Source organism: Thunnus maccoyii, chromosome 1 (assembly GCF_910596095.1).
Source record: "Thunnus maccoyii chromosome 1, fThuMac1.1, whole genome shotgun sequence".
Lineage (NCBI taxonomy): Eukaryota > Metazoa > Chordata > Actinopteri > Scombriformes > Scombridae > Thunnus > Thunnus maccoyii.
In genome coordinates, this window is record NC_056533.1 from 11451426 (window position 1) to 11680325 (window position 228900).

A 228900-nucleotide genomic window follows, 5' to 3' on the forward strand; every position below is an offset into this window, starting at 1 on the left:
ATACGTAAAGTTAAACCTCACATTTACTGGTCACACAGGAGTCAAATTTGTTTTTTCACAGAGGCTGATGTGATTGAAAGCAGTATAGAATTGTTAAACAATCACATGAAGAGATTGGGGATAAGCCTCGCCAAATAAAAAGACCCGAAGGTGCACTCTGGCCCTGCTACAAAGTGGAGGGTGTGAGAAAAGGGGAGTTAAACAGTACCCAGGTTTGGGGCTTCTTAATAATTTCTCCTCCGTAGTGGAAGTTTGGGTGTGGGAGTTGTGCCTAAATAGACGTGAGACGAGCTCGCCACCCCTGCTCACAGCCAGTATCGGGCTTAATGAGGCATTAATCGGAGGTGTGGGATGTTGCTCTTTAGAAAAGCACCAGGTCAGCAAAGCACAATGAAGATGACAACAAAGACTGGGGAGGCAGTGGCCCAAATGAGCGTTTCTCTGAACTGTATGCTCAGCAATCACTTCAAAAGCATGGTGACAGAATATTCACCAAATTTCAATGGAAAATATATGAAAGGGGCTTTCAACGCTTTTGTTTGTAGGTTTTCCTTTCTTCACAAGGGTGATTAACCCCTCCTTTACTACCCCACCCCCCACGCACGTGCGCACACACACACACACACACACACACACACACACACACACACACACACACATATCAGACCCTGTGAGTTGTGGAAACTAGTATGTGATCATGACTGCTGGCAGCAGAGTCTAATAATGTGCTTGTTTGTTAGTTTTGAGCATTTTTAACTAACCACAGTGGGTCTTGTTTATTTGGATGCCCATGTTTGTATTCTCTAATAATTCATTAGTGTTTACAAGACTGTGAGTTATTATTATAGTATGCAAACAAAAAAAGATTTACATTTAGCATAGGCAGAAATCAACAGCTGGTTGACCCTGCTCTTAGCTGCAGTGCATACTGAGCAGTTTCTCCATAATCACTAAAGGGATAAAGGAGGCTGATTGTTTGATATACATGCTATTACAGACCTGTTCAGATTGCCCCTCGAGCTGTTTTCAAACTACCATTTGTTTTCAAGTTTACTGAGTATGTTTTGTTCGAGGAGAAGATTCAGAACTGCCTCTACAACATTGCTAAAAAAGGGTGAGGGTGAACTGGGTGAACTATCACGTTATGTTCTTTTTTGCACAGTGTCCCAGTGTGAGAAAACACATTAAACCAGTGGGTGCCTTTTATACCAACTGTCCAGAAATAAAATTTCTACAAATGTACTGTGTGTTAGGCACAGGGTCAATGATCATAAACCAGTTTTGTGTTTTATGTTTTGTTTTTTTTTTGTTTTTTTTTAAATATGTGGTTGATAAAACCACAGATGGCTGTTAGACCCAGCCATCTGGATGTGAATGTCCAGCACAGAGTGTGTGTGTATCCCAGAGGAAACCAACTCTCCCCAGATACAATGAAGGGTTAGTTTGACCAGATATTTGACATTTCTCAAATATAAAATAGTTTTTTTTTGTTCCAGGTATTCATTTACATTATTTAGGCATAATGATTTGACTGTAACTGTGTGTCCTAAATCATAGTTCATTCATTCATTATTTGATTCACTAATTTCATTGTACTCCAATGCAAAAAAACACACAAAATGTACACTTAACTTAATATGCGATGTACTCACCCTCACAGCCCGTTCTCACTCCCAACTCATCACATATGGAAGCTTGGTCAGGACCCCATGGCGTCACTTTTTAATGCACTGGGTACCCCTTTAGCGTAATTTTTTAATGTGCAGGGTAGTCTGATAGACTTCTGTTGAGCTCCCACAACGTCTGAAATAGATACCATGAGACTGATGACGTCTATATAAGGTGACAAATCTCAGCCTGGTCGCCAGAATAAAATGTTGGCATTGTACATTTCTGCAAAACACAGATACGTTGAATATCTACATTTCAACACCTGTAATACGTATTTCAACAATACGTATCATATCAACATTTCTGAAGTGACGTATTTCACATGACATCTATATAAGCTGACTTTCTTACTAGGAGGTGGAGGAGTTGATGGATGGCTTGCAACATTGTTGGCAGAAAGTTGTAAATCAGCGCAAAGCACAGTTCGAGACCACCTTGCCGTTTGTATTTTATTTTTTATTTTAACCCAAACCATGATCTTTTCCAAACCCTAACCAAGTGGTTTTTGTGCCTAAACCTAACCAGACCTTAACCACCGCGTTGTCACACCATAAAATATAATTATTTTTTAACAGTGATAGTGATACTGTGCATTGAAAAATAATGCTAAAGGGGTACACAGTGCGTTAAAAAGTGACGCCATGGGGTCCTGACCAAGCTTCGGCATGTGACGAGTTGGGAGTGAGAACGTGTTGGCACCCAGCATTATTACTCTCTCATGCCATCAGCAGAACATATTAGTCATCAAGTTAGTATTGCCCAGTAATTCTATCTCTATATCTCTATACAAATATTGAGTGCAATTTCACAATTACGTTCACTTGGTCAAAATGCCCTCTCCTGGAAGGGTTTGTAGCTCCCCACACAAGAGTCTTGTTAAGCAAGGCACCTGAATGAGGGTTGGATTTTGTTTTAATGATTGGTTTGATTAAAACAGACCTTCTTTGACAAATATATTGTAGAAGCATGATTGAGTGAAAACAGGCCTATGCACTTATTAGCTCAACACATGGACACAAGTAGCCAAGTCACAACTTGACATTGAGTGTCTATCTGACTTACTGTAAGGTGGCAACTCTGAACATTTCCCATAGTCTGCACCACCGTTTCCATGCCACTTCAGTCACTGTAACATTTCTCTCTGCTTGTCATTTAGTATGTTTCTATCCTCCTGATTTATGCATGATTTGAATTTGTGCATAAAACACTTATAAACTCATAAACAAATCACTGGTATTTAATCTTGTTATGCCTATTATTTTCTAGTTGCATACTAATCCTGTAAAACTAGTTGATGAACACACTCACTGATTTCACTTCCTTTTGCTGGCATTTTTGGAAATTCACTTAGCTATAGTTTCCCAGCTCCATATAGGACTTGTGCTTTTGAATAATACAAATAATAGAACAAGTTGAGTTCATGTCATTCGCTTCTCTCTGATGTTGCTGCTTGGTGATAACATAACCACAAATCCAATGCAGACTTTTGGGCTAATTACTGCTGCAGCTGTCAGTAGTACTGACAGGTAGGAAGTCGTGCTCTAATATCAGTTGCAGATGGGACTCCCTGCCAGGACAGATCCCTGTGCCCTTAACCAAAGATCCATGTGATGTGGAAATATGTTAAAAATCAAACTCCTAATGAGAACCAAATAATTCCTCTGCATGAAGAAATAGATAGAAATAAAGATAATCACGTCACGCTTTGATGTGTGTATACTGTACATAATTGTATTTGTTTAGGGCATACCAACAGTTTATCATACCATAACAGTGATTTTATACCACATGTGTTCACTTTAATGTTTTTTGGGTAGTAACAGGCAGTTGGCCATCTTTATTCATGGGAACTGTGTGATTGATTACTATCTTTAAATGAAGATTTACCAAAGGCACAACTGAAAAATTGAGTCAATAAATAAAATGTACAACAGTCAACAGGTTTTATGGCTATTATCCATACCTGTGGTCAGGTAGGAACCTTATATCTTGAACAGATGACATGATTGGCTGATATCTGATATGTAATAAAAAAGGTACTACTACGACAATGGTACTATCAGCAAATAAATCAGTTACAGTAACAGAACAAAGTAAACAATCATCATACTGTATTGGAAATTGCAGAGGCGCGCACCTCACCATAGAGCATAAAGGCTTCTATTGATTTGAATTGCCGTCCAGACATGGCTTCATCATGCCACAAATGACATTAGACTTTGATTGAAAATGCCTTTAAAGTTAACTGCAGGAATAGGTAATTTATTGGGCAGCTACTTAATTTATTCCTCCCCTATTGCACATTCATCAGACAGATCAATAATCAAATGATTTCACTGATTATGTGAAATGAAATGCACTGAATTAGCTCGTGTAGCAATTTTAGACAGCTCTTCGTATTAGAATGGAAATACGGGATGTATTACACAGTCGCAATAGTTTTATGGAGCAAATTAGATGAATTCCGAGAGGTGTCTGCCACTTACTCTTGATCTCTTGTTAAATGCAAATGAGCGCACTCAGCGGCATCTCGGTAAGTGCAACATGGATCCTTTGAAAAGGGACACAAATGGCTAAGAGGAAGACATAGGATGGAGAGGTAGGCGCGAGGTGGTAGTGTGAAGCAGGCACCTTTGTTGATGCCTACAGATCTCTGAGCGGTTTAAATCCAAACATTTTCTCTTGGTTTCAGCTGAATTTTAACTGTTGACCTTGTGTGAGCACAGCAATCAAACCAACAGACCCTTCAACACTGAGGGAGATATCGAACACTTGTTTTTGACAAGGACCTGTCAAATGCTGTTGCCGTGGCAACATGGGCACAGTGCAAAGCGAGGCCTCGCTCACCGTTGCCTGTTGTTTTCAGACAGTCAATTAGAAATACATTTCACTGTACAAATCCGTCATTAACTGCTGTATCACCATCATCATCAAGAGCCCCAGTGTGCACCTCTTTTTCTCTGAACATGTCCAAAGCAGGAAAGACGTTGATCTCTTTAGTCACCTAAAATCTCGCCAAATGACTCACTCTCACTGTTACATATTTTTTTAAATAAAGGCTTTCACTTCAGTTTCATACCTCTTCTTTGGAAAGACCTTTTTCACAACATGCACTCAATTTTAAGTATATTCATGTATCGTATTTCTGAGATTGATACATTTTCTTTGATAGTTAATGAAAGGTCATGAACTATCCCCCCCGGCAAGTTTACAAAAACATAGTGTTCTTCTCAGTTTAACACGCACACAGGAATTTCTAGACCTTGAACCAATTTACGTGACTAAGCTGTCTAAAACAGTAGACTTTGCATCATGCTGCTATACCTGTATAGTATAGCAGTTAGATGTAAATTTAAAGCGAAAATACATTTTGGACAATAATGCATTTTTTTGGCTGCAACATTTTATTGATGGAAAAAATCTAATTTTATTCCCATAAATCTCGTCTTTACTTTAGTAAACTCCAAAAGGTAGGTAAATATTTGCCTATCCAGTCATGCTCTTATCACATGCTCTTCTTTGTTACATGCTCACTGCAATTTAGAGGCTGTTAAAAAAGATTTAGGTCCCCATTATCATGGAACACTATTCATTAGTATCCTCATGCCTTGTGCATGAAGCATGCTGCAGAGATGGAAAAACAGACTCAAATATGGAAGTTGCAACCAGATGTTTTGGCACAAGGCAACAGATTTCAGTCAAGACTAGATCTTTAAATGTGGCACAAGCAATAGACATCTAATGACCACCTCTGCTCAGCACACCATAACTGATTTGACAGAAAAGTGAGTCCACCAGCAAGTGCACACAAGATGGAAACAAAACAAAATAATGCTGAGTCATGTGAATAAACACGGTGCTAGTACAGATATTTATATCAACATCAAATAGACAGTCTTAATTTGATTATAGGACATACGCAACCACAGTATGCGTATATCAGCTTTTGCAAAGCATATCATCAGGAGTGTAGATGTGACATCATAGAGATAAAATGGATGCACACATCTTGTGGTACTGACTCACTACATGTTTAGTGTGTGTATCATTGTTTTTCAAATAAAACTATGCATCATTACTCATGGAAAGCACGATGGACTTTCAGTATCTCCACAAACAAGAAGTCATATTAAAAGGCACATAGCACATGTTCGTGATCCTGTGGTTTAAATACTGGCCTTAGTTTGGCATAAATATCTTTCCTTATGCTAATTACTAAATAACATCAAACTCATGTTAGCTTATTAGCTGCATTTGGAACAGTATATTAGCTTTAGCTTTGTGAGTGTACAGTATGCTGATGCTGAAGTTGGTTCGACATGGATTAAAGCTGATAGGACACAGTCTATAATGTTCTTTCCTCAAAACAATAATGGTAGCCTTTATAAGCAATATAACATACTTTTAAAACTACACATGAAAGAGTGTGACAATGTCATTGGAGGTGACATCAAGCTCTACTCCTTATTAACTTGGTTGCAATCATCAAGAATTAGCTGCTACACTGATTTACAACTTGAAATGACTGAACAGACTTTTCTCTGTATATGGCAGTGAAAAGCTGGCAAGTTTAGGTGAGCGAGTTATAAATACTCTAGAGAACAAAGGAGCAATTGACTGCTGCAGTGTAGGTGTTACACCATCTGTTAAGACAACAGAGATCCTACCTTCTGGATTCTTTATATTCACACAAGATATTTAGCATGTATTCCCACTTTGTTCCTGTACTTCTTTGAGACACAAACTTTGACCTTTTATTCCAAGAACACAGACACATGGAAAAAAAATTCCGTCAAGAGGCTTAGTTCACAAACAAAATGTGCATGAAGTAAAACGAATTGTTCAATTGAAGCTCACATTCGCTTTAAAAGCATTGTTGTAGCCACACTCACAGAAGCAGAATAAAACAAGAGTAACTACAGCAAACTGTGACCTCCATCTAGTTCTGTGTATCTGTGCATCTTGATCCTGGCAAGGACTCACTATTGCAATGCTAATCAGAATCCCTTTCATTGCCAAGTACACTATACAATAATGTGTCTAGGTGACATTGTTGTAGACACATATTGACGACTTGATTAAAACAGTACATAATACCGACACATAAGGCCTTTCTCAATCTGAGTTCTTGACTGTACTTGTGTTCATGTGTACTTGTGAAACATCATCAGCCGCAGCCCAAGTACTGTTCCAATTCCACAAATGTCCAGATGTGTACTTGCTCCACCTGTATTATCGAGGATACATCAGGAACTAACTTGTATGGACTTGGGACAGCCAATGCAGCAATGGCGGAGATTTTGAGCCAGGCTAAAAGCTGTAATTTTCACTGTAGGACTGTTAATATGTCACTTTATTAAGTTTTAACATTTTTTCAGGCAAGAAATAACCATTTAGATTCCCAGTATGTGGTCAGTTCATCTAAATAACACCTGTTTTGAAATTTTCTGCCAGTTTTTGGAGATGTGAGGAGCTGCTTGCCGGACAGGACCAGCTGCTCATCTCAGCCACTAGCAGTCCAACTCCTGAGATGAGAACATGATCTGATGAACTTTTCTGTGCAGCTCCTTGGTGATTTACTGCTGGCTCTAATGTCTCCACAGCATTTTAATATATAATATAATTCCTTTTGGAAGATAAATGTTGGTCTCACGGATGAAATCTAACAATTGTAGCTGCTACATTAGTTTGTCTGAATGTAAAGTGAAGCTTTATGTTTTTACTGGACAGAACAAAAGTGCTGCCTCTAGGGCTCTATATGTACAGATATCACTACATTTCAATAAATGTAAATGTATTAAAATGAACAAATCAGTCTATATTCAATTGTGTTTTATTTTATTAAGCTACATAACAGTTTGGATTTTTATTATAACTACATTACAGACTGAATAATATAACTTACTGCATCTGTCTGTCAATGAGGTTATTTTTTCTGAGAAAAAAAGTGTTAATGGAGCTTTGAGTTGAGATTATTTTGTCACAGTACAGTCAGGTAGGTGTGTTGAAGCTGAGCTGCTGCTGTCAGCAAGTACGCTGCTGTTCCAGTTGCAGAATGACAGTACTGCGTTCTCCCGTCCTCGGAAGTTTGTACTTCAAAGTTGAACTTGCCAAGTCCGATCTAGCAAGTACGCAAGTCTGAACTCGGCATACTTGGTAATGAGAAAGGTCCATATGGTACAGAGGAAACATATAGTATGGAAACTATATTAAAGCATATATTTAAGTGTTGTATGTATCTGAATCTCTTGCATTTAGTATATTTGGTAAGATCTTAACCAATGCACTCACTAAAAGCCCTACGATTTGAAAATATTCAAATGACAAAGAGTATTAATGAAATAAGAAACAATCGATGTAAGCTAGGTCTTGCTCTAATCAAGCACCTATCAGACAGCACACAGTAGTTCTTAGAATTAGCACTGCCTACATGTTTTTTAACACAGAAGTTTTAGTTGGTTGATTGGTTCTTACTGCACCTGCATTCAATAATTAAGAGTCCCATTAAGATATGAGAACTTGCCAGTTATTGGTCCTTTGATACACATATTTAGGCCTTTTTCAAGCTGTTATCACTCTGAAAATGAATGACTGCCTTACAGAGACATTTCTGAAGCACTTGAGGTATGTTTGAACACTGTGGTTTACAATAAAATCTAGAACTTGGGAAGAACAGATGGCACAGGATCTGGTGGACCAACTGTACAAACACAGTCATCTACAGGTACCTAATTAGAGTGATTTAGGCCATTTCTAATTAGATCGAGGTCCATCGTCACTAAAGCAAGAAGACCTCTCAGTTCAACTATAACTAGCTTTTACTTGTCTTTTTTAAAAAATAAAAAAAAATTAAATTATAAACGGAATTAATTGATTTTATTTTTTTTAACACTTAGGGGCATCGCAGGGGCATACTCCATTATGTTCAGCAGCTAGTTGCTAACTGTCTGTTGTTTGATGTTGGGCAGGTGATGTACAGTTTGTTTATCAGTGCTAAAACCAACCAATTGTGGGGTCTGGATATGATGCTGATAAGAGCTGTGGATGCGTCATTACTACCGACACCTTTCATGTTACACATCGTTAATATAAAAACGTTGATTAGTGCAGCTTTAAGGCCTTTACAATGAGGGCATTGTTTTAAATGCAATCAGAAATGCTATAAAATATGTGGTGCTCAAACTTTGGCTGATAATGTAGATTATGGTCAAACTAATGGACACTGGATCACCTACCTGAAACAAAGTACCTTTAGTTGCGTAAATTTAATCCGACCTTAACCACAGATGTGTCAGATCAGAAGATTAGTTATTTTGGATGACATTGAAAAACAGCCTTTGTTGTTTTGGTAGGGGAGAACTTAGATAAAACATATTCATATCATGCTGCTCTCTGTACAGAATGTGCAGGGAATAAAAAGTGAAAGTGAAAAATGTGTTCAATAAAATAAATAATCCAATACATACAGTATTATATAAAGTAAGCCTGTAGTGGAGCAACAGTGTTTTAGGGTTTAAATGACACAAAAATAGTAACCAAAAGCGGTACACTGGAAATATATTTATCATTTACTGCTTTTGATGTTTTATTGTTATAGAAATTAACACAATTATCAGCTATTCCATTGCAAATGCGATGGCGCAGGGCATTTTATAATAATATGTTTCCAAAATACCGGCTATTTCGTCATATAGTGCTTTGATAATGAATTGTATATATAACCCTCTGTTCTCTGAATTGTCATGCTTTTTAGAATGCAGCGATGAGGCAGAGAAAGGCATCTACTTCATTAGCTTTCAAGTTTAGACCTGGTAATTGAAATCCATTAACAATCTAAAATGGATCTGATGGTAAATATAAGTGATTTTTTTTTGTGGAAGCAATCTGTGCATGCTTGCACAGCTACAGAGAATAAAAGGAGAAGAGAAGGTAAAAGAGGGGAAGAGAGAGAGATATAGTGAGTAAAAGAGAGAGAGAGGGAGAACTGAGTGCAGTAATATCCATTAGATTTATTGTGGTGCAATTCCCAGTCCCTCCAGTACTGCCTGAGGGGGACTATATTACATTTCATCACAGTTTCATTTTCTCCTGCAGATGAGAAATGGGAGTTCTGTTGTAGTAATGTAGCATGTATGTGCTAAATCTCATCTCTAATAAAATCAAACACATCACAACTCCTGGCACTTTTGCCACAGGTCCATGACAAAATGAAACACCATCTGTTATCGTATCAAGACCGGCTTATTAGAACATAAAAATCAAACACACCCAAGGAATAAGAATGAGGATAATGAATACAGGAGGTAATGGGATGTGATGGGAGGATTGGTCTTAAAGGTGAGAGATGGTTCCTCCAGAATCAGAGTCATTTTGTTCCCTAAGTGCAGTAAATTTATACTATACATTAAAGACAAACAGTGGTGTCATGTTGACACTGTCCCAGACACACAGCACAGGAACTACAAGACTTCATACAGTACAGCCAAGCCAAAACTGTCCCCTCAGAAAAGAATTACAGTAGGTCAGTCTATGTATTTTTGCATTTGTGGACATTTGAAGGAAATCAAAGACTATCTGTATGTAACCGTTTGCCAAGATTTGCAGTATTAATATATTCGACCCATTTCAAATAACGGTTTGAAAACCGGAATGTTTTCTCCTTTATTTCAATTTTAATGGATTTTTGTGGCTGATTAAACTACTAAGCATGAGTATCCAGTAGGTTACTTTAATAATGTCTTTCACACAGTTTTTGAATATCATTGCACTCAGAAATATTATTACAATTTCATCCAAATTAGGCTTGCCAATTGAGCAAAAAAGCTAATTTGGTTTATGTGCTTGTGTGAGACTCATAAGAAAGTGTAACATGGTGGTTACACTGAAGTTAATTTGAAGGGTTGTTTATACAAATAGTAGTAGTACATAGTAGTAGTCCTTTTGTAGCAGTGACAGCAACAGTAGTAGCAACCTGGCAATGCATTAGTGGTTTCAGTAGCAACAGCAGTTGTGTACATTTGTAGTAGTATTGCTAATAGTAGTGGTGGTGGTAGCAGTACTCACAACAATTACAGTGGTAATTGAAGTAGCATACACTGGTAGTAGATGAAGTAGTAGTAGTAGTAGTAGTAGTAGTAGTGGCAGAGTACTTCGGGTAGCAAGAGTAGTAGCTGTACTTGTAAAGAAAATATTAATATAGTTGGAGTAGAATATTTCACTAGTGTGCCAAAATTTTATTTTGTGCCAATTCAATAACTGATTAGCTGGTTGACAGAAAATTAATTTTCATGTAATTTATAAAGCATGACTTCACAAATATTTAATAGTTCCTTCTCAGCTGTGAGGGTGCAGATTTTCTTTGTGTTATATATTGTTTTATATAAGTTCACAAAACCATTGGGTTTTGTGAACTTGTGATGTCCCATTTTTCACTGTTTTCTAGCATTTTATAGACAAAATGGTTAAACATATAAACGAAAATAATCACTAGTGGCATTTCTATTTTACAAGAGTATTCAGACCACAAGCAGTAGTGCAATAGAAACAGTAGTAGTGGTATTAGCAGGTGTATTAGTATTAGTATAAATGCAAATAACAGTATCATTAATAGTAGTAGCTAATGGAGGAAAGAACAGCAGTAGTAGTATTAGCTGTAATAGAAATAATAATAGTAGCAGTAGTAGTAGTACTACAGCAGTGTTAGTATGTAGCTTGCTGGCAGTGACCTCATAAGGCAGCTCATTAGCCAGCGGAGCGACGGGGTCAGTTGCTTCAGCTTGATATTGTGTGTCAGTATCAAATAGCTGACAACAGGTGGGGGATTATAATCGTCGTTGCACAACTAATAATACCAACTGCTTAGTATATCAGTTACCACATAGACAATGGACAATCACTGCTAAAGGGGAAAGCGAGCGCTGTGACAGCAATGCTATCAACAAAGACTTTACTGTCTTTGTTTTAACTGGAGCAAATCCAGTCAAACGCATTTGATCTACAGTGAGAGAGCATTGGGAAATAGGCGTAGGAAAACAAAAGAGCAGTGGCAGGGAGAAGAAAAAGCAAGAGAGTCAGGGTGAAAATGATTTTCTCTGCTCTGCTTTGTCAATTTCAGAGTGCCATCTCCCGATACTCATTAAATAAGTTGTGTTGTTGTTTTAATTATCGATAGTAAAGCAATCTGTTCATAATTACAAACATTTGCTTGTGGCAATTACAAACAGTGGCTGGTAGCAGTTTAATTTGCCCGCTCTAATCTTGTCTGTAATTAGAGCACACACAAGCAGAGCACCGGAGTTGTTCAGCTCCAAGGCAAACAAGACAAGACTGAAATTCCCATTATAGCAAACTGCTGACTGCCTGCGGCACACAGACTCGCCTGCCTTTAGTGTGAAACATTTCGTACATTCTAATCCATTTGTTTAGCTTTACAATGCAATTGCACTGATGTGGCAGGTTCTCATTTCACCCTCGCTGCAAAAAGAAAGTCAAAAGAAATTGAACAAATATTTCATAATATTGCACCACAGCCCCAACAGGGACTACATGTTGTGTTTATTCATGCTGAAAAAAGGCTCATCTTAGATCATAACACCTATGTCAATATGAGCTGCAAAATGCACATCAAGTAGGCATAAACTGGGTTATCATTATCATAATACTAAATCAAATCCAACCTGCTTGCAATTTAAGAGCTGCATGTTGATGGGTGAGATTAGCACTTAGAGAGAGAGAGTGTGTGTGTATGTGACCACAAATTAAGTATTTATATATTATTTTTTAGGAATGTATTGACATGTGTGTGTTTTTAAAGCTATAATGTTTATAATGATTTTAAAGCATCCAGGATTATGAAACTCTCCAAACACATAGAGTAAACATTTAATAGCCATAATACACCTTTCTCTCCTCCTCCACGGCAACATCGATGGACTGCCTCTTTTAATCAGACGCTTTTATGCTTTGATCAGATGGGAGTCAGAGGCTCACCTCAAACACCCCTTCAACACAATCCCCCAATCCATCTCTGGATCACAATGAGACAGGGGTTGGGGGCAGGGAGCAAATGGTTTGACAAGGCGGGAGATGTGTGTCTATCATGTATCTACTCGGAGTCTCCTCTCACATGACAAGTACATGTCAAGAAATCGCTTGAGAAGATGGCATGAAAAAAGGAGGGAAAAAGCAATAAAGGGTATCCGGGGTTATGAGTGGAGCAGTCACACAGTGTGTGACTGCAGTTCAAAGTTCTTTTGTACTGTATGGCTGCTCAATGTTAGGGATCAATCAGTAGTCGGTTGAAAGATATTTGTATTTTGGATTCTAATATATGCACATGAATTAACTTTATGCAACCATGAACAAGCAAGGAAGCAATTGCATGTGCATGTGCGTGCCCACACGCATTTTCTCTCTTTCTCTCGGTCTCTCTCTGCCTCTCTTTCTCTCTCTTATGCTGTAATAACAATAACTCCAGGGAAACATCTTTCACTGTCACTACAACCCCCATTCCAGTCTGTCTGAAGCCCTTTTTTTCCTCTCAGATGATAGCTATTAATTCCCTTTAGAGGCTGCTTGATGGAAGGCTAACAACATTTTATATTGTTGATACACTTCTGACTCGAGCTGCATGCTCTCAATTACAGATGAAAGATAGCTAGTAACCTGGTTACAAATAGGCTTCACTGTTTAGATGATGTCAGGCACCTTTATCAAGCCGGGATGAAAATAGAAAGGGGGCCGTCTACGGACCCCTTCAGCTTCTTCCAGCACCGATGTTATCCTCCTGTAAAGAGATGGTTAACTGCATATCCAGTTTGGCTCAGTGCCATTCCAATCTGGTCTAAGTGATTATCATCCATACTCATTCACACTGTCTCTCTGCGGAGACACTGACACCAGCTATCTAAGGATATTCTTCTCAGCCCAGTCAATTAAAGGACCAATCCGTAATTGTGGTAATTGTGGAGTTCCATCTTGAGCGATTGTCACCCAGCTACTCGGTCTGTTTGACACTGCTGGATCTTTTTGTGCTGAAGACATTTTCCCTTTTTTATTTGCAATATCTGAAAACAATTGTCTGAGTCGTGGGAGATTTATGTATTTTTATATTGTAGAATGTTTGTTTATGTGGGTAATGTTTGGAGATTTTAAAGCATACCATTTTGAAATAAGATAAGTAAATAACAAAAGTTTTGTTTACGAGACAAACTCACAGTACAAATGCAACTTAGAGCAGCTTGTACCCAAAACTTAGATGAGCAAATAAATTTGAGACTGTGTTTATAGACAGAGAGTTTCATTTGGGTTTCTTTTTTTTATAGTGTTAAATGTGATAGCCCATCTGTTTAGATATACACTGCAGAATTTAAAGGTTAGCTCCTCTAAATGCACAGTATGTAATTTCTGCCTCTAGGGGTCTCTCAATCAAAACAATAACAAAAGACAGAGTTTGATGACGTCATGGGATCATGGGAGTTGTTGTCTTCATTGTTAAATAACCACCTGTTATGGTTCTGTTCCAGTCTGGCTCTATGTTCCTTAGCTGCCATTATCCACCAGTCCACCAGAGACCCTCAGCCTTTTCTTCTTGTTATGTTAAGTCTGGACTGAGTGGGAGAGGGACAGATACTTTGAATATTAAGATGAACTGACTTTTTAATCCTGCGTTGTGCTCTTATACTGTCATAGATGCCCTTTGTGTTTATTGATCTGTTTGATATTCAGGGATAGATTGAAGGGGAATCTGTAGTTTGACAGAGGGTGGATGTTCTGTAAATATCTAACATGCTAAAATGATTTGACAGTATCAGTCTGTCAGATTTTTGCTGTACCTTATGCCTTAAATGTCAGTGTGACATACTGAAGAGAGGATTTTGCTTTTGGTTCGCTCTATGTTTTTCCTCATGTGTCCCCAGCCTGCTTTCCCCTTCACACCTTCCCTCCACACCTGCCCTGCATTAGTCTCATTAGCCCTGCCCTGCTCCCTGTGTCTTCCCCAGCCTGTCAGCTCTTTTCCTGTTCTGCTGTTATACCTGCACTTCATCCCCTCGTCACTTTAGTTTGTATTTATGTCCTGGTTTTTGGTTTTGTGTTGTTGGATCCTTTGTTCAGTCTTTTTTTGTATTGTTATGTTTCTGCTTTGTTTTGTTCAGTTCAGTTCAGTTTTACTTTGACTGCACTCTAGCCTAGAACAGGCTAAAAAAAAGTTATTATTCAGCCTTGCTCTGCCTACTGTCTCCTGCATTTGGGTCCACCTGCTCCTCTACTCCTAACACCGCCATTGCTGATGAAAATTGATCTGACATGACTCAGACAGAAGAAATCTTGTTCATGGACAAGGTAATGGACAGCTTCGGTAAGAGAATGCACAGCAAACAGTAATGAATAATTGTGCTCCATCACGAGTGAGCAATACAAACAATAGTAAACAATACAGTGGCTAGCTAACTAGTTTGTTGAGTTCCTTCCTCACTCTCTGACATATCATCTGGTCTTTCCGGTGTTTCCCCAGAAGTTATAGCAAGTAGAGGGGATATGACTACATTGACAGATGACCAAATGAAACAGACCCTTACCTTGGTTAAAATTACGGATTTCTCTGGGATTGAACATTGTTGGAAACATCTGGGACAATGCAAGTACACAGCTCAACAAAATATATAATATAGATCTAGACAGTTTTAGACATTTTAATGCAGAGAAGTTACAGATTATGTCTTTAAAAGAAGAGTAAGAGCACTTCATACACTGGAACAAAATATTTACCAAGGGTCTTCATTTTCCTAACACCCCATATTGATTTCAATTTTGGAATTAATTTCAACACTAAAGACGAGTCTCTGCACACTAGAGGAAAAGGGGGAAAAAAATGTATCTGGCTCATTATCAAAGCAAATATTTGATGGCACCTCGGAACAAAGGGATTTCATTATTGATATAATTCATTTCTGAAGCTCATTTTCATTTCTGCATTTCTTTGTTAAGCAACATGTAATAAAGACTTCCTCTGGGCTTTTTTATCTTTCATAATAGCTTGTCATTAGATTACAGTGAGAGAAAAGACGGGAGCTGTAGTAAGTAAAAAAAAATAAACTGTTTTTATGAGTGGCTGTCTGAATGTTTCTGCACCCTGGGTCTGTGGCCTGAATACAAATGCAAACTGTTACATAATGAATGAGCGCTTTACTCAGGGAATAAAGATTAGCAGCTGACCCCTTTTTACATCATCATCTTATTTCAGGAACCAGAACCTCTTGGGCATGGCAATTTCTCCGCAGTGTTTCTCCTTCAGCCTCCACTTTCAGAATACTCAAGTCGGTAAGAAAAAAAAAAAAATGTTGCACTCCCCATCAAATGAAACATGCATACATAATGGTTTATCATGAGATGTCTCGTTTAATGCTGCTGCACTAGCACACATTATGGTGCTATCATGAAGAAAGAAAATGAAGAGATGATGATCTGATCAGGGGAGATTTGAGTGTCTTTCTATCGTACCACTGAGGGTCAACAAACAAACACAAGCTTCTGGTTAGTGAACTTAATGAATAAATCATTGAGCATGGCTCCCCCATACCCCCTATCCCAACACACACACATCAATCCATTGCCCATCACAACAGAAGCTAAACATCCCCCTCTCGTTCCCTCTCTACCCTTGGACCCTTGCACATCTGCTACCATTACATACCCTGGCCCATATTCACGTTGCTGTTCATTATATTGTGTCACGGTGCGCTCTGGGTTTCTGCCAACAGAAATTAAACTCTTCAGAAAAGATAAACATCATATTACTTCATTACCCTTTTAAAACACATGCAAATTAGAACCATTACCCCCCCTCCCTTCCCCCCCTTCCTCCCCCAACACATACACACACACACACACACACACACACACACTCCTTCTCGGGTGATGAAGTTTGTCTGGCTGGTGTTCAGTCATTCCCTTTGTCACAAACTGACCGTGAATGGGCTGAACTGTGCAGCTCTACCCTGCTCATTTTCCACGTCTGAATTAAACATTAATGCTGCTTGACAGCAATAAATAACATTTATCACAATGGGGATCTAATAATGATTTGGCTAAGCTCGGGCTTCTCATCAGAGCCCATCAACTGACGAATATGGCAGCGTGATTATGCTGGCAGCTGTCTGTGACAACTGTATCTAAATCACCCCTCGCCCATCTACTTCTCTTTGATCTCCCCAAATGCGCGTCGTTACTGTAGAGTTGTCTTCCCGTTCATCTCTCTTCTTCTTTCACATCCTAATTACTGTCCCACTCACAGATATCATTACGGTGTCATTAAAGCCAGTCTGGTGCTTACTCAGTAGTTCTCACAGGTTTACAGTATATACGGAGTTATAGCAATCTAACCAGAAACACAGCACTGTACATTACATGAAATGTTATTTGCACCTCAGTCTGTGTTTCAGTGTGTGGCCTCTGGCAGCCATGTTTGATTAAATCCTGATGATGTATTCTGATGATTTTTTTTTTCCTCCAGTGAAGACTGTAAAACATTTTGGTTTTATGATGAAAGTTATTTAATTTACCATTAACAGAGTGTAGCAGATTTAGTCATCTGCACATTTAAATGGTGCCTGTTCTGGCTTTTGTCTTTGAGAGAGAGAGAGAGCATTGGCCAAGTGGACTGAAAATAACCGTGAAAATGCATTAAAAGCTATCCTCAGAACTCAAGCCAGAGCATGTTTTGGAATGTGTCTGTTTGTGTCTGTGCGTGTTTATGCATATGTGTGCATGCATTCAAGCATGCATATATACATAATGTGGTCTGCCCAAAATTATTAGGCTTGTACTCGCCCTCCCACCCCTCAGTCGCAGTGTGTGATTCCAAAGCACTGAGATTGAAGTCAAATAGAACATCATGATGAAAGTATTCTTCAGCTCTGCTTTTGATCTTTCTGTCTCATATGACAGAAAAACACTATTCTCCGCCGAGTCTCTTTTTTGATCTCAAAAGGCATAATAAAAGTCTTGGCTATGTGCCTTTAAGATAAGATAGCCATCAGACCTTGTGAAGATGAAAAATATCAAAGATAATTAGAGCAAGGGTAAAAAAAAAAAAAGAAAATTAAATTGTATGCTGGGAATGTTAACGGCATGGGCTTCGTTTAATAAGCAGATTCATTAACCATGGTGCTGTATCAGTATTCCATTAATAATGAGCAGGACCCATTTAATAAGAATAAAACATTCATCATAAACACACATAAATCAACTAATGATATTTCTTTGGCAAATAGTACCATTGGATCTCATTAAACTCTCTCCATTCATTGGTATCCTGCAAGTTAATTGAAATGCCTTAGAACCTTTCAAAATGTGTTCAAGTTAATCATTTGGTTTGATTCACAATTAGTCTAATCTCTGTCAGTGGGAAATGGAAAGTTCGGCCAAAGAGTGTATCAATTCCGCCTGACGACTGGGTCTGAGGCACCTTTTATGCTTGTGATTGGTTGTTAAATTCCATTGCAGAGGGCATATCAGGAGGCCACACAAAGCACGAGCTCATTAATCTTCCATGAAACTGCAAGGAAATTGAGTTCAGAATCAGGACCGAAATTCCTAAAAATGGCAGTAGGCTTGCTGTGTTTCCTAATGGCCAGCAGCAGCTGAAGAGCAACATGGTCCTCATCAGACCTATAGTCACTCACTGCCTCACTTAAGGATTGATAATTATCTGATATTTGTGGTTGCTCAAATTGAATGATACTATTTCTGTTGTTTCTTGTCTGGGATACAATGGCTTCAAAAGCTGTATGTCAACACCCTTAATCACACTTAATGCATCACAGGAATTGTTTCCTAGTGGAAGCTCAGTCATTTCAGATGACAGAAACTGTAACCATGATGAAATTTTGTGACGCAAATGCAGCTGGTGGATTTATCTTACTTGAGCAGTAATAAATTATTTTTTAATTTAATCAATTATTAATTTTGCCACAGTTGTTAAATTTTATTTCTTGGTACCATTAAATAATTACATGAAGTGTGTATTAAAAGCTGTATTCATTGTTTTTTGTCACTTGGGGCAGCAAAACAAGCTGAAAACACAACATTGATGTATTATTTTTATAAAGCTGTTTATATCCTATCAGATCCAACTGACATGGAGCAACATGATCATTCATTTGTAGTTGTGTTTCTGGCCACTTCTCAAATGTAATTTATTTTCTCTTTTGCCTGCTCTGCTTGGTCGCCACAAACTCCTGAGGGAAATATGGGAGCAGCTAACCCCGACACCCCCACTCCCCAACCCACCGCCCACCCTCTATGTTCACCAGCTAGTCGCTAACTTTGTCTGTGTGCTATTTGGTGCTGGACAGGTACAGTTCAGTCAGCTTATCAGAGTTTGTTTTCTTTACTGAAAATGCCTGCCTTCTGGTAATGACAGTGGTGAGACTGAATCAAAATAGTAAAGTTGCGGGCTGTAAAATCAAAATAATGAGCTTATAGTCAGTAAAATATAGACCTGAGGGGTGATATCTCTCTGGGGGCTTGTTACTGTGAAAGACCCCTCTCACATTACACTTAGTAATTTGATTCATTGTTAAAATAAAAAAAGTATTGATTAGTGCAGCTTTAAGTTTATGTGACACTTTTTAAAAACAAAAAAAAAGAATAATAATATTTAGTTCATGTAAACATTGCACCCAGTTTTTAGCTGCATGGAGGCATTACAGTTTACAAGACAAAAATATATGAAGAAGAAAAAGGATGGTGAAACTGTTGCCAAAAAGTTGAGACTTTAGCTAATATAAGAATAGTGGGAAAACATTTATAAAAAAAAAAAAAGGTTTGGTTTCATTCAGAGTTGCATGTAATGAATTTGATTATAAATAGCACTTTAAAAGGGTTATTCAAAGTGCACTCGAAAAGAGTAAACATCCACTATGACAGGCAGCTGTTTTCACTCGTATCTCTCACTACACTTCACTAGACTCTTCAAAGCACCACTTAAATGAAGAATGATACAGAGATGCCTGTGGCAAGAAGAGAGCATCTTTGACTGCATACAAACTAGCCTGTACCAGTACACTGTATCTGATGAGTGGTGCTTGCTTCAGTTCAGAATAAGCTTACTTAAAGACATGGCAAGGAGCTTCACCCTAATCTACTCTTCACAATGCAGCGTTCATGGCAAGTCAACAGTCTGATGTTTTATGCATTTAGAATAAAATGGAATGAGTCAAACACTTATAAGTTGCCACCGGTCTTGTGTAGAATTTAATCTGTTTTCCACTGACTCACTTAAACCATGGAAATGAATAAACGGCTACTGGTGTGAAGTGTCTGTTCAAGCTCACAGACATGCATGGCCAGCCTAAGAAACCCCCGTAAACACTCACAGACACATTTTATAGTCATACAACAGTTGCATTGTATGGTCACACAGCAGTACAAATGTAATTATGAGTTATACAATTTTTTAAAAGAATAACCATCTGCTTGGTTGAAAACTGGGGAAAGAAACAGCACGTTTATTGGATTCTCTGTGTACTATGGTCAAACTGATCACGGTTCACAATATCAATATATTGAAAATATAGGCAGCACACTGAAAGCAATATGTTTCTCACTATGTTAGTATTTTAATGTGTCTGCGCAAGGGCAGAATGGAAATTAAAATCGTCCTAGGACATCTGACTCAGACCGGCCCACCAAAACCCACCTAGATATACACCATCATCCATACAGCCCATGTCTAACTTTACAAGAATTAAGAAGTAAATTGAGATTTGGTTGCTTAAAGAATCTGTCATGATTTGTGGAGTGAGACATAAAATAGAAACCCCTGTACAGTGTTATATAATAATGATAACAGTTGTTACACAATTGTGTAAAGTGGTAATCTCTATTTACACTGGGTCAGATCAGATTCTATGATAACCTCATAACTGTTGGAGTTGTGAGGTGGACGAAATATCAGAAACACATTTTCATGTAATACTGTTGACTACAACATCACCACAACAAAGTACATACATTCCCAAATACTATAGCTACCTGAGTCAACAAACAAACAACTAAAGTCATACTATCAATAAAAACTGAGCATTAACAAGACAGCTGGTATCTGGCGTGGTCTCATTTGCATTGTATTACGTTGTGCTGGTAATTTGTATTTTATGCTAACCTCAAGTATAAGTGTTATTGAACAATACAGCGATAAATACAGTACCAGACATAATTCATTTCAGTGCCTTCACATCCATCATTGAATTCTTCTGTGACAAAGTGCTATAAGGTCCAAGCTAATCACACAGACAAAATACTTTCATTTGTTAGTTATTGGAATTTCTGAGCAGAAAACTGACAGAAATAACATTATCCTGATAACTAAACCCATACTAGTTTATTCATATCTTCTGCTTCAGCTTCTGCTTCAGCTGTTAAACCTTGACTGGTGTTTTCACTGGATTCACTGGGCTGTGTTCCTGCATCCATTCTGCTAGACTATCCACTCTCATGTGCCACACTTCTCAAGCTGGTCAAGTTGATCTACCTCAGTCTATAGCCTTCAGCCCCAGGTCCATTGGTCCCAAATGAGGACATACAACTGCAGGTCACAAATATATGGTTTCATTGTTTCATTGGCAAATGTTACTCAAACAGTATTTGGTATAGTGTGTAGTGTAGTATAGTGTACAGTATAGTGTATTTAGGGACTAGTTTTAGCTGCAGATTAGGTACACTAGTGATTATTTACAGCACCATGAGGATGTGTGGGTGATGGACTCAAAAGTAACTAAAGTGCCCTTGTTCATGATCATGAAGGAACATGTCTCCCAGTACAACAGTGTCGCTGGTTTGTATGTGTTTTTCATGGACAACAATTGAGGTCTATGGCACAGAGGAATAAGCTACATCAGGCTTTGGATACACCAACAATACTTATTAGTAAAACCAATTAATTGCTGTTTTCCATCTAAAATAAAAAAAGTAAATGAAAAAATAAATAATAAAATAATAAATAATAATAAAAAATAATAAAAATTATAAATAAAAAAAATTTACAAAAGTAAAATATTAATATACTTATCCTTTAAATTTTACAGCAGGTTTCCAAACAATGCTGCCGTGTTTTTGCTGTAGATGTCACACCACTGCAGGGGTCAACAATGTAGACATCGCTGATTTCAGCTTTAAAGAATAAATTGTATAAATAAATGATACATGAAAATTGCAGAAACAGTAGAAAGATATAATAATTGTCTAAAAGATGTGTACATTAAGTCAAAAAACTGAGGAACAGAGAAACCTTGAGAGACTATGCTAGTTTTGGGGCCCCTGGTCGCTGCATGTTTTCTAATGCTTCAGGCTGTCTACATGTGCATGCATACCTATAGACACACACTCACACACATAGACACATATACATACTACATGTTAAGCCAACAGTTCCACAGTGACCTCATCCCAATGAAGTGAAATGTAATTGTATGAGGTAATACCTCTGATATAAATGGGGAAGCTTATGAAAACTATAGTGGTGACCTCAATCACTGTAGTGGATCAAAAACACTTGTCAGCAAAGTGTTTTCAATTTCAGGCACATCTGTTTACATATCGTATGATGTTTGGATTATATTGTAGACAAATCCCCATGGAAAACCGTTGCGAACTGCTCTCATAAACGGCTGTTTACTGTTGCATTAGTATTATATAATCCTTTTGCTGCTTAGTTTCCATTGTGAGAAATTAGGAAACCGTTATTAGGCTCCAGTGGCATCTAGATTTAATTTCCTTCCTTTGCCCCACTCTTTGAGAATGGTCTCCTTATGGTCCAAACATACCAGCCTTTTACAAGCTTCCTGGTGTTTGGACCAACTCCTGATGGAGAAGTAATATCATCCTTTTCCATGTCCACATCATTTCTAACACAGCAGGGATTTGTTTCATTTATGTAACAATGAAAGCAGCTGGCAGAGTGCCCACATGTTGCTAAATGGAACGCCAAGAAGCAAGGTGCTTTTTAAACAGAGATGGAGAGACACCAGAGAGTGCTTGAGGGGAAGAATGAAAGAATTGGATGGCAGAATAGAAAGCAATCAATGCTGCTTTGTGTTGTTCACAACTTTTACCCAATAGCTCTTCCGCTCTAAGAGCATTTGTGAAGAAAATACATGAATCAAGTTAACTATAGCAAGTTACAAAATGCAGTAGCAGTCAGTGCTTCAGTGAAAGACAATCGATCAACGAGAGACACAAGTGCTTTGCTTGACGCCAAACCTCGCAGCTGTATGAAACTGTATAGGCCTTGGCCTCTATACAAAATAAACACCACACCCACACATGTAAATGCTGTCTCACTCATTTATATTTATGTTCCAGCAACATCTGCAATCATTCAAACGTTCAGGTGCTTTAGAACTATAGTGATCATTATTCACTGCAGATGTGCAACGATCACTGATCACATACTGTGTATTAGTGAGTCAGGGAAAGCACTGGCCTCTGCAAAACATGCACCTGTTGTTGGACTAAGTTACACTACTTGTCTAGTTTCCAGAGAGGGATGATTATGTGAAGGCTGCATTGGGCAAGTTTTTCTAATGGAAAAATACACTTGTCTCATCCTGTTCTGCCTACACGCAGTGCCGTACAATTACCCTTCTTGCCCAAATTATTTCAAGCTTGACTGTTAATATATGTACACTCACTGTACTGTAAATGCACAGGAAGTGATCAAATTATAAGAGCACTATGCAGAGACAGCTGGACCTGTAGGCATTTTTTTTTTTTGCCTCTCTTGTCCCGCTCTTTTCTTAGTGTCTCCCAATATAAATCAACCCAAGGCTGGCTGCTTTAGTGAACATGTAGTTTAACTGGCATCATGGTATATTTCTGTCCACAGAGTGCAAACAATACTGCCATTTGAAAGTGCCAGTGAGCAAGTTGTCAATTGAGCCTAGTGCAGCTTTAGTTAGTTTAGTGGTGGCTGTATAGTTTTAGACATGAACATTTTAAATGTCAAAATCATTTGAGAAAAGATGTGGCACTGAACAAATAGCATTTTCAGTGAGATTTTTGACAATATTTGAAGCTAGAAAGAAAATCTTTTAGCTATGATGGTCCCAACCTACTCAAAACATGCCTCAAAGGGTTTTTTTTTTTTGGTATTATGTGATGAGATTTAAGCATGAATGGAGTCATTTTCTTTACCAAAACCACACATATAGCAGCTTTGATGCATCATTTTCCTGCTCAGCTCAGATCAGAACTGTGTTATTTATCCTAACTTTATGTTTATCTCACAGTACTGTGGGGCAATATATTTTCCACCACCAAGTAAATAAAGAAGAGGTTATGCAATCAATCTTTTGGGGGTTTGAAATCATAATATTGAACACAACTGTCAGCCATGCCATTAGCATGATTCATTTCTGCCGTTTTACATTTACAATTTTCCCACAAGAACAACATTGATTCCTTGTGTTTGTGTGTAAGTGTGTATGTGTGCACATATTCATCCATTTGTTTGCCTTTGAGTGTGTGTAAGTGTGTTCCCGGGTGTATTGTATATGTATGCGTCTGACACAATTTCCTTCCTATTTTCTTCCATAATTTGAATCAGAGAAAATGTATTAATTTTGCAGGGGTGAGAAGAGCCTACACAAAGCCAGTAAATAAATCTCTCCTATTATTACCCACAATGCCCTGTCAGGTCCATACATCATCTCAGCACATCATAATTAATTGCACACTAAACTATTCTGTTCAATTAACCATGAGGGAATGGATGGAGGGAGGGAGAGAAGGGAAGAGGCAAGGGCTGGCTCGGGTTGCAGAGTGTTGAGACCTTTATTTTACAATATACAGATGTAGTGATCATACAATTATCTATCATATAGTTTGTTTTCCTTAATTTTATATGTTTTCTCTTTGTTTGTGTTCCTGTTTGTGCATACTTACCAGCTGTACCTGTTTTGATACGTTACTGACCATTGTGTTTGTGCATATTTTCATATTTTCCACAAGTTGTTGTATTGTATATAGACAGGAGTCTTGTTCAAATTCCACTTGCCCTTCAGTGCTGTTCTAATGGGAAATGTGCTTATGCAAGGCAATCTCACCCTGGAGGCTTCACATTTTCCACCAAGGCTCTGTCAGGTCAACAGTCTCATAAAAAAGTGGAATAACATTATGAAGACGGTAATAGTGGAGTGAGTTTGTTGCTAACACATTTCCCGTGTTGCCTCAGGAGCATGCAGCCAAACATACTTAAGTGTTACTCTTTAAAATCTCAGAAACACCTTCAGTTTGGGTTGCATCCACCGTCCTCCAGTGATGAAACACTCTGGTGAAATGTTTGGCAATGCAGGGGAATATGTAGTGTTTGTCTGTTGATTTGGTCCTGGCTTTCTGTCTTTGAGGAGACTTTTTACCTTACATGCAACAAAGACATAAATGCAGTGGGTCAAACAAACAGCATCTCCTCTGTTTTCAGAAGGAGGCATATTTTTGGTGCGCTAAACCCCTCCCACAATGATGCAAATCTGAGGCAGGGATATAGGTCAACCTGCTCCTCCTGACTCACCAGCCCAAAATAATCAAGGAAACACAGAGTCTTAGTTTAGATAGATTTGCTTAGAAACACAGAGATGCTATGAACACTGCAAATATGAAGAAGGGAATAGCAGATGTTGGAGTCAGGATAACAGTTATGGTAAAGTAAGTAGATATTGTTTTTTGCATTACAGGCTACAACAGAACTGGGTCAGTGACAGATGCTGAGGAGCAGCTACAGAGAGCATTTCATCAATGAAACATGCAGTTCACACATGTGACAAACTTGTCAGCCGCTCAGTTTACCTCGGAGAAAGTGTTGAAAGAGGCAATTTGCTAAACCTCTCCCTGAACAACTGTCCAATCATAGCTTAGCAACATGTCCTTACATGCAAGCAGTGTGTATGGGGCTCTTGTAGGAGCAACACTCATTAGCATTCAAAAGGTTTGGAGGGTGGTGAATTTTTTTGTTTTCTTTTCAAGCCTTTCTAAAACCAAAAATAAATAAATAAAATAAAATAAGAGCAAAAGTGTTGTGGGGTTACAGGTTACATTGAAAACAACAGCCCCATGTACAAACATCTCACCACTGTGTAGAAGCTGGTCCTGCATGTGCTCAGGGCATATAAAATAACACTGTATAAAATAATGGACATAGCCACTGTGACGTCACCATGGATGTATTATAAGAGCTGGATATGGCTCCACAGCCAATTTTTCTTAGCGGTCACTCGCGTTTTGACCGTCACCATCTTGCATTTTTGGAGCCAGAAGTGACCATATTTGGATGAGAGGGTGGAACTGACCCTAACACTTGTGATAACTGTGATAATGCTAATGCTAATTTTCGCTAGCGAAAAACAGGCTTAAAACCATTAAAACAATAAATATCCGACTCCTTAGAGGATCTTTTAGTACAGCCAAACACTGAACAATACTTTTTTAGGTGACCAAAATGTTACAGTTAACTTTCATGTACTGAAAACACACTGAAATAGCAACGGCTAAGGCTATACCTATACTCTGTCAATCTGGGGTTACGCCATGTTTACGTTACCTAACCAATATTGTCACCATGGTAGCAACTTGTCAATCACAAGGTAGCCACGCCCTAAAGCGTAACCTGTTTTATCGTCTTAAATGGAATTGAATTAAATGGGACCATAATTTACAAAATGAACATCATGCTGTATTGAAGAAGACTTGAAACTAGCGATTGAGATTTGGACTTCTTTTTGCAGCCAGTGGAGTCGCCCCCTGATGGCCATTAGAAAGAATGCAGGTTTAAGGGAGTTCCGCATTGGCTTCACTTTTCAGACCCGGAATTACCCACTTGGCTCAGAGTTTAGGGTAATGCTGGTGTCTCTTTACCCTCCAGCAACTTCAACCCACATATCCAGGGTTAGTGTTAATGTTTGTCAAACACATCAATTTGCCCTCATCCTAAAAGTCCCCTTCTAATGTTAAATGCAAAAACCTGCTGTTTCAAAATATCAACAAGTATCAAGTATATAAGTGGCATCACAAAGCATCACGTTAATTGACATGCATCATACGTTGTGTGTTATTATTACGCAGTAAACAGAATTATGTCTGAGAATTGTGAGAATCCTTACTTTTTACCTGGGATATGCAGCTCAGCTCAGCTTTTGCCTGAGTCTTTTGCACAATATCATGCACAGTACTGTGCAAAAGTTTTAGGCACCAAAAGTAAAGTGAGGATGCTTTCAAAAATAATGCCATGAATATTTTTTATTAATCAATTAAATGCAGTAAAGAAACCTAAATGCGACCACACTTTGTCTTTAAAACAGCACCAATTCTCCTAGATACACCTGCACACAGTTTCTTAGTATGATGATCACACAAAGAATTGGCAATTGCCCACTGATATTGCTTACCTTATGAGTTCATATGAGTTTATGTAATATGAGTTACAAGATAAGTGGTTTGTTGCCTTTAGTAAGTCAATCTCATTCCAAGTAAACTTTGTGTGGTAAGAGCGCCAGATATATTCCTGAGACATAAACTTTATGTTCTAAAATTCAATATGCAATTTGGCTCCCTTAACAGCTTTGTTGTCATGTTCCAGACATACTCTCCTGAGCTGTTATTTCAGAATCCCATCACAAACACTTTCCATGAGCAGATCTACCCACATCATCAATGCAACTTTAATAATAGGGTTTGTAATATAAAATGCACTGTGGTATATCTTTCCACTGTCAGCCTACTGTACCTTTTCACTTAGCAGGATAAATACTTGTTTCATGTACAAACCACTTCTGGAAAAGGATGAAAGTCCCAAAGGAAATTTCATATCTGATGTACCATTTGTCACTGCTGCATGTAAGTGAGAATTTATGGTACCTATTACTGGATCAGTAAATCCAATGTTCTGTAGCTGAAAGCTCTTTTGTTGCTTGATTTAGTTTATCTGAAGAATACATCTCGCAATAACACATATGAATATGTCAGTGCAGGCAATTTATATCACAAAAGAATGTAAATAAAAGTAACTTGCATGGATTTATACTATTTTGGGGCAAGCAAATTAATGAGTGCAACTATGGGAGAATACAATTATTATTAAATTATGTGCTTTATAATAACTCCTGCAGATACAGTAATACAATTTTACTGCTTAAATTAAGTTTGTGAAACACTATTACTGTGGGAAAATACAAACACCACCAATGCTGTTTTGAAGCACACATAATGGATTTCTGTGTGGAGATATACTTCTTTTGCAATTGGAAATTGCTCCTATTCAGACAGTTTTTGTATATTTTGCGATGGCTTCCAATATGGAACTAGTGTTCAAACCAACAACAACAAATGTACAGACTCCCCAATGAGTCAAGATCCAACCCAATGCATCAGTTGTTTTAATTTTATCCCAAATTAGCTCCAATACCCAGAGTTTGTCTTTTGTTGATGCTTGACAACTATGAAAACATAATTTCAATGTAAGTGTCTAAAGGATATTTTGTGCCTTCAATCACTTCAGACTGTTTAACTATTAATTAAAGAGCACAATCAACACAATATCACTCCAGAAACTTGTATCTTCTTTCTCTCATAACTTGTGTTTGTCCTTGAACTCCATAGCATTGTACACATCCTTCTGTTTTAAAGCAAGCCACTTACGGGGGCTTAGACTTTGAATAACTGAATAGAAATTCAAGGGGAATGTGTGTGTGTGTGTGTGTGTGTCTGTGTGCGTGCGAAAGATCAAATGAAACCTTGCTGCAGTTGTGAGCTCAGAGGGTCTGAGGGTTATGCAAATTTCTTGTGGAATAGTGGAATTCCCCTTCAATACTGTTCCAGATAATATCCAGTGTCAAAAATATTCACCGCAAGCAGCTTGGAAATGAAATAATTAAATAGAACCACTTATATGCTACATTTGGACTCTAAAGGGTGAGGGGGTTACTGTATATGTCAAGAATGGTGTCCGCCCGTGTCATCGCAGATCTTGATTCCCCCATTCAAATTGATTCCTCCATTTAAATTCAATGTAGGTTTCAGCCCCCATTTTCCACATTAGTTCTCAAAACCCCCATCAAATGTGACACGAGTGACATGCAATACTCCATCTGATGGCTCACATACAAAGCCAAAGGGAGGAAATTTTCTCTCTTAAAGATACAGCGCAAAGTCATCGTCCTCATGCATCAGCAGTGAGCAGGAGGAGAAAAAGACCTTATTATTATGTGCACAAGATGATGGATCACACGTATATTCCCCTTATCTTGCCAACAGCAGTATGTACTGTGCATATCACTTACCAGTGACAGAGATGCAACGGCTTACAGAAGTCAAATGGCAATTTAACTTTGATCATACTACGTTTCTGATTTACATTTGAATCACTCTTTGATTGCATCAGATGAATTTTTGACAAAAAAAAAAAAAACAAGGTCAGAATATATTTCAGCTGAACTTGAAAGTTCTCCCTCTCTTAGCCTGCCATGCACTTCAATTTACCGTCTCATTATTCAAAGTGAAAATGAAAATTGGAGCCTGAAGCATTTGTATTTGAACAAAGAGAGGGAAGCAGATTATGAATGTTCAAAATGTAATTTCTATTACACTTCCATTATTCTTCTATTAATCACAGATTCATTCTCTCTGTGCTCTTCAAGTAAAACACGCTCATACAGTATTCATGTGCATACAGGGGGAAAAAAGAAATTGGCGAGGCTATTTGAAATGTTTAATTTATGGAGGATATATCCTACTGCAGAAAAGAAATGTGTTACAAAAACTTAAGTACATGTTTTAATCACAACTTATGAAATCACTTGCTATTTGACAAACTTACAGTGAGTCATTAAAGCAAAAGCCTTTGTATCAGAATAATCCTTGTTTCTCTGATTCTTAAATCACAGTATTTGTGCATAGGGACCTGCATCTCTTTTTGTTCTCCCTGCCTTCTATAGAAAGGCTAATATTCACAAAGAGAGATGAGATTTAATGCATACTGATTACTCTGGAGACTCACCATTCAACTCTGGGAGAAAGCGTCAATTAAAGAGTTTTAAGCCTCCATAAACTGCACCTTAAACAGCTGATCAACGCAATGCAGGCCTACCTCCTGGATTCGAGTTTTGTTTAAATGGAGCAAATTCATCTCTGGAGAGAAACCTTGTAATCCCCTTTTAAATCTCCAAGCAGTTGAATAAGTATGCTATTCATACACAATGATTTTTTTATTCACACACACAAACACATACACACACACACACATACACACACAGAGCAGCACTGTGCCCCAGAACAGTAGTGCTGCAAACACAAATCATGCACAGTCGCTGAAGTGTTTAAGAAATATCAAACTACTGGAACATGTCAGCTTTTGCAGAAATACAAAGAGTGTATTTTAAAATGAATGCTATCAACAGAACACAAACACCCTCTTGGGATATATCTGTTTAGATTCATTTGCCTTATTTATGTATGTATTCATAAGCACTGGGGCATGAATGCATGGAGATATTTTCATTTGTGTGCAATGAGGCTTTGACATTGACCTCGCTTTTAAAGCACACCACAATGGTTGTACAATGAACAATAACATTTGGCTGGGGTTCAACACTAACCCACTAGTTTATTGATACTGGCACAAACAGATATGCGCAAACTGTCCTCATTATTGGCTGGTCATTAGTTTGATTAAGAGTCTAGAAAAGCCCTCAGGGTTAAACCTTGGCCTGCCACAAAAGCTGAGTTCTGCATACGGTGAACTCTGTTGTGGTCCGACAAGTGGAGAACACAAACCGCATTCGCCGAGCCTCCGAGCGTTGCACAACAATAACACAGCAGGGCTATTTGCAGTACTCATTTTGATCCAGACCAAATGAAGTGGGGGGGGGGGGGGAGTGAAGCTTTTGGTATCCAGCAGGAGAACGAGATGTTTAAGACATTGATTCACCTTGGGTTCAGAACCACAGTATCTAATTATAGCCATGGGAATCTAGTCAAGGCCATGGTATTTCAAGGCTGGAGAGAGACAACATTCTGCTATAACTAAGCTCTGCTCTACATGAATCATATTCCCTGTGTGGTTTGGCAGCCATTAAAACAGAAAGAATGCCCTTTCTCAGTCAGAAGCCATGGGCTAGTGTACCTCTATTGTACTGGAAAGGTTAACATTTTTTGACAATATCTGAGTGATCAACATAGACTGTGGCAACACACTAACAGCACATAAAATCAGGCAGGCTAAAACAGGATCTCAAAAGCTTTGTCAGCAGTAATTACAGCAAGCTTGTTTCATGCTATTTGCATTTCAGGTGGAAATAATGTGATATAAGTAATCACAGCATTAGACATAGATAGGGCACCAAGCTTCTAACCCAGCAATACTTGGCACCCAATGAAAGTGTTGCTTATGCATATATCAGCGCCATCAAAGAGGAGGGGAGGGTGGGGGATGGTGTCTTTGTAAGAGAGAGAGAGAGGGGGGGGGCTGCTCTCTGAAGCACACAACCTCATTATTCAGTCTATAGAACAGCACATCCACTTCATTGTTCTTCAAATCAGCCCAAACTCACTGGGCTCATCCGAAGCCCTCAGAATAGAACAGAGCTGCTTTATGTTTTAAAGGAGCTGCCGATGAGATCTCCAGAATGATCAGTCAAGAGTTCGGTTATTGCCTTTTTCTAATGCTCTTCATTGTCAAGTACGTTGATATGATTTCTCTGTAGAACATCGCTTGTCATTAGCAATTCAAAATGATACAAAGATGACACAAACATGAGGGGGAGATGTCTTACTGAAATGTTTTGAACGGTGTGATTTCCCTGAGGCAGAGCTGAGAGGTTGCTTGATGACATGTGATAGTGAGGGATATGTTGGGAGTATAGTGTCCTGAACGCCCGGGCAACGTGGTGAATCATTCCCAGAAATGTAAACTGATTTCATCAAATGGGGAAGTGGGAGGGATAGTCTGCTATGTCGCAGCACGCCTGCTTGGCAAGCACTCTGCTGTGGAGTGTGCAGGACAAATAATGGCAACACAAAAACGGCCTGCTCGTGTCGGTCCTCCCACCAGTGTTTCATGTAAATATGCTCTAACGATTCTTCTGCAGCCGCATCAATCATGATGGATATGACAAGGCCCCTTTGTTCTAGACAAAGAGTGTAAACACAGCTGGAGCATGCTGGAGGAACCTTTCCCTCCCCTATCTTGCCACTACACCTGTCGGACACACTGCATCAAAACCTCATTTAGAGCTCTGATTATCCTAATGACACCAATGTCTTTCCCCACTCTGGCTATTATTGGTTAAATCCACCCTGCCCTAATTAAAGACACACAGTCAACACATGGTCAAGTATGAAAAGGATCCTCCTTCCCCCCACACACAAGGGAATCCATCAATCTGCCATTTACCATTCTGTTTATTTTGGCATTATTTATTTACAAAAGATTTCCCTCAAGTATTCTTTAAAATTACTTTACATCCAAGTACAATTACATTAGGACTGCATATTTTATGTTGTTGAAATGAGCCACAAATTGGATATTGATGCGTGAGTTCTCCATAAATGATGCAGACATAGAATTACAAAAAATAGTAGTTACAGGCATCACTGTGTCATTTCTTATGCCATCAAATCAAATGAAATCTCACTATCTGTACCAAGTTTTATGAAAATCCATCCAAAACAAAAAACAAAACTTTCAATCACATGATGATGCTATAGTGAAGATCGGGGGATCTCTAAAATCATTACACTTCATCCTCCAGTGATCATGAACATCTGTACAAAATGTCAAGGCAATCCATCCAATAGTTGTAGAATTGTTTGAGTCTGGACCCAAGTGGTGGACACATGAAAAATGCCTTGTCATCAAGCAAAAAAAAAAACAAAAAAAAACATTCCTGTTGAAAAGTTGATATTTTGGAAGTACAACTCTTTCATCTTTCACATTTATTTCCATTTTAGAGGTCTATGCAACTATCATTACCCATCGCTTTAAGCAGCACTGTATTTGTTTAATGTCACTTAACCCAAATAAAAAGAAGCTGATCAACAGCAACACATTCTGCTCAAGCTAAAACTAGCTGTCAATTATGGCTGCAAATATGCTGTACTGTAACTTTTTTTGTTTCTGAACCAATCAGGCTCTAAATTTAGTTCAGCAAAAGTGTATATTCAGCTAAACACCCAGCAAATGGAATGGAAAAAGCGTCAGACAAGCAGAAGTCCCACTAACAAGAGTTTAATAGCATTTAGCGTTCAACATTTAGTCCCTTCAGTCACCCAATCATTAAGGCCAAAATAATGGTGGTGCCAAGTAAATCATTGTAGGACTGAGCTGCATGACCCAGTTGACCTTGAAGGGATAATGTATTGTTGCTGATATGGAGAGTATGAGAGTGGAGAAAATTCAATTTTGATTCAGTGGAGTAGTTTCAAGTGTTTTGGGTCTAATGGAATGGGAGAGATGTTGCATACAGAGGTCACCCTGGACTGTTTTCCTCTTTGGCTGCTATTATGATCTCCTGAATAGGATTTGTTCAGCGTTTTCAAAATATTAGTACATACAGTATTTGTGTTTTATGTGCTGTTGAAAATGCTACCCTATCTGTCAGCATTTTCATTTTATCAAGTCACATCTTTTTTTAACATATTGAGTATGTTAAAAAATATGCACAATATTCTGACATCATTGGACTGGTGTTGAATTGGGGACTCAAGCATCAATAGTATACATTTAAACTGAAAATACAACCACTGGCATTTTTTGTTGTTGTACATGTAAAATTTGATTTCATTTAATACACTTTTATAGTGATAGGGGGTCAACAGTGCTGTCAGCCCACGACAAGTTTCCACACATGAACAAAACATCGTAAAGCTTCATAAATTTTTAGCCCCAATCGAAGATCAAAATATTTAGCATCTCCAGAATTAAGTTCTTGAGGGATTCTATTTCAAAACTAGGTGATACACGTCAATATTGAGCCAAGGTCTCAACAAACCACTTGCCACTTCCACCCAGCGCGAGAAAAAAAAAGTCACTACAGTGCTGCTTCCATGTTCTCATTCTCTTCCATTTTACCTGAAGGCCCCTGGACTTACCTCAACAAGACCTCATCAAACTGCAGCTCTGTTTACAAATTCTTTTAGGAGACAGAGAGAAAAACCCAATTCTCCACAGAGGAATGGTACTTTTTTTTTCTTTTTTCATATATTATTTGAGACATGGCAGGAAAAAAACATACCGAGAGAGTCAGATCGAGCGCAACTCCCAGCAATGTATACCTGGACATGCTTTCTGAATTATTTACCTGCAGGAGCCACTTTGAAGGGGGCTGGTAGTGTACTGTATGCCCCTTCACATGACAGCTGTGAAACAATAGTCTAAGTTTGGTTTTCACAGCGCTTCTTTAATGCTCTGCTGGTTTGCCCTTTAATTTCACCTCTGGTGTGAGTCTGCCTCAGTGCCCATATGAAATACAACTTGACCTGAGACAACTTTGTCAGAAGAACCAATGACATTTTTTAAAGGCAAAGTTTGTAGACAAAGGGTGGCTTTGGGTTTATTTAAACTGAAATGTTTATATTGCCTGTGTCAGATTGTGGTGACTGTATGCCTCTGCACTGGCAGGAAGACATACTGTATCTAGGATTCTAAATGTGTTTTGTTATAAGGTACACTTGTACAAAAATAATAAGTCTCTATTTTCTCCAAAATGAATGCAGGGATATCTTTTCAACATATTCTATAGTGAAAAGGAGACAACAGCAGGGTTATGAATTGACTTTGCAATAAAAATGTGTCATTCTATTCATTATTTTACGAAATAAGAAGTTTGTTCAGACAGCCAACAGCAAAAATGCATTCGAGTGTACTCAACTCAGAACTCACCAGAGACTCCAGTTCTTCCAGTCTCTCTCTCTTTTCCCCTCACCTCTGTAAATTTATGAAGTATTTTCATAAAGTTCCGGGATATGCGCACATTTTTCGCTCAACTCGTGCTGCACCAGATGGATTGGAGATTGCATCTTTCTATTGACTTTGCACTCTGTTTGAACACACAGTAGGGCTAAGTCTCACAATGACAAGGCTAAAATGATGATGTTTAGCAGGTTTTATGTTCAGCATGTTTACCACCTTAGTTAAGCATGTTAGCATGCTAACAGTTCTAATTAGCACTAAGCCCAAAGTACAGCTGAGACTGTACCTTGGGTTTAATGCTTTGGGGTGTATGCCCACTATCACTGTCAAATATCATGACAATTCATCCAAGGGTTGTTGAGACATTCATTAAAAGCCACACATTTCTAGAAGAAAAGTCAGGAGATGACTAAAGTTAGTAGAATTTATCCTCTGGAAACCATGAATGTTTGAATAGTTAAGATATTTCAGTCTGGACTAAAATGGCGGACTGACTGACCAACCATGTACTATATATATGGTAACTTCCATGTGAAGCAGTGTGATACCATACATGCTGGTTTCCTACCATGATTTAGCCCCAACCTGGAAATAAGTTACAGCACATATGGAGGAAATGATTTATCAAAGTACAACACCCCACTGTGTAAAGTGAATCTTACAAGCTTTGAATCAAACATCCCACATACATTCCTTTTTTATTATTACCATCTCAGAGGCTCTGCACAGCCAAATAAACTGCAGACACACCATTGGTACGTCTACCTGTCCACACTGTAATGAAGTGCAACCTTTCAACCTCTATATAAAATGCTCTCTGTGTCCCTTTATTGCCTGGAGGGAGTTGAAAGCATCCTAGTGTTTTGCTTTAAGAAGGAGTCTTGTTTTCTGATGGGGGGCTGTGGAGCTGCTGGTAGCTATCCTTAACCCCAACTGACAGAGACAGGATAGGAAAGGTGGAGTTCAGCTGAGGAGAAGCCAGGTCTGCAAGCAATTTTCATCAGCCGGTACTGTTTTAACAGAACTTGTGTGTCCACTCAGTCAAATAAACTCTGTGAAAGTAATCAAGGGGAGTTGCTTTCTTTTAATTCATTCTATAGTGGCATATGGTGAAATTTCATCACATTCTTTGTCTGAATGAATGCAGCACATTCTGATACAAAACTAAGCAGCTGAAGGATGCCACATATGGTTGTTAGATATACAACATGACCTAAATGGAAATTGGTAAATATTTCAGTAAGATTGATCCTCATTCAAATCAGGCCCAATCACGAAATCCTTAAGCTGGGTTACTTCCTCTCATTCTAGAGGAATGAAGACGCCTTTAAAGCTGCGTGATGAAATTCAGCAACATAAGGCCTGGTTTGGGATACCAATATTATTCAAATGAGTACTACAGCCTGCTTGTACTGATAACATATGGTGCTTCAGACAAGCACTGCCATATGGACCCATATGGTCATCATTGCAGACATAATGACAACACAACCAAATTTAGGGTCATTTCTGGGAGTATTTGCTTCTGAAGGAGAGAGTGCCTCTGAATTTGGCTCTGTGTCACATAGTCTGGCCAATCTGTGATGGCTGGCAGCGAAAGCAGAGGAGATTGACTCAGGCTGATCAAAGCAACAGAACAATGACAAGCGTGAGTCACAGAAGGGAGCAGTGCCATACAGTAGTGATGCTTGGCATGCAGACTGCTCTGAGTAAGGCAAATAAAGAATACAAGCACTCATCAGAATACTTTGCATACACAATCAAGTACAAAATAGTGATAGGGATTGATACCAAAATTCAATCAACTCCTGGACCCAAACATGACCAAATAAATACAGCCTTGATTGCCCATCATCTAGAAGTTGGAACCAATTGGACTCTGGCTGAGTCAAGTGCGCAATTTTCTCTTTCAAGCTATGTAATTGTGGTGCACTCAAATCACCTTTCCACGAATGAGCAGTTCTTGGTGAGATGGAGAAAATAACACAATTTATAACCTGTCCAGTAATCACTGCTTTGCATATAGAGGAGGAATGGGCTGCATAAGCCTTTGGTTATGATGCTGGGACTTAATGACTGTACACGAGTCCAGGACTGATGGAGAACCTCTGGGTTTTGACATGGCTGTCAAAAACTTTCTCAAGTGTCACATTTAAAATAAATATGTGTGCTTGTTGCAATGTGGGCACAGGAGGATGAAGATGCACTCATTTACTTTTCAGTATTTTCTCTCCTTCTCTCTCTCTCTCTCTCTTTCTCCTCATTCCATGATGTTGGCAGTGCTTCTGGCTTGAAACTCAATTTCTCAGCCATTGAATAGACAGCAATTGCACCGAGCTAACTCAATTGTGAAGATAGTGCAGCAAAGGTTCTTGAATAGATTGAGGCCCGGACTTTAATACAGCATCACTCATGTCGCACACACACAAACACAACGCTATTCCATTTCATCCAAAGCATTTAAAAACAGAACGTTTCAGAAGCAAGCCATAACCATTATAGTCAAACAAATAAATGGCACAAATACATTTAACTGGCTAAGTTATTGATGGCCTACTGATGTGTACAAGAAACTGAGCATTCATGAAGTTTTCTATTAAGCCTACACCCTTCATTATTATTGCAGATTCTTATATCAACCAATTCATTTTACAGAGACACGGCCAATGAAAGTCAAACAGAGTGCATGGCTAAATCCAGCTGTATAATTAAGCATTTCATCATGCACTCCACTGACATGACATGAATATATAATGAATATTTTGACATGTGTAAAGACAGTGTTTGTCCCAAGGCAATATGTTTCATGCATTTGCAACTGTTAGCTTACAGTGGCTCTGGGGCCAGATTTTGATTAAATGTATCATTCCCCTTCATAAAACAGTCTACTACAGTCTGCTGCAAACTTAATTTAGATTCACTGGCGACATCACCTGTATTTGCACAATATAGTATTTTTTTTTACAATCCAATATTTGCACACAATATAGAAAAAGCCAAGGGAGAGTAAAATTACTATGCAGAGTAAAACACAGTAAAATCCTTTTTAATCCTCACTTTACCACTTTTTCTTTTTTTTTCCCTTCCATTTGCTGGCAAGATATTCCAGGCAGTAGACATACAGTATATGCCAAATGCATATGCAGTAGATGCCTGCTCTGTCTAGTCTCACTCACATATGTGAAATTATTTATCATCTGTAGGGAGACACAAAAAATACACTGTGCACACCAGTGACTAACCTCCTTATCAATTAGTGATATTATTAACTTCAAAAAGTCTTAACAAATGGACATATTTTGCACGGAAAGCCATCAATTAGCCACCTCTAGCAAACCTGAATGAAGACTAACTAGCTAACCAAATTGCAGGCAGAAACTCTACATGACCTACAGTAGTGTGGACTTATTGAGCAGCAAGAGTAGAGCTAGAGTCTGTACTCTTCTCAATACATTTACCATAAACATGCAATAACACTGTGAGCTGTCTAACATAAATCACACGTTTGTTTTTTTTTCTCTCTAATCCGTTTCTGGGCAAAAGCATCCATCATGTTATTAAAATCCAGGGATCTGACCAGATTATAGGACATACTGTAGGACAAGGAGCTGAAACCCTTCCAAGTCATTTTGGTGGTTAAGTTAGATCATTATACAATGCAAACTGGAAAAGGGTATCAAAATATGTGACCGACAAGTGCAACTCATTGGATTACAGTTTTAATTAACTTGCACAGACTAGTTGGTTCTTTCTTTTGAGTTAACACTGCCTGTGTATAGAGCATGAACATGGCATATATATATATATATATATATATATATATATATATATATATATATATTGCGACATAATTGTCACTGTATTCTTCAGTGCCGAACTTTTACATATAAATGAACATCCGTTACATTCAAGCCTTTGCCAAACAAGTTCACACAATGCTGATTAAGCAGATAAATCTCTCTGTATTTCAGGGTATACCCAGGTTTTTAATCTGGTGTCGGGTTTGACATTCCCGCCCTGGCAGGATGAATGCATACTGCGCGTGCTCTATGGGCAGGGCATGAGCACTAGAGACTTCCGGCTAGCACTCTGCTGACTTGATTGGAGATAAAATAATTTAATCATGCAGCTCTTCTAGAGTTTCCAAATGTTATCGGACTGAATGGATCAAATTCTGATAGTAACCCGAGTCATTTCACGGGGGTTGTGTGACACTCAAAACAATTTATCCACCGTTTTACAGCCGCAACCGTAGCCACGGAGTAGGCTATGGTGGAGCCTATGAAGTAAGCACGTGTCAACAATGTTCTTGTAATTACTCCCACTGCCAGAAGGGGGAGACAAATGTCCCGTACTCTAGTTTTAAATGCAGTATCACGTCTTTACTCTTTCTTAACCGGTTTTAATTGAGTTTCGTCAAATTAGTGAAACAGCGCCCCCTAGATCGTAATTGCTGGTAAATGTACATCAGTGTGTGGTGAGAAGGGTGTAGTTCATCATCAGCTTGGATGGGAAACCAAGTGAAATTGATATGCATTGATTAGACAACAGCACTGTCAGTCTGAACCAATGTAGTCACTGTCATACCACTGCCAGAAGTTTAGCTGCTGAGTTAACCGTCATAAACAACGTATTTGGCTATAGAAAGTTAAAACTACAGTGGGGAATTATAGGACATGGATACAGACCACTTTGCCTACCTGAAGGACAGCAGAATGCGCGCCTCTTCTTCAAAGTAGGGTGAGTTAAAAACGTGTCTCTCTGTGTCTGTCTTTGCTACTTGTGTTTTCTGGCTAAATGGCCCGACATGGCTGTGTTTACTTGCTGTGCTGTTGCTGATGTTATGGAGATATTCATGTTTAAACGTCTTGCCTTGTTGTTTGCCCGGACACTGAAGCTGTTGTGTTGCTGTGTGTTGTCTACACAGACACAGAGGACAGGGTCTGCTCAGACATTAAATCAATTTCCCACTTTGCATTAGTTGTAGCAAAGTTTCCTGTTTAGCTATGTGTGAGATTTGTGATTGTAGCCTGTGCATGAAGTCTGCTGGTTGCTTGTTGGATTTTTTTCATCTATATTTTATTATTAGACTGTGCTCCATAATGATAAATTAATTTTATATAAAGATTGTTATGTATATGACGTTGAGTACAGTATCTGCTATACGTTAAGGCCTAGCTAGGGCGGTGTTTAATGGAGCCTACTTGATATATGCATTGACACTGGTGTCATTTGCGACACTGTGTTCCAGTATATTTTGTGTTACAGTACTGATTTGCACTGTGCATTCTTTGTGATATATATTCTTATTTTAAGAACATAGATAAGACGTGTAAGTCATGTATCTTTGATACGTGCAGTTAGTTTTTGATGTGAACATAAATCAGTTTCCTAGAAGTTATCCTCATAGAATGGTATATAAGGTTTGTTGTACTCTGATGCCATGCAACAGTGTTACTGTACAAATCTGAATATGTTAACTTTATAAAATGACACCAGCAGTGTGTCACTGTATACCTTGTTGTTATGAAGAGCTTCCTACTGCATGTCAATGCTTCAATGATAGCTTAGTTTCTTAGTTAATTTAACTGCCCCCCAAAAAGAAAAGGTTGGTCCTTGTGGGTTAGAGTGCTATTGAACCTTTGAATATTATCTCCTCCTGAGCTCCTAACACCATAGTGAAGCCAATAGACCAAATGTCTAAAAAACGTATTTTTCCTTGTACAATGAAATTCTGGCCATTCTCATTAATAACTGCTCTTATTTGCAAAGGCTTTTGAAATAGCGTTTATCTCTCCTCTAACCTCTCAGAACAAATTTATATATGTTGCAAAGCTTTCTGCATGCTAATGTTTCTGTCAGAGCTGGGCTGTTTGTGTTTTTTCTTGCATTAAATGTAATGTTAAAATAATATCGCAAACTGTGAAAACACATATAACAAAACAGTGGCTACTTTTTGTATGATTGAGAGAATGCAATAACCATTCAAACCATTTTCACAGCAGACATGTTGACTAGTCTTAGCAGGAAAAGCACAGGTGTTACTAATTATATTAAAGATGTTAAGTGTTACGACAGTGTCAACCAGCCTGCACAAACCATGGTCCTGAAACCATTGCATTTGGAGTAGAAGGGATGTTGTGGGCCATTTTATCATAAACATCTGTAATACAAAATGAATCACTGCTCTGCCTGTGTTCATGTCATGTCATATAATATTTGTTTGTGCCTATTGTATGCCTCTTAGATTAATGCAGGATGACCACTGCTCTGCCTGGCTAGATTTTTGCTAAGATGCTGGAAGCGTCAATGAGTCTAAACCGCACACTTAGACATGTGCAGTGTATCACTTTATTTTGAGCTTTTGGTCTATCAGACCTTCATCAGAGCATATATTATGCCTCTTAGATTAAAAAAAACATTTCCACATTAATCAGGAGTTACCATGGAAGTGGAAAGCAGCCTTAATGTTAGATTATTTCTGGTTCAAATGGAATTCATAAGTTGGTTCCTGTGACAGTGAAAAATCATACGGGGCTGAAAATATAAAATGACAGGCCATAACTTAAACATTGCTTTTTGCTGTTGGAGCTTGTTACTCTCTCAAAGCGTGGGCAGAGCAGCACAGGCAACATATCAAACTTAATTACCTTTCAGGTTGCCTCATCAAGTCAGAGCTTCCATGAAGACAGATTGTTCCTGTTCCGCAGAACCTTTAAAGCCACAAACACCACATGGCACTTTCTCTAATCTTAGCAGCCTTTTTGAATTATTCCCCTACTGCTATCATGGACCCTTAACAGCAAAATGTTCTTTATTGAATAGCATTTCATCTATGAGCCCCATTCCTCATCTTAATATACAGATGAGACCTCAACATGTAAGTCTTAAGGTAAAGCAACAACACAAGGTTGCGATTTGGATTACATTTGAGGAATAACAACGTGTTTACCATGTACTTCCATGGTAATCTTTCAGTTTTATGTCATAAGTGCCACTTGCTTTCCTATTTTATTGGGTATTACTTTTGTTTTATGGAGCAATTTTCACATCCTGCCCTTGATGATAGTGGCCTCACTCTCTGTTAGCACCAGCAGAGCGGGCCTACTGATGAACACACAGCACGAAGGGGTGATTATGGAGTGCTAAACTAATGATTGCCGATGAGAAGCTGTTCTCACCACAGAGCGAATTCATTTCTCTGTCACTAGGAGTTAATGGCTCCTTTTAAGGAGATGAAATCTGGCCACTAGGGGAAAGCCATCCTGTAAGACTGCAGGTAGCTTATTCCATTTGTCTAAAGTCCCCATTTCTTTAATACCGACGCATATAGGCACACAGTACTTCAGCCACTGAATACGACACACACACATTGGCTAGCACATCGGCACAAGACTGTAATTCTGATATCAGATCCATCAACAGTACCCATATGGGAATTTATTGAACATGTCAGGTGAAAGTGGTAGACTGAAGGGACTATTAGGCACGTCACCTGTGAGTGATCATTGCAGAATCTCTGCACACTAAACTGCTGCCCTCCATGTTTGCTACCATGTCTAAAGGTTGTGCACGAAACCAAACAGAAAGAGGGGATGGGGATGACACGTAGCAATCTTTATGAAGCGCTCAGCGATGGACCCAGTTCACTGGCCATGCATCAGGAGGCCCTTAACCTCCTGTTTGTAGCTTTTCATTATTAATGTGGCAGTGAAGTTTGGACTCATATTACGATGGAAGCTCTGATCTGCTGCAGCCGATGTTCAGCATCTAAACGGCAATGCCGGAGCACATTTGCTGCATACAGTACTGGGTAAACATTTATGAATGATTTAGGAGTGCAGGGTGAATCGGTAAAGCACTGCAGCTGCATCGTGAGGCTCCCAGCTGCTCCCCGGACACTTTTCCACCTCAACGCTATTCTTCACAACGAACTCTATACTGTAAAAACATACTATTTTCAAAAGCTCCGAGAGACTACTGTAGACCTTTTAATCCTCATTCTGTTGGAGTCTTAAAGCTAGATGAGGTGTTTTGTTATTCCCAAATATGCCTGTATTCAATTTCAACTCGACATTATATAGCTTGCTAAAAATGTATTGTGATATTGTGAAAATGTTTCACTATAACCGTGAAGCTATAGGTGATGATAGCTGAGATCAAGTTGATAATTATGGTGATAAAGTCATAACAGAGATCTCACTTTTTCTACATATAGCTGAATGACTGCTGCACTTCAGCTGCATGCCCATGAGGAAACAGTGAAAAAAAAGGTTCAGCTTATTTTAACTGCTAGAAGGCAGATGGAAAGGTCTGGGAACTGGCTGATTGTGAGACAATAGAGTTTGGTCTCACACTCTACTAATTTGATTTGACTTTACAACACTCAGGAAAGAATTGCCCGGAGGAAAAAAAAAAATCATGAAGGGGTGTTACAACAGTAAGAGTCCATGCTCATATTTTCCTCCTCTAAAAAGTACATTATCTGGAAAAAAAACACATTTAAGTAGTCATCAACCTTGAGCTATGACTGTTGGCTGCATATTTAAAATATTCAATTGATGCTACAGCCATCAGTAACAATTACTGTTAGTGTCAAGAATGTAGTTACATTCTGAGTTACATTTGATTGGTAGAGCGCTATTTAGGGCTAACACATCAATAAATTAGTACTCATTTTGCTCAAGTGCTGTGGCTGAACTACTGAAGAGCTAATCTTTTAACAATATTACATGCTGTTTGTAAAATGCATATTTGATAACCAATTATGATTGAATGTTGGTTTAATACAAATATTAAATTTGTGGGCTCAGACATGTGACATAAATACTACATCCTGTTTGATATCAAGGCCAAAGAGTTACTGGTTAATAGCAAACTATTTAGGACAGAAAAAGAGACACTCTGGGCCATTTTTTCACTTCCAGTTCATTAAAACTTCCATTTTGCATTCAAGTACAAATACAGATATAACAGATCTTTACATCACACCCCTAATGAGAATTCACAAATAGAGATGTGAAACACAAGAACTTAAAAATACCATCCTGTGCTGATGCCATGCTATCACAGGTCTATCTGAAACAATCACACTTCCTGCTATTCTTCATTTGTTAGACAGGAGGACCGTCCATCATTGTCACTTTGTCATGTTCAATAGCCATGTTCATGGAGACCTCAGATCCAGACCTCAGTCCCGTACATCTCCTGAAAGTCAGGGAGATGTGAGTCAACACTTTCATGGGGTTGGATGATGACCTGCGCTATAAAACGTGTGGTTTGGAGTAAAATGTGACTTGCAATTAGGACAAGAGTGGTAAGAGTTTACACATGTGATATAAACTCCATACATCCATGACTCAGGTTGTTTACACCCAGGAATACCAGTAAACAACAGCTGCAATATCACTTAAATTAAATACCTATTACATTCCACCTCTTTATGTAAATAAATTAAAACCACTTACCAGTTTCAGCTCCAACAGCTCTGTAGAATTCAAGCATCTTTTTTTTTTTTACATTCACTGACTGTGTGGGTTAAACCCAGACAGCTAATTTATCTCTATGATCAGAAAACCATTTATAATGCAACATGATGACCTACTGTAAATCATTATACAGTGGCTATAATAGTAAAAGTGACACTGACACACATGCAGGTTTCTAGTTTGATATATTATTTGTTACATTGTGCTTTCTAAGACATCCGGGTGCAGCGTGCATTGACAATAAACTTGCGATGAGCCCATGCACAGCACTTAACAGCGCATGCAGCTGTAGCTCTGCATTCATTAACATTGTCCCTCTAAATAGGCAAGCTTTAAACGAAGAAGTAAGGGATGCAGATATTAGAGAAAAAGAATAGAAAAAGTGTGTTTCAGTCAAATTCAGTCCTATATTTTTTAAAGTGAGCTCTGATCTGAATGGAAAGCATTTTCAAAACATTGAATTAAAAAAACATTTGTGACCCAATGTCAATCGCAGCATGCCTAAGCATAAGCTCAACTTCTAAAAACAAAGAAAATGAAATTAATTATATAGCAGAAGTCAATAAAGTAGACGGTTAACCGCGCTTATAATATTTCCCCATCTCTGTTAAAAGTTTACATGCAAGTAATGTCACAAGCCTCATACAATGAAGTCGAGGTAATTGTGGTATATGACTGTAATATTTTGATAAAAGAGTTTCAATACAAGTATATTTCATCACTGTGTTTGTTTTTATTGCTACCTCCAGAAATACTGCTGCTGCTTTGCCACTTATGAGACGGACCTTTCCACAGTTTGGCTCACAGCTCGCTCTCATATTTCCTTTTTTATCACAACCACAGCTTATGACCTCAGCTCTGATTTGCGCTTCAGGGTGTCTTTAAAGAAACCTCAGTAAGCATTACTCTGTGTCAGACTGCCTGTGTCCATCTCTGTTAATATATTGGAGATAATATTTTCATGGCAGAAGGATATTTTTACAGCAAGAGAACAGAGTGAAAATGCAATAAATAGTGATCCCTTAATTGCAAGGATTTTTATGTCGGTGCAGAGCAATGATAAGTAAAATAATATCACAGGACAAAATGGTGCTTTTGTTTTGGAAACAGCTGTATTGCTTGGAGCTACTTCAGATTTTCCCATATTGTTGTTCATGGTGCTGTATCATCACCTGAAAGTGGTCAACAGTGTTACAGAATAGTTTTATGTCTTTGTGGTTTATTTCTTCAATGTCTTTCATACATTTCTTCTTCATCTGCAAACCTTCAACATGAATTAGTTTGAGACTTGTGGTTATTTTAGCAACAGTTGACGGTGCCGGGTCTGCACACTTAAGTCATGTTAAGCACAGATGACCTAGAGTTTATTATAGGTTACAAAATTAAGTTGCAGCGTGCACAGTGGGCTGTTGGCCTGGTCAAAGCAGGTTGGGAGTGGACAGCACAAAAAATTATAGTTACTCTCTATTCCAGCCTTGCTTGCACATTTGTGCACACTCTCCTGTTGTCTCTGTTGTCTTTCTCTCTGTGTCTCTCAGGACTGGCTGAGTGATACAGACAAAAAAAGTAGATTTTTTTAAAGCTTGGGGATCCATGATTTAAAAAAAACAAATAACCAAACCTGTAGCAAGATTAAAACATGACTGAAACATCTTTTTTCAGTCTTTATGTGCAAGACTGTTGAGCAAGAATAATCCAAGAACTGCACCACTTGCATGGCTGTCATCTTTATGCATATTCAAAATATGCAGTTTATCCCACATTGCTATGGACTGTCTGTACCAGATGCTTCAATGGACTGTCTGTACCAGATGCTTCATCTAAGTAGAGCATGGACATCCAGTTTAATAATCAGTCTCAGCACAGAGTAGAAAGGTTTACTGATTCATTTGCTCCTGCTGTTTGTGTTTGTTGACAAGACATCAGCTTCATATCTGTAGACAGCTGGCTCGCTAGCATTAGCTACCAGGCTTCTTGGCAGGGACAGACTGAATAAAGTAGATTCCGTATTCAAGTTCAGTCGACTCACATGGCTTCACCTCTTGAAACCAAAAATGATATCCTGTTGACAAACACAAACCCAAGACTGCAGATCGGTGTGTGTGTGAGTGTGAGTCTTTTTTCAGCCTGTCCCTTTTTTTTTTTTTTAAAAAAAAAAAAGATCATTAGGGTCACAGTGAGATAGCCGGAGCCAGCTAGCCACCAGGAGTCACAACAGTCCTGTGAATTCTGACAGGTGCACATTTATTGCAACTATTCACGATGCAGTTTATGGGACTGTTGGGACTCAGGACAGCTGTCAGACACACACATACAACATTTTTGTGTACCTTGTAATAAGTTGATTTTCATGATGCAGACACATTTTACACATTGTGCAAAACTTAAAAAAAATAAATAAGATTAATCGAAATACTTCAATATAGCCCAGCCCTAATCTTACTCTTTTTATAAGACTAAGTAGTATGTAATTGTTTGCAAACATTTGTTGTTTAAACTTCAGTAACATTTCATTAAATTAAAGGGTCATTCAGCCAAGTCAGATGACAAATGTTCAGCTTCAGATGCAGGTTAAATCCACATCACTGTGTCTATCTGAACGACTAGTATTGTTTCAGTGCAGTGTGAATTATTTACAGAATAAAAGTAGAAGTAATGATCATGGCATAAGAAGATAAGGGCATCTTAATATGGAACAGTACTTTATAAGCCATTAGGTTCATGGTCAAATGTGCATTTATTGGTAAATGTTTGATAATCTTATCAGGTGCATTCTATATGAACTGTTTGTATTCCTAATCCATAATTCATACCCTCCACATATGTACTATATGTTCCGAGAGGTCTGTCTCATTAGAGTGAAAAGCACCTCTCCTCTCAAATCATGAAGAGGCAACTGATGCTCAGATCCCAAAACAGAGGAACAAGATAAGATACATTATTTAAGAGTATCGATCACTTTTATCAAATCAATGAGATGGCAGGAAAAAAACTAGCTGCTCGTATGAAAGTCACGCTCGGCTCACGGCCCTTTGTGTTTGAAGTGTTTCAGCCTTTCAAGAGAACATAAGCAGATCAAAGAGGAGCCAGAGCTGCTAAGATAGAGGGGGAGGTATGTGTGGATGAATGCAGGAATTCCTCCGAAGGGGAATGGCCTCTGTCCATATCACAGTGCCAGAGGGGTATGGAATATTATATCATTCAAAAAGGTGTACTTGAAAACAGGGTTTTGTATCTGTAACCTTACTTGTGTAAACTTGTACATTTATGTTTGTAACTGTAAATTCTGTGCTGCAAGCTTGCATATAAATACTTGCAGGCTTGAACATTTCGGTGTCTGCCTGCAAACCCTGTTTTGCAAGTTTGTGCATTCAGTTTCAGGCCTGCGAGCCTGTATTCATGACTGGTGAGGCAAAAACACTTGTGCGGGAGTGTGTGTGCATGCACACAAACCTTTGACATGTTTACTGTGTGTTACAGTCATGTTCTGTACACTAAGGGGCAACTTCACAAAAGGATTGTGCGGCTTTTGCGGCTGCTAAACCTGCACAAATGAGACTTAAAGAAACCATGCAATTCACAAAGCACCCGCAAAGGGTGAAATGTACCCCAAACTGCGCTGCCAAGCAAATAGCATGTTGGTACTCCTTTGCTATTTGCATGTATGTAAATTAAATAATATGCATATATTAGATGCAAAAATATATGCAAATGAACCTAAATGCAAAAACAGTCCAATTCACAAAGACCAACGCTAATAGCCTCATGCAGTTAGAGTGAAATTATTAACGTCTTCAGAGAGTTGGTGGTAACTGAAGAACACTCACTCACTCCTCTCTTGTGAGGCATTGAATGATATTGAATTGATATTGAATAATATCAAGGGTGAAATCTGTAGTCAGACATTGGGGGGGGGGGGGGGTCAAGGATGGGGTGGTAGTATCTTTCAGCTACTAAAAATTAAAAATGTCCTGACAGCTCTGATAGAGCTCAGGATTCATCCGTAAGGGCTGCTTTATTACAAACAGTCCCACCGTATAAACCTCAATCTGTGTGGAACAGCTGACCTTTGTAGATGTGTAGCAGAACACAGAACATTAATTACCATCAGAACCTGACCGATCTGGTGTTGATGAAGTTACCGCTGCTCTGCCATGTGCGTAAATGCGCACATCCTCTTTCTCAGTTTGGAGACACACTGATCGTTTCAGCTGCTGTGTGATGCTGCAGCCAGCTGTGACACACAGCCAGCTGTGGGCAACAATCAGAACATCAGTACTGATGTTTCTGCGTCATCCTGGATACATTCAGTGACACATGAACAACATTATTGTAAGATTCAGACATTAATCTAATATGTTTCAGACTTGCTTCAGTTACATTAATAGCTGTATTTTGACATTTGACATTTCAGTAGATTATGTTGTAGATGCGAAATACAAGAGAAGTAAAAGAAGCAAAATACATGAAAGTTGGTATGTGATTGTGGAGAGCTCTGTGCGTTGGCACCTCTGCTAATTAAAGACACACAATCTGAGGCTTTTGTGCTCTCTGCAGTTTTCATTATGTGCCAATCTGTGTGCTGAAATGTGGAGAAAAGCCTGAAACACTGGAAATCGCTCCGCTCACTCAAACAGATGCAAAACAAGGGCAAAATGCACTCAACTGCAAAACTTCATGGTCACGTTTGTGCCTTCATATCATTAGCGCAAAATCTGAGAATGTGAATCAGACCTTGAGATGGGGCAGATAGCAGTTGCAAATGATGCACAATTCTCGGTGCTATCAGCGGCCGCAATCCCTTCTTTGTGTATTTGCCCCTGGGTATATAAAACTGACTGCAACACATGACTGTAACACACAGTACAGTAAACATGTCAAAAGTCTGTGTGCATGTGCACACACTCCCGTGGCAGTGTTTTTACCTCATAGGTCATGAATACAGGCTCGCAGGCCTGTAACTGAATGCACAATCTTGCAAAACTGAGTTTGCAGGCAGACACTGGAAAGCTCAGCCTGTAAGTATAAATGTGCAGGCTTGCAACACAGAATTTACAGTTACAAACATAAATGTACACATTTACAAAACTAAGATACAAAAGCCTGTTTTCAAGTACACCTTTTTGAATGATATAATATTCCATAGAGGAGGAGATGTAGAAGCTCACTGTAATTACTTCTCATCTAAAAGTTCTCTTATATGTGTGTAAACATCTTTACTCAATGACACTTTGATGTCTTCCCTGTTGTCCTCTAAACTTTACAACTGAACAGGCAATTCTAGTCACAAGCATATTTCTGTACCTGTTTAGATTGGCTTACAGTGCTTATTTGGTGAAAAATGGTGGCAATCCTGCAGGCCCAGAGCTGGAGGGGATCCACAAAAATTCCAGTAGGATTAGGGGCCAATTAAGGAGGGTGCAGAGCAATATTCTTTCAGGGGGCCCAGAATTTATAGCAGAGCACCTGAAGGCATGAAATATACTCATGGCAAGTGATTTTGGGGGCAGAGAAGTCCAGAGAAGGGGTAGCCTAACTAGCCAAGTTGCAGCAGAATATTAACAACACATAATAATCTTCACCAACATTTGGATTATGTGGAGCCATACTGAGCAGTTGTAGACAAAAACCTCTGACATCTAGTATTATCAACTTTTTCTATCCATTGTACCTCCACAGCCCTATCAGGTTGGTGTAAGTACCCCAGTATTACACAGTACCACCTCAATTGATGGGATAGCCTTCATGGATTGTTCAATAGTATTAGTTATTTTAGTTTTCATTATTACTACTAACACATTTCAACAATTCATCTACTACTTTAAGGTTTTTGTTGTTTTTTTTTCTAACCAGTTTTCACACCCTTTCAGTTGTAATCCTTGATGTCGAGGTGTTTCAACTGACTCCAGTGGCTGGAAACTGAGGTGTGTCCTGTGCAGTCAGACTGCTTGGTATGTCATTGTGACAATAAGTATACTTTAAATAAACATCACACAAAATTGAAGTCCCATTTGTGTCTTTAATTTCCTCCTAAACACAGATATGTGGATATATATTATCAAATCATAATTTCTGTCTTTTTAACTTAGCTGAGCTCCTTTACTTTAATCTTTCCATGTACCCACGTCCTGGTAACTGCAGAGGTACCCCCTGGGGTACAAGTACCCCCTTTTCCTGATTTTAACACAACAACAACGCTGATTAGATTATATGTATTAAGGCTAATGCTATGTTCTTAGTTTGTCCACATTAAATTGTCTTTAATCAACACCCTATAAAGTATGGTAGCTTAGTTCTGATATATGAGATATAAAAACTACAAAAATGATATGTAGTAAGTAGGTGGTGAATGCTACTTTTCCTTGCATTACAGAGGAGCAGGTTCATCTGAACCGGGTGATTGTAGCTGTATGTGCATCAGAATGAATGAACAATATACATATTAATATTAAAGTTATAGACATCTTTTTTTCACACCATATTCAATATGTCTAGACATTTTCCATCATAACTTTCTTAATGTAGTTTATTTCTCTATTTTATTTGAACAGAGGCTGTATCTGAGATTCAGTTACACAAGAATTATCACATACTTTTATTTTTTCTAATATAGTCAAGCACCCATTTTTATAAGAGACAGTAATAATTTATTTCTGCCTCTAATAGCCTATACATCACTGGCAGGGTGTATATTTCATTTTCCTGAAGCATGAAGGCGAATAGAAATCTTAATGATTTGCCCTTGCTAGCATAATTTTAATTATGGATTTTCCTCTCCATGATCGATTTGGAGAAAGCCATAGTAATACAAGTTGTACATTCTACTGTATTAAATATTTGATATCCATTAAATTTTTATGATTAATGTTCTGGAAAGAATCTGTTTCTCTAAGCCCGTTGGTTTTATTGCAGACTAAATTAGGGGTTTTACTCCCTTAGCAAGAGATATAGCCATATATTGCACCAAAGCTTTGCCTGTCATGAGAAATGGAACAATTTGATATTGATTATTAGAGAATTTTAAATTGAGAGAAACGGTCTTCAAAGGAAGATTTTAAAGATGTTCCATGTTTCATATGGTGGAGAAAAAGATTTCACAATACAGCACTGTATGTCATCGTTCTGTTCTTCAGTATTTGGTGCAGCTGCTCTTTTATTTTTCAGTGTATTGAGTATCACAGACTTGCTACAAGACATCCTCTACCCACCATCAGTCTGTACTGTTGTTTGCAATGTAAGTACAACCATACAACCAGAGCAAGTTGGCATTTATCCTGTATAAATGTGTTCCTTGTACAACCCTTTTGAGATCAACCCTGTCTCATAGAAATTACATTTATAAACAACTAAAATGTTTTCCCAATTATGTTGCATTAACAAACTTAATGAGTGACTGGATTATGTCCACAGGCACAGGCAGATCAAACCAAGCATTGGCTTACAATGTAGGTTTCCCAGCTGGTTAACGGCCTATGTGGCTGTTGGAATTGAAGTGATATAACAAAACAGTTTTTATTGCCTGTCCACACAAATTTTGCGCCAATCAGATTAAAAATGAAGTACATTTTTAGTTTTCCAGGAATATAAAAAAACACTCTGTTCTCCTGAATGTTCACCCTCATTGTCCAATTGTTACTGTTCTTTCATGACTCATTTTCTTTGACAATTCATAATCAATCAATGTAATTTTACTTGCCCAATGCAATATATGTACAACTCACAAAATCTTTCCATCAAGAGTATGTGATGGTCCCAAAGGTCTATGTGAACCTTTTTTTTTATGCTATTCACTATATATATGACAAATGTTTAAGCATCACCGGAGAGATAATGATGTAATAAAACAAGCTAGAATCACCCCAGCCTCCGAAATCATATTTCATCCACTAAACAGGCACACTGCTGCATATAGTCCAATCCTTAACCAAGTATCCTGATTGTGTATCTGATCGGAGAGGACTGCAGCGCCTTCCTATCTCTGAACACAGAGGTGTTGGAGGGCAACGCATGTTCATGAGGAGATATGGGAAGAGGCAACAACAGGAGAATAATAAAGAAAAAATAATAATAAAGAAAACCACCATAACCTGATGCCTTAGTTTTGTAAATCCTAATGATTCTGGCTCCAATTCAAAGGGGAAAGGCCCATTTAAAGCCAACTTTCATTTCCTGCAATAGAATGTTGTGAATCTCATCTCCTAAAAGAATTACAGGTATCACACTCTCTGCTGATCGCCTTACACACCTTTTCTGCCAATCAAAATGCAGCAGGAAAAAGCGGCTGCATTATATCCAGCAGAGGAGGTCATGTGTCCTACAGGTTCAGGGCTGTAGATTAAAAAAAAATCTGTTAATAACCTATCATGTGGCTAAAATCTAATTTACCACAAGTAGTCTCCGATGTCATGCTCACAATTTGCATGTTCAGCCGTCCTCACTGCAATGTCATTTGACAAAGTATGATGAGCCTCCGCGCAGCTCTATTCATCAAACCACTGTCACATATGGTAATGCAAAAAAAAGGGGAATAGTTCTTAAATTTACCTTCTGAAGTGTTCTCATCTTTGTGCTTAGTAGCTGTCTCACTTATGTAACTGTTCTACTGGGAATAGTTTTGGCACGTTGCTCTCTTTTTGGGATTGCTGCAACACATTTGACGTGGAGGTATAATTCTCAATGTCACTGAGTTCTCGCTGTTCTGACGAGCACAGGCAGCGGAGCAAAAATACTGTTTTCTTTCCCTTGTTGCGCTCCCGCCGTTGTTGATCTTGGATCACGCTGCAGACAAGCCACAGTAAAAGGTTTACTTCTGTCTATTACAGCCCTCTATCTGAGCAAAATAACCAAAATCCAACGTATATCACACAACAGCAGTCCGGCTGTATCTGCAAATCAGAGAGAAAGTGATCCACTGAAGGTTGTTTCTGCCACAATACCCACAACAACAAAGACGCAAGAAGTGTTTCTTGAGGGGAGTAATTGTCACTTCATCTTTAGCCTTCGGCATCTCTGACAAAATATTTATCTCACCGTGGCACAAGCACTATTGTGGGCTGGGGTATAGACATAAATTGCATTTTTATGTCGTTCTATTGAAAGGGGTGGGTAGGGACTAAAATGCTATTTCAGAAAAATCTTACTCTGCTACATTTACTGCTTACTTGGGATTTCTCTCCAGTTCCTCCTCTTAATATTACTCCCATATGACACCCTCCATGCAACATTCTCCTATCTGCAAGTTCATTATCATCAATAAGTCAAGTATATTCTATCTTTCATCATCATATCATGCATTCCAACCACAGCACCTTTTTTTTGCAATGTAAACCAATTTATTTCTCCCCTCTATTGCAGATAGTATTAAACAATGCCCTAAGAGTAGAGGCTGTCTGAATGGGAATGATTTATTACAAAGAGAGAAGTCTGCGCGTCGGTTTGCAGAGCTCTGCAGTGTAAAATAACCTCATTTATATTCTATATTGCTCAGGCTGCCTCACTTAATATTCCTGTCAGCACTCTTATGCCATGCCTTCTGTTGGCTTCGCCTGCAATAAAGCCACTGCCTTTGAAAAGTGTACAAACAATATTAAACACATTTTATCAGATTAGTGCAATGCAGTAGGAACACCTTTAATACAAAACAATGGGGTCAAGTGAGCCACAGAGCTCACAGTGTGACGAGAGATTTGCATCATTGTGCTGCAGGCGTCAGGATCATTAAAAATAAGATATGTGACAGAATGTCACCTGCCATTGTGCTGCCTGTATGTACCTTCAGAGGATCTCAAAGCGCATAAGAAGTAATCATAAACAAATAAATAATGTGATGACAGCACTTGTTATGTAACCACAACTTGGCACCTTTTGTAGCGTAATGACAGGCATTCAGAAGATTCTTTGATTAGAACATCATGTCGGAGCTCAAGCAGCAAGGACAAATGCAAATATGCAAACACGATGTATTGTAGTCGTGCTTGTCTACTATAAAGAGCATAGATCCTATGTGAAGAAATTAGAGGTGACATTAATAGTTGGATAATTGATTAGTTGATGGATGTCTGATTTTCTTTGCTGAATTTCCCTATTGGTTTTGGACTGTTGGTTAGCCAGATCAAGCTATTTGAAGACGTCACGTAAACATCTGGGAAAATGCAATCAGCAGCCTTAGTTTTAGGAAAAAATGGGCAGATTAACCGATAATGAAAATTGTTGTAAGATGCAGCCCTACAATAAATTATAATCCCAGTTTGTGGTATGACTCAGTAAATTATTGAGGAAATTCCTGTGAGTAGTTGCCCTAAACCCCTTACCTTGTGAGGCAGCTGGATTCACGAGAATCCATCTTGTCAGGCTTCAAGTTATGCACTTGTGGCTTAACCACAGTGGTTGGGACCAGTCAGCTATGGGTATGGTTTAGGTGTGACAACAGCGAGAAGTTACTGTTGTCATTCTAAAACAACAATGGCGATTCATGAGATTGCCTTTCATGTGCAAAACTTCCTTACAAAGACGGAAAGAATTGTCTGTCGACATGCTACCTACATAGCTAATTACACTGACTTGCTTGCTAGCTTTCAAAGTTCCTCAGACTGCAGATTGTTGTTGTTTCCTCTTCCTCTACGTCATATGGTTCATATTTTTTGAAAGTACCCGGCCTTTTCCAAACAGTTTCCAAGGATGACTTCTCAGATGGTTCTGTGTAACAAACCATCTGGCAGTCAGGTTAATAAACTCCCGTACAAACACAGTCTATAGTCAGGTAGAAAGAAAGATTGTTTCTGTGCAAAAGCACGTCAGAAGAGATGATTTCTGTTCTCTAAAACCTTCATGCCTTAAGTTATTAGTTATGCTTTTTAAAGACTTAACAACTACAAACACATCATATCCCAACACGCATTTCACACAATCTTTCATCGCAAATACATTAATTAAATACTTTTATAGTGTGGTCTGGTTTTCAGCATGAATCCTCTCTTTACACCACCATACACAATAATCCCATGTTTTTTCCCCTCTTGTCATCATTCTTCTTCTTTAATTAGCTAAGTCAGATTGGGCTAATTGCTCTTTATGAACTACAAGACTGTCATAGAATGTCCCCCCTCCCACAACATCATCTCTCACTTCCACACAAATGGATAATTATGACCACAGCTAAATGGCTTAAGAATTGATTTACTATGGCTGAGGAGATTTGAAGAAGCATTACCAAGACAGTGTTTTACACATTTGCACATGTTTATTTGAATTATTTAACATTTATCTCAGCAACAGTGTTTTTTTGTTTTTTTTTGAGTGGCAATACCAAATCTACAACATATCTGTACCTGACACAAAATGGTGTGGAGAAAAAAAAACAAAAACCAAATGTATACAAGCAACAAATCACATAGCAGGTAAGTGCACAGTGCAAATATATAAAACAAATGCTGAAAAGACTGCTCCAGTAGCAGTCCAGTGGGATCAAGGTCTTAGCTAAAAGAGGCAGACTCAATAACTCAATATGAGATTGTCTATAGACCACTTCATATATATGTTTGGCTCATGATTCTTCATAATTGTTAAAAAATGACCATGAGTCATCTCCTCTTTTCATTTTAAAATCATTTTGTAATGAACTTCAAGAACATAGATTTATACTGTATTGGGAACCCTTTCAGCCTTTTTCAGCTGAGACCTTGGGAGCAGATTGCAAAAATTGTTCTAGTGATTGTAAAGAAAACAGAAAACATGGTGTTTATCAACTGCTAAACTGAAACACATTTACTTTAATAGACAAAACATATGACCTATGGGAGCTAAGTTTTGTGGAACTGATGAGACAGTTTCATAGCATAAGGCTTACTTTAATGTTAAAAATAAAATGCTCTTTCTTAAAATGTAATATGCATTAATGTTCATCAACTAAAGCTAAGTCCTTACTGGACTTATCTGTACCATCTTATATAAAATGTTTAACACAATTGCTGCAGTGGGAGTATAAACTGAATGTTGCACTTAAACATTTCCCTAAGGGAAATGTTCCAGTAAATAAAAGTAACAATAATGTTAAATGACTTGTAATATTTTCTAAAACTGGTTGTTAAAGATTTCTGCTGCGGTGACCTGTTTGCCAGGTGATGTCTCCTGAGTTCTGAGAGGCAGCTGTGCCACCAGCAGTACAATGCCACACCTTTGGACAGCACAAGAGACTTTTATTCATCCACACACTTTACACAAGCCACTCAAGACAAGCAAAAAAAAAAAAAAAAAAAAAAGAAGTATGCAGCCATTAAAAACTGGTCGATTCCCAGTTCCTGCCCTCTTCAGAATGTGTTCAAGAAGGCCAAAGCAAGCGTGTGATTTTTGTTCAGGCCTTTGGTGGAGATCTCTTATGGAAGGAAACAAAGGTGCAATACAGTAACCAGTTTGCTCCTTTTCTCTCCCCCCCTTTCCACAACACTCCTCAGAGTGGTCTCACAGTTAGCATCATAATAAAGCTTTTTAATTGACATAAATAAGGATATGAGGAGAAAACCAAGTGCCCAGGGGAAAGGTTTTGTGTTTGCCTGGACCTGATGCAATGAATGTGTTCTGTTAATCAGATGTGAACACATGGCTGATGAGTAGGGGCCCTCTGCTAATTGGCAGTGGTTGTCTGCTGGTGGTTGTGTTCCTTCAAGGACCCAGCAGCCTCCCATTGGTATTCAGGCTACTGTTTTGTGCTCCCAGTAGCGACGCCACGCCATTAGGGAGAGGGACCCAGGATCTTTCCATTTACTTAACAAGTGGGACTTTCTCTCAGCACTGAGCAGGACTCAACCCCTCAACCCCATGTTTAACATCCCTTGAGTGCACCTTTTTCAGAACAGATAGCTCTGGAAGTGTTTCCAGCCAAACGCTACAAACAGACATAATTGCGTGAGCTGTAGCTAAAATTGTAATTGACATCATTTTTTAACAGTGCAGCAAAGGTTTTAATCATTGTAAATTATTTAATCTGTTTTTTATCTATAATTGGAAACTCTGGGTACCATAGATATAGCAGCCCTTTGAATGCTTTGGATCCATAATTAAAGTTTTATAGAAAAGTAGACAAATCATCAGATTACAGTTAATTATTGATATTATTTGCTTTATCTTATCGGTTTAATTTGAGTGAGATGTTGTTGCCTTCAGAAAATCAAAATGGGCTGTGATATGGTGCTACACGAAATACTTAATAAGAATTTCAAATCTGATAGATTTAGAGATACACTGTGCATTAATTGCCAAAGCAGTAGGGAGCAGCACAATAACACAATCAGAAGGTTTCTGAATATGAATGGTAAGGGCTAACATCTCAGGTCCAAAACTGTATAATTAAAGGAAGATAACTGAAACTCATTCAAACCCCTGGTTCCTACAGGTGTGAAATCTGTTCTAACTACTCATGTCTGAAAAATGTGTAAAGAATGTTTACAGTACATTGCTCTACTAAACTATTGCAGAAAACCTGCTGTTAAACTGACCACAACTAACTTCAACTAACCACAAACCAACAAAAATGTGGGAAACTTCCATACAGTGCGCCAGGGGTCTCTGAATAGTTTGAATATGACAATGATTTGAACCAGGGTCCGAAATTAACACCCGCCACCAAAAAGCACCAAACGAGGGAAAATCTTTTGGAAGAATGGTCTTCATCCCTCTAAAAGAATCTCCGTCAAGGTTCATTGAAGCTCTTTTAGTTATCTCAGAACTGAAGAATTGAAGAATAATTTGTTGAACATGTTATAAAGTCCATTAATAAAATTAAAAGCATGTCTATAATGCCAATAGACAGAACGTTTAAATAAACACTCCTATATCCATAATACATTGACTTATGTACTCTCTGTGTCTCTTCAATGATTCATTATTGAATCCTCAGCTGTTTGTCCCACTGATATTAATTAGACAGTCTTGGCTCCTTTGCTTTAGAAGCTTTGAAAGCAATTTCCTGTTCATGTTCACAAATTAAGATTGGACTGCTCAAGAACATACTAATTACATATGAAAAATCTACTTTGCAATGAGTTACTCTTAAATCATTAGAAGTTTCTATGTTAATTGCTTTTAGAATAATTTATGATACAGTAATGTAAATCACATGAGCTAGATGTGCAAGATACATTAGCTCCCATTTCATCTCTGTGTATAAAGCGACAATTTCTGCTTGTCTTTTTCAAAACATGGTGGCTTTGTTTTTCTGTATGGACCACACGATAACCTTTTGACTACCAATCTTCACTTTTATTAAAAGACACGGTGCTACACAAGTTACATGCAGTGATATATTAAATACAAGTTAGATGGTTCCCCCAGTTTTGACATATCATTAGAGACCCTAAAATGTACTTGTCTACAAAAACAGCCCACTTTAATATTCTACATTCAGATTTAGGAAAGGACAACGTTCTCTAACCTTTGACTTCCATTAGCTGAAATCCTGTCCACCAAGAGATCACAAATGCTCCAAGACTTTGACTTTAACTGAAGTGCAGGTTTTCTGCTGAAACATTATCCGGTTTTGACCTTAAGATTGCTATTAATATGTATGTTTTCAAATTGTGAAGTTTTGAACCTGTTTCCATAAAGGTCAAGACTTTTATGAAAATTAAGAGGAAGGTAAAGGTTTTTCATGGAAAGAGGAAAAACATGATCTCTTTCTGATGGAATCTAGAGAGTAAATGCTAGTAGCTATTAGTTTCTTTGTTGGATTTTTTTTTATACTAATACCATCAGTCAGGTTTTTTTATAAACTTAAAGGTGCAGTGTGTAGAATTTAGTGGTGTCTATCAGAACGGACTTGGCAGAAATGGAATATAATATTCATAAGTATGTTTTAATTAGTGTATAATCACCTGAAAATAAGAATTGTTGTGTTTTTGTTACCTTAGAATGAGCCCTTTACATCTACATAGGGAGCGGGTACTCTTCCATGTTGCAACACCATGTTTCTACTAGGGCTGTAGTCAACCAAAGAAAATCTTGGTTTACTAAAATCGTACATAATCTTCAACTAATCGATTAGTCGTGGGGGGAGGGGATGTAACGGGACAGAGTGCACAGTAAACTCGGCAGCCACAAATTTCTCTGTTCTGTATTTCTCTATTTTGTGTCTTCAGGTTAGGCTAACCCATTGTTGCGAACTTTGGAGCTAACCTCCTTCACTTTTCCAGCATTTGGGGAAACAACAAACGTGACTTTTTAGCATTTATTAACTGACACACTGTAGTATGTACTGTACATTTACTGCCAGACTGACAACTTACGGCTAACCTTTTCCTCGCATCCACCATCACTTCTCTGCCCCTCGCTCTTTCCCACTCACTACGCAAACATACTCCTTAACGGAGCCATGCTACCAATAGTTTCCCAGGCAACAACAGAGGTTGACTCACGTACCACAAAAGCGCTGCACAGAGACTCCAAAACGCTATCGATCTCCAAATGAATGGATATTCATTTGGATATCAAATATTAAAAAATATTTTTTTTTGGCCTGGCGGGGGTTCTCGTTGTGTCATTATGGAGAAACATTCAGTATATTCAGTAAACGTTGAGTACAGTTCGACCCAGCGGTCTCCATTAGGTTGGGCAAGTTCAAAGTTGTGAAAACAATGGGAGTGTTTGAATACACCCCCGTTTTTACAGGTAATTTGTTAGTCTGTCCCTCGCGCTGCAGGAAATAATGGATTACTCCTGGAAAGCTATTGATGTAGCACTTTTCTCCTTATGAAAATAACACAGAGATTATTTGACCAATGAGAATTTAGTCGACCAGCAGACTACAGCCCTAGTTTCTACAGTAGGATTCAGTTGCAATCTGCAGTCTCATTGCTAGATGCCACTAAATCTTACACCCTGGTCCTTTAAGACAGTGGTTCTGGGGAAAGTGCTTGGGGTTCCCAGGGGTCCCTAGCAAAAAGGGGAATAATTTACTCTCACTACAATTCCATCCATAAGTAACACAATGACAGAATGTACGACTGTTTTGATCATGGGTTTCTGTAATAAAACGCCTCAAAGCAAAAATCTTATCAAATGGGGGTCTGTGGTCTAATTTGTGTCAGTTTAGGGGTTCTTGACATGAAAAAGTTTGAGAACCACTGCTTTAAGACCTTGAAATCAGTTGTAGCAGGAGAACTTGTGCGTGCATTTCAGTCCTCTGCACCGATAGGATTGTAAGCCCCATTTGAATCCACCAATTTGTGGATATGTGCACCAGGTATTGGTATGAGCAATCGATTAATCAATAACTAATTGGACCCATCAAACTTTTTTTTCCCTATTCAATCTTTTTTTCCTTTAGTATCTGTATGGAAGAAATGTGGTGCCACATGACCAAGATGGCACTTCAACAATACCATATATACCTTACAAGATGAGATGATTTTTTCCCCTGTAAATTACGCCTGAAAAAGGGCTTCCATTATATATTCGAGGACTACACCATTACAGATTATTCACAACATCAGATATTGTTTCTCTAAATTAGAGAGTGTTTTACAGAGAATGTTGCATGATGGTTGGTTTGTAGCCTTATTGTTGCTACGCTTGAGAGTTTCCAGTCCGTTTATAGTGAGTTAGTCAGCCCTAATAATAGTTTTTAAGAAGTCCAGTTCAAGTTATGGGAGTTTTGTGTAATGTGTAATGCCACGGAGGAATTCAATTCCTGCATGACGAGTGAAAATGAGTCAAAAGCGTATCACAATGTCATCTGCAGAAACACAGTGGGGACCGAATCATCTGTCAAGCAACCGAGAATTGCTGGTGACACAGATGATGGGGGAGCTTAAAATATGCTAACTGTCAGAGAAAAAAATTTTGACTGCTTTTTTTCTTAATTTCAAGTGTGAGCATGTGACTAATAGACAAGCTACAGAAAATGTGGGATCAACATTATTATGATATATACTAAGTATTTCATGTTTTATTTTTATGTCTTATAATCAGGGTCATCTAATATTCAGGCCAATATGTTGGATTCTATTACATGTCTACTCGATCTGTGAAAAATGTGAGAACAAACAACATGCAATCCCTAATGTGCATTAAATTAACCCAGCAGTGAACTGTTCATTTCAGTTGGGACAGTTTTTTGAAAAAAAACAACAACAACAAAAAAAACAAACAAACATAACTACCATTGTCCCCTAACCTTAACCCTATGGTTATTATTGTAGCCATGACGATGGTGTTGTCAACAATTTTCTCAGTTTGTTATGCTGTTTGTGTTTTTTGTTGTAACAATGTTTTCATGCTGCCATTTTGGCCACATCTCTCTTGAGAAAGAGATTTTTATTTCAGCAAGACCTTTATCTGGTTAACTAAAGGAAAATGAAAAATGAAAATAAACTATGTCTCTTAAATATCTGGTGCTCTATCCACAGGAAGCTGGACTTGCCTGCCTGTAATATAAGGTTTATTTATTACCCTTAAAGCATTAACAGCATTCTCATTACATTTCAGCTTGAGTGAAATAAAGCTCAAGTGACTCATTCATTCATGTACTTACATTTACATTTTTGGCATGTAGCTGACACGGTAAAGGAAAAAAAAAAAAAAAAAAAAAATCATGTTCTTTGTAATGAAGTATTTTCATCCCAGAGGTCATATAGCAACACAGCACACGCTCTGCTCAGTTTTTCACCTCTGCACCACTGGCTCATCATTCTGTCATGTAGTATGGGAGCTGTCAACAGTGACACCTTCTACTAGTTGGATGTCAAGGATGGATGGTATGGATGGTAGACTGCGCAGCCTCTTCATTTAACCTAGAGTTTTACTCTACAGCCATGTTAGGTTAATGGCATGAAGCTGACTGCTGCATGGTGGAGGCATGTTAGATCTGTCCAACAGATGCTCATGAGATGGGCTGAAAATGGGACATGTTCTGGGCTTAAGGAAAGATTGTGACTCTTCTCTTCAGAAAATCTGCAGCATTTGTTGTTTGTTCAAACAGCTTAAAACAACCTATTTTTATGATCCCTGCCGACGTAAGAAGTTATATGAGGCTCTCATAACAGGTTGGGTTAATGATGATACGAAGCATCTGTTAGCATGGGGGTGAGCGCTATGTGGACTCAACTTGATGGCTACTACTGGAAGGAATTTCAAGAAAACAGGTGGAAGTTTTATAACTTTGTCTGATTGGCTTTAAGAGTTTCAGAGTTTCAGTCATTGCCTTAAAAGTTGTTTATCACTGAAAAAAAGAGACTTGCTTTGTGTCATTACTTTTCTCTTGATAAGAATCAATGAAAAAAATAGGATTTGCAACTATGGCATAATTGAGCTCTTTGAAAAGGATTCTGGGATTTTGGGTAATTGCTTCAATACTGTTTGCAAAGTACCTTTTTATTGAAGTTTTCAAATACTTGCTTATTTAATTAGATGGACACTAAGCTTCAAACTCAGCCTTCAATCTGTTTCATTATTTAAAAAAAATGTCTAACAACCTGGGTGGGTTAGGGTTAGGTTTGTTTTTGTAGTCATTCCTACTGGTTATGAAAGCATTTTACTCACCAACTTCATTACTGAGATGTGAGGAGATGGATATTAGTCATGTAAATGTTCCTATGTTTAGATGGTGCAATTTGTCATCAAATATTTGGTACAAATATCACAGCTGTTTGTTGTAGCATCAACATCTGAGGAAAACTCAAATTTTAGAGTCAAAAGCTTCACAGAAGTTGGCAGCAGAGGAACCATGCGCTAAAAATGATTTATCACCAGAATCAAGAAAAAAAACATCTCACAGATTAATACTTTAAAGATATGAAACCAGCCAAGATGTCCCTACTCAGGATTTCTCTATTTGTTTCTTTTGTTGGGAAGACATCCATTCCTCATGACATATAGAATAATACAGCATACAAACATACCAGTATGTACATACACCCACACACACATACACAAAGAAGACATGTTTGCTTTCAAATAAAAAGCAGGACTAAAGCAAATTAAGGGATAACTGGGAAAGCTTTACAGCTCCCCGGTCCTGTTGAAACTCTCGTTATTATACAGTACATGGATAAGATCATGTTGAGCTGATTTGTTTTGATATATTCAGCATAACGATACGTAGTTGTGATCACATTTTAAATGTCTGTACACACAGGGAGCTGTTACACGCAGTATTCTGGTAGATGTGACAGAGTTGTGTAAAAAGTATTTATATAAGCAACTACAGGTTTGAGTACACATCACAACTATCACATACTTATTGTTTTTCAAGCTTGGATTATTTTCTGTGCTATCCCTCCCCTCTCTGAACACTATTTTCTCAACAGGTATTCTAACGCAACATCCAGCTGAGATCAATCACTCCTGATAAAACAGGACCATACAGACAAAAGTCTCAGAGGAGCAAAGGAGATCTTATATTTAAAACATTATTATACATAATGCACAGATCATACATTTTTAAACCTTCGCTCCTAATACATAACTATGGTGCTGTGTAGCGACGTGCTCCCCATATAAAACTACCAGGTACTGCCTTTAGATTTTGCAAGTCTCACACATTGTGTTGGAATAATAAACAATGATACAGAAATGAAAAAAAAAAGACAGAAAAGAAGGAGAGACAATAAACAATTTGATATCTCTGGAGTGCTACTGGGAACACTCCCCTTGTTATCTTTGGTTTGCCTTGCCGTTTATGGCTAGGTTCAGAGAAGATTTTGACTCTGTGTAGAAAGGGGGAAAATGAGAGAGAAAACTCACACATCCTCAGGGTAGATGTTGATTTGAAAGGAGAAACAAAAGCATAATACCCTTTGATGTGAAAAATAAAAACCAACCGCTTTGCAGCTTTGATGGGAGAATGTCAGGAAACAGCAGTCTAATTGGTGTTGTAATCTCTAAGGAAGTAAGGGTAAAGGAAAAGATGAGGCTACGTGGCCTGTGTCCTCTGATTGGACAGATGATGAGGTTAAGGTACATTTGAGCTAGATACCAAACATTTTGCACCACATTTTCACTGCCACACGCCCACAGGGAAGGTTGGAAAGTGACAGTTGATGTTGGGGGAATGCAAGAGTCAATAAGACATCAGAGTAGTGAGTCAACCACTGGAATTTGATGATATCAATGGTTGGCAGCATCAGGAAACTCATACAAATTTAGCCACTAAGATGGAACATTGTTAATTTAAATGTGCGGTTTTAATGAAAAAAGGCAAAGCTATACAGTTTGCAATCCGTTTGCATTACTGCACTTCATAAACATCTGGGTGACAGTTAACTTTTTAGGAGACTTCTAAAGCTATCTAGTAAATATTTCTAGGCTATAGTGAAATACACCCATAAAGTCTTAGAAGCAAAAACAGGAAATATCACTGACTAGTTCCCTGGTTACACAAGAGACCTGCTTTATGGGTATCATCTGCACCGCTGGAAACTGTTTTAGACCAATAAAACTGCTTGGCTGAAAGTGCACTATTATGTAATTCAACCATAATCCCACATCTACAATACGTGGTAGAGGCAGGGTCTTCAAACCACGTTTATTCCTACACGAAGACATATATCTTTAAAACATGTGTGTTGATTGTTGAAAATGTTCAGCTTTAGCTGTGGGGAATTAAGAGTGGGAAATGTTTAATGTCATTTGTTACAGCATCTATGAGAAACTGAGATTGATGTTGTGATTCAACATTTTGGGTCAGTGATTCAATCTGAGTAGTGTTTTTATGTGCCCTCTTATTGCGGGCCCAGCCTAATTCCTAGCAGGTATTTAGGTTTTACATGGTTGAACCAGATCTTAACTTTTTTTTTTACAATCCCATCTTTATGACCTGAATTCTTGTACTATGCAGACTTTTTCATATCAAGTATGCAACTCATCCATGCAACCATCAGTGGCTGAGATGATATCCAGCGGTATTAAACAACAGCATCCCTCAGTATCCAATCTCAGCAAACAGGATGAGTTTGCAGAACTGGCTATCAGTGAAGAGAAAAAGGGCGCTTTGCTGATTTTTCTTACTCTGCAACAATAGAGATATCCATAGTAATTAAGTGAGTCCAATGAAAACATTGATAGTACAGTAATGAAATAAGCCATGTTATGATTGAGGCCTCAGAGTCCTGGAGAAAGCTATTGTAATTGAGGAGCAGTTGTGTTATCCCAAGCTCCATTAAAATTTCATCACCCTTGCACTTTTCCATGAATGGCATTATTCAAATTATGCTAAATCACATCAGCTTGCCTGCTTGGCAATGCAACGTTGCCCATTACAATGACCGAGGCAAGATTCCCAAAGTCTAGAAGGGGTCTGCATGTGATTTAACAGCATGCTTCATATTCTAAACAGATGCTGAAAAGCTACTGAGTATTGGCCCTTGGCCTGTGAATTCATCACATTTGAGACAAACCTTTGCTTTATTCAAACAAATATAGCATGCATGGTTTTGAAATAAAGATGAAGAGCACAAACCAAATAAGCTCAGGAGGCAGCTAGATCTCTATTATTACCTGCATTATTGCAATATTCTGTGGAAATATTTATTACATCTATCATCTAGGTTATTTTGTACTCCATGCAATTGTACATTATGTTGAAATGTAGACACTTAAAATGATTTTACTGCTGCATTCATTAGAAGGGGCTGAATAACATTGTTGGCTGAATATCTGAAATACATACACACTGCACACAACACATACAAAAAAGTCCAAAACAGCTTGACACTAATTTGTTATTTCATCCAACTCAGTTTGCAGTGAAATATTCATCGAGTGGACAGAGCGCTTCCTTTCCTGCTCCATAATAAGTCACCTGCTAACACACTGAGTGCTGCCTGTCTTAACCTAGGCCATATGAACATCATTGTGATTATAGCAGTGATTTCATGATACCTGGCTGTTAATAATACATGATAAATAGCTGGGTGAACTGAACAAAGCAGTGTGTAATATTAGGTGACCCCGTGTTATTAGCACTGAGAGGAACCATTAGTGGGTTGCCTTAACCTGCCTTAATGAGGTCTCCCTGCTCTGGGAGTGAAAAGGGACGATTGGTGCATACGATAAAGGGGGAACAAGAGTTGGGGCTGGAGAACACACACAGCAGTCATTATGTTTTGACTGCTTACTGGTGTGTCTATTAACAGAATACATCATCTTTTTAACTTTGCTACTTATACTATAAGTATATACTATATATATACTATATATTTTTTAAAAAGTCATATGATATAAAAGACGTGGGAAATAAATAATGTGTAAAGTGATGAGACAATGGGGATATGCTTGTCACCTATAGGGAGCAATAGATGTAACTGAATAATCCAAAAAGCATATTTGCAAGCTTGGACACAATTGATCTGTTCTGAGGTTTGACAAGTGTTTTTAATAGGAACAGAGACCTGTCACACCATGAACCCCACTGCAGCTCAGTTTTCTGCTCTTTCTATGTTTCTACCAGTGCCAGACATGCTAAAATGTCCTGCCAGCCGCAACCTGCTTTACACTGGCACACAGGCTTGTGTGCACAGTTTGATACACCCGTTGTTTTTCTGCATGTAGATGCAGATGTAGATTTAACCACTACACATCTGAAAATCAATACCAGAGGAAGAGATATCAAGTAAATATTATACCATTGTGGCTGCTAAGTGTCTGTTTTATAACAGAGGTGACCACTTACTGTAACTACCGTAGTGTAGTGTGATGAATAATTAGACTACCTACCGAGTCAAGACTATTCACTGTTATCAATCAATATGTATTCATTTTATTCAGCGTTGTATTGAACCCCAAACCTCCAGCATGGAAGTCAGAAGACTTACTCATTACAACATTGGGTCAATAGTAGTGCACAGCAGTCACCCATTAACTCCAGGTACTAATGAACATGCACGTTACCACCATAGGTCACTAGAGGAAAACCCTTAAGGCCTCCTTCATATCACCATTCTAAAGGTGCAGTGTGTCGAATTTAGCGGCATCTAGCAGAACAGACTTGGCAGAAATGGAATATAGTATTCATAAGTATGTTATAATTAGTGTATAATCACCTGGAAATAACAATTGTTGTGTTTTCGTTACCTTACAATGAGCCCTTTATATCTACATAGGGAGCGGGTCCTCTTCCATAGAGCCTGCCATGTTGCACCGCCATGTTTCTACAGTAGCCCAGAATGGACAAACCAAACACCGGCTGTAAAGAGGGCCTTTCATGTTTTTTGCGAGTTTCCAGCCACTGTAGGTTCTCCTACATGCTTGGAAGTGGAGAGTGAGGGGTATTTGTTGCAATCTGCAATCTCATCGCTAGATGCCACTAAATCTTACACACTGGTCCTTTTAAGACAGTGGTTCTCAAAGTGGGGTTCAGGGACCCCCAGGGGTCCTTGAGGGGGTTCCAGAGGGTCTCCAGCAAAAAGGGGAATAATTTATTTTCACTATAATTCCATCCATGATAACACAATGACAGAATGACAGAATGTATGACTGTTTTGGTCATGGGTTTCATACACTTTCTGCAATAAGTTGGTTGGTCCTTTAATCTCTTTCATTTAATAATTATTCTCTTCTAATTCTAATTTTAGCCTCATTTTCTATCAGGTTTGCTTCAGAAATGAAAGGATAACTGTCCTTTAACCAAATCAATTAATTTTATTTTACGAGTAAAATGCCCCCTTGCAATTTTTAACAACACTTCAGTCACTTCATCCTGGAACCGGGCCTGAGAGATAAACGCTATTTTGATATCCATTGACAAGAATAATATATATTCTTGGTGGCCAGTTTTATATTTCCAGTTGTTATCTTTGTATGGTATTCATTTTGTCGTCTAAATGATGATGTGTTTTTTGTGACTTGTTTACATTGAGTAGGTATAGAGAAGACGCCCAAGGTTCAAATGGTTATTATGCATATTCTTGTTTACTTTACGTCATGGTTAGTTGAAATGTTACAGTTGCTTATCCCTCACAAAATCTTTTTGCCCTGTTGCTGCTTTTTTTTGGTGTGTGTGTGTGTGGTGGTTTTTTTGGGGGATGAGGAGGGGGCTTCTTATTTTGGCTAAGCTGAAGGCCCGCACTAATAGTCACGGTTCACCACTGTAGGTCATAGAATTATAACCTTTTTTGTAAAGGAGCAGATCTTTTTGACTTTCACATGGATTTTATGTCCCCTGAGCGACCAAAAGTTCTTTCATGTCTGGCTGCAAGAGGCCACTGATCACCACAGTTTCTCCTGCGATGAGCACAGCTCAATTCTTGTCTGGCATAGTGGAACAAAATATCCCTCTTACTGCATCACTCAACACTAAAGCTCTGTCAGCATGTCACCATTCTCTCAAGTCTATCAAAATAATTAGTTTACCTGTCAGTCACACATTAAAGGCAATACCCAGTCTGGATACAGTAGTTTTCAATATTTAGAAACTTGTCTCCCCACGTGACCTAGAAATTAGAGGCTTCGGAACCAAAGTAAACAAAAATGCCACCAACATGGCCAACATCTAGACATTTGCAACATTTGAGTTTCCTGTAGCTTTAAAACACAGTGCATGGACACTTAACAAAGCAATTAATGCTATCTGAATGATGTAATGTTTTAAATACACAGAGCCATAAAGCTAATTAAGTGAGTCAAATTAATTACAAGAAGCTCTGGTGGAATGGGGGTGGGAGGGGGAAAGATGAACCTCCAACACCTCCAGTTGTGGATCAAGTATTAGACCCATCAGAGGAAAGGAGCATTTGTGTGTATAAATGTGTGAACAATTGTGTGATTTCATCCTCATCTAGAGTTATTGCCTATTTGCTACTGTCTTTATCTAGTTTCTGTTTCTCATAATCATTTTGCAATGCATGCCGCATTCATTTATTTTTCGTTATTTTCACACAAACTTGACTGCGTGAAACCATAGCTGGAAATGAGCTACTGTCTCGCTTAACAAAAACGCTCTAAATAAGAAGACATTGATGTGACAAGTTTGCAAGCTGACATGTTGAAGTATTTTTATTGTTATTGTTTGAGGTATTATTTTCTGGCAGAGGCTTCCATTTCTTCCCGTGGGTGTCAGGTGATTGACAGTAAGCACAGCATAAAATAATGTGCCCAGTGAGATGTAAACACAAAACTCAGCCACAAAGAAGTGACAACAAAACAGACACTTTAAAATTAAGGCATCATATTTACCATGACAAATTATCCATCCTGGGCAGTGTCCAAATCAGCGGAAGTTTCCTGTACAAAAGTGAATTACATTACGTAAGGAAATAAATATCCAGTGGAGAGACAGCTTGGACTAATTTGAAGGCAACCCAGACAATCTGCAGAAAAAATGATATGTTAACCTTTGAATGTGTTTATTTAGAGTGATATCTACGCTCTTTATAGCATCTCTGCTATATTTTCCTGGTGCGTATGAGATTCTATTGTCTCTGACGTGTTGTGTCAACATGCACTCTGTAGCTCTGTTACTCATAAATATGTCTATGCACCATGGTCACAAAGACAAATTCCAGTAAGTTCCCTCTATATTTTATATTGTGAACCAAAACATTCCTTCCCAGTGAATCACAGTTTGACTTTGGAGAGAGGACGGTAACAGTATGACCGGTATATGGGCTAGAAGATGGACAGGGTTTCTACAGGGATCATCTGAATCAGAAAAGAAGAAGAGGCAGGAACATTACTTGTCAGTCATGTGACAGAGCCTCATTACACTCACACATCACCAAAGCAGAGACTCTCTCAAGTGTTTATTACTCAGGGCTTCAGGGAGAAATCGATCTAAAATGACAGCTGTTAGGTCCAATCCTGTGGAGAGTGAAGCTGACCTGTACACAGACGCTCCAGAGACTGGTTTACCTTGAGTTACTGTGTTCAGCTATTCAGGGTGTGATCTTAACATACTGTGGGCTGTGTTATCTGGTTACATTATGGCTTTAGCTGGTTGCAATCTTGCAAGGAAGGAGAAAATGACTGCGGAGAAGGTTTAGAAGATGTCGTCATTTACAGAGTTGCTGAGGGAAAGAAATACTGCAGGCTTTAAGAAAAGGGAACATGCTACTAGATGAGAGTTAATGTCTGCTCACCTTTACTGTATGCATACTGTAACTTACAGAGATAGAAAGAAAAGAGATATGGTTAAAGAAGAAACAGTGACTGAAAGAGAATGATTCTCTCAGCTAATAAAGCCATAAGAAAGACAAAGCGTCTGATAGCAACTATTCTATTCTGCAAAGGAAATATATAGTATTTGATTCCAAAATAATGTATAACAATTGAGAGAAAAACATCAACGTGATTTTTGCTCAGTATATGTACTTCTCTGTGAGGAAATATCTTAAAAAGGGTAATATTCAATAGCTATTAGATAGTCTTGACAGAAAGGAACACAGCTTGTGCTTGAAACGGCAGTTTGTCATTCCTCTTCATTCAGATAGTGAATACTACATTTCGAAATGAAAGTCTTTAAATATACTATAGCTCTCCCAGTTGGATAAAGAAATGAACAACTGCACAAAGCAACACTTCCTAGTATGCTCTACTGTTGTGGGTCTGTAGGGAACCCAGAGCATAGCACAGCTGTTAAGTACTTTTAGCAGAGCTATTGTTCAGTGAAACAAAACAGCCCATTCAGCTTGGCTGGTTTCCAGAGCACTCCTATAGCTGCCAAATGTTTATCATTGTTTTGACACTGCATAGGATAGGACTGCATGGGGTGTGCCTATAGATAGTGGGTCGGTGTGTGTGTGTGTGTGTGTGTGGGGAGAAAGAGATACAACACATTAATATTCCAGAGTGTTGTACATGATAAAATTAGTGCTATATTGTAAAAGACTAGATACAATACCCTCTTTGACAACGCCCTGTAATATAGATCGTCATATTTTTATATGTAATTTCTCTTGGGGATGGAGTGGAGGTGCAGTAGTAACAAAAACACATGTTTTTATTAGTTGCACTGCAAAGTGATCCCTCCGCTGTCTCTAATGATTGGCGTTTCCTCTGCCCTTGAATTTTCCAGAATTGAGTCAGTCTTTGGCGTAACAGTATAGGACAGAAATGAAAGGTGTTACATTATCTGTTCTGACTGCAGTCCGATAGCTGCTGCTACAATGATTGTGCTTCCCCTCTCTGCTTACCCATTTAATCTCTTCATTCTGGCAGTGTGCACAGCCAGGACAGTTCTGCTTTATTCTAATTGCATACTTTCGATTAAAAAAGCTTGTTTTCCTTGATTACTTTGATGTTGAAATGGGAGCAGGGGAGCAATTCACATTCATTCGGCAGTATGTTCCCCCCCCCACCCCCCCCCCCCCCCCTTTCTCTTTTGTGCTAACAGCAGAATTCCTATTTATATATTGGCAGTGGAACTAAATTACTGCAAACATCTCTGTGGGCCAGCCAGGCATAACAGATTGGCAGGGTCCTGTATCATGTCAGTGCCCCCTACTGGTCATCAGTGGAAAAGCACTATTGTTCATTTCAGGCACATATGGCATCAAGGGCTGGTAGAAACACAGTGGAATGGACTCTTAGATTCTTTGCTGGGCTGCTGGAATATTTGCTAAATGAATCCCTCATGACTAGGATTCCTCTGCCAGTGTACTGCCATGTGCACATACCAGGAATGAATCCAATTTACCTCCACATTTTAGGCATTTAGCTTTCTAGGAGAACTTACCGTAAGTCCAGCAGGCTTCATCTCCAAGATCACTAACATTACATGCATTTGCAAGCATGAAGTGCTTTCTTTGCCAAAGCCAAAGGCCTTTTACAGTATTCTTGTGACTATGCTAAGATCATAAAAAAATCAGACCAAATAGAAGAAGATATGGGAGAGATATGAATCAAAGGGGAGGGACTGACATCTTAAAGAGATGAGTATTTAGAAACAGGAAAGTCCCCAGAGGAATATATTCCAGGGGAGAAGTGTTGAATGGGTTTGGAGATAGAAGAGTGAGGATTTGTTATCTGTGTTTTGATGCTAAATACTACATTGTACACTTAAGTACAGAACTACAGGACTTAAGGCTCAACTGTCCATACAGCAGACAGCCCGATCAACCGTGTATCATTCATGCCCTTTACTGATGTTAACCCACCAGAGTACAGGGACAGGTTTGCAACTAAAGGCGTGGGTTGACTTCCCCTCTGGGATGTGAGCGCCTCTCCCTAGAGTCCCATCACACGCTGCTACAACACAAGCACACATCAAGGGACTTTTGTTCTTTTTATATTCCATTTTCTCTCTATTTCTCCTTTCACAACAATGAAAAAGTGAGTTGCACAAGGGTACACAAAACGCAACAAACACTGCCTTACTGGGCTATTAGCAGTCAACTGCAGGTCAATTAGGAGTGTTCAACTGCTGAGAGCTCAGCTGGAGCAAAAGCTTGGAGATTAAAGCAAAGAGTTAGAAAAAAAAAAGGGTTCCTTTTTGCGATGTATCTCTCCAAAGACAAATAGATACTGACAGAGACAAAATTCATGAAGGAGGAAGCTCTGCAAGCGCTGAGCTGTAATTGCTGAAGACATAAATAGGATCAAATGCAGCCAACATAACAGTGTTGTTTTGCAGCCCAAACAGGTTATGCCATGTAATAAAATATGCCTCACGTATCGACTATGAATTAGCATGTTTTATTAGAGGCAATGTCATTTTAAGACTTAACTCTAATGAATACATAGAAATGCCATAAAAGCCTTTTAAAGAAATTGCATCGTTATCGGTAAAAGTACAAGATGATTTATAGCTTCTTGCTGGAAAGCAAATGCCAACCACTGAAATGTCACAAAAAGTTCATGATAGCCTTAGAACTGAATAATGTTTTAAGTTGCTTCCCTCCCATCACTTTCATAATACAAAAAAGCCTATTTGACGCTGTTTCTTCACTTCAAACTCTTCTGCGTATATGACAAGATTTGAAAAAGGTCTCTGAGAATTTGCAGTTATTATTATTGCATTTTTTTCTTGTTTAACAACATAGCTCTGTTTTAATATAATAGCTCTATTGACAAGCACCTTCCTTCTCCCTTCATGTCAAAGCCTGTGCCAGCTGCACCTTGGGATGAGGTTGTTTGTCTTCATTAGCATCCAGTGTTTTCATTAGCAAGGTCCCCTCCTGTATTTGTCAACCACAGAGAAAGGCCAGAGACACAACAGAATCTGGGTCACGCTTTAATCGTTTTCATGCTATCTCTACCACTCTCCGAGGTGTTTGTCTTCCATTAGCCGAGGACAGACTTTCCCACACTGGGGGTTTCTCAAGCAGCTGGTACAGCCTCAACCCTGCCAGTCTTGAGAACGGAGGGGAATGAGGCTGCAGGTTTGTTCCCAAGCATTCCTCGTTTCCCACCTGCACACGGCCACAGCGTGATGGGTTTTCTTGAAAACTGGCAACAAGATCCAGATGAGGTGAGGTATGATTAGCTCAGGTGTCCTGCTAGAGCAAAAAGGTCACAGAAACACACACTCAGCGATTTGTAGAACAGCAACAAAAGCAGCATTCAATAATAAAATGTCTATATTATATATTTAAAGGGCCATTTCTATAAATAACATTAAACCACTCGCACCAGTAGAGATGCTTTGTTTTAATCTCATGTGACTTGCTTTCGTTGTATCTACAAAGGTCATTTTGCTGTACTGTAAACATGTCATATCAAATTCAAATTGTTATTTTTTGCCTCAAACAAGAGGTCAGGGAGTATACAGAGCAAATACATGCACACTCACAAGTACCCATGGACAGTAGTGAAATGATTGCTTGTACTGTATATGAACTTCTATAATGGCTAAATTCATTACACGCAACCAGATAGGAGACCTGCCTAATCATGTTCATGTACCGTCGTCCATCTCCAACGCACTCACCCTGCACAACACAACAGTGCTAATGCATAATCATCAGACGCTATGACCTCTAATTAAACTATGAAGAGTAACTTTGAGGAGGAACCGTTTCCCTCACTTCATTTGCGTGTTGCCAGCAGCTATAGAGTGAGAATTAAAGTACTGTCAGCAGTTTAATGAGCCTCTCACCTATTGTTTCCAGCACTTTTCTGCAGAACGGCATCTCTGTTCTTCGCTCTCAACAAAAATGACTATAGATACTGCTCTCAGTGTGTAAGTTGCAGTGATTAGCAGCCGTGATTTAAGCTCTTTCTTAATTAACCTTGTTCTTTAATTCCCTCCCCCACTAATTTCTTGGAGAGACAATGGAGACGCTGCACCGACTGCTCATGGGACTGAGCCTATTCTGACGACAGGGTGATCAAGATATGCTGTATCTCACCGTGTGCATATTAACCAAGTCAATATGAGATAGATGGAGAAGATAAACTTAAATCATTAATCTTACTGAATGTGAGTGCATATTTTGGTTCTGAATAGTTCAATGGGTACTGGTTCCTGGTACTGGGTTCTCTATAAGGAGGCTTCCTCCTTCTGCATAGGTCAGTAACCACTGTATATTACTGACACTTGTTTACATGCACACACTACTGCGGCTATAGTACTGATAAAAGACAGATAAAATAAAAGTATTGGTCATTTGTTTAAATGGTGCAAAAGTGTGTGACTTTAGCACTGCAGTCACATACTGTTTCTGGTCAACACTCAACCCTAGCCATGATTTGTCTCTAGCCTTAACCAAGTGATTCTAGGTGCAACCTGGTAGCCCACTGGTTAAGATGCATGCCACATAACCGCAATGTCTGCCGTTAGAATTCGGCAGTGGACCTTTGTTGCATGTTGCTCCCCATCTCTCTCTCCCTTCATTTCCTGTAATGTCTCCTCTGTCCATACTCGGACTGGCCATCAGGAGAACCAGGAGAAATCCCGGTGGGCTGGTCGTTCTGTGGGCCGCTTAAGCAGCCCATTATACAAAAACAAGAGTGAGAGAGATGCATTGGCTGGTCTGGGTAAAAAAGTATAGGGCCATTTTTTAGTCCGACTCCGTCCCTGCCTATAAAAAAAACTCAAGTGATTCTAGTTGTGTACACTTAGACTTACCAATAGAGGTGGCAGATGAGAAGCACGTAGCAGTATTTTTTCAAGTAAACAGTCTCTAGCATCTCAGTTGTGAGGATTTGCTTATCTGTATAATTGTGAACTGAATATCTTTGGGGTTTGGACTGTTTGTACTGTAGGTACAAAACAAGCAGTTTGAAGATGGCACCATGGATTTAACAAAATTGTGACATTTTCCACTATTTTCTGATATTTTGTAGGTGAATCTTAATGGCTTAATTTAGAATATAATTGTCTGATTGATCAATGATTATTATTATTTGTAGCCCTAGTTTTGTGTTTTAGGTGTGAAGAATTGATGTGTAATCAAAACCATGATTACATTATAATTCTGTAAAATGGAACCTCCCAAGATGTGTGTTGTGGCTACCGCTGTCTGTCTCTCTACTTACATTTACAACACACACACAATGAGATTTTGGTGTTGATATGGGCCCTGCCTTACTTTTATTATTGTCTTAGTTACTTTAAAAGTTGCCAGAATTTGTCTTTCAGTAGTTAATTGGATTGGGCAGGATTTATTATTAACACTTGTCTGGTTTCTCTTAATACTCTCTTGGAGTCCAGCTCATATCTTTATTGGAGGTAATGTTCTGTCTTTGCCACTCTCTTATGTATACAATTGAACAAAGCAGAAATACAACTAAGATAATATTCCAAAGAAAAAATGTTCTGGGGGTAGCAGCCACTTCAGGTTAGTCAGTAAAAACCAATAGCATGATGGATCTCTTGATTTGGGTGTATTTGTTAAAAACCTGGCTCACCACTCTTTTATTTCTAGGCAAAGCCAGTCAGTGCTATTGATTTTTACTGAAGTGGTACAGTATAGTAATCTCTGCTTGCTTAATATACATCAACATGCAGTCTCTCGTTCCAAAACACATTTATCTTTTCTGTGGCAGTTGGTTGAATAGAAGAAAAATGAGTGGGGTGTGGCAAACTAAATACCAAGACCGCGTAGCTGTCGGTTCATGAGAAGAGCTCTGTGCTCAACGATTCTGGGCTGAATAGCTGGAGGCAGGGCATCAGAATCAGGTCAGTCTGTTTACTGATCATCCCTGAGCCTCCAGAGAGCCACTGGCCTAACAGTGCTGTGCAGCAGTGTGAGGAGTATTTTCAGACCCTGTGGAGGTACCCACCGCCCTGGGCCAAACTCAGCAGCATCATTTTTAAATGCAATGACCATATGTCAGAAAAGTTGAGATTCATGCATAAAAGTGTCAATGTTGTGTGTATTCATGATGTGCATTACATAGTATGTGTAGTGTTCATAGCTTTTTAGTGTGTCATTGCTTCAGGCTATTACCCATCCATCCATTTTCAGGACCACTTGTCCTGGTCAGGATTGAGCCTATTCCAGTACACCATGGACAGGTCGCCAATCTATCAGAGAGCTAAATGACTGTACACTGTAGACAAATTACTAGTACGTTATTAGTTCAAACTGGACAAAATGTTGTGTTCTGAGGATGCACATGATTGGCATGATGATAAATGGACAACGATTGGCTGGTCGATATGCTCTTGTCCGACCAAATTCTCATTGGTCAGACAATTGCTGGTGTTACACCGGGACCCACCCTGGGCTATGTGTCCAGGGCTTCCAAGCCCTGAAAGTTGAGCAAGAAGATAGTGCTGTTTGTTTGTGGGGGTAGATAACTCTGGTTCACATTCCAACATGGTAGGTGGCAGTGATGCCCGTTAACGCTGGTTGCCACGCATCATAAAACAGAAAAAAGAAGAAGAAGATAGCACTGCGCACCCAGCAGCAGGCCGAGGAGACAGCCACCGACCAGGGTGAGTCTGAGATGGTGGCAGGAACAGGCGAGCTACCCAGAGGAAGAGAGGCCTTTCCTGAGGCTTGTCAGGCTCCAAGATAAGGTTATCTTCTGCCTTCTGCTTAGAAGTGGTGAATTTACACCTCACAGCAACTTAATATGATACGATATGTCTCTGGCTTTTGTTTGATATCTAGTGTGGGCAAAAAATGCTGCATGCCCCCTCAAATATTTGAGACTTTAGGAATTGTTGAATTCTATTTTCACAATAAGTGTTTTTTATTAGCCATAACAATATATTTTTATAAACTTTGCTCTGTTTTTATTTGCATTTAACTCCTCTCTGTTTAGGTTACTTGGTTCCTTCTAGCTAGAAAGCACTACATTGTAGCAGTGGAGCTAGCGGAACCATTATAAAACAGTATGACTTGAATGAATCTGTAAATGATGAAGAATTTCACAATTTCCCTATTTAAATTGACTTTAGCAACAGTGGTTTTAACTATAACCCACAAGTAATTAACAGTAGTGTTAGTTTGTTGTCCTTTGCTAGTATTAAATTAGTATTTTTATCAGTTATTTTTTTGCTGTTTCCCGCACTAAAATGCGTTCTACAAAACAGGATGGGCATAACGACATTTTTTGTAATGAGTCAAGAGCTAAATAGTATCAGTAAAAACATCAGCTATATGTTTGTGAGCTTTCTTTATTCATGTTAAATAATCAACAATGAAAGCTAGCTAACCATCTAACGTTAGCCCTGAGTTTAAAGCCTTTTTGCTAACATTCTCTTGTTCAATATTGCTGTTCAATGCAATATAGTGTTAATAAGTCATTCAATCGTAGATAGTTACTGATAGGAGGGGAGCGGCTTGATCATGGACATAGAAGCCAAAGCAGATAAATTCTTGTGACAGCTTGGTTTGGTGTGAACATTAACATATGCATTGTGAAATTATGCCCCCATCAAAAGAATTGACTGCATGACGTCCCTGGTCGTGATTATTGTGAGATCTTTTTAGAGTTGTTTTTTACCTCCCCCAAGTCCAAATCCCAATGAGTTAGTCAGTAATATTTGAAAGTGTAAAAAGTGTCTTTGCCACTGTGCCCATTTTGTACAATAATGTTGCACAGTGCAGATTTAGTATGGAATTGCTTTCAAAAACATTATTACATGAAGGCGGACTGTTATCTTCAAACACCTGCTGTGTCATATTAAGAATATGTGGCCATGAGAGCCTTCAGAGTCCTAATTACTCTTCTGGATTAGAAAAAGTGTGATTTATTTTCAGGATAAAGATTTAAAGATTTTACATTTACTTTTAGCTCCATTTAGGGATTAATTCATACGTTAATACCAGGTTAGGGTTAGGTTACCCTACCTGGTAAAACAGTTTGCATCTTCTAATCGCCTAAAAGTATGGCTGTGTCTCCTCTCTGCAAGAAGGGGCTGATTATTCCTATTAGAATTGTGTTGTGTTTCAGGCACAGTAACAGCAGTGTCATCTGCCAATGTTATTTCATGCTCGGTTGGGTGTGAATCAGTTTCATTCCGGGGAACAATTACTGAAGATTGCAGATTTTTTTCCCATCCTTCCAATCATAACATTTGAATCAAATCATTGTGCGCTGCTCAACATACAGTGCCAAAATCAAAACACATCAGCTGCTCAGTGCTGTGATCATGTGACACTGATGTCTATGACAAGCTGTTTCCAAGTGAAAAGCAGTTGTTTGCAAACCGCAATGTTTGTTTCAGTCTCCCTCAGTTTAAAACCACAGCAAAATATTCCTGCTAGTTTTTTCTTCTCTCTTCTCTGGGTCAGTAAATACCACTCATGACCTTAGTGAACTCTGACTCACAGCGTTTACATTGTTGGGGCTAGGGAAGTCAAACAATACACAGGATGGATGGGATATAAAGCCTAACACATTCTCCCATTACTCACATGAAGAATGTCGGCCTCACGGTGATGGACAGAGCCTGGATTCCAGGAGCCTAGTTGGGCCAACACTGACAGTTATTTCTGGCCTCGGAATTGGAATGAGGCAGGCTGGAAGAAGGGAAGGCTACACGAGGAGCCATGCTTCAACAGTTAAAGAGGCTGATCAGGTTGAGGTTGTGCAGCTTTCACTTACATGGAGGTGTCATTCAAGCCTGGCTACCTCTAACTGGAGGAAAGGGTCCATCCATGGATCACTAAACAACATAGACAGACAGGCCCTCTCCAATTAGAACAGGCTGCAGTGTATCCACCCCTTCGTCCACAAGCTTTTAGTTAGACATGGATGGGTTTACTGTTAAGGGTTAAGATCAAGGTGAATATAATTAAACTGGCAAAGCTTCAAGGGCACAGAAGTGATTATAGTTAGTATTTTAATTTTGTTCTAAAATGAGGCCCATCTGCCCACTGACAAGCTAAAAATTAACAGCGGTACTTTTTAAAGTGCAGTAGGTAACTAAGACCCCCTTTACACCCTGCATTACAATGTGTCTCGTAACTAGATTGTATCTAGATATGATTTAACCTGATTACATTTACACCTGGTATTAATATGTGTCCCCAGTGTCCACATTGAGATCCGATCGCTCTGTCCAGCTCAACAACCTAACCTCACTTCCTCCTCTCATTTGTGTGGGTCCAAAACAACAACAACAACAACAACAAATGGTAGCCATCCATGGGGCTGTGCTATATTGTATGGACTTTTGCTTGTTTTTCGAAGCGGAGGAAGAATCTCACACTTGGTCCCGTCTTGACTCCATCCACAAGTGTCTTGAATATCCATAGCTTTCTTGCTGCTTTCTTGCTAGTAGCTTAGCTCACTAACTGGCTAATGGCTGCTACCTCGCTGGTTTGGAACAGTCCTGTGCAATTATGTATTTCCACACACGTAGTTGTTGTATGTGGATTTACAATTGCAAGAGAAATTGCATTTACACTTGTGTTCAATGTGGTCACAATGCGTCCGGAGGTGGTTTGGCCGATCGGGTCCACAATCCATCCTCAGTGCGTCTTGGGTGCATTTACACCTGTACTTCCATGTGGTCAAGTACTATCCAATTGCAATCCGATCACCCAAAATGCATTTTAATGCAAGGTGTAAAGGGCGTCTAAGTGTACTTTGACTTAAATGCTTTGATATAATGTATTATTTGCATTTGAGGTAAACGGTTGACCTCAGTTTTTGTTTACAATAGCATTTAGTCAGAGATGGTATTCAGTTTTACAGTTGAGAGATGAAATTCCTGCAATGAAATGTTTTCTGAAACTGAATGAGGAGCCAATAATTGTCGCACTCCCTGCAAGAAAGATTATCAGCTTTAGCATCATGTCTTTCCTTTGACACGGAGGAACACCTGGGAGAGGGTGTGCACAAGGCGTACACAGATTTCCCTTTTTCATGCCTTGTGAACTACTCATCCCTTTCCTGTCCATATCACACAGATACCCGACTGCCTTCAACAAGACTGCAATCATCAAGCCCTGATTTTTCACTCAGGTTTCCACAATATCAAATTGACAAAAGAAGACGCTATTTCTGAAAGAGGCACAAGAGCATAAAAAGCACACAAATAGCAGAAGAACAAGAATCGATAGAGATTCTCTTTTTGCAGCATTGGGAATGTGCAGTGTGGTGTATTGTACGGTACATCAACCCTCCACCCACACTTTGTAGATCTAAACAGACTCTACGCTTGTTGTTCGTCGTGTTGCCACAGCAATATTTCTATTTATCCTGTGAGACAGCTATACAAATAGATGAAGTGCAACAACATGACATTTTCTGTACTTCAATTACTTTGCGGGGCTGGGCCACGTGGGTTAAAAGCCAACAAACCATAACTTTCCCTGACATTTCCTCCCCCCACAGTGACCGTTGATGGATTCTCCCTGACAAAGCATTCATTATCGCGGAGAACAGAGAGTGCACTAAAATCTCTTCTCTTTTCTTCTCCCCTCCATCCTCTGCCTCTCTGTCCAAATCGAGATGAACTCAGCTGCAGAAACAGAATGGGCTCTGCACACACCGTCGGAAGGAAAAGCGTTGAATCGCTGCAGGATATTCACTGGCAATCAAAAAGTATATCCTTATTGCAGGGCAGCTATTATGGTGCAGTGGGCAGAGGGGCATATCAAATGGAAACAACTGTTCTGTGCCAGCTCAGATTTGATCCTGCTACAATGAGAAGGGCTGCTATGGAAATGAGCTATGATGGCATGCCATTGAAGATTAGCTCCCTTTTATCATTTATCTCAGAGTTCAATGCACTGAGGCTCAGTGGTCCAAGATGCATCGAGTCACCATACGTGGCAGGCTGTGCCCCCACCCCAACCCCCCAGAAGCCCTCTGGAAGGATGTAGCTACCATTTGATAAATATGTTTAACATTCAGATGGCTCAATCAGAGCTGTTTAAAATAAAACCTGTGCTGCTTTTTGTATCTGTTACGTGTATTTAAGAGGCAAAAATGCATAAGCGAACAATTCATATGATTACATCTCTCCTACATGAATGCATACACACACACACACATACACACACACACACACACACAAGTTTTATCCACCCACAGGCAGGGGACTGATTGTCTGATAGCATTAGCATTCCTGTCCAACCCTGGTAGAAGCAACACAAGAATCAGGCTCACTTCAAGAGGTTCACATCACAGACAGAAACACATCCATTCACTGTGGACAGGCTAATAAATAAAAGAGTAACCCTGTGGCAGTAACAAGCCTATAAAGTATAGCTATGTTTTACAAGTGAATGAGACGGACGGCCAAGAAAGATGGTTACCTTGCAAGAGCCGGGCACTCTGTACTTTACAAGGCTGAGAGGAGCGTGACTCTATCCAATACCGCACTCTCCTGCAGATTGACTTTGCTTCATCATGATATGAAAATCTCAGGGTGTCACAGTGTGAGTTATCATATAGAGATGATATACATCTCTTTTTCTGAGCTGTGAATTGGATTAGACATACACTGTGGTTTGAAACACATTTAAACATCTTGATGAATCTGTCGCTCCCCAGCAATCCACATACACAAACAGCACGCATTTCAATTCTTTATGAAAGGTGCATAGAGATATGTGACATATGTATATTGTTATATATTGGTAGATATACATTTCGATCACTGGCTTCAATCGGGGCAACTAATTGTGAAAACTACAATACAATGCAATAAAAAAAGATGACTTATCAAATGTGTTTGTGTCTACTAGGGGTGTGATGATACACAAAATTCACTGTTCAGTCTGTACCTTGGTTTTGGGGTCACAGTTCAGTGCGATTTCAGTACAGCAGGAAAAAAAGAAAGGTAGAAAATAACAATTTGGTCTTTTTATTTTGAAACATTTAAACCTCCATCAATGGCTCATTGGTCAAAACTATTAATGAAACAATTTAGTTGTTCTGCAGTGGAAACTATTACTGAAACAGTTTAGTTGCTACAGTGGAAAAAGAAAACAACTTTTCTGTTTCTTGCAAGGAGTCAGGACACCTTCTGGCAGCTGTTTTATGCTGATTTATGGTTTAACTGTATATAAAATAGTTGAAACAAGCTCCACCTCCAGCAGCTACAACAGTAACATGCTTCAGTATTAATGATCTAATGATGTCATAAATAATATGTATATATAATATATGGAAAATTTTAAAGCCATGTTAAAAGTCCCTGCAACTGAGAATTGCAACTGCCTCATGTGGCTGAATTCAGTCTCTTCTTTGTGTGTTTGATGTTTGTATTCCTTATCTGTTGTGTTTTATTTCTACATAAACTGTAACTGGTGTGCTTGGCCAGCTCTCCCTCAGAAAAGAGATTTCAATCTCAAGGGACTTTCTGGTTAATAAAATAAAAAAATATATCATTCAGGGACCAAACTACTATTTTTACTTTCATACTTTTTAACTACATTTTTTCTCTCAGAACTGGTTCTTGTGACGTGCTGTCTGACCACATCAGAAATCAAATGTGTTTATGGTTGTTCTGAACGACTTCACTCAAAGGCGGAGTGAAAAGCTGACCAATACAGAGACGGGATGGGGAGACATGGTGTCATTTCACTATGGAGATAACGGAGCATATTTTAGTAATAGTGTTGCACTCGGTCAGTGTTATGGGTCTCTAGTTTGTCATTCTGACGGCAGCGACACTACAGGGTAACCAGGGTCATTGGTGGCCTTTTCTGTGTTTCACCTGTTTCAGTTGAAATGGGCCCCGACCTCCCAAAGGGCCCCCGACTGACATGCAAGAATTGAATAATTCACCCACTTTTTTTTATTTTAATATATATATAGTGGTGAGCTGTGATTACTTCATTCAAAGATGAGCTTTGTATTGTAGATACTTTAAGTTGCCATCAATAATAGGAACCGGATATAGCCTATACATCGCAACGTTGAGATCTGTGATTTTTTTCGTGGGTTTCCACTTTTAAATCTACAAAATGGCTCCACCGACTATCTTTACCCCATCTTTACAATGTTATTCCATAAGACTGTGTTGTGAGAGAGATCGTGACCCACCATGCATTGTCAAAAGTGACAAAGACATTGTGAGTTCAAGTTTTTTGCTTGAAATCACATAATCCCCATCAGTAAACAGTGGGACCTACCTGGCTCTCACTGCTGGAGATGGACGCTTTCTGGGTCGCACATATAAATTCTGTGATTTTTTTTCTCACATAAGTCGCCTCACACACTACCTACCACATTACTGTTGTTTGTTCTTCTAACATTGCTATGTGGGTTGAAGTGTGGGACATTTCTCTTGCATTTTGAAAGCCAGTGAAGAATCTGTTTTGTTGTCATACTCTGAATGTTGACTAAGGAAGCAGATGGAGAGAAATGTCATGGATCACATTCGTTATGAAATTGACCTGAAGTAACTTACTCTTCTTATGCATTTCTCATTGAATTTGATTGTTTGGCATAATTATATATTAATTTCATGTGCACCTAAGTAAAAGTAGGGTTTCTTTTAGAATCAGTTGCATCTCTAATTAAACATTTTGATTGTTTGGCATCATTAGTTATTCATTTTATATTATGTACACCTAGGTAAGAATAAAGGCTATTATTGGGTCACTTTGAGATTTTATGCTTTGTAACTGCGTGTACAGTTTGTAGTGACTTTTGCAGTTTTGATAATAAAGTTTCTTCCAAACAAATAAAAAGTATTTTGTGTGTGAGGAAGATAGAAGTTACATTGACTACTAGTAGTTTCAGGCACTTTTCATTCCGAAGCAAAATATGACATTGCTTTTGTTATTAATATAATTTGAGTGAATTGTTTAAGCTGTTTTTTTGTCAGTTGATACATAACACTTAGTAATATTATACGTAATATTCCAATTTTCCATGTCATTACTGTAAATATACTGTATACATACTAAATCTTTACAGTTTATTGCCAGAGTTCATAAACATAAATGTACCCAGAAAAGACTAGACTGGAGGTGGATAAAGGACAGCAGAAAATGCCGCAAGGCTCCAGTCTGGCTGTCATGCCACATCCACAGCTGGTGGTCATAGCTCCGTTGAATAAAATGCCTCCATGTTGGCTCCAACATATGCACGGCAAATACTGGATCAAACATGCTTCTGGTGGACATGGGCCTTGTTTAACAAGAAGAACCAGAAGCCAACCAATCAGAGCAAGCTAACTCAGCGGCCTCAATTACAAGGAATGTCTGAGCAGCCAAAACTCATCATGTTAGCGTTAGCCCTACTCCAGTCCACTGAGACTGCAATCAGCAGCACACAACACAAATATAAACACATTAGCTTTAATTAGATTGTGGCCAGCGCTTTGACTCCATCAAATCTAATACATATTATGTTGGATGTGATCCAGTTGGTTGCTATGGTGTTGTTGCCTCTGCAGTGGAGGGGGGCTGGAAGAATGTGTGCTGCTGGGGAAACTGTGATTTGTTTAACTGGAGAGTACGCCAGTCTCTGGTACTTACGTGAGTGTGTGTGTGTGTGCCCATATAGGTTTGTAAAAGTCTTTTTAATGTTGCTGTGCTCACAGTTGGGTATTATTTGTGTGTAGTGATTATTTTCAGGTGGTTTAAAGAGAGCGTGTGTGGATGCTTGTGTGTGTGTGTGTGTGTGTGTGTGTGTGTGTGTGTGTGTGTGTGTGTGGTTAGGGAGACAGGGGTGTGCTGTTTGTATAAATGCAAGGCCACGTGTGTCAGAGCAACCATGTGTCACATTCAACATATGTTCCCCAGCAGCTCTGAGCTGAGCTGTGGCACACAGCAGGACTCTCCCTGAGCTGATCCAGGGGGACAACATGGAACATGGTCCCGGGGGCCACAGGGCTCAGCCTTGGGCCTCGAGAAAGCAGGAGATCTGTTTGTGTCCATACTGTCACCATCTTGTCAGCTCACTGTGTGTGTGTGTGTGAGCAGGGAGGTGATTAAGACCACCCAGTGCTCCAGATCTGTACTACACATGGACATACACATCACGTATTTACATATGCATACACATGGTGAATCTGAAATTGATTTTGCTTTTATACAGTATTAAATCTATGATGCTCAACAGTTCTAAATGCTTCTCTTTGAAAAGGCTGCTTCAGATACTTTTTGGATGAGAGGTGACACGTTGTCAAGAATCAAAAGCCAGTCCAGTTGTTCTTGACTTCTTGAGTCCTTTTATACCATAACCTGGATGACTGAGAATCTTCACAGACATACTGTACACATAGGCATTTTAACCCTTGCTTACAGCCTTATTATGTAGAGCCTTATTATATATTAATATTCATATATTCTTACCTGTTAATGCTTTAATGAATTCATTGCATGTGGATTATCCTCTTTGATAGCGCAATTTGTTTAAAAAAATCAGTCTTAGGAGTGGATACATTCAGTAGAAGGGTCGAGCTATTAAACAGTGACACCATCATAAGTGACAACTCAGCTGTTTGTGTTGGGCTCCTTACCTGTATCCTGCATGACACCGGACAGTCAAACCTCTCCAGTGCTACCACTGCTGATGCAGACCAGTGACTCTCCAGTAGCTCTCCAGCGTCTCTCCAGCCCCCATTAGAACAAAATAGCCCTACAGACATCTCAGTCCCCTCTGTCTACAATTTATTAAGACACCTCAGGCTGGACAGTTACAGCTCCGGTCATCCTTCTTATCCATTAGGACCTCAGGGAAAAACTTGTGTCAGGTTTAAAGCTCCCAGTCTGTGACTGCATTACGAGGCCTTCACTGTCGACACGGCACTGATTTTGCTTACTTGGTGATTTAATGGAATGAAGCTTTAGTTATTTTTCCACTTTGACATGTTCTGTATTCTCTGTCTCTATTATACAGAGAGTTGGGTCTTTCCACTAAAGAACTGGAACTGTGACAACTAAACATAAGTCTATATATTATACACTATATTCTGTGTTTATTAAAATGAAACATTTTCCCATTAATATTGTTGCTGTCTGAGCAGGAAGAAGGAAAAGAGCTGATCACAGCTAATCATAGCAGTGAATAGGACCACACCTTCTGTAATGGCTTTAATGATTTATCTGAGAATCTGTGCAGGAAATAGAGTGGCTTGATGGCATGTTGGGTAGGCTGGTTAAGCCAGGAGGTAGGGATGATGTTGGCTGAATGTGGACCTTGGAGCCCTAGATGGGTAAGACAAATGGGCATGTTGTTTCTGGAGCAGTCCTTTTGCTTCTGTCCTCTGTCCCAGAGAGAAAGATGATAGAATAAAGAGAAGTTGGTGGAGAGCTGTGGTTCCCTGAACAGAGTCAAACAGGTGAGCTGTGATGGCCAGGTGTATTTATATGGGACTAAGTGGGAGTGCCCAGGTTAATTTCTACATTATACCTTGGTCACAGAAAAATCCTTGTTTTTGATTAGCTGGCTGTTTCATAGTATTGTAAATTAGGACATCTCAAGCATTGTCCTTGTTAAGGTTTGGTTTTGGTGATGAATTTTACAATATGGCACCATTTTATAAGCTTATTAAAACAACTCCCCAAACATAACAGTAATATTGATTCTCTCTGTACAATGCATTTCTTGTAACAACTCAGTGTAATGGGCTGTTTTGCTTGAGAAGACATAAAAACAGTAGACGACATAATGAATGAATTATCTGTTTCATTAGGTGTTCACTATACTTATTGGACATTGAGAAACTGATAGATAGATATGGTTAACTGTTGAATTGTTGCCAGGATGCCTTACAGATGTTGCTCTGTTTTTAAATTTTGACTGAAATGATTCTTAAAAACAGTCATGAAAGCAATTTCATAGATGTAACATCTTTGGCCATGATTAAAGGAGTATTCCACCGATTTAGAAACATGATGGACAGGATCAAAACCAGTGGCATATTTTTCTTATTCTCTTATTCTTATTCTTATTCTCCACATTCTTCTTCCTTGTTAAAACCCGCCGTCTACGTTACCCACAATGCAAAATGACTGCTGACAGTTTGGTCGGAGATTCAAGTGTGTTATGCTAGTGGCAGCCAATGTAGCCTTGACCCGCTAGCCTCAAACAGAGATGAGGATCAGGCTACAGAGCAGTCTGCTAACCTCACTTCCTTCTAACTCAAATCCCTTTTTTTGTAGTCTTTAGCCCCAACTGACTCAAACTCACTTGTGGCAATTTCTCAGACTCTGCACAGCTCCCTTTGGAGCCACAAAAGGCTTTATGCAGCTTTTATCACATATGCAGTAGTACCACCCAAGACCTGTAAAAACGCTTTGATGTGTAAAATTGGTGGAGTTCCCCCTTAAGTTGATCTTTTTGCAATGTGGAATGAACCCTCAAGAAGAGAATCCTCAAATGTCACAGCCGCAGCCTCAGCAGATCTCTGGCCAATGGACACAAGGAGTGACGTAAAGGGCCTTTGCTGCTGTAATGTGCAAACATCAGTGTTTGAGCCATTCTGGCTTGAGCCTGCACTAGTCTCTCTGCCTCTCCAAACTTGGAGAGCAACACCCAAAGCTGTGTGCAGTTACACGTCTCTAATCCTGTAATTACTGGCCCATCAGCGCCTAGTAAAACCATAATTGGAACCAGCTGTCTATTTGTTTTGTCTTTTCCTCTCCCAATCTGCACCGTGACCAATTTGACATTTGCAAACGCATCTCTGGACCTCCAATAGAGCCGATTTTTTTTAACGAGTGGGGGCAAGTTCGGTCCAAATTACATTTGTCCAGAACCATGAGCCATCACATATGGCAACATTGTCTCAAATATCCCACGATTCCACGGGGCACAGTGTTTGGCTAAGTATGAGTCAGACATGAGGTCCAGCTGTGCAATGAGCCAAACAACAGACCTGACTGAAAAAAAGATTAAATCGATGATGAGACAGACAAACACACGGACATGCATGAAGGGAAGGTTACTAAAAACCAAACTGGGAGAGTTAAAGAGTGGTCTGGCTGAAGAGATCAGAGTTTTATTCATACAAACACTATATTTGTATTTATGTCAGCTTCACTATAGGCAATAATAAACACATTGGTTAAAGAAATGCTCTAGTGCCTTATTGTGTACATAAGTCAATAGATAAACATCTAGAAGCAAAGATAAAATACCCTGAGAATTGGCAGAAAAATAAATGCCTTTTTTTGAGTACAGTCAACTCTGGAAACAATAAGGAACTGTTTATTATTTAATTAACTTTAGACATGTGGCACCATTCTTCCCACTCATTTTCATCATTGTATACACTTACTGGTGCTAGTGGGCACTACAGTCATTTGTGTGTGCCAGAAATGGAATAGGGAGTTGGGTCTTTCTGCTAGTATGTCTGTAATAACAGCTTCTGTATATATTCAGGCTAATATATAAAGGTACCCTGCGGAGTTTACTTCTGAAGAAACAAAAGATCTGTTTACATCAGTGTTTCTCACCAACACATTGTGGGGGTCTTTGAGGTCTAACAAACATGTTGAGTGCATGTTCTTCTTTGCCAGGAATGTGTATTGCGTCACCCGTCTGTATGTGCATGAAACAAACAAAACGGGGGCCGACTTGAAAAAACATTGATCCATAGCAAAAACTACACAGCATACTTTTAAGCATGCAAACATTTGTGGTGGAGGAAGTAGTGTTTCCCCTAGGTTGAGTGGTTTGGCCTGGCGGGGGGGAGGTTGTTGATGGGTTATGGGTTTGGGGGGGTGGGGGGGATTAGCAGGCAAAGACACACATTTCCCCGTTTTCTATTTATCTGTTTAGCGTCTTCAGGTTAGGCTAACCCATTGTTGCTAACTTTGGAGCTAACCCCCTTCACTTTTCCAGTAGTTGGGGAAACAACAGACGTGACTTTTCTTGGTTTGAGAAGCTGCAGCATTTAATAACTGACACACTGTAGCCTGTACTGAACATTGACTTCCAGACTGACAACTCACTGCTAACCTTTTCTTCTGCTCAGCTCGCATCCACCGTTATTTTTCTGCTGCTCGCGCTCTCGCTTAACCACTCACTCACTTACGTACCGCCATATTCCTTAAAAGGAGTTACGCCACCTGCAGTTTCCCAGGCAATGGCACAGACGTTAACTCATGTTTCGAGACAACGCTGCTCAGCGGCTCCCAAACGCCATTGATTTGCAAATGAATGGATGTTTGGCATTATTTTTGACATTTAAAAAATTATTTTTTGGCCTGGCGGGGGTTCTCGTTGTATTATATTATGTTGTATTATGTACTATTATAGGGGAAACAGTGAGGAAGTGTTACTTTGTGTTTTGTCTCACAAATGTGTAAATGCACTGTTGCAACATTGAAACGTCTTCTAAAGCAGCGATATAGTTTCCCCATTTTTTTCTCTACATAAGATAAATTAATAAGATAAAGTGTGACAGCAACAATGAAACCAACAGACGCAATTATTTAAGACATTTTTATCTTTGTAATCGTTAGTAGAAATAAAAATACATATTCTATTTTCTCACAAATAATTCAGCCATACTTAAGTAGAACAACAGCAAGAAATAGTCCCACCACTTGATATTTTGGTCCTCATTCCCTGGGCATGGATGAGTGTTTACTACTCCAGAAAAGATGTTCCACACAGTCATCCCAACCTCTATTTTCATCCTGTTTTCCTTGTGAAGGTCATTGTTTGCTTTCCTCTCTCTGTATACATTATATTTCACAGTCTATTGCTTCATTCTCATCTAATGACTTGCAGGCTTCTCTGTCTGATTTGCCAGAAGTGAAAGCAGACATGACAGACTAAATGACTTCAATTCCACTCTGTAGTCGAACTACATACCCTCTGTGAAAAAAACACACATCAGATAAATAACAAATAGAGAAGCAGGGAAAACTATCAAGAAATACAATCATGATGCAATAAAGCTGCACAACAACAGTCTGACTAGTGAGAGGAAAAAAAACATGATTAAAGCTGTTTATGGAATCATAGTGGAAGTAGTTATTATTTTATTCTTGAATTGTGCTTTTATAATATTGTGTCCTCCAGTGCATTTTGTCTGGGACTGTACATGATCATAAAAATGTGTTTCTGTGCAGCTTTATCTCCTACAAATTACATTTAAATGCTACTATTTTAAATAGGCAAATTCCATTCGGGAGGAAACATAATGCCACAGATTATGTTTATTATGTTTTTCTTCACTACATCAGACAGAACATTCATATTCAGCATGTATCTGCAAAACCTTAACTGCTAATATTTCCTCTTGTTTTTTTATTCCTATGCTCTTAAGAAGGAGAGTAAATTTAGCAATGAAGCATTTACCCTTTGATATTATATTTAAACATTTTTAACCTCAGATAAAGAGAGTTCTGTTTAAATGCACAATGAAAACATGTGAGATAATAGAATTTATCAAATCCAATAACATCAAGCTATAGAGTTTTCAGTAATACCAGGCTATCTTCATTGTGTTTGATACTGTACCTTTAGCCAACATTGCCTCAGGGCTCATATTTGAAATGCTACAAATGCTGTAGCAACACAGGATAATTTAATAGGTTTCTGACTGCCAATCCCCAGGAGCCAACATGAGACAGGGAAAAAAGGCAGCTATTCTAATGTGTGCTTGGCTCTCTTCCTTGACTCGGCTGCAACTACCACTGATAGGAATGATGGTTTTTATATGTATCGCTTTCTGAGTGGCGGCAGATGTTCCGCATTCCCCAGCAGCGCTCCGTTCCGGGGGGAAATCAGGGAAAACTACGCACTATAAAATTAAACCACTGACACTTCACCGGCCCTGAAACCAAATAGGGCCCGCAGCATCAGCAAGCTGGAGCGAATCCATCATTTCTCATTTTTAGAGGGTTCCATCTGTGCTAACTTTCATTAACACTAGCTGTATCTGCAGTGAACTGCTTTATAATAGATAAACACTGCACTACTTATTCACCATTGTGTATGATATCACATGAAAACATACAAAGTGTATAGGATTAGAAATACCTTAATGGGTAAAAAGCTAGCAGTTTTCATTATAATAGTCTGTTTTCATAATGTACAAAGCAGTAATATGATCATGCTAACTGTGCCACAGTTAGTTAGACTCTGTCTTGCCAAAGAAATGATTGTGTTAAAAACCTGTGTTCCAGTTTGAATCAGATATTTCCGGCTCTGAATGCTACAGATGGATGAAATAATTTGCTGGATGATTTATTCAGTTTTATAATGAGCCCATGTCCCAGAAAACGATTTATTGCTCTTTATAACAGTGTCCAAAAAAACTTCTGCTTCACTTAGTTTTTTTTTTTTTTTTTTGGTGCTTCACAAAATGCCCCCTAAAAAAAAAATCCCATTTTGTTTTCTTTGTTCTTTGCCTTTTAACTTTTTGTTTAGTTTAAGAGATCTGGTGAATTTTAGCCTGAAATAGGTTGGAATGTCATTTGACTTATTGTATAATAAAAGCACTTTGTTAGCTCTTAATATTAGAAAAATTACAAACAACAAAATGAAATCAGAGGGAGAGACTGACAGGAAGTTTAGGATTAAAGCTAAATTACATGTTTGTTTGAAAGGTACCAGCTTGACTGAACTCGCTGAGCATTGCGACTCATTGCATCATTGCATGGTTTACATTATACTGGGTAAAATGGTAAAATATCACTTAGATGCACATTTCACATTTGATGCAAAAGTAAGTAACGCAAAGTTATTATGTTTGATTTTAGAGCTGCAATGATTAGTCAATTAATCAATAAGTTGCCAACTATTAAATTAATTGCCTATTTTGATAATTGATTAATCATTTTGAGTAACTTTTTTAGAAACAAAATATCCAAATTCTCTGATTGCAGGATCTGGTTTCTGTAGTCCTCTATTACAGTAAACGGAATATCTTTGGGTTGTGGACAAGACATTTGAAGATGTCACCTTGAGCTCTGAGAAACAGTGATTGATATTTTTCACCATTTTCTGACATTTTATGGACCAAACAACTAATCAATTAATTGAGAAAATGATCAACAGATCAATAGATATTGAAAATAATCATTAGTTGCGTCCATATTTAATTTTGTGCTGTAAGTCGATGCTTTTTTTAAAATTACAACAACCATATTGGGTCCATTTTGGTGTTTTTGAATCCTTTACATCATCATCTTTTAGCCTCCAAAGAGGCCTCCACCAGTGGCCAGTGACACCCAGTTGAACCTGGATAAGGGGATTAGACCTCAGGCATTATGGAAATAGTAAAGATCAAAAAAAAAGACCAGCAATGGTCAGACTGTTCATGCAGGTAGACTGGTGGAACAAAGCCTTTTTAATTACCCTTTTAATTGCCCCTTTAACAGTATGAATTAGCATTTTAATGATGGGTATGTAATTAGGGTGGAAAAGGCTACGAGAGCTGCAGGCTGCTAATAATGCCTCTCAGCTCAGAGATCACAGCAACAGGAGACAAGAGCAGCTGCACCTGAGCGCCGACACACACTGCACTACTCAGCCAACAATGAACAGATGCTTCATATACACACACAGACACAACAGGACTTCCTGCACACACACAGGTATCTCTATGGACGCATAAACATAAAGATTTAGGAGTCACTGGGGTGAACAATTGGTGGACATCCAGAAACAGAGAGAACACTACAGACATTTTCATATAAACACACACAAGCCAAATTTATCCAATAGGTTGGTTAAATCATTACACTGATCATTAAAACCATTAAACATTAAAGTGATTATATCATCAGTCACCACTGTGTACCGGAACACAGCCTGATGGTTTTCTTTGTTAAGATGGTGAAGACAGAAACAGTAACCATGTTAACAAATGTGCAAGCGCACATCTGCACATTGTACAGCTTTCGTGCACAGACACACACACTGTTCCAAGCATGCACGGTATCAGTGCAGCAGTCTCACAGAGCATAGCTTTGAGGACCTTGGCAATTACAACATTTACAACAGGCTCCCCTAACAGCTCGCATGTAGAGATTGAAGGATGGTAAAGGATGAGAGTAGTTTGGCTGAAGGCTTTCCAGCTAATTAAAAGACTAACGTAGCCTCCAAATGACCATTAGGATTCATTTGGCATGTACGCAAAAAAGGCAGAGATGTATATATCCCATCATGACATGGGAGCAAGATGAAAGCAGGCAACATCAAATAGGCTATTTCTATGTGCAAACCATTTGTTGTAACAGAAACCTTCACTTATGTTTACATGCCAAGCAAATCATTGAACTGTACATGCAACATCAAAGATGTTGTAGTAATAGTCTGCTCTAGAGGCATGTGCAGTTTTTTTTATCATATAAATATGAAACTTAAATAGGCCTAAAGGAGACACAATGCAGCCTGTAATTATGTGACATAATGACTCTATAGGAAAAACTACAGTGGCACATATGCCGTTATTATCCAGTAATGATATCTACAGTGTAATAATGAAAATCTGTAGTCATGTAGCTATTTAAAAGCTCATATATTAAGTATTCAAAGCATTCTTTTGTTTTGTGCATGATCAAATATAAATGTTCTCCCCCTCTTTGGCTGCAGTTTTGTGCTTTATGACAGTTGTTCAACAGCTTGTAGTATTTATGATTGGAGACTAATAGCATGCTACAACAATGAGATGTATTTTTACGAGCTGAAAAGAGATCAAACCTGACATGTAGCTTTTATTTTGTGAAACCTGTAATCAGTCTTTGCATTCAGTTTGAAACCTGCCCTTCTTCCGGCTAATCTTACTCTAATTGCAACTATCCTTTTTGCAGTCCACAAACTTGCTTCTGTTTTGCACCCACATGAAGATTATTTTGCCAGAGCTTAAAACAGAAATATCAAGGCAGGGCTAGAATGAACACAGGGCTGTCTTTGTGCAGTGTTGCTTCTGGGAGAGATAGAGTGGGTTTCTCAGTATGCTCTGGACAGCCGTCCTAATTATTTTTCCCAGAGATGAGGTCACATTCCTCATGGCCCAATCGTGGAGAGAGGATAGCTTGTTATTGACAATCTGCAGACAAACAAACATGCTGGCTAAAAGGCATCCATTCAGCATAAGTCCTTAGAGTCTGTGCCCTAGTCATAATAATCATATCCAAACAAACAAATGTAGAAAGAAAGGTAAACAATTTTTTTTTATTTTTTTTATTTTGACCATGAGAGTTTTATCTTTGAACAATAGAACAGATTTCTCTCTTTTCCCTCAAGGCATGCAGGACTATGGCATGATGACACAGCGGGCAATAACGCCATTAGTAGACTATTACTGTTATTTGATGCACGTTAAGCAACCTCTCTACAGATGGTTTAGTAATGTTCAGGGGTAATAGGCCTGTTGTCATGGTGAGCACTAAAGGCTCCAGCAAACTGTCGGGGAAAATTATTGTGATAATAAGCCTTTCTTATTCTAATGGATTTGTTTTTAGTGATGTTAAATGTTGAAGCAGCCAGAGGAAAAAAAAAACATGTGACACCAAACAGGCATACATACATCTTTGCTTTGATAACTTTAATATGATTGTTTTTATATATTTCTCTCAAATTGACATTTGTCGCCTGAAATGAACTGCTGCTAACAGATTTTATTAGCAGTAGCGAACTGGCTAATTAGCTCTAATTCTATGGATTGGTCAAAAGAAGGTCTCCAGCTGACTTTTAATGTTTCAAGCTGACTCTTTTTAAAATTAGACCCCTGCAAAAGGTACTTGGATATGCTCTTAATTGCTACATTCAGTACATGATAATATGCTACAAGACCAATGCTGAAGCTACATGTCCTAGGAAAAATAGTCCAAAATCCTCACCAGCTAATTCATGTAGGCCTAGAAGGCATGAAAATAAGGACATTACAGGACGTTATTCATCCTCACAAAACCCTGTTTTTATGCTCGCTAAAGAAAAACATACTTGGTCATGGTTTATTGTTCATATTTTCAAACAGTATGCTTCAGTTTTACAAGAGAAAAGGATTTGAGGACGAGGAGTAATAGATGAGTCTGGTAAATGAGATTGGCTGAAATGAAAACGTCCACAAACCAAATAAAGAGCAGAACAAAACTGCAATTTTTACTCAAAACATGCAAACTGCCTCAATGTGTGATGAAGTACAAATCATGACAGGCCTGCCGTGCCCACTTATAGTTGCTAAGCTATGATTGGACAGTTGACAGAGGGGTTTAGCGAACAGTCAAAAAGGCAAAGATTTTATACTACATTACACACTTTGCACTTGGCTTTGTTGGTGCTTTGGTTTTGAACTAAGTGAGCTCTATTGTAGTTAAAGCTAAGACATGCCACAATCTGTGTCATGTATTCACAAAGGTAATCTAATGAACAACACAACAGCACATATAATACACAATAATACCCTTCTAATGTAGATAACAGAGTCACATCTGAACCCATACTGGCCATACAGTGGTCACCATCCCACGTTTGCTTTTTTTCTTATCAAATTTGATATTTTACACAGCCCACTCGTCCGCCTTCATAATAGGAAGAGCTGATTCTGCTGAAGGTCACCCCGACATCCGAGCTGAATGAATGACATTTAGAGTACAATTTCCTATTTTTCACCATTTTCTTTGAAAGGCGTTACTCTACATCAACTCACCATGCACACATCCACATGCATACACATCCGCACACAACCATACAGAAGGCTTTTGCCTGCCACTAAGCTTCTGTATTTTACTGCAGTGAATTATACAGTAATGACGGCGGGTCCCAGAGCCACTCTCCTCATACTTTGGAACACAAGATACAGAAACACTCACTGTGACCTGGACTGGCTCCTTAAACATTTACCATTTCAAAAGGGATAGAGTAACGCATTATTGAAATTAAAACAAATTGTTACAATTGAAAAAACTTCAGTCCTTAGTTACACACTTAGACTACAACATAATGAATGATTTCAGTCAATATAATTCTAGAAATTACATGGAGGCTTTCTGCTGTAAGTAATTTTCAAACATTTATTGCTGGCACCTTTGCTCTTGTTGTTAAGAGGATGATATTTTTCTAACCCTGTTGCAAAAGGACATGTCTCTTTGTGCTCCCATCCAGGATAATCAAGTCATCCTTGTCCACATGCCTCCCTGTATCTCTCCTCCAGCGCCCTGACCTTTATCTCCAGCTAAATCTTATTTGCCTTCAGGACTTTATAGGGTTTTCCACTCATTCATAATCTATTTGCAGTGTCCTACAGACTTTTCATTGCTATGACATTTGACAAAAAACTTAATGGTAAGATATTTCAGGCCCTGTATTCATTTGCAGTTGACTTTGAGTGAATCTGCTTGGAAGCAGTGTGGAGATGGATTGTGAGCAGCTTTGCTCCAGGGACATTTTGCTCATAGTTCAAGGAGATTACCTTTTTGGATGTGTGCTCCATTAAGCAGCTCCTCAAGTCTTGAAAATACTCCAGTCCAAAAAAGACTTTGTGGAGTTGCTATTGTTTACTGTCCACTAAAAGGAGAATCTAATGGACTACATAAACTGATGATTCACCACTGGTGTTTCCTGTCTTTTTAAATGTCAGGTTTACTTTTTCGTTCCATCTTTCCCAGCAGAAAAGCAATGATGGAAAGGAACACAGAAACCAGAATTCAAATGTATACATAGGTATATAAAGCTAAATCTATACGTAGCCTGCTGTACATATGATGTCTTCTACTATCCACTGCTGTGGATAGTGTAGTGTGAGGTCATGTATTGTGCCAGTATACCAGTCCCCCAAGGATTTCGCAAAGTATTTTTGTGGTTATTGCGGCCAAAAATGCTTGATTTTGCAGCAACTTTTGTCAAAAATTGCAATACAATTTGCAATGTCTTGTGTTCTTTTTGCAGTAAAATTGCAAGAATTGGAAAAAATTGTAAGCAAAGGAAAATAATGCAATTTTGTTTTTAAACTACTACCAAGGAAGAGTCATATGTAATCACTTCCTGCGCACCGCAATGACATAAGTTATCACAATATGAGATGCAACAATTGGTCCAAATAACAAGCGGTCTGTTGATTTGGCCATTTCATGTGGAAAAGTGGAAAGCTCTTGCAAATATTGCAGAGATGTCTTGAATTTGCTTTAAACAAACAAAAGTCTCAATCCAGGCTTCTGAATTCAAGACTTCTTTATTACATGTGCGTGGGAAGCAATACATTAATGTCAGCTTCCAAGAATAAAACTTGTGTGACCTTTTCGCAACTCCTGTGTGACATCAGTTTCACTCCTTTCCCGTCTCACTTCCCCTTCTATAACAATCACTTCTTAGATTCAGGGTCATCATGTATATCATGTACCTCAAAATAACCTTTTTTCAATTCTCCTTTCATTACTGATGGGACTCTAATTTTGCTTACACAAGACACAGCAAGACATCTACTGAAGACAAAACAATGCGATTACAACATAAAAAGGTCATAGATCATAAAATTGGTGATTAAATGAGTTACTTCAGTTACATAGGTGTTTAACAAGCATGATGCATTGTCTAACAATTCTAATGTGCTGTATAGGTCAGTTGATTAGTAGATTTCCTCAACTGGTATACTGTATAAGCTGACACCTGACATTTGTCTTGAAACTGTCTCCAAATCATTGTTCTGTATCATTATTATAGTTGGTGGTTATGATAATTCTTATTTTTCAATTTTATGGATCTATACAGTAGATACACATTGATTAGATCTCTAACTAATTAATTGCTTGTTGAGCCCCATCCTACTTAAGTTACTGTTGTTGCGTCTGTCAAGTTCTCACGCCGCACATATGCAGTTTACCGTGATAATGGTGGCAGATGGCATTTGAAATAATTAGTAACAAAGCAAGCTTCTTGATCATTTTAAGTACAACTAGTCAATTATGGATTCCATAGTTGTCGGCTGAAATGACGACTGTTGCCGGCAGATTTTATCAGCTTTAGCCAGCTAGCGCCAATGCCAAAGCAAAAAAAGTCTCCTGCTGACTTTTGTGTTTGTTTCTGGATAATTCGTTTTAAAATGAAAATCATATGCATGTTGTTTACTGTTTACGTACATGATATAATGCTAAAAGACCAAGGCTACATGTCCCAGGTAAAAAGTAGAAATAAAGGAGCAGCATTCTTCACATAGCAGTGTGGAGCTAATTATACTGAATCCTAGCTATATTATAGTATTAAGAATAAACATGTAATTAACATGTATTTGTTCTAACATAACCCTTGAATGGTTTGAAAGCTTACTATAAAACATTTTAACAATTAGTACGGTGATTAGCTTTATGCTTTAATGTTGAAGAATAACCAATATGTTTAACATAACATGGAAACAGAACAGATTTGCTATTGTTAACATTACTCTCATTCTAATATTCCAGCACGTTGGCTCCCACACGAATGTTCCAGTCCTGAAAAGATATTTTTTCTAATGTAAGCTCTAACCCCACATAACAGTATAGTTAGCTAATAACATGTGGTGGCCTGTGCAAGTAACGCTAGTTACAACTGTAAGTAGTAATAGTAGCTGGACATGCTAATGTTTGCATCTTACATAAGAGCAGACGAACAAACTCCTTAATCCATACCTTACACTTTTACTCTTGTGTTTTTGGTTTTGGAAAGACAGTTACTGTAAATAAGACACCAGCCTCCAAACTCTTTAGATACTGAGTATTGCTCTTATTAGAGCCCAGTACAAACTATCTGCATGACAGGCCTGCCGTGCCTACTTATGGATGCTTTGCTATGATTGAATTATTGCTGTTTTGGGGCAAATTTAGCTAACGGTCAGTTGCTATTAGACTTTGCTGAACATTACTTCCTTTTTGTCTTTTGCCTGAAGAAGATGATTAATGCTGGAAAACAACTAAAGATGTATTTTGATTCCAGACATAAAGAAAACCACTAAACATTTCCTATAACTGCATCAAGTGACCAGCTTGCAGATATCCTCGAATCAAGAGAAGATGTCTTTGTACAAATTGGCCTGAAGTTGGAAAAAAAATGTCTTCCAGAAGTGTCAAAAAAACAAATTTCAAAGAGGTTAGTTCATTGAGAGAGCCTTTGTATTCAATCAAAAGTTTATGGTCCAGCACTCCAAAGGCTTTAGTGACACTTCAGGATCAGATGGTTGTGACAAAATTTGTCTCAATATCTGGTGATTTTTTTAAACCTCAAAATAAAGACAGCAGTGCTCCTCTAAACAATCAGAGATGTGTTCCTGCACAGCAATGTGAATAGGACGGTCTCTGTAGCCTGCAGTTGTGGTGGTGGTGTAGGGGGGGTAGGGTGGTCGGAATCAGTGACATTCTTCAAGGCCAGCGTAAGATTAAAGACCAAGGCTGTCGTGCCTCTGATCATATATTCACAAAAGATACCCTGTGAAGAACACATCTTTAAAGAGAGGCTGGCTGAAAATAAGACCACTACTTGTGAATATTTGTGGCAGCCCATTATACATATCATATAAATGGTCTATTACTGAGTAAGGAGATTACACCCCAGAGAGTTTTTTTTAGTTGCCCTTCTCATTTTCTGTTTGCCCTCTTTTTTGGCACAATCCTGTGAGCAGCTGCCTCCAGTGGCACGAGTTTGTCCTCTGTGATGTTTTATGTGTGGAAAAGTCATGGATCCTAGGTTTGGATTTAGCCGAGAGAGCTCTATCTCTCTTTTTGATCACACAGAATCACTCCAACGTTATAGCATTGTGGCATTGAGCTCAAAGAGCACTGATATAAAAAAAAAAATAATAAAAACTAACAGCCTTGGGCATAATGTGCAACCAGGAGCATTTATGCAGAAATGAAAAATGTCAATAGTGCTTCCTTCCATAATATTGCCTATTTCGCTGGCACATAACACTGGCCTGTGACTCATGAACATAAATTCAGTGCACACAGTACAGTAAACCGAATAATGATTAATATAACTTTCATCTTGGGTTTGCTTCACTTGGTGTGGCCTTGGGTACTTTAATAGTCATGGCACAGTGGAAAAATTTAATAGCTTGCTATTCTGCATGTCCTTCAAATAAAGTGTTTCCATAATGAATTCTCATTGGTAGATATATATATATATATATATATATATATATATATATATATATATACATACATACATATACTGCACCATAAGCTATGCCCTTTTTGTATCTTTCACAAGAGAGCTCATCAAAAAAAAACTCTGCCAGATCACAGGATTACAGTCGCTGAAAATGGACAGCAAATGGCTAAGCTGCTGAGAAGTATTAATACAATAATCAAGTGTTTCAGGTTGCTCTTAATTCAATTGTCTCTCTTAACATTTCCCGGCTATGTCAATCAACGTGCCTGCCTTGTCTTTAAAGCAACAGAGGAGTTATCCATTCCGGCACCATTAAAACATCAATGTCTCATTTCTGCTAAATGGCAGAGGAAAGATAATTGGCATGTGTGCATGCATATTAATTAACTGATAATGAGACGATAAGGCCCTCTCTCTATCTGCAGGTGTGGAACCACTAATCAATTGGCAGTGAAATGGGGTAAAAATGCGCTTTTATCCCCCTACTGAAATTAAAAACCTATTTAGTACCACGTTTTCCAACAAAGTGCTTTTCATTTATCTTCTCCAGCACATTATTCAATCACACTTTCCATTTGTATAATGGTAATATTTTCATGTAATTTCCCACTGCCTCTGAGATGGGTATTTTTGATATGGCTTTGTGAAATGGCTATTCCATTCCAGCTCCATTCACTAGCTGGTAATAAACTTACAACCTATATTTCAGATTAAATGTCTTCAGCAAATGGAGCCAGCCTCAGATGTCCCCTAGCAAAGTGGAAAGACCACTTCTGCTCCCTGGTGGCGACAGGGTGAACTGCTTCAGTGTTTGTCTGTGCCCCCTGGTGGCAAAGACTGGAAAGGGCTGGAGCATTACTGTAACCCACGTCTTGGCAGCGTTTCACTATTTGCCGTGTAAAGCACTCACTGTCTCTGACTGTCCAAAAGAACAGCAGTAGCAGTCTTCTGATATGCAGAGCATGTTACTGTATCTAGCTGGAGAGCTGCAAGGTACCCACAGCTGAAACATAAGCTGACTATCTTAAAGGGTTCCTGCTTTAGCCTGCAGCACAATTGGAAGCATTTGAAAGAGTGTGTTGTAACTATCAGCCCTGACCAGAGGTGTGAGCGCTTCAGAGGAGGAAGAGAGGAAAATGAACATATAGCAGCTGTGAAAGACAAACAAAGATGATGCAAAGTACGCCGCAGGGGGCTGTGCAGAGATCTAAATGAAGGCTAAAAAAGAATATAAAGCCAACACAGGTACACAGTATTTGAGTGATAAATTACTATCACAAAATAGTTTTATTAATATAAGAGCTGTATTTCTGGAGAAGGATGTGTAGTGTGTGTAGTGTGTGTGTGAATGGACACAGATGACACAGAGGTTGATGGACAGTAGTGCAGCATCGCCTCCTCCTGCTGACAGGCCCTCCTTCACCCTGGACAGGCCAATCTGTACACACACCGACACAGACACACAGAGCCCATCTCAGTCAGTGCTCAGCCCATTTGTCATGTCAAATAGCCTCAGAGAGACACGGCGGTCAAGTTATAGAGGTGATTGTATCAAAGTGACCCCAGTGCGATGGTCATAAATTGCTTGCTTTATGATGAGGTATCACAGCACAGTCAAAAGTTTGGACACGCTTTCTCAGTCAGGTAAATGGGGAAGGTGTGTCCAAACTTTTGACTGGTGCTGTATATCCTTGTTCTATTTATAACTGAGTGAGTGAAGGGACAGTCAACTGATGAGTAAAATAGGAAAAACATTTTTCATGCAGATGGTGAATAAAATTAGATATTTTATGAAACGTGAAATGATGAATAGTCTGTAGGTTATTTGACAAATGTCTTACTTTGAGTAGAGTTTAGGATGAGGTGTAAAGATGACACTCAGCTGGAACTGTCGGGTTTTTCATCTTTGTCTTTTTCTGTTATTCCATTGGTTTCCTCCGTAGACGCCTCCTTGGTTGAAGCGGCTGTCTTCGGCCTTTCCTCTGGCTTTTCAGAAGGGTCCACCACCGTGGTGCCCCGGCTCGTGTTGCAGCCCATGATTTAGCAAAATTTAACAGTCTACCGTGCCCTGTTCAGCTGAAGGGAGTCCAGAGGTGTGTAGAGTGTTAATACACTTTTCATAACCTTAAAACCTCCAGGACTTGTTGTGGGATCAGGTGCCTTTGTTCTCTATGGCAACCTTGAGACTTCCTGTTGCATTGAGTTTGGCTACCTGGCTGTGTGTTTGTCTCCCTGGTTTTATTTTACGGGCCTTTGTCTGCTGCTGTGCTGCCTTTTTGTAATTACCTGCCAAGCAACATTGGTTGACAATTAACTCAGTAGTGTGCCAATACATGGTTACTGATAAACACCAAGGGGGATTGTGTGTGAATCACAGGGCAGCCATGGTTACCAATTTTTTCACAATGGTAAGTAATGTGTTGGGAGTTTCTGTTCACACAGTACAGCCAGAGGAATTTATGAATTTTATTTATCATCAGTCAGCTCGTGTCAGAGCAAATTCTTGTTTACGAGTCTAATAGTATCTTAAGATACAAAAGAAAAACTGTAGATAGTTTGATAGATACACAGCTTTGTGAATTCAATAGAATCCAAGCCACCTTTGCTGGTAATGTCTGATATTCTAAGAGAATATATAGCATGATATAATTTAATAATAGCATAACAAAGAGACACGAAGATGAGACATATTAACAAATGTATATTTATTGTTCACATGTATCTTAATATAACACTGATTGCTTATCAAAAACTGAAGAATACATGGAAAGCATTTTGGTTCATGAGATTCTTTCAAAAATAGAATAAAAACACAAATAACCTGTGCAATTTTTGATCGATACTTTATAAAATCATCCATGTTGCGTTTAGTTTCTCAAATCTGTCTATATCCTTCATGTGCCATGGAATAAAGTTCCATGCTGGTTTCACTTTTGCCCTTTTCCTTCATTCCTGCAAGAAAGTGAAAACACTAGTTTTGCTAGGTTTTCAACATAGCTCATCTAAAATCTTTAAATACATTTAGGAAAGCTTCAGTGCAGGATAAAACATGAGGAATGCATTAAAAACTGTTTTATAGTAGCTCTAAGTAAACACTTTGTATCTTCCCTCTTTAATTCAGAACTTAGTTAATCAGAATCACTTTTCATGAAGGATCCTGGTGAAGCCATGGTGACATATGTCCCATGTAAGAGGCAGACTAGCTTGTCCCAGTTTAACTGCAGTTCAATTGGTAACATCCTTTCTTATTTTAACTTTTTTTTTAATCCAAGGAATGTCAACCAAGCACTTTCCAGCCATGCCCTACTTCAAATGTAAACACCACCATACACTTCCACCAGGTAGCTGCCCAGGACGACCACAGTCTTTTATTACTGGCTGCTGAGCTGGGGATGAAATGCCTTATATGTATATAACAACACCTGGACAGTTGGTGTCAAAGAAGTGATAAGCAAAAGAGCAAAAACATGTAATTTTAGCTCAGACTGAATACAGTGAATACCTTTAGCTGATAAAGAATTTGGCCCAAAGGAACATGTAACGGATAAATGATGATAACCGTGAAGAAAGACAAGACTGTGTGCTTTTCCTCTAACAGCTGATATTAATGGAGCAGAGTGACACATCATGCTTCTAGGGCAGGTTAGAGTTGGTATCTGGAGAGGGCTGGTTCCATCTGTGAGTGCGATCATCCACCACGTTCCTCAGTCGCCTCTGCAAGACTGACTGACCGTCCAAACAAAGCCTCTTGGCTGAAGGGCCATCTTCTCCCTCCTCCTCCTCCTCCTCCCCTTCATCCAACGATATCTCACGGCATCGCCTGTTGGGTGACTTGCCCGTCTTGATCATGTTGTTGATCTCGCGCAGACGCTGTGGATGATATTTGTAACAATATTCCATTCAATCGTGATGAAATCAATACTTAAACTCTACTAAAAGTGTTCAATAAGTAAATGAAAATGTATATCCAATATCTTCAATCTACCTCTGAGGGGCTGGAGTTGAAGTAGTAGCTGAGTCCGGGTGTACGGGGAGGAGAGGTTTCCGGGTTCAGCGGTGAAATGAAGATGGTGTGGCTGCTGGAGAGCCGACATCTGCGAGGAGATGAATACCACCGTCTGGGGTATGTGGACAAAGGAGGAGTGTCTCCCTGCACAAAAATTAAACAGCATGTTAGAAAAACCCGTCTTATTTATCTTATTACAACATTTCACATTTCCATGGAGGGGAGAATGGGGTAACATGAGCCACTTTTTACATTTGATGATTTTACTGCAAAATCTGGTCCATGTCTGAATGCTTGACCCCTACAGTGAGGGGATCTGGTGGCTCTGTTATGCTTTGAGGGGCATTTTGCTGGCATGGTTCAGGTCCACTTGTCCCCTTAGAGGGAAGAGTCACTGTGAATCAATACAAAGTTATTGTGAGTGATCACCTTTATCCTATGATCAAACATTTCTACCTTGATGGGATTTGTTTCTTCCAGGATGACTGTAGTGGAAATTTAAGATGAATTCAGAGAGCAAGTTGTCTTTCAGAGTTTTATTGCAATATCCAGAATACATATTTGCAAGTCCAGATCTCCCAGTTTGCTAGGCTGAAGAGATATTGAATGAAGTTCAGTGTTTGTACTTGCATATACAGCCACATGCATCACAATCATCCCATATTCTTTCGGTCTTTCGGTCTCTGCTGAGAATTAAGAGTTGAAGGCCAAATCCTTATCTGCCTTTCCTTCCTGGACATTCCCTCTAAAGTTACCATGACCGAGTCCCACACCTCACCTTTGATAGTATCTGTTAAAAACATTTTCATACGGGAAGCAGAGATCATAAAGTCTTACAATGAGCTTTTGATTATAAGGCAGTGTAACATAATCTTAAGACAATAACATAAATATATATCTTTCCATTTCAATGACAATGCCCCCATTCACAGGGCACGAGGGGTCACTGAATGGTTTGATGAGTATGAAAATGATGTGAATCATATGCTAAGACCTTCACAGTCACCAGATCTCAACCTATTTGAACACCTATGGGAGATTTTGAACCAATGTGTTAGACAGTGTTCTGCACCACCATCATCAAAACACCAAATGAGGGAATATCTTTTGGATGAATGGTGTTCATACCTCCAGAAGAGTTCAGAGACTTGTAGAATCAATGCCAAAGTGTATTGATGCTGTTCCGGTGGACCAACACCTTACTAAGACACTTTATGTTGGCTATTCCTTTAATTTGTCACCCATCTGTATGTACTGCATGTTTGTGTGTGGCTTAAACTTAACATCAGTCAACAATTAGGTATTTATTCATCAACATTGTAGCACCTGTAACAGTGATCAAACATTAACATGAACAGGGTCTCTAGTCTCTAGAATATCAGAAAATAATTTTGGAGGGTAAATTGAGCCATTGACTCAACTTGCCCCAATGTCACTGGCACGTTTTACCCCACAACCTCCATTTTGACAAAACTGTTTCATACAGTGGCTCAGATCCACAGTTATGCTAAGTTTATGACCTTGTTTTGTAGCTTACACTGACTTAAATTAACATGTAATAATGTCCAAAACTTATCTTTTTTAATTAATATACAAGACTGATAACTTAATAACATGATGAATTCACTTGGCATGACAAAAATCATTTGTTTTGCTCTGTTTTGCTGACCACTCTCTCCATGTGCTTGAGTCCAAGATGGATTGAGTAATGTGAACTGTGCTTTCTTAATTTGTGATCACATGATTCCTTTAGCTTATGGTTACCTAGATAAAGGGGGTGGCTCATTTTACCCACTGGCTCTATTTACTCTGTTCTCCTCTATTGGCTTTTTGGGCTTCTGGTCTTGTTGTTTCAAATTCTAAATCCAGACACTTAAAATGACTCACTTACCCCAGAGTTCAGAGCAAACTGCTGCACAAAGTGCTTCATCTCTGTTGTGTAGACCTGGTTGTAAAAATAAATAAGATTGCCCCTCTCCTCCTGACAAGGTCCTGGATAATGTGTGGATGGTGTGTTGGGGGTGGGGATACTGTCTCTGTGGTCTCCATTATCTGTAATCAACAATATAATAAATGATCACACCTCATGGTGGAATTAGTGTTTCCTCTTACATTACTGATATGATGAAGATCATAAATTGTAAATTACTGTGGTTGCTCCATGTGTGATAATTCATCAAACAATGAGGCATTGCTTTTATGTAGCTGTGCCCTGGATATGCTGTATAAACAGGAGACATGGTGGACGAGCAGAATGGCAGCCAGAGGAAACGAAAGATGGAAAAAAAGTAATGTGTTACTGATGTTCATGATTAATTATGAGTTTAATTAATCAACTCATCTTCCTGTTGCTGTTTACAGAGGAAGTGTTTGTGTCATGCCAACAGCGGGGGCAGCGCATGTGTAATCTTTTATTAAATTGCTTTGGCAACTTTGTGTAAAAAAAAAAAAAAAAATCAATTAAAAAATGTGACTAAAAGGCACAATTACATTTATACAGATGAGTATGGAGGATGTAAAATTAATATACATCCATATACAGCATCATATACTGTATATGTTGTGATGTATTTGTAAATCTGTTTAAATCAGATCACATTTTACCATACTGTGTCATCAGGTAATCAGAGGAAGTCCTAATTCCATCCATTCACATCATCTCAAAACACAGATGAGCGAGTGTGTTTCCTTCTTACTGTTATTGTTTCCAATGGGACAATTTTCTGTCTCTCCTCGTGAAAGCAGCACATTTTTGCAGACCTGAGGACAGAAAAAGTCTGTGTTCATAACTATTTTTAAAAACTGAGGCTGTGATAAACCTCTTAAAACAAACAAACAAACAAAACACACACACACACACACACACACACTTCCAATGTGTTAATTGCAATTCATCTGTCCCTGTGACCATAATAAGATTCCATAATAAGATAAATAAGAGGCATTTAAAGTCACACATCATATATTTGAATTATCCAATTTTTAAGCAAATCAGCTTCCTGATATGGGAGAATACTTACTCCAGGTCTGTGTATCAATCACTCAGCAGCTCTTTCCTGATGTTTTGTTCATTCACATTAGCTGAGATGTAGTTACATACTAAAGAAATTGCAACAATAATCTAAAATAAACTTACACTTTTGCTGGCATATGGCTGAGACTTGTAGCAATTCATTATGTGCTTGAAGGGTATCTCAACCATGGTAATCTGTGAAAATAATGCAAATTACATACGATGGATCAGTTTAATTTGTTAGCAGGTTGTCTGTTCTTATCACTCAAAGTGGTGAAAGTGGATACATACAGTAAACATGAATTCTTATTCTTATGAGATATTGTAAAAACAACATGGCATCATCCATAAAAACAACAAAAATACAGTAAACATGTGACACTGTTTCTCTGTCTATAGGGAAGGGACCGACTCAACACATGGTCATGATAGACACTAAGACTTCTCTCAAACATATCAAAGCCCACCTTAGCCATGATGTAGATAGCACACATCAGCAGTTGGTCCAGGTGTCGATCGACCATGAGGTCAGTGCGGTGCACCAGGGAGTTCTCAAAGCACGTCCAGATCTTAAACCGCAGCTCCTCGGAAATTTCCAGTGTGGCGCACAGCTCCCTCAGACGCTTGGCCGTCAAGCTGTAAACCTGAACCGAAGAGAAAACATGAGCACACTAAACATATTCTCTCCAAAAACTCCCCACAACTACCCCAGAGAAATGATTCCCCATAGTTGTCTCATGTGAAATAATGTATGTGCATCTAAAATGATTTGATATTCCATATCACCAAGGGGAGAAGTGGGGGAAGAAAAATCAGTCCAAGAACTAATGAGTGTATATATAACAGAGCTATCATACATACATGTGTAGTGCTGATTTTTTTAGTCATTTTGGCCAGGATCACTTATGTCAAGTCAAAAAATTAACTGTTGCATAATTGAAAACAGCATTCATAAACCTCTCTTCAGTGTGTGTGAGTGTGGAGTCGGTGTAGTAGATCAGCTGACCTTGCGAACAAACAGACAGAGGGAGCTGCTTCTCTGAGGCTTGTTTACATCTGATGGGTCAGTTAGATCCACTGAGAAACACAGGATTGATCAGTCAGGACGTAATGAGTACAGTATACTCTAGTCAGTGTGCAATAGAGGAGTGTCATATCAACAATAAACTTTCATATATTACAGCTATTATAAAAAAACAAACATGGTAAGGTATTACATAATTTTGAATGCAAAAATACCCTTTAAATCTATAGTATATTCTCCTACATTTTGCACTGGTGTGTTTTCTAGTGGAGTTTTCATCCTACTCTGATACTGATAACTTCTTTTCTCAAGTGGTTTTTGCATAGACTCATTACCGTCACCCTACTGTATTAATTGCAACGCTTTGGGTCAGTTAATATCTTATCTCCCCTTTTCAAATGAATAATTATGGGTAGATAAAAAAACATTGATAGTAATATGTGATATAAACATAAGTTGGTAAGATTTTAATTATACCACAAAGGTGAAAAACAAAACAAACAACTAAAATCTCTGGTGATTAAAGTAACAACATTTCTTGATGAGTACTGTTAAGGAGATTGTGTAGATACTGTTGGGTGAAATATACTCTGTTTATACCTCGTGGTGGGTGCAAGTCTGTCTTCTTTGGATCTTCAAGCTGTTCAGGAGACATCACCTGCACATGACACAAATCCCTCATTAAAGCTCAGTCTGTGTGAAGAAATATTCACAGCACTTTGACATTTTTATTAAAGATCCACCACTCGCTCAAAAAAAAAAAACATTTTAGTTGTACTTCTAATTCAACATCTCACGGAAATGTCATCAGGTGAATCTGTCACTTCGCCTTGGGACAAACTTGAGTGTATAATGTTAGATAAGCCAGGTAAAGAGGTTTTTTTTGTGTGTGTGTTATTGGCAACCTGTTGGCAGGTAGGCAGAAGGCCCCCATTGGCTCTGATTTCTTGCCACAACAGGGAGTCCTTAGTCCAGGCCAGACTCTCCAGAATGTTCTCTTCCACTTCTTGGAGGTGCCTGATCCCATTGTGAGGCAGCCCCACTTCAGCCCGCAACACCGGCTCAATCACCTGTCAGAGAGCAGGAAAACAAAAAGTTAGAAGTGGTTCAAATCTCAGAGCAGATGGGAAACTATCTGGGAATATGTGGGAAAAATTGAGTGACCGCCACTCGGTAACTAGTGTTGATGTTTTCATAAGACAAGAATGTAACTCCCATTTTCTGCCATCAAGCTTGTCCCAAAATAGTTCTTGTGAGTGTGTGTTTTAACCCTTTCTGTCCCCTGTGTCCTCCATAAAGTCCAAAACGTTTAGAGCTGCTGATTTGTTTTTCACCCCGAGAGTGCATGTGATACTGAAACAGCTGTTCAAAACTCATAGAGTGGTATAGATTTGATACTTAGACAGTCAAGGTTAAATGAATAACAGATATTTAATTATTTAATTATTTCATTAAATGTCACAGAGACAGCTACGCATATAGTACTGTCCACATGTACACAGACAACTTTGCCAAAACACACCTTCCAGAAGTGATATGTTGCTAGTTTGAAGATCTGAAGGAGCAGAGGGAAGTCACATGGTAGAGAACTTGAGGTTATGGTGATCTCCAGACAGCAGACCACTAGGCAGCACTGAAAAAGATCATTCTCCAGGTTGCTCTGCATCAAACACATCACAAACACAAGTGCTTTATTATTACAAAAAAAAGTAACACATTCTGTATCACTCAGAGACCTACTGCCTTACAGTCATACAGTGTCCTACTGGGGCTCAAAAGGTTTTTATTAAGCTGTACAGCAGTTCCATTTGTGGCCACAGGAGGGCAGTTTACTCACTAAGATATCTCTGACACCTGGTCTTTTCATCTCCTGATTGACGAGGACCTCCAGTATCCTGTAATACCAGATCCCAGCCTCACAGCAGCACTTTGCTGCCAACTCTGTGAGCAATAAGACATAAGTTATAAGCGATACATATCAACAACATGGGCTTCACTCCAGAATGTCATACTTGTCGTTAAAAAACAATCATGTGGGGATTTAAATTACTGTGGAGGAGTAGACAGTATTCCCCTGCCCTGCTGAAACACACAGTACTGTTTTCAGTCATGTTGTATCTGTAATGACTCATCAGTCTAATGACTAATGAGTGACTAATGAATTACTGCCAATCATAAAAATCTGGGTCATACACTGGTTAATATTGAACATACTGTAAAGTAAATTGGAGTAAAACCCTTCATGCATTTCTCACCAACATACAAGTAACTCATGCACTCAACATGTGAAATCATTGAACATGTTAGCATACCGTTGGTCTTCTCATGTCCTGCATAGCCCTTGTGGTGTCGAAGGAATGTGTGCAACATACGACTCAGTCTTGTTTTAATGGCCTCTGTTGGATCTCTGCTGCACTGCCTGAATTAGAGGAATCAAAGCAGGAATGTGACCAGGTAAACAACAAAAAAAAAATAGGAAAAAAGCAAGGAAATGGTAATCTTTCATATCTATGAATTGGAGTGCTTGGTTGGAAAACATCTGAGAAGTGCATTAAAAAAACCACACAAACTCTCAGTGCAACAGTCAAAAGAATTAATGAGAGTGAACACAAACCTCCTAAACTGACCATAATGTTTACAGGCAGTAAAACAGACCTTTTGTCTTGATGCAAACCACACCCTCTGTGCCTTTTTACCAATACACCAATGATGCAGTAACTAGCCCATTGTTATGTTTACGGAATGTTGTAAAGTCCGAAAATCACAAACACACACACACACACACACACACACACATACACAAAATGGCCACGGCATGAGCAACACCGTGTGACTGTAGCTCTCACTTGAACACAGCGATCAGGCTGTCACTGGGGCCAAACATTGGCTTTCCCATGTTGCCCTGAGGCTTGGTTGCCATGGTGACCTCCACACTCACACAGGATGAGAGTCAGAGCAGGAACGTGCACCTAAACAAGGAAAAGAACATGAAAAACACTGTGAAGAAAATGAGTGCACATGAAAGCCTTGCAGCCCAGTAAAATCAACAGCTTAGAAAATAAAACAATGAATGCTAAAATGTCTCATATTTTAAGAACAGCTTTATTTTCTTAAACCATTTATGTATCTTTATACTTTCATTAGTCTGGTACTATTATAAGAAACTAGTCATAATGAAAACAGTCATGTACTGCACTTAATAAAGAAACTTCGTCTGCACGGTGTCAACGGTTCATTCTGATCAGTCACAAGTGTTCACATCTCTGAGAGGAGATCTTGCCAGACATGACAGGTTACTGCGATGTACGATTGACAAGTTTATTTATTTAGCCAGTTAGAGAATGTTGAGCCGTTGACCAAGCTCTCATGTTCAACAAGAGTAATCCTTTGTTCCTCAGGATGCCAGAGAAGAGTCACGTCTACAAGCAGCGATTAGAATTAATGAACAAATTCTAAGCTTCTTGTGACACATTGCACAGTCAGCCAGGACTCAACACACAACCACAGGCCTCAGGTTTAAACTGACAGTCAGGACTCGCTGTTACTGCTGATGCAATTTTTTTTTTTTTTCTGAGAGTTTTCTCCATGAAAAGGGTTCTAAGGTTTCTGATTTGTGTCATTATGATCCGGTATGACGTCAGTCTTGCGGCGCTCCTGGTCACTCGTCCCTCCACCTACGTGTAGCGTAGTTATAAACAACATATTTTTCATCTTTGTCAGTTTTATTTTAGGCTGTATGATGTGAAAGAAATGGTCGCAGGTGATGTGGCCTTTTTTGTCCAAAAGTTTGAGTAACTATGGAACCAGAGGAAGTGTGTGTGTGTGTGTGTGTGTGTGTGTGTGTGTGTGTGTGTGTGTGTGGTTCCTCCTCTGTCCCGCCTGAATGGAGACTCTGTTCTTCTAATGATTCCCACATGTGCTGTTTATCATTCTGGGTCCTCACATTCTACAGAGTCAGACAGACCTCAGTCTCCGGTGTCTGCAGACGACATGTGGTGGTGTGTGTGTGTGTGTGTGTGTGTGTGTGTGTGTGTGTGGTGTGTGTGGGTGGGTGGGTGTGAGAACTGTGATTTTGTTTCTTCATTTGAGAAATATGCCCATTTTTATTTATTCATTTTATTGTATATTATTATATTATGTATTATTATATTTATATATATTTACAATTAATCGATTAGTTACCAACTATTAGGGTAAACATCCCTGTTAAGCCCATCAAATCTACTTTTCAGATATTTTGAATATATAATGCCCCAATTTAAGTGAGAATATTTTTGTTAAAATGAAAGTTTAATCTCTCATTTGAAGTGTCAATAATTCATTTATACCGATTTCTACAGTTTTTATTGTCTAATTTGTCAAAATATGTCAAAAGTCTGGCACAGGCTTAAGGTGTACCTAATGTACCCTTTAAGCTCATGGGTGTTCCAAATAAACCTACTTTATGATTTGTTGATAAATAAATATATATATTAAAAAATATTACAACAGTACAAACTTGTTCTATTCAAATCTGTAATCTCTCAATAACTATTTTCATTTTGTCTCCACGTCAGTCCTGTGGCCTGTAAAAGGAATTTGAAATAGCTAGGCGTGACCAGACATTTTGCTGTGTTGTCAAGACACAAAAAGCTAAACTTACAACATGTCTTCTTCGGAATGTAGCCGAAAAAACTATTTACAAACAAAATCAAAACTACAGTGGAAATTACTCTTCAATACTTCATTTTTCAATATGTGTTGTCATTGTGTCTGTATCTCTATGCTGCAGTGTGCTGCTGGCATTTCAAATTGGCCAAAAGTTCTGGTCCAGCCAGCTGGTTGAAAGTGCAAAGATGTTTTTATGAAGAATTCTGAAGACCGACCGACATTTCAGGTTCAATACTAATGTTCTAAGGTTAGTAAATCAGTCAATTTCAGGATTTACATTTAAACAATAAATTTAACTGATTTTCAAATGTTAATCACATTTAGGATAATAGTTTGAAAACACTAAAAACACATTTTAAAACCATTCAGTTCATTGTAGATATACATTAAAACATACAATTCATTGTGAGGAGACATCAGTCAGAACATCTTGAAGCTCATTAACTCATCTCAAACTAAAACTCATCTGAAAAGCTTTAAAAAAGATTAAAAAAATATTGCTTATGTTAGTATAGAATATAGGCCTGTCCAGAATGAACTGACCTATGTAATATCACTGATATTTAAATATGGATATTAATTATCTGATTTATTGAGCTGATTAATGAGGTGAGGTTAAAATTAGGGAGGAAAATGATTCAAAAGTCAAAAGGGACAAATTCCCCATTGAAATACAGTCAAGTGGGCTTAATGGGAGCAGGTGGGCTTAAAGGGAACATCAGTGAATTTATGTATTGTAATATTTTATTCTACATACATTATATTAAAAAAACAACTATATGAAATAAATGGTGTGCTAACATAATATGAAAAGTATTAATTGATCATACAGATAAATAATTATCTGTGCTCATTTATATCCACCTGAACAGTGTGATTTTTTTGGTAGCATCTCCTTTAAGCTCACCAGCTAAAAATGTTAATTAAAAAATAAATAAAGATAAACATACACATTTACTATATTTAACAGTATAATAATATAAACTGCATACAAAAATGTAAACTATACATGTTTATCATGCTTTATGTCATTGCAATGAACCGTACTATGCAGCTACTGATGCAGCATGTGGTCTGTTTGCTGATGTGCTAAAACTCATATGTTGATTCCAAAAGAAACAATATTTCTTATTCAAGTAATATTCTTACATATGTCTTATTCAAAACACTAATCACTTAAATTAAAGAGTATTTACTAAAAACAGTAGTAGAAATATGCAAAAAATTTTCTGAGGGACTGAAATCACCAAAGTCTTTTTGCAACTTCTTCAGGGATCAGCAGGCACATGTCACACATGGCCTTCCATAATTCAATATTGACAAATCTGATTGACCTACAATAAAAAGTGTCATGTTTGTAACAACTAGCTTCATTGGAAGAAACATCAAACAGCAAAAAATGATACTGTGGGTTTTTTTTGTTGTTGTTGTTGTTTTATTTTTTATTTTATGGATATGACTTATATGGTACGTGGGCTTAATAGGGACGTTTACCCTGATTTAATCACCAACTATTTTAATAATAATGGATGAATCATTTTGAGTAATCTTTTAAGAAAAAAATGTGTGTGTGTGTGTGTGTGTGTGTGTGTGTGTGTGTGTGTGTAATTATGTAAGTCTCTATGAGGCAGGACACTTAAATCAATCAATCAAATCAAACATTATTGCATTAGAAGGACATGATGTCGTGGCAACAGAACTTAGACATTTTTTATGGAAATTTCCCTGATACTTCTACTTAGTATCATCATCATTCATCATCATCCTGTACTGTAATTTCATCAGATTTTGTAAAAAAAAAAAAAAAAAAAAAAAAAAAAATCCAAATGAAATAACCTTCCTGCCAGTTATTGTCTTTCATAAAGAGACACTTTACAGTTAGTCTGTCTGCCGATGACTGCAGATAGCTGTCTACACTCTGCTTCCTCAAACATGTCACAGTCCATCTTTATTTTGATTATATTGTAGTTGCAGTTCATTTTTTATAGTTCATTTAAGTGGGGGAGAAAGGGAAGAACACAGAGAAAAAATTATGATGTCTTCACATTACATTTTATTTTATCATTTTAGGGGTCAAATTATTAATTTTTTGTCAGTATTGCCTGGTTCTTTTTTTTAATTTTTTTTTTTTTTTTACAATTTATTCATCATAATATAGACAGAAAAATACAATTTAGAACAAATCAGATACAGAAAAAAAATTGGACAGATAAGGAAGGAGGAGGTCTACAGTATAAAAAAAAGTGATCAATTAGTGAAGGGTACATGTCTCAAGAAAAAAGTTATTCATATATCATATGGTGAATCTATATGCTAGCTATGCTAGCTGAATTAGACATAAGTATTTACCTTTTGTCACTCTGTATTTAATGGCATCAAAAGTCTCTATAACAGACTTATTTTCTAAGAGAAGAAAAATACAGGAAACACAAAAAAGTAATAACTGCGAGTTGAGTAGACTACAATTACACATATTCATAAATAAAATTACTTCAAAATTTGAGCTAATAAACTATTTTAACCTGATCCAAAGGAACGGGATGATTGCTAGAGCTAAATAGGTGGTCAGTCAGATTTTCCAAACTCAAAATAGTCAAAAATTCCAGTAGCCAGTTTTCTATTGCAAAGCAGTTTGGCCTATGCACTTTCCAGTTTGTTAAAATCAAGAATTTTCTAAATTGTTGGTTTTATGCCTGTTTTTTATGCGAGACCTTCAACAATAACAATCAGAATCGGGCACCGAGAGGAGAATTACAGGGAAAATCACTGAAATCATGTGAGTGAAAGGCAGATTTAAACACCAAGTCGTCTGACTCATCTCTACAGCTGCAGGTTGGAGACCAGATGTTGCCAGACAACACCTACAACCAACGCAGATAAATGGGAACTTGGAACCACTCACACATATGAATCATAGCCTGTCGTGTTCAGTTTGAGCCTCTGGCTCAACCATGCACTATTGATTAAAATACACCCTTAATTGTCAAGAAATCTTCTGCTACTGCTACTGTCTCCAGTCTGTTTGTCCTGCTTTGACACCAGAGTTTCAGAGTCTCAGAAAATAAAGAGCACAAGAAAGTCAGTGAGCAGCACAAACACCGGAAAATAACGTATATTTAACTCAGAGGGGACTCATTCAAATCTGTTGTCATGCATCATTATCTGTCCTATTCTGTATTTTATCTTTAATGCAGTGTATCAAACAACTTTCACTTTTAAAGACGTAGTACTTGTCGCAGGGCTGCTGTGTTGCTTCCGACTGCAATGTAGATCAGAGTTATTTTTATTTTTTGGTAACTCAGTAGGAAGTCACAAATCAATTTACACTTAAAGTTCTGCATAATCTGTTGCCAATTTCTTTGGCTCACACCCATTTCCTGTTTTCCCCACACTGGTCTTCAAAAACATCAAACTAGGCCTTGCTTTCACTTTCAGACATGTGCTTCGACATTTAAACATTTAAATGGTGCTCAAGTTAACTGCAGATTCATTTTGTGTTTGATTATCAGTATGACGTTATCTTTCAGTGCAGACAGCCCAGGCTGCAATAGAGCTCTTTAAAATAGTCACTTATTAACTGTTTGAGGGTCGGTCTGTCTTGTAGAATGCGGTCATCACTCGTACACAAGTGGATGATGACAGATGATACATTTTGTGTAAAACTAAACTTTCATTAGTCAGCAGACTTTTAGCTTTACTGAACACAAGACACTTATTTACAAGTTCAGAGTTCGGTAGAAATCACTTACCGGTGTTGCTGACTCTTGTGAGATGTTTTGGTGAATTTTCATCAGCTAGATCGAGGGTTTCCTGATCTAATAATAATGCTTTATTATGTCCGGCTGGTGAGAGTGGGGCAGGGCAGTCAACCTGCTGCTGTGCAGGCTGAGGAAGTTCAGCCCACTGGCCTCTCACTGCAGACAAGCCCCAACTTGTTACTGTATCTAGTAGCAGTAAGAAGCAGTGAGCAGCAGTGGAGGTGACTGAACACAGGCCACTGAGCACCACCAAGAGGAGGAAAGGAGGACTTACAAACATGTGCTTGCTAACCAGTGAAGTGTTGCTAAGATAATGTGGACATGTCAAGGACATTTTCCCAATTACAGCCATACATTCTAAAAGAAGCTACCTGGGCAAAGAAAGTTGGAGACATTAACTAAATAACTTATCTTTTTGCTACCTGCACTCTGAGTATTGATTGGTGTTATTCATTAAAAACAAACAAACAAAAAAAACCCCTTCACATTAAAAAACAAGAGGGAAGAGAGAATCAACTTCACCTGCCACAGTTAAGGGTTCAATTCTCTTGATTCAAGGAAGTTGAAGGTCTATTTCCTGGAACTGATAGAATGAAACTCATACTGTAGAGAACCTAAGAAACAAGAAGTTAACTTTTCTATGCACATAGGTCAAGGCTCTTTCCTGTGCTGCCTCCAGTGCCTCCGGATCTGCTCACTTGAGTGAAAGCCAGTGTAGAAAACTAAGTTTGATAAATATGACGGAGTATAAAAGTGCAACAAGAGGTCTTCAATTGGTCCAAAATGCAGCAGCTACAATCTTCACATCTGTCCTATCCTAATGTCTTTACATCGGCCACCAATACAAGCCAGAGCTGATTTCAAAATCCTCCTGCTGACCTACAAGGCCTTAATCGGATTGCCCCCCCCTCCACCCCCCCCACATATCCAGCCTTATTGCTCCATATACTCCATCATGTCCTCTACGCTCTAACTGTCCCTAGATTCAAGAAAATGTCCCTTGGGGGTAGAGTCTTTGCTCTCAGAGCCCCCTTGCTGTGGAATAAGCTCCTATTGCATGTTTGGGGGGGCAGGATCTGTGGAGATTTTTGAATCCAGGCTGAAAACTCATCTTTTTTCTCTGTGCTTTGGTCTCTTCTAGTTTTACTGTTTGGGTAATGATCCAATTGCCCTCTACCTGAAACTGCTATCCCTGCCTCTGTGTGTGTGTGTGTGTGTGTGTGTGTGTTGGATTTCTACACTGTACGTTGTTCAGTATTGTGTCTGTTGTTTTATTCAACCTGTAAAGTGTGCAGAGACTCATCTAGTGATGTTACATTTTAAATAAAGTGAAGCTGAAGTTGAAGAAGTGGAACAGTGAGAGAGTGTTACAGATTTGAGGTGGACAAGTGCCAAAAAAGTTCCTGATACTGATGTTTTCTTGAACAAGGTCCCAGACAAAGTAACAGGCAAAGGCACACTTTATGGATAGTCAGAAGAATATGTTTAATAAAAATAATTAAACCTCAGTTTCCTCTATAGAACTTCATAGAAAGTAATCCAATAAATTACAAATGACTTAAGATGCTTTTTCCTGCACTACATAAAGAATTATTTGACTACACAGACCACAACTTGCAAATATTACAACTGTCCAATGAAAAAAAAAAAAAAAAAAAAAAAAAGACAAAAACTGACCAAGGTGACATTTAGGATATTATCAAGCTTGAAATAAAAATACAAAACCAATGCTGCTAGTTTTGTCATCTCAGTGATTACATGTATGAAAACTGAAAGAGAACCTCCCTGTACAGCAGTAGTGTGTGTTGTCGTTCTCCTTGCATATTGGTCATTGTTTACTTGTGTCTGTGTTTAACGCAGGTTTAACACTGCTTCTAGTTACTCTAGCACTAGCAGTGCATTGGAAATCCTTGTACAGTACAACTTAGGAAAAACACAATCAAAAGAAAAAGCAAAATGAAAGCGAAATGTCCAATCTTATGTCTACCTTTTTTTTTTTTTTCTCCCCCCATTTGTCCCCTTAAGAGGCTCAGCACAGTCATCAATCCATCAACCCAGCACTGTGGGGCAACAAAAAGTAGCAAAAGTTTTGAGTTCAATCATCTACAGCAGAAGTAGCGATGGCTGGGTGTTTGCATAAGGGCACTACAAGTTTAAAGAGAGCAGAGGTGCAGATATACAAAATGACAGTGGCATGTTTAAGTTCATTGCTCAGACATAGAAAAATACCGTACTGTTAGTAATAATATTACAAAAAATGCAATTGCATTGCAAGCAAAAACCATGATGAGGTCTATATAACAGGCATACAAGAAAACCACTTTAAAGCAACATTATAAATCAGATGTGTCTTCAGTCTTTGTGTTTTTAGATCACAGGGTTGTTCATGGTTCACCCACTAGAGAACGATGCTACAGCAATACTTCAGAACTAAAACAGACTGAGATAAGTCAGTGGGTTTCTCCAGCACTGAGGGACCCTGCTGGGGTGGGGGGGGGGGAGGTGCTCCGCTGTCCCCAGTCAAAACAAAAGCCCCTGCCTCACCTCAGAGATAACTCTGAACTGTGTATCTAACAGTCCACTGTGTAACAGCAGTCCTAGAGCAAGCACTGCTGCGCTAGAGAAAAATTACAAAAAGGTACTTCGGCTTGAGTGAATTCCAGTGTTTATGTGTATCCTGGTTACAGCTTAAAATGAACACGTGCAGGAGATGATGGACAAAACCCACAAGCATGGACACTGAGCGCTGCAGACAGATCTGAGCAAGACAGAAGTTGAATGAGAGTGAGGTACGGGATAAGGGCACTTCTACATCTAGCTGAGGCTCCGTTCATCAGCAGAACAGAGTCGAGGACTACGTGAAATACACAAGCTGCAAACTCCCAGCAACACAAGCTGCGATATTGAGCCCTTCCTTGCGCTAGCCCGTCTGGCACTGTGTAAAATTTAATACTCAAAGACAATGACAATTACTACAATCTTAGCCATAATTTGAACTAGTTTGTGCTTGTGCCATGTGTCTTCTGTAAGACTTTGGTAGACAGGTGGTTATGCAGCCCAAAATCCAAAGGACTCAAATTTGCAACAGATTAGCAATGAGACGTGTTTGAAGGTCAAAAACAGTTGTAATTACACTAGTAATGTAGTCTCTACTAGTAATAGCTTGCAAGGCCCCTTTCTTAATACACAGCATTGAGACTGGAAGTTATGGAAGTAGTCGATACCAGGTGAGAGGAGCAGTCCAGCAAAACAAGACAACACAGTGGAAGCTCTCAGTTTAAAAAACAAAAAAAACAAAACAAAAAAGGCCTCTGACACACACATTCCAGCAGGGGACGAGGACAATATGTACATGGACACAGAGAAAACACTCCCATGCACATTTGCACAGTGAAGCCAATCCATTTAGCACAGCTGAGGTAAGATGCAGTCAAATACGCCGGGGCTGTGGTAATAATATCCATGTTATCAAGAATCCTGAACTCTTCCTCTACACAGAGACCACAAAACTCTGTCAGGACCTCAGAGGGTCAAAGGGCAGTTTTTGGCACACAGTAAAAGGTTGTTTTCTGTCCCCCACAGCTTGAGGAGTTTATTAGACTCTGACACCGTAGTCAAAATCAACAGATGTGCAAGTGAACGTGTACGCCTACTGTGGGTAGCTAAAGTGCACCTTGAGCATGTTGCGGCATGTTTGTAAGGTGATGGTGAGGTTTAAAAATTAGATATCCACGTGAAAACTTAAAAATAAATAGAATCACAGCAGAGAATTAAATTATGATCCATTTCAGAAGGAATTTAAGCTTATTTGTTTGATTTACAAAAATAATACTTCTACAGAATTTCCCCCATAATCGAAGCCATGTTGAAGAGGGAGCTTCAGGTAATTCTGCCTCCAAAATGGATGAACTGGTGAACTGAAAATGCAGGAATGAACTGTTCAACGTGATATGAAGGTAAATGACAGGTACAACAGGTGAGGCTGCGTGAGTTGTGCACTGGGGTGGAACATGGCAGACAGAGAATCTACAGCTTCAGTGACATTCATTAGCTGCCCAAGTTATTGCTGACATATCCAACGTATGATCTGCAAAGCATAAGTGTCAACGAACCTGTAAAAGTACTGACTATTTACAAGAGAAAAGTGTTTGTCAAGTGTCATTCCCCAACCCCCAACAATCAAAATATATTAATAGTACAGCTCAACGAGCGTGTTGATGTAGTTTCACTTTTTTAATAAAATTAAATCCTGACATAATTACAATAATGCCTTTTGTTGTTGCAATTGTACATAATCGTGTGGTACAAGTTCACAGAGTTCAGAAATCTACTAAAGTCTGACATGCAAAATGTCTCAAAACAAGACTGTACCTTGTGAACAAACACTGAAATTTTATTTCAGTTCCTTTTAAGTCAGTTTTTTGCTGTTTTTTTTTTTTGTTTTGTTTTTGTTTGTTTGTTTGTCATGTTTTTGGAATATTTATTACACAACATTTTAGTTAGTTCTTGTATGTACATGTAAAGAAATAGCAACATAAGTGCTGGAAAATCCATATATATGTGAATATATGTTTACATTTCTAGGCGATACATAAATAAATTTGTAATTATATATTCATAGATCAGTCCTCATCACTGGAGTCTGAATTGTCTGAGGATGAAGACGAGCTCCCAGACTCTGATGAAGATGACTCTGCTTTTCCCAAACCTTCAGGACCACTGTTCTCTTTTTGTTCTGCTGACTCCTCATCGTCATCTTCTTCTTCTTCCTCCAAAGCCTCGTCATCCTCCTCCTCCTCCTCCTCCTCCTCCTCTTCCTCTTCCTCTCTGTCCTTCTCTGCTGCTGGCCGCTGTGTCTCCTGTGGCGATGACTGGGAGGCTGCAGGAGGGGTGGGATCACTGTTTGAGCTCTGCTGCTGTGTGGCAGACACAGGAAGGTTAAGGCCTGGAGTGAGAAGCATCCCTGGGTAAATCATACTGGAGAGTAACAAGGGGTTAAGAGACAGTGGGTGACCGGAGGCTGCCGAGGCAGCTGAAGCACTTTGTGGGGCGGTGGCAGAGGAAGTGGCGCTGTAAGTGGAGGAAGGAGTTGTGTTCGAGCCCTCGGTCCTTTCTCCTTTGGTGTCTGAGGTGTGAGAAGGGGCTTTAGAGGCAGACGGCTCTCCTGTTCCACCGCTGGCAGTTCCCTTCGCCTTGTCCTCGGTGCCAGCTGCGCCCTCCTGAGCAGGCTTCCCAAGCAAGCTGCTCATGCCAAGCAGGTTCGGCAATCCCGCCATACCAGACAGCATCATGGGAAACATGGCAGCTAAGTTACTTGCGGCCAGGTTGCTTGCGTCGGATGGAAGCCCCATAAGCCCTGCGGTGAGCTGCAGGGACTGTAAGCTCTGCAGGTTTTGCTGGAAGGCCTGCAGGCTGGTTAGGTCCATTCCAGAGAGGAGGCCGTTGGTCAGCAGGGGGTTCAGGCCCAGGGTGGAGGCTGCTGGGTTTGGCGCTGCTGCCGCCGCCGCCGCTGTAGCTGCTGCTGCCGCCTTGGCCAGAGGATTCTTAGGTCGCCGTCCACGCCGGCTCACCTCCTCAGGAACAATGGGTCCTGTCAGGATCCTGTCAAACATGCTCTCTGGGAGGTAACCCTGAGAAGTGACACATGCAGGGTTAGCTAGCTGAAGAAGGCAATAACGATGGGGTCTCAAATGCAGTACATCAAGCTAAAACTAATGCAGTCTAGTACAACAGCACTACAATAAATCCTACCTTCATGAAAGTTATAATGTTCAGTTTTGTCGACACTGTTAAGTCAGCCTTCACTGATACAAAGTTGAATGAACTTAACTATAACAGGTAAGAACATTAATGAAAGTTATTGCAGGACTGCTGTATTAGATTGCATTTGTTTTAGCTAGTAGTACCTAATAAACTGGCAACTGACAGTATATCAACACTGTTTGAAACAGTCTTTCTTGATGTGACAGTCCCAGTGAAAGTTTTAGTCTGATGGATGCGTTATTTAGTGACTCACCGACTGTTTGACAACATCTGCCCATTCAGGTGGGACTCCGTACTCTGGGTTCTCCTGAAGGAACCGGCACAGATCCTTCAGAGGAGGAGCAAAGGCTCCACCGACCTACAGGCAAGATTACAGGCAACATGAACCAACCGGCAACATACATATTTTACATTTGGGAAGCACACAGGTACATACTTTGCACTCTGACTGCAGATTAAATATATGAAAATATTACTTCATTTACGTTCTCGTTTGTAAAAGGCACAATAGACATTTTATTGTGATTGGATTATTTTTCTATAGTATTGTGCATACATGTTTACAGAGTATCTGATTTTCATTATAGTTTATAAATGCAAATCATTTGGACAATGTGACAGCTACAGCAATGCAATCTGTTAAAATTAAAATGAACAGAGGTAAAACTCACTTTTTGAAATTATTAACACCTAATGTCAGAAGCCACTCAAATCTACGCACAAGCTCACACACAAACACACCTTGCGCGCGTTTCTCCTGTTGATGATCTGGACCCTTTCATCTCCTGTCAGGCTGTTGACATCGATCTTGTTGGGGTTCCTACAGCGGTGCCTCTTCTGCTTGGGCCGACCGTCCTGGAAGTGGAACTGCATTTGCATCTTATTCACCCCCTGGACATGAAAGAGAAAACACTCATTTAAAGAAAATGTCAGCTGCAGGGAATCTTCTGTCTTTTTTGGGTAACTTCACTGTAAAACTACAGAAACCTTGTAAAGACAGTAAAAAATATGGACTCACAGGTATAAAGGCTCCTGTGTCTGCAACAAAGCCAGGGTGCTCTTTCAGCCACTGTTCCAGATCTTTCCTCTTAGGAGCGTCATCCCCAGCAAGCCGGGTGCCATCTTTGAGGTTGATGACAGGGACCCTGATCTCTGTGTCTGCGGGGCTCTGACTAGAGCTCTGACTGTAGCCCGGCACAGCAGCTGCAGCCATGCCCACCTGGCCAATACCACCCCATCCTGGAGGCACCTGGAGATACATGTGCACATTATAGAGTTTTCCATTACAGCTCATCATATACAGCACAATCACTACACTCACGTGTGCTTTTTACAAAGTCGGCATCATAATTTGTATAAATAAGCATCAACAACACACCATTTCTATTTCAAGCTGAACATTTGTACTTCTTTTTCAATGTATTAAGGCTCCTGTTTTTGCAACAAAGGAAAAAAAGAAAAACAGCTTACCTGATCAGGGACAGCAGGGGCTCGACTCTTGTTCATGAAGAGCAGGTCCATCCCCTCCACATTCTTCCTCCTCCCCCTTCGCCTCTTTACCACCGGCTGACCATCTACTACTCCGTTCAGCCTCATCTGACCAGCAACACCTGGAGGCACTGCAGAGGAACCAGGCAGTCATTTTTTGACTTGAATGAGATTTATATGACTATTTTTTTTTTTTTGTTTGTTTGGTTTTTTTTTTTGGGGGGGGGGGGGGGGTCTGTTTTTTTTAGGCGTAAAATGAAGTTTAATGAATTAAGTGTTAAACCAAATACAGATAAATATCTGCAAACATTACAAATTTCTACTTCAAGTGGAAAGAGAAGACTCCCAATTGAAGTCAAGATGTGTTTAAATCACCAAAACTATACTCTGCTGCCATCTAGTGGTGGTAAAGGAAAACAGGCTGGCTCCATCCCAACACATTCAGAATGCACAGGCCTTTAGGTATTTTCTGTATTTTAAATAGACGCACCGTTCTGGAAGCTGCAGTGTGGCTTGGTGATGTCTGCCAGGCCTGTGTCCGAGGCGCTCTGCAGCTCTTGAAGCCGGGCCAGGTACTGCTGCTGGGCCTGGGGGCCCTCCTCTGTCTCCAGGGGCCTCTTTAGAGGGAGACCCTGTTTCTGGAAGGTCAACTTCAGACCTCCTTCCTGCTACACATACACAGGCACAAGAGTCACAAGTCTGGACAGATGCATAGTCACAAGGCTAACATACAGAACTATAAACAAGGAGAAACGCTATCCTTAATTTTTATCAGACTTCTAATGTTGATTACATACTGTATGTTAGCATTCTCTACCTGTTTGTCTCCCCAGTGATTTAAGGATCTCAAAGTAAATGTGTCTTGTGTTATTTTCATAGCTCTAATGCTATATCCTGGTAGGTATACTGAATTTAAATCTATGTAATAAAGTATCAACTTGTAAATAAGAATTTCTTATAATAACAGCAAATATTTGTTAGGTATTTTCTTGTTAGTGGTATTGGGACACATGACACACAGTGGGTAGTGGCTACTAGGGCAGTGGGTAAAGTCTACTCATAGCTTGGATATATAATGGAAAGCCATGCCAAAGGGATAGCTGCTGTCAGCATAAAAAAATCCAGATTTCATAAACAACAAGCAGCAGGTGTTTGATGATCAGCAATGGTGAAAACCATACAATTTGGGAAAAGATCCTTATCGCCATAAAGCAACACAAAAGCGAGGAATAGATTGAAGCGAGACTTAAGCCTGCCAAGTTAATAGCCACATTGCCTAGAAGCATATTAGAGAACACCCACAGCTGAGGTCTCCTTTTCAATCAGATTATAAACAAGACCCCTTCAGTCTAGAGAGGCTTCAGACTGAACTTTATTATATTTTCATGACTGAGTGATTTGTGCTTGTGTAATCACAGCCTCAGAGCCCAATTCAAATTGAGTGTGTGGGAAAAGAGAGGAAGGCTGCTATTCAATTAATCTCTCCTCTGCCAGGCAGTCAAAACCACTAATCATACCCAAAGGAAAGAAAGGAGAAGACCAGAGAAACATGCTGAACACGGCAACTAACACCGGTCATGGCAGCAGAAGTGGTAGGGTCCTACGATTAGGGTGAAGCAGAGGGAGGAGGGGAGGAAGGGAGAAATCAACATACATCGTTCAGTTTTACTGAGAACTCCTTGTTTTCTGCAACATGCTTGGTCACCTTTGACCCTTGTGGCGAGGCAGAGGGGTCCTCGCACAGGCTGTTGGCGTTGTCCAGCAGCTTGGTGGTGTAGAAGGAGGCCACTGCACCTCCAGGTTCGTAGGCCCGGCGTGTTCCTGGCCACTTGCCCTTTAGCACTGCCTGGCAGATGCTGTCCAGGCGGTTGATAATCACTCGATCCTACATAAAACAGCATAGAAGATCAGCACACTCAAGCTGATCACCATTTAGTTTAGTGATGTCTAAATAGCTTAAACTTTAGATGTTGTGTAAGCTATTGTATGCAGTGTTATTATATATCAATAACAGTGACTGGGTTGCACGTGTTTACAGTACAGTGGTTCACCTTTGGCCAGTACGATGCAGCAAGCATGTATCCTCCTCCCTGGAAAGGATGCGAAGAGTTGTTGGTGATGCCGTTCTCAGCCACATGGGTGTCTTGCGTTTCATCCTGTGTAGTGCTCAGAGATGCCACACTGTCCTCATCAAAGCCCTTTACACTTGTTGCTGCAGGCACTGAGAACGTGACAGAACACAGAGACAGACATTAGAAACACACCTGAAACTTTTTAGTGTCAGAGACTTCTTGAATACTAAGCAAAAGTACCAAAGAGCAACAGAAAAATCGAATTTGCATGGTATATATGGTTTACTTAGTTGTCTCCTACATATTAAAAAGGGTACTCACCTTTCTTCTTTCCTTCCTCTCCCTCACTTTCACTGTCATCAGAAGATGATGAGGAAGAGGAGGATGACGATGAAGAGCCAGAGGAGCAAGACGATGAAGAGGAGGAAGAGCTGGACCCGGAATGTGACGAGGAAGAAGACGATGATGATGAAGAGGAAGAGGAGCGGGATGAAGAGCTTGAGGAGGAGCCATCTGAGTCGGACTCTGAGCCACGCCTGGCCTCCCTGCGGCTTCTCTTGCTGGTCTTCTTGGGTTTCCTCTCTGAGGAGTTGGGAGTGAGAGGCTTCGTTCGTGCTGCAACCATCTGCCTTTCACTGTCCCTCATCTCAGGAATAGGCTTCTCCTCCAGACCTGTAGGAGTAGCTGGCGCTCGAGGAGGACTCCAACTCTCCCCATGCTTCTCCCTGCTATCCTCCCCTTCTGAGGCTGGTTCGACTTTGGGTACAACCCCACAGGGCTCTGGGTCTCTCGGGGCTGTTGGAGGCGCCGGTGAGCCTGTCAACACTGAGCTGGTGGCCTGGTACTGAGGGTGTAGGAGCGGGGTGGATGTGCGTGATTGCTGCTGTGCAGCTTTTGTTTGGCTGTAGTTGCGTTGGGCAGCCATGAAGCAGAGCTCAGGGTCTCGAAGAATGTGGTAGTCTGTGCGGCTGACGCCGTGCTTGGCAGCACCAATTAGCAGGTCACGGTCATGAGTACCAGCTTCCCACCACACGGGTAAGTCAGAGCTCATCTGACACAGTGACAGGCGCTCATAGAGTAATGAGTGACGAAGGACCTGCTCTCTCACCTGGCGAAGCAACTCTACTCTGTACAGTGTGCGAGACGCTCGCTCCTCTGTGATGGGCTGGATGGTCAGAGATGGGTCCACTGCAGAGTCTGGAACAAAGACATACGAGAAAACTTGTGTGAGAGGAAATAAAGGCTGCTCTACAGGTACAAACCAAAGACCTGTTTGTGCCTGGAGTTTAAACAGCACACTGTTTGTCTTTCCACAAATGATTAACCTTATCAGTTCCTCTGCCTCAGTACTGCTGAGCCAGCTTGTTCACCAAGGTGCTACCGACCTCTCACCGGTATAAAACCATTTACAGCCAGGAATGAGTGTAAAATGGTTTTAGATGTTGTAATGGTTGCAACCCAAATATTTTATTGATTTAGTTTCCTCTACCACCAGCAAGGTCACAGTTAATTGTTCTCTCTCACCAGTTGGGTTCATGTATGCTAGTTATGTCTGCTCCCATCTTTCCTGTGTGAAAAGCTGGTGAACTCATTTTGAGAAGTGTGTGCGTGTGTGTGACAACGGACAAAGCATAATATGCAGTGTTCTGACAACACCATACATTCAAAAGTACTCAGATCTCATTTATTTGTCAGTGAAATAAAAAAAGCAACTGGACAAGCACATAATTTCATGATCATAGGGTCTAGCAGGCTAACACTTTGTGTGGGAAACTGTTGAATGTCAAAAGCAAAATGTTGATGTGGTCTCCTGAGTATCCAGACCTCTTCACTTCAGATGTATATTAATAAAGACTTGTTTATATATGTGTGTGTTCATGTGTGAATAAGAAAATAGGCTTCTGACCTCCTTCCTTGGGTGGCAGGCGACACACCCGCCTGCACATGGCGGTGAAAGCACACAGGTATTTCTGCAGACTCTCATCAGTCTTCTTGTGCAGTCGAGCCATGGCCCTGAACTTGGTCCAGTCAAACCGTCCAAGGTCTGGGTCAAAAACAACACCAAAAGTGGAGACCACCCGATAGAAGTCAGCCTCCTCTCGCCTGGTCCATCTGTTGACAGTGTTATTACAGTGTAAATTTTCCAATTTACATCTATATTCTGTGGTTACAATAATATATTCTGACTTTATCACAGAAATATTAGTCTAAACATCCGAGATATATTTCTTTCTCAAACAATCATTGATCTGATCTGTGCACTGACCTTTGTTGGCGTTCAATCTTAGCAGCCATCTTGGGGTTGAGGGTGTCGTTGAGTGTGGGGGGCAGCGGGCAGAGCGGAGCAGACATTATCATGGTCTGCTGAGACTGAGCCTGGTGGATGTGGAGGATCTGCCGGCTCTTGGTGTAGCGCTGGGAGGCTGTGATCAGACGCCTCAGCCTGGCAGTCAGCACCGAAGAAGAGGGCCAATAGATACTTTCACCTTCCGTCACTGGAACTGCATCTGGAACAGAGTAATTTTCCGTTTCACTATTTTTTTTTAAAATTTATTTATTTTTTTAAATTCTATCTACAGTGAGTAACAACACTGCTATGATAATTAGTCACTATTAATTTAAGTAAGTAATTAAGTTTGCAGCCAAATTTGACACATCATTAATAATAAATGAGATAAGTCCAGTTTTGTGACAAAGTGCCATTATTTCTGTTTTTTTTCCACTAATGTGCAGAACAAAGGACATTTTGCATGTGCAGATTTCATCTTTACTCCAGACCTGAACATTTAAAATTTCAGAACTTTTCTAGATTGCTCCTGTATGTGGGAAGCCTAATTATGATGATGATAATCCTTGGTGGATTACAAGCATCTAATACTCACCTCCAGCGTTGTCAGTGACAACCAAGTCTCCAGGAGAAGAGGCATCATCCTACATGAGAAGACAGTGTGCGTTTATCACATCGTATTCAAACAGGAAACATACAAGATAGTGATGGATTGCATAGTAAATCACAAATGTACAAAGGGAATAATGTCTTCAGCCAGTCAGATAGAGTGTTACTGGGCCTTATCAGAGGGCCAATATTCCCTTTTGGTTCCTGTGGTCTTACCTCCATATCGTCCTTCAGCAGGGCTGGAGCAGGCTTGTATTCTGGATCATCTACATCCCTGCACATGCAGATAAAATTTGTTTCATTTTTGCAGTTGACAACTTAGTGGAGAAAATTTTTAAAAATATCTAAATGTTAGTCAAGCGAGATAAAACAAAGACCAAATAATGTTTTTCAGGCCCAGGTCATGTACCCACCCATCCATGAAATCATTGCCTCTCTGTTCGGCAGCGATGGCCTTCTCATCCGGTCGTCCCACACGCTCTAGGAAGCACAGGGCAGGGTCTGCACGGATAGTGTTGTACTTTTCATAACCTGGGAGTGCACAGGAGGATAAGCAAACACCAAGGTTAGCAAAGGATAATGCATGGAAACCTTAGATAGGGCCACAAACACAAGCTGGACATTTTCCCACAATCACTTGCTATCAATGGAAAACACATACACAAATACACTATAAAAGTGACACCAAAATTTATCAGTGAAAATAAAATTGTCAGGTACTGACTATTTCCTCTTCTGTTTATGCTTTAAAAGTACAGTAGAGGCTAGTAGGATTTAATGCCACCTCCAGATGACATGGCTTTATACAATATGGGAATTCAAATAATTAGTCACAGTAAGCACTGAGTTTACTTACCATGCTTGTAGATACCCAGCAGCAGACACTTATCAGAGACGGTATCCCACCACAAGGTTGGAAGCTCAGAATGATCAGGCTCTGGCACCCAGATATTTATCTCACTGAGGAGGAGTTTCAGACAGACATTGTGGGAAGAAATTTCATACACTTACTGATATTCTAGCACTCTGACTGCAGTTTTGGCTTAAGCACAGTTCCTTTTTTGCAACGCGGTTTGTGAGAGGCAGTTACGTAAATCTACGCCAGTAAACTGTTCCATCTCTGGGCCCAGAGCTTCTGCTTTTCCTGATACACGCAAATATTGTATACAAGTCCTCTCTTTGAAAAACCTAAATTTGATCATGATTTAGAAAACCCCCACTTGCTTTTTAATTTGTTTCCATTGCTGTTTTAGTTTACTATTCATGCAAAGACTTCTGGCTGTTCAGGAGGCCAACATGTATCTTCTCTGGAAGGCTTTTTTTGATAAAACAACAACATAAGACCTGTGAAACAATAAAAGCCCTATGTAACTTTGCATGGCGCTTTCCTTGTTAACAGTTTCGATGAACCATTTTGAACAGCATTATATCAGAAACAAGAAAAATGCCCATCTTTCACCAGCAGGTGGAGCTCTATAGCTTTCTTATTCATTTGGCTGATCAGCTGTTTCTTCCTTCAACAGGTTGATACTATATGCTAATGACCACACTCACACTAAAGGAAGAAAAATTATGAGGCAGCTAATTCACCTTGATATGGAAACACTGCTATTGGCAGTAGACAGCTCTGTCCTGGTCTAAGCTCTTGTAATAAAGCTGCTAAATTTATCTTACCATCTGTGTAGGAATTCCATTTCTGAGCAGCAATTACATGCCGTCTACTGTTTAATGTGTAACTAGCACAAATATATTCTGTGAATTGTATTTGTGTTAGTTGATTTAAGTGATTCTGTTCCAAGCGGTAAAAGGTGTAGAATAAAGCCAACAATGATAAAGCATAGGGAAAGTGTATGTGAGGTAATGTAACACCTGAGTTTGTCAAAGTTGAGCTCACCTTGCTTCCACGCCGTCTAGTACCTGCTGGGCCTGGCTTCCTATCACCTCCTGTTTCAGGTAGTAGAGCATTCTGACCCTGAGCAGCACCCTGCACAGAGAAAGCCCACTGGTCACAAAAAAGCCCTGACCATGCACAAACGCTGAGCGAGCAGAACCGACACACACACACACACACGTTCCCAGAGTCACACAGCAACCTGATGAACACAATGCACACGAGTGAAATGAATTACAAACAGGATTATACTGTGAAGTCCTATCATTTCATTGCCATAACATTAACAGCACACATTACAATTGATCTGCCTGTACGGTTATTCCTTTTTGTGATGAACAGTGTACGGCTATAAATCATTATCTGTACAGGCCTTCCACAGAGCAGGACACACTTTATGAGTCACCGTGACCAATGCATACAATCCCTGATCAATTAACTATCACTGAAGTCGACATTATTTTATCAACCACACAGGGAGTCATGAGCAGCTCTGTCGCACGGCTCTGAGGACTGAATCAACAGACAACAGTCTCTCTCCAATCATCATGTGGTCGTGCTCTGGCAGTAGATGAAGGCTGGGAAGTCGAGGCTGACAAGGTAGAGAGAGGCTGACTCACAGGGGAGACATTAGCTCTGTGATGCATGATCACACATCACAGCCAGCAGGCTTTGAGCAGAGACAGAGTGAAGTGGTGGGAACGGCGGTGCGGTGGTGTGCCACGCTGTAACGTCTGGTACAGCTTGAGATCTTGCTTAATGTAGAAAGTGTTTCACGTTAACATTTGTTTATAAACACAAAATAATTTTTTAATCCATTGTGTCATGTCTTTCTGCTGTTGCAAAGCCCTCAGGTTTTGCTCACATGAAAACAAAATTGTCTATGAACATTGCTGAATTATTAGCTGATTTACGATTATTCTTTCCTGAATGGCTACATCTCAGAAGACATACTCTGCCATTTTCAAATGAGCAGGGATATTTAGGCAGTTTTATCCAAATTGAGACATACAGCTTTCCTGGATGAAAATCCTTAAATCTCACTCTTCATTAAAATATAATAAAAACTTTTACAAACCAAATTAATACAAATTAGATAAGAAAAATAATTTGCCAAGTAAATTTTATGGCTGCAGGTGTCCAGCCTCTGTTGCCAAACTATTGACGTCTGCAGACTGAGAGCTGTGCGCTTCGCTCAACAGCAGTGAAAGAACTGAGGAATGTCGCTCTGAAATACAGCATGCCAGGAATTCCATCTTTCTTACACTGTAACTCAGCTAAATATTGTTATAAATGAGCCCAAAATCCTTCCCTGATTCACTGACAGGACCAAGAAAAACTGCAGTGCCGAGGTCTGTTGGTCTGTCTGAGTGATGGATGTCTGTGGTGACCAGTCTGGACTTGGAGTTCAGCTAAATCAAAGTCTTGAACTTCCTCCCTCTCCCTCCTCCACCCTCTATCCTCCTGTGTGACTGGACCCGCCCAGGAGCAGCTGCCGCTTCCTCTGCCTGTCAGCACAGCCCTTCATCACTCTCCTTCCAAGTCCTTACTTTGTGTGTGTGTGTGTGTGTGTGTGTGTGTGTGCTGTGGTTCACTCAGAGAGGCTGCAGAGGATCTCAGCCTAGTCATACAGTCTTCCGGGAGCAAATGAGCAAAGTATGCATGACATGAGCGTCATGCAAAGAATCCCTCATGGTCTGTTCACAGAAAGCAATCCATCAAAAGCCAGTGTAACAGGCAGATGCTGCCTCACAGATGCAATTCAAAGCACCATAGCATTCTTTAATGTGCTTTCTCAAAATCCTATCACACATGCTATAGAGCATTGATCAATCACAATTTCACATCTTTATTACAGCATGCACTGAAGGTAGTGCTGATATTACTACACAGTAACAACTCCAGAACTTTTGGAAAGTGTCAAAATCATTTCCCATTACTTCCTAGACTTTCTAGTCCTCTGTAGGAGCTCTATCCTACATTTATGATCCTGTTAAGGAAGCCAGTGAACGCCCCCCCAACCCCACCAGTCACATTCCAGGTCCTCAGAGTGAAAACGCAGAAGTCAGCAAATCCTGCTGACTGTGTGTCCCCATTTGCCCGTTGTCACATATCAGACAATCCCTGGATTCAGCACTACTGGACCAGGAAACAATGGGGAACTTTCTATGGACGCTGCAGTGCTCTGTGTCCAAAGCCCTATGGACACAAGCCCCCCTTTTAAAAAGAAGCAGCCATCTATTTGGCTTTATATCTCAACGGCCTATCTTTTCCCCTCTGTCTGTAAATAAGAGAGATCTGTGACAGCCATTAGCTGGGCTGAAGTCTCATTAAGATTTGTATCAGTCAGCTGGTCTCCATGTGATGCATGTCCGTTAATGAATCAGTAAAGTGTCGGCTCCAATAGTTGTGTTAGTGCTTCCTAATTACTGTTGCTTGGAGGTGCTGCAGTTAAAATTTGAACCACGTGCAAATTGTATTTTCATACACTTAGGCTTCATTCTATTAAAATAAACTGATACAATCTGTGCTAGAGGAGAATAATGACCACCTGCCAGTTGCTATAATAGGATAAAGGTTTAAACACAGACACAAGAGAACACACATTCTCACCCACAAGAGATAAAATATCCAAGTGGTAGACTATTAGTCACCATGTGCACTATGAAGCGAGTTAAATCCTGAAAAATACAAGACATTCCAACCCTTTTTGTCTCTTTCATCTATGAAAATCATTTCAAGTAGCCAATAATATTTATCTTGTGTGGTTACTACTACTGGTCTCTTATAAAGAGCTGGTTATAAAAAGGAAAACGAATTCTAGTTTATTGTACTGTTAGAGATGTAGGAATATCCACACTGTAACTAATAAAAAGTGTCAGCTAAATGCTTAAAATGTTAAGTGTACAATGTAAACATAGCTGGATAAGGAAACACCTACTTGTTGCAGTGATGTTTAAGGTGTTTCTTGTAGCCGTCGTCCTGAAGCATGTGCTCTGGGTTGTGCTTCCTTAGCCACTCAGCCTTGTGGATGTCAAAAGAGCTGGACTGGGTCTTCATCTTCTTACCCTTTCTGCCTCGAGGGACTGGAGCAGACAAACCTAATGGAAGAAGAGGGGGGTCAAAAGTCATATCCCACTTAGTACAACCTCTCCATGTGTATTGATTTTTATCACCTTTCCTTGTACTGCAATAACCTTTTCGTGATATCATCTGCAGACTCATAGTGATACATTGATATTACCGCCATCTGTTGTATTTAGGACAGCCAAATGAAGCTTATACATCCTGAGACTCACCAAGGTGATTCTGCAGCTCCTTAGTGCGTCCGTCTTCAGTAGGAGCAATCAGGTCCCACATGAAGCTTTTGATTTTGTCATCTCCACGATAATGGACCAGGCAGTAGGACAGCAGGGCCCTGCAGATGGCCTCCACATCCCACTCTGTCAGCTGCTTCTTAAAACGCCCATGGTTGAGAATATCTTTCCAACGACCCCAGCTGGACAACGAAAAAAAAATATTTTATTAAATTCCTTATTTACACAGGGATTAAATCAAGAAAACATTTGTGAGCCTGAAAAGTTGTCCAGGAGGAAATGTGTACAATTTATTGAATTAAATATTATATTAATTTAAAACTGCTCTATGCCTGATATTAGGCATGGTGCCTGAGAACTTTAAAATGTTGTTTGGGTATACTATTTGGACACTTCAGTGGTGAAACTCAACATGTACATGGTTTTACAATTACAGTGATGATGGCTTTGTTCATTTGTAGAAAACTGCCATTGGCCATTTACAGTGGGGAACATTGTGAGGAAACATTACTGACTGTAGAAGATTTATCTGTCCTGCATTGTATTACATGTGTTTCAGTCAGGCTGCTGTAGGTTGATAGTGGCTTAAACTAATTTTAATCATCTTACCCGTATACAAGCAGGTTCTTCTCTACTCTGAAGCACTCTGTGCGTCCATAGCTGTTGAGGCGGTCATGGTTTCGCCTGAGTTTAGGTTTGGTCTCGTCATTGTCGCTTTCACCCTCGGAAAGCTCTGCCAGCTCATCCTTGGTGGCGCTGAAGGGCCTAGTCTGCTTTCTGACACGGGGAGTGTCAATCACCAAGCTGTTCTGTAGAGGGGAGGGGCAATCAAAATTTCAGCAAAGGGTTTTCCGTTCATATAAAACATGATCTGGAGAGTTGTGCCATTTCTGTAATGTCCTTATTATTCTTTACTCAGTGTATTCTGTCATTTGTGGTGCAGTACTTACTCTGCCATTGACCATATCCACATCGATGTCTGCCTTTTTGGCCCACTTGTCCCAGAAGTTGGGGTCATCCAGAGAGATGTCTGTGCGGTTTCCGGATGCCACAAAACTGGCCTGAAAGCAGACATCAGAATCATAACGATTCATAATGATCTGTGCCATTGTCTGTACGTCTAACTATGAGCTGCTATTGGTTGGCAATCAAAAACAGTCAGTGACCTGTAAAATATTCACATCACTTTCAAAAGACATTATTGTTGAATTATATAAAATGCATTTATGGTCAAAGAGAGTGAGAGTGAAAAAGCCACGGCATAGTAATATAGTGGCACACAATGCACTATATTAAGCTACAACAGAATCTACATATATTAAGTGTTGTGTGCATGTTGCACCACCTTTGCAAAGGTGGATCCTCGTCCCTCAGACTCAATGGTGATGGTCTTTGTCCTGCGCTGGAGGATCTGGTCGATGTCCTCCTCACAGAATTTGGCCCCTTCATCTTCCTCATCCATGATGGCCCCATAGGCACCACGTCGCAACAGATCCTCGATCTCCTTCTTAGACAGCTGCTGCTGCACCGCCTGGGAGGTAAGGAGAATGTTTGGCAGTGAGGGGAAAGAAAACACAGCCACCGAGTAAAAATAAGTGACATTAGCAAATAATATTGCAAAATTCATTGGTAAGGTACATATTACATACATGCTTGAGGAAAAACTTACTGTTAATACCTACAAAAGTCAAAGTGTTCTCAGAAATAGCCTGCTTAATACACAGCGCACACACACGGAGTATTAAAATAATAAGAGCAGCAGCCCTGTATCTAACCCCAACAGCTGTTTAGTATGCAAATATGTTCAGTCAAACCAGATGTGGCGACCTGCTAATAGCTAACAACCCCCTTATAGTTCAGATAATTCTCAAAGGACACCAACTGCAGCTAAACATCCACCTACACACTTCACACACTGTTGACACACGCCCTCAGAGAGAGATTAGACTCTAATAGGATCGGTTACACTTGAAGTGGAAATTTTAAGAGTGAGCTCCAAGTTTTAGGGTGTTTAAACTGTTCTTTTTCCTTTGCTTAGCATCTTCTTGTTGTCTGCCGTATGGTACAGAGTTTCTCTGGTGTCATTCGGGACTGATGATATCGGAAAGTGTTGACTTATTATTGTTGAGAAGACAATGTCCTGTGAGGACTGTGGTTAAACTTAAGTTCTTAATTTCCTTTCCAGATTTTAAGATTTTAATTCATTTTAAATATGATGATAAAATGAGTAGCTGCAGAAGAGGGTGGCTGAGTAAAAAAAAAAAAAAAAAAGTTGTAAAATGAGTTTGGTGGGTATGGCAGAGTATGTTAAGAAGAAAATACAGCTGTTTAATGATGCAATAGTTAAACTGAAAAATGTCATGTCCAGCCAAGGTCAACTTGTGAAATTGGATTTTATAATCACAAGCACTGTCTGAAAACAAACACTTCTCTTTGGAAATAAACTGAACATAATTTTAAAGACTTAATGTTTTAATTCCACATTTCTATTCCAGGCCATTTGGACAATTCTCAAACTTACCCCTCCCCCAGTACCTCCTCCCAGGCTGTTATCTCGGCCACTCATGCTCTGCAACACTGCTTTGTCCAAACCCAGCTTGAGGCTGGCACGATCAAACATTTCCCGCTCATACGAGTTCCTGGTGATCAGACGGTACACCTTCACTGCCTTGTTCTGACCGATCCGATGGCAGCGAGCCTGGGCCTGTGAAGAACAGAAAAACGGAGTAGTGCAATACACGTGCAAATAGGTTTCATTTCTATATCTGAAGTTTAAGCTAATTGACACCTGCTTTTAAATCACTGATCAAAATGAAAAATGTTCATTTCTACATGATAAAGGCTAATGTAAATAATGAAGTAATGCTCATGTATTCTTGATTGGACACAGTGTAAAGCATTTTCCATGGTGATGAGTCTAGCTGGCAAGTGTTTACATGAGCAGATGTCACACAAGAGATAACCGTTAGTGTGCCAGAATTCTCTAATGCCTAAACATTAGTGGTACATATCCACAGTGGTACATTTCATAGACTACTGTGTGTACGTGTGTGCGTATATGTGTTTGTGTATGTATGTCCTACCTGCAGGTCGTTCTGCGGGTTCCAGTCAGAGTCAAAGATGATACAGGTGTCTGCTGCTGTGAGGTTGATTCCCAGGCCTCCAGCTCTTGTACACAGAAGGAAAACGAAGCGGTCTGAGTCAGGCTTGCTGAAGCGGTCAATGGCGGCCTGCCGCAGGTTCCCACGAACACGTCCATCTATTCGCTCATACAAGTACCTGCAAGACAAAAAATGCTTGTTTGTGACAATAATGCATTCAATACGTGGCTTATCTGAAAGATACTTCACTTATACTTAAATATTAAATATAAAAAGTTTGGTTATGTTTGTGTTTTCTTGAGTAGTTTGATTAGTGAATTAAGCTCTTAAAAACTATCTTGACCTGTCATAACTGAAACAGCCATAGTACTTATGGACTGGGACCGGGCCTGGATGTACACCTAAAAAAAGGCATCCTCAAAAGGTAAAACTCTTTCTCTGTGTGGTGATCCTCTTTCATCTTTTCTCATCCCCTCCCACACTCTGACCCCCCACCCTCCCCGGGGTAATCCACTTCCAGTCAGGAGAAACTCCTTCTTGTCTAATGTGGTGGAGCCCTGAGGGCTTCTGTAACCTGCTGCTGAACCTTGTCTAGGTCTGTGCTGCACAGCACCTCGTGTTTACAATAGTTTAGGGTGTGCTCCAGCTGCTGGAGGGAAGCCAGAAGAAAAAGCGAGAGGCAGAAACAGAGACATGAAAGCAACAAAAAGAAAAGTGAGAAAAAGACCCAAAAGAGTAAGAAAAGTGAAACGGAAAAGATGGAAGAAGAGGAGTGAAAATGAATAAAAAATAAAAGGCAAAGATGAGAACCAGAGACCCTAACGCTTAGTTGTAAATATGAAATTCCTAAATGTAATTAAATCCTAACCCTCCCCCTTGTTGTCTGGCTAGAATGTCTTGAACACTCACTCCATCAGGTTTTTATGGGGCTTTCGGACATTACTCAAGACACTGCTGACACAGACAGAACCAGACACACAAAGCAAGGTGACCAAGCTCACAATTTGAGTGTCAAAGCAATGTTGTACTTAAGTTGTATAGTAGGTTTATGGCCATGATATAAGTACAAATGGTGTCCATCATCTTTATCAGCTGCTCCTGTGCTCTGTGAGCAAGGAAACAGACTTGCATTTTTTAAAGCTTTTAATTCACACCCATTTTAGGTTAAAAAACATTTTTTTTTTAAAAAAATCACTCTTTTAGCACAAAAACAGGAAAAAGACTGAGATTGATTTGACCTGAATCAACAAATACTGTAAATAAAAGAAAATCATGTTATTACATTATTTAGATAGTGAAATAGCTCTATTTATTAACCCTTAATCTTTGAAAATGAACCCTCATAGTGGAGACCAGATGTTATATTAAATTAGTATGTTTACCAATGCATCTGTGAAAAGGACTGACTTTTTTATGCTTTAGCAAAATGATGCGAGTTTCGAGATCTGTTTAGCCATACACTGAGAGTTAAAGAGGAGAGAAGAAAATACTACTCGATGTTTCCCCTCCAGAGCAATTACTTAAGACAATTTCCTTCACCAATCCAAAGATATGCAAGAATGAAGAGTGAGAATATGAAGGTGTTTGTCTGTATATGTGTCGTCTGTGTGTACACACTGCCTTTTGCCCTGTGCATGCTGGGATAGATTCCTGCTCCCTGTGACTCAGAACAGGATAAATGGTTGCAGATAATAGATGGATGGATGTGTTGTTTTGAGGCTCCATACCTCTAATTGCTAATGCTGCTGGTATCTGTTATTGCTGCTGCCAACTGCTCTCACTGGCCATTGGCCGTCATGTATCACATGCTAAAACACATCTCTACAGAAATAGAGATATCCTGTTCCTAATCATTTGCAGCCATATGAATTATAGTTCCCAGTATATTGTAAATCCTAGTTATAACGTTCACACTAAATCCTAACTGTCACATGCACAAGTTTTTTAATCTTAAAGAACCATATGAAGCCAGAGGATAAAAGTGGCTTTACATTTTTGATCAGCAGCGGTTCAACAGGAAAAAGAAGTGGGGGGGGGGGGGGGGGGGGAACGATCTCTGCAGTAAATTTTCAGCACAAGTTGATTTTCCTCCCTACATACACTGACAGAAATTGTTACCCTTTGCAACAATAAATATCACACTGCTTAATTACGATCTGTTGTCATGTACACACACACACACACCCACTACTTTTTGCAATGCATGATTTCTTTTCCAGACTTCAGTCAGAATGTCCTTAATCATCTGATCTGTCATCATTACCTTCTCTGAATGAGGTAGTCTTCCAAGATGTCCAGGCAGCGCACCATTTGGGAGAAGATGAGCACCTTGTGCCCTCCGGCCTTCATCTTGGGCAGCAGTTTGTCAATAAGGACCAGCTTCCCGGCAGACTGCACCATAGCCTGCAGGTGAAAGTCGATGGCAGTAGGACTATACACCTCCCTGAAGTCCTCTAGGATCTTCTCTTCTGCCCCTGGCGTAGCGAAGAAATTGATACATTAGCATTACTGTGTCTTTGTGCTTTTCAGTGTGCATTCATGAAGATACGGGCTCTACTGTTGTATTTTCTCATGCAGCAGCAAACATTTACACAATACAGATGAACAAAGAGAAACTTCAGAAATATCTCTGCATCAAATACATTCCTCATCTTACTGTCAACTTTTTACATGCCTGTGTAATATATACAGCATGAATTTTACGAGTATATGCTACAAATGCCATCCTACAGATTTGATACTGGTGACAAATACTAGGCAGACTCAGTGCAGATGCAAATATCCTCATGGTTTTCTTAATCCAACATCACCGGTATGCAGAGTTTGATGTAACGATCCCTTGAGGCATCAAATTATAGTGATCACCATAATCTGCTAAACTGTGTCCACTTCTCCTCCACAAGACTAAACAGGAAATTGTGGAATTGTAGGCCTTCTGCAGCTTTGCCTGCCAAAATTACAACTGTATATTTCAACAGTATTTAAAAATAAAAACAGTCACTTGGTAAGTATCATCCTACCTTTAATGAGGTAGGGGTGGTTGCAGCACTTTCTCAGCTCCATCATTGTGTTGACCAGGTTGGGCATATTTGCCTGGCCAGCTCCTTTAGCCAGGAAAGAAAAGTTCTTCTCTAGGATGGCACGGTAGTATTTCTTCTGAATGTTGGTGAGTTCAACCTCTATGATGGTTTCTTCTTTAGGGGCCAACTTCTTCTCCACATCCTCCTTCAACCGACGCAGCATCATGGGCTTTAAGATACCCTGAAGCTTCTGTACCTGTGGGCCAAAAAAGATGACGGTTACAGTTATGAAATTCACTAACTGCTGCACTTGACTTGGTTTAGAGCAGGAGCCAAAACAAACAGTGTCACACATGACATTTCAAAAGGTTTTGATGTGTTCCAGTCAGTTTTCCATTGCCAAGTTGAGAATAATTTATTATAGTCAATAATTGTATCCAAAATTTGATTGCAGTGCAGCATCAGACCAAGCATTTCAGTTTCCTTTCCTCAACTCCCACGACTGTAATGGATGACGCAGAGGCAAAGAACCACTAAAACTACACAACTGGGTAAAGTACATGTAATCTAGTAGGAGTAACCAAACACAGAACTAGAATGTAGTATTTTATATCAAAGGCTTTACATCATATTCTGTATATTATTAATATCTGACAATAGACTTAATACATTTCTTTATTCCATATTTACCATCACAGCATTACACATACAGGCCCTTGTCTAACATCAGTTATGTTGTGATGGTGAACGAGAACCTCTTAACATCAAGAGCTTTTACTATGAAAAGGACTTCACATTCCCACTGGCACTAAGAGCTTCTAGTTTTAGTATCCAGTGTACAGCTGTAGCTGTTCCAAATATTTTAACTTTCAGCCTGAGAACGACACTTCAAACATGTTGTAATGGTCTTTCCCCAGACTTCTCTTCAGTGTTACTGGCGAACGAAATGCCAAATACCAGCAGTATGTAGAGGAAAGGTAAAAGGCATTTTTCTTGTGAGCAATTGTGTCAATACAATGAGTAGCATAATACTCCATTATCTCCTACCATTATCCACCATATGGTGTGTGTGTGCGCTGTACAAAATGTCACTGTGGCCTAGTTAGAAAAAGCTCCACTTCAAGGGTTCCATCTGTACCAATAGGATCTTTGTATCTGAGCAACGATGTGTGCTGTGAAGGTCTAAAAAAGACAATAATTTGGCTGTCCTTTCATATAATACACCAACACTAAAAATTGTCTTTCCTTGAAACAATTGTAAACCTTAAGGTGACAGAAATAACAACAGAAGCTCAAACTACATTATTTGATAATTTCATCTCTTATTATATTATATGTTCACTCTGATATCTGTTGTATGACTGATTCTGATCATTCACAAAACATAAAAATGTTAGGCCATGTTGTCCATGTATCTGCAGGCTCACCTGCTCCTCAGTCTTGAGGTCTCCAAACTCCTGCATGAAGGTGTTTTCTGAGGGGAAGCGCGCAGGCTCCAGGAAGTGAAGCAGGCTGAAAAGCTCCTCCACTGTGTTTTGAAGAGGAGTTCCTGTCAGCAGGACCTTGTGCTCCTGAAATACGGCAAGAGTAGAATGTTAAAGTATTTATAATTAGATTCATTTATCAAAAGCCCTCCTGAAACAAACTTTTTTCAATTATTGGTTTATTAATGATCATTTCTTACATTCTGTATCAAAGCTTGCCTACTTAATTAAACAGCATAACAGAGTGTAACAGGAAGGGCTAGACATAATGTTTTGAGCATTTCATTCAAGTCAAAATAGATTGTATTAGTTTGAAAACTACACTGTGAAACTCTGCACAGCACTGTGTGTTATTTGAAATGACTTTTCATTCCCATTTCTCCCTCTAAGCCGATGGTTTACGTACCAGACTCATGAGCTTGAAGCCTTCTAGCAGCTTGCAGTTCTTGTTCTTGAGGCGGTGGGCCTCATCGATGATAACACAGCGCCACTCTATGGCGTTGAGCTCGGGACAGCCTCCCAAGATCATCTCAAATGTGGTGATAACAGCCTGGAACTTGTAAGCACCTCGTATCGCACGGCCCTTAAGCAAAAAAGGGAAGATTGTCAGATTGGTTCATAAAACATCTAAAAAAACATTTTTAGAGAGGTCATTTTTTGTGTTATGATGCACCAGAAATAGTGTCTGTTTTACAGGTGAAGGTATGTAAATTTTCTGTGATTTTTTTTTTAGTTAATTTGACTTATGAAGAATGTGTGCAGTCATTCAAAAAACTGTATTCAGAGAACTATGCAAATGATTAAACTGTAAAATAGAGAAGAGTGCAGACAGAAATGCTGCAAACACATGAATATTTAAAGTACACGTGGCTTACTTCAGCTTTAGATTTCATCAGCAATCTAAAAACACACCTTTTCATTGGGAAGCTATCTACAGTATAACAAGGACATGAGAGCACAACCACCAGTGAGTACTTATCCTGTTTGTTTATTTGTTTGTTTGTCTGGGGTGGTATTGCCTCACCTTGCCTCTCCATTTGTATCTATTGCCTTGACAACAGTCCTCCTGGGATACTCAGCTATTCAGTAACCCCCTCCCACAGCCAGCCAGCCAACAGACTGCTGTAGAGGAGCCTCTCCCTCTGATATGCCTGAGCAGCACTGACAGAGAGTTCCCCTTGGGGGCTGCTATGACATCACAGGCTGCCTGAGAGACAGTCTGGTGGCGGCTGCGCTCTGTTCTACTCTCGCTCGAGTTCATTCCTCTTACGGATCGTCTGAATACTAAGAGCTCCTAACTGCCTGTTGCGACACATCACATGGCCTGCCAACCACAGAGCGCCTCAGCCTGAGGCTCACTAACTACCTACCAGCCTACTTATTACTGGCAGGCATGTGCCCTTCTTTGAATCTTTTGTTATATGTGACGTTAGCACTATAAACCCCTTATTCATAAAACATTCTCATGCCCTACCTTTTAAGCAATGATGGGCTTGATAAACATGAATACATGTACAATAAGGTTACATGAATACATGTAAATGTTTTCTTTAGATTAATGTAGCAAGACCCACATTTAGAAGCATATCTGTAGGTCTTTTATGGCTCTTTGACCTACGAATCCATTTCCAAAATGTATGTGTATTTTCTAAAATGTATAACTGTCTATCTAAAGGTGATTTTTTTCGTCTGAAACACTGTGGTTTATATGGGTTTGCTGCAGTAGTTACTGAGTCCCACTGAGTGTTTCTGGCCTTTATGTTACACGTGGTAATCACGTTCTGCCTGGCTATTCAATATCTGACTCCTATTGTTGTATGCAGGCCTCCTGTTTTGAAACATATCATTAGATTACTCACAGGACTTCATGTTGCTGACACTGTGCTGCTGTTTTCTAAAAAAACACTGTGATTATTTTAATCAAAGTGAATCACTGCTTTCCGGTCTAAAAGGTAAGCACAGCGATGTTGCTTTCTGCGTGCCTGTCTTCAAAAGGGTAGATTAGGTATGTTGAGATAAACTAAAAGGCCTCTCAAACCTCTCAATTCCTTTTGTATCAGATAGAGACAAGCTGGAGGCCAAGCTGTGCCTACAACTGATTCTTGCCCTGCTGCTCAAGGAAAATATATGATGAAATAAAGTTAAACAGAAATTCACTGGCTACAACAAGACGTGTCTTGAGCCTTGAGAGGACACACTGCCAATAAAACAAAGCACAGACGCTTTCCATTGATGTTGTATTTTTCTCAAAGAGAGGAACATACTGAGAATGGTATGTGATATAATTTATGTGCCACATTACTCCTGTGCAGTATGTTTGAGGTTCTATACCTCAAACATACAGCTATCACCTCCACTGTGAAAGTTGTAGGGAAAAAGATCTCTGTGTTTTGCGCTCATTTACCTGTGCATCCCTGAAATACATCTCATACTGCTGGAGCATCTGCCTGCTGACCATGCTTCCATGATAGACGATGACATTAAGATGGGTCCAAGTACGGAACTCGCGCTCCCAGTTGGCAATGGTGGAGAGTGGAGCAATTATGAGGAATGGCCCCTTGATGCCCGCGCGATAGATTTCATCTAGGAATGTGATTGACTGGATGGTCTTTCCCAGGCCCATCTCGTCTGCCAGGATGCAGTTCCGTCTGACAGATGGAGATAACAAGGGTTAGAGGGGAAGAAGAAGAGACATAATTGGGATACAATAAAAACAAGAATGAGAAGTTGTGTGTAGAAAAACTGGATGAGACACTTAAAAAATTAATGTCAACTGTGTGAAAATTTAACGATTATACTCCTGGCATGCAAGTATATTAGACAGAATGTGCTTCAAATTTGGACCATGCTGCTGCATGAGTTATTATGTCTCCATACCACCAGGACATAGTAACGTGTATTTATGGTGAGCATTTCTGTTGGGTCTAACAGTTCTTGTATTGGTTAAAAGCACACAACAAATGTGTGTTGGAAGAAAAAGTGCGTGATAAAGATTAAGAAATAGAGGAAGAAGAAAGGGAAACAAAGGAAATGCACTAAGCACAAGATATTAAAAGAATAAACAGAGAACAACGAAGGAGAAAAAGACCTCATCGGCAGTAATAACAGACAAAGAGATGAGATACAACATAATGGCAAATGCAACTGCCTCTGCTGTGTGGTGTACTCCGGCAAACCATTTATTCAGCTGTCCAGTGGGTGGGGGTATTATGTCTTGATGCTAATTGCAACGTGCAGATATTCCCACTGGCCTCTTAAGCAGCTCTCTACTTTTGATGAATCTCTCTGCGTAGGCATACACAAACTCCTGCATGCTCACACATAACAAAGCCAATTCCCAGGGTTAATGCAAGCACACTGACACTTTGTACTCCAAATGTACTGTGCTTCACTTCTTTTGTGATCGTGGGCAAAGAAAAGCAATTGTTGTTGCAGCAATGTGCACCTTGACAGGAAATTTGACTCTCCTTGCAGGATAAACCAAATAATGTGAATACAGCCAAGTCACGGCGTGGTACACACACACAGGCCAGGAAAAGTGATTCATTATTCATTAATGGTGGTCCCCATGCACAAGAATTCTCTTGCAATACAAATCGGCCAATACAAAATCGTTGAATCAATTAATATAGTGTAGTATTTTATTAGCATGGGATTACTGAAAGCAAATATGTACATTTTGCTTGAAGTGTAAGGTATACTAATTTTACTACATGTTAGGGGTGTAACACAAAGCTACATATGTCTCCCTATCGGTTTGTCACAGAAATATCTGTATTAGTATCTGAATCCAAATTTGTACCGGGAGTGGACATGGCTTATACCTGGTGTTGTTAGAAATTGTCTAGTCTGCTTCATTTTCTGTTTTTACTGCCATTTGTACTCCTCATTCATATATCTATAAGTTTAGCCTCCAACAAAATAGCATAATATTTTAACAATGTACCTGGATTAATCAAATAATAAGACACTCCCCTCCAGCAAGAGGCTGCAATCTATCGAGACCAAAACTTCACACCACAACAGTTTCTTCCCGACTGCAGCTGGCCTCATCAACAAGGCCCGGGACCACTACCAACACTGACTCTCATCCCATCCATGGATTCTACACCTCATACTAATGTAAAATCTTGTTATTTGCACATCTGTGAACACATCCACACCTGACATGGTGCATTACAGTGATGCAGGTAAACAGTGTTACACCCACAAAAAACCCTGGTAAATCAGGGTTACAGACACTGGTCACGTACACGTTTTCACAATGAACAATTCACACCCGTGGGGATATGTTTTCCCTGGTTTGTAAGTGTGAAAGGGCTGTAGGTGTGTACAGGTATGCATATGCCGTACTTATAACTGACCTGTTGTACCAGTTGAAGAGGAGCCAGTTGACCCCCTCTAGTTGGTAGTCCCTGAGGCTGTTGCTATTCCTGTATTCTCTCGACTGCTCCCTCTTCTTCCACAGATTGGCTGGGGGCCGCTCCTAAGTGACAAATTTTATAATGAGAGTTCATACAGCAGTTTGGAAATTAATTGTGATTTTAAATTTGATATGAAAACATTTCTATGGAAGGCAAGGAAGTGATATATATACACTTATTAAAAGTAAGGCAAGATGAACTAAAAAGAAAAAAGGCATAAGAAGAAAAAATGAAATAACCTCTAATAAAAAACAAAATACTATTTTTACTTTTCCAGCTGAAACATCACTGCTCTTGAAGTAACGGACACAAGGTGTGTGTGTTTCTCTTAGGTTTCTTCACTTCGCTGTGTGTACATGAATCTCATGTTTGACTAATGATACCCATTAATTTTAGGACGCAATATGTTACATGCGTGTAGCATAAACAATTTCTTATCAACGATTCCACCTGAATCAAATAAAATAATACAAAAGAAACAGGAATTTTAAAAAGGGAAACTCCCTTATTAATTATTTCAAAATACCATCTAACTAAAATGGAAGGAGTCTCTGTCTGTCTGTCTGTCTGTCTGTCTGTCTGTCTGTCTGTCTGTCTGTCTGTCTGTCTGTCTGTCTGTCTGTCTGTCTGTCTGTCTGTCGATTTTCTCTACAACCATTCATCTGATCAACTTCACACTTGGCAGGTGTACGGCTGAGGACCCAAGGAAGTGCAGTGTCAACTGTGAAATTCTTTCGATGGGCAGTTCTCGAGAAAGCTGCAAGCAGCAATACCGGAGGCCAAGCAATTGGCCCATTCCAAACAGGCACATTTTGAACGGCCACTGCACTAGTACCAGCAATTCTAAATCCTACACCATCAACAAAACAAAATATATACAGTATGAGAGCAACAGGGTAAAATGGAAATATGGTGATAAGTAAGGAATGTAGGTGGGCATGGCTCACCATCCTGCATGAGTCCGGCTTGGCTGCCTGCAGCTGCTCAAACTCTTCAATCTTGCTCTGATCTACGTCGTCCTTCAGCTCCCAGGTGCTGTCCTCATAAGGTAAAGAGCACCACTTCACCAGGTAGTACACCACCTCCTGCAGCAGGCAGAGGAGAATTAGCGCTGAGAAAGACTAGAGCGAGGCCAAGCTCTGCTTTTATAATATTAACAAAGGCTGCGAGGAAGCCTATTAGGATGGCCTTGGGCACTTCTGAAATACAAAGACATCGCTAGAGTGGAGAATATAACTCAAAGGAACAAAACCACCAAAAAACTGAAAAAGAGTAAAACATGTTCAGACACATAAATACACACACTACAAACGGATATGATTACCAAATGAAAAAGCATTAGGTTTACCTCCCCTGTGTCTTTGTCCTCACAATATGACACCTCCAGCACTCTGTCCACCTCTACGTAGTCAGGGTTAAAGGGGTCCTCTTCCATCTGAGAGAGATGGAAAGAAATGGAATGGATGGAAAAAAGAGAGAGAAAAAGAGATAATAAACCTGTGCCCACCCACCATCTGGAGTCTGAGAAAAGCATCACTACTTTATCGACTGAGCAAGTAAAGAGATTCAAATATATGCACACAGATGTGCCTGCCCACACAAACAAACAAAAAATATATATATATTAAACGTCCACACATAAACATATCCTATTTTTATGCATGCACACATGTCCTAACAGACGCCAAATTAACACACACCTGCACATACCAAATGTCCACATACTATAAGTGTATCCACACAAAGACAGTATACAGTATGTCCACAAACACAAACACACAGCCTTACATCTGCGAAAAAGAGCGCCCTCTGTGCTTGTTTCATCTTGAAGCGTTTGATCTTCTGCTGAATCCTCTTGTCTTTCTCCAGCTGCTGCTCTGTAGCCCACTCACAGTGTAGGTAGGAGCTGACACCCGCACACACACACACACACGCACGCACAGCAAAACACACACAAATACACGATCAGACCAGGGTGAGAAACCTTGAAAAACACCCTCTAAATATCATTTGGGGCAACTGCTGAGGCCACCAGGTGTGATCACAGATTGCAGATGTGATCATAGAGGCTTTAACTGACATGTTGTTCACACAGTTGCTGAACTATATAAAATCAAATATGACATTCCATCCTTTTCATCATCGGCCTGAAAAAGTAATGAATGTGATCTGGCTGATGACAGATTATCCGTCATGTGAAAAGAAATTATTTCTCTGGGAGGCTGAGGCAGTAAACCTGTTTCATAAATCCTGATTCTCCATACTCTCAAATTGATAATTTGCTGTGGGAAGGAGCTAGAATTATTAATAATGTCCCTGAGTTAGAAGAAGAAAAATGAAATCACTGTTGCAAAATGTGATGATAACATACATGATACTGATACATCGTTCTGTGATACTGAAAGATGTCCCAAGGACGCCTGAGATGCCTGTGTGCTTGTGAGATTGCAGAGTCCTTATTCAGCATCCTTTCATAAAGGACATCTGTATATTTTATAAATGTAGTTCATCCAATTTTAATCACTGCTGGAAAAATATTCAAAAAAGAGAAATAATAATTCCAATATTTCTGTTCTGTGTAATTCATAAAAATAGTTGCTAACTTGAACTAACTTGTAACTGAACGATGTACTTACTAGTTTTTGTATTTTACAAAAAACTCCTCCACTTCCACCACCACTCCTGGAGAGACCTGCAGAGGTTTAAAGTAAAAGAGGAATATAATAATTAGAGACAAATTCAAGATATAAATACCATGTAAAATAACATACTGACAAAGTTTATATATCTGGAAAAATAATTGCAATCATGACTGTGTAGCTACTTTCTTTTACAAACACTAAAACCAGGAAACAACAATTATTACCTCCTTCTTGACGATACGAGAGGACATGATTTTGTCAACAACAGCAGCATCCTCCTCACTAGGATTTTCCTACAAAGGCAGTGAAAATGAAACATTTAATGTCAAGTGCTATTAAATGGTCTCCCAGAGCAGAAATCTGCATTAACTTCAGGACATTTCATAATACAAAAACTCAATTGTTCACGACAACAGCGTAAAACTGCACAGTCTGTTCATGATGTTGCTCATCTGTGGCTTCTCCCTTTTCATTCCTAGTTTTTTGTTTTGTTTTTCACAGTTTTTTTTTCTTATCTCAATCAAGGATCAAAGGTTCGAGGCTGTCTTGTGTTGTATGGATTGTGAAGCCATCTGGTAAATTTGTGATTTTGGAATATATAAATAATTGAGTTGAGGGTACAGAGTTGCCTACTCCAGCACTGCTTCCACCTGTGCAGAGAAACAAATGTATGACTGATTTAGACAACAAAAACTAGGATGGAGCTTTCAAACAATATATTTCTTGGAAATTGTTGTTGAGCTCAGCCATCGTCATATTACTTCCATCCCAATTTCTCTGCTGTTGCAGCTAAATTATTAAAAATAAGCACTGAATATGTATTTTCCCCTCTTGGTACAGCCATACTGCAGGGGTCCTGGTTTGTACGTCACAATGTGGTGATGAAAAGAACAGGCTGTGCTGCAGTTCACTCATCATTTAGTCCTGTTGGTTCTTCCACGAAATGTGTTTTTGTTTTTCCATATGTAGAGAAGTTCCTTTTCAATATTTCCATGAATCATTGCCACAAAAGAACAATCCATTGCATGAATAACTGTTTATAAGCCAACAAACATTTGTCTCATTAATTGATGTGATTCATCAGTAATGGAAATAATTTTGCTCTTTTTAGCTACCACAGAGAAGCAACTACTTACTACAAAGAGTTGAACAGCAGGCTGCTTGGATGCTGCAGTGTTGGTTTTCTTGGCTTTGACAATAACCTTGACTTCCTCATCTGACAGCCTGGCCTCCAGCTCTTCAGCATACTTCTTCCTTTTCACCTGGCGATTAGATCGCCTCTTCTAGAAAACCAGGGGACATGGAGGGAGAAGTTCACAGAATATTCAGCTGTTTCTTCATTACTTCATATGATAACAAACAAAAAAACTTAAGGTTTAGGATAAAAGGTTCATTGTCTTCCAGATGTAGTTATAGAAAATAAACCGCTATGATCTAAGAATTACATTAGTTTTAATGTCTTAAAATGTCTAAGCTGGCTCCCTTAAGGAAGTCTGAAATCAGGGCAGGTTTGATCTGGACTGAGAAGATGTTGATGCTGCTGGGACCACTGATCTGACCGTCATCATCGTCGTCATCATCATCTTAAACATGTACAGTACTCTGGTGCATGCAGCATTATATAGATGAATATTCTGTACTGACCTACTGTGTATCAGCAAAAGCTCCAATGTTACACTGTTCATTTAAGTGGTAAGCTTAAATCATCAAGTTTATATCTGAAGTATTTTATGTCATCATTTTTTTTCAATACTTTTCATTCTACTAATAATATAAACATACAAAACATAATTCATGTTTTTAATATGTGTCACTTAAAACAATGGCCTCTGATTAATTCAAATGCCGAAAGAATCAACAAATCATATGGATGAAAACTCATAAGTTGAAATCTTCATCAGGAAATTACAGGCAGCACAGTACACAATGTTCCCTCAATCATGACTCATGACAGATTTATTATCAAGGTTCTCAGTGTGAGACTACTTCCTGCTTAGCTTACGCTTAGATAAGTTAAATTATCTCCTGTGCTACTTCTGCAGCTTGCCCCAACCAATGCTGGATTTCTAAGGCCAATATCAATATTTGGGAGTCAGATAACAATATATAAGCTGATAGTCATTTTTTTTGATAGATGCATAACACAAAAAATCTTAATAATGATCCCTTAGAATTTTTTTTTTTATTATTGTGATCAATAATGTACACAACAAGTAGGAATTGTACAAAATAAAAAATAAACCCCTCTGCTGTCTGGTGGAAAAACTATAAGTGACCTCAAACCTATTCATTCATTCATTCATTTCCTATTCATTTCTGTACAGCAATTTCTTAAATTACATATCAGCTGACATACACACCAACAGGTTATATCTGCAATAAGCTGATATTGGCCTGGACAACTTATTGGTCATAGCAGAAGTCACAGAAACAATGTGCAGACGCTGTGGTAAAGGTAATGCTACTGAATCAATAGTACTGATCAAACCTTTAAATCATATAAAGATCTGAACTCTCTCATTGTCCTTTTTTAAAAATTGTCACTAGCTATGTCATTTTATTAACATGATGTCAAATGTTTAGAAAATTACAATAGGATAACTGTTCTGTAGGGTTGTAGTCAACCAAAGAAAATCTTGGTCGACTAAAATCGTACATAATCTTCAACTAATCGATTAGTCGCGGGGGGGTGGGGGATGTAACAGGCACAGAGTGCACAGTGAACTCAGCACACAGCCAAACATTTCTCTGTTCTCTATTTCGCGTCTTCAGGTTAAGCTAATCAATTGTTGCTAACCCTCTTCACTTTTCCAGCATTTAAGGAAACAACAGACGTAACTTTTTAGCATTTATTAACTGACACACTGTAGTCTGTGCTGTACATTTACTGCCAGACTGACAACTTACTACTAACCTTTTCCTCTGCTCTGCTCGCATCCACCGTCACTTCTCTGCCACTCACTCTTTCCTACTCGCTACGCAAACAAGCAAGCAATGCCCTATTCCTAAACACTACCAATAGTTTCCTTGGTAACGACACAGACGTAGACTCACGTACCAAACAGCGCTGTACAGAGGTTCCCAAACGCTGTTGATTTCTGAATTAATGGATATTTGACGTTATTTTTGGCATTAAAACATTTTTTTTTGGCCTGGTGGGGTTCTTGTTGTGATAATTATAGGAGAAACACTGATTCAGTAAATGTTCAGTAAACGCTCAGTAAACGTTGAGTACAGTTAGACCCAGCAGTCTCCATTAGTTGGGTTGAGTTCAAAGTTGTGAAAACAACGGGGGTGTTTTGAATACACCTCACAGGTAATTTGTTAGTCTGTCCCTCCCGCCGCAGGAAATAATGGATTACTCCTGGAAAGCTATTGATGTAGCACTTTTCTCCTTATGAAAATACCACGGAGATTATTCGACCAATGAGAATTTAGTCAGACAAGAGCATATCGACCAACTAATCGACTAGTCGACCAGCAGACTACAGCCCTACTGTCCTGTCTACATTCAAGTATATTTCTTCCAACACTACTGCACCAATAGTCCCTATATTATATTTCTTGTTACTGGACAAAAACATGCATCACAAAAAAAAGATATTTTTAAAATTACTTAACATTTTCGTCACACTAACCCACATTGAAAATGACAACATGACAACAACCATAACCCATGAATGACATTTCAATAAACCAAGCAAGAGATCCAGAAGAACAGTACACTCCATAGAACACCACAAAAAAGGATTTAAAGGGTATCCAGCTTCTTTCTATTCCTTCCTGTCAAGCCTTTATAATTATCATATGCGTGGGCTGCTGTATCCTGCATAAATACATGAGCCCCTCCTAATGATAATATGTAGTTAATTAGGAATAAATGCCACTGAGCCAAAGTTAATTAGGTGTGCAATATAATATCCCCATGGAGATATACCCTCACATCCCCAAACCCAAGCTGACCAGAAGCCGCAAAGTCAAACTTGCTACATGCCATGACACTAGGGCTGAACCCCTCAGGTGGCCATGCTTCTCTCCTAGCTGTCGGCCATGCTACTTTGACTTCTTTCACAGGATCATCCTAAATGAGTCATCAACAGACTGTTTTAATTAAGGCCAGGGGCGCCATTTAACGTAATTATATCATAGGCAACAGTCCGGATAGGACGCAAAAGTAGAGAAAGAGAGATGGTGGTGGTGCGGAGGAGAAGACAAAGTCACTAGTCATTCCCGCTCATTCAGACATGTCACTCTCTACATAGAAAATATCTGTCATGATTTAGCAGTGAGCAAAAAAGCACATAAGACAGAAGTGTGTTTGGGATGCTAAATGGATGACAAACTCAGGTGTCACCTACTTTAATTGTTATTACTGACCAGGTCAGATTTCATATAGATGAAAACAGCCATAATATTGCTCTGGGTGTTTGATGTGGCAGTTGATCAACACCAGACAGCAGCTGTTCATGTTTTCATGTATATGAATAAGAGGTTTTGGCTTGATTTTAACAATTCCATAAACCTTTTTCTTCACAAGACCTTAAAACATTTTTACCTACAGTGACATAATCCCATATTCAATGATAAATTGAAATCTGATTGTCTTTTATCTTTAATTATCAAGCAACCGAGATGAGACTGCATTACATTTAAACATATTATGGATACAGTTTTACATAACAGAAATTATATTTCCTCTCCCTGGTAATTCACATGTAAAATTCAATTCACCCTATTTGAATACTACAATTATATATATATTTACACAACTCCTGTTTTATACTGTACATATTGGAGTATACCATTAGGATGTACGGACACCTTCTCCTGGCATTTTTTTCTTACAAAAATCTTAACTTAAGGTGAGATTGGTTGAAAATAGAAAGTGATATTGCTTACTCTTAAGAAAAAAAAAACTGAGATAATTTAATTTCTTCAGGTGTTATATTGTCAAACAAACAAATCCCTGGATGATTCTAATTTCACTAGCTGCTGTGGCAACAGAAAATGAGAAAAAACAGAAGTATTAAAATATAATTAAAATCCAACTAGAAGCTCACATTTCTTTTGAATTACAGTTTTTTAAACATATTGAACATCTAAATAAACATTAATGTCATCATCGGTTCTTCACATGTTTTTTTCTATTTGTTTTTATGTGCGTGTGAAAGTGCTATTGTTGATGCTTTGACCTAAATAATGCCTCCCTGCTGTCAGTCAACTCCATCGTCAACAGAGATAAGAATGTGTACTTGAGATAGCCACTCACTGCATGACCGCCACCTGAACCACAGAGTCAAGCCTCCTGGGCTCAATCCACAGCTGTGAAACCTTCCCTTCTGCTCATCAGCAGTGTGAACAGTCAGACAGACAACACCACTTCACTCACCGCCTTGTACCAGAATGGTAACAGATCATCAAAAAATCTCTTACACCCCTGATTAGTCTTTGTGACGGGTGCGTTGGTGGATCAGCCACATACTAAAAAGAAGGAGGGACATCTGCACTCTGTCTTCACTTGCTCAAGTAAGATACTTTAACATATACACATTTCAGTCAAAGACCTTCTTCAGGTATTGAATACCAGAAAAGGTAACAGAAACAGAGCCGGACTTTCCCTTTGTCTTCCTCTAGCAGAGGTATGTTTCCACAGATAATGACACCAAAACCACATCTGAATGAAGTGGGGAATTTAAACACAGCAAAACATATCTCAATTCTAACCTAAAATCTAAGTGTTATCTCAGTTTAGGATTAATTTGTGAAATTAAACAAAATAACTGTCAATGTACTGCATGTTTGTAAGTTTGTTGTGTTTATTTGTGAGTGTATGTATATATGATGAATCTTACCGAGTCGTCGTCTTTAGAAGTGTGTCGAGGTGGAGGGTCATCATCCGACTCCTCCTCTGAAGACGGTGGCTTTCTCTTCTTTTTCTTCCCAATCTTTATGACAATTTTCCTGAGGGAGGGAAAACAGAGTGTGAACACAATAAGACTAAGGCCAGAGTAATGAAATCCTGTATGTAAAGTTTACTGCAAGTATTGTGTGTTGACAAATGTCTTAAAGATGCTGCCCAGAGGTAACTGGTGACCACCTGAAGTATTTGAGGAGTATATGCATGAAATCAAATCTGCTTTGGGGGCTTGTTTGAACACAAATGAGATATATTTAACTTCCAGTGTTTGTGAACCTCACAAATAAAATCAGTGTCCATGTCAAAAGCTCTAAAATAGTGTGACAATGAAAAAATATCTTAAGTCTGGAGGAAAAAAAACAAACAAACAAACAAAAAAAACAGGATACAACAATGTGTTTACAAAATCAAATTCAACATACTGCATGTGGAAATGAACTTGTTCATGCGCTCAGCTATTCTGCATGTATGGATCGGGGGATAATGACTCAAAATAAGACACTTTTACAACAGTGTCCTGAATCATGTTCTCATCAATTTAGGCCTGAGGCCACAACCATGAAGGCAATTTTTAATGAACCGTGGCTGTGTGAATGTAAAGTAGCCCACCTACAGTAAGTGCATTTACTTCTCAACCACCATTTTTCAATTCAATTTAAATAAATAAATAAAATCAGAATAATTCTCAAGCATCACTGTGACAACGTGCTGCTTAAGAGAAGCGACAATGAAAGACATCAACCCTTTAAAATGTTGACACACTATTAACACAAAATCAGCAATTTTTGTAAAACCTTGTCATTGTAAAATTTAAGGTAAATAATAATATTAAATATAATTAGGAATTCTAGTATATAAATTATTGTAATAGCTGTTTCAGGTAAGTACAACTGGCATTTATTTCAAAATAGTCAGAACGTCAAGTTATTTTCACTGGTAGTAGTTTAGTGTAGGTTAGCTAAGGCTAAATATACATTTGAATAATTTAACTGCTTTTTAGTTGGCTAATAAGGAAACTGCTTGGATGAAAGTCTGTATGTACAGGATTAGAAGAGAGGAATGAGTCTGTGTTGTCAAAGCCATACACAGACGTTACAAAGAGGCTTACGTTGCGAGACAATGGCAGACAAACTAATAAGCATTGTGCTGTCAAAGTCAAACATGTCTTGCAGAAGACAGAGACATTCAAAAACCATTTGATCATTTGACGGTAGACTCCACTTACATAGCCCACTGTAGGTTTGCACCGGCGTGCAAGATGGAGAGGAACACGTGCTCATAGATTTACTTCCGTTCACTGCATTTGCAGCAGTAGCCTATATTCTATAAGAATCCATGACTGTGCAGTCGTCAGCATGAAGTTTTTACCCCAACATACATACAACAACAGATTGGGAGGCACTTGAAGGATAGAAGGAAATGCTTTCACATAAAAACACGCTCACAATAGGAGCTGCTGAGGTTTATGGACTTAGGAATTCTGTGCTTTGCTAAAGCTCCTACTTTGTCGACAGATTCACACCAACATTATTTGCTCATAATTTGGCCAAACTTTTGCACATTAAGCTGCCATTGCTACTTTGTGAGTGATAAAATTCCTATCATGGCTTTATGTACAATTGTAGTGCAAAGACAGACTGCTGGGGTGTTTTGGATATCAGGAGCCTACATAGCAGCAGATTTCACAATGAATAAACACAAGCTTCTACTTTTCACCAGTGCCTCATCCTCTAACTCCCTCTTCTCTCTCACACATATTCACATATTATTTCTGTGACCTTTCCCCATATATTCTCTCACCACATATGCGCACACTTCCTATCCTGCGTCTCTCCACACGTATTATCTCTTGCAAGCCACAGGCGCCAAATCTCTGGCTTGGTGTGATGTTAATGGGAAAAAAAAAACACTGCTATCATGCAGACACACAGCATCTTCCCTCTCTGACTCAACAACACACTTTCATGCACAACAAACCCACCCCCGCCTTTCCACAACGGCAAACATGCTCCATACTTCACACAAAAACACACACATACACACACACAAGATCAAAAGCCCCTTTTATACAGAGATCCTGCAATATTGTCGTAAAGACCCGTCATTATGCCGGCTTTGCTTTTTTTTTTACACTGAGCCAAACAAAGCCGGCATAATGCCGCCCCCGTGTGTGATTTTAGATAATGTGCCAGCTTTCCAGAATCAGAAGGGTGACATGTAACACAACAGCGTCGGCGTCTTATGTGTGTAGTCCTGCCATGCCGGCTGTCCCTTTTACACAGACGTCGATCCAGCAATGTGACCACCTCCGCTACCGGCGGCTTAATGGCGGAAGAACAATGCCCCCCCCCCCGTTCTGTGTTCGTACCTTTTATACAGAACGGTGAGGCGGAATAATGGCGCAACATTCCCGCCTTGAACGGACTGTGTAAAAGGTCTATAGTATATGCAGGCCAACCCAGAGAGACTATTGCATGAGCAGGTATGTCTCTAGTGAGTATAGTGTGCTTGGGTCCCTGGAGGCTTGTTCATGAGATTACTTTGGAGACTCATATCAAGTGTGAACAAAGATTCCCACACTAACCCAATACCTTCTGCTGTTAGCCAGCAAGTCAGTTCTTCAGACACCAAGCAGGCCCTCTATTTGGTGTCTAAAGGTCAGACACTACTACTTAGTGTCTGACAGGAAGTCAGCCTGCTGTACAAAAACTTGTTGAGACAGCAAATCAGCTCATCAAACAAATCAACCTGGTTATTTTTTACTGTTTCTACTTCCTAATTTTAAAATTAAATATAAAATTTAAATATAAAAAAAGTATTTTTAAATCCAGCTTTAGTTCAGCTTTCAAGTCCAGCAATTGTGGTGATTGGCTCTCCAGTCAATCCAGAGATGAAGAACGTTAATGGCCCTGTAGTTTTAGTCTGCATGCACCCCGAGCACAAGTGCCAAAGGACATGTAAGCAGAACAGAGACCCACACAATACAAAAATCTGGAACAGTCTGTACATTTTTATCGCAACTCTACAGGTTTCTGTAAAATACAAACATTTTCTAAAAAAAAGTTGACTTTTTCAGACTCGATAAGCTGGTCTAGCTAATCAGTTATCACATTAGCAGCAACACCTGGCCAACAGAGGTTAGGGTTAGTAAACCCTAAAAAGCCTAACTGAGAAAAAAAACATAGCAAGCTGATACAGACTATGTGATAATCTCTATTAAAGACATTTCTGGACAAACAAACGCTCAAATGCCTACAGTACTGTACTAGGTGGCCACGTAAAGAGGGAAACAGCAGATTCTTCCAGCAGCATGATGCTAAAGAACTGTCCCTTCTTTCTGGAATCCCTACCCCCTCTGGATGATATTACATTTCACAAATCCTCTTGACAATGACAATTTATGGTTGCCATGCAACATGCCCTTGGGAGTGTATTTGGCAATGTGGGCGGCAATGTTCATGGTGACATCACTTCCTGTGAAAAACAACACCAGTACATGTCCACTGACACTATGAATGGCTGACAAATGTGCCAAGTCAGTGTGACACAATGAAAAAGAAAAAAATTAACCAGCTGTGACACCCAGAAGAATAGAAAGAAAAACATTATAAAGCAGCTGAATGGGACAGAACACAATGTTCTTCCTCGACCAAATAAAAGCTGGCTAGGATAAGGGCCTTGCAGAATAACAGTGTCACATCACCAGGCAGCAGCTCAGCAGCTAACAGCATACAACAGGGCTAAAGCATCTCTCTGATCCACATATGGGTAAACTTGAACTGTGAAATGAGATATTTGAGGGCTGTGAAATCATCATTTGAGCCAGTACAGACAGAAAACATTGATAGCGAGGTGGCACCTTGGTAGTACCACTTACTGTATTGTAAGTATGGCATTCACAAGGGCAACATGGCAAAGTGAGGGCTTGATATGATGAAAACTATATTTCCACACAGAGACAGAGAGAGAGAGAGAGAGAGACAGAGAGAGAGACAGAGAGAGAGAGACAGAGAGAGAGAGACCAAACACCAAACCAAACACCAAAAGCGAAAGCCACATCTTAGTAATGGTTACAGCCTGTTCCACCCTGCTGTGGACCACCCAGGGGTTTACTAACACCAGTGCATGCACGCCCTTTGACTCAATCGCTGCCCGACAAGCTGACATATATTAACCCAAATGACAGGGAGGAAGCTCAAATCAGTGTCTTACTGAGAAAAAGAAGCCTGAAAGCAGTCGGTTTTACTCTTCAGGGGCAAGTTTGAGTCTATCTGATGCAATGAACTACACATAGTTCATTTGCATAGACAGTTCTTTTCATAGAAAGAAAGAAGTGTCTATGCAGAAAGTTCTTTCTTTGAAAGAGGCTAACACCCTGTACAAGCTCATAGCCATATATTCCCAAAATCTAACATGTCTTGCAAGAAAATAAACAAATTTACTGGTTGAATGATGCATAACAAACTAACCCGGGTCACTGACTTCAAGAATTCAGTTTCTTTCTTTTCTACACTGTTCACTTGCAGAAGAAGAAGAACAAATGAAACTCTGTAGAAATCAATTAAAATTAAAATTAAAAAATGTCTAAATATATCTGAAGAATTACAGTAAGACAGTATACTCAGGGTTAATCATGGGCTAACTGCAACACATTCAGGGCCTCAAATGTTTTGCAATATACTTTGACAAAGAGATACACACATGCAAAGTTTCATGTTACTCAGTATTTCACCTCACACAGTCCGCAGTGCAATCTGCTCCTCACAACAGTGAGGGGTACGTTCCATTTAGTCTCTTCTTCAGGATGGTTATTTTATGAAAGTCTGCTTTAAAAAAATGATTGTGGGCACATTAAGGCATGTGAGCAAATGTCAAAGCAAGAAACTATGTGAACAACTCCCACTTAATTCATATTGAACCACAATAATACAAAAAAAAAAGTCAATCTTTCGTCTTCTGCTAAAGCACAGTATAAAGAAAGTGTGGCATATGAATCCTCTTCATTTCAAAAATGTAAATGTGTAAAAATTTTAAAACAAATGTTATACAACTGTGAGCTGGTGCGCTATTAAACTATGATTAATAATCAACTAGAAATAGTGGAAGAGTAGCCCTACTTTTAAACCCTAACAACAGCACTGGTGGATTATATGTCATTAAGATATTTCTTCAGGCTGAGCTGGACTTGTTTTTGAGAAAAATATCTAAAAAACTACTCCTAAATTACTCACGATGATCCAAAACTTTTCATCTTTATGACTGAGGCTAACTTTAGTTGTATTTTATGACCGTTGCTTTATTCTGACTTAAGGAGGCAATGAAGTGATTGATTTTCTATAATTCAAACAGGAAATAACAATAGGAGATTGGAGTGATGACAGCACTTATGTATGAGAGGGAAGCTGTGCTTGATTTATGTTTTATTATTTTGAAACAAGAAATAAAACAAACATTTAATTTCAAAATCTGTACTTTCAAATTATATTTCATTTAATTTTCTCCTTTTTTTTACATGTCATTACTTAAATTATTTCTTCATTAAAAATGTCCTGATGCAGACACAAAACTAATATCTTATTGTATGAAAAAGAAAAATCCCCTTAGTAACAGACACTGAAATAAACATCTTTCAGTTCTAACTCCTCCTGATACCTTCATCCTCTGAGAACTATCTTATCTAATTTCACAACTGCACACCACCTTGTTTCACATTTACACATTTAGCTGCATTTCCACCTGCATGGCACCGGCTGCTACTACTGAAAGAGGAAAAGGTGATTTATTTGCCTCCTCATCAGCATTTAAAGAGGCCATCCAGACATAAGCTTGCATCTCTAATTAGACTACAGCTGCCCCTGATCTGACATTAGAGTGATCCCTGATGATAGGCTACCAGTAGCTCTTTCCTGAGAGTGATAGGCTAGTTGCTGTTCAAGGCTTGCTTGGCTCCCATCCTCCTATTGTGCCAAATAACCTCCATCCCTTGTCCCCCCAGTGTTGTACTGCCCTACTTGGCATGCTGCCACTGGGAGTGTATGTGTGAGGGTTTGATTTTAATAGAATCGAGATATGATAGTGCTCTGCAGGCCAAGACCATGATGTGCTGCTTAAGCATCGCAGAAAGGCCTTCTCCCTTAAAGATGATCTACCTCAGAAATTTGGATCGTGTGGGACTGACTCATCTTTGAAACTGCTGTTAAGTGTACTGTGTGTGTCTCTCATCCTGAGGGGCTTATTGAGACAGTAGTGCTGGTCCTTGTCAGGAAATCCCCCTTCTTATGAATGGAAGGCTATAATCTCAGTGCCACACAGCAGCATACAACTGGAAACAGTAGTAACAGCACAATCCAGCCCCCTCTCAAAGACAAATACTGTATCAGCGCAGTGCACATGGCCACACAGGGGATTTCTGCTTTATTCAGCAAACATTTAAAAAATTAGGCAACGCTCTCACACATACACATACATTTGCATGACTTTCTACACAAAGACATGCAACACAAGCCCACAAACATGTTTATATATCACACACAAGCACACATGTGAACATGCACACACGCGCACCCTGCAAGGGATTAACTAGGAAAACAATTAAAAAACAGCTTTGGCTTTTCCTAATGAAAAACTGGGGGAAAAGAGATTAGATTAGCTTGCAGGCGAGCACTGAAATATGAACAGCTATATGCTATGGTATATAGGCTAGACTTAAACCTCCATTTTCTATCATGTAATTGATCTCACGAGCACCATTTTGTTTGATATTTCCCTGCTACCCTGCTGCTTTGTAGTATCAGCATATTTAGAACATGCCTGCTCACAGGAAACATTAGATCCACAGCTCTGAGCATGCTGGAAGAACCACATTTATATTAGGAAAAAAAATGTAAAGGAGAAGGGGGAGGGAGAAACAAAAAAGGGAATGAGCGGCACAGTGCTTTCATCTGATGATTATATTAGGTTATTTTTCAGCAGGTAGGCTGCCTAGAAAAGCTAATTCCAGCCTGCAGAGAGCTGTGATCAGTCAAGCCTGGCCTGTACAATAACCCTTGCCTCACCAAAGGGATCATCTTGTCATACACAAGATGTGCCTTGTAGAGCAGTTTCACACCACAACTACAATCTACCAATGTATTTGTTTAAAACGTTAAATGAAAGATTATTTTGTTATGCCCGACATAAATTATTGTCTGCTAGAAATTAAAATGCGGTCTCTAGTTTTTCAAAACCATTATTATCTGATGATTATCTGTAAACCCTTGAAATTTATATTGATATTTGTAATACCACTCTACCACAGACCAATGCTCAACACTGCAGTCTCTCTTTTAATATAAAGGAAACTTGTAACCTTGTAAAGAAATTTCCTTGATGTCAAGGCACAATAGTAAAGAAAGATCACTGACAAAAACATAACATTTATCTTGTTCATGTTCCTACTCCACCTGCCACAGCGGCTGGTGCATCCATATTTTAAATCAGCTGCTTTCATTTATGTTCATCATTAGTGAAACAGATTTTACATATGATGATATGACCCCTAATTCACTTTGCAAGCAGCCTGAACAGTAAACTAGCCAAGTAATCTAGAAGGCTCTTAATACCATTTAAATGGAATTAATGATTCTAGTAGAAACCAAGGTGGTCATGACAGTGTAGTGGTCTCAGAGAAACAGACCCTTAACTACACAGACAATTAGGATAATAGTCTTATCTCAGGCCCCATTCCCTGCTTAAAGAACAGTCAAATACAATGGAAGAGAGAGCCAACGCTCAAACCCCAAACACACACAAGCTTTCTGAAGACAAAATTGCACACATCCTCGACAGAGCAGAGGCTGAAGTAATGACTTTAGTGGAAGGTTAGTATCGCTGGAGCTGAGATGCATTAATATTTCATGGGGAGACCCTGGGTGGTGCATGCATACGAACAGGACTCTCCTCCGGTATGAATCTTTCCCCGGAGCCTCTTGTCAACATGTACGCAAGCTGTCTCTATCACCCCACATTAGCAACAACTATCCCTCTCTATAGGTGTGTAGACACATGCACCAATGGAAAAAGAGTAAAAACATTTTCACCTGATCAAGATCCAACTTGGATCGAAACATTGTCCGTTTCAATTAAAATTTATTCAAACTGCGGCTTTGGATTAAGTGTGCAGTCGTTCTTCTTTCCCCATCGGTGCTGTCTTTTAATAGCACTGCACCTACGTGATGTGTGTTGTAATTGCAACTGCTTCTGTGTAGACACATACATAAAAGCAAACACCAGGTTTCACTGCATTTGGTGGTTCAGGCCAACCCCACAGAAGTCAGTGCATTGCCACCACTCCATCCACCACACAGAGGACATGGAGGTGCAGTCCAAGGTAGAGTTTGAAACACAAGTTGCAGCACACTCACGGCCTTAACGCAATTACACCAGCTCAAATCTTTTAGGACAATACATTTTTAAAACATGATTATCATTATGAATTCAAAACAACAGCAATTCCCTTTTGACTGAAGTGAGCTATTCTGAGACTTGTCACAGTTTTATTTGTTACACCTGTTATATCAAAGTCGTGTTGTATTACGGGTACAATGTTTGTTCCGCTAGCAAGCTTCCTCTTGTCTGTCTTGTGTCAACATGAACTCACTAGTACCAGTGTGAGATGTCTAATGATGTATGACTTGTGTCTAGTAAACCTCATTTCATTTACAGGTATTATCTACTTTTTTTCTTATTTTTATTTAAAATGAGACAATACTTTCTGATTATTGTAAATACAATATATTTGCCTACTTTTATTTTCTTAGCTTCTTAAATAAGTCCAAAGGCAAATGTTGATAAAGAGGAAGTATAATCAGGCCATTTGGAGTTCAGACCAAAACAGTTGTATTTATGTTTTAGTTTTCCTGTTTACATTACAATGCCATGAGCCTGTGACTGATCATGTTCTGACTTCTCATGATTCAAGGCCTAAACCTGCCTGCCTCAATCAAACTGGACATGCTGTTTTTGCCACTGTCCATTATGGAACACGACAGAAGGAGGTTTATTGATAAGTTAAGATAAACTCTCCACTTCTTAGTATCCATGTTACTCAGAGAGACCTTCATCAATACGTACAGCTCTTCAGAAAATCTGACGCAAATCTAATTAGTAGAAAGGTAAACACTCAATTAGCATGAATATTTGCCAACAAAGAATCTTCACACCTTAGATGAAATATTCACACATTCCCGCAAGCATCTTGTAATGAACAAACCGAGCTATACGTCACTGCAACACTGCACCAAGATCCTGTATATCTGGACTTCTTTTCTCAGTTCAAAACAACAAGACTAGGTCAAAACTTAGTATATGGCCAGACCGTGTATGAAACACTAGAGGAATTTTAATTTGAAACAAAGCCTTTTCATTTAAAATGGATACAGGAAGTGGTGGCATTCACCCGACCAATGGTGTAATTTCATCACTCAAGTCGCACAGCATTTGCCCGACTAATGGTGTAATCATGCATGTTTGATGTAATTGTGACAGTTCTGACTGGTCTGAGACTCGCTGAAGATAATGTGCGCCTATAGTCTGCGGTAACCTGCCCAGAATTACGCAGATCAGTCATCACAGCAAAAAGCCTTGCAGTACTACCTCTAACTCTACAAACTGAGAGCATTTTGTTGTATTGAGAAACTAAAATAAACAAATCACAAAAACCATTTCTCAAACAAGTATTAAAGGTAATGGCCTATATAGAATTTTCTGTAAGATTGAGCCAGTCTGTCATCTGACCTGAGTGAATTAGTTTGACGTTTCAAAATGGCTGGAATGCATGATGTAATGAGTGCTATAAAAAGGATGACTGAAACAATATTAGGCTCCATAAGCGGGCTATGCTGCATGCATCCTGATCTGATGCTCTTTCCTCATGTAGGCCAAGTATGGTTACACTGAATAAAAATGGGTTATACAGCTCATTACCTTGTAACAACAAGGATTGTTATCAGTGGTACTTTTGAACAACTGAATGTGGACCAACTGTCAACAGCTCCTCAAGACTAAGAAGTTTAAGATTGCATTTGATTAAATGCTGATGGTTTCATCAACTGTGTCTCCACGACAGTAAGGTGGTTAGGAGTGAAAAAGATCTGGGTCTGCACAGACAAACAAAGGTAGAGTTAAGCTTTCTGATCTCAAATGTGCTTTGCCTCAAAGTTAAACTACGTGATCAAACAGAGCTTTAATTAAATGATCAAAACTGAGCTTGATGTTACCAGATTAATAACTCTTTAGTTAATGGAAAAGCTAAGAGGCCTGAGTTTGTGCATCACCAGACAAATACATCCAACTTAAGCTGCACAGCTAGTGGGACACCATGGCCCATGCCTTCATCATCTCACTATTCTCCCAAATACTGCCATTCTTTACTTTCTCATTAACTCATCTAGTTATTAATCAACGCAGCATCCAGCTAGATATTATTGCTGACAATTGTCAGTTACTCTCATGGCTGGGTATCAAAAATACAGGCGGTGGTTTGAAACCAAGTTCTTTTTCAGCTGCACAATCTGACATTACCATATCTTCACATTCCCATTTTCCTACAGCTCCCTGCCTCAGCCCTCACATCTGCACCAACTGATATTTTCTATAGCTTGCATTGGGTGTGGCTTATAGCTACACACTGCTTATGGCAGTTGAACATAGGAATGGGAGGCGGATTATACTATCTATACATCAGCACTACTTGCCTGAATGTACAAGCCAGCACTGTCTCACATGTAAATGTAGCCTTTGTTTGCTCCTCCCATGTGTATGCTGATGACTGAGCCTGGTTTATTGCTATGGTGTGCTGTAAATTCTGTTGAACTTTGAGCTTCCATCTTGTTAACCACAGGCAGAAAATGTGCGCTAGTAAAAATGTACCAGAAAAATCAACTAGTATCGAGCTTAATCAGTACAATACTCCACTGCTGCTCTCCATTTCTCTATAGATAAATGTGTGTACTGTAATGGGAAGTGCAAGGCAAAACCAGAAATGGCATGAGGTGTTAGTGCTCAATCCAAACACATTAAAACATATGCACTGTTTAATATGAGCACCATCTGAACAAAAACTATTTTAATTGCCAAGTAGTGGCTTTGATTCTCAGCTCAAATACATTTAGAATCAATTTGTACTTAACAAGATATTATTCGATGGATCACATGGACAGGGATACTCTAGCAATCTGGTAGCTTGTCAGACATAAATAGGCAGCAGCGGAGGTGGTCTCTTAGAAAAACATTTAAAAAACAGCAACACCATCCACAACAGCATGCAACAATTTTAGTTAATTTTCAGTTCCTTACACATCTGACCAACAAATGCTGCTTAATTCTGTGAGTTTGTTGTGGTTTACAATGTTTTTGTTCCTAAATGATGTTGTTCATTTCTATCAGACAAGTTGCCAGCTTCCTGAGGTATCTCTATCCAAAGGATCTGAAGCCTGAACCCAAAACCATGCAAAAATATCACACAGTAGGTAACTCATATCACCTTCTTTATGTCAAAAAAATCTCAACTATCCCTTAAAATCTCTCAGGCTTGATCAGGTTTCATGTTATTTGTCAGTCCCCCGCCCCCCCTAAATCAGAGCAAGTAAGACAAGTGTTTGTGCTAACACTGCACATCTGCATATCTGGTTTGGCAAGTACTTAGAGACATTTCTCAGTTTGTCCTTGATTATGCATATTAACTATAAAAATGGATGCAAATGAAGAGGTTTCAAGATAGTTAATTTAGTCCTTAAAGAAGGGAAAGTCTACATTAAACCTTTCTCTGTATGGATAAAATGGTGGGTCAATAGTGCTGAAATTATGTTGATTATTTAGTCCATAGAAAATAAAATCTAATTTTAATCATCTTCTTATTCTTTCAATTATACCCAACATTTGCTGGTAACAGCTTCGAAAATGTGAGACTTGCTACTTTTCCCCCCATATGAATATCACTGTGTAATTTTTGTATCCATTCCATTAAGATATCACAGTGATCTTTTGTAAGCTGTGATGTGCATTTGTCATTATCATTATTTCCATATCATGGAATAAACTAAGAATTAATATAGAAAATTTCTCCATAGATTTACTGGTTATGAAAAGAAATGTTTATTGCAGCCCTATCTCTGAGTCGAATATGCAAAAAAAAACGGCTAAGGTAGTACAATGGGGAGTCTACCTCCTGCAGTGGCATATGTCACTTGTTAGTGGGGGCTCATTAAATGCTGCAGGTTCAGGCTCGCCTTGGTTTAAAAGAAATGCCACGTTGCTTTGGGTAGGGTAGAACTGGATCAAAGCTCTACTTACTGGATTATTTTTTGACAAATGACAGTACACTTCAGTGCTTTACAGTAGTAATGGCTGCATGACTACATACCCGATCTTGGCCTTCTGCTTGGGCTTGGAGGAAGGTACAATGCAGGCTTTCCTACAGGCCTTCTCTTTGGGCCTTGCCTTGCCATTTCCTTTATGCTCGCGGTCACGGTGGGTCTTGTACTGAGAGGAAGAGCTGGGGAAGCTCTCCGGGCTCATGACTCTGGGGATGTTCTTCTCACCGCGCTGCCGGGCTTTTGCAATAGCCTCTGATATTATCCTATTGGCCTTCTCCTGCTTCTCCAGCTGAGTTGACTCCATCTGATGATGCGCCCTCCGCGAAGTCCTCTTCTCCGATGAGGAGCTGGATGAGGATGAAGATGATGAGGAAGAGGAGGAGGACGATGAGCTGCTCTTCATTGGGGGACTGAGGACCCGTACCTGGCTACCAGGACCATTAGTGTTCTTTCGAGGCTTAAGAGAGAGAGAGAAAAATCAGAATGATTAGTTTTTACAATTATGATCATTCTTTAAGGCAAATATCTCATAGATGCAGGAAACCAATCTCAGTTGCTAGGGTATAAATGCTAATCAGAGACCTAGTGACACAAAAATCTATGAAGATGACATTTGACCTTTAAAGTAGAGTTGAGTGACTGAGGACAATGTTGTACCACTAACAAAGACGGACATACAAAATAAGACAACTTTTGTTGTTGGTCCAATCTCACACTGAATGTTTTCAAACACATGGATTTTGACACAAAGCAGGTGCTACATAAGCATAGATTATTGTCTCCAACCATCTTATCATGCATTTCTCCACATACAGATGTATCAAATAAGATATTTTCAGCCAGGTTTGGCATTGAATTCATCAGACCTCTTAGGTTACTTTTCTGTATAAAAAAGGTCAGCAGGATGTTCAAAATACATGTCTTTACACACAACAAGAAATGATGTTATCAATGATGTCGATAAAAAAAATAATAAAACAAAGTGATGTTGCTACAAGAATGGGTCTATTCCAAAGCCATACAGCTCAGCTAATAGATAACTAATACAAGAAAGCCTTTGTTCTTACATTACAGAAAGGAGTACCAACAGACTGAGTTTCCATTTCACTGTACAACCAGCAAAGGAAAATATGATCATCAAATATGAAATACGGGCTTAGTGAAAAAAACAAAACACTGCAACGTTGCTGCGATGTGACCGTTGCATGTATCACTCATTCAGAAAAAACACAACCTTCTGAAGGCTGTGTGAACAACTCAGACAGCAGAGCTTGTTGCTGTCCCCATCTCAGATGCTGGGGGTGGGGGGTGGACCTGTCTTTCTCAGCATGATGCTCACTTTAACTCCCAGCCTCCTATCTAGCTCTACTAACAGACATTCAAGCATGAGAAAGGCTGGCGTTTCTCCAAATAATTCATTTAGATCAGGTGGGAAGGACTCTGAAACTCTGAAACCGTGTGACATGGAAAACTCTCTGAGCCTGATACACATGAAATTCTTTTAGGTGGAGTAAGCTATTCAAAAGGTAGGGTAAACACTGGCTCAGTGTAGCAGGTTACATTGAGCCTTGCAGACATAAATAATCCAGCCTGCCTGATACGTGATAATATGTGAATAATAGATGGCGTGACTGCAGTTATGCCTACACAAGCGCCTTGTGGTGGGCCTTGAGCCCAGCGGAGAGGGAACCCATAAATGGATGACCTAATCTAAAAATGAGTTGCGTATGCCTACATGGCCCAGGCGCGGCTGGTTGCTTTTTTTTTTTTTTTCCATACTACTAGCTAAATAAAGAGAATTAGCTTTAACCTCACCAACAAAGTGGGGGTGCGGGGGGAGTTGAATAACTAGCAATTCATTTGGAAAGACGGGGAAAAAAAACAAACACACACACACACACATATACATACAAGAGCTGCATTATGATTTTCACGTGTGCAACGCTGCTGAGGCTATTAGGAAGAAATTTACTGGATCATGCTGGAATGTTCTCATTCAAGTTAATGGTAAAAAAAAAAAAAAAAAAAAAAAAAAAGAGGGGGAGGGGTTGAAAGTAATGCTTAAGAGCGGAAGAACATGAGGGCAAATGAAAGAAGCAGCAAGAGGAAGAAAAAAAAATATGAAAACAGGCTTCTATCAGAGAGGCAGAGTGAGGGAGAGATAAAATGCACCAAAACTGAGAGCACTGCAGCTGTGTAATACATCTATAAATAACTGAAATTACAGCCTGCCAGCACTGCAGTGATTTCAATCTCTCTAGCAGCACGTAGTCCCATGAAAACGGTGGAGACCATTACAACCCATGAAAAGGTAGAGTAAGCTCCATTTGGGCCAGGCAGCTTTCCCTCGCTCTCACCCCCTCATTTCCACATGTAGTGAGCTCTCTGGTGACTGACAGGCTCAACTCATGGAGGACACGCGCGCGCGCGCAAACATCGTACACTGTACATCAACTACAGCACAGGCCAGCATGGGCAGAGGAATATAAAGCAGGATGGGAAAGCAATGTATGGAACGAATAGGTAGTGGGGGTGGGGAATAGAAAGCACTATAAATCTAGTGTGCCTTGATAAGGTCTAACACAGTAATGCAAATGAGTTTGGAAGGGAGGAAAAAAAAAAAGCAGCAATGAGTTCAAGATGGCGGCAGTGCAGCATGAGCCAGTAGCAGAGGAGGTTGTTCAGTTCCTGCCGGCCCCTCCTCCTCCCCCTTGTCCCTCCTCCTCCCTCCCGGCTCTCAGAGCAGCTCACTTACCCTTCCTCTTGGCCTCTTCACTGTAGACATGGTGTTTTTTTTTTCTTCCTCTTTCCTCCCCCTCTCCAACCGGCTAACAAAAGCCTTGCCCTTTCGCCGGTTTTTTTTCTCTCCGCTGCTCGTTCAAGCTTTCCTCTTACAAACGCACTCACTCTTTCCCTTTCAACAGTCGTTTTCTCTCACTCTTCCTTGAGCCGTGTGTCCCCCCCTCCCCTCCCTCTCTCCTCGTTTGCCTCCCCTCCTCCTCCCCGGTCAGCTCTTCTCCTCAGGCAGTGTGAGAGCGCTGGTGCCGTTCGTCTCCTCCTCCCCCAGCGGGCAGGGCTCAAGAGGAGCGCATGGGAGCTCTCTCTCTCTCTCTCTCTCCCGCTCTCTCTCTCTCTCCCTCTCTCACCCTCGTTTGTCTCTTCACAGGGTGATGAGGGAGCAGCGCTGTGGGCGGTAGAGGAGGTGCGTGGCAGTCCAGGAAGCTCTCATTCTGCTGCTGCGTGCTGCTTCGCCGTCGTCCGGCTTCACCCAAATCTCCCTCACTCTCCCTATGTGCGTGTGTGTCAGAGTTGCCTTCCCCTGCCTCCTCTCTCCTCCCCTCTCATTGATTCCTCTTTCCGCCTGCCTTTCGCGTGCGCTCTCTATGCCTCTCTGAGCTTCTCCCTCTTATTACTTGTCCTTTCTTGCTCTTTCCGCTTTGCCGTTTCCCTTTTTGCGCCTCTCCTCGTCTTCTTCACCAGCCAGGATAAGGTAGGTTACTCCTTTTATTACACACAAAAAGGCTTTTGTGTTAGCTTGCCTACTTGTTTGGCCGGTTGTTTTTTCCTCCTTTTTCCCACTTGTCTTTTTCCTCGTTCTCCCTCGCTGCCCTCCCCTCTCCCTGGCTGGGGCGTGTGTGGCGAGCTCAAGACTCTGGCAGGCAGAGCGGCGGAAAATGAAAGCACAAAGCAGCAAAATGCATCAGCATGAATATTAGAGATGTCGTTAAAACCCAGACTCGTTTTTCTCTCTCTCTCTCTCGCTCGCTCACTCGCGCTCTCACTCTCTCTCTCTCTTTGTAAGGAAGTAGGCCAGCAGATGGTGCTAGCAGTTATTACATTAACTTTCACAACTTAACCCCCAAAGTACTGGATTTCTCCCACACCACAGATTGTCAACATTGTAGCTTTTTTTGTGCCCATGCAGGTTACTGCCAGTAACGTGCTGATTTATTTATGGAACAGCATCAGTCAGAAGTGCTCCATGAGCAAATAGATAAACAAATTCCCAGAGGCTAAAAATATATTCCTGATACAAACAACACATTAACTTTCATACATTCGGAAATTAACAGACTTTCTACTCCCTTTCAATACAAGACACATGCAGCCTACGCTGCACTGAGTCTCCAGCGGTGAATTCAAGCACTTGTGGGGTCAAGACCTGGTCACCCTGCTATGACTCCTCCAAAAAAAACCAAAAAAAACTGGGAAACTGGGATGTGCCCAACACATGCGGCTCTTCCTGTGCGCCAGAAGCTATCTTGGAAGAGAGAGCAGGCCTTTCAGAGGACTCCTGACAGCATGATACAGGGGCCATGTGCAACGGCTGGCACATGGTATTGGGAATTATGCAGACACACGGCTGGCCTGAAGCCAGGTACAGTACAGAGCACTACTGGGTCAGGCCTGAGTTACCAAACAGATACCCCATCAGTTTTTAAATCTTTATTTACAGGGCAGAATCAGCTGAGCATTCCTCTTTTCCAGCCAACAACCTGCTTCACTTTTCATGCAGCTGTACACATCGGCATATGTGAGTTGTGCAGTTCAACCAGGACTGCTGCCCACACACCAGGGGGTAGGAAGGGGTACGCTTTTGAAGACATGTCTTAACAGAGGTTGGAAATGGTGCACTGATTGCCTGACCTAAGACTTGCAAAATATCAAATGCTGGCAAAAACACAAAACGTTTGTTGTGTTCATTTAGATAACAATGTAATGTGATGTGACGACCATATCCAATTCAAGGCAGGAGCATAAGATGAAACACAAATGTCCCATATAGTACTGTTTTGTATTAATTAACTGTTGTATAACTTATCATATTGTTCCCCTGATTCCTATAAAGCAAACTATACAACTTGTTGTGAATGTATTATTTAGTTTATTTAAGCACGGTGTCAAATCTGAGGGTTATTGTGTGTAGGCTACAGCACAATATGGCTTTACATTGCATGTAGAAATATAGAACCTAAATAAACCTATGCAACTGACCAACTGGACTGCTGTGGACAGCCTTCTTCAAAATTTGTGTGTGCGTGTGTATGTGTAAGTAGACAAGGGGGAGATTATAAGACTGGTGGCATGAGCCAGTATGATACTGGCATTGGAAATTCTCTTACTATATTTCTGTGGTTTGAGTAGTTTTACATTTTACAGTTGTATATCTCTTACAAGGACAAACATCTGCAATGTGTTCATGACAATGGCTGTTCTTTCCAAGTGTGCACAGCAGCCGCAGCAGCAGGCATCAGATCCACCTGCCAGGCCAGGCCTTGGAGTTTGGACTTTAAAGCAGACCACATGCTTACAGGGAGCTGAGCAATAACGTCCTCTCCAAACTAAACAAATCCACCCTCAGATAATGGCCACCAGGTACAGAGCTTTGACCACTCACACATCAACAGTGCAATGGGTGTTAAGTCATATAGGCATTTAGCTCTTTTCAAATGAAAACTGAACCCTCTTGAACAGCTTGAAACGAAAACAAAACCACGTCCTTCACTATTGAATCTGCCGTTGGTGTGCACAATTGTGCATCCTCTTGCAACAGCACATACTAGCCTTTCCACTGTAAAGGTGGAAATGCTGTAATGCTTAGAGAAAAATCAAGTGTCAATTGCCACTTATGATACAAACAGCTAACAGACTATTTGATAGGAAATGAAAGGCAAGAAATGACAAACATTTATAGAGTCTGAGTGGCTGTTAGTAATAATAAAGCCTTTTCTCTTCACTGGAAAAGAATGTTTGTGGGTCAAAACAAGCAAAGAAAGAAGAAAAAAGCTGCAGTCAACAACATACACATGCTTCAACGGTCACATGGCATGAAGCTACAGCTCCTTGGCAACTGAACAGTTAATATGCAAACAAGCTTGGCAGCTCTGTATGAGAGGGAGTGGCTTCCTTTACAGAGAGATGAGGGAGGGGAGAGGAAGAGGAGGGGAGGGGAGTAGAGGAAGGGGAGGGGAGTAGCAGAGCTGGTGAAAGAAAGCGAGTGGAAAAAAAAAATGTGTTGGCGCGTGTGTGTGTACGCGCACGTGTGTGTGTGTGTTTGCGTATGCAGAGAGATAGGGTGGCTGCAGAGGCACAGGTGTCTGGCTCTGAACACTCCATTACTTCCTCATCAAAGGGCCTGTATTAGTGCGCCACTGCTCTCATTTCTTGCCTGTACCACCGTGAGAGTCCCCACTAACTCACCATTAGGGAAATGAGAGAAGAGAGCTAGCAATGCACTGAAAATGACAAGATACCTAACACCCATCGGTGCTTCAGAGTCTACAGCAGGCTGCTATTCTCATACACAGATGACACAGCCAACTGCTATCAAATGTCACCCAGTGTTAATGGCAACATTATCCACGGTGCAGTGGATGAGAAAAAAAAAAAAAAGGTATTTTGATCTATTATGCACCACTGTAGACAATACACAGGTTTGGTATGGTTATTGGTTATTTACGCTTTAAACTTTTAAATACTACGCAAAAAGCAGTAAAACAATACTTGGCTCAAGTAATGCTGCTTAAATTGGTGATTAGAAAAACATCCAGGACCTGGTTTCAAGCCCAGTGTAATCACATAAACAACAGGTGTACCAATGGCATTGTAAACAATACAAAATATCCTTGAGCAAGGTATTAAATATACACGAAATCATGAGCTACTGTTCTGTAGCTGACCCCTTAGCTCCACAGTCATGTTCTCAGCTATTAAAGCCATCATAGACTTTTTTTTTAATCTCCTCTTTTGTAATTTTACTTTTAGATGATAACATTTTATCTCAAAATCCCCAAAATGCAAAAAATAATTTAAAAAGGCAACCAGAAGTTGATTCAATGTCTTCAGTTTGCTTATTTTGTTTGATCATCCTCAAAATTATGAAAATTGTCCCTGATAGATTTTCTGTCAATTAATCATTTAAAATTGACCAAAATCTCCTACACTGACTCTTTCCTCTGTGGGATCAATAATAGAAAAATAAAAACCAGACCTTGCAACAAAATAATGCAGCGATATTGGATTATCTCATTCGAAATGAGTGAACGTCCATCAGACAGCAACCAGTGTTTCCCACAGGTTCAGAATTGATTTTTGGTGGTCCGATATCCAATACTTGAGAGTCTGCTGCAACACAGACTGACAGCTGATTAGCAAAGACATTTTTCAGGCACTTGTAAGACTGACTGAATGCATGAATGCTGCATTCTGGGAGCAATTTGATGAATCCTCATGTTAAAATGCAGGTCCATGCAGACCGGGGAAAGGAGGAAATACAAAATATAATTTTTCTGGGGGGGAGGGTGCTGGCAGATCTATATGGCTGGGTGTCCCAAAAAATTATATGGGAAACACTGTAGCAACACATCTGTGATCAAGGATAAGTGATCAAGTTTGAGTTAGTCAACAAGAGAAGCTGTCTTCTTCAACAACAAAACGTCTGATGCCATTACCTCATTTTTCAGACATCCTTGAAAACATTTCTTAGTAGTGTTTTATAAGAAAAGGCTTGGCCTTCATATCCCTCCCAGAAATAAAAACATCAGAGATGCCTCGTCAACCATAAGCAGATCTCATACCTATAGCTCAATTAATAACACTGATTGCACTGTTAAGTTTAGGTGTGATTAGGCCCCACTAATTGGGCCTGAGGCTGCTGGCCAGTTTGCAGCCAGAATGGAGTGTGAGGCAACGGCACGGTTAATGAAAGGATAAATGATAAATGAAAGGAGACATGATGCACAGCAATGCTTCCTCAACCAATTAAACACAGAACCATGTATTAATGAGAGATATAGTAGCTGAGGCCGAGCATGGTGCCCTCTAGAAAAGCTGCTGAAAGTCTAACAGAGCATTATTATTATTTGACTGGGCCCATTCTACACTCTGACCCGCTCTACTGTGACCAGACAGCCTTCCTCAGCCAGATAGAAGAACTGCTTAGAAGAAATAGGATAGTACACGCTCACGGTACAAAAGTTATGCACTTCAGCTGCAATGTCACATTAAAAGGGCCCTGTACACCCACACAAGTGTTTTCAAAAACATCACTACAGTAGGGGGAACTAATAACAATGGGTGCACTCCAAAACCCAACAGGTACAGGCCATTTCCATTCTGCACACACAATGGCACATGCCGCTTATGCAGACGTGAATCGACGACTCTGTGCAGCAAATAAACATAATACCAGGTGTACCAACGGCACTGTAAACGTTCCCGACTAATAAATACGTATTTCACATGGCTTGTTGTGGCGGAATCCAAATGGAAAAATGTATAATACCGTCTCTGCCAACACTTTTAAGCTGTGAAAAGATTAAATTTAAGTTTATCACAACATCTCTACCATGTGCTACTGTTTGATTGTCAGCTGTTAGAGATTCAATGTCTAACTCATATGCCGCCTGCACTCCATTGAAGTGGGTTTCCTGCCCTTGTAGCTATAACAAGCAGCACAACAAAAGTGTAGCCAAGGAGAGGTCTAATCAGGCAACATAAGTGAAAACACAGAGTGGGTGACAAGCTATTAGAAAACATTATACTTTCTTTAGTTATTTAACGTGATCAGTTTCCTGAGGATGTCCTAAACCCCCACCACTATAATACCACTGACAGGTAACTGGTGGTAAACTGACCTATTGCCATACTGAAAAGCACATGGTCAGCAGTTTTTGAGTAAACAGGTACCTCATTCACCTCCCACACAGACATACATACATTGATTCTGGGACACAAACCTGTGATGCTGTTGTGCAGTGTCTTGGCTATAATAACCAATTCAAACAAATAATCCAAACTGCATGGACATGCACCATTTAAACTTCCAATATAGTTTTGTACAGGATTATTGGGGAAAAAGACAATTTAAGTAATCGAATATCATTTTGTTAGTAAGAAAGACAACTCCTAAAAATCACATTTATTTGATTTCTAACAATAAAGTGGTTCCAAGTAGTGACTATTGGTCATATGGGAACTGTAAGCCTATTTCAAAACAAACATACAGTAAGATACAGTCATTGATATTGCTGTATCCTGTGGGTTAGCCATGCAATAAGCCCAAAATATAAAACGTGGAAGTAAGCAAAGTTCAAGTCTGACAACTGTATGGGTCCCAGAAGATACAACACTGCCAGCAGACTTCCATTCCTTAAGTGTGTGTGTGCACAAGCCCACGTCTGCTATATTTATACAATACATGCGTAAAGCTCCAAGGTCTGTGACCACAAAGTCAGACAAACAGAAAAAAAAACATCAACACATACAAACAACTTCTTTCTTCCCACCCTTCTTTTCACACAGATTCACTCTCTAGTACACACAGTAATCTTTACGCCAGGTTAAGTCTGTGCCAATAAAACAATCAGTATACTGGATAGAAAAAAAAACAAACTCGTCTAGGTTTAGCAGGGATGTGCCTCACCACTACAGCCCTGCTGCTCTCCCAAGCAACTCCAATCTAACAAGCTTTAACAAAGACAACCTATTAGCCCTCTATTATGTAATCAGCTAATTGACTCCTTTAATTAAATTCAGCAAAGACGGCCATTCCTATTGCTGATAAGAGGGTTTATGAGTGCAGACAGATCCAAGTGTTACTGATACAGGTTGTTGGACCTATTCATCTGGCTAGGACAGAACTGAACACTAGGGGGGGACTGTGAGGAGAGAGAGCAGGAATGCAAGGTAAAAAGAAAAAGACGTCTGCCATCACCTTCAATCTGAATCAGTCTAATGAAAATACAAGATTTTTTTCAGAAAAACACAAAAGGGGAGGTTGGAGGGAAACAACCCACAATGCTAGGTGAAAACCTGTGATATCTTAATCAGCGTTAAGGAATGTATTTAAATAATTTCACATGCTGCCCACTACAGTAGAGTCAATATGACTGACAAATCTGAAATCATTTATTCATTTTACCTTCATTTTACCAGGAAGTCCTATTGAGGTCAAAAATCTCATTTACAAGAGAGACCTGGACAAGGCAGCAACATGTTAAAGTACAACATGATATACAAAAATTCAACAGAAGAACAGCTATTCACACATAGTGACCTCTCAAGAAAAACAACTACATGCCTCCATCAACACATTTTTCATGATGCCCTTAAATTCATCAATGGATATACATGTTTCTAACTTTACATCTTTTTGCAGATTATCCCATGCCCAAGGTGCATAGTAGGAAAATGCAGTTTTCCCCTGATCTGTCAAATCCCGGGTTACATTAAAAAGCAACCACTTGGAGGAGTGTAGCTGTTTACCATCAGAGCTGAGACGGAGAAGGGTACAGACGTAAGCTTTACCCAGATTCACTCAATAGATAAAAATATACCAGTGCTGTTGTCTGTGAGTGGTAAATGATGTCCAACCCACCGAATCATAAAGAACGCAATGGTGAATAAGACTTTACATTGTAATGAAATGTAGAGATGCATGGTACACTCAATCAAGGCTCTGTGAGATGGAGGAGGCTGCATTCATATACAATATGTCATCATAATCAATCATAGACAGAAAAGTAGCTTCCACAAGTTTTTATTTCTAAGATTTATTTTTAAAATAAAAGCCAATCTTCACTTTGAGCTTCCTGACTAGATTAGCAATATGTACATTAAATAAAAGCTTGCCGTCTATGCCGTCTATAACCAACTTACTATATGCTTGTATGAGGGCACCCCTTCAATGGATTTACTATCGAATGTGAAAATGCCAACTGTAAGCGAGTTTTTGAGAAGACCATTAACTTTGTTTTCTGAGCATTTAAGAGGTTTCCAGACTGAAAATCCTTTTCACCCCTCTAAAAAGTGGCAAGACCTTCCTAATTGGAAGTCATTTCATCTTCGTAATTGGCAGCTTAATTAACAACAGACTGAACTGATGCAGTCTCTTTGAATTTTATTATTTCGCATTTCAACAGCCAATTCTGTGTGTGCTGCCCCTCAGAAGTGTGAAATCACCACAGTGCAATCAAAATATCAGCAATGTGGATGGACGTTGGCCTTCATCACTCAGATTCACTAAATCAGCGGAGGCCTTTCAAACCTCATCTTGATGGAGGGCTTGTACTGAATAAACACCACACAGACAGCAATAAAACTCTGTATCTTAGTTTAGTTTGGCTTCCACATGATGCTCGTTTTCTCACTGACACCCGTAAAAAAAAAAAAAAACTGCTGTGACTTGGGTTTCAGTGTTGTGCAGAATACATATAGTATTTCCTAGGCCTGGCTCTGTCTCAGTCAAGCCCAGTGACTGAGAAGAAAAGGGAGTGATTCTAACTAGGGCATCTGTCCTTCTTGCTTCTTTAAGTGTCAGCTTAGAGGGCAGTCGCTCAGCAAGATTTAAGATGATATTTTAAGGGCTAGCACTGTGTGCGTGCACTGGTGAGCATGAGCCAAAGTGAAAGCAAGAGGCCATCCATCCACAGAGGGACACCCTTTACAAAAAGTAGCTGACTTCCAAATTTTACATAGCAGCAATGCCACTGTAGATCCGCTCCTATTCAAACCCATTTTATCACTCTAATGCAGGCCTCTTTCATGGTCAATAAAAAGTGTATACTTGAATTTATTCTAAGGGAGTCTAGAACTTGTGTAGTTATCACTCACATACTATCAGTCATGACTTTTACTCTCAACATTTGTTGAACTGCAACAAAACATCAGTAGCTGCATGCAAGTTCCTGGCAGAGAGGAATGATGTGAAATTTCTTCTAAGGCATTTTGGAAAAGGTCTTAAAAGCAGCTGATTTATCAAACCTTTAATTTTATTTTCATTGTGACAGCAAAGTTCAACAGGGCAAGAAACATGAGGGGCCAGATGATCAGACAAGTTAAAAACAAGGCAACAGTTAAACCCAAAGTTAGCACACCAGTAATGTTGGTAATAATCCCTCATTGCAAAGGGAAAACTGTGTAGGCTCAAAACTATGACACATATTGTAGGTTTAGTTTAAACCAGGAAATAATTAGGTTCAATTTGGGGTTTGTTTAAAATCTGAATTATCCTTAAACTACATATGGGGTTTTCTGAACTGGAAAACTGGAGGTGTTTTGATTTTTACTGAAATGAGACTATTCCAATAACTTGGACCTGAAAGCAGTGCAGGTGGTGTTTTGCATGTTGAGCAGCACAAGGTTTCTGTGTACTTTACATGATGGGTCACAAATGAAATTGTGAACCGTCTTCGTCATGGCTGGTTTTCAACAGTGGTTGTTCTGAGTCATGAGGTGGTACTCTTTGAATCAGAGATTGCACCGCAGGTCAGACACCAGGCAGTGAAGTGAAGCTGAACTGTGCAAAACAAGCAAGCCGTATGATGCCATTCATTAATGGGAACATCGGTGCAAACTGAAGAGTGGAGCTGAGAGGAGGTCCCTTAGGATGCGAAAGAGAGAGAAACAGACAGAGAGGGAGGGAGGGACGAGGTGGAGGGGAATTCAGCAAGGGGCTTCCTGCCAGACCTTTACAACTCCTTCATTATTGAAGCAGTGCAAAGGGAGAGCAGGGCCAATGCCTGCGTACAGAAGCACACACACACACACACACACACAGATGCAACTACGAACATCAGCGCACAAGCAAGACAGAGTGGGTGCATAGTCAACCAGCGGCCTTCAGGATTTGACGAAGTAAGGATTTTTTCCTTGCTCTGATTTCCAGAGAGGGGAAATCTTGCAAAGTGCAAGGCAAGTGTGTGTGGAATGAATCCCCGCTGGAATTGTAGAGGTCAGACACACAGGCTCTCTTCCAGCAACAGACAGGACATGATGGATTGGATCACACCTACCCCATTTACATTAGCTTAAATTGTGAGTTATAGTGCTGGTGTTCAGAATTGTGTTTTCTGTCAAAGTCAAAACAATATATTTTAAATAATAATTTGTTTCAAGCTGAGAACCAAGTACATGTGTCTCCTGAGCACTTAAACACACACACACGTACAAAGATTAAAACAATATATCTGAACACGGTGGAGCTGTGCACATACAGTACACATTTCTATGTGTTAGGGGTGCAACGGATCACAAAAGTCACAGTTCGGATCTTATCATTGTTTTGAGTCACGCATCAGATCATTTTTTAGATCAGCCAAAAAAAAAAAAAGAAAAAGGGAGACAAATGTAGCTTTGCTTTCCATTTGTTCTGTAAAACACTTAAAGCAAGGAACTTTTGCCCATAGTCTTAAATGAAAACATTCAAGATGTCCAATGTTTAAATAAAATCTTAGAATATATAAAATATCCAATACTCAATTGTTAAATTAAAGTGCATTATGAGGCATGATAATTTCTTCAACATGTTGTGAATGAAACAACAGCTTTTGTCCACATCATCAAAACTTGATAACACGTCTTGTCCTGCAGCTTAGCTTGTTGAACGAGCCACCAAACAAACATTCACCCGGGAAAAGTGCACCACTAACGTCAGTTAGCAGCTAGATAGCTAAACAGTGTGTAAACATACCTGTAAATGTCACTTCGGACACTTTAAATGCTGGTTTGGTCGTTGCTCTTCAAAATCCCTGTTAGCGAGTAGCGACACACTGTCTGTCAATGACTTGTGGCTACAGCAGTTTGTTTACTTTGTCTACAATGAGACATTAAATTATGCAATTAATCCATGGTTCACATGAGTTCCGAACTGCGGGGGAGGATCCGTACAGATCACAGAACAACTATGTTCTGTTACACCACTACTCTGTGTGCCAGTGTATGTTGAAATACAAGTACTTCTACTACTACATCTGAAGCAAAAATGTTTCATCAATGGAACAAAAAATGCAGGTGTCACCATTTGCTTTGTTGAATTTATTCTCAATTTAATTTGTAAACTTGTGCAGAATAGGCCTTTCTGGTCTTTGCTCGCCCCTTTGTGCCATGAATAAGATTATCATGAATATTCTCTGATTCTGTTTTGGAAAGATGATGTGTCTGGATGAGAAAATAAATCTTAAATCTTGATTATGATGTGTCGTCTGGGTTTTATGTATTTCTTTATTTTTTAAAATCAGACAGCCTATTGAGGGCTGCCGACTGATCCACACTGCACATTGAGACTAAGGGAAATGGACTTGAGGCAAATTTATGGTCAACACAAGGGATTAACAGGAACCCCAATGTGTAGTTACATTTTTATGGAGGCGCATGTCAGCCAAGCCTAACTAAGTAACCTTCGAGCTTACACAAGAAGCAGCTGTAGATATGGCGTAACCCTTTAAAGTAGAAGTATAAATCCACCTTTACACTACACCACCTATTGCTCACACTTTGAAAGGTTGGTATAAGACTGATTATTTTGTGGACAGACACTAGACACCGTTTGATCTCATAGAGTGGGCTGTCAAAGGTAAGCTGGACTGGTTCAGTATCCTTCAATTGTTGCATCTCATCCGATTGCAGCCATGCATATACAGTACATAACTCATTTCAGCACAGCCAATCATTGTGTCAATCAGAGCGACCGCCAGGCTCTGAAACAGAACAAAAATAGAGCTGCAAGTGATGACAAAGACACATATGAATGAAAAATAACAAGTTAATAGAGATGTCCTGAGTTGTTCCTAAGGATAGGTATCTTTAGCTGACCTGGGCATTTTATTTAAGCATTGGTATTGGTTAAAATAACGCCACTCAATTGACTATCCTTTCATCACTATACTCTGTGTTTTGTCCACCTCACACTACTAGTGTTGCAGCACTTCTCTCCTTTACAACAGCCTACGGTGCAAGCATTTCACTTGTAAATGCGGGTGAAAATCAGTGTGCGATTGTGAAAAACTAATTGGGCACATCAGTGCGAGTGACTTTGAATTCTGACATCCTAATTGACCAAACACATGGATTCGCTATGTCGCTAATTAAGGTCCTATTGAAACGGAAGTTCGAGCGTCTTTAGCTTCTGTACTGTGTCATATTTCCCAGTGAAACAGAATATTTGAGCAATGTATCGTTACAAGAATGATTTAAATCAAATTCTTTACATTTGATTGGACCACTAAAAGTTTAGCACGATACAGAGGACTGTTGGTTTCACACACACACACACACCTCCCTCACCTGTTAGTTCAGGAGGATGATGAGGGGGAGTTGAATGAATTACGCCTGGGACATACAGCCTGCGTGAACGTCAGTAGTGCGTGTGCGTCGCTGAACTGCTGCATCTCGCACACTTGCAGCGTCCACACAGAGAGCATTGCTGCTGCGGCGCTTCTGCTGCCAGCTCTACCTTTCTACATAGAGTTTGGCTTTGATAATGGCCATCAATAATAGCATGTTTCATATCATTTAATTATAAATTTTATTTATCTTTAGTTTAGACAGTAAAAGGTTAAGAAGCGTGTGCTCAATTGTTAAAAATAAATAATATGTGAGGTGAAAACGGTTTTCTTTCTGACAGGCATGGTGGGGTCTGTTTGGGGATACTTCTGTGTCAGCGACATACACTCCTCACAAAAGGACGGTCTTTTTTTTTTTTATAGATTATATTAATCATTCAGCCATTTAAACCCTACTGTCACCGCTCCAAGTGAAGAAAATCCCTCCAGACGACACCAAGTTCCCCAAAGAGCCAAACACACCTCAAAACTGTCAGGAGGGAAACTGACAACAAAAAAGGAAAATAACAACACCAAATCTCCACCTGGAAGCAGGTGAAACAACAGGCAGGAGCGCCAGTTTGAACTAATATCACAGAAAGAGACAGGAGTCGAGAAAAGAAGCTCCATGTGTCACCAACTCTCCGTACTGGAGTTCCCAACCAGAGAGGCTCCCTGCCCCGGCGTACACCGCGCAGGCTGACCCGCCGTGGTGACACTTCATGTCTGTGACATATTTTACAGATATAGATATTGAAACCATAGTGAAAGGTGTAATGTTGCTGGTATAATGTCAATATGACTGTCGACAGATCATTTTCTGTCTATTTTTGCTGAGAACCGCGCGTGTCATGTGGAAAAAATAGGCGAGACCCCGAATCTCTAGATGACGCACTGTGTGGCTGCTCTAATCTGTTAACATGGGCGCCGAAATGAAAAGAGGTTCCGTGACGTACACGTGCTGCTCACGCAGGCTGTGTGTCCCAGGCGTTAGACATCAGCCACATTGTTTTGGAAATGAAAACAAAGTTTTTGCCCACTGACATCCAAACACATATCTCTTCCTATCTCTCTAAATATTGCTCTCAGCAACTACAACACACAAATGGTGTGGTTTTATATGACCGGTGTGGCTAGCTACTCGCCCAAAGTCACATTTGATTGGATGAACTTTTGTAAACGTCCCTGAGTGCAGGATGAATCAAACATTTGAAACTGTTGTACTGGAAGAGAAAAGACATGCGATTTTGATGTAAAAATACTCTGATGCTGTTTTTTTGAACATATATTTGTCATATATCAAGAGATAAATGAACACTTAACACAGGGACACAGGATTAAAACTGGGAAAATAAATGTTTTATTTCACTGGGTCTTTAATGTTAATTCTGAGAGTAACTTGATAACAGGCCAAAATTAAACTTGGCTGCTATTGGGTTTGTGTGCTGTCTGCAAGCCTGTGTCTGTACTCGGCCAAAGATCATTTGTTGGGGAAGAATCTCCGTTCTGTAACGCTGCTGTTCAATCATGAGTGGAGTGGGTGTTTCTGTAGTTTCAACACCTCCAACACAGTGATATGTCTTTTCAGTCATTTCAGGAGTCGCATTCTCCAGTTAACTTTCATTCATATTATGTAAATAATTTAAGCTCAATTTAATAGTTTTGAACCAGGATCTTTTCTATTTGGATTAAGTAACTCAAGAAAAATGTGTGCCAAAGTCAATAGGCTACACCTATTAATTCAGTTTGCAAGATGTACATTAAATCAACATTGCATATCTTCTGCTGCTTGAATATAAGTATCAGATCTGACTTTGTATTGGCAGATATCCACTATTAAAGGCCTTGGATCAGGATTGGGACATAAAAACTTGATCTGGACATCCCTAGAAGTTAATGCTGCACATAAAAGCAGCTGTACTGACTATTTACGCATGTTTAAAAACATGAGCAGAACTGATTTTTGTCACTGAATGGGGGGAAGTCAATGGATAAAGAGAAAAAAAAATCGTAGGCTGGATTAAACCCCAAACATTACACAGTAGATACTTTTTCTTACTTTTTAAACTGACCTTTTTTATCATTACTTAATCTGAGTTCTCCAGGAAACGACCACTTTAGTTCTCATCATGTAATGACTTATTGCGTGACAAGGAAGAGAGAACTGTGTTTGATAAAACATACTGAGATTTGTTTAAAGTTTAATTTCAACCTACTTTGCTACAACTTAAATCTTAACTACTGCACTTACTCTCAAAGTACAATGATACACTGAAATACAAATAAGAAGTAGTGGTATAACAGAATGTAGTTGATCTGTGATCCGTACAGATCGCCCCCCACAGTACGGCATGTGAACCGCAGGTTAATGGCATAATTTAATGTCCCATTGTAGACAAAGTAAACAAACTGCTGTAGTCATGGACAGACAGTATGTTGCTAACAGGGATTTTGAAGAGCAACGACCAAACCAGCATTTAAGGGGGTCTGAAGTGACATCTGCAGGTACAGAATAAATGGAAAGCAAAGCTACATTTGTCTCCCTTTTTCTTTTCTTGCTAATCCGAAAAATGATCCGATCCATGACTAAAACCGTGAGATTTGTGATCCAATGCATCCCTAATAAACAAGTTATTTGAAATACAACCATTTAGTGATATATTAACCACAATGGCCTATTAATCACTCATATATTGTATCATCAATAATGTCACTTTTTTAATGATAGGTTTTACATATTTTCCCGATGAACTGGTCTTGGCTTTTCTTCAAACTGGACCTGCATTTTTGAGGACACTACTGTGCAGTTTGGCTTCTATGGCACAGATTAAAGGTCTTACACAGGTGTGCATCTATCCCTTTTAGACTATTCAATACATGATTGGATCAGATATACTCAGATTCAAATACAGATGCTGAATCTATATAGCTAAGCTAATTTTGCAGCTAATTTTGTTCAGATTTAATACAACACGATGTAAAATTTCAGTTGCAAATGAATTTAAGTGTCATCTTGACTGGCAATAACACATTTTATTTCACACAATAAAGTTATACCAATAAATGGGCACTGGTGCAGGCCACATTTCCAGCAGAATTTGGTTTACATCTGTTGTGTTGTGTTTACATCTTAGATTTATTAGGTTTACTTGTGAATTTGGTAAAAAAAAAAAAAAAAGTGGTTAAAAAATGGATGAAAAACATTAAAAATCTGTAGGTTTTCAGTTTGGAAAACTACAGTATTTAAATTCTCACTGAGGCTACCATGGTAAAAAAAAAAAGCATTTTTATGAATAATTTTCCATCCAGCAAAGTAGAGGCACTTTGAACTACAGACATACTTGCACAATAAAGCTACATCAAGGCAACAGGGACAACAATGGTTTTGGTAGAGCTGGTGGTGTGTGGTACACTAATAATAGGTATACTGGAGTCTTGCCGCATTTTACTAGACCAAGACAAGGAAACCTCACATTAACAGGAATACCAAGATGGGCTCTGCACTTTGCCTGCTGTAAAAGTCTGCTGTATGACTTCAAGGTTTGAGGACTTCACAGCAACCTTTTTGCGATCCGATGGATCATGTCAGTAGTGAACGGGTTGATTAAAACATCATTAACTAAAACTATTCACCTATTTATATTTAAATTTACCTTTTGGTGAAACTGGATGGTAACTTGATTCACTCCATACTGAGTGATGATGCATCGATGACCAACAGTGAACTTTCTTCTTCAAAAGTAAACAGAGAACTGAGTGAGTGAAATGCCTTGTCAATAAAAATTGACTGTTGTAAAGTACAAGCATAACGCTCAATAAACAATGTCTCGACTTACGACATCTGCATCCATGGCAACTACCTAATGACTTCCCACGGACACGAACCTTTTTGCTGAAGTTACAAATCAGTAACCAGTAAGCCAACTGCCAACTCTGTGGACAATGTGACCGACATAAAGTTCTTTCAAAGTCAAACTGCGTGTTACAGAAAACATACACCATCTGTAAAAAGGACAAACTTAACACAACCCAACTAACTTAAACTAGTTTTGCTCTAGATAACTTTATTTGGATTTTACTTGATATTAAGATGTTTTCTTCAATGATTTCCTCACAGTCTCTCCCTCATACTACAAGACGACAACCATTGTTTCAGTTGTAAACACAAGGGCAAAGGGGTCATTACCATTTCATGCCTTTTCTTATTTCCTTTGTTGCACCATACACTGAGAATCATTTACAGTTGATTTTCATGCCATCTTCCTCAAACTGACTCTTTCCATATCCAGAGACACTGCAGTAGTCTAACTACCCAGCTTTCCCCTCTTCACCAGTCAAAGGTTAACATGAGTTCAAGGAGGTTGCCTCACGTCACAACCGAGGAGCCTCACATTCCAGTCACACACACACACAAAAACAACTTCACATTTGACCGTGGAGAATACACACACAGCCACCCTCTGTCACCAAAAAAATATTCAAAGCCATTTAATCCCTTGAGAAGTAGGCAAGAGAGAGAAGGAAGGAAAGAAAAGCAGAATAAAAGAGCATACTTTAAATTCAGACCTACTGTGCAGTTTGGGCTGGCTGAGTTCCCACATGCTCCTGACACTCTCAATCCAAGTACAACTCCCTCCTCCCCCTCCTCTCCCGGCTCCTCCCCCACCTTCCCCCACAGCCCCACCCCTTCCGCCCACAGCAAAGACCGCCTGACTTCCTGTTTACCTCTGACCCTTAGTTATCCCCCGCCCCCACCCTTATCTGGCAGGCCTCCAAACAGACAGGCTGATGAGGCCGGATGCAAACAGACAGAACACTTGACAGAGCGAGCAAGCGCGAGTGAGGGTGGGTTGTGTGTGGATGTTGGGGGAGGTGGTCAGAGAAAGTGTGTGAATGAGACAACCTATCACCATGTGGCCACAGAAGGAGCAGGTTTCCAAGGGGTGTGTATTTGTGTGCAATATCTGCGTGTGCGTCTGTGTGTGTGTGTGTGTGTGTGTGTGTGTGTGTGTGTGTGTGTGTGTGTGTGTGTGTTTGGCGCGCATGTGGGTGGTGGGCTGGGGTGTTGCATGGTGTCAAGTTTCAGGGCTGATTATGGAATTGCCTGCCCAGTCTGGTTGGCTGGTTGGCTAGGAGTTATATAAACCTCAGTAAGGTCAGGAAGCAACAAAGCTAGGATGACACACATACAAGAGCCAACCCTACTTGCGAGCACACACACACACACACACACACACACACACACGCCCTCAGTTGCTTACTGGCGACACAGCTCAGAGGCCAAGGCAGGGTAGAGCGGAGTGAGCAGCGAAACCCGGTCAGATAATAAATCTAAACCAGCAATGCAGACAGGGAGGAGGCACCTGCTCCGTGTCACTGCCAGGGGGCCTACTAGCGGCTATAGCAGCTCAGGCCATAAGTATCAATCAGTCTCCACTTCCATCTCTGTTTCTCCTTTAATCAACAAGGGAGCCATTTGTACACTTATATTTGAATCCTCAGGTCTGATAAAAAAAAAAAAAATTACAAACTGCAAAGTGTAGTAAGGCAAAAAAAACCCTGCAGGGCCAATCAGTAAAAAATAAAAGTGTAATGATAATGGTGAAAAGGGGTACAAATGTACCAGAACAGATTAAAATGCAATGAGGATGATATGACATCACACGGGGAACACCTGGCACCACAAGAGAAAGAGAGGCTACATGGCAGCTTAGAAAACTGACAACTGTTAAAAGAGCACTGCACTGATTTAACATTGCACTCAGAGGACAGTTTGAAAAAAAAAAAAAAAGCAGAACTTTTTATTCCACACATTCTTCTTCCTTGTCAAAACCTGGCACCTGCATTACCCACAATGCAACTCGACATGATTCACTCAACTGTACAAATTCGGCTGTGTTATGTTAGTGGGGGCTAGCCTCGAGCTGCTAACTTCAATCAGAGATGAGTAGCAGGCAACAGAGGTCTGGTAAGCTCACTTCTTTCTAACTCCACACTCCCAGATTTTTTTTTTTTTTTTTATATATTAATTTTTCAAACTTGTAGTCTTCAGCCCCAACTATTTATTAGACTTCATGCAGCTCCCTTTGAAGCCACAAAAGGCTTTATACTTTATACTACTTTTTCCACATATGCAGTAGTACTCCCAAGAACCTGTAAACAAACTTTTACGCATAAAATCAGTGGAGTTCCCCTTTAAATGTATCCAAGTCTGGTCTCGTTTTATAGCGATTTATCAACTTACCGATTTTAGATATTTAAGTACCAGTGTCTGGGACTAAAATCACAGCAGCAAACATCATCTTTCAGTTTGAGTTGCCAGGAAGGGGTGGTTTGCATGCGCTACTGGTGCCCAGCAAATCTCTAAAATAAGTTTCTTTTTGACTCTCGGGAGACACTAAGATTCTACTAAAATGAGCCACAACTGTTCTGTCCAAGAAAAAAAAACCCTATGAAAAAATGCAAAAATTATTTCACATGTTCACAATTAAAAAAAGCAAAATAATCAAGCTGTTCAGCATTGCTTCAGTAGTACTGCATACTGTGCTGAGCAACAGTTTGCCAGCTTACCCTCAGTCCGTAAGGGTGAGTAATATGGAAAGTCTTCCATCTCAATACAGTATATTATACTGCGATAGCGACGTTGTCTGACATAGTAGATCTTCTGAAAACACGATTGAGAAACTGTTTCCTATATAGATAAAAATATCCAGAACTCTGATTTTGGCTGATCCAGTGAATTAAAAACCTGTCAGGTTGAGGTACTTCATCACATTGATGTGAAAATCCAATATTGCAACAAAGCAGTCCTTTTAATTGAATTGTAACATAGTCTGCAACTGTATATAACAAGCTATACATGTTACATCTCACAATTATTTTGTCTCCCATTTTAACATGCACATCTGATCTGATCTCAAGATATCAGATCTCTCAGTCACAGTATAAGGCCTGACTGCTTACTCACATGAGTACAAGTAAGCATAAAATACTGGCATCTAGCTCAGAATGGTCTCACTTGAGTGCTTGATGCCTGTAAGCTTGAACTATCTTCTCAGAGAAAGCCCCTAGCAGTCCAGTCCAGCAGGGTTACTGAAATGATTCATAGGCTAGCCAAAAGTTTTACACACATCTGTTCATTTGAATTCAGATCCATTGCAACAAGGCTGAAGACATTATTTATATTCGATTTAACCTCTGAATACAGCAACCTAGGACAATGGTTCAATCTTGAACCCCAAGTGCTCATCACAGCTGCAGCTGACCATTACAACCATTGGAAATCCTAATTAGCCACATTCACTGCGGGGGAGTGAAGAGTGGGCAGCTATCCCCTGATGCCTTGCCTGTTCAGCAAACACACTATCAGCAGGCTCTTCACACATCAGTGCACATGAATAGCACAGTCAGCCTGTAAGCATCAACACAGGGCTGGATGTTGACACAGACAGGGAGAGGCTCGTTTGTACGGCTGTGGTTCATGGCCCCATTTCAATCAAGGACCTTTGCAGATGGGCAAATGGCCTGTGTGGATGAGCTCTGGTTTAGACAGACCACCAGTTTTGTTGTTGCCTGCTGCCTATTGTGGGGTAGCCGAGCCAGTACTCAACACACAGGTTGTGTCTTGGCTCATGGGTATTGGTTTGGTTTTTAGAAGTGGGGGGTGAATAAAACCAGGGGGGTTGCTGCCAGGAAGAAGACACTGTTTAGAGAGATTTAAATAAGTCATTCAACTATAACTGTAAAAATTGTAGTCATTCGAGTGTTTACTACACTAAGATAAATGCAGATACAGAAAAGGTGGGGTTGGTAAGATAATGTCAAAACAACACTTCTATGTTGTCAGTGGCAATGAAATAGACTTCTTTGTCAGTAGTGGGCCGTGGAAAACACAAGTGCTCTTATGAAAAATGTGTGAATTTCCATCATGTGCGTTGTCTAGTTTGAGATGATTGGTTTCTGCTATGTGACATAATATGTTTAATTGTTGGTAAAACATATGTTGTTTTTGTAACATTACTGAAATCTCACACAAACATTATCAAAAAAAAGAACATGTTGAAATTCTCATATCTTTTTTTAAGAGTGTGGACCATGATGAAACGTCTGCTGCTTTTGGTGCTGGGCATGTGTCACTTGTGGGCCTGCAGTCTCTGTGGATGCTACTAAGTTACCAGCCAACTGAGGTCCAGGAACCGCCTCAAGCCTGTTACAGCCAGCTAATGCATTCTCTCAGCCTCCCCCTCCGTGTCTCCTCTCTCTCTCTCATGCTCTTCCTCTCTGTCTCATTCCCTCCCTTTCTTTCCTAAGCTGTCTGTCTTTTTCCATGAGCTACTGCTCTCTCCATCTCCCAAACCCCCTCCCCCTCCCTCGAGTGCTAACCACTCTCCTTCACCACGCTCTTTTCCTCCCGCCTGCTCTCTCATACGTGCACATGCACTTGCACACACAGACACAGAAACTGTGGCAGCTACCACAACAGCATGCAACCTCCCCCACACTCCAGCGAGGCAGTGTGCAAGTGCTTCTGGCTTGCCCTGACCCACATCTTGATATAGCCCTAAGTATGCTTACAGCTAAGTCCTGAAGACACTCCTGCCACTCTTAGCCTAATCAGGCCTGACCTGCTGTCGGCGCACTGGGCAGATAGACAGGCCAGGCTGGACAGACCATTATCATTTTCAGAAGGCTTTCAGGCGTCCCTAGGTACCGCCTCTCCACCTTCCCCCTTTCCACCACTGATTGCAGGTTTCCTACTAGACAAACACATGTTCTATCTGGGAAAGTTAGTTAAACATTACATGACTGGTTGGATTTTGTGCCATGATATATGGGTAAAAACACACAAAAATCTCTTAATGTCAGCAAAAAAATTTTCTCCAATAGTAAAGCAGAGATTATGCACTTATAACATCTAATTTCTTCAATTAATTTCAATGTATCAGTCCTCAATCTCTCAGTAATCTATGTATACTGAAAGGAAATAGGGATAAAGGATTGAGTTTACAGACTGTAAGGATATGAATCAGGCTGGGACAAAGACAGTTGCTCTGCTATAGTATGCCTAAAATATTCTGACATACATGTGTCTCAAAATAATTACTTGCATGTAACTAGCAACGAAAATGAAATGGAAATGGGTAGGTTTGGTGCACAGCGAGCTCATCAAATTGATGTATATGATTAAAATTAATAACGAAACAAACATGTTGGTTTGTATCATTGTATTACCTTGTCATCCTTGTTCTCAACAGGTGGTGACTTCCGGTGCTCATGTCCCCTCTCATGGCTGGAATCAGCCCAGGAACAGTTGGATTCATCCTGCTGGCTGAGAGCAGCCTCCAGCTGGGGCAGTAGGTCAGGCAGGAGGTCAGGAGGTTCCAACCCCTCCAAGTCCCCATCCTGAGCACCTGATGGCAGGAGATTGTCTCCCAATGCTTGAAATCCATTAGTGTTGATGGCCACGCAACTCTGAGGCTGTTCAGAGGGTAGCTGACTGGCCATGCTGGGGTAGCAGCTCATAGAATCACCAAACATCTCAGATGACTTACAGCTTCCCTGGGTTTCTCCAGAACAGCGTAAAGCACGGAAAGGACATTCCTCTGCCTGGCTAACCGGGGTCCTAATGTGCTGTTGACCCATAACTGATGTGGATGAAAACGGGCATACTGTCCCTGAGAGCTCAGGCACTGTAGAAGTGAGGGGAGCAACAGTTGTGGTGGGCCTAGACACCGATGCTGATGACAAAGACTGCTGACTGAGACTGGTTATTTCTGGTTCTCCAGGGTAGGCAGGGTACTGAGCCGGTTGGTAGGTGCTGGCAGAACTGACCGAGTACGTGGGCAGGGAGTGACCCACAGATGATGAATGCATGGGGAAGGGCAGGTTATTGTCTTCCAGTCCTGATCCAGAGAAGGCTTGACCTCCCCTGTTCAACTGGTAGCTACCCTGCTGCTGCTGTTGTTGTAAGCAAGTTCCAGTCAGAGAAGCATTTTGACTATCCAGATAGGACTTACTTGGCAGAGCCCTTGAATGGAACCTTGGTCCTCCTACAGTTAGCTGGTGCTGAACCTGCTGCTGACTATGGTGAACTTGCTGTTGGCTCTGAGTTTGACTTCCCTGGTGAAAGGAGAAATTGTGATGCTGTTGTTGCTGCAGGGACATAGTCTGTGTGTTAATTTGTTGGTGCTGGCGCTGGTTTAACAGCTGTTGCTGATGACTTTGCTGTTGTTGCAGCTGCTGCTGCCGCATTCTGTGCTGCTGCTGTTGTTGATGATGACAGGGGTGGTGTTGCTGCTGTGTTTGTTGTTGTCTTACATGCAGTTGCTGGTTGTGCAGTTGCTGCTGCTGATGACAAAGCTGTTGTTGCTGTTGAGATAAGGGGTGGTACATATTCCCATTCTGGTCCTGGTTGCCCCACATTGGACTGCTACTGTTACAGAACAGCCCATTGGATTGAGGTACTTGTGTCATGGTGGCATTATGGTACTGGCCATGTTGCTCTGCAATCATGCCACCATCTCCACCACCTGTGCCCCCAGGACCAGAAAATGCCTGCCCCATAGGATTCTGTGCCTTCATGCCAATGTAGTGGCCTATCTGATGACTGTAAGTGGGCATGGCTTGTTGGGTGGATGTGGAAGAAACTGGTGGCATCATGTCTTGGTGCTTCCCCGGGCCTAGAGGCTCCACTTGGAGGGGCTCAAAGTCAGCACTGAGATTTAGCTCATCCACGAGTGACGGTGCTGAGGGGAAACCTTCTTCATCCAGCCCATCCAAACCTCCAACAAAGAGGTTAGGGTCATCAAAGAAGTCCATGGCAGAGCTCGGAGGGTAAATGGAACCTTCAGAACTCCACTGGATCCAAACTGGTCCCAATGAGCCTCACTCTCTACAGAGCTACAGCATATCCTTTATATTGCGTCCCTGTCCAAAAATGGAGAGAAAAAAAATATTAAAATAAAACTTTAATGTGGGAATGTGGGATTGCGTGTTTGCTAACTAATGGATGGTACAGATGAGGCCTGGATCACAGCTTTCAAACAAATTACAAGCTAATGAATCAAAAATTCCCCCCACACAGAAAGATGCAAATCCTTTTCAGTCTGAAATGACATGACAACTTACTTTTCCCCAGCATGTGTATTTTTATCATCCATTCCCTCATCAGTGATACATGCTTGCATGTTAGTAGAATTGCACAAATGCCCATCCAGGGTCGAAAAAAAAGCTTTCTAAAGCTAGGTAATGGCTAGGTCAGAAGGGTCTGGGAGAAATTTGGTACTGTCAATTATCTATCAGCAGTGCCTTTCATGTGTGTAGCAAAGCAGCTGGTGCAAACCAACCACCAGCCACTAGCAGATGCCTCTTCCTGTACCCCCTCCCCTTTCACACACACAAACACACCTCAGCCCCCCCATGCCCACAACCAATGAAGCTGCCTGTCATGCTACTGCAGAATGTGTGGGAGGTGCAGACAGCTGAATTTCAACAGCTAGGGACAGAGGCAGATGAGATCCTTTGTGGGTGTGTGTGTGTGTATTCTGCAACCGCAGACCAGCGGAAGATGACACACTTACCTGGGTCAGTCATTATGCTGACTTGCTATGCACACATGCACAAATACGCACAGACGTTTCTCCAGTATCTTTGTGTAACTTGTAGAGATACTTGCATTGCTTTTATTGGCTGATACATATTTCAAATGACTGATTGGTGGTACAGACTGAACACTAGATTTAACAAGGAACTGGTATCCTCTTTGTAGCATACTTCTAAATACACTAGGTGTTGCTCATGTTTTTTTCTGTTCAAAACATCAGCAGCTGCACATGAGATTTGAAATATTAGGTCAAATAAACCGCAAAATAAAGAGACTTATTTTGAGAGCCAGCAACAAATGTGTGTGTATATATATATATATATATATATATATATTTCACACAAGTACATACTAACTTTCAACATCCTGAAATCCTGATACACATCCCAAGGCACAACATTATTAGGATCCTCATATTTGATAAACACAGGCAACATACCTGAGCCATTACGCTAAAATGTTAGTCTGATAACCACCTTTCCAACATTTAGGCTATGTTGTTAGAAGGTAAACTAGCCTATGTAGCGTGCTCGGACCATATTAAACCAAACACCAACATCATCTATCTTTATCGTTTTCATTTACCTGTCACAATGCGGCTGACTCGCAGTTTAGTTTTATGTGGGCTGATGCAGGCAGTTTGTGAAATAATTCATGATTTTTAGTCTCACAATAACTGGGCACTAACCATAATTTGTCACACCTGTGACCTGTTCAGGTGTCACTTCACCTAACCCAGGTGTGTCTGACAAGTCAAGGAGCACACTCGTTTGCTAAGCTAATTACCTTTATTACATTTACACTCTAAATCCTTTAAAAATGTGTCATACAGGAAGGATACTACAACAAATGCAATAATATATTTCTTACCAGAACTTCTGCTGAGGACTGAGACCAGGCTATAGAATGCTGCTGGGTAAATATGAGCACTGTGTTTGACACTTTATTCTCACCTGACACTAATTAATTTAATTTGCAGCAATAAGTTATATTTCCATATTCAGAATATGGCAAATTATTTGAAACATGACGCCTAACAAAACTGAAATCATAAATTGAACAAACGTGGGTGGATACACATTTTCTGGTTTGATACCACTGCGTTCAATTCCTACTCGTAGTCATGCAACTAGGCCTGTACAATACAACACCACTCTCCCCACAACCAGCTCCCAATTTTAAAAAAATGTGTTCACACAGGCATGAAGCCATTCCTGTTTTTAGTTTGGGTTGTGCTTCCAACTTCAGGTTCTCTTTAGTGCTTTAACTGGGGGATCATGTGACTTGCTTGAAATGTGACATCCCCACTTACTAATATTTTATTAGCTTTTTTGGATGCCTATAATCACAGACATCGTACTGATGATTTGTCAACACACCAATCGGGATGCATGTTAAATCACTGCATAAGAGACAGACAATGCTGCTTGAAAAGGAATTGAGATGGAAAAAATGTGCATCACAACAGCAATTTAAGGACAGTAGAAAATTACAACTCTTCCCAGTCTCAAGTGTTAATTAAACCATTTCTAACCCTTGTAAAGGGGTTTTCAATTATCTAAAGAGTTGTATCTTTGCACTCAGATTATGGAAAATAAGGGTACTCATTGATCATTGCTAATCATTTAGGATGACACTTTTAGGTTTGTAAGACAACGTATCAAGTGTTTGTGTTCTAACGTTTAATGAGTAAAAAATGTATGAGATGGAAATTCAACTCATTTGTCTTATTTGAAATTATTTCCAACACCTGTTTGGCAGACATTTCCTTGTTGGTGACATTCAAAGCAAGTCTGATACACAGCCAAACCCAAGCTGAAAGATTGCAGGTGAAACAAACAGTCCATTCAAGCTGTTAACGGTAAACTGCAGATAAAACAGCAGGTAGCACATGAAAACTAAACGTAATGTGTTTTTAAATAACACACGTTTAGCTACGCAATCTTTCCCATGTGGCCTAAATCAATGCAGCATATTCCTGAGCCTGCCAGCCAAGCCACTGCTAACCTTTAAATATCCCTCTGTGGCCCAGAGGCACAGACCAGTCCCCCCACAGCATGTCGACTTCCAGCTGTTTCCTTCATAATCATGACGCTGTAAACACCATCCAGGCACGTGTAGGCTAACTCGTGCCTAATATCAACAAGAATTGTGTACATAACTGTCCCGAGGTCGCCATTGATGGCCACACATGGCCACTTTCTGCGCACCTCAGTCAAACAGCATCAAAACAACAAGTAGTAGTAGCAAGGTTGATATAAAAATAGAAGTGGTATTATTAAATGTAATTTAAAAAGCGTAAAGTTAGCAAAAGTATTGATATAACTGGTAGCGCGTTTCATTTATTTCAAAGACTCGTCTTTAAATATATTAATTGGAACTCGTTCGTCGTGTTTTGAATGCTTTTTAAGCAGTCTTACTTTCCTTCTAGCTGGACACCGGGCTCACCTCTGAAGTCAGTAGCATGCTCTTCATCTTCGTCCAGCAATGGCTTCAGCTGCTGCGAGCGGCGGTGTTTGATAAGCCAGCGAGGCGGCAATGTGTTGCGCTCCTTTCTGCACGGCCGCTCGCCAAGTGGGAACAAAATGAACGCACGTGGGACATTTGGGTTGAGATTAAACGTGAGCCCCGGGGTGTTGAGACGAGTCCACTTTGGAAGCGGCATTCAAAAGGTGTCGTGACGCTTCCTCACTGAGGAAGAGGAGGGAGGGAGGGATATGAGGGCGGAGATGGATGGAGAGGTCGACATGGATGATGTCCGTGATAATACAACTAGTTTTGTTTATTCCCGAACGACTTTCGTTTTAATTTGTAATCTATATCCAACGTATTGGCTCCGCGAACTGTTACGGCGTCCCCGTCCAAGTGCGGTGCTGACTGAGCCCGGCTGGTCGCTGTCAGTTCAGGACCACCATGACCACCACGAACCACGGAGGACTACTTTGGGAGACACGCGCATTGTCTTCTACCCGGCAAACTGTGAGAAAGTACGTTGACATTAGCTGTATTATATGGCGAACTGTGGTAAAACTAATATGGACAAGTTTGGCAAGTCGACAGTCTTGTTTCCATCGGGAAGATACACAGTCAGCAAGGCGGTGTGTCATCAGACAGCTGAGGCGAGCCTCACTGACTGACTGTCAGAAATTTGACAGCTCCTCGCTTGAATGAAACGCAATCTCTCGAGGACAAAACACCTTTCAAAAAAACACCTACGTAAGTGTTATTTCTTACCTGAAAGGAACCCCAAAGGGCAAAGTGTTATCGGCGAAGTTGTGACTGTGTTGTTAGTTGTACTCCTGCTGGCGACCTCGGCACAGCGGCTCTACCGCTGCTGCTGACGTGACTGTGATAACAACGCATTTGCATATTAGTGACCTACTCTCTGATTGGACCGCTGACAATTTGCCACATTGTAGCCTTTCCATGTCTAATTAAAAGCCTGTTCTCCCAGTATTTATGGTACAGTGTCGCCTCCAACAAGCACCGGTCAGCGGCTGATTAAATAATGGATTCATATCTAAAGTCCCTGTGTTGACAGAGTGCATAAGATGGCCGCGTCTCAGCCAGAGCCAATCCGGAGAGGTTTTACTTTCGCACATGGACCGGAGTCTCTCCTCAGTGCACACATGACAGGAGCGGGAGAATTGCCCTCCAGTGTGGGTACATGTCGACCTCTACTGGCTAAGCGACATACTGCCATACATTGAGTCATTAACCACACTGTCTGTCGTGTTCAACAGTGTTCTCATTGTGACTGTATGAAATTCATGACACTTTTAGACTCTTATGGCATAAAAGTATAATAAAACCATACTTCAATGTCCTAATTTTGCCAGGGAGCCCAGCTACTCTGAAAGGACTCCTTGAGGTCTCTCCCTTGAATATTTGCTGTATCAGTACAAAATTGCTATATTAATCATATTAATACAATTAATGTGACAGCTATGTAGTATCCTACTGTTTTGTATATAAAATGTGCAATTGATTTTAGTATAGGTAAATATGAATTCTGGGTGAACACAACACCAGTATACAAAGATATCTTTTAAGAGTGATATTTCCACCAATGTAGACCTCTAATGTACTAAATGAAAGTAGTCATTGCTATTTTTTCATTGTCAGATTAATTTCATAAAGTTCTGGACCTATAACCTGTTTGGGCATTACTGGTGTTGCAAGTCAGTAAAACCATTTATAGCAAACCCAAGAACAAAAACAGAAATGCAGAGCATGACTGAGCTTTCAATCATTTTATTGATTTCAGAGAAAAGCATTTAATTCTCAGGTCATCTATGCAGTAATATCATTCACAAACTGGAGCAGAAATGGGTCCATACAGAACACATTACAGACTCACTCGTTTGAAGATTCCAACAGCCCAAATGGCAGTGTGTGTGTGTGTGTGTGTGCGCGTGTGTATGTGTTACATCCTTGCCTTTCACAGCAACTATGATTAGATCTAACAGGTTTCAGCATCATATCTGCTGTTCTCATATAGTAATTTCCTTGTGAGGTCCCCACACAGTTTAAAAATGCCATCCTGTTTCCACATCCTTAGTTTGACAAGAATTGCATATTGAAAGTGTGCTGAGCAATATCACTATCAAGCCAGATCCCTCTACAGATAGGCATCAAATACAAACTGATATTGGCCTGCAACTACAGAAAAGGTGTCGTCTTGCAGCTTGACTAATCTCTACAATATTATCACCCATTTTGTGCTGCTCAGACAAAAGTGAATAACTAAAAAATATCAAAATACATTTCTTCAGAGCTATGTAGGAATCTTGCAGTAACTTATTTGACTTGTGAAGAAAATATCTGTAAGGGAGCTTAAGTAACATTTGCAAAGAAAGCAAATAAAACCAAAATATTACTTAGAAAATCCAAGCATCGACACAGACACAACTCTTGGAAGTCAAACCTTAGCACGGCATCCATTATTTACACATCAAACCTTTAATAACCAATAGCCAAGGGTACATAAAACATTCAAAATGATTTAAAATCAGACAATAAAATACAAGCTAACTCATTTAGCATCTCATTTAAAACCATACCTGTGAGCTCTGCATTATATATATATATATATTTATATATTATGAACTGTGTAAGACAATAGTTTACACAGCAGAATTAAAAATAAATCACTGTCCAATAAGAAACAAATATAAAACATGTCCTGTAAATCTAATTGTGTGTTGGGATGGGTGGAGATTAGGATATCACATGGCTGTGACTGACAAACATTCCAAGTCTGACAAATAAACAGTCCTGAGCCAATTTCAACAAGTGGTTTAGATCATGTAGTCCACTATACTTACCGTATGAATGCAAATTGCTTTGCTCATACTTTTCATCTCCTTTTGGGACAGTATCTTATCACCTAGCCCAACATGTGCATGGATCCGAAAATATGAATGAAAGCTCTTTGATTGCATCACAGCCTAACTGATGTTGCTGAGACATCCATTTGTCATCGTCGATTTACATATGATACAAACTTTGTTTCCTGTTTCTAAAGCTGTTTGAGGAGATGCCTACAAAGCTTTTAAAGCCAAGCAATAATGTGGAGAGTTAATTTAAAGTTCTCTCAACTGTTTCAAGGATCCAGTTCGCAAACAGCTGAGGTGAGCCCAGTGGTGTGGCATCTGATGCGTGTGCCTCCCTCTAGTGGCCGCTACAGCGACAGCGCATGTTCAGCACTGGGGAGGATTGTCGTCTTTGCTGAAGGGCTGTGTCGATCCAGGCTTCACCCAAGACAGCCCCGACACCTGCGTTCCCTTGTGGTGATCCTCAGGTCGTCTCTAGAACAACAAAAACAAATTACCAGTCACATAACAGAGACAGCTCGACCAATCAAAGTGCTTATAGCTCACACTCCGATCTAACAAAACCCTTTGGGTTTTAAAGCTGGGAGGTGAACTGCAGTAGACTGCAATCTCAGGCTCATACACAACCAAAGGACTCTGAGTGACTGTAGTATGGTAAAAACTTACTTTATACGTGAACATTCGCTCTTTTGCTTCCTCATGAACAGCTGGGTTCCATGGAGAAAAACTGTAACAAATGGATCAGAGGGGGAAAGTGAGAGCGTGCACATCAACATTTTTTCCCCTTCAGAGTTTCATTACACAAACTCACACATATGATGACAGGGTGTATTTTCTTGTAGTGGTGAAGGGTGTGAAATGTTAAAAATTGGGAGAGACCACCCACCTTATTGCGTAGGGATCATCTATCTTGGGCTGGTCAAAAAGGTGACTGTTGCATAGTTTCACACTGTCCACCACTTTGCTTTTGAACAAATGCACGTCCTTTTCATATCTGAGAGAGAAAAAAAAACAGTAATGCCTTGTAACACATGTGAAAAATGAGTAACAACTTAAGCCTAAAACCTTTTTTTAGGCTGTTGGGGATTTTTTTCTTTACTGTAGAGGAGGTTAAAAGATTGCGGAGAAGCTTCTGCTATAATAATTATCAGGTTAAAATAGAGCTGCATTATACAAAAGCAGGCAGGCAGCTGAAAAAAAAAAATTAAAGAATATTTACAGCAGGAAAATCACAGGTGTAATTAATAATGACTGAATTCCGATTAAATAGAACTGAGCCTTTGTCAGTGTTATTTGTTACACCTGTTAAGTTCCTGCAACAGGTCAAAATGTCTGCTGCAGAGGCATTTATTCTACAAATGTTTGAGAGGAAGCAAGAAAAGTTCATAGATATGTACCATGTTCTGATTAAATTATTTAAGTATTGAACATTTGTGACATTAGAGCCATTTAGCAACAACCTAATTTCATACATTTATGCTTTGAGCTCAGTGGATTAAAAAAACCCAAGTTATTGAGCCATGATGTGCAATTGAATTATATTTAGCCGACCTTCATCAGGATCCTTAATTTATCTTTGTGTGTCACATGTCAGACAAAGCAAATATTGTATATTGCAAAAAAAAAAATGAAGGTAATATTCTTCAAACACTCACAGCACAGCAGCCTCTGGGTTGAGTGGTTCTGCAGTGTTGATCTTGTAGAAAATTGTGCGTGCATACATGAGGACTTGCCAGATGTGATTGTGATTCCGTCTACAAAAACAAAACATAGGAGGTTGACAATATAATCTTTTTTTTACCAGAAATATGGATGCCTGAAGTTACTGGATAGAGATATTTTGATTTAAGAAAACAAACACGACATAAAAGTGTTACATATTCTTGTTTCCTTGTCCACTACTAAAAATAGTGAATACCCCGACATCAAAGAATTTTAAATTGCAATCATAACCTTGTTCTAGGTAATGAAATCTGTTGCAATATGAAATTAGGTGACTATATCCAGATATATACACTTCTTTGAATTATAACTGAATTTGTTTTCACAATTTTATTCCTTCTGACTCATTCTCTTTGGTTCCCAAAAGAAAACTTTGCAGAGAATGTTCAGCTGAGTAAACAGTGAAAGAGAAGCACTGACTGGGCTGGACTGGCTCGGGGTGTGTGAGGTGGGGGTGGCATTTAGCACACAAAAAATTAATTATTTAGTTTTCACTCAAATATGCATTTTGAAGGAGAAAATAGAAGAATAAATTACGTAAGCATAAAAGCAGAGAAAGTACCTCCATTTGGTGAAAGCTCTTCTGACATCAAGCTCTCCAGACACAGGGTCAACAAGTGGATGGAAGACTGGGATGTCGAATACTAATTTCTGAAATGAGGCAAAAAGCAGAAAAGGTTGAGGGTTTTGCTTTGCTATAACACAAAGCTTAGTTCCTATGATCATTATTCAAACGTTAACTTGTTGATGACTCTCAAGAATTGTACTTTTAATATTTAGTCATGGTTGTCATCTTTCTTAAAAATGTGTACTTTAACAGTTTACATAAGACTATGAACACTTTCCCAGTCATGACGGTTCCAGATGTTTTAAGATATTCATAATCTTACCAAACCTTAGTAGACCTGGAAAATCATTTTAAAATTTCAAGATTTTTTATGTTGTCCAGGACCCTCAGCAAAAATACTACATGATTGGGTGCACACAGCACCTTTTAAGTCTCTACCAAGTTTGTTTGTGTGTGTGTGTGTGTTTTAACAGCCCCAAATCATATTGCCAAAATTACACTACTCACAGGACACTCTCCATCTGGATAGTTATCTGGAATATACACAGTGAATTTGAAGACTCCGTCCTGGTACAAGCCATGTCTGATGAATATGACCCCAAACCACACTAAACAGAGGAACACACAGTAGTTTGGAATTGTTGCTTTTATCAACACAAATAAGACTCACAATGAACATCAAGCAGTGAAAATGTGCAGATATGTTTAAAGATTGAAATAACAAAGCTCTTCAAGTTGTAAAACGTTCCAGAAGGAATCCATGAGATTTGATTAGTGTGTATATGAAACATTCATTGCATGAACTTCAAAGAGAGGTCCTTACTTAGTGCTGACTTGTAGGATGGCTGGACATAAATTCCAGGGAGTTTCTGCTTAATCACTAGTGTGCTGCAGATCACATGAAAAGAGGTCAGAGCAATACAAAAAAAAAGAGAAAAACATATATGCAACTCATTTTTATTCAGGTACCAAATGAAATGGATAGTTTGAGCCCAATATGTTGACAACTTTGCAAACTGATTTAAAAGACAAATGCTACCAACAGAATAGTATAAACATAGAAAATCACATGTGGCAAGTGCCAAAAACCAATCAACTAAACTTATAATTCTGATACTGGACTACTACTTACAACTCAGCCAGCAGAGAGTACTCCAAGTAGAAGGGGCCATAGGAGGCGTGTGTGCCATTGGCTGACTGGGCTGGGGTACCCATTGCTGTAGGCTTGGTAATGGGGGCTGCATTCTTAGGAATGGCTGGAAGTTGCTTTTTGCCAAAGGGCAGCCGGGCTGGGCTGGCTCTCTGCTCCCCATGCCCACTCTGTTCCTCATTGTCAGGTCTCTGCTGTTTCATGAGACAAATACAACAGGAATCTCAACACATCAGCTGTAACATATTTCCTAGCTGTGTTATAAAAACAAACAGAAGAGACATATTGAGAGCCTGGTTATAGAAGGCTTCTGTTTATGATCCATTATGCACACTTATGAGTAGACCGATGGCCCAGGGTGGTGACCATGTGCTGTGACCAACCTCTCAGGTTACACTGTCCATCTGGTTTGCAGCTTATCAGTCAGAAACAGTGTCCAGACCAGAGAAAGCACTTGTAAGTACAGCTATGCTTTCTTGCTCATGCTGTTGAGAATGAGCAGAGCAGTTACAGTGCAATGTCACAGCGCATTTCAAGCACACAGCAGCAGGATGCCAGGAATGTATCAGGAAGCTACAACCCACACTGCTGATGACTAGTACAAATATGACAGGAATGCTTGCCGTGAATTGGACATTAATGCAACAGATCTAGCATGCACATTCACTGAAGGCAGGCTTGACTACAGAATGTTTTGGAAATATTCCTCTGACTAGTCAGGGAAAAATGAACTCACGCCCATGCTCCAGGTACACTGTTTGCCTCCTCCCTACCTCACAACAGTTGCACTAGCATGCCAAGATTTACTTCCACTCCCCTTTGTTGGTAGAAATCTAGTCTAGTACAAGCTACCTGGACTAAATCATTGAAACAAGTATATTTCCTGATATTCTACACTGCGAAAGAGTGGATTATAGTCATCAAAATGTACAGTTTAAGACCACGCCCTCAGCTTGAGTATAAGCAATACAGAGATTCCTAAGAAAATGAATACAAGTGGGAACAGGTGCAGGATTGAGGACCTCTGTTGACCTGCTGTTCAAACAAAAGATGGAGGTAATCAAAATAAATCGGACATAGTATCAAAATGAAAGATCAGCCAGCTTTCTTCTATATTAAATGATTATCGTCTACAATCTGCAACAAAGTTATCCCTACTAGTACAAACCCATCAACTTCATTTTACAGAGTGCTGGTGACGCTAATACAGTCTTCTAATTCTTTAAAAAGTCACACCTCCATGACAAAAGTCAATGAGTTTAACCTCTTCTGGTTTTTCTGCAAACATTCTAACATGACACTATGAAACCTTTGAGGAAGCCTTTAAAAGTCCACATATCAACCAAAGAACAATATTTACAAATATGATGCAACTTAGATTTAATCTAAAATGAAAGCATGATGGGCACAATTCACACAAATGTTTTTTGACAAATGAAAATGTGTTGAATGTCTCATCCTATGCATATCAAGCACCATTACTTTTGAAAAGTATTGTACATAATGTTCGGCTCCGTAAAGCACGTATGGCTGCTGTGCCCTGTAGATTACAGAGTAAGGCCTACATGTATTTACACACTATCATTTAATGTAAGTTTTCAGTCGTGGTGGACGCAAATTGCTATCAACTTTGAAGCGTTTACAAACAAAATACTTAAATGGGTGTTGACTAGTTTCCAGTTCTATTGTAGCCAACGCAACAGTTAAATGTGGTTAACTTTACCTTGCGACTTGTATTGGCAGACATGCTCCAGAAGGGGTTTAGGTTCATTACTCATACAGAGGTTCGGGTTGGTGTCCCTCTTGTTTTAAGTAGGTCCCACGAAAAGTTCTGTCCAGGCCATCCGCTGCTGTGATGGAAAGAGACCATGAAACACATCATGTGCTGATGCAGCTGAGGTCAAACAAACACAAACAACGTGGAAACATACGCACAATCAAGCACGTAATGCTAATCTAATGTCACCATAGCATAATCTTAGCAACTTGACTTGTAAAGTATTAAAATATCTTAGCGTCAATTGCTGGCAGAGTACAAAGTGAGAGACGTTACTACTCCGGACTGATCTAAACTTAGAGCAGGGTTTGTTTGGGATAACCTAGCTTAGCTTTGTGCTAACTTGGATTTCGGCAAAATAAGTATGCTGGCTAGCTGTTGTGGTAGTATCAGTGTAGGGTGGCAGTAACGTTACAAGAATGTGTTATAATTTTTTATAAATCTAGCTGTTAATGTGGTGGCATTTATGATAGAATATCGAGTTATTGTGTTATAGTGCTAGGTTAGCAAGCGGTGTGGAGCTACCTTTGGGTAACTTAACGACTTAAACCTGATGCCATTTTAGCCGACAGCTGACAGGGAGCCTGACCAAATACTTCTTTAAGGCGTAAGCATATTATATGTCAATTTTAACACACTAATGCCGTCTCACTTGCTTCTTTGACTCACTTAACAATATATGTAGCATTAGCTTACGAAGATAGCTTTGGCCGTTGCTAACAACTTGACTATCCCTTTAATTTTACACGTAGACAAGCGTAATAATGCAACTCACCGTATTTGCTAGAGATCTGTAACAAAAATCCTTTAACAGAAGTGTTAAACTGTGTGTCTCGATGTAATTGCCGCAGAAACTGTTCAGCTGCTCGTCATTTGTAAAGGTGTCATCCCGGCTAACGCGTTAGCTACTAGCTGGATAATATGACAGACAGAGTTCAATCTAACATAATGAGGGGCGTTTCCGTTTACGAATGCGTATTCTCATTGGTCTACAGGATCACCCGTTTTCGCATATGATTTGCTGGGTTAGTCACGTGAAAGGGAAGAAGGACTTTTTAATGTTGTTTTACTTTATTTTTTTTATTATGTGTTTTTGTTTGTTTATTTGTTATTGTTTTTTAAGTGAACTTTACTGAGAGCGAAAAAACATGAAACAAGATAACTAATGAAACCGTGGCTTGCTGTCAATCAAACTGTGAGAGACCTGAGCCAAACACTTTTGCTAATTAGAAATTTGTTTTAATTAGTTTTGTTTTGTTTTTTCCAATCACCACTCTTATTTGTGGCTACCCTGTCATGTTGATAATGTTTTAATGCTGACATAAAATTTGTGGTATTTGTAAAAGTAGCTAAATTAATTACTCAAAAGTAATTAAATGTCCCAGTCATTATTTATAGTCATTTTATTGACTAATGTAGCCTTGTGCTTTGTTTAGTTTGTTTTGTTTTGCTTTATAAACTACATACTTAGGTGCGGTCTATTTAGGATGGTAAATGTTCTCCTTCTATCATCCGTATGGGTTACAACAAAGATGGAATAAATATCATTAATACAGCAATAGATTTTGGTTGTGATGAACCAAGCATAAAGTTAACAGCTGAAACTGCTGAAATAACACTTTGGATCAAATGAATTAAGGATTATTTTTAGTACACTTTCATGTGAATACCACTTTAAAATAATATTGATAATATAGCATTTGTCTCTCAGATCATGTGCTCTCCAAAGATTAAAAAAAAGGAACTTTCTTTTTGCAATTTTGCATAGTCACTTTGGTCACTTCCTGTCTTTTTTGTATCTTTTTATTCTATCAATCTGCTCATTTTCCAGAGAAGTTTACAAAGAGTCCTGCAAAAGTGCTTCAGGGCACATTGATGAAGTAATACACACTTTCCATTTCTGTTGCCTTCATTTTAATGTTTCGGTGTACTGCACAGTAAAAGTCTCTTGAGGGTAGGACGCATCCAAGCCATCTGTGTCACACATTTCTTTAGTTTTTGACCACGCTTCATTGGCAGTTCACTCTGTTGATTGATTGATTTCCTAACAATTACCCCTAATTATTTTTCTGGGTGAGAAAAAAAAACTAATTTAATGGATGAGTGGTTGCATTAATTGGGAGAAATGACATTGTCCAAGTTTCAGAGTAAATACAAATTATTGACTCCATTATTGTTATCTGATTGTATATTGTCCCAAGTACACTTCACTGACAAAGGTAATTAGTGTCCTGCTTCTTTATTGGGGCAGCCAAGAAGGCAAGGTCACCAGCACTCTTTTGACACGTACAAATCAAAGACCACCTCAAAACAAATAAGTTTATGCCTGTTTTGCCTTCATCGACATTGAGATAAAGTGTCTGACACAAACAAGGGTGCAAATATCCACACCATTGCTTTTGTAATGAGTTTTCTGTCTTTGTCATTGATTCTTTATCTAATCAACTATTGTGACCTTGTTTGGTCAAACAAATACACTAATGAACGTAATTAAAGTGGGGAGATTGGATTAAATAATTGAATGTGTGACCAGTTGGAGCTGTATTTTTTTATACTAGAACATTTTCTATCAGGTGCATTTATACCTTAAATTAAAATACATATGACTGTTTAAGAGTTGTAAAGTCCCTCTGTACTGTTTAGTGGTAAGACACATTTTTATACTACAGCCAATTCATTGCACACATTTGAACAGAAAGCATCATATCTTCATTAGATCCTTTTAAATTTTTCATGTTGGTCAACAATGTACACTATTTGGGATGTTTTACTGTCTGATTACTCTTGACTCAAAAATGTATATATTGTTTCAGCTGCATTTTCCAGCTACAGAACGTCAGCTGGCACCAGAATTCAAATTTGAGATGAAATATGTTTCCTCCTATCATTCCATTCCTTCAGAGAATTTTAGGCCCGCTGATTCAGATCCACAATTTGGTTTAAATGACAGTTCAAAATTACAATTGGCAGTCCCTTGGTGAAACCTGTCTTGACAGCACGGGCATAAAAAAGTGAAAACTGATGACTCCACATCCAGATAATATGTAATAACAATGTTAGTTTGAATAAAGAAAGCCAGATCAAGATTCAAATGTAATATTCGTTTTAGAAATATGAACAACTGGGGAGTAAGGGTTAAAAAAAACATCAGCCAAATCCTTCATATAGCAATAGTCTTTCCTTATCCCTGAGGCTATGGCCTGGCTAAAACCTCAATGCAGCAATTATTTGCTGTAATGACTGCAGTTCAAATAAGCCTGGAGATTTTATTAAACCAAATGAGAGAATCATCTGTGTATTATCACCTTGTGATTGACAGTGACAAGTGTTGGGCAGGCTCGGATGTGAGCATGATGAAGAAGCTCTCGGCAAAGCTCTTGATAATGTTACCCCTGATAAAGTTGCCTGGAAAACCTCAGCCAACAAATAGAGAGGGAAAGCTCCACGCATATTAATTCCAATTGTCAGATCCCTCCAGTGGGGGAGGAGGGTAATCTGGCAGGCAGCCCCGGCTGCCCCTTCATTCACTGACTGGCATTTTACACAACTAATGAAAAAGAAATCCATTGTACTGATCATATGCATAGATTTCACTTTATAATAATGATGAAATAGAAATATTCATAATAAAAGTAAAGGTCACTCGCTGCTGCAGCTAAGCTTCCTAAGCTGCAACCTTTGCAAGAGCAGTTGTCAGGTTCCGGTGATAAAATAGGAAAAAGAGAGGCGTCAAGTTTTAACCCTGGAGGGGCCAAGAGGTGAGACACTGCAGCCAGGCTACTGCTATGTACTGTAACTGTAGCTCTTTGGTCATTTGTTTGTCTTTGTCATAACCCAAACGGCACTGATGTCAGTTCAGTGATGGATCCAACAGGTCAGTCTTCTCCAGTGTCCAATGTAAAGGTTAGAGGTCAGACACATAGTTGTGGTTTACATAGTCCTCTCTCTGCCATACAGTATCAGTGCTAGTGTATACATTCTTCAGGGATTTGTCTTGTCTAGTTAATAAAATACAGGGAAATATGAACAGCCGCCTCTCTTCTCTTCAGCACTTCCATCTGGCCTATCGCTGTATGTAGGTCACCTGGGCTTCTTCAAGCATATGAGCTGTGCAGTACAGGGGTGGAGAGAGGCATGTCTCACCTCTGAAGGACATTCACAGCATTAATATTTCCCGCTGTGACTTCCACGCTGAGCCCCGTCTTCATATGCATCATACATTGGCATTTATTAGTGCCATGCACTAAGTACAGGCCATGTTATTGAATTTGAATATCAGCTCCTAGCCACATTCGCAAGCCCTGGAAATATATTATATTAAGATGAAGCAATCTCATTTAATAACACCCAAACTAATAAAAGGAGAGCAGATTGGAAATTAAATTTATGAATATTGCTTGGCAGGAGGGGTGATCCAAAAAAGCCCAGCTTTGTCTGTCATATGCAGATATTTCTCGAGCTGCAAGCTGCAGGTGTTGAAGAAATTTCTCCCCATAAGTATCATGTTGAGATAGCAGCAGGTATGTTTCGGTCCTTTTGTGTTTGTCTTTGTTCTTTGTTCAAAAGTAGCAGGCCATGCTGTGGGCTACCTCAGTCAAACTGGACAGAAGGCTTTTGACAGAATAAAACATTAATTGTGTGATTATCTTGCTCTGTGCACCACATTAAAAGCATTAGGCCAAAGGCAGGATGGGGCTGTGATAATTAACAGTGCAATATTTTGATGCTTATTATTTGTATGTGTGATTATTCAACGGTAAGCATATTGCTGCTCAGTTTTGGTAATCATAATTTATTTTCCCCTTGAGCTGAAGGTGTACATCCTGTGGATACGGGATAGAAGAAAGCACCAACACCACAAAAGTTATTTTAAGCTGTCGACAAAATATAAAAAAATTACATGGCCATCAATTTGAAAAGGCTTTTTTCCCCGCTGTTTTTTACCCCAAATCTCGAAACACTGGCTTTCTGAAGTGGCATTCATCCAACAGGAGTCATATCTGTCTGTGCCAGAGCTTAGCAGCTCAAATTATGGAATGCCACTTCTTCACTTTACCGACTATGCTTCACACAAGCCCGTAATTTTCCCTCTTGTGTCGTTGATGGACAACATTCTGTCGGTCAGTGTTTCAGTGTTGTGTGTGTGCGTGTGTATACAGCAGCTTTTTGCCAAGACATCCGACGGGCCCGGTCCATCTGTGTGTAAATGTTGACTCCCAGTGGAGCCGTGACTGTCACTCACTGCCCAGCCAGCCTAGTGCCAGGCATTGATCGCTACATATATCTTGCTCTGTACTTCCCAAACCTTCATCAACACATGCGGCTGCAGAATTGATTAGTAGCAAGTCAATGACCAAATCTCTTTGGAAACATTTTTATTTATGTGTGTGTTTATGTGGATAGCTTAGAGGGCCATTAGCGGGATTACCTTTGAGGCTTGGCTGAACAACAGATGTTCAAGGACAACTCAATCAATTTGACTTACAAGAGGCTGCAGTTGCCGGAAACAAGTGATAAGTCTGTGAGGGAGGGGAAAGAGGGGTTAAATAAAAACAGCCTGATAATACACAGGTACAGCTAAGTACAGCAGAATTAGGCCTACAGTAGGTCCATTATTTAGAGTTAGATCACTGACATGTTCATAAGACGAGACCACACAGTTAATGAATTGAAAGGTTCTTGATGCTTGCAAAATGATTGGGAGATTCGGTGCTACTGTTTGGCATTTATTGGCAGCTTTAAACTCCCTTTAAAGTTATTGCTTCAACAAGCCCAAGTTAATTCTTTACTCACCCTGCATTTCTTATATACAAATACAGGTAATAGTTTTTACTAAATTAAACAAATTCTGAAGAACTACATATCATATTTATGTGCTATAGTGTCATTTTGCTGAGTCATACAGAAACAAACATAGTTTGGCCATTTAATATAACAAATACATATAGTACAAAACATATTTATTAAATGGATTTCAGCCCATGCAGAATTACATGGGTATAAGTAAAACATTTTCAATATAAGCAGCACCAGCCTACAGAAAGGCCCATTTTAATTTGTGCAGAGCAGTGCATTCAATTATACAAGCATCTATATTGAATTCAAATTAATGTTTGATATGGATATTTTTATTATATTTAAATAATCTCGATTCAGCACAAAATGTATTATTTCTCTGAGAAGATCATGTTCTTTCATTCTTTTCAATTTTCCCCTTTCCTCTCATGAATCTAATAGTGAAGAAATGTGTTGCAGAGACTCACAATCTGCCTTTCAAGTCCATGCTTATGCTTTCTTATCTGCAAACTTATTAAAATTAAGTCAGAACACAAAATGGTATTTAAAAAGTTTAAGTGAAACAATTTGCATTGGGAGTGTGTGAAAATGCTAATGCATTCTTTCACTAAGCCTCACAATCACTGTCATCCATTTTGAGCTCTGATTGTTTTCCACATGGATGCCTTCATTCATTATTGCAAAATTATAAACATAAAGATATCTCTGTATTAATATTTCTGCTTTTTGTAAAAGCTCAATCAACCATAATGTCCTAATTTTTTCTCTGTGAACCTCATTTTATATTATCTCACTACTCAAGGAATGGATGTCCCAAAAGGGATTTATTTCATTTATCAGGATTATTGAATTAAATTAAACTAGACACTTACCGCAAGCCGAACAGAGGTACCTCATCCACTTAAAGGTAGGCCTGCTCTTCACTGCTATTTAGGCAAACACATTAGGCAGCAAATGCCTTTTGTTAGCTGAGCCTAGGTTACTGCATAATTCATTCATTCATTAAGGAAAAGCGTTGAAAGTGCTTGAGGTAAGTGGAAAAGGTCATGTATTGAATGGATCTTTAATTAAGCTACTTTACAACCACAGTTACACGACTGATGACATATGCATCATGTTTTGTTTACAAGCAGAATTAGTTTGTGGAAAGACAATGAGTGAGAAAGAAATGATGGAAAAGAGGGAGGCTAAGTTGATTTGACCCATTTATTTGAAATGATAATAAAAAACCCCAAAAAACTATAAAAGATGCTAATGTTTGTGCAGATAATGTGCATTCGAGTTTAGGGTAATTTCACATGGTATCATTTAAGATTTTTTAACATAACACTTCCACATGCAGACATTTCAAGTCTGTCATAAAATATTTGTCTCAGACGCGCAAACATCTGAAATACACAAGTCTGGAGAGATTTTTCAGAACCCGTCTGTTATTCTCGTGTCCGGCAGCAGATGGCAGGCTGTTTCCACTGATGAACCGTCTCTCGGCACAAGCACATGCTGAACTTCTGTACCCCGCTGCTGTGATGTTGGTTTCCCAGACCTCGCTGCTCTTGCCTGTGAAATGCATTCCCATTAAAAAGGCATTTTTAAAGCCAACACCAGTGCTATAACAATCATCTCCCCAAAGCCAAGCCTCCACACCCGGGAGCTCAGCACTGCCACACAGGCAGACATGTGGCGGCTGCCACAAACAAAGGCCCTGTGCTCTCCTCCCCATTCCTCTTCCCTAAGTCTCCACATGGTTACAGGCCAGCCTGCCAGTGACAATTACACCCACAGCCCAGTGTGAGGTCTCACAGAGACCCCAATCACCACTAACAAGATCAAGGCTAACTCTCTATCACATACAACACACACATACACCTGCATATGTGTGTGTGCAAACAGTTTGTCCCCTCTCCCTTCATCCAGCCTCTCTCTCTCTCTCTCTCTCTTCCTCTCTCTCTTCCTCTCTCTCCCTCTCCCTCTGGCATGCTCTGAAATTATAACACATTTTGAGTGGCTGTGGAAAGTATATAGCTTTTTTTAAGAGCAACAAAAATAACAGGGTGACAATCACGCTGTCAGACGTGGCTGTCTCATTTCACTGTATGTCACCAAGTTCAGGCCTTTGTCTTGGTGACACTGCTGAAGACATACAACGACATGTGTCATTGTTACAGATGCAATATATATTTATAAACGTGAAATGAAACAGTCACACGACTAGCTTAAACCAAAAAAGACAGGGTCATCCATAAGCTCAGTTTTAGCTGCACTTGCTTATGAAGAAGTATTTGCAACATGCTCTATATTCCTCCCCTTTAAACTTCTGAAATATAGAGGCTTTCATCTTAAAAAATGTTGCTAAATTACCACCAAGAACTTGCTACTGCCTGTCCTTAAACAAGTGCTATCATCTGTTTAAACCCTGTGTTATCAGTTGTTCTAAGAGAGTCTGTGTCACTTTTTCAAACAGTGGCGGTATCTGCTTGTGCAAGGACACTCTACATTTGTTTTATCCAAATTATTCAGTGTTGGTAACCCTCCTTATCAGGCCCGACTGATGTGGACAGGCTGAATGGTTGACTGGTGAGAGAAACTGTACCCCTAGACCCTGATACAGCCAACAATACCCATGAGGTCATGTGTCATACGGCAAGCAACCCGAGCAGAGGTTCACATACCTCCTATGATACCTCAGTGAGAGCCCATGCTTCATGTCCTCACACCAAGCGCTGATGTGGCAGCTTGCTAAATAATTTGTGCTTCTTTACTGGGGTCATTGGATAGAGAATCTGGTCCTTGAATAATTAATAGAGACACAATCTAAGCAGCCGACTTCTGTTTCCTCTTCATTTCAGCCAGATTGTCTGCCGCTGTACCCGCATTCATAGTGACTTGCTGTCTAATTCATCTGGATTGGAACCTCCATCACAATAATGCTGTAGGCAGACTGGTGCTAGGAGGAGCGTGTCCTGAGCATGACCCACAGGATCTAGAAAAAGAAAACCACACACAGCCACAGAATCTATTTCCATTTTGAGGATAAAAATAAAACAAAAGCCTATTACCGCCATGGCTTTGTTTAGCTACATAATTGCTTTTCATTATTCAGCGCACAATTGATACCCACAGTGTAGGTTGAAAGAGGCGCAGTTGTTCGAGTGAGGCTGGAAATGAGATCTTTTATTGATACTGCTGTGTCTCAGATCTGATTCTTACAAGTGCTGAGTGATAAAACTGGAGCCTGATTGTCTGTCTGTCTCTGTGAATACTAATGCCACTCTTCAGGCTGTTAGATGGGCTTGAGGTAGCCTAGAGCTTGGAGAAGCAGGCTTGTTACTGAAGAAGTTCCCATTCAGGGCACCGCTCTGGTTGCAAAATCTGGGGCAGGCGAAATGAACATGCAAATCCTGACTCTCACTTAACTACCACTGAAGGTCCCTTAGGCAAGGCACTGATGTCTGCAGTAATGTTTACAGTGCTAGGCATTTTCTACAGCAGGTGTGATTATATGAAACCAGATTGCAATCATTCCTTGGATAACAAATTAGACACCTTTATTCAAAACGCCCTATGGTACCTTGAGTGCATAAGCGTTGAGCATGACTGGCCCCAGTGGGAATCTCACTTCCAAGTCTGTCAGTTTTAGTGGAATGCCAGTGGTATCGTCACAGGGAAATCAGACACCAATAGCCAGACCCATGTCAACGAGGCTTAGCTACATTATTTTGGCCTCCAGAACCAGGACTCTGATTCTTGAGTGTGCAGTCCTCAAATTCTTTCCCATCACTGCAAATCCCACTCACACTTAGCTGTCCTTGTGCTCATCATCGCTGATAACCATCCGCATTTATTTATATCCTCACATTGATTTGTTCTCATATTTTGTTCCCTTTGGTTGTTTAGAGGGGAAGTGGTGTATGACCGGGGCCAGTACCGCAGGATAATACCCCAACATGGTTGTCAGGGTCTGTGTCCCTTTGGAGCAGGCATGAGGGATAGGGCTATAAGTCTGAGGCGCATGGTATAAAGGACAGTAAGAAATAGAGCTCTTTAAAAAAAATACACCAAGACAGGAAGAATGACTCTTAGCCCTTAATCATCTCTGTGTCTGCAGGGATCCCCTGTACTTTTGTGTCTATTGCAGATAATGGTCTTTCCTTACTTGACAGCATGTCTTTGCCGAGCCGGAGCTCTGTAACCAATGCTTAAGTGTATCAGGGTGACAAAGCGTTGCTAGATTCGGTGGTGTCACGGCTCATCATGTAGTGACATTGCTGACAGCTGTGGTGTTAAGACAGGGAGACTGTTGAATGGAGTTAGAATAGATTTTAGTGCAATAGACCCAACTTCCATAACAATGCTTTCCCTGAGGATCATGCTGCAATATGCAATCCAACAACACCAGCTGGAACCACTGGAAGACAGGGAGGGGAAGTAATGGAAATCTTGGAGTGAAAACCAAAATGCTGCTTCAGTTATTGGAACACATGGGTGCTTGTGTTTCAGGAGAAAAACCAGAGGCAAAAAGAGTACAAGAATGACAATGTTTTTTGTGGGATAGATCTCTCACGCGCTATAGTGGCTGGCAGGCTGTCCAAGTGTACTGGCTCCTTCCTCAGAGGGGAGGGACTGGGAGGGAAAAGTCCCAGCCATCAGTTATAACCACACCATCTTGAATCGGTCCAATTCCATCAGTCCTCTTCTTTGAGCCTGTCTGAGGAGACACGTCCTTGCCAGGTCCTCTGCTAGTTTTAAGGGACTTCCTGTTTGTCGAAAACAGCACCGACAAATTGTATAATGACAAATGGTGGCCCGAACATCATGGGAGCGTGCCGTCTCTGGACCTCAAACTCAGTTGCAACTAATTTTGCCTCAACCCCAAAACAAGCAGAACAACATGACAATGACCAGGCTTTGTCTGTTTCCACGCAAAATGGTCTCTGAGGCTTGGCTAGATGTAAACAGAGCTATACTTGTAGTTATCCACTTTCCGCTGGGCTATGAACAGTTTTTAGAATAATTATATGCACCATGACTAAGAAATGCACATTTATTCTATATTTTTTTTAACATTTAGGTCATTTGTATGAGCTGAAGCTGACGGCAGAGCACTCAGTTTGGCGCCATGGTGTGTTTGAGAGACCTCACTACTAACTGGATTCCGGTGTTTATGCTGCTGATCAGGACCCTGGATTAGATTACTGTCATCCTCTATTAGAGGTTAAGATGGGAAGAAGTAATAATGTTTAAAAGTGATGTTCTCAGTCATCTTTCCATCCAGCTGTATCAAATGATACAGTCTTGCCTGTGCACTGCACTGTTGATATCTTGAAATTTACAGTGAGTCTGTGGTTTTCCATTGCCTTTCACCTACTTATACTATGAGAGAACAATGCCACTATGAAGGCATTCTTCTGTATGCTTTACATGTTATAATATATCAAGATTTTATGCTGCTTAATGGTCTAATGTTAGGATATCACATGCAAAAAATCTTACATACAGTTCACATTTACAAAAAAGGGTACATTGATGAAATTATTGTTATTATTGTTCACTTTCTTGAAGAGAGTTAGAAGATTATACTGCTCTCATGTACAGTATGTGTGTTAAGTATTGACCTGGAGCCAGGGGGCAATTACAGTAGCTTAGTTTAGCATAAATACAGGAAGTTAGCCTGGCTGTCTTACCAGGAGTTTGATTGTGGGTTGATATCAATTTTGTCTCTGTGCATTCAGTAGAAAGACTGTTTTTTCTTGGCGAAGAGACTGATGGTGTGGGGAAGCAGTTAATTCCACCAAAAGAAGAGAAATACGGTGACTCCAAAGTTGTCTCATTTTCATAGTGTCTTATTTGCCAGCTTGCTGCTAAGCCTACGTTCAAGAATCATGTGGGTTTGGTTAGAGTCAAAGGGTGTGTGAATCTGACGGTTTTGTGAGAAGGGACTCCTACAGTGCTCTGCGGTTACCAGGGCTAAGCTAACCCAATGATGGTCAGTAAACACCTGAAAACCGTAGGCTGGCTGCTTGTTACAATGACTCATTTTCTATTGATTTCCTATTGATTTTGATTGGCAGCTATGGAGTTTTTAAAAGTCACCTTTGACAGAGCTTTGCTGAGTAATGAAAATAATGTGACGAGTAATGTAACAAATTCCTTCAGCTTTTGGAGTAATCAGTGAGTTAATGTAATTATTTTGTCAATAGGTACTTTTTCAATTAACTTGCCCAACGCTGTACCCAACGCACAGATATGTGAAGTGGTATACAAAGTGAAGACTCATATTTCTCAAAACTTCAACCTATTTCTTTAACTGGACATAAATGTCAGTCACTTAAAAAGACTGAATATAATACTTCATTTAGTCAGTTTCGAGTTTAAGCTAAATACCTGAAATGCAAATGCTTGTTAATGTAGAATGATTTGTGTCAAACCCAACCCAGGTTTCTGATTGCTATATCATAACTATTTAGCAGTACAGAATCACCTTCTCCTTAGCCCACCACACCAGGACCTCCTTCCCACAAATCGTCTCTTTTCAGAAGCCTCATGTATGTTTAAACAGGCCCCTATAATGATGGTGCTGACCGTGTGCTTATATTCGGCTGCTCAACTTTGTCGCTGAACTGTAATGAATGTTGTGGTAATCTATTTCATCCCCCGACCATTAGCAGCCTGTGAACACTCTCTAATACCAGTGTGGGCCTCATTTTCCAGGCCTCTGATCGCACCAAGCAGTGGGCACCTAATTCGCTCAATGAAATGGGGCTCGCGATTACTGAGGCAGAGATTTAATATATCACGGAAAATTAGGTCGATTTTAATAAATTATCCATCCCACTGAATAGTCCACATATGCTTACGGTGGAGGAGGGGCTGTTGTGCCGACGGGAAGGACTAGCTGTTTTAATATGAGCATTAAAGGGTGAGGATGAGTGGTGGAAATGGTGGGCGGGTTGGCTTGAAGTACCCCCACCCAAATACATCAGAACTTCCTAGTTGCTTAGCACTTTGGAGTCATGGTAAACACGAGCAATTAAAATGTTAGACTCATCATTTCAATGGACTGTATGGGCTGGTCCCTCTCCTTCTAAATAATCTATATTTGTAGCTTCCTGGACCTCCCAAAAAGCCACTGGCCTTTCCAATGGTACACAGCAACTTGTCACACAATGCCTCAGTAAATAAAATATGAGTTAGTACATTTTCACCATGTAGCACAGGGTGTATTTTACTTTTACGGCAGCATATTTTGCTCATGATGGAGGGCGAGCGCGAGAGAAGTCAAAATGCCTCCATAAATCATTCCTCGCGTTCTACCTCAAAAATAGTATTCACATGATAAATGCGAGTTTACTGGAAGCATTTTAACTCTGAACAATGAGTCTGTGTGTGTGCGTGTCTGCGTGTGACAAATCTGGAAGCATTTTATGGTCAGCCGCAGAGGCCTCTGTGATTGGACAAGCTATGTCACTCCTGGTCTTAAAAGGCTTTGCACAACAGCGAGGGCATCCGCGAGTCATCCTGCCATTTATGGGATGAGAAATTCCACAGGATTCACCACACAGTTTGTTTCTATCCAAACTGCTTATTCTATCTGCAGGCTGTTGCAGACACATGATTCAGCTCAGTAATTTGTGATTGCGGTGCATAATCAATACTCATGGCTTTCTGGAGCTTCACACTGACAAAACTGGAAATGGATTTGTCAGTGTTATGGTATGATAGCTCTGAATCACATCACTAACTCCCTGATGTGTGTGCATGAATGTGAGTCAGGCACTCAGGGAGCTACAGCGTATGAACTGTGAACTTCATCATTTTGCTGTGTGAATGATTTGGACAGGATGCAGTATACTCCTGTGGCAAAGGTTACACATTTGCTCTTTTTACTTCAGTGATAGCTAGCTCCAGTCCTATTATCTTTTATATCTCCAGGATCTTGATTTTTACCTCTACTGGCCCCTTACTGACACTGTCCAAGTCATTGCCTGGTTTGTGTTTTTCTTCTCTGTTCTCTCTTCAACTAAATTTGGAATAAACTTTCCTCTGCAGCAGTTGTTGTCCATCTTTCACTACTCTCCAAAAATCTAGAGTCTGATTTTCATTATCACTTATTTTCATTCTTCAATTTTAAACCTGCATCAGGTTTGTTTGGCCACTTAGAGGCCGTAAACACTACAGTGACATATTATAACCTTATAAAATTGATACATGTTAGCAGCATGTTAGCAAACAGTTGCTGATTCACACATCCAGCAGACACCAAAAACCAAAAACCAAAAAAACAAAACAATGAGCTGAAAGATGCTAAAACACTCCTTATACCTGAGGGGAACAGCAGAGCAGTGTGACATTTCTCAGTTGGTTTGTCACTATGCATGACCCCTATGACCCCTTTCACATTACATAATATCAATCCATTGTAATGGTTATTACAGGAATATTATTCAGGCAGGATAAGGATGATTTATTTAGAAATGACTGTAGATGATTATTTATCACAACAAAATGGAATACATGTGAAATCATAAATAGGATTATGTAGTGTTGTTCAGGTGATGCTGTAGCAGTCGACAGTTAAACAACTTTAAAATAAAACCAAAAAAAGTATCCAAACCTAATATCCTACTAAGCAAATTACAGTTCTATTAGCTTTTTTCTTCAACTACCGACAATTAAAGAAAGCATTATAAAGGAATGCAGGGTTAATATATATTTATGCAAGATAACGTACAGAAGAAGAACAAAATAAATAGAAAAGAAGTAAGGGGGCAGTACATGGAAAGGTTTTAAAATCCAAAGCTAAATTTTGTGTATTTTTTTTTACAGATACGAATACAGTTTGGACTGAGAAACACTTCAGTAATATGTTTACATTTTCTTTACTAGTGGATGTTTGATTGTTTGTTATAAGCTCTGTGAAAGGCACACAGGTCTTCAAGAATTCATTATATCACCACATTGCTCCGTCTATATTTCACAAACCCACTCCAAACAACCTCCCCCTCTCCCCATTCAAGATAAATATGAAACCAAAAGGAGAAATTCATGCTTGAAGCAAGGGAACTAATCTCCCTCCTGCCTGTTTCACTCCTCTGTGTTTAATTGATAGAAATTGCACGCATCAAAGAAAACGCACACTGAGATTTAATGGGCATAAAATGGACATTAGCATTTTAAAGAGGTGGATTAACACATTAATCCGGGCAATTTTCATCCAGCACTTCCAATGAGATCGTCACAGCGCGCAGGCTCCTAATGGGGCTTAACTGGCTTTCTGCTTTCGTGCTGCTCTCAGGGATAACACCAAACTTTTAGTTTTTGGAGAGGGGGAAACGAAGGGGCTTAATTTGTGTGACGGCTCTTTCAGAAGTGAGCTTTTACTTCCAAGTGAACAGACGTTCACATGACACATTACACAAGTTGCAACAGTGCCATGGGTGTACTCTGCATTTGTGCGGAGCAGAGACAGCGAAGAGACATGGGTTTCAGATGGTAAAATTGCCCGTGCCTGAAAAGCAGTAATCAAAGGAGCTGTTGTAAGATGAACATCATGGAGTTGACTTTTCATCCATGCTGAACATATGTGGTTTTGCTAGAAGAGGCACACTGGCTTGTTTAGTGCAATCATTTTACATACAATAGAAGCGAGTACATGATTTTGCCATGATGTGGCGTGCTGGAGGGCCTGCACAATGCTGGGTCTTACTTTACGATCAAAGCATGTCCAATTTGCTTACCATCCAGCCAGATGAAACTCATTTGGGCTGATTTTCTGAGAATAAGATCTACAAATGCACGTTGGTTTGAAACTCCCACGCCCAACCCCAAAGGCATAAGGATGATGCGCTGTGCTGCTGTGGATTGTTCTTACATACAACTTGTCAAACCTGAAGAAAGAAGTGGCTGCCAGCAGGTCCCAGAGGAGCTGTGAGCTCCGTTTCATGTGTTAGGGACAAACTCACAATAGACACATGTCCTGTATGTATATATATTCACACACATGCACATAAGACATGTTGATACACACGTCCTACCAGCGCAAGCCATCATCAGTGACACAAACCCTCAGTGGTGGTGTTTAGACTACACTGAGCTCTCTTGATGCAATGTGTCCCCTTCAATGGTACGCACTTTCATTTCCATTCCCGAACGGCTGCTCCTCCCTTTTGTTCGAGTCATTTACACCGCAGTTTATGCACACACAACATGTAAGCCTGCTGTACCTCCATGCAAAGAGAATGTAATGTAGGTCATCAAACAGAGCTGACTAGGGAGAGCGCTGTTGTTTGTGAGCGGCGAGGCAGCCTCCAGAGTAAAGGACTGATGCAAAAGGAGGGGTGTAAAAAAACAACAGAGAGTAAAAAACACAATGGAACAAACAAAAGCTTCTTCGACAAACTGTTAAAACGTACAGCGCGTCTGTTTGGGGTGTTGTCACCGGTGAATAGAGGTACAGAAATACGGAAACACTACTTTCTCTCACTCCCTCCCCTCCCATCTCATGCTCTCTGGTGAATAGTTTATGCTACGTACCTTCTATACACCTCTCCTGTACTTTCCATCCCATTATCACTCCAACATGAGATTGCACTCAAGACAATGTTGGAATTTTTGATAACATGGATTGTGAAACTGAAACACTGTTTTGAATTAATAAACAACATAGTCTGGAGCTTTTAGAGCGGAATCCACCCTTTTCCTGCCACTCGCCGTATTATTAGTAATATTACTATTTCATCCTCGGCCTGCTGTCCGCTCCCATCTGAGTGATATTAGAGAAAGCTCTCAGCTTCCTGGTTAGGAATTGGAGATGGGTGTTTCCTGAAACATGCTCTGGCAGGGTGCTGTGATTTGAGTGACCCCCCGAATCTGCAACACAAATGACATCTGAAAAGACAGGCTATACTCAAAGCATGGTTTCCCCATTCTCTTTGCTACCTATGTCTAAAAGCTGGTGACATCTCCATACGCAGGTGCTCTGTGGCCTAAATCGGGAGCAGTTTGGATAACAGAGCTTTCTCATCCAGTAAAAGAAATCTTTCACTGCAGTGGACACAGAGAGAAAAGTCTCTTTTGCCAGCCATAAATTTATTACAATTTTTTAAAGCTCTTGACGCTCTGCCATAACCTCACACTTCCCCAACAAATACTGTACAGTAACTCAATCGGCCTTCCATTTCCAGCACATATTACCAGATAAAGAGAAAGAGACCCCCTCAACCTCCTCTGTGAGAGATAATGTTCACATTCCAATGGCAACCATTCTGTCATGTCAGCGGTTTCTTGCCAGACAATAAAACACAAACGCTGTACACTGATCCAAAATGTCAATAACAACAAAAACCCCAACAGCTGTTTCACAAAATACAAAGCTAACCTTGTTGATCATGATCCACTTTTGTTACCATCTTTCCATGAAGTACTCATCAAAATCTTGTTTTTATAGCAAACACAACTTGATTAACGTTTAAATGGAAATGGTTCAAATGTAGGAAAAGGTCTGGCGTGATCTGATCTAAGAGAGAAGGAAAACACATATACAGGAAAATGTTAACCTAAGGGATAACCATGGCCAGTTTTTGAAATAGTATCAAAGATCTGGTCTCTGTCCTTTGAGAATAATTACACTTACTGTATCTGCTGCTCAGTCTGATTCGTGTTAGCAGCTTGAGAGACAGCCAAGGCACTTGGACGAAAAGGACAGAAATTTATAGTGTAACGCTTGTCTTCTCATTTGCCTTGGCCAGGCTTTCGACAGCCTCAAAAAGCTGGTAAGCTCAGTTACTTTGAACCGTATGATAAGGATCAGCTCAAGTCAGACAGACGCTAGGCTAAGAAGAATCCAATTTTACATAAGGGCTTTCAAAGAAGTGTGACATCTGTAATTGAATATAGAGTACCCTGATAAAGTGATCAAAGCGAGGAGCTTGCAAAGTTAATGAAAATAAATAAAGCTAAAAAGTGCATTTCTCTTAAGTGACAGAAGGGTTTAAAAGGATGCTGTTTTATCCTGAGTGCTGAGACCTGTCTTTTAATAAGGATCATAATGAGGAGTTTCCTTTTTCAAAAAAAAAAAAAAATCACAAGCCTGCAACAGGACAGAATTTGATTAGGACAGCCAGCTCTGTTCAATGTGTAAGTGTGCAAGTGTATAAATGTGAGAGTGTGGAATAGATCCATCCATTCCTGATGTGGCTCCCAGCAGTCGACAGCTCTGCCAACCGTTGTCATTTTCTGGCAGCCAGATTACTCTTGGGGTGGCATTTTCACAGTTGTCAAGTGAGGATTTAATGGCCAATTATCCTCAGATAAATATATCTCTGCTGAGGAGAGGGAGCCATCGTAGGAGTGGGAGACTATCACTTCTAATTGTGGGCTAAAGAAAGAGAAAAACATGCCTGGTCAAAGCCTCCAGAGACTGGTCGACTTCCTATATCCCTACGCTGCCACTTCATCATCACCGAGAAGGCAGTCGGATCCCTTAAAATAATTCCACTGTACTGTAAATCACGTGTTATGCTTACAGCACAGAGTACATGCTGTCGTTAAACAGGGTGTTGCCATCCTCACTTTGACCAGAACCACGCTGTTGATAGCTTTTTTTCCGCCGACTGGTATTCATGACAGGGAAGGAAATCGCCCACTGAGGAGCCTGTTTAGGCCAGCAGGATGACTGAAACACAGGAATGATGGGATTACGGAACGAAAACATGGAAAACTAAATTTAGCACCTTGCTGCTCGGGTACAGCAGTGACGTAAAGACAAACACTAGGCCATAAGATGATGCTAAGTAAGATTTTTTTTTTTTTAAAGGTTACAGGTGTTTTGTTACATAATATGATTTTTTTTTTTCAAAAACACTTAAAATGTAACAAATATTGCAACTGAAGATTTTGAAATATCTATATCCTTCATCAACAATTAATTTGGACTTTTAATTCCATTCAAACAAATCTTTTTACTGGGCAGATGTCATTGAAAATTGAATGATCTTACAATTTATATAGAATAAATAATACTACATTTACAGTTAAATTTTGCACTTTATAAACAGTACAAGGGTGAGTGCACCCTGAGAAAGATTTTGAAGACATCTATTTGATTATATTCAATATAGTTGTCTACACAAGCAACGTAATGGCTCAGGTTTCATTTGTGCTTTACATGTGTAACCGTGACCCAAGTCTATGCTTCAAGTTATGTGTGTAACTTCAGGGACTGGGTGTTGGACTCTGAGTGTTGCCAAAATGCAGGTAATCTATTCTCAATGCTGTGCCTGAATGCACCCTGGTGCTTTTACTACACACCCAGACATTGTGTAACATACACTACTTGCAACTTCTCCTTCCTCACTGAGATCACATCAGTAATTCCTGAAGTTTAATTTTATTTTATTTGCATGGATAACTGGAACCACAACATATGATTATGTAGCTACAAGCACCTCATGCAGTGTATTTAGTGTTTGTAGCAAAACGCTAATTTACAACGCCTGTCCACGGGAGGCTTTTTTAAAAAGTTAAAATAGATAAAAAAGAAAAAAGATAGGAAAGGAAAATAAAAATACATCCACAAATACATAAGAATGTAAAATGATATTAATAATAATAACAGCCTGGCTTATACTGGTTTCCACTCAGGAATAGAGTAAAGTTTTGCTTAAGAGGTAGCAGTGACAGAAACAGGCATGGTTTCAGGTTTGAGCATTATACAGACATACATCTCTGTTGCTGGCAGGTTAGCAGTGTGTAGATGTCAACGGAGATCGCGGCTAACAGACTGAGCGGCCCGCGCCGACGTCACCTCAGGTTAATGACAGTGACAGTCTCAATCGCTGGGGTGGTGGAGAGGATTTAATGCTTCCCCTTTGGCACCAGGAAGTGCTGATAATGATGCTGGGTGGCATGGAGCGTGTCCCTTCTGACATCAGCCATGATTTAAACTCCTGCAATGGTGAGCAAGTTCACACACACACACACACACACACACACACACACACACACACACACACACACACACACACACACATACACACAGGCAGACTGGCTTATTCTGTCCAAATGAAGCCTCACATAACCTATTGACTTCTTCACTTTTTACAAGAACAGCACAGATTAATCAACAGATCAGCCTGATCTAATCTGCTAGCTGGTTTTCAACTAACATGGGGCATGATGGTAAAAACCATTAAAAAACACTTACACTGTGCCATAAAGAAACCATGCACAGACACAGTAATCCCCCTGAAAACAGATTAATTTATTAACTGTACACCAACAAACCCAGTTTTTTTTTTTTTTTTTTTTTAACACAAATCAATTATGTCAAATACTACCACTAAACTTAGTTTTCAACCACCTGTCTTATTATACACAAACCATAATAATGTAAAAAAGCAGATAATACAGAATCACACATAAAATAGAAACTATAGGTACATTCTGAAATTCATAAATGCTGTTAATAAATTCAATATCTACCATATATGTTATACACATTTGTTATACACATTTGTAAACCAAATAATGTGTAAAAAGGTCCTCATACCGTCTGACTTTGTAATAGGCTACTTTGCAGTACAACTAGACTTTACTCAGTACTTTACCCAATGCTAAGCTAGCCAGCTAGCTCCGACGTATTGTAGTGTTCCAACTGCAAGGTACAAATGTAATGGCTCTTTTGGATAGCTTTCAATAGGAGTAATTGGTTTTGTGACAGCAGTTTTCAATTTTTGTACAGGATTTTGGAGCTAACAAGCTACCTTGCTAACCAGCTATCAGATACAACCATGTGCAATGACCTGTGCCACACTTTTCACAGTCTAAGCTTGTCAAACCAGGAGCCAGACATATTTTATACACATAGCTCATTATTTCAAATTGTAACATACAATTCAGTGGTGTTTAAAAAAAAAATCCAATTACAATTCAACATAGGCTGTCACAATACACATCAATAAGCTGTGAACGTAATTGACTTATTAAGCTACTGTTTCTGTCAATTACTGAACATTGCCTAGCCCATATTATCTAATATTAGCTTAGTGTTACTATTGTGAAAGTTATATATTCATTAATTTAAGATGATGTTATGAACTATTATGCTGTTGATTCATAATCAAATCACCAAAATATGACTTATTTGCATACTGGATGAGAACCATAAGATGAAGATGAACTGTATTTCTGTCATCCAGACGACTCTTGCCATCACCTGATGCTGACAAATTTGCTAAATATTGTAACCTAAAATGTCACATGAGCTCTTATCTCTAGCACAGGTGCAAGTGTGTGTTCTTCCTACTGCCTCCATGTAACTGATCAAAATAAGCAGAACCATTTTCCTTTCCATTGCCGCATTGTTCACTCTCACAATATTTCTGGTCTCTACGTTGAAGCTTTGTCCATCGTTCCCTGCTACCTTTCTCTCCCTCTTCCTTCCTGCCTCCACTCTTCATATTTACATTATCATCATTGACACTGTAATGATTGGTGTGATTATGCATGCGGACGGGGCTGTGAACGGGTGTGGTGACACGGTGTTGACAGGCTGGCACGGTCACATCTCTTCCATTGTCTCAGGTGGGAGCTCTGGTTATGCACAGCCTTCATTTAGATTCGATTACAGTGATGCACGCCTTATGGGTGTCACTTCTCTTCCGCTTCACAATTTAGGGAGAGAGGATGGGCAGTAATTGTGCTACCTGGGTGCCGAAGCCCTGGTGGCAAATCAAGCAGCGGGTGCGCGGTGGCATATCGTCTGGCTGCCTTTCCCCAGCTCATTTATTTGCCTCCAGTTGTCAAAGCGGGAATATCACTGTGTGCAAATTGGCTAGCTGGGCCTTCAAGGAGCCATGCTGCCTCTTCCCGCCCACCCCACCCAAGTGACGCCTGTTATGTCCAATTACACACCCAGTACCTGTGATTAGCATGTATAACTAGCAGCTCCAGTGTGAGCACACATAACATACACACGTGCGTTCAGGCACAAACAAACAGATACACACAACCTCATTCGCATTTGCTTCATTACCCATGATCCCCCTCTCTGCAGGTGCGGAGCAGTGACTCCTCTGGGTTTTCATCATCTCTTTTAAGCTTCATAGGGGCCTTCATTCTGCTCTGCAGTAGGCTGATCAGCTAATAAGTGACAAGCTATCGTATATATACTACACATATAGATTTCACATCACATCTAAGGCACATCATTTCTTCTTAAAGGCAATGCAGGTGAGCATAGATATCACATTTACCAAACAATACCATTATGTGACACATGCCACTATGACACATATTCCCAAAGTAAAAAAAAATCTGGTGGGAACAGAAAGATCACAGTTTCTTCTTCTTCTAGTCAACAGAGCGAATTCTCATCTTGCCAGCTCCAAAGCCTTTGGGTATTGCATATTGCAAATAGCCCACAGCAGTGCAGTTATGTGGAACAGAATAGAAAAGCATGCTGGTTTTGGTTGGTTAAAAATGAAATGTTAGATCTGTAGCGTTTACTGTTGTACAGTTGTTGTTATTTCAGTCTGAGGATATTTGTGGCGCGTCTCTCGACATGGCCCGACCAAAGAAGCAGCATTACTCAGGCTCTGGCCACATGTGAGCCGCACATTACGCCGAGCTGCATCGGCCTCTGACCAATCCTGCTCTTAAACTGCCGCGAAAACAAAAGGAGACAGAGTTCAAAGTGGTGTCTGTTTTGTGTGTAGTCATGGTGGCCTGCCGTTGGATGCTTTCATCATATCTTTCAGTGATGCCGCAGTGCCCAGAGGGGGTGATGTCACAGCAAGGTCAATGTCAAATATGAAAGAGGGAGTCGTGGCTGCCAAGGACTTGTGGGAAGAGACAAATTTAACCAGAAGTGTCCTTAGATAGGAGGCAAGAAGGCACCATGTGGCACATGCGCCAACACGCCTGCACATCAGGCCTGTATACTGTCAGCCAACTGTGGGCCTAGGATGCAGATAGTCAACCACATGCTTCCGTTTATGTCTCTGTCACTCTTTGTCTCTTCTCTCAGTCTATCTGGAACGCAGTCAAATGGACAAAGTGCTCCGTGAACAAAGGGAGCATTGGTATCCTCAGTACGACGCTTACTGCTCGCAGCAGCTGTGGAAATGTCAAACAGGGCTGAGATGAGAGAAGTGTCACGAGTGGGATGAAACTGCTGACACCTCATTTCCTTTCATTCCCAGTTCTGAAGCTACTTTTGTCTCAGAATGTTTTATATATGTGTAGGTCCTATCTCTCGTCACTTGTGCCTTTCACCCGACATCAACCGTAGAAACACAACACATGCTATCACGCAAACTGCTTCTTGTGAGCCATTTGTTCTGCCGTGGTAGCGTGCTCTTTGTTTGAACCTATACCCTCGGTTTCTCCCCAAATCCACTTTTGAGAGGGAGTACAGAGGGAGACAGCGTTATTCAGACTGGCTGAAGCTTCTCTGTGCGAGTGTGTTGTGATTGCTGTCTCTACTATCACTATTCTTTTCTTTCCTGAAACGTAAATCTCATGTTTTAAAGATTCCTTTAATGGGAATCAAAGTCTAAATATTTCAATGCAGCTATTTTATTATTCAGTAGACTCACAGGCATTTCCAGCCATCTGACTGCAAGAAATCCATGTGCCTCACGTCTTAGCGGTGCAGGTACATGTCTTCAGCTGGCAATATTACAAGGATTAGCATGGCATATGAAATATTTAGTGGATTTCTTTTCCCCTCCCTCTAAAACCTAATAAATCAAATGACTGCCAAATGTCATTAAAGTGATGGTCTTTGACTGGGTAAGAGAAAGTCCCTTTTCATATTCAAATTTGGGGTGGAAGAAATGGAAGAGTGGAAAGGTTACTTGGTTTAGCTGACAACCCCCAGTGCCCCTATACTGGTGGGTGAAGACTTGAGGAAGGGCAGATGGAAGGAGGAAGAAGGAGTAGGGGGCCGCTGTGACAGAGAAGGTATTGTCTGACGTGCCAGCCGGGCATCCTCGTGGCATCGGTCTCCTGTTGGCGCAGGCAGGGCGTCTGGCCTGCTGTTTTGATTAGTCAAAGATGTTTTTTTTCCCACTTTCCTTTTCTGTTTTTTGGTGAGGTGTCACCTCACAGTGGATCACAGGCAGGGGCTAGTGGGACAACCAGCTGTCTCTGTCACCAACTGTCACCGGCATTGTCTCTCCTCCCTCACTGGCTGAACAGATGACGGACATTTGAATGGCAGGCACCGTTCTGTTCGCCCCCACCCCCCCCACCCCCCCAAAACCCAGCATACAGAAGAATCATCGATATTCATCCCCTCACCCACCTCCGGCCTCCCTTTCTGTGTTTTGAGTCATTCATATGTAAACGCAGAGATAAAACATATGGTGCTAATTTGCAACAAATCAACAGTGACCCAGGCTGACTTTCTACTGTGGATATTCATAGTGAGAGTTACTAGACGCCCAGCACCTGTCTGTGTTTGAAGCCTTGCCTTATTCATTACCAAAGTGTGCTGGCAAAGAGTGTCAACAAAGGCACAGCAGGCCTATAAATTTGCATTCTTCCTACAAGGTGACATAATGATGTAAATTATCAAAGAAAACTGATTTTTGTGTAAGACGCTGAGGTTGTTGTAATGCCATTGGTGTTGGTCTCA

The 228900-nt window shown here is 39.8% G+C and overlaps 3 protein-coding genes and 2 long non-coding RNA genes across 14 annotated transcripts; 2 read left to right on the forward strand and 3 right to left on the reverse strand.

Moving 5' to 3' along the window:
* Nucleotides 1-38801: 38801 nt before the first annotated feature.
* On the forward strand, nt 38802-51908 carry LOC121894052. Of its 2 annotated transcripts, none has more exons than XR_006095470.1 (4): nt 38802-39367; nt 49986-50066; nt 51280-51349; nt 51526-51908. It is a non-coding gene; the product is annotated as an uncharacterized LOC121894052 (long non-coding RNA). The 2 variants fall into 2 exon arrangements; XR_006095472.1 differs by having other exon boundaries at nt 49986-50039.
* A 51174-nt stretch (nt 51909-103082) lies between these two features.
* On the reverse strand, nt 103083-118637 carry LOC121894026 (retinoblastoma-like protein 2). Its single transcript, XM_042406328.1, has 14 exons — nt 116835-118637; nt 111282-111404; nt 110748-110854; nt 110273-110376; nt 109958-110095; nt 109341-109505; nt 109036-109093; nt 108418-108488; nt 107879-108055; nt 107535-107606; nt 107095-107158; nt 106290-106450; nt 104378-104542; nt 103083-104262 (listed from the first exon to the last, which is right to left on the reverse strand). The coding sequence occupies exons 2-14, from the start codon at nt 111353-111355 to the stop codon at nt 104026-104028; spliced, it is 1593 nt and encodes a 530-aa protein (XP_042262262.1). The 5' UTR covers nt 111356-111404; nt 116835-118637; the 3' UTR covers nt 103083-104025.
* Nucleotides 118638-121061: 2424 nt separating this feature from the next.
* chd9 (chromodomain helicase DNA binding protein 9) lies at nt 121062-197416 on the reverse strand. 7 transcript variants are annotated; one of them, XM_042406278.1, is made up of 39 exons: nt 197149-197416; nt 191544-193238; nt 167259-167668; nt 154794-154902; nt 150078-150224; nt 149166-149234; nt 148936-148991; nt 148088-148205; nt 147648-147734; nt 147247-147384; nt 146240-146361; nt 144280-144523; nt 142282-142458; nt 141819-141962; nt 140392-140647; nt 139635-139845; nt 137354-137549; nt 136792-136974; nt 135616-135801; nt 135221-135331; nt 134880-135079; nt 134253-134452; nt 133895-134054; nt 130957-131046; nt 129919-130022; nt 129476-129593; nt 129279-129336; nt 129049-129097; nt 128433-128673; nt 128073-128278; nt 126488-127363; nt 126146-126315; nt 125749-125979; nt 124585-124762; nt 124077-124225; nt 123625-123855; nt 123348-123497; nt 122860-122964; nt 121062-122473 (listed from the first exon to the last, which is right to left on the reverse strand). In XM_042406278.1, the coding sequence occupies exons 2-39, from the start codon at nt 193128-193130 to the stop codon at nt 121466-121468; spliced, it is 9075 nt and encodes a 3024-aa protein (XP_042262212.1). In that variant the 5' UTR covers nt 193131-193238; nt 197149-197416; the 3' UTR covers nt 121062-121465. The 7 variants fall into 7 exon arrangements, with proteins under 7 accessions (XP_042262212.1, XP_042262230.1, XP_042262225.1 ...); XM_042406296.1 differs by lacking the exon at nt 197149-197416 and adding an exon at nt 196363-196600 and having other exon boundaries at nt 124585-124759; nt 125800-125979; XM_042406291.1 differs by lacking the exon at nt 197149-197416 and adding an exon at nt 196363-196600 and having other exon boundaries at nt 125800-125979.
* Nucleotides 194748-197740, forward strand: LOC121894062. Its single transcript, XR_006095475.1, has 2 exons — nt 194748-194830; nt 197456-197740. It is a non-coding gene; the product is annotated as an uncharacterized LOC121894062 (long non-coding RNA).
* Nucleotides 197741-198857: 1117 nt separating this feature from the next.
* Nucleotides 198858-205409, reverse strand: LOC121894034 (akt interacting protein). 3 transcript variants are annotated; one of them, XM_042406356.1, is made up of 10 exons: nt 205243-205409; nt 204414-204540; nt 202673-202881; nt 202364-202428; nt 202048-202148; nt 201535-201623; nt 200906-201004; nt 200137-200244; nt 199917-199977; nt 198858-199724 (listed from the first exon to the last, which is right to left on the reverse strand). In XM_042406356.1, the coding sequence occupies exons 2-10, from the start codon at nt 204459-204461 to the stop codon at nt 199617-199619; spliced, it is 888 nt and encodes a 295-aa protein (XP_042262290.1). In that variant the 5' UTR covers nt 204462-204540; nt 205243-205409; the 3' UTR covers nt 198858-199616. The 3 variants fall into 3 exon arrangements, with proteins under 3 accessions (XP_042262290.1, XP_042262282.1, XP_042262272.1); XM_042406348.1 differs by having other exon boundaries at nt 202673-202884; nt 204414-204537; nt 205243-205408; XM_042406338.1 differs by having other exon boundaries at nt 202673-202884; nt 205243-205408.
* Nucleotides 205410-228900: the final 23491 nt, after the last annotated feature.

What these genes read in the sequence shown, in the direction of transcription:
- LOC121894026 (XM_042406328.1), bottom strand. Translation starts at nt 111,355, where the DNA reads ATGGCAACCAAGCCTCAGGGCAACATGGGAAAGCCAATGTTTGGCCCC. An exon ending in AGCCTGATCGCTGTGTTCAA is followed by an intron (nt 110,855 to 111,281) that starts GTGAGAGCTACA and finishes CCTCTAATTCAG; the next exon opens with GCAGTGCAGCAGAGATCCAA. An exon ending in AGACTTGCACCCACCACGAG is followed by an intron (nt 108,489 to 109,035) that starts GTATAAACAGAG and finishes TGTGTTTCTCAG; the next exon opens with TGGATCTAACTGACCCATCA.
- chd9 (XM_042406278.1), bottom strand. Translation starts at nt 193,130, where the DNA reads ATGGACTTCTTTGATGACCCTAACCTCTTTGTTGGAGGTTTGGATGGG. An exon ending in CTCTTCAACTGGTACAACAG is followed by an intron (nt 144,524 to 146,239) that starts GTCAGTTATAAG and finishes TCCATCTGTCAG; the next exon opens with ACGGAACTGCATCCTGGCAG. An exon ending in CTTAAACATCACTGCAACAA is followed by an intron (nt 131,047 to 133,894) that starts GTAGGTGTTTCC and finishes TTCTCTGTGCAG; the next exon opens with GGTGCTGCTCAGGGTCAGAA.
- LOC121894034 (XM_042406348.1), bottom strand. Translation starts at nt 204,461, where the DNA reads ATGAACCTAAACCCCTTCTGGAGCATGTCTGCCAATACAAGTCGCAAG. An exon ending in TACTCTCTGCTGGCTGAGTT is followed by an intron (nt 202,429 to 202,672) that starts GTAAGTAGTAGT and finishes TGTGATCTGCAG; the next exon opens with CACACTAGTGATTAAGCAGA. An exon ending in GATGATCCCTACGCAATAAG is followed by an intron (nt 199,978 to 200,136) that starts GTGGGTGGTCTC and finishes CATTTGTTACAG; the next exon opens with TTTTTCTCCATGGAACCCAG.